Below are 255214 nucleotides of genomic sequence, written 5' to 3' on the forward strand. Positions count from 1 at the left end.
GCCAGATAGACTTGGCCCAATTCACTTACTTACCTTGAGAAAGTGCTTTTCTCAAGCAGTGACCTAACATAAAAACATAATGCCCATCCTGCTATTCCCTATTAGATTCCCTTCCCCCACGCCACTCAGATGGATTCCTAGGGGCCTAATATTTTCAGTTAGAGTTCTCCCAGGCCCAGACACAAACCTGCATGAATCTCATGCCCTAAGGCCCAGCTTCTTTGGTTCAATATTAGGATGGAATTTCCTCATTCCACTTCATCTCCCTGGGGTCTAGTGGCTAAAGCTAGGACACATGCAGCCATTACTGATATTGGCCAGTGAAAAGGAGGCCTGAATAGGCAGAGCTTTCTACCCGTATATCCATTCCTGGCTACCCTATCCCTATCTACCTTCCTCCCATCAGCGTGCACACACATATATATAAGCACCCGTGTATACATACATTCACATACACGCACACACCACAATTTTTCATTCTGAAAATAATTTTATTATTTTACAGTTGTTCGGGACAGTTCCTGGGTTGCTGTGACCAAGGTTTGGTCACCACAGAAAAAAGGATTAGAGCAGATCAGTCAGTCCACCAGTTTTCTCTCTTCTTTGGGTGCTGAGAGCAGGCAGGGAACACATCATGTGCATAATGAGAAAATAACCAGTAGGTAAGTGTTGAGGGGGAGAAGAGGCAAGGAATAAGCAGAAATGGAATTCGATTCTGGCTGTCATTCTCAGGCCTAGATTTAAATATTTTGTCTTTATATTCTCCCTCCATTTTCTTCAGCTCTCTGTTACCACAGAGGGCAGATGACTTTGGGACTGAGAAACTGGAATAACTGTCACCAACAGTAAAGTAGCTTCATACTTCAAGAGACTAGGAGTGGTCGTTAGACCAGTCAGATCTTCCTGACTGGGAGTCAATGCCTCACCTAGGACTGGCTCCTAGTGTACTGTCTTAGGGCCCACAAGTGAGGCATATCCAGGTAACACAGGAATGAGAAGAATCTGAATCCCGCTGTGCTGTCCATAGCCAGTTCTTCCTACCTTTCAGTGAAATGAAAGGCATAAGCCACTTACTACCTTTGTTTACATGTGATCAAGGGCATAAGCAATGGGCTCCTATCCTTACAGTCCAGGATGAAATCTCACTCCAATTATGTCTGAATAGCCAGGGAAGGAGATGCTATCCTCCCCCAGGATCCAACAGCTGAAACCTCTGGGGAGTTCTTCAGCTCCCATCCTATCTTGCAGGAGACCTAATCAGATATCCTAGGAGACAGTGTTCCCCAGAACTTTGTTTGTGGCAGGTCCACCTTCCCCCTGAAGCAGGAGAAAATATAAGGAAAACAAAGAAAAGAAGTATCAATCAAAATGATACTGGACTTCAGATTATTAGGTTTATTGGAACCATCCTCCTGGCTGAAAGACATTCCTCAGCATCTTTCCCAGGACCACAAAAGATCAGGGCCCTGTAAAATCTGAACAAATATTGGGCTCAAGAACCAAGTATGGGGGCTCCTCAGATGATGCAGAGTGTTCAGGCTCGTGCAGTAGAAGAGAGCAGACTCGCTGGGCCCTACAGCTCTAACCTGTGCTCACATCCACCTCTTTTTGCAGGCACTTTCTGTGGAGAGTTGGAGAGAGGACCTGTAAGTGGGAAGACTGTTCCAATGGAATTGATGGTTTTGATGTTAGAGGTGAGGGAATTCCATGTTCTGAGGGGAGTGATCCGAAAGGTGAGAACTAAGTTTATAGACGGCCTGTGAAACACAGAATGAGTAGGACATGAACCATCAGAAAGTAGATGGCTGCTAGCAGCGGCACTCGGGTCCGGGAATGACAGAGAGAACGCAGGACGCGCTTCCATCCAGCACCACTCCGGGTCTGAAAGAAAAATGTGAAAATCAGAGAGTTTTACCCTATGGGGACACGTCCTCACTTCTCCAGCCACTATAGAAAAGGAGTATCCCAAGAGAAAGGCCCCTCATGGTCAACCACTTGGCAAATTCCACTAGGTTCCTTCAACCTTCCACACCCTTCCAGTCTAGTGCCTGGACTTCCACATTCCTTTTCCTTGACCCCCTGCCCTCAACACAGCCATCCCTGTCTGATAGTACAGTCCCCTCTCTTTATCCTTCTTCCCTTCTTACCCTTCGACAACTGTTGCCTGTAAGATCTATTAACAGTGCCTGCTCCTGAGTGCCACAGGAGCCAATGATAGGAGACCGGGCAGAGTCCCATTCACCGAGCTCCAACCTGTGTAAAGAGAAAAAGAGGCGTGGCATTGGTTCACAGCACCAGAGGCTGATCGGGTGAAGTCTTCCTAGTCATCTTGCTATGTGATGTAGCACAAGGGACTTGCAGCAAAGGCTGCTCCCACAGTCCCTGCCCCCATGCAAGGAGTACACAGGCAGATGGTAAAAGGTGATGATAACTACCATGAGTCGACTGCCTACTATGTATCAGATGCTGGATTGGGTGCTTTACATACATTTAATCCTCAGGTTTGAGGTTGGTGTTATTATCTTCAAAGTAAGGCTTAAAGAGGTAAAATTACTCGTCCATGGTGGCACAGTCAGTTAAGAGGCAGAGCCAGAATTCAAAACCCTGGTTTGTTTCTAAACTTCACGCCCTTTTTTTCCCACTACACCACACCTGACTCAGAGAAACTCATTAAAATTTTTTTCTTTTATTAAAGGCTAATAGGCAAAAGCATCCAAGAAAGATTTTTGTGGGGTTCTTAGAATTAAACTGAACTGGCAGCCTCTACTGCTTTCTCCTTCATTTTTTGCTGATTTGCTTATTTATTTAATACTGGAACTTCTCCATTTAATGAAGAAGCTGCCTTTATCCACTCAATGGTTTCTCACAAAAACAAGAACCATATCAAAGGAGATGTAGGAAACATATAGCATATTTGATCAAGCATTTGCCTACAGGGATGCACTTTTTAATTGTGGTGGGGAGGAGGGAACTCTACTCCTGATGTTTCCTCCACAGGAAGGGATATCCTTTAGCCTAATACTCCTGGCCTCTCTCACTTTTCTCCAGGAGAGAAGGAACGCTTTAATCTGATTTGTGAGTCTGGAAAGAGAAACTGATCATGCACAGCCTAGCTCCATCCTAATTGCTTTCCTCTTGAGAGCCAGGCGGACTACACAGTACACCTTCTGTGTCTGTTCCTCCTTATGATAAACTCTTCAGGGCAGCCTTAATCTGGAACAGCATGGTCTGGTACTATGTAGGTCAGTCTGCCAACTTCTGTAGGCTAGGCTGAGGAAAGATGAGATGTTTGTAAGGACTGGTGAGCCACACAGTATTGGCTGCTTTTAAATTGCAAGTCCCGGGGACCGGCCCCGTGGCTTAGTGGTTAAGTGCGCACGCTCCGCGACTGGCGGCCTGGGTTTGGATCCCGGGTGTGCACCAATGCACCGCTTGTCTGGCCATGCTGAGGTGGCGTCCCACATACAACAACTAGAAGGATGTGCAACTATGACGTACAGCTATCTACTGGGGCTCTGGGGAGAAAAAGGGAAAAAAAGGAGGAGGATTGGCAATAGATGTTAGCTCAGGGCTGGTCTTCCTCAGCAAAAAGAGGAGGATTGGCGTGGATGTTAGCTCAGGGCTGATCTTCCTCAGCAAAAAGAGGAGGATTGGCGTGGATGTTAGCTCAGGGCTGATCTTCCTCAGCAAAAAGAGGAGGATTGGCGTGGATGTTAGCTCAGGGCTGATCTTCCTGACAAAAAAATAAATAAATAAATTGCAAGTCCCCTGAGTTCCACATGCACTATAGAGCGCAGGTGAAGTTCTAAGGTTAAAATGGCAGGACTGGGCCCAGGTAGGGAGCACTTGATTAGCTACCTCAATTTCCATTCTGCATCAGGGCCAAAGAGGGAATTGTGGAGGAGCTAAGCTTGGATTAACGTGGCTTGGCTTGACCCTAAACTCATTGCAGCAACCATCTCAACAGGAGAATTAGATCCTAATCTTTCCCAAGTCCAGCCACTGAAATGTACACGAGGACGATCAGGAAGGATTAGAAGTGAACAGAGGCTCTCGCCCTCAGCCTTTACCGCCTGATCTGCTCCTCAGCCAAGGAGAGGGCAGTCTCAGCAGCCACTCTTTGGTCTCTTTCTTCTTCCAGCAGCTTCCTCAATTCGTTCATCTCCTGTTTAGTGTTGCACAGCTGCTGCTGGGCTTCAGAAAGGCTTCAAGATGAAAGGAAAACAAACAACATCATTAGATGCAGAACACAGTTGCTGACACAAGGGATTCAAAGTCTTCAAAAGGTTATAAAGCAGGAAAACTTACAGAAGCCTGTACAAACAAGCTTGTAAAAAGCTTGTACGAAGACTATTTTAAAAGCCTAGCTGTAGCAAGATTAAATAAAGCTGCAGAAAATGCCTTAAGAGATTTCAGGGATTGGCTGAACAGCTTTCACCTTGAATACCATAGGATTAGTGGTGTGTGTTTGTGTGTGTATGTGTTGGTGTTTTTGCTTTACAAACTTTTCACACACAATTTGTTATTGTAACTGTTACTATTTAATCCTCACATCAATTCTGTGAGGCCAATAAGATAAAAGGAGATATTAAATCCACACAATGGATTCCAGTTCAATCTAGATGACCGCCCAATTTCTGTATACACAGTGCACACTCCAGGGCTGAGAGCTGCTCCCCTACCTTAGCTGTGGCTCCCTCAGTTCTTCAGGCTCACTCTTCCTGTGAGCTCCATTCTTTTCCTGGGGAGCTCCTGGAGCAACATCTATATTTACTGGGCCCTAGAAGAATACATTTAGTAATTGAGCGATGAAAGCGCTTAAGAAACTACTTGGGCAAGACAAGAACTCATTTAACATTGGAGAGAAGAAGAAATCTTGGAGAGCAATACCTCTGCTTATCATTTTCTTTGGTACAGATTTAGAAGTGAGAATCTTCTGCTCTAATAGGTTAATTTCCTACATAAAACTCTATTAGATTTTCTTGCAGATTCTCATTCTTGAATCTCTCCTCCTAAAAGTTTAAAGCTTACCGCTGAAATTGGCTTTCTTCTAGTGGAGGCTCATGGATTTTCCAGAAGCTACTCTGATCTTTCCCTTATTCAACAACAACTCCCAAACTCCTTCTCTTCCTTCCACGTCCTATTCATCTCCATACTAATTCTCAGTCTCCTCAAGCTCCAATAATGAACTCCTCTCCACTGCCATCAACAGCTCTGCCTATTTTGTTTCTCAGGTCCAAATCTTCCTACAGCTTTCTTATTTCTTGAAGCAAAATCAAAACTTAGTTTTAGAGTTCCAAAGGCCTTAGTCGTCACTGTTTCCCACTCACTTTTTGATGTCTCTCCCACCACCTCATTGATCTTTTTTCTTCTAATCCCTTCAGTCTTTAATTTTTCCCAGACCTTATTCCCACATCTCAATGAACACTCTCCTCTTCTCTTTCACTTTCTTCCATCACACTTTAATCTTCAGGCTGAACACATCAACCTCTTCAATGCTGCTCTTTACGCTCTTGTCCTTTGCACTCAATTTCCCGCCTCTCACCTTCTTCTTACTCACCACTTGCAGCTCCTGAACCTGCTTCTCCAAGACTGCACAGTGATTAAACAGGTCGCTGTAGTGCTGCTGCTTCTCACGAAGACTCTGACTGGTGTCGCAGAGCTGAATTGAAAGGGTATTTTTCTCTTCAAGTAGTTGAGAGAACTGAAATAGAGGAGAGGATAAGCATCATCCCACAGGACTGCCTCACTACAAGCAGTGCCGAGGCAAACTGTCCTGAGTTTTAAGGATCTAATTTTTTTATGCAACACCTTTATTTCAATAATAGCAACAACAGCACCGTGTGTGTTCCTTCTGAGAACACTCAGAATTTTTCAACTGAGAAAGGAAAACAATTCTGGGGCAGGAGTAGGAAACTTTATTTATGGTGCCTTAAATACATTACTTTAACTGAAAAACCAGGAAGCAGAAGCCCACAAGCAATCTAATAGGACAGTCTATCCCAGGTATGTAAGAGGAGAAAGGCAACTGGCTTGTTCAAGTTGAAATTACTAACAGATGACTGTAATCCTCAGAGCTCAATATGGCTGGAGATAGAGCTGTTGCCTAAAAATTCATACAATAATATTATTAGGCAAATTCTTCAATGCTGTGGAGAGTTACAAGTTACCAGGAAAGTAGAATAGAAATTATAGTATGTTGTAGGAGGGATAAACAGAATAAATCCTAATATGCTTATGTACATGTAAGAAACTATATTAGGAGCATAGATGCTCATAGGTGGAAACATTTCAGTCACTCAAAGGAAGACTCTCCCCTACTACATGAGTAACAGGTAGTTACTCAGTCTTTCCTTGAACATGTCCAGTGTCAGAGGTGCTCACAACCTGACAAAGCAGCCTGAGCCATTTTTCACCATGTCAAAAACAGAATATTATTTTTTATATTAAATGAAAAATTGATCCACTGTAGCTTCTACCCAATGATTTGAATTCGGTCCCCTGGAACTATACTTCTAATTCTTTACTTGCAGGCTGTCAAGTTTTAAGTTTCAGTTATGATTAACATCCAGATACATTAACAACCACAGAGATGTCTCTCCAAAGTACTAGTGTAGGACTATGTACATTATATGAAAGGAAACTGGTATGCCTGACTGCATATCCAATCTTTTCTTGAGTGTTCTTTGTTCTAAGTATTCCGGGTAAAGTATTAATGTTTGTGTAAAAAAAAGTTGAATCAATGTTCAGAGAGGAGAAGACACACAGTCTTCTAGAGATACTCGAACTGGGAAGGACATTTGATGCGTACAGAAAATTAGAATAAGAAATCCATGTGGTATAACAAAAACATTTGCATAGGCAGAATGAAAAACACAACAAATAACTACCTCTGAAGAGCAATTTTCAGTTTACAAGGCACTTTCAAAAGTATCATCTTATTTGAGAGAGGCAGAAGAAGGATTTCTGTTCTCATTTACAAATGACCAGCAAACAAAGAGATGAGCAGTGACTTGCCCAACATCATGTGGCTAGTAGATGGTGGACCAGGACTCAAGTATGGTTCTTGATTCCAAGTCTAAACCTCCATCTACTACCTGATGGTGTCCCATCTGAGAGTTCAGCAAGGGAAGTGAAGCACGTTATGGGTTTTTTGCGGGGTGGGAGGAGTTGGTAAAGTCATATAAACGTTTGAGAAGCAATACTGATTTGAAGACAGGAGCTGAGTACAATGACAACTACAGGGCTCTGAGACAGGGAGGAACATGATCCTCTCCTAACATAGAAGAAAGTTAATTTTCCTGGTTGCAGTGAACAGCCCAAAACATACCAAAAAAATTAAAACCAAAAAACAAAAAAATCCCTCTGTATTGAAAAAACCGAACACTTTTTCCTTGGCAGATCTAGAGGAGAAAGGATAGACTTGTAAAACTCACTGGAAGCAAAAACTCCCTTAACTGGAGAAGTCTGATTGCTTATAAGCTACCCTTACATAAACTATCTTTTATGATGTCTGCATTACTCTGTCTAGGATAGACACAGATCCCTACAGTTTAGGGGTTGGCAAACTAGGATCCAGGGCAAACTGCCTTTTTTTGCGTGTGTAAATAAGGTTTTACTGGAACATAACCCACTCTATGTGTTTATGTATCGCCTATGGCTGCTTTTGTGCTATAACTGCAAAGCTGAGTAGTTGTACCTACAACTGTAGTTGGCCTACAGACTTAAAATATTTACTCTCTGGGCCTCTAAGGAAAAGTTTGCTGACCTCTGCTCTGGCTCATAAACTACTGTATTTCACCATATCTGTACTTGTAAAAGCAGAATAGGAGGGAATAATCTAGACTACATTACGCCAATAATCATTCTTCTCACGTTTTTAAGTTTCATGTTTTAAAGTCTGCATTACATACAAACATCCAACCATGCTAGCAGAAATATATATAAAGTCTGAGCATCAATGGAAAGAATTAGGGCAGTGGCTTGGAGAGGAGCTATTCTACGTTGACAGCCCACATATTATGATCTCATTCTAGGGCCCAGGAAGCAATTCTCCTAGTTAGCTGGGACCCATTCAGAGGGAGGCTTTAAACTCACTGGACTCCATGAGGGGCCACTGTGTGTCCTCAATACCTAGTATATGGCCAGGCTTAGAGGAGGTAAATAATAATTGGCTTGATGAATGAATGAATGAATGAATGATGCTAGTGATGAAGATGCCTCCTTACAGATGATTTCTAAAGGAAGAACTCTTGTTTATCCAAAATGACAATAACCTAAAAGCAGTATTTCTCATACTTCAATTAAGTGGTATGTGAAGTATATCTCAATAAAGCTGCTAAAGAAAACATATTTGATTATGACTCAGAACCCAGCACATAGATATATGTAATTAAAACTAAAGTTTCTCAAAGCAAGATATACTCTTTTTTATATATTACATAATACCTACATATTTCCAATCTCCTTTATTTTGTTTTGTAAAAAACACTATTTGACTATTTTTAACAGCCCCAAACTGGAAAAACCCAAAAGTCCTTTAACAGCAGAATAGAGAAATTACAGTATCTGAGTATAATGCAATACTCTACAGCATGAGAATGGAAAAATCACACATACACAACAACATGGATGAATCTCACAAAATAAATGAGGCAACACAAAAGAGAAGATATGATTCCATTTATATGTAGTTCTAAGGGGGTGGTAATGAATAGAAGAGGACACAAGGGACTTCTGGGGTTCTGGTATATTCTGATTCTTGATCTGGGTACTGATTACATAAGTGTCTTCACTTTGTGAAAATATGCCATGCTGTATTTATGAAATGTGTGCTTTTCTGTACATTTTACTTTAATAAAACATTTATATTAATATTTTTTTAGTTACTATCCACTAAAATGACCTCATCATCTACTAATAGCCCTGAACTGCAGTTTAAAATACTGTCCTGGAAGATAAACAAATACACGGACAAAGAGAATAGATTCGTGGCTACCAGACGGGATGGGGGTTAGGCGGTGGGCATAAGGGGTAAAAGGGCACATATATATGGTGAATGACAAAAATAATGTACAACTGAAATTTTACAATGTTATAAACTATTATGACCTCAATAAAAAAAAAAAAATACTGTCCTAGAAAGACAAATGCCCAGAATGATTCACAGTCTAACGCTCAGGAGAGCAACTATAACAAGGCTGAGATGGCATCTAGTTTATGGAAAGAAAAGGTGTTACAGAGCTATGAAGGGAAGAACTTTCTGGAAACAACTGACTAGCTGGAAGGGGAACTGGGTAGGAGCTGCTCTGGCGCCCCCCTGAAAACTCCCAAATTCCCCAACGAAGGGCCTGCAATTTTACCAATTAATTTGCATCAACAAACCTATTTAAAAAACGCAAATTTCTCTGCCAATAGTGTTAGCGGTCTCTGATACCTCAATGTTAATTAGTCGAATTTAACAACATTTAATAAGTACCTTCTACATACACGACACACTTATCATATTTATCTCAGACTGACCTCCTCCTAACACCTTAGGTAAATTACTTAATACCTACAGGCCTAGTTTCCTCATCTGTGATACAGCCTAGTCATCTTTACCACTTTTGGATCACAGATCTCTTGGTGAACTGACAAGTTCTTGTGATGAGAAGCTTACACACACACCATTTTGCATATTATTTTTGGATATTCACAGCTCTCCTCAAAGCCAATCTCTGGACTCCAGAGTCTAAATGATCTCTTGAATCCCTTCTATTTCTAACATAAACTACCTAGCTGGGTTCCTCTGAAGAAGGCAGAACCAGGGGAGGTGCTACTAGAGAATATTCTGAATAGTCAGAGAGCAACAGGAGTACAATGATTCATAGGCAGGTGGGGGAGGGGAGGCAGGTGAAGGAGGAAGAGAAGCAGAGAATGGATGAGGAGAGAAGACAGAGATGTGAGAAGGCACCCAAAAATAATTTTCTTTAATCTTGTCTTGGCCTTTGCTCTAAGGACCAGATGGCAGTGTCTCTTCCCTCTACAAATAGGTCCCCTCTACTCCAGCATGCTTCCCTAAGTGTCTGGAGTGGCAAGGCTGGGGTTTGGGAAAAAGCAAGCTGGCTTCTTTAGTTCCAGAACATTAGACACACAATGAGGAAGCCTACAAATGGAGTGGAATGAGGAGCAGACCTCTCACCTCTATCCCTGCTATCTAATCACATATGAAAAGCCTCCTTCCTCGTTCCCGAGACTCTTGCCTGTCACACACTGGTGGGAAACACAGAGGAACTTGTTGGAGTATTTGTGGGGAGTTATCTTAAGATTACCGATAAGTGATACAGATGGGGAGACAAGGCTGGGGAGGAAGGTTTCCTAAAGTAGTCAGCTTTTTTATTCTCATTGAATGGACTTCTCCAAATCATTCCCAAGAACTCTCCAACGGCAAGGAAAAGGAAATGGCCCTGTGTCCAGCGCTGGGTGAGCAACTCAGGCTCTGAGAAAGGTAAACCTTCTGTACCCAAAGATATGCTATAGCTAGAGCCTAGGCTTAATCAGCTTCTACTTACTTTCTTGCTTCCAGTCATAGAAACAAGAAATTGAATTCCAGTCTAGCAGGAAACACTTACCTTGCTGTTCAGTTGCTGAATTCTTAATTCCTTTTGGTGAATTTCCTTTAAGCTGTCATTGAGCTGAGTCCTAAGAAGTTCTGTCTCATAAACTAGGTTTTGTGATCCATCTAGGGAAGCTGATGTCTCTGGGGATGCCTGCCAAAATACAAGCACTGCTGAAATTCTCTCCTAACATTGTTCAAGCTTAATTCCTTCCCTTCAGAAACCCTGTCCCCCTCATAGGAAGTCATAAGATGGCTTCCCTAATAGTGGCAGATGGGCACTTAGCTTGCAGGAAGCTGATGCTTGCTGAGTAGAGGTTACCTCTGAGTAGCAATCAGCATCGAAATGCCTCACCTGTCTTTGGTACTGCACTTGGAGGGTCTCAGTCTGGGAGGAAGAAGATCTCAATTCCCTCAGAAGATTCTGCAGATGACTGAGCTGCTGATCTTTATCTGAGATAGCCATAAGGTACTGCTCCTTCATTCTCCTCTCATGAATTTCCCAGGAACTCTTCTCCATCCTAGAAAAAACACGAAATAATCACAGGCAATATACTTGTGAGAATAATTACACATTCTAAACAGTATAATGGGCTGTAGAGATGTAGTAAAGAAAATACATAACCAGAGCGCAATTTATATTATAAACAGAACTGTGCGGCAAGATGATGGAGCAGAACTAAAAAAGAATTTCAATGGCAAGACCGGGGAAGATTTCACAGAAAAGCAGGCATTTGGTCTGAACCCTGAACAATGAATCAGTTTTCCATAATGGGAAAAACATTCCAGGTTCAGAGAACAAACTAAACCAAAGGCACAGTGAATTTTCGAACTGCGTAGTAGATAGTGTATAGAGTGAATAGGGTAGAAAATGAGGATGGAGAGGAATGAGGTCAGATCATGTGGGGCACTGAATAGCATGCTAAATAAAGCTTACTCTGCAGCAATGGGAAACCACTGCGATCCTTCAGAGAGGCAGTGCCATGATGCAGTATAACATCATGGTTATGAGAATGCAACTGCAGAGTCTGAAGGACCTGGGTTCAAATCCTGGCTCTGTCATACCTAGGCATGAGACCCTGAGTAAGTTACTTAATCTCTCTGAGCCTCATTGGTAAAATGGGAATAAACTATTTATTCCTTAGGACTATTGTGAAGATTAAATGAGATATTCTATGTCATGCACCAAACATAGAGCCTGGCACATCATAATAACTCAATAAATATTAGCTGCTGATATTTCTATTTGTTTATTCTCTAAGTTTGGCCAGGAGGGAGGCTTCTATTTGACCTCAGCTAATTTTCTGCAGTACTACCAAAAACTGCCTCTCTGCCATATTCTTTAGTTCTACTTCTAAAACTATGCCTGAAAAAAACCCATTAGGATTGTAATCAAATTTCTGCAGCATCTCTTCACTTTGAGTAATACCCATGTCTCTGTTTCTCCCAATAACAAAAAGTTTTGTTTGAAGTGCATCTGACAATTTTGTCTTTCTCTCTAGAAATAAGGTAAGATGGTCTTTTCTAAATGACATATACCTGTTATGAAATAATCCTACTTTGCTAAGAGGCGACTTAAATTACAGTCGAAATCTTTTCAAAAAGGCAGAGCTAAAACTTAGAAAATAAAATAAATTTTTATTACAATGCACTATATGTAAAAGGCACAGGGATTTTCTAAAATACTTTCTTTGATATTCGTCTGTGAAAAATGAGAGAGAACAAGAAAGACAGAGTGTAAGAGTGAGAATGCATGAGAAAGATCACAATCTAAAAGACTCTAAGCTGCCATTCTTTTGGAAGGATAGACAAGTGGTTATGGTCCAAAGAGACACTCAATGGAGAAGAGAGGCTAAGGAACAAACCTGATTACTTAATAGAACTCAGCCATAAAAGCGCTATACCTCACCTACCCCTTAAGCAAGAGAGCACAAGAACCAGAACAGAATATACAAACCAGGAGCCAAGAGTGGAAGAGAAAGGTCATGGTACAAATTCAGGCTCTCCTGATAAGCCAACCCCAAGGCCCAGAAAAGCTTGAATAAGATGTTCCAGCTTTTTCATGTTTGAAAAGCCCATTTCTCCCAGGTATGTCAAGAGCAAAAGACAGAGAGTCTTGAAGATATTCAGCTCAAGAAGCTGGTCCTGAAGTCAATGAATCACATCTGTGTCCTCATTTTCTTCTTCCTTCTAAAAGTGAAGTAAAATGTCTTCCTTTCCTTCTCCTAATTTACTCACATCCACTTGATATATAATTTTACTTTTCTTCCAAATTGCTTAAATGTGGAAGGCAAAGAGAGAAAGGCTAAGAGAAAGGTGGAAAGGGAGAAAATGAGGGGGGAAAAACCCACAATAGACCAGAAATCATTTTTTATCCTCCCCAAGGGTCAACTTTGTAAGGAAAGTATCCTTTCGGAATGCCCTTTGAGGAAATTTAAAGAGGAACAGGTGTCTGCAGAAAATAAGCCTTTAGAGCATTGCAGCTCTTCTTACGTTTACATTGGTAACCGGACACTTAAAGTTTTTGTAGCTCCAGGTGATCTGGAGATAACATGGGAGACATCAAGGTGATGCTCCGATATGGTCCCAATCACCTTTGGAGGGTCCTAAATTCAATGGTCAGCACTAATGTACTTCTGGAGGAAGAGAGACTGAGAGCCTTATCTCTTGATGATGAATTGAGATTCTTTTTTTTTTTTTTTTTGTGAGGGAGATCAACCCTGAGCTAACATCCATGCCAATCCTCCTCTTTGTGCTTCTGAGGAAGACCAGCTCTGAGCTAACATCTGATAGCTGTATGCCATAGTTGCACATCCTTCTAGTTGCTGTATGTGGGACGTGGCCTCAGCATGGCCGGAGAAGCGGTGCGTCGGTGCGCGCCCGGGATCCGAACTGGGGCCGCCAGTAGTGGAGCCTGCGCACTTAACCGCTAAGCCACGGGGCCGGCCCCCTGAATTGAGATTCTAACAGGATAAAGCTCAGGCAGCTACTCCCTGGGAGAAAAAAAAGATGAGTTTGAAATGGAGCAATTCATCTTTTCTCTTGCGGTTCAATTCCAGAAGGAAGAAACAGATGACATCTGTATTCACAGAGAGCAAAAATGGACAGTTTTCTACCTTCTCTGCAATCACTATCATTTGGCAAAAACTGTGTTCTTGTATTATCTGGGGAAGCTGCCCACTCCACGGAATAAGTTTGATACATTGTCACTTATGAGAAAGTCCATAAAGATGTTAAATATGAAAATCTTTTGGATGTAATTTTACTCCAAATTTATTTTTGGATAAAATTTAAGTCACCAAATTCTAAAAAGTGTTTTGCTCTATCAACTTTGCTCTATAAAGTTTATTTCAAATATTTATTTGAAGTATCATTTCAATAAAGCAGATTTCATCTAGGATCCATGAAGGAACAAATCTCTTGTAGAGCTCTCTTAGGGAGGTCAGAATTATTATTTTACTCAAGTGATATCTGTTATCCTGGTTGCCCCTCTGTAAGGTGGACAGGAATCTAGACTCCACCTCACAGTCTCTGTATTCACTGCTCGTGGTTGTCCTGTAGCAGCAGGCGAGACAAAGCAGGTGCTGCTTCATCAGCAGCACTTTCCAACATGGAGATTCTCCTTTTAGTACCAAACCTTGAAAGCTTTGGGTTTGATTTTATTAAAGTGGCATGCACCACCTAAACAGTAATAAATTCCCAACAACAGGACCTGTTTTTTATACCGTTAAATGTTTATTCTTTACTTTTTCCCTTTAGATCAAATTTGTTAGAAACAACTGAATTAAAAAACCAACCAGAATTACAGTTCCCATCATAATATTTTTCTGCTCTAATTGTACCATATAGTTATTCATCTTTAAAAGTAAAGGGCTTGGATTTCTGGATCAGACAAGATGGAGTAGATGTATTTCTCCTTATTCATCCCACTAAGTATAGATAAAAACCCTGGGAATTATTTATACGTATATATATATAAACAAATACAAGACGACTTAGAAAGAGGGAGAGAAGGTGGAACAGCTAGGGACCCTAGGACTTGAGGAAAGATATAGCAGTGAATTTGCTGGTTTTTCTTTTTGAGTTCTATATACCCCAAACTGGGTGAAGGAGGATCCAACAACCTGGAAACACCAATGAGTGCCAAGAAAAGTTTGCTCTCTCTTGCCAAAGGCAGCCTACCGAGACAGAAACATTAATGACAATAACCACCCTACTCTAGGCGAACACTATGGAAAAATCACAGTACCTCCCTACTCTCATTAACAAAATCCTAGTGGACAGGCCAGATTTACACCCTTGCCTGGAGGTAACTAAGTGCGTCTCACCCTCCCTGCTGGGTGGTGTCAGAAGAGGCCAAGTGTGTACCCTGGACTGTCACCACCAGTGGTAAAGAGGTGCCTCTCTCTGACTGCCCCCACCCCCACCCCCACTGCGATGTCCAAGGAGACAACATGTGGGGCCTGAACATCCACCTCTACCCACAACAAGGAATGAAGTGTTCCTCCCTGTCCCTGCAGAGATAGTATCAGAAGAGGCCAAGAGAGAAGTTTGGACTTCGGGCACTACCCAGTGCTAACAAAGTGCCCCTCCTCAACCATTGTCCTGCAGTGTTAGTGGAGACTGAGTGGGTAGCCTGGACTTTCACCAATGCCCAGTGATCATGAGGTGTCCCTCTCCACACTCCCCAGTGGTATCAACAGAGGCCATGTGTGGAAGTTGGACTTCTACTGTCACCTAAGAGTAATGAGGCACCACTCCCCACTAACTGTGGTGTCAGTGGAGTACAAGTGGGGAGCCTGGACTTTCATCTCTTCCCGGCAGTATCAGGGCACTCCCTCCCCCAAGGGGTATCAATGAAGGCTGTAAGGAGCCCAGTGGACTTCACTCTCCATCTGGCAGTAAACTGGCAGTGTTCCTCTTCCCCTGCTAGTGTGGTGTCAGTGGAAGCCTACTAGTAAAACAGAAGATTTAAATAAGATTGAGAGTTTTATAATCTCCAATATGCTCAGGATACAACTGAAAATCACTCATCATACTAAGAACCAGGGAAATCACAACCTCATTGAGAAAAGAAAATCAACAGATTACAACACCAAGATGATACAGATGTTGGAATTATGTATATGGAATTATAAAAGGATTTTAAAGCAGCCATCATAGAAATGCTTCAACAAGCAATTACTAACACACTGAAGACAAATGAAAATAGAGAAAGCCTCAGCAAAGAAACAGAAGATATAAAGAAGAACTAAATGGAAATTTTAGAACTGAAAAATCCAATATCCAAAATAAAAAGCTAACTCAATGGGCTCAACAGCAGAATGGAGGGGATGAAGGAAAGAATCAGTGAACTTGAAGATAGAACAACAGAAACTACTGAATCTGAATAAATAGAAAAATAGTCAATAAATTGGACTTCATCAAAATTAAAGAGACCTTATTGAGAAGGATGAAAAGATAAACTGAAGACTGGGAGAAAATATTTGCAAGCCACATATTCTGACAAAGAACTTGTATCTAGAATATACAAAGAATTATGAAAACTCAACAGCGAAAAAGTAACAACTCAATTACAAAATGTACAAAACATATGAACAAACATTTCATCAAAAAGGATATATGGATGTCAAATAAACACATAAAAAAAGTTCGACATTATTAGCCATTATGCAAATTAAAACCACAATGGGATAGTATCACATACCTATTAAAAACAACTAAAACATAGTTACAATATCGAAGGCTGATGAGGGTGCAGCATTTGATAATTGAAACTTGATCACTTATATACTTCTGGTAGGAATATAAATTGGTACAGTCATCCTGGAATATACTTTTGTAGTTTCTTAAAAAACTAAACATACACTTACCATACAACCTAGCATTTGCACTCTTGTGCAATTATCTCAGAGAAATGAAAACTTATTGTCCACAAAGAAACCTCACACAATGTTTATAGCAGCTTTATTTATAATAGCTAAAACTTAGAAACAACACTCATGTCCTTCAATGGGTCAATGGCTAAAGCAGTACATTCATACCAGGGAATACTATTTGTCAATAAAAAGAATGAACTATTGATACATGCAACGATGTTGATGGATCTCAAGGGAATTATGATTTGTGATAAAGCTAATTTCAAAAGGTTATATACTATATGATTCCACTTAAAAACATTCTCAGAATGACAAAATCATAGAGATGGAGAACACATTACTGGTTGCCAGAAGTTAGGGATGCGAGGGTGGGAGGGAGGAGAAGAATGTGACTATAAACTAGTAGCACAGGGGACATATTGGTGGTGATGGAGCAGTTGTATATCTTGGTTGTGGTGGTGGTTAGATGACTCTACACATATGATAAAGTTGCAGAGAACTATACACACACATACTTGAGTGAATGTAAAATTGGTGAAATCTCAATAAGGTCTTTGAATTGTACCAATGTCAATATCCTGGTTTTGATATTGTACTATAGTTATGTAAGATGTTACCAGTGGAGTAAACCGGGTGAAGGGTACGCAGGAGCTCTCTGCACTATTTTTGCAACTTCCTATAAATCTGTATTTATTTCATAATAAAAAGTTAAAAAGAAAAGAAAACAAAAGAAAAGCGTCGAAAAGCAGGAATTATCATACCTGAGCTGATGCAGCTCATGCTGCCAGGAGAGGTTTTCCTGCCTGAGCTCTTCTTGCATAATCTGAAATGTTTTTGTCTTATCTTGATACTCCTGAAGTTGAGCCTTCAGTGGACGTAACTCAGTGATTTCTTGATTAGTCTGTAAGTATTGCTGTTGCAGATTCTTCAGTTCTTTCAGCTTTAACCAAAGGGAAAGTAAAAGGGTGATTCACCACATCTCATTCACCCTGCTCTAAGTCACCAGCAGCTCCCTACTAAGTCAGTCAGACAACATGACAGACCACCGGCACCAAACAGTCCTTTGACAATTCATTGCAGCATGAGTCCCTAAAATGGTGGAATACGTGCAGCCAGGCTGGTGGGAATCACCCCATGGAGCTGCCATCAAGGCTGCAGGGCCTGACCATTCCTGCAACTTCTCCCCCAGTCTCCAACCCCTGAAGTCCTAAGTTGACTCTAAATCTACAACTCTGACATGGGATAGACTTAAGGGACCTACAGCTTCTTTGTGGGTGGTAACTCCCCAGAACAAGAAGTGCCAAGACGGACCGGCTTTCTATTTAGCCATGTGCTTTGGTTAGGTATCTAAACTTACATGGATATCAACCTTAACTCTAGCCTAGCTGATGTTGATTATAAAGAGGCAGTGGTGCCCAGGCCCAATGTTAAGAGCATTTAGGCTTTGGAGTCAGATGTCCTGTTCGTCTGGGTTGTGTGACCCTATGTATGCTCCTCATACCCTCTAAGCCTTAATTTCCCTCACCCATAAAATGAAGATAATTACAGTACCTCTCATAAGATTATGAGAATTAAATGAGAAAATTAATGTACTCCACACACAAAGTTAGTGGTGATGATGATGATGACGATGATGATGGTACAATGATGATGGACTTGTCTTTAATTAGCAAAAGTGCCTATCTATATTCCAGGTATATCTTTAACCCCAACACTCATTAAAAGCTTGGTAGTAAGAAATAACGTCAGGACATCTGGACAAAGAGGGGGGCCTTGAACACACATCTCTTTTACCCACTCTGGAAACATCACTAAAGCTACAATAAAAGCATCATTTTTTAAAGCATAAAACACAAGAACAGGAAGAACAAGAGAGAAGTTGGCAGCAACAAAATTAGTTTTGGAAGCTGAAAAGCAGATACATACATGGTTAACAGACTTAACAGATCTGGGAAAGCCAAATCTTAAGCTGGCAATAGGGAAAGCCATGAACCAAGAGAACTTACTCTGCAGAATCTTCAAAAGGCTCAGGAATTAACAGCACCAGGTACCTCTGGAAAAGATGGTGATGGGGGAGGAAGGGGGTGGTAGCTGAAATAAGGAGGATTAGATGAAAGCTGCTTAAGAAACAATTGCATCCCTACTCTCCTCAGCTCCACGTATTTTGTTACTCTGACAGACAACTAGAGTTTTATTCTCTGGAGAAGGTAAAAGAAGTGTCTCTGGACTGTGGAACCCCAGGCACAGCTGAAGGTAAGGGTACTGCTCTAAAACAAGGGTGATCAAGTGAATGTATGCTTTCTGAATGCTTTAAGCCTTTCCCTTGCTCAGCTTGGAGAGTGCTGGCACACAGGCCTTTACCATCCATGCAGGAAGGGAGAAGTCTCCTCTAGAAAATCTGACCAGCCCAAGAGGAACTAAAAATACCAACGTGGAGACTACCCACAAAAACCTCAGCAAACACCCCACAATGAAATTCACAGCTGGTAAGCCCCACCCACAAGCTTTTTAGATCCTACCCTTAAACATGAAGAGTAAACCAAGGATTAACCCTCACCTGCAGAACGGCTAACATTAAGGCAGGGATGAAAAGAAACTAGAAGAAAAGTAATTTGGAAGAGATTACCAAGTGAAAGAATGTTATATACTCAAAGATTTAAGAGGGAATATTGGAGATAAGAAACATTATAGCAGAAATAAAAAATTATAAAGAAAAACTCACTACAAGAAAGCTTTAAAGAACAAAACTATCACTACTATTCTTGAAGAGATAAGAGCCTATATCCATGAGACAGGCAAAAAAAAAAAAAAAAAAAAGAAATCCTTAGAAATTAGGAACAGGACGGCCAAAATGAAAACTTCGATATAGCGTTCAAAAGATGAAGGTGAGAAAATCTTCCCAAAGCATAGCAAAAAGAATAGAAAAGGTAAGAAAATTACAGAACCAATCCAGATGGTCCTACATCTAAATAACAGCATTTTCAGAAAAAAGACAATAGAGAAAAAGGATAGGGGAAAATGGTAAAACATAATTCAATAGAATTTCCCAAAATTGATGAGTATGACTTCTTAGATTCAAAGAATTAGACAGAATGATGAATGAAAATAGACCCACACCAAAGTACATTATCATGCAATTTCAGAACACACAGAACTAAAAGATTCTACATATTTCGAGAGAGAGAGAGAGAGATGAGAGATGAAAGGGAGAGGGGGAGAGAAAGAGTGAGAAACAGATCACAAACAAAGGATCAGGAATCAGAAGAACTTTAGACTCCTGAACCACAATGTAAGCTAAGAGGCAATAAACCAATGTCTCCACAATTTTGAAGGGAAATTACTTTCAGCCTAGAATTCTATACCCACGCAAACTATCAGTCAAGTATAAGAGATGAAAAGACATTTTCAATAAATTTACCTCCCCTGTTATCTCTTCTTAGGGAGCTACTACTGAATGATTTATTCTAATGGAACGATGGCACAAAACCAAGTCGAGGAGGATACGGAATACAAGAAACAGGAGATCTAATACAGGAGAGAGGTGAAGGGCGATATTCTAGGATGAAAATTGTGTCCTAGAAGTACAGGGCAACTGGTTCACACAAGAGCACGAAAGAGACTCCAGGGGAATTTTCTTTATAAAGACAAAATTGATAGGAATTAACATTTTGAGAGGAGATGTGGATAAATGGTAGTAAATCTAGGGTGAAATTACATTGATAAGTGCAAAGAAAACTAAGTAAGTAACAACAAAAATAGTTCTTAACTAGGAAAAACAAAGATATTGAGGAAAATAAAAGTAACACATCTCAGCTCTAATAGCATTTGTAGTTATAAAAATGTAAACACTGAATATTGATTTAACTAAAATTAAAATTAAATTAACATCAGGAGAACGGGGAAGGAGTTGTATAAGGAAAATGTGCGAATGTACCATGGAAGCGGTGGGAGTAAAGCAAACTAAACCCTGTTAACACAAAAGAAAGTGAGTAGCTAACGCAAAGAATGAAAAGCCAAGACGCACTATGAGCATGATATTTAGGTAGTGAGTAAACACCAAAATAATAAATTAAAAGGGTTGAAAGCAAATTGCTTCTAGAGAAGGAGAAACAGGGTTGTGGGTGCTACTGTTTATTTTTCTCATCAAATATTGTAGAATTTAGTGACTCATTAAATATGTGTGTATAGCTTTATTTTTTAATCAAAAACTAAAATAAAAACATATTTTTGTTTTGTTTTAAAGCAAAAATATATTCTTCATGCAATCCACTCACTCCTCTAGTCCAGATACTCTAAATGTAATCCTTGGAATAGACCAGATCATCAGAAAGCTTTGTGTCTGGGACTGCGTTTTAGCCACTTGTAGAGGTACCTTTAGTGAACTGTACAAAATTCTTTTGCTATGCACTTACATCAAGAGACAGCTAAATAAAAACCCTACGAAACTATTATCATATTTACTGTAGAGAAGTAAAGGATGTTTCACTTCATAGTGTCCTCTCTATGGAAACACAGAAGAAATTTCTTGCAGGCCTCAATACTTAAATAATAACTATTCCTATCTTGAACAAGTTTTTCTTTTTACCTTTTTCCTAAAATACAGACACTGTAATTCATGCACATGGTTTTTTCATTTCCTATTTCTGATGGTTGCCAGAAAGCTCAGAGCAAAAGTAGTGGCCCATCTTTCTAACAGAATATTGTGACATCTCCTTGGGACACTAAACTTACTCCTGCTTTAATCTTTTTCTCTCCTATCCTTATTGTCCCTTCCTTCCCAGTTTCTTGTAATACATTATCTTGAAAAACTGTTCACATCTTTATATGCTACCTCAAGTCATTTTCAGAATAAAGTGAGTATAGGTAAACAAATACAGGGACCTGTAAACAAATACAGGGACCTGTAGAGATTTGCTCTCCATCCTTTACATAGGAATTGTCTAAGTGCTTCATCTGATTACGGGAAAGTCCTAAGGAAGTCTGGACAGGTATGAAAACTCCAGAATGTTTTCAGAGTTGTTTGTTATACCCTCGTGGAATTCCCTGGGCTAATGACCTGCCTCAGATTTTATTTGGAAAACTTCCCCTTGACCAAGTAAAGAAGAGAACCAAAGTGACCTAAGTCCCTTTTAGACCTAAATCATCTCTGGGGTGGTCCTGAGGGAAAGGGTGTGTAGTGTAGGCAGAGGTGATAACTGCTGGCCTAGGCTGAATGTTTAAACTGATAGCGAATGAAATAAGATATCTCCCATATTTATCGTACATGCAGCCACTGATTCAGAGACTAGAAACTTCAAAGACCATTGAGACAGACTGAAAACAAGATATGTGGAAGAGAAGAGTTGATGGACAGTCAACAATACAATGAGAAAGTACGCTGAAAGGCCTCAGCAGACTGCAGCAGACCAGTATTCAGTATCACCGAGTCAGACTGTCTGGCCTTCACGTGGTTTATAACCCCGCCTAGGCTTTATGATTCGTTCATGGCAGACGTAAAAGCCTCAGTCTCAAAAGTTCCCATAACTCCCCTACATGACAGTTTTATGAAATGGAGAAAATAGTGCTCTCAGTAACAACTACAAATATAATGACTACCAACTGTTGATTATCTACCATACAATTAATTACCCCAATGCTAAAAACCATGGGAAATACAAACAAGTACAAGACATGACACTTACTTACCAGGAGTTTGCAATCTAATTGGGGAAAGAAAAATAAGTGTACAGAAATTAAACACACATAGATACATACGCACACACACACCAAGACAATATGGGACAAAGGAAAAGAAAAGCACTAGGGACATACAAACAGAAGGTAACAGACAATCAAATGATCTGGAAATGCAACCAGAGGATTTGAGCTCTGGGGTGACCTTTAAAGACCAGGAAACATTTGCCCAAAAAAGGAAAATTGGGAAGGCATTTTGGTTGAGAGAATGGTAATGTAAGTAAGTAGGAAGTACTAGATATGACTATTGCATAATAAGTAGATCAGTATGGCTGGAATGAAGAGTATGAGCAGGGGACAGTAAAAGGGAAGCCTGGAAAGAAGGCAAGGACAAATTATAGGGTCTTAACTGCCAGACTAAGAGGTCCGAATCAGCTTAGGAACTATTCTAGAGATAGTACAACGTTTAAATGTTTTTGAGTAGTGTGGTAATAAGAAAGTAGAGTTTCAGAAAGATTTATTCAGCAATGATATATACAATGTACTGGAGAGGTGACAAACTGGGAGCAGCAAAATTACAACAGTTTAAGGGTAAGGTGTTAAGAACTTATCCTACCTAAGATGTTGATGATGGAAAAAAAAAGAGATATTTGAGGCACATTGTGAATAAAGAAATGATAGACCTTGATGATTAAATGAAATAAAATCATAGCCTTAGGGAACAGATAAACACTACTATGAATTAGACAAAAATGGAAATAAAAAAATCCTGGTTTGGCTTATAAATATCCAGCAAACAAAAATGTGAAATGGGGGTCGACAGACAGAAAGTTAAGTCCCTAGTATTTACACTAGATAAGAATAGTAAAGCAGTTCACTGAATGAAACATAGTTAACTCAGAATCTATCCTAACAGCTTCCAGGAAACAGATTTTGACTTAGAAGATAATCAACACCTGAGTGTTATAAAATACAGCTTTGAGATATATACTGTCCTGATGAAAATCTTTTACATTTGCATTCTGAAAGCAATGACAAAAGGTTAAGCTCCTAGGACAAAGTCAGATGAACTCAAACTATTTTAAAAATATAAACAAATATGCATAAATTGTATTGATGTCAAAACTATAGCTGAAAAGGGGGGCTTTGTTAGATTACAAGAGGGAAAAGATTGTCTGTTGGATATTAGCGTAATATGAATGAACACATTACGTACAAAGAAAAAGAAAAATTTGCACAACACTTTACAGTTAGAGGAAATGATCTTTTCACTAGGGCTAATCTTAAAAACTAGAATTTTTTTTTTTTTCGTGAGGAAGATTGGCCTTGATCTAACATCTGTTGCCAATCTTCCTCTTTTTGCTTGAGAAAGATTGTCCCTGAGCTAACATCTGTGCCAATCTTCCTCTATTTTATATATGGGACGCTACCACAGCATGGCTTGATGAGCAGTGTGTAGGTCCGTGCCTGTGATCTGAACTCGCAAACCCTGGGCCGCTGAAGCAGAGCATGCAAACCTAACCACTATGCCACCAGGCTGGCCCCAAAACTAGAATTTTCATATTCTGGGCATGGGTCAGTCACTTTTAAAAGTGGAAAATCCAGACTTTTCAGGCTCAGTTTATTTCCTATTTGGCCTAAGTACATAGCCTCGACAGAGTTAAGAGACTGTCATTAAAGTGAAGATAGTAATGTCACAAAGTAGAATCCCCTGGCAACCTATCTTGGCTCACATAGTTCCAGTTTTTGCCTCTGAATCTTGGTGACCTGAAAGTTTTCAGAAAAAAAGACCTTGATTAAACTACTGGATCCTACTAAAGGCAGCAAAATTTTAGCATTAGAGATCCTCCTTATCTTTCTCTCAGATTGAAAACAAGTTGGGTGGGAAGGGGGTGAACAGTTCAGTCTGCAAATAAAACTTTACTAAATAGTCATTTAAATTTATTTAAATTAACCCTTTTTACATTTAACTTTTTTTTGACAAATTAGGGTTAAATTATACATAAGTATGAGACAAGCTGAGTCCTCTCTACCCTTAATTCTACCAGAGGATCTGTTGCTAAACTGTCACTGTAAGAAAGCATTGAGTGATCCCTCTACTTTTGTTCAATTAAACTATGACAAATTCTGGAAACATTTATGTGTGTGTGTATAAAATATATAAAATAGCTTTTCATCTCTTGGTCCTTTTACAACCAGTGGAGAGTTTTGTGCAAAGGAAATTCGTAATTTTTTCAAAATGGTACTGGCAGATTTAAAGTAATTTAAATAATGCTTCTGTGTTTTTCTAAAACCAAACAGAACCTGTGGGATGTATAATACTGTCCCGGAGTGCCCAGAGAATACGTATAAGAATTTGTTTCTCCTTTTCTATAGAAGTGAAAATCAATTTAAAGAAAGGTTCAAAAACTCTCAAATGAAGATCAGAAAGAAAGAATTAGACACTCACTAGTCGGTCTCTGTCATTTTGGAGTGATGACATAGCTTTTTTTAAACTCTGTACTTCAGCTGGGCTGGTTGCAGGCTGGGCTGCAGACCTCTGCTTCCCTTCCTCTGACTTGCGGAATTTCCCCAGTTCATTCAGCAGGTGATCTCTCTCATTCTGTAGACTGGCCATAGCCTTGGAAAAGGACTGCACTTGGTTGTAAGAGTCTTCTAGTTGTGACGACAAGTGAAGCAGTTGCTCATCTTTGGATAGAAGCTGTTGGTTAAGTTTCTCAAGGTGAGGTGAGCTGTTATCCTCAGTGGAGTTTACTGGAAATGCAGCTTTAGAAACAAGAACATCTCTCTCTCTGCTTAAGAGGCCCTGTTCTTCTCTCAGCTGTGCCAACTCCTTCAGACTGGCATCATATTTCCTTTTCAGTTCATCAAGCTCCTCATTAGCATGATCTCTACTATTTTGCAGGGAACTCATAGACCTTCCAAAAGATTGGATTTGTGCTGTGAGATCTTTATTTTCTTTGGTGACCATGAGTAACTTCTGTTCCATCTCCACCAGATCTCTTGCTAGCTCCGCCACCCTCTCTTCTGCTGTTTCAGTTTCATTTCGCATTATCCCTGCATCGTGATGAAGATGCTTTAACTCTTTCTTCAGTTTATCTTCAATTTCACCCACCTTCTTGGCAGCTTCCTTCTGAACATAAACCAATTCCTCTTCCAGTTCTGTAATTCTCTTCTGAGAGGAGGAAAGGGTAGTATTTAACCTCTGTACCTCTTCTTCTTTTACTTTTAATTGGGCCTGAAATATTCCTACAGTACTTTCTTCTTGCAAGGCTGTCAATTGTTTCCTTAGTTGAGATATAGATACTTCCAAGTTCTCAATCTCTTTAGATAAACCTTGTTTCTCTTCCTGTAGGACAATAGAGGACCTCTGCAGATCCTCCTTTGCTGCCTCAGACTCCTTTAGCTTTTCTTCTAATTTAGCATATTCACTTTTTAGCTCCTTATTCTGCTGAAGCTGAGCTTCAAGGAGTTGCTTTTGCTGATGGTCCTTTCTTGATATCACTTGGTTCAGGTCTTCTCTATATTGGATCAGTTCTGCATCTAGCTTGGCATTCTCAGAATTGAGATCATCCATATGACTCCTCAAGCACCGAATTTCTTCTTTAAGCTTATTATTCTCGGCAGCAGCGTCTTGGATGAGTTGGTCTTTTTCCAAGATTACAGAGAGATGTCGCTCTTCTAGCTGTTGGTAGTCACCGACTATGCGGTCACGGTCATCCTGGAGAGAAGACATGGATTTAACGAAGGAGTTCAACTGAGCCTTCTGCTGCATGTTTTCCTTTTTGATGGTTTTCAGTGTTTCCATAAGCTGATTGGTTTTGTCAACGGCTTTTTTGTTCTCCTCTTCTAAGACGATATTCTCCTCTTCCTCCTGGGACAGCAGATTTTCCAATTCTTTAATTTGTTTATCATGTTGCTGATGCAGTTCAGCAACAGCTACTTGGATTGCCTGTTCTTTGGCAGAAACCAGGCTTATAATCTTCTGCTCTTTCATGTTTATTTCTTCATGCAGCTTACTGGTCAGTTGTCTGGAGGCCTGAAGATCAGTCTCTAGCTGTTCATAACTGAACTTATGGTTTTGGATATCAGCCTCTTGCTGCTTTATGATCCCTTCCAAATTTTCTTTATTTTCCTTACATTTTTCTAAAGAGTTATTCAAATCAATTGACTGGTCTCTGAGAATCTTCAATTCTGATTCCAACTTAGCCAATTCATTCTGAGAATTGTGGTACAGATGTCGAGTCTCTTCTAGCTGGGACAAAAGTTCTTTGTTTTCCCCCTGGAGAGTATCACAGATCTTCTGCTGAAGCTGGACCTCTGTCTGGGCCTTGGACTCCCAAATCTGCTTGTCATGTTCAAGCCTAGAAAAAAAAGAGAGGTCATTAATTACAGATTTCAAGGAAAAAGTACTTGATGCCTAAGGAACATCTACATACATATCTGAGCACAAAACATGTACTCAGATCTATAAAAGAATCAATATTCATAATCGAAGGTGTTTATCTTTTTAATGAAGAGATATTAGTTCTACGGAATGCTCTGTATTAAAGGTATATTGCACCTAAGCACTCATCTATTTAAACCATAAACTCCAAAGTATGTTGCTTATTTTAATGACATGACTTTGGACACTCTAAAAAGTAATACTTTCCCTTATTTTGCTTTACTTTGCTCCAGACACTCTAAAAAGTAATACTTTCCCTTATTTTGCTTTACTTTGCTCCAGACAAGTTAATGTCTGGCCCCTTAAAGGAATAATCTTGGTATGAGAGACAATGAGGAAACCTGTCTCAGAGCAGAAGGATTCTATTAAAAGTAGAGGAGTACAAAGTGTGGGGGACATTGTTAGTTCTTGAGCTTGAAAAGTGATAAAAAAGTGGAGTTTGAGGAAAATAACTCTAAAAGGCATATGCAGTATGAATTGATGTGGAATGTGGAGAAGAGAAAAAGAGGAGATCATTTAGGAGGCAAGGGCAATAATTTGGGAGTGCTACAGTAAAAAACCAGACAAGGGTAGTGGAAATGAAAATGAAAAGACAGGGAGAAATCTAAGAGATCTCTCAATAGAAAGATGGGAAGAGAAGCAGTTGTGAATTTTTCATGTTAATACAAGTTATTGCAGAAAGTCATTTGCTAAAAAAAAAAAGAGAGAGAGTCAGAAGCAAGAGAGAATATATCTTCTAGGGGAATTTAAGCCAAAATTAGTTCCATAATATTAAAGGGAATAGAAATAGTTTAAATAGAGACTTTCTTTGCTTTCAATTGCCTTTGGAAGAGTAAAAAAAATTTATTATTCATTTACCTAGAAATGTTGATCTTCAATTCCTCCATATGGATGGACATCTGCTTAAGTTGATCCTTTAGAACACTGCAATTCTCCTCTTTGAGTCTAATTTCTTCTTCTTTGGTTTGAATAGCATCACTGAACTTCCTCTCCCATTTCTTGGCTTCATCTATCACCCTGTCCCGATCATCCTGGAGGGAAGACATGCTCTTAGTGAAAGCTGCAAGCTGGGCCACAGTACTATCCAAGTTCTCCTGAAGTTGCTTAACTTCTTTGTCTTTCTTGTTCAAAGTCATCTGAATCTCTCCAAATGTCTCTTCTAAGTGGACTTTTTCTCTACGCAAAGCATCCAGCTTCTCTTGCATATTCTTCTTCTCTTTCAGGTGTTTCTCTTCTACCTGCTCCAGTCTACGCTCAAGATCTTCATCCTTTTGTTTCATTTGGCTTTTAACTGATTCTTTATTTGACTGAAGTTCCTTCTTCAACTTGAGATTGTCTGCTAGAACCCTTGCTGCTTCACTTTGAGTGTCATCTAGCAGTACTTTGAAGCTAGCTAATTCTGTTTCTGCCTTCTGGCGGTTTTCAGTGGCTTGAGCCAAATTTTCTTTGGTTATTTCCAAATCTTTTTGGGACTCAGTCTGAACAAATTCTAGGGCCTTAACAGTTCTCTCCAGGGCACTAATTTTCTCTTGGTACCTGATGCAGTCCTTCTGCAGCTGCTTTACTTCCTGTTGTTTTTCTTTTAACAGCTCCTGAAGTTCCTTTGCATGGCTCTTATTGCCAGGTCCTTTCTGAGCACCTTGTATTTTCTCCATATATTCCTTTCGTATTTCTGATTCCACCTTAGTTTTCTCCTTGACTAACTGCTGCTTTTCTTCTTCCAATTCACTCACACACTTTTTAAGGTTCTGCATTTCAGACTCCAGCAGCTCATTTTTCATTTGGGCATCTGTAACATCCTGATAATAATTCCCAATGCTTCCATTAAGTTCTGCTAATTGATTCATAAGCCTCTCTTCCAAATCATCTTTCTCTTCTTCTGCTGTCTCCTTTAGCTTGGTAACTCGGGCAAGTTCTTCTTGGATTTGCTGATTTAAAAGGTTAATTTTGGTTACTTCTTCCTGAAGCATTTTTAGTTCACTATCTTTTGCTGACATCTGATTCAGCAAAGCATTTCTCTCATTTTCTAAAGTCTGGCCAAATTCTTTTTCTTTCTGCTTCTCCTCCTCTAATTCAGCAATGCTTTCTTTGAGCTGATCAATCTGCAGCAGATAGTTATTAATTTCATCATGTGAGCTGAAATTCTCAGTTATATCAGGCTTGGCACTGTTCTCTGATAGAATGGATTCTGAATATTCAGGCTTTGTGCTCACGCTCGGAGAGTCTTGCTCATCAGCTTCACCTGGGACAGTCTGTGTGGCCTCTTCAAGGACATTCATTTGGTTATCGTGTTTCTCAGTGGCCTCTAGGCTAGCTTGTTTGGATACATTACCTTCTATCTGATGCTTTAAACCTTGAACCTCTTCACTTAGGGAGTCCTTTTCAGCCATTAAAGCCTCAAACTCCTTAGAAAGGGTTTTATACTCTGTTTTGACCCTTTCTAGTTCCTCCTTCATGTTGGAATTGGAACTTCTTTCTTCCATACAATCTTTAGATGTACCTCCTGCAGGAGGTACTTCTGCTCTAAGCCGGTCGTTCTCTTCTTCTAACTCTAGGATTTTCTGCTGTTTTGATTTAGCAAACTTTCTCATCTTTTCTTTCATTTCTTCCATTTCCTGTTCAGTTTCCTGCAACTGCTTTTCTGTCTCTTTCTTGTTTGCTTCTACACTCCTTAACTTGCCATATAGTTCTTGCTTCTCTTGTCTCACGGCTTCCACCACATGCTGAATCCTCTCTGCCTCATTACTAACATTCTCATAGGACTGCAGAAGAATTTCATATTCTTTTTGTAACTCTTTGTGTTTGTCTTGCCACTCAGTGCTTTCTGCAATCTTAGAACATTTCAAAGATTCAATTTCCTTCACTAAGTTTTCCTTGTCTTTAGTAAGACCCTCCAGAGCTAATTTCAGACTTTCACAAGAGCCATTGAGACTCTGATTTTCCATTAATGATCTGTCCATTTCTGCAATGAGTTTGTCTCTTTCTTCCTGAAGAAGAGCTAACTTTCCTAAGAATGTATCTTTTTCTTTATTTTGAGCAGAAACTTGGCTTTCCACATCTGTCAGAGACTTAGTGAGATGTTCAATGGTATCTCTGGCCAAAGACAACTCCTCTTGGAGACCTTTGTTTTCTTTTAGTGCTTCTTTTCGGGAAATAAGGGCAGCTTGCAGCTTCCTCTGTATTTGTTGCTTTGCTTTACTTTCTTCTCCAGTCTCTTCTGGTTTTTGCTTCATTTCACAAAGTTCCACCTGTAACTGCTTTATCTTCTCATCATGTTCTTTGGCTTGCATTTCCAGCTGTGTACGCAAAGCCTTAATTAAATCCTCTTGTTCTATTATCTCTGTCTGCACTTTAGTAAGGGCTTTTTCTTTCTCGCTAAGCTGTCCAGAAAGGTATCCAACTTCTTCTTCCTTTTTGCTTAAGAGTTTTTGCAGTTCATCTAGTTCAGGCTGTAATTTTCTTAAATGTTCTAGTCCAGCAATTTCTAGTTGACTGCTTTCCAGTTTCTCCCTCAGGCTCTCTGTGTGGGCTTCAGCTTCCTGGGATGCTGCCTTCAGACTTTGGATTTCTAAACCCTGTTTATTTATCTGCTCTTGTAACTGAAATATCTCTTCTGATTTTTTGGTAAGCTCACTTGTTGTAGAACTAACCTTCAATTCTAATTCTTCTTTCTCAGCCTCTATTTCTTTCAGCTGGGTCTTAATCTGAGCAACAGAAGTACTGCCCTGCAGAGCACTTGCATCTTCAGGATGAGAAGGCCAGTCTGGGCACAAGTCAGACCCCAAAACAGGTTGAGCAGGTTGCTGCTCTGTGGCTTTGAATAAAGTTTCTTCTAAACCTTGAGCGGGAGAGCTCGGTTCCTGCTGGTCAGTGCTTGGGAGTTTTCTGTCTATAGACTCCCTTACTTGAAACTGGAGTCGCCTTAGCTGGTCTCCCATGTTCTCGTTTTCCTTGCTTTGCTCATCGAACTGTTCTCTCAAGCGATTATAGTCATCTTTCTGTTGCTTTAGCTCTTCCTTAAGATGTCTTTCTTTCTCCTGCGCCTTTTTTAGAATCACCTTGCGAGAGGTTAACGCTTCCTGTAGCTTCTTTTGAAGTTGCTCCTTTTCTTTTTCGAGGTCCAATATCTTTTCTTCCAGTTCTGGTTTCCAGTGTTCTCCACCGCCTGCACCAGGTGGACTGATCGCCTCTGTTTCTTTTACAGGTGCTGCTGAGTCTCCATCACCTGCATCCTTATTACCTGTGGTTAACTTTCGGATAATTGCTTGGTTTTCGATGATTTCTGCTTGGAGCAAATCTATTTGGTTTGTCTTCTCGTGCAGGTTCTGATTCATTTGTTTGACCACAGCCTGTAACCGTTCTTCGGCTGCTGCCTTTTCTTCCAAATCCTTCCTTATGTGCTCTAGTTCCATTTCTTTCTCAGATATTGTCTGTTTTAAAGAAATTTCTATTTCTTGGCCCTTAGAAGTCATACATTTTTCTGAGTCCTCTTTGCTTTCCTTATCTTCCTCCATCTCCCCCCTCTCACTCTCATTGAGTGGGATCTCTTTTCTAGATTCATCTTTCACTTTGGCCAATTCCTCTTCCAATCTACTGACTCTCTGTAGAAGTTCCTTCCTGTTAATAAGAGCTGCCTGGAGCTTTCTCTTTCTCTGCTCACTTTCTTTCTTTACAAGGTCTAATTCATGCTGAAGTTCTTCTTTACTTATTAGCCCGGCTGGGCTCAACTCATCATAATTCTGCTTAAGGCCAGAAACAACTTCTTGATCTTCTTCCACTTGCTCTTTTTTTGCTTCCTCAGCTCTGGATAATAAATTCAGCTGTTCTTTGAGAGTCTTAATTTCAACTCCAAGTGAAAACTTCTCTTCATTGAGCTGAACCATTTTCTCAGACATACTAAAGCTGATTTCTGTCACTTGCTGATCCTTCTCCTCAATGGTTTGTTGGAGGGTTTCCACATCTCTCTTTTTCTCTAGTAAGAGTTGATCCATTTTTGCTATTTCAAGTTCCTTCTGTGAAAGAGCCTGTGAAAGTTCTTCCATCTTATTTGAGATATCCCTCACATGTTCTGCTCCCTCAAGCACTTCACTTTCCTTCTTCTGCAGCTGGCTTTGCAGACTTTTTATCAGTGTATTCTGCTCAGAAAACTGAAGCTGCACATCATCCAGTTCATTCTGTAGAACTTCAATTTTCACATCTTTAGATTTGGCTTCTATGCTGAGACTGTGGATCTGTTCAGTAAGCAAGTTGTGATGAGCAGTTTGACTTTCATAGTCAAGTCTTCTTTGCCTTTCTGCTTCTGCAAGGTTCACTTCCAGTTGTTGTACCTGAGCCCTCAGTTCTGTTACTACACTAAATTCCTTCACCTGAGAAAGAAGCTGGTCTCTTTCTTCAGACAAAGCACTGAATGCACTGTTGGTGTTTTCTGCATTTTTCTCTAACTCTTCAATCAACTGGGTTAGGTTGCTTATTTCCTTAGCTTTGTCATCTAAATTTTTCTCATAGGTTTCTTCTGCTTTATGAAAGCTTATCTCAAGCTCCAAAATTTGACTTTTTAGTCTTTCCAATTCATCCTGGTGACTCTCACAAATATCTGGTACAGCAGAAGCCAGGTTATCAACATCACCCTGCTTTGCTGATTTCAATTCCATTCCAGTGTCATTCAGAGATATTTCCTCAGATGTTCTTTGTGGATGTTCAGTGCTCATCTGCTCTTCTTTTTCAATTGTTGGAAGACTGCCCTCTTCATTTGGCACTGGGGGAAAATGCTGCCCTGTATCTTCAGGCAATACTGTCATTCTAACTGGAGATACTCCTTCATTCTCTATCTGCTTCATTTCTTTCTGGTCAAGGACCTCAGCGTCCCCCTCTGCCCTTTTACCCTGGAGCTGCAACTTAAGAAATGCAATCTCCTCTTGAGCTTCTTTCATTTCCAGCAATAAAACTGATAGTTCTTTATGTTTCTGGGAAAATGTGTTCTCTAGCACATCTTGTCCACTTTCCTCGGCAGAAGAGCTACTCTTGTTGAGCCTGGTAATATCAACTCTGCTGATCTATTTTAAAAAAAAGAAAGAAAGAAAATGTTTTTTTAAGAAACAGCCTAACTGAAAACTGTATTTTTTTCCATTTACCAAAACCTGAAATTTTGCAGTCCAAACCTTCCTACCATAAAACTGCTAAATACTTTTAAAATCAGTTTTTATTTTCTCAAATTGGACCTCTAAGGGCTCTCTGTCAAACCTGCACTGAGGTCAAGACAAATTCATAATACCTAAGGAAACACGGAACTCATTTTCTAGACATTCCTTACTTGGAAACTTTTTTTCTTAAGATTAAAACTTCTACTTGTTTCTCCTAAGAACTGCTTAAAAATAAAAAGAGGAGCAGGAAATGACTAAACTTTTGTTTCACCCCATGCCAAGGAGGAAGGTATGGGATTCCTTTTCCTAAACTATCAATTGAAATGAGAAACATTTGATAAGATAGCCATTAACAGATAAGTAGATTATCAAACAAGTAGATTGAGAATAATTACCAGGATGAAATCATCAAAAAGGAGTTCTGCTGGGGCTTGGGTATGAAATTATGGACATGTTTGACAAAATAATTACCAAGTTGTTATTACAAAGCTTACTGTGTTAGACTGCTCAATCCATAAAACTTCTTCCTCTAGTTGTTTTCTTGGGAAATGAAATCAGTGAATCTTATAGTAAATTTAACTAGTGTCTTATTAAATGAGTTTGGGGACAGTGTACACAATAAAATCTCCGCCTTTGCCAACAGCACCTTTTTTTTCCCCCAGAAAAAAATTTCAACTTGATAGGAGGAAAAAAACCCATAGGATTGTCAAATAATGTAGTGGCCAAGAGGACAAGCTCTGAGCTTGCCTACCTGCGCTCACATCTTAGCTCTGTCATTACTAGCAGAAGCTGGCACAGAGTAAGTAGTCAATGAATATTAGCTATTATCTTGGTATCATTCTCAGCCACTAAGAAAAAAATATTCATTATACTAGAATTTATTATTTTAAGAAAAGTTATCTCATTTTTCATAAGCATTATTTTTAATCATTTACAATTCTTCACTCTCTGCAGTACTCGTACTCAAATTTCTATAGACCAAAACTGGACACGGTGTTAGCATAGCGAAAAAGTTCCTTTATAATTTCTTCATGTCACGTTCCTATTTATCCATCCCTACTGACATTAACAACCTGATATAGTTCAGGCATCACTTCTGCCAGAAGACTTCAATGTAACTAACTCCTTTCTTATTCTCTTATCTAAGTATTCTTATTTCCTTTGTTCTAACTGTCACACCACTTCACTCACTCTCTTCCTTTCCTTAGTCATGCCCTCTGATGCTCCCCACAATATCCACCAAGTTCAACTAACTTTTTGGCTCACGTAGCAAATCAACGTCATTCCATAATGAGAGGGCAGAGAACCAGAGAACTCTGCTCTTTCTAGGCACTCTCATTACTTTCTGTCCTAATACTTGTCTTCCCCTTTTGGCTGCCCTTACACTTTCTATGAGCCTTCTCTACTCTCTCTTACCCCAAGGGATTATCCTAGTCACCCTGCCTTTTGCAATTCTTGTGTGGTTTATTTTTTCCCTTTCTTTTCCATTGTACCCTGTTTATTTGTTCTCCCTTCTGGTTGTTGTCTTTTTCTTTCTCTTTTTCTTAACAGATTCTCATCTTTCTTATCTGTTCTTTTTTGAGCTAAGTTATCTTATTTTCACTAGACATTACCACCAAGCATCTTAAAACATTAAGCACCCCCTTGGCCAAACAAGATTCATTTTTACTCTGGACTCTTGTAATTTGTCAGTAACCATATAATGCTACAATTTTCAAAATTTAGTCCCCTTTTGACAATGTTGTGAAGATAGCATCAGTGGCCCCAGGAAAAGATATATAAATGTGGTGATTAATTTTATGTGTCACCTTGGCTAGGCCATAGGACCCAAATACTTGGTCAAACGTTATTCCAAATGTTTCTGCGAAGGTATTTTATTGGTTGGATTAACATTTAAATCAGTAGACTTTGAGTAATGCAGATTACTACCTTCTATAATAGGAGTGGGCCTCATCCAATCAGTTTATGGACTTAACCAAAGACTAATCTCCTTCAAAAAGAGGAAATTCTGCCAGTAGTCTGCCTTGGGACTCAAACTGCAACTCTTTCCAGCTCTCCAGACTGCTGGCTTATGCTGCAGATTTTGGATTTGTCAGCCCCCACAACTGTGTGAGCCAATTCCTTAAAATAAATCTCTCTCTATATATGCACTTCCTATTAGTTCTGTTTCTCTGGAGAACTCTAATACACTAAGTAAGCAGATACTTCTGTTAAGAAGTTACCTTATTCCTTAAGGCCATTTATGATTCTGTCACTGACTTCTTGATTGGAAGAACATAGCTAAATAAACACAATATAACTAATAATAATCTTAACAGAATATTAAGCAACCACACATTTCTTATAGTAATTTTCAGGTATAAAAAGCATCATTCTCCAAAGATATCCTTTTTAATATAATCCTAAGTGAAACTATGGCGATTGGTGAGGGGGGACTAGACATTTTTATCTAATCTCTTCATTGACAAACTTCTGAGATGGGCAAAGAAATTGAGATAGATGATAGCCCATGAGAAATGGGTTATCAAATCCCAAATAAGTGGCTAATGTACTTATGTTGATTCAAGACAACTAAAAAAAATCAAAATATTCTAAAACAAATGAGAGTAAATGAAAAATAATGACTCTCTTAAATAAATCTCACTTTCTAGGTAATGTAATTCTCTGTCAACATTAGAAAATTGCTGAAATGTTTTTTAGGTTTGAGGCTACCTTCTCTTGATCTACTTCATATTTGGTTATTTTAAGAACACATCACTTACCTCACCGACTTCTCTATCTGCCCCTCCAGTTATATTCTGAGCCTCCAGGAGAGTAATCTGAGAAGACAGTTTTTCTGAAAGTCACAAAATAAATATTCTTAGAAGACATATGTAGAGTATTTGAAAAAACAGAGGCATGATTGTGTGGGAGCCTATTTGAAATGAATGAAATAATCAAGAGGAAAGAAACAGACAAACTAGTTTAGGGGAGATAAAAGGCATATTTTATTAAAATAAAGAAGTTGCAAGAGAAAATGAGATATAAGATAGAATGGTAAGACTTGTGGTTACCAGAGGCAAAGGCTGGAGGCGGGGAGCGGGCAATTGGAGGAAGGCGATAAAAAGGTACAAACTGTGTTATAAGATAAATAAGTACTAGGGATGGAAGGTACAACATGATGACTATAGTTAACTTGGCTGAATGATATCTAGTAAAGCTGTTAAGAGAGTAACTCTAAGAGTTGTCATCACAAGGAGAAAATTTTTTTTCCTTTATTCTTTTCTTTTTATTGTATCTGTATGTATGAGAAGATGGATGTTAGCTGAACCTATTGTGGTAATCATTTCGCAATATATGTAAATCAAACCATCATGTCTTACACCTTAAACATATACAGCAATGTATGTCAATTATTTCTCAATAACTGTAAAAAAATAACTAAAAACTGTAAAAAAAAAAAAAAAAAAGAATGTTACTAGGTGATGGTAATTAACCTGAGTGAAGTATAATAAATAGTGGAAGGCTTTGTACGGAGAGGGATGACAGAGCATGTGACAAGAAGGAGCTATTCCTGTGGCATAATTTGGGACTTCTAGGGCAATAAATTTGCCTTAATTTACCCATGACCCTACTGTGTTGATAATATACATCTTGCATTAATATACCACTTATAATGTCTTCAATGTTCTTTTACATATGTGCATAAAGACATCAAATTTTAGCACCAGAAGGGAGCTATCCAATCTCCTCAATGATCATATGAAGAAACAGAGATGACATGACCTACAGCTAGTGCAGAGAGAGATGGGATCAGAATCTAGTCTTCTGAGTTCTACCCCATGGTCTATTACAATGCATATACCTAAAAAGGGTAGTAGTACCTTGGAGGATAAAAATATTGAGTATTAACATGCCCCTAAGGAGTTTATACTCTTTCTGAGATGCTAAGACAGATATACTAAAGAAAAAAAAAAAGCTTTGTTTTTTTGTAAGGAAGATTAGCCCTGAGCTAACATCCGATGCCAATCCTACTATTTTTGCTGAGAAAGATTGGCCCTGGGTGAACATCCATGCCCACCTTCCTCTACTTTATATGGGACGCCGCCACAGCATGGCTTGACAAGCAGTTCTGCGGTGCGCGCCTGGGATCCGAACCTGCGAACCCTGGGCCGCCGAAGCCAAGCACGCGTACTTAACCGCTACACCACCTGGCCGGCCCTAGCATATTTTTTATGCTACATCCAAATGTCTTAGCATGACCTATATGGGCCCTCATGATGTGACCTCACTTATTCTCCAACCTCCTCTTCTTGTGCTGCCCATTTTTTGTTTACTCTACTCCCAAAACACTGGGCTTCTCTCTGTCTACAATCATATTGAGTTTATTCATACCTCAGGGTATTTACACTGCTCTTTTCCCTGCCTGGAATGCAGTCTGCTCTGCCTCCTTGCATGGCTGTCCCCTTTTCATCAGTCAGGTTTCAAGTTCTCAGAGAGGCCCACCTTGACCACTCTAATGCTGCTTTCCTTTTCCCCTAGGCACACTTGCAGTAACCTGTTTTATTTTTATCCTAATACTTATCACTCTCTGACATTTTCTTATTTATATACATGTTTATGGCCTGTCTTCCCCTCTAATATATTTAGAGCAGCATCGTCAGCAACTAGATTAGTGTCTGGCACATACCAAAGGCACCATAGAAATTTGCTGAATGAATGAATGAAAATTCATGAAATAAATGAATTCAAGCCAGTATATAATGTGTTCAGACACTTCACAAGATTATTTGAAGAAGAAGTATAGTGGTAGAAATGAAAGTGCAAAAGGTAAGCTGAGTAGAACATGACCCATAAAGCAAAAGTAACCTATGAGACCAGACATGAAAACTAACACTGAAAACTTTAAAGTCCAGTGATCCCTGCAGGAAAGGCCAAAGAGAAACTCACATAACACCTCTAAACCATAATGAGCTACAAGACAGTGACAAGTATTGTTTGCACAACTGCAAAATAAGCATCATGGATATGGTCTCAAAGAAGTGCTCTGAGTGGGTTGAATAATGAGCTAAATTTGTGGAATTCTTTATGTATTAGCAATGGTGGAAATAGTCTAATCAAGGTATATAATCCCCAGTTTAAAGCCAAGTGGAACCATAAAAGGGTTAAGGTGGAAATATTGGCTTTAGAGTTTAAGAAATGGTACAAACTTTACTTGGTGTTCATTCTCACTCTTAGAAGATCAAGCACAGTAGTTAGTTAATCCAGGATAAAATAGATCAGTAAAGCATTGTTAATTACGTGCTACTAAAACCATAAAGTCCTTGTGAAGCAGGTGATAAATGCAAGGGAGTATGTCTTCATTTTTACTAACTGTTCACACACAACCCAATACAATAAAATGCTGAGTTTAGTTCAATCCAGCAAAACTTTATTTAGCAGCCACTATTTGCCAGGTACTATACTAGTTCTTGATAAGGGTTAAAGCAAAGATGAAAAAAAAAATGGCCCCTGCCCTTGAAGAGCTTATACTTTATCTTTAAAGAGCGTATAGGGGCCGGCCCTGTGGCTTGGTGGTTAAGTGCGCGCGCTGCGATGCTGGTGGCCCGGGTTCGGATCCCGGGTGCGCATCGAGGCACCACTTCTCTGTTCATCCTGAGGCCGAGTCCCACATACAGCGACTAGAAGGATGTGCAGCTACGACATACAACTATCCACTGGGGCTTTGGGGGGAAAAAGTAAAATAAATAAAAAAAAATAAAAAATAAATAAATAAATAAAGAGCGTATAATATAAAATATAAATATATAAACAGATGATTTTAATACAATGTTAAAAGAATGCTAGGATGTTATAGAAACACAAAAATGCATTTAACTCAACCTTAGGGGATCAGGGTCAACTTCCTAAAAAGATAATGTCCTCATTGAGGCTTGAAAGATAAGTAAGAAGTAGCCAGGTTAAAGGAAAGGGATGGAGGTTCTAAGCAGTACATAGCATGAGCAATAACCAACATGGTTTTCTACCTTTGAACCTTTATGTACTGATCTCTGTTACCTCATCCCACAAATTTATTACCGGGAATGTCCTTTCTTTCTTCATTTTGCCTATTTAAAAATTCATTATCTTACTAAGGTCCTATTCAAGCCATACTTCCTAGAAGATTCCTTGACCACTCCAAAAAGAATATAATACAGAAATCCTGCAGCATTTATAGCCTATACTTCAAAATGTTATATTTATGTAAACATAGGTATTGTGCTTAAATTGTTTAATGTGTATTAATCCTATCTTCGATAACTACCAGCTCTGCTAAGACCTTTATTATCATAGAATCAGAGAATCTACATGTTATATACGTACAGTGATAAAAGTAGAGGCACTTGTGGGTTAAGAAGACAGAGAATTATGGTTTTCATTTATACGTACCATTCTCAGCTTTCAGCTGCTCCAGCTCCACAGAACTAAGGAGCAAGGCTCCCTTTTCGTTCTCTAGTTCTACCACTCTCTTCTGCAAAAAGGCAATATTCTCCTCAGTGACTGCCTAAATTATAGAAAGAAACAAATTAATGATTCTCCAGTGAAAAACTCTCATACTAATGCCCAGATAGCCTCTAGCACTTTGGTCTTCTAAAAGTTCTCCAGCCATGAAAATACTTTAAAAATAGCATCTACTTATCTGCCTTGGTAATCTTTAAAGTAATGCTTTTTATCTGAAGATAGAAAATCTTTCACACAAACTTCTAGTTCACTGGCTTTTGAATTTAAGACTGAAGCCTAGATTACAAAGACAGAAATCCCAAGTCTATTGCATAAGAAAGAACATTTTCAGGTCTACAAACAAATAATATTACAAAATTAGATTAATGACACCTGGTAATAAGGTCACTCTCTTGAAGGAGACTGAACATGAAGAGAGGCTCTCAAAGAAGAACAGAGGCAAAAGTAATATGTATCCCTTAAAAAAGAAGAAGAGTCATAATTGTTTTTGTTTTTTCCAAGTATAATAAAAATTCTATTGCGCTTAACCTATGCATCCCTAATGTTTGGTTTTCCTAATGACACGCAAATATTTAATTTTGCCACATCTTTAGTTTTATGTCTTTTTACATGTTTTTCTTCTCCAAGGGGATTATTCTATATAATTTTTCATAAAATTATACAGAATTTTTGAGCCTTGAGGGTCTTTACATTTCACTCACCCCAAACCTTCATTTGATGTTTAAAGAAATGGCAAGGGATGAGTATAAGCATTTTATGGCTTTTATCTTGAGGGAAGTTCCCAGTTTGCATTACACAGGGCAAGTAAAACACCAACAGAAAAGCCACAAGTCTTTCTGGCTTAAAGAATGAGAAGACAGACTTTGGGACAAACACAGCTGCCAGAATGAGAGGGGGGAAATCATAGAGAGGAGAAAAAAATTTCAGCAAGGGGGAGCCCTAAATTCTATGTATAAACTTGGCCCAAATCTCTAGCTGAACGATGAACTATGCATTTACAGGGCTGACTTGAAGCAGTCCAGTGAAGACAAAAATAAATGAACTGAGTGGGTGCCTACCATAGGCCAGAGTTTGTGGTCTGAGTCCAAATTATTGGCCGATAAAAAGTAATCAATACTCTACCGTGATGCCTGAGAGGTGGGACAGAAATAAGGTGAGCCAACAACTAACCAAGTTTAGTGCCTTAAGAGAGTTTCTGGGCTGTGGCCCAAGAAGAAGGAACCTAGGCAGAGCCGGGTGGACTCCCTGAGTTGAGGAGGGAGATCAAGTGGCTGGAGTTCACAGAACAGAGTACCAGATAAGAGAGATCTACGCAGAGAGAAAACCCTGGAGATCTGCAGAGGGTCCCCAACAAGTATTAAGCACAGTACAGAGTAGCACACGAATGTGAGGAAACTATCCAAGGCTATCTGAACTACCCAAAACTCCCTGAAGAGATTAGAGAATGACACTTGGTGCTCACACAGGGCCGGGAAGAGTGCCTCTTCCCATAGCCAAACATGAAAAAACTTACACCTTGCAGGGCATTGAGCAGGGCACTCAGCAAGGTCTTGCCTCGGTAGCAAGGAATGACTGAGCAAGTATTGAGACCTGCCTAACAAATCAAAGAGGCAGGATCCAAAAGGTTCAAACTGTTTTCAAGTAACTTAATTGCATCCCATTAAAAACTTCAAAATATTTATGCGAATACAAAAATATCCAGCAACCACAATGTCTGGCAACCAATCAAAGGTTATTAGGCATGCAAAAAAGAAGGAAAATATAAGCCATAATGAAGAGAATAATCAGTTGAAAATGACCCAGTCCTGACACTGATGTTAGAATTAAAAGATAAGGACATTAAAGCAGTATAACTGCATTCTATATAGGCAAAAATTCAAATAAAAACATGCAAGATATTTTTTAAAGCCCAAATCAAATTTCTAGAGAAGAAAATACAGTGTTTGAAATATAAAAATACACTAGATGGAATTAACAACAAATTGAACACTGCAGAAGATTAGCTAACTTGAAGATAAAGAAATAGAAACTAACAGATGAAAGAGAGAAAAAAAGAATGCAAAAAAATTAAAAGAGCATCAATGAGTTCTGGAAAAACTTCAAGTAATCTAATATTTGTGTAATTGGAGTCCCCAAAGGAGGGGAGAGGGTCAGAAAAAAATATTTGACTAATTAATGACAGAAAGTTTTCCAAATTGATGAAAACTATAAACATAGAGATTCAAAAGGCTCAATGAACTCCAAGCACAAGAAACATGAAGAAAACTATGCCAATATACATCACAATCCAAGTGCTTCAAACCAGTGATAAAATCTAAAAGCACTTGAGGAGGGGCGGGTGGGGGTAAGACAAAAATGACAGTAGATTTCTTGTCAAAAAAAAAAATGCAAAAAACAAGACAGTAGGGTAATAGCCTTAAAGTACTGGAAGAAAAAAACAACAACTATCAATGTAGAATTCTATAGTCAGCTTTTAAAAATATCTTTCAACAACAATGGAGAGATAAAGATGTCTTCAGACATATAAGAGCTTTAAGAACCCATCAACAGCAGACTTGCACGTACACACACACACACACACACACTAAAGGAAGTCCTTCGGGCAGAAGGAAAATGATACCAGTTGAAAATATGAAACTTCACCAGAGTTCAGCAAACTCTGGAGGCCTTCCACCTGTTTTCGTAATAAAGTTGTAATGGAACACAGCCACAGCCCATTTGTTTACCTTTGTTCTATGTCTGCTCCTCCTCTACAACGGCAGAGTTGAGTAGTTACAACAAAGACTGTATGGTCCAAAAGCTGAAAATATTTACTATTTGACCCTTTACAGAAAAAGACTGTCAACTCTTGATCTACCCCAAAGAATGAAAAGTACCAGAAATGGTAACTGCAATAGTAGTTAAGATTTATTTTCTTATTATTTGAGTCGCTTTAAAAGATAATTGATTAAACAAAAATAAAATTTTTAAATAACGTGTTATATTTTTTGTTTATAACAAATGTATAAGTAAAACAACAATAATATAAATCCCAAGAGTGAAGAAATGCAAGTATGTGACTGTAAGGTTCTCATTCCATACATGAAGCAGCATAATATTATGTGAAGGTAAACTATGATAAAAATTTAGGCTATAATCCCTAATGCAACCACTATACAAAACAAAGAATTATAGCTAATAAGATGAAAAGGAGGAAAAACAGAATCATAAAAAACACTTGGCCAATTTTTTTTGTGTGTGTGTGTGACGAAGATCAGCCCTGAGCTAACATCTATGCCAACCCTCCTCTTTTTTTGAGGAAGACTGGCCCTGAGCTAACATCTGTGCTGATCTCCCTCCATTTTATGTGGGATGCCGCCACAGCATGGCCTGACAAGCGGTGCGTCAGTGCGCGCCTAGGATCCAAACTTGGGCCACCAGCAGCGGAGCACGTGCACTTAACCATTAGGCCACGGGGCCAGCCCCAGGCCAATTTTTTAAAGGAAGGAAAAGTAGAAAAGAGTAAGACAACAGTTGGGAAAATAGAAAACAAATAGCAAAGTGAGAAACTTAAAACTATATCAATCACAACATTAATGTAAATGGTCTAAATGCTCCAACTAAAAGGGAGAGATTGACAGACTGGATAAGAAGTAGGATCAAACTCTATGCTGCATATAAGTGATGCACTTTAAGTATAAAGATACAAATAAGTTAAAAGTAAAAGAAAGAAAAAAGAAACACCATGCCAACACCAGTCAAAAGGAAAGTGGAGTAGCTATATTAATATCAGATAAAAATACATTTCAGAGAAGAGAATGTCAGCAGGGATAAAGAAGGTCATTTCATAGTGATAAATGGGTCACTTAATCAAGAAGACATAAGAATCCTAAATGTTTAAGGCTCCAATAACACAGCTTGAAAATACATGATGCAAAAACTTATAGAACTATAAATAAATCCACAACTATCACCTGAGATTTCAATACTCCTCTCAATAATTTGAGAGAACAAGTAGGCAGAAAAGCAACAAGGATACAGTATGCTTTAATAACACTATCAACGAACCTTACATGATTGACATTTATAGAACACTCCAGCCAACAACAGCAAACTACACATTATTTTCAAGTACACTTGGAATATTTACCAAAATAGACAATATTCTAGACCATAAAACAAGTCTCAATCAATTCTAAAAGATTAAAGTTTATGAAGTATGTGCTCTAACCACAATGGAATTAAATTAAAAATCAGTAACAGAAAGACCTCTAGATATATCATCCCCAAATATTTTGGAAACTAAATAACCCAGGGGGCAAAGAAGAAATCAAAAGGGAAATTAGTACTTCGAACTGAGTGAAAATGAAAACACAAGAGAATTTGTGGGATGCTGCTAAAGCAGATTTTAGGGGGAAATTTGTAGTGCAAAATGCTTATATTAGAAATAAGAAAGGTCTCAAACTAATGGCCTCAGCTTCTACTTTAAGAAGCTAAGAAAAAGAGAAAATCAAATCCAAAGTAAACAGAAGAAAGGAATAATAAAGATCAAAGTAGAAATCAATAAAATAGAAAACACAGAATCAATGAAACCTAAGCCGGTTTTTTTGAGATCTTTAAGTAAAGTTGGTAAACCTCCGGGCAGTCTAACCTGTGTAAGAAAGAAAAAACAAATTACCAATATCAGGAATGGGAGAGGTGACATGACTACAGATTCTATACATACTACGAGGATAATTAGGGATTGTTATGAATAACTTTATGCCTATAAATTTGACACTTCAGATGAAATGAACAAATTCCCTAAAAGATATAAAACATGAAAGCTCACTCAAGAAAAAATAGATAATCTGAATAGACATGCAGCTACTAAACAAATAGAATTTGTACAGAAAAATGCTCCTACAAAGAAAACTCCAGGACTAGATGGCTTCACTGGTGAATTTTCACAAAACATGTAAGGAACAAATAATATCAAGTCTACACAAAATCTTTCCAAAAACTAAAGAGGAAGGAATACTTCCCAATTCATTCTAAAAGGCCAGCATTACTCATATAGAAAAACAGAAAATTACAGACAGACAAACATTCTTCATGAACACAGATGCAAAACTTTAAAACAAAATTTTGGCAAACTGAATCCAACAAAATAGAAGGATAATATATCGTTACCAAGTGAGGTTTATTCCTGGAACTCTCATACACTGCTGGTGGGAATGTAAAATGGTAACACCACTTTAGAAAACAGTCTGGCAGTGTCTTAAAACCTCCCGAATATCTCCCATATGATTCAGGTATTCTACTTCTAGGTATTTACTGAGAGTAAAGAAAACATAGGTGCAACCAAAGATTTGTAAAAGAATATTCATAGCATCATTTGTAATAGCCAAAAACTGTCAACAACCAAAATCGGTCCATCAACAAGTAAACGGATAAGCAAATGTGGTATGTACAATATCCTCCACAATACAAAGGAATGAATTATTGCTACACACAACAACAGAATGAATTTCAAAATAAGTATCCTGAGTGAAAGAAGCCAGAAAAAAAAAGAGTACACATAATTTATACAAAATTCTTAAAAATACAAACTAATCTATAACGACAGAAAAAAGATCAGTGGTTGTCTGGGTTGGGGGAGATGTGAAGGAAAAATTAAAAGGGGGCATGAGAAATTTTGGAGGATATGTTTATTTTCTTAATAGTGGTGTTGGTTTCACACATATGTCAAAACTTATCAAATCGTACACTTTAAAGTGTGCAGATTATTGTATGTCAATTATACCTCTAATACAGCTGTTTAAAAGGAAAATAAGTCAAGCATAACCTAACCATATGCTGCCTTCAAGACATTCACTTTCAAGAAAGCGGTAAGTTGAAAGTAAAGGACAGAAAAGAATATGTCATGCAAACAGTAAACATAAGAAGACTGGGGTTCTTTTATTAATATCAGATACAACAGAACTTTAGGTGAAGAAATATTACTAGAGATAGAGTAACATTTCATAAATGCAAAAAGGAACATTTCATCAGAAGACATAAAATCATAAATGTGTATGTACTTAATAATAGATTCAAAATACAAAAAAGCAAAAAGCATCAGTTAAAAGGAGAAATACCCAATTCCACAGTCATAGTTAGATACTTTAAACTCTCTTAGCTATTGGACAAAAACTAAACAAAGCTAGACAAAAATCAGTCTAGTTTCAACAACTGGACAAAGATTGGTCAAAACAAAGATAATCTGAATAACATGATCTAAGTGATATTTGTAGAACATTACATCCAATAATTACAGAATATACATTCTTTACAAGTGCACAAGCTATGTTCACCAAGACAGATCATATGCCATGTCATAAAACAAGACTCTATAAATTTCAAAGGATTGAAATCATATAGAGCATGTTATCTGATCACAATGAAATTAAATTAGAAATCAACAGTAAGATACCTAGAAATATAACTAAATATCTACATATTAACACACTTCTAAATAATCCATGATCAAAAATCACAAGGAAAATTAGAAAACTCTTCAAAAACTAAATGATAAAAACACAACATATCAAACTGTGTGCTTGAGAATTGTGTAACTTTAAATGTTTATATGAGAAAAGAAGATCCCAAATCTTTGATACAAAGTTTCACTTTAAGAAGCTAGAAAAAGAAGAGCAAAGTAAAACCAAATAAGTAGAAAGAAATAGCAAAGAGCAAAAATCAATGAAAGTGAAAACAGACCAGCAATAGAGAAAATTAACAAGCCAAAAGTTAGCTCTTTGAAAAGACAAAAAAAAAAAAGGTGAATAATTTCTAGCTAAGGCTGATCAAGAAAATGAAGCACATATTGAGGAGATATTGGTCAAAGGGCACAAACCTGCAGTTAGAAGAAAAACAAATTCTGGAGATCGAATCTAACCAGCATTTTGATTACAGTTAACAATACTGTATATATACTTCAAAGTTGCTTAGAGACTAGATCTTAAATGTTCTTACCACAAAAAAGAAACAATAATTGACATGATGGAGGTGTTAGCTAAAGCTATAGTGGTAATCATACTGCAATATATAAATGTATCAAATAAACAAGTTGTACACCTTAAACACACAACGTTATGTGTCAATTAAAAAAAAAAAACAATAATAGGGATTGGAGTAGGAGTGGGTACCACTACAGAGCTTATAAGTATTAAAAGGATAAAAAGGGAATATTATAACCAACATATGACAGAAATTTGACATCTTCAGTGAAAAGGCCAAAACTTCCAAAAAAATTTAAAAATCCAAACGGACACAAGATGAAAAAGAAAATCTTATCAGCCTTATATCTGTAAAAGAAATTCAATTCATTATAAACTCCAGACCCAGATGTTTCCACTGGTAAATTCTTTTAAACACTTAAGAAAGAAACAATACCCATCTTACACAAACTCTCAGAAAATAAAAGGAAACACTCATTTTATGAGGCCAGCATAACTCTAATACCAAATCTGACCAAGATACTACAAAACAAAGAGAAAATTATAGACCAATATATCCTTCATGAATATGGATACAAAATTCCTTCACAAAATAGTAGCAAATCAAATTCAGTAATATATAAAAAGGATAATACTTTATGACCGTTTATCCCAACAATGCAAAGTTGGTTTAATATTCAAAAATTAAAGTACTGCACCATATTAACAGAATAAAGAAGAACACTCATATGATCATTTCAATAAATGCAGAAAAAGCATTTGACAAGATTCAATACCAATTCTCAGCAAACTAGGAATAGAGGGGAATGACCTCAGTCTGTTAAAGGACATTCATGGAAAACTTAAAGCTAGCAACGGCTAAAGGTAAAATATGGAACACTTTCCCCTAAGATCAGGAACAATACAAGAAGGCCCAATCCTACCACTTCTGTTAAATAGCGTAATGAAGGTCCCTTGCAAGGAAAAGAAAGAAAGGCATAAGGATTAGAAAAGAGTAATTAAAACTTGTCTTTATTTGCAGATAAAGTGATTGTTTATGTAGAAAATCCTAAGAAAGCTACAAAAAGAGACTAGAACTAACAAAATAAATATTTATCAAGTTCACATGATATAAGGTTAATGAGAAAAATTCAATGTATACTTACATCTTAGCAGCAAACAGTTGGAAAATGAAATTAGAATAAGTCCATCCACAATAGCACCAAAAAATATGAAGTACTTTGAATAAATTTTAAAATGTGCACAACTACTCCAATGAAAACTGTAAAACATTGCTGAAAGAATTTAAAGAAGATCTCAATAGGGGCTGGCCTGGTGGCGCAAGCAGTTAAGTGTGCACGCTCTGCTTCGGTGGCCTGGGGTTCACAGGTTCGGATCCTGGGCGTGCACTGGCGCACCACTGGTCAAGCCATGCTGTGGCGGCGTCCCATATAAAGTAGAGGAAGATGGGCATGGATGTTAGCCCAGGGCCAATCTTCCTCAGCAACAAGAGGAGGATCAGCAACAGATGTTAGTTCAGAGCTGATCTTCCTCACAAAAAAAAAAAAAAAAGATTTACATAAGTGGAGATATATACTATACTCATGGATTGAAAAGTTTAGTAGCGTTAAGACACCAATTCTCTCTAGATTCGTCTATAGATTCAACACAATGCCAATTCGAAATCCCATCCAACTTTTTTTTTAAGAGAATTTGAAAAATCTGATTGTATAATTTCTGTAGAAATGCAAAGGACCTGGAATAATCAAAGCAGTTGTGAAAAGAAGAACAAAGTCAGAGGACTTATAGTACCCGACTTCGAGACTAACTACAAACTACAGTAATGAATACAGTGTGATACTGGCATAAAGAGTGACAAAGAGATCAACATAACAGAATAGAAAGCTTAGAAATGGATCTATTAATCACTTGATTTTCAACAAAGGTACCAAGGCAATACAATGAGGAAAGCAAAGTCTTTTCAAAAAATGGTGCTGAAACAACTGGATATGCACATGGGAAAAAAAATAAACCTTGACCCTTATCTTACCCCACACACAAACATTTATTGAGGTTCAGAGGGTTAACTGTGACAGCTAAAACCATAAAGCTTGTGGAAGAAAACATAAGAGTGTATCTTCATGACTTGAAGTTAAGCAAACGTTTCATAGACAGGACACAGGAAATTATAACCATAAAAATTGATAAATAATAGGCTTTACCAAAATTAAAAATGCCTGCTAATTAAAAGACATCATGAGGAAAATGAATAGGAGGCAAGCCACAGCATAGGTGAAAATATTCACCAAACATATCTGATAATAAATTGGCATTCAAGATATATAAAGAATTTCTATAAATTGATAATAAAAAGACAGACAACTCAATTTTTAAAATAGGAAAATGACTTAAAAAGATACTTCACGAAAAGAAGATATATAAATGGCCAAGAATCTCAAGAAAAAATGTTCAACATCATTTGTCATCAGGGAAATGCAAATTGAAACCATAATGAGATACCACTACACACCCATTAGAATGGCTAAAATTTTAAAAACTGACAATATCAAATCTTGGAAAGATGTAGAGCAACTAGAACTCTCATATATTATATTCTCAACATAATACAACCACTTTGGAAAAAAATCTGTCAGTTCCTTAAAAAGCTAAATATATACTTACTCTATGGCCCAGAAATTCCTCAACTAGTATTTACTGAAGATAAATGAAAATATATGTCCACACAAATACTTGTATGAGAATATTCATAGCAGCTTAACTCATAACAGACAAAGCATGAAAAAGCCCAGGTATCCATCAAAAGGAAATTATAGCACAATCATGCAAAAGGAAAATGCAGTGTACTCATAAAATGGAATACTTCTCAGCAATACAAAAGAATTATGATATATGCACCAATATGGATGAATCTCAAAACATGCTGAGTCAAAGAAGCTTTACATAAAAGAGCACACATTGTACGATTATATTTACATGGTGTTGTAAAAGAGGCAAAATTAATCTATGGTGAAAAAATATAACACTGCTCATCTCTGGAGGGGAAGGCTGGGGTTGACTACAAAAGGGTATGAGGATACTTTGTGGGATGATGGTGATATATCTTGCTAGGGATTTGGGTAACACAGGTATATGCATTTGACAAAACTCAATGACTGGTACATTTACTATTTGTATATTTCATGTTTTGTAAATCTTACTTCAAAAGAAAAAATGCTGAAATATAGAAAAAAATGTATTGAAGTCTACAACTTACTGTGAAATGTATAAAAAATTAAGATAAATTGGTGGATGGATAAATGGATAGATATTTGATAAAGCATAAATAGTAAAATGTTGACAGAATCTAGATGGTGGGTATACAGGTGTTCACTATAAAATTCTTTTAATTTTTTGGAACTGCTGAAAAATGTCTTAGCAAAACATTGGAGGAAAAAGTTGAACACGGTAGAACAGAAGAGATTGGAAAGCCTAGATACTGGAAACCAGGAAGCAAAAATTTTTATCAGTGCACAGTACTGCCCAGGAACCATGGGACCCTGCTGGCCAATATGTCTGTCAGTTTGGAAGGGTATAATCTTATAATGGAGACGAATGCATCCAATTATCACAGCTTGACGCTAGCCAATTAAAATCATCAAACTAACTCTCCTTGTTCTGATATTTATGCTCAATAAGCAGATTTCTACTAATTATAATCTAGCTTACCACAAAGATTTTTACAGGACGAAGAGAGAATACACTGGCCAATCAACAGCCACCTGGCAATTAAATTTTTTACTGTTAACTACTGCTAACTAATGGGAGCATTATGATTTCTATAATAGACTTTTAAGTTTGGTTAGACCAAATTACACACATTAAGCCTGATCAAATCTCAGTCTACCAAAAACTAAATTCACTTCTCAACTGGGAAAACTGATTCAGGATCAAAAATAATAATTCATCTCCAATACAGATTTCTAAGACCTTAGAATCAGAAAGGCTCCTGAGACCATGGTGCTTGTTATCTACTTTTTTCTCATTATTTGTTGTTGAGACACTACATTAATGTCTTTCATGATTCCTTTCATATGGAATCACCTCCAAAAAAGCTTTTTATCAAGCAGAAAAGACAGAAGACATACAGCTTTCTGGAAGAAACTCGCATCAGAACATCTAAGTATAGATATAGCGAAGACAAATAGACCATATTCATAAGAATTGCACATTTAATTACCTGTGTGCCCTCATTATAAACATCTGGAAAAGAAGTTTGAGATGCTGTTTCATGTCTTTGCAAGGTTGGTTTATTTAGAAATTGGCTAATTTCTTTGGATTTCTGCTGGAGTTGATCTAAGGAAAAGAAAATAAGTACATATAAATGATCTCTGCCTCAAGTCTGAAACTTAGTGAGTTATTATCTTCTAGGGATACACTATATGCTGTTTACTCAGTTATCTGAATTAAAATTATGATGCCAATGACAAAATTTTTTTTTTTAACTGATTACATGCTCTCAAGGACCAAAGCGGATCTCAGCAAGCCACTTCATTCAAAAGTAAAATAACACAGGCCTAGGCATTTTTTAAAAAGTTATTTTTCTTTTCCCCCTTGAAAACGCCTTTAGCATTTTTTATTTTCTTCACTCTTCACTTAAGATTCTATACCACAGTTTTGAACATGAACATGGTCCAGTTAAGAGGACAGTGTGTTCATGTAACACATTGTTCCTATGTAATGCTCCTGAAGGCTTTCTGGTTAATGTTCAGTTCTTCAATAAAGATCTTCAACTCCGTTCTTTCTAAAATCTTTCCTTTAGATAAATGCTAATCTATCAGAATTAAACTAAATTAGAGGCACGTATTACTTTAATAATAACACATTTTAAAAAAATAAGTTTTCTTTAATTCTTAAAGGATAAAAATTTTCTTTAAAAAGAAATTTTCACTTTTTTTCAATTATAAGAAAAGCATTCAGATCTATCTGTAGAAGTAAGGATGGCTCCATGCAATTCAGTCTCCCTACCTACACACCTAAATCTGGCCTGCGTTTTCCATAAATTAACTCAAATCCTACTCATTTCAGTTACTGAATCCTTCAGACCATAGTCACGTTTCACATGGCATTCTTTTTAATATTTGACACATCATCAGCAATAGTTTCTAGCACTATAATGATATTTATAATATTAAGCCATATTATAATTTCAGTCAGAGAAAGGAGAAATGCCACAAAGAATTCAGAAGAGATACCTTTCTTAATCCTTCTGTTGATTAAACTGCTTTGAGCAAATGATGTCATTAACAGATCCCTGAAATTTTGAAGTAGGAGCCACTCAGGTACTAGACAAGTGGGCTTCAAAAGCGTTCCAATACTGACCTTCCAGCTGTTGAATGGCCTGGGCTGAATGAATTGCCTGTTCACTCTTATCTTGGAGAAGCTTTGAATTTTCATCCTTTAGGGCATCACAGGCAGAGTGCAGCTCTTGTTCAGTCTTTTGAAGACTCAAAATGTAAGAGGTCTTCTCTTCCATTTCCGCTTTGTGCTTCTGCTCCAAAGCACTGTACCGGGACTGTAGTTCAGCCTGGGCTTGGCCTCCTTGCTCAAGCTGTTCCAGAAGATGATGCATTTCTTCCTGCAGGTTATGGAAGGATAATTTTCTCTCTGCCACTTCAAGTTCCATCTTCTCCATCAGCATCTTGGACTCCTGTCTTTCTGTTTCAATAGTGTTCCTTAAAGTATTGTGCTCAGCTTCCATCTGCCGTAACTGCTGAGAGAGCATCTAAGAAAAAGAGACAAAGCCTCGTGAGCCATAAATTGTTTCTTCCATTTCATAGGCATAGTCAAGTGCCTCTTCTAGGTGAAGCATGGGGCTAGACACTCACGACCAAACCTACAATTGCATAAGAACCTCTGTTTTTGCTTCTTGATACATTTGACAGTTTATATTCATCTGTGTCATTATTTTTTATTCTCTGTCTCTCCCATTACAAAATAAGTTCAATAAGGGAAGGGACTTCTCCAGCACTTAGCACAGTATATAGCATATTGAGTACATGGTACTCAACAAATACTGAATGAATGAATGAATGAATGAATCCAGCTTCTGCCCTCAAGGAACTCAAGAGTTCAGTGACAGAGTCACACTTAACCAGATAATTATAATACAAAATGATAGAGGCCATGAGACAGACACTTATAAGGTATTAACAGGAGCAGAGAAAAAGGGAAACTTGCCAAAAGTCACATAAATGTAACTACCTATATAGTACCTATTAAGTAGCACAACTGGGATTTGAACCTGACTATCTGATGAAAGCCAGAGATGGGCCTCAGGGTCAGGGTATGGTTTTTGTTAGCATGGGAGATACGGGAACATGCTTCTATGCAGGAAAGAAAGTCCTTCTCAAGGAGAGCTGAAAATTAAGAAGAAAGGATATGACTTTCTCCAGCAGCACACTGCACCCAGATGAATGAGCAAAGAATGTGGACACTGATTCCACATTAGGATTTGGCTACTTGGGTGTGATAGGACAGGGACACAGGGAAACCAAGGGCTGGTAAAAGAGTAGTCCAAATGGTCAAACACAGTCCATTCTAGACAGGGAAAGGAGAGAGGCCAAGAAAGAACTAACATTCTAGAGGAACAATGTGAAAGGATCAGGGGACGGTAATGAGATTGAAGGTCAGGACAGTCTGAGAAAGGGAATGACATGATGGGTACAGTCAAGAATGGGATACTTGAGTGTAAGATTTTAGAATATCAGTGTCCCGGATTACCTTTAGATCCAAGGGAATATTGCATGGTGGGATTATTTCAATCTGACAGAAAGTCAACAAAGAAGGGAAAGTACATAAAGAACAAGAACCATTCAAGACGGAGAAGGGGTAAACTGACAGAAAAGAAACTCACCAGAGGAAAATATGACATCCTACAGAAACTAGGACCCTAGACCTAGAGTCACAAAGGAAAAGAGCAACAACAAAAGATGTGAAATGTAAGCCTCATGAGGGAAGGACTGTATCTGTTTTGCTCATCATTGTATCACCACTACTTAAGACAGCAAATCTATTGAAAGAATGAACAAATGGCATCAATTCTCTGAAGGCTTATAATAGAATTTCATATCCACTGCCTGGCAAACTAGTGGATGTGAATACTCCCAAGCCAGGCAGTAAAGACTATAAGGCAGTACCTGGTTTCTCTGTTCAGCAGCAGTCAGCTCCTGTTGCAGCAAGTCCACGACCTGAGCACGACCCAACAAGGCTTCTTCATGCTCTTCAAGCTTCCTCTGCAGCACCCTCAATTTCTGAGAAGAAAATGTTTTAGACATAATGTGCTAACAAATGAGCACTATTACTTGCTTACCTTTCAAAATGTCATGTAGATTTGTGTACTTAAGATTTTTGGATGTTGAGGATGACAGATTAAAGAGTGAGACACCAGCATGCCATGCTCCCCATCCAGCAGCAACAAAGAATCTCCAAAAATGCCTTCTCCAGAGCACTGGCAACAACTAAACTGAGACACAAGCAAGTCCCTGAATTAGGGAGCCTTTTTAAATTAAAGAAAATGACACATATCCCATATCAATGTCCTGTACCTAAATAAGACAGGTACATGTATATCTCACTCCATCAAAGAGAACATTCTCTGCAGGCAAGAACCATTTCTCTTTTAGTGTCATGCATAAGACATGCACTCAATAAACATTTGTCAAATGAATAAATCAATGATACATGTATACATTAACATTCTACTTAAAAAAAGTGTTGTATTCTGAAACCTTATTTAGTGGTGTATTCTGAAGGATTGCTTAGAACTTGGAAGAAGTTTTCACTCAAAAACAATTAAATGGATCAACCAGGAAATACCACTGGAGTGCCTTTGGGTACCACACTGCACTACACACTAAATAGAAACAAATACCTTTGAGTTAGTAGATGATAAACTCAAAAACAATGAAGCCAACTTTCAAAATATACTCAACACATTTTTTTAAAAGAGAATTATTGATTTAATAAAAGACTTTATGGCTTCAAAATCACTCCTTTTCATCTTTTATTTTTTGCAAGTTTAAAACTGGCTTCATTGATTTGAAGCTTTGGATCAGGTTTTTAATGCATCTATGATGAGCAAACTGAAGAGAAACCAATTTCTGACTACCACATAAATTTGCCAATTAAACTCAGCTTTTGAGTACCGACAACCTGGTTAAAGGGGTAGGAGGAAAGGTAAGGATAAGAAAAAATAATTAATATGCAACAGAAGACAAAAACACCAAAAAGAAGCCAATTAAAGAGCGCACTAGGACCAAATGAAGAGCAGTGGGTAAAAGTAGAAAAGTGGCTGTGATCATTTAATTAAATGTTAACCAAAATGACAATCATTCTACTAAGTTTTAGCAACACACCTGTTGCATCTCTGTTTCCACATCTGCCTGGGTTACTAACTGAAGAAGCTCATCTTCATGAAGACGAACCTGTGTTTCAAAGCGGGCATCTTTCTCTCGGACCACCTGCTGCATGGAACTCAACTAAAGACACACACCAGAGAAACTATACAAGTTACACTCCCCGAATATTGCACAAACAAAACTCACAGACTGTTCTCCAAAGATACACTGAGAATTGATAGACAATAGGTTTTTAAATTAGATCGTGAATGTCAAGGATGAGAATGTTGAAAGAGAGATATAGTCAGGCCCGACAGTAACTTCCACATGTGAGAGAAAGCCTATTACCAAATTCAGAAATCAGCCTAAATATAAATTTTGATTAAAAATTATATTTGCATGGTTACTAGAAATGTTTAAATACATAAGAGGTATATTTTTTTAAAGTTCTAAGGAGATTAGAATATTAAACATACAAAGTGAAGTTAGGTTTCTGTTAAGTCCTAGACACTTCTTTCAATATCACAGTCACGCTCAAAAACTTGCCATGAAATTCTCATGTCCTATAAGTCAAACTTCAAACTAATGGATCTTTTATTCAAGATTCTCTACAACTATAAATATAAATCTTTCTTTCTAGTCTTATTTTCAAAGAATTGCTTCTACAAAGAACTTCGTATATTTCCAAACCCACACCACGTCCCCAGACAGCTATTTTCAGCTGTCATTACTTACAGGCTTCTAGATCACCTTCATTTGTAACCAGCTCTTAACAGAACGAAATCAAAATATACTGACTGATTATGAGCCGCTCAGTACCAATATTTTTGTTTTGTTTTGTTTTTAGGTTTTGTGTGTATGTGTGTTGTGTCTGCGTGTATGTGTGTGTGTGTGCTTATCCGTTTCCTTAAGATCTATAGTTGGGCATGCCAACCAGCTCTTAGCTTGCCCATTTTGCACCGGTCCTTAACTATTGCTGATTTCTCAGTTTGCGACACTTTGAATTGACCTTGGCTATCCTTCTAGGTAGGACAAAAAAATCTTCATAATTTTTTTATCTGAATTCTGACATCACTATGAATTTGGAATCCTGTGTTTTAAATACACAGGCACTGGAGTCCTTCATTGGCCAAACACATCTACACATCCTTTCCCATAAATGTACCATATTCTTTTTCCTCTCTGAGACTGCTCACACCATTCTCCACAAATGGAATATCTTCCCTCACCTTGTCTAGAACATTATCTATCCATCACAGTTTTGCCTAAATTCTAACTTTTCCATGTAACTTCCTGGTTGTCACACTCACAGTGACCTCTTTCACCTCTCAAAATACTTTTGAGTTTGAGTTGCTACTTGCTACGCACTTATTCTGAATGGCTTGCATCATGACAGATCTGTTAACACATTTATATATCTTGGCTTTTCATGCTTTAAGCCTCTCATGGGTAAAAATCATATTTTGTATTTTCCATCCTACATTGTATAATAGTGCTCATACATAAAAGGACACAATAAAAGCTAATAGGTAAAAGTAAAGATTTCAGGATACATAATTTTAACTGTATAGACAGCAGTAAGCCATTCAAAGACAGAAGGCATCACTAATACTCAATAAAGTTACCAATAAAGTAAAAACCAAATACCCGATGGACAAGGTTAGTGATTGTGCAAGGGCACTTCAGGGAAAAAAAATGTTTTATGAGTCAACAGCATTCCCAAAGGAGAAATATGGGAGTAGGTGGTCAAACTGGAAATTTATAAAAACAATGAGAGTTGAGGACGCCAGTCCAAAAAGTCTGGTCCTGGTAGCAGAAATAAATATGAAGAAGAATGTTACATACTGGTGCCATTTAACATTGAATCACATAACTACACCACTTTCTTATTACACACTCACTAAGTAATCTTCTGATTATAATTTAACTTCCCATTAAGATTTTACTATAGGGAAAGAATGGACCCAATCGTTTGTATTTCTTTTGGTTTATGTGTCAGTCTCTTGTGAACTTAGCATGAGCCCATTCCTAAGAGACTGAATCTTTGTATGCTATTAAAATCAAGTTTCTGGGCCTGGAGAACTAAGAAACAGTCATCAATTAGGCTACAGCAAATTCATCAAGGTAAAAACACTTCTTCTAATTTCTTCTACTACCACAGCCTTCTAATTTCTAATTTAATATTCTAGCTCTTACACTTTCATCTACTAAGGTTTTAAAAAGTGACTGAATTGCCTTGTCATGTAATAACCCATTAGACTTTCACGATTCTTTATTCTGATTATGAGGAACCTTCTACCCTACCTGAGCAGCTTGCTCTGCCTGCGTCTGGCTGAGCTGGGCTTGCAAAGTGCTAATGAGTTCCTCCTTCTCTTGGAGCTGTTGCTTCATCATTAAAAATTCTTCCATCTCTTTCGAATTCTTATCAAACTGAAGACGTAGAAGGAAAAAAAATATTTATTCAAGTAAAAGAATTAGCAATCTTAATTCTTTGACCTCCCCTTCCCATTTGCCCTAAATATCTACCAATAGCCATCTAATGTCCACTTAACACAAAAAGGAATTGCACGTACTACGGTTTTTAAAAAGTAATCATCAAAATTTATTTGTCAGAGGAAGATAGAACCCATCACAGCAGTTTTTCAATTTCTCTGAATGCTCACATAGAAAGAGATAGTACAACTAAATAGTAAAATCAAAAACCCATGGACAATATTTACAATAAAATTAGGAAGGCAGTCCCACAAACTCCAAAATACAAGTAGGTAGGGACAAACCACCAAAAGGTGTGAGACCTGCATGGTATTAGAGTCTGTGGAGAGGAAAGCAGAAGGCAGCACAAAGCAACATCCTTGAGAACAGGAAAATCCCCAAACAGCCCATAATTACTTATTGGAAAACACAGTTGCCCAAACTTAGAACAGCAGCTTAAATTAGCAAGACCTTCCCATTCTCCAATATTGGGTATGTGCAAAAGGTCCACGGTAAGAAGGACTAAAAGGCTAGAACAATCTAGTTCCTCTGGACTCTCAAAACTGACTTATCAGGGCTGCCTTCCAAGACCTGGACCTGCACTAAGCAGAAACATCTAGGAATGAAATAAAAATTAAGCAGATTAGGGATAACTGAAACGGAAGGAAAAGGTCTATATGTGTACTATATAACTCATTACCAACTAGCGACATGTGGCTATAGAGGGCTTGAAATACAACTAATACGAATGAGGTATTTAGTTATTAACATTATTTAATTTTAATTAATTTAAATTTAAAAACTGAAGAAGTATAAATTATTTTTCCATTAAATACAACTGTTTTAGTATGACTACATTTCACTTTATTTGTTGCATCACCTAAGATATTGTTGAATTGTCTTGCAAGTAACAAGCGTGCATGTTGTTCCTAGTGTTATAACAAACCTGTCACCTATCTATAGTAAGCGTCAATGGATTGATTCAGTTTGAATGATATTTTTTCTACACACCTACATAACATTGTAATGTGCTTATTTGAATACCTTATGCAGACAGCATGAGTAACAGTTGATACCTATGTAAACCATAACTGGTAATTAAACTGACATAAAAGGCTTATTACTATTTTAACGGTAACTGAATTATTTTTCTAGTTCAAAAATAAGTATAGACACATTTTTAAGTGTAAAATGAAGGCATAGTACTGATGCATAGTTCATTCCATTTTATTTCTAATTAGCAGTCCAGTATGTAGATATACCACAGTTTGTTTAAATATTCACCTGTGGATGGACATGTGAGTTGTTTCCAGTTTTTGGTTATTACAAGTAAAGCTGCTATAAACATTCATATACAACTCTTTGTATGGACATATGCTTTCATTTGTCACAGATGTTGCTTTGTAGTTGATATGCTTTTCAAAGTAAAATTAATTCTCCTAAAAATAATGAACCAGTTTCTCAATGTCGATGTAAATATTAAAGGAAAAGGATGTTTCAGCACTCAGTTCAGTTACTGGAAAGCTTTTAGGTATGTTGGGAACAACTTGAGTAAATGAATCTATTTTCTCAACTGGAAATTTTATTTCATATAAACACATTATTTCCTAATGACATGTAGCATCAAAATTGAGACATAATGTAAAATGTACACCAACTTTCAGACTTAGTGCAGAAAAATATGTAAAATAACACAAAATTTTTTTTCTGTTCCTTTTCCAACTTTCAGTTACATTACAAAAAACCTCCACCCAGTGCTTTAGCCTTAACATACAGAAAAGGAGGTGGTGTCACCACAGAGCTAATGCAAGGGGAATCCATGTGGATGTGACTTAATAAAAGTTTTAAACTTATACCATGCATATTTACATATATAGGCCTACCACGCCTTCTGTTTAAGTCAGTTGCTTGAAAAATCATAATTGAAATCCACAGGAAAACAATATTAAAAGAGGGATTATAGGGGTCAGCCCGGTGGCATAGTGGTTAAGATCACGTGCTCTGCTTCAGCAGCCCAGGGTTCACAGGTTCGAATCCCGGGTGTGGACCTACACACTGCTCATCAAGCCATGTGGTAGCACGTGTCCCACATAAAATAGTGGAAGATGGGCACAGATGTTAGCCCAGGGCTAATCTTCCTCACCAAAAAAAAAGAGGGAGGGGGCAGAGGATTATGAAGGGTAAGGATTCTCTGATGTAAGGAAAGGCAGCGTTGGGTTTCCTGAAGCTGGGCTTGAAGAGGCCTACACAAGTCTCCAAGAGAGTATATGGTCACAGAGAGAGTTGTTTCAAACAGGGTTTTGAAAACATCAGCAAGTGTTATGAGAAGAATTACTAGTGTATAGTAGATGACCAATAAACAGTTGTTGAATGACTGAAAGAATTATTAAAAATATAGTAGGGTTGATGACACAGGCCATAATTCAAACATGCAAGAAAAGTAATTCTTTTCTACAAGGAATCTCATCTTGCTTTTGAGCCCACTCGACAGAAAACAACAACTATCTTCAACTTGTCAATGAACGTAACTTAAGTCTCTTCCAGTTTTAGCCAATCCTTTTCATATATTATCTCTGTTGCTTCAGGATTTAATCTCAGTAAATTACATCTTTTTTCTCCCTCCTTCTGATGACTTCCTCCTCAGGGAATTTCTAAGTTCTTGCAGATTTGAGGTAGAGATGTTTTGGCATTGACATGCTCTGGTCTAGCTTGTCCCAACTGGCAGGGCATCCTGCTCGTCTCACCTGCTTCCAACTTGCACCCACTGTTGAAATGGGTAGGCCCTACTCTAGACTCCAGTCACACGGTCCCCATATTCTGCAGCCTCCTTGTCCTGACCTCATGCATCTTCCAGTCCTCTTAGCATTTGTGCATGCCCCACAGAAATTCTGGACTCCTTGATGATACGCACATGCCATGGGAACCAGAGGTGCTAGCACAGGCTCATTTGCCTAGACCTCATCTTCAGACATTTCAAATCAACCACAGCTGGCTGCTTTACTGAATACAGGGGTTACAGTTTCCCCAGGCTATGCCCTTAGAAACAAGGAAGCCCCCTGCTCCAGGATTCTCCTAATCTCTCTGGCCCTCCCTACCCTCTGCCTGCTTCCCAAAGATTGGATTGTAGGGTAGAGGAAAATAAATTTTATATTAATCTTGAAAATACAATATTTTGAATATATTGGGCTAAATGAAATATACTGTTAAAATTAATTTCACCTGTTTCTTCCTTACCATTTGCAATGAAGCTTCTAAAAAAATTTTAAATTATACATGTGGCTCACATTATATTACTATTGGACAATGTTGGCAGAGACCAAAGTAAGGGCAAGGGGAAGAAAGCCAGGAAACCTCAGAAATCTAGCTGCCATATCTTTGAACACAGCACAAACACAACAGAAGAGAGAGGTATGCTAAGTAAAAAAAAGTTTTCCTGAACCAAGCCTCCTTCTAAAAGTTCAGGAAAATTAATTTAACACAAAAATAAAAAACAGAAAAGAATTAAAGCCCATCAGCTACTACTAAAAAAATCTAAGGAGCAGACTAATATACTTACAGGTGATAAAAGCATATCAGAGGCATGCTCAAAAACCAAATCAAAATTGCAATCTATTTCAAAAGGTGCTAAAAAAAATTAATAAAATTATACAAGACATGAAAGAACAACATAAAACAGAATTAGAAAAACTTAGACATGAGGTGACAGAACTAAGGAAAAATTTAATATAAAAGAAAATATCATTTTAGAAAAGAAGACAAAACAAGAAGGAACACAAAAGTAAATAAACAGAAAAAAGAAGGCCTTAAGAGAAATAAAAAAAAGAGGAAACTTCCAAAAAATGAAGAAAGAGATAAAAAGGAATCGAGAGAAAGTGACAAATATTGAAGATAATCAAAGATAGAACATACAGATAATAGAAGTCCCTAACGAAGAAAACAGACCAAATACTACAAGCTACCTAATTCAAGGAAACTCTTCTGAAATAAAAATACGTGAAACCATACATTGAAAGAGCATACTGGGTATCTACAAATATCAACCAAGAATGACAAACACCAATGCATGGTCTAGTAAAACTACTAGACTTAGGAAGGAAGAAAGGGAAGAAGGAAGGAAGGAAACTGATAGATAACATAGATAAATATCCGTTGGGCATCTACAAAAATATACTTGTCATATAATCATCCCCTGAGCTTTAGTGATTTTCTTAATGATTATAAGGTGACTTACACCCCTACCTGTGCAGTTTGGTCTGCCTGTGCCTGGGTAAGCTGGGCTTGCAAACTGCTAATTAGTTCTTCCTTCTCCTGGAGCTTATGTTTTATCTTTTCTACTTCCATCTCTTCCTCCGTAGAACTCTTGTCATGCTGAAAATGCAGGAGATAAAGTCATTTATTTAAAAGAACTACAATTAATATACATTTGATCTTTTTCTCTAATTTGCCCTAGTCAACCATTTGATTACAGTTTTACCAAACTGATGGGAGCAAGAAATAACACCTGACCTGACAACAAGGAAGGAATCTTAAAGAGTTTTCCAGTTTCAATATGGCCAAGTAACTCCTATTAAACCCATCCTCCCTCCGATAACAGCTATAAACTCTGGACAAGAGAGAAGAACCGCTAACAGAAAATGCTGGAGAGCAACCAAAAACGAGAAGATAATGGAGGGACTCAACTTGGAAGACATGGCACCGAGTTGCCCATTTTTATGATTTTCAGTCTCAGGGAAAAAGGAGTTAGCACCATGCAGGACTAAAACTTAATAGAAAATTCGTAGTCTCACTGTCTTGAAGAACCAGAGGATGGGATTCAAGAAACCACAGCAGCTGTTAAGTGAGGGGCAAAACATCATAAAAGAGCCAGTGAAGGGAAATCCGAATCTTTCAATAGTCTATTTTTTTCCCCAAAAGCTCTTCCTTACACTGAACCAGATTCTGCCTCCCTATTGAACTCACCACCCCTAAACAAACCTAGTCTGCTTACTGGTACAACACAAAATAATTTTACACTTTCTTCCACATAATAGTCGGTCAAGCATCTGAGGATTGCCATTATTTCTTCAACCATACTTTACACAGAATACCTAGCTCTGTAATGGGTAGACAATGGTTAAAGGGCTGTCGTGACTGATTGCTGGAACTTATAAATCATTTAATCCAACCGTTTTATTTAACAGATGAAGGAAATGAAGCTGTAAGATGTTGATTTAAGGTCTCAGAGGCTTTAAAAAAAAAGCCAGAGGATAAATTGGATAATTTAAAAGTCTAACAACATAGCAGAGGGAAAGTGAGAAGAAACAAAGCAACATGGGGAGAGATAGGTTTGTGTGACCACAGCCAGGCAAGGAAGGAATTATTAGAGGAAAAGCCCAGAACTAAGAATAGAAGAATCAAAATGAAGAAATTATTTGAGAAAAATGAGAGAAGCACCTAAAATAAGCTTTGAGAAGTTAGGCTTATCATAAGGCTATCAATGCAGGAAAAGTAACATCTCTGAGCATTAGATCCAGAAAGGAAAGACTAACCAAAGTCCCAGGAAGCTAACTAGTGACCCCAAAGGTTATGCCTAGAGAATCGATTAAAACCTCATTTCCCAAGAACTAAAAACATTGAGAAAAAGAATACTAGTGGGTCAAAGGGTGAAATTAAGAAAATAAAAAGATTTCTTATGCAGAGTAAAGTCTAGGTCAACTGTAGTGTGCAAATGTGATATGCTGGCCTCCATATATTCTCACCAAACTCTTCACAAAACTGAAGTTTCTTGTTCTCTAAACGGCTGGCTGAATGTGAATATTTGGGGTTTAACCATTGAGGGCAGGTAGTAAAAATGAATACTGGGACAATGCTTTACTCCTCAAAAGGTACCACCTTCATGACTCCTCTCTCTATCTTAACTGTTTTCTTGGTAGCAGTCATAAACCTAGAGAGCCCCCCTTACAGGGAGCCCAAGGAAATCTAGCTGATTTGGCCCACAATGCATGAAACTTTAAGCCACTACTATGTGGCCATATGTGGACATAGAATATTCTGTATCATGTCACTGAATTAAAGTATTTCTGGGCTGGCAGAAACCTTAGAGACCATCTAGTTTAATCTTCTAACCAATGATGAAACTTCCCCAAAGGTATGTGCCTCTCCTATCTAAATGCCTCACTTCAGTATTTATTTCTTCCTGTTAGCCTTTTAAATTCTCTGGAAGTCTGTGTCACAACTGGCATTTCATTTCCATGTTTCCTGTTGGCCTTTTATTCTCCCTGTGTGTGGCCCAGAGCCCAGCTAGACTACAAGCTCAGTAAGAAAGAAGAGCCTTTACTTTAGTGCTGTAATACTTTAGCCTCAAAAAGGTTTGTGATTAGTGAAGATCTGCTATATTAGGCTTTTTCCACTCAGAAAATATGTATTATACCCAGTCGCCATACCTTAGAGAGTTGCTCCTCTGACTGAGGTTCTGTAGGCAGAGCAGTCCCTCCTTGTGCCTTCATTTCTTCTATATGTTTATTCAAAGAAGTTAATTTGGCCTTAGCATGAAGTTTTAGCTTTTTTATTTTGTTCTCAGCAGCTTTTCTTTCTTCCTGCCAGAGAACAATGATGGTAAATGCATAAACGTTTACTCATCACTTATCTAGCACATAACAAAAGTTATTCTCGGTAGGCATCATCTTACAGTACTAGGGAAATAAGAAACAGATTCTCTAATAATCTAAGTGAAGAGAAAAATATAAGTGAATATTATGTCTGTGTTTTATGAAATGCTCGGCAAGAAAGAACAAAACAATGTTACCTGTAGAACTTCATCCTGTTGCTGCAGCTGAATATCCTTCTGTCTAATGACTTCTTTTAGCTCCACCACCAACTGCTCTGCATAAGCCAGGCGCTCCAGAACATCCTCTTGTGTTCTATCATTAAATTCCATGTCAGATGGTTGGGGTAATTCCTAGTATTTAGACAAAAAGGTTGCCAATGCACCAAGGAAAAGGTATTAGCTTCCAAATGGGAGTTCTTTCATTCTAATGTCATTTATCTTTTGCCCAGCTCATATCCTTGCTTGAGAAATCTTTCCAACTCTGATCCAATAATAATTATTATCATAACAATATATTAAGTATTCTGTAAATGTTAAGCACTTTACAAACATTATCTCATTTACGTTCTTATTATCCTAATTCTACCAAAGAGAAAAATAAAGGGAAGCAAAGATCACAAACCATTAAGTGGAAGAGTCCAAAATTTAAAATTAAGAGAGTATTTGAATAAAATTCTCTTAACCACTAGGCAATACTGCTTGTCTTTTCAGAGAACTAGAGGACTTCTTTTGATTCCTATGTGGCCTCAGAAAATACAATCAAACCATAAGAGAAGTGGTAGATGGCTTTACAATAGCAAACAGATATTCTCAAACCTGAAAAGTGCTCCAGTTCTGCCCCTTGTCATTCAAACCTTTCCTATGGAACAGGAATATATACCCCAGGGAGAGCTGAAACAATCTAGCACTAAACAAGGCTCACAGGAACAAATGAGCAAGACTTTTAGAATCTCATCCAGGAGTTGATTCCCATCACTGTGGCTCTAAGGCTACAAACTTGAAGACAGATCATTTATAAAGTCTCAATATTTTTCTTAATCCTCTCTTCCACCTAGCACAAGGGAGGCTGCTCACACCCTTCTATCTTAAATTCTTTTCCTCAGAAGAACATAGAACAGATGTTTCCTTAATTTAATTCAGAACAGAGCTACTCACAGGATCTAAGGAAGCCCTTATATTCTGATCAGTGTCATCTCCTGATAATTCATGTAAAACAACATTTGCTAATCCTGACAATCGGCTCAGCATTTCTGCAGGAAAAGAAAACATAAGAATCAGTAAAATGGATACAGGCTTCTCCTATATCAGTAACTATAACATCTACAAGTGAAATAAGAAAACTGTGCAGGTGATATATATTAGACACAGACTGTACATGATGATGTCTTTAAAAAGACAATTGAGTATATACAGTGTAGTCACACACTGTTCTTTTCAGTGGCAACTGCACAAAGATTTTAATCACCATCACTAAATGAAACACACATACATAATTGTTTAGTGGAAAATAATACATGTTCTCTTTAATGCCTTTTCTTTCACCACGATTTCATTTACAAACATGAACTTCTAACTATTCCTTCCCCTGCCAGACTGTTACTTTGTCAATTAAACTCCATGATTCAGTGAAATTTTTCTTTTTATGTGCCTCATAAACCCCATTCTTTCAGGAAGCTTTCTTGATACACCATGTAGTTTCACTAAAATTTAAATATAATCCTTGTTCAAAATGTATAGCATTAAATGCACATATTAGAAAAGAAGAAAACTCACTCAAGAAGAAATAGACAACCTGAACATATTGATATACACACACATCATTTATTCATTTACTTATTTATTTACATATTCAGATCAGTGTCAACTGACAGTCCATAAACTCCTTGAAAGTAAGAATATTAATATTTTGATAGGAAAAATCAAAATAAAACTGGACTGTACACAGCACTAATATAAGTGATTATGCTGAATTTTATGTTTAGTGATAAAATGTTACTTGACTTTTAAAACCTTCAGCAGAGAGAAATATAAAAGCTGTTGTACAAAAACAAGCACGTGAATAAAACTAGTCTCTGCTACAGTTTTCTTTTACTCAGAGTAGTAACAGTGTTTAGGGTAGCCATGGTCCCTAATCAAGAAAGAAGTGGGGAGACCTTTGTTTCTATAACAGGTTGTCTTGGATAACCTAAGTAGCATACAGCATTTGAAAAATATGTGTGAAACAGGAAAGGAAAGAGAGAACCACTCCCAAGAGGGCAACATAGGACCATATATAACTACACATATAGCCACTGGAAGGGCAACATAGGGTCATATATAAGTAGCAGGACCATACAGAACCACTCATTCAAGCTGTGAGACTCATTACTAGTCAGTTAAAAAAACAAATCACAACTCACCAGTAGACGGACTCTAAACTTTCTTTTCAACTCTACAGATTCAATTTTCTGTTAATGAAGGAAATGAACACCATAAGTAAAGAGTCTTTATTACGCACATATGTTTGCACTCAACAAAGGAAGTCACAATAGAACCTAATTTATCAAACAGAATCACTTTATCTTCAGATTTTTCAGACTCCACTGGAAACAAGCAAAAAAAAAAAAATCAATCAATGGGACTCTGAGAAGACGGTAGTAGCAGACAACATAAATTTTAGATCTTCCTGAATTCTCACATAAAAATAGACACAGCAACTAGGTAAGAAAACCAAAAACCAATAGACAGGCTTTACCAAAAAAACTGTAACAAAGTTTCCCACAAACTGCAAAATGAACATGGATTAGACAAACAACCAGTAGCCATAAGATCTGCGTGTCATCGTTGTCCATGCAGGAGGAAGAAGAGGGAAGAGAAAGGTGGCAGAATATGCCACCCCAAAATATGCCATTTTGGGATAAGGATTATTTTGAGCTAAAGGCACATGATAAACAGCAGGTACAAGAAGAGCACTCTGACCTCCCCTTCTTCTTCCTGAAAGCAAGAAATAAACGCTGCATATGGAAGATGTCCTCCCTATACCAGGAGGAAAGTAACATTCTTATTTCCAGTGATGGGGAGTTGTGGCTGAGAGAAATCTGTGTAAACTAACACTTGTCTTCCTAGTCACTTCTCCATGATTAACCATCCCCTTTTGCCTTGTCTCATTTTCATAATTTACTACTGTTTGTCCAACTCAATATATAAATGTTAGACTCTTACTGCTTCTTTGGGTCTTCATTTCCCTATGAGGGCTCCTGTGTGATATAAAACTTACATTAAATAAATTTGTATGCTTTTCTCCTGTTAATCTGTCTTATATCAATTTAATTCTCAGACCCAGCCAAAAACCCTAAGAGGATAGAGACAAAATTTTACCTCCCTTACAGAAGCTATAAGAGTGCAACAGACCTGATACCAAGAGAACCGCAAAAGAGCCAGCGGGACAAATTCCTAGAAACATACAACCTACTCAATCATGAAGAAACAGAAAATCTGAACAGACCAATAACAAGTAAGGAGATTGAATCAGTAAACAAAAACCTCTCAACAAAAAAATGCCCAGGACTTGATGGCTTCACTGGTGAATTCTACCCAACATTTAAAGAAGAATTAATGCCAATCCTTCTCAAACTCTTCCAAAAAATTGAAGAGGAGGGAACACTTTCAAATTCATTTTACAAGATACCACCCTGATACCAAATCCAGACAACGACACTACAAGAAAAGAAAATTTATAGGCCAATATCCCTGATGAACATAGATGCAAAAATCCTCAACAAAATACTAACAAACTGATTTCAACATCACAATAAAAGGATCATACACTATGATCAAGTAGGATTTATTCCTGGGATGCAAGGATGGTTCAACATCCACAAATCAATCCATGTGATATACCACATTAAAAGAATGAAGGATAAATATCATAAAATTATCTCAATAGATGCATAAAAAGTATTTAACAAAATTCACCATCCTTTCATGATAAAAACTCTCAACAAATTAGGTACAGAAGGAATGTACCTCACCATAATAAAGGCCATATAAGACAAGCCCACACCTAACATCATACTCAACAGTGAAAAGCTGAAAGCTTTTCTTCTGAGATCAGAAACAAGACAAGAATGCCCATTCTGGCTACTTCTATTCAATATAGTACTGGAAATCCTAGTCAGAGCAACTAGGTAAGAAAAAGAAATAAAAGGCACCCAAATCAGAAAGAAAGAAGTAACATTGTCTCTGCTTGCAGATGACATGATTTTACATACAGAAAACTCTAAAGACTCCACCAAAAAATGGTTAGAACTAATAAACAAATTCAGTAAAGTTGCAGGACAAAATCAATATACATACAAAAATTTTTGTATTTCTACATACTAACAATGAACTGTCAAAAAAAATTTAAGAAAACAATCCAATTTATAACAGCATCAAAAAATAAAATACTTAGGTATAAATTTAATAAAAGAGGTGAAAGATCTGTACACTGAAAACTATAAAACACTGATGAAAGAAATTGACAAAGACAAATAAATGGAAAGATATCCCATGTTCACAGACTGAAAGAATTAATTTTTTTTTTTGAGGAAGATTAGCCCTGAGCTAACATCTGTTGCCAATCCTCCTCTTTGTTGCTGAGGAAGATTGGCCCTGGGCTAACATCCATGCCCATCTTCCTCTACTTTATATAGGACGCCGCCACAGCATGGCTTGATAAGTGGTGCATAGGTCTGCACCAGGGATCAAACCTGCAAACCCTGGGCCGCTGAAGTGGAGCCTGTGAAATTACCACTATGCCACTGGGCCAGCCCCAAGAATTAATATTTTTAAAACATACATACCACTAAAAGCAATCTACAGATTCAATACAATCCCTATCAAAATTCCAATGTCTATTTTCACAGAAATGGAAAAAAAATCCTAAAATTGTATGGAACCACAAAATACCCTGAATAGCCAAAGCAATCTTGAGCAAGAACAAAGCTGGAAGCATCACATTACTTGATTCCAAAATGTTACAAAGATATAGTAATCAAAACAGTATGATATTGGCATAAAAACAAACATATAGACCAATGGAACAAAATAAAGAGCCCAGAAAAAAAATCTATGCATCTACTGTTAATAGATCTTCAAAAAAGGTGCCAAAAACACAGACAGGGAAAGGACAGTCTCTTCAATAAATGGTTTTAGGAACACTGGATATACACATGCAGAAGAATTAAATTGAATCTTTATCTTACACTATACAAAAGTCAACTCAAAATGGATTAAAGACTTAAAAGTAAGACCTGAAACTGTAAAACTAGTAGAAGAAAACATGGGAAAAAGCTTCTTGACACTGCTGTAAGTAATGATTTCTTGGATATGACCCCAAAAGCACAGACAACAAAAGCAAAAATAGACAAATGAGACTGTATTAAACTAAAAACCTTCTGCACAGCAAAGGAAACAATTAACAGAATGAAGAGACAACCTACAGAATAGGAGAAAATATTTGTAAACCATACATCTGATAAAGGATTAATATCTAAAATAAATAAGGAATTTAAACAACCAATAGTAAGAAAACAAATAACTCAATTTTAAAATGGGCAAAGGATTTAGATAGACATTTCTCAAAAGAAGACATACAATGGCCAACAGGTATATGAAAAATGTTCAACATCACTAATTATCAGGGGAATGAAAATCAAAACCACACTATCACCTCACACCTGTTAGAATGTCTATTATCAAAAACACAAAAAATAACAAGTATTGGCCAGGATGTGGAGAAAAGGGAACCCTTGTACATTGTTGTGGGAATGTAAATTGGTACAGACACCATGGAAAACAGTATGGAGTTCCCTCAAAAAACTAAAAATACAACTATCATATGATCCACAATCCCGCTTCTGGGTATATATTCAAAAGAAATGAAATCAGTATCTTGAAGAGATATCTGCACTCCCATGTTCATTGCAGCATTATTCACAATGGCTAAAATACAGAATCAACCTAAGTGTCCATCAACAGATGAATAGACAAAGAAAATGTGGTATATACACACAATGGAATACTACTCAGCCCTAAAAAATAAGAAAATCCTGTCATTTGTGATGACATGGATGAACCTGGAGGACATTATGCTAAGTGAAATAAGCCAGATACAGAAAGATAAATATTACATGACCTCATCTATATATGGAATCTAAAACAGTTAAACTCATAGAAGCAGAGAATAGAATAGTGGTTGGCAGGGACTAGTGGGTAGGAGAAATAGGGAGATGTTTGTCAAAGGGTACAAAGTTTCAGTTACACAGGATAAATAAGTTCTGGGAATCTAATGTTCAGCATGGTAACTATAGATAATAATACTGCATTGTATACTTGAAATTTGCTAAGAGAGTAGATCTTAAATGTTGTCACCATAAAAAAAATTTTAACTATGTGAGGTGATGGATAGATTAATTAGCTTGATTGTGGTAATCATTTAACAATGTATACGTATATCAAAACATCATGTTGTGTACCTTTAATATACACACTTTTTAATTTGTCAATTATACCTCAAAAAAGCTAAAAAAAAACCCAATATCTACTTTCAATATTAACACCTACTTGACAAAAATTAATAGCTAGGTATTAACTGCTAAATGTATGTGCAGCACCTAACAGCACAGCAGAGCACAAACGATGCATATCATATTTACTTTTAAGAAAAATTAAACTTTGATACTCTCACCATTTTGTATGATGCAAACTTTGCTGAACACATACATATAAGATGCTTTCTTCAAATGAATTAAAACAAATAACTTTATCAATTATCTGCCCCCTAAAAAAGCCAGAAAAACCCAGAAATGAAGAGTATATACAAGAAATAATAGAAAATTTTAAAAAGTCATTTTGGAAACAAAGATGAAACTAAAGGGAACAGGAAAATGAATAACCACAACAAATCATGCCTTAAGAAAAAAATAAAGTTGAAATAAAGGATAATTTTAAAAATCAAAAAGAAATTAACTATAAACTAAACATGCAACTACTTTATGACCCAATAATTTTACTCCTAGGCATTTATCTCAGAGAAACGAAAACTTAAATTCACACAAAAACCTGTACACAAACCTGTACAGGAATAGCAGCTTCAGTTGTAAGAGCCCAAAATTGGAATCAGCAAGGATGTCTTTCAACAAGCAAATGGTTAAACAAACTACGGTACATACATACCAAGGAATATTACAGGGCAATAAAAACGAACAAACTACTGATACATCCAACAATTTAGATGAATCTCCAGGAACTTATGCTGAATGAAGAAAAGCCAATTCCAAAAGGTTACATACTATCTAACTCCATACTTATATAATATTTTTGAAATGACAAAATATACCCGAGTTTTATTTTACAATAAAAAGGTTTTCAAAAAATCAATTAACAGCTCAAGTTGTCCATAAGGAGGTTTCGCCACTTAACTCCTAGCTCGTTACCCACCCTGACCTGTATATACCCCACTTTCAGGTCAGATTCCCCAGCCCACCTCTGTCACAGCCCTGCTGTGTGCACCCACACGTTCTCCTGTAAGTAGCTTGGATCCTACTGCTACTGCCACTACCTTTAGGGCTTAACAGAAAAGTACTGAGATTTCAGACATAGTGACAATGTTTCTCAACCATTTTTAAACCATATACCCTTTAGAGAAATGTAAAACTACCATGTATACACAAACATGGGCACACAAATACTCACCCACAGTGGTATGCCCTAGATCAAATCTTTTGCATATCACCATTAGCCGAGAAGATTGGGGTGGATATGTAATTTCTATTGTGAAAATATGATTTTTTCATCTTCCAAATATAAAATGAAAATCCTGAATGGTGTTTTCAAACTGAAACTCCCCCCCCAGTCCACCACTACCATACATGAGATTCTGATCACCCTCCCTAGAAGGGTGTGTCTCCACCAGCATTCTAGTGAAAGTTATTGCATATGATGGACACATACAGACAAACATAGGATAATAATAATATTAACAGTAACAATTATTAAGCAATATGTACCAGACACTTTATATATATTTCTCTCTAATCCTTACAAAATCTGCAAGGTAGGTATTATCATCATCCCCATTTTATAGATGAGGAGAACTGACACTCAGAGAAGTTAAGACATTTCCAAGTCTCTCAGCTAAATAAGCAGTATTGAATAAGACAAAAAAGTTCTTTAAATGGAAAATGGGTTACTTTTCTCAAACAACCATTTAAAAATATGTACATTTGAAGAAAGGAAAGATCAGTATCAGGGATGTGCCATTTCAGGCTTAAGTAAAAGAAGCATCTCATAGACTGATTCAACAGTCTGAGAGGTCCAAGAGAAGGTAGATGGCACAGTGGAAAGAGCACCAAAGTGGGAGCCAGGAACTGAGCTTCCAGTCCTGGCTCCAACACAAAGAGGTCATGTTGTGCTGGGTAAGTCACTCTACAGTTTCCTCATCTTAAAATGAAGAAGACTGACAAGGAGCATTCTAATGTCCCTGTATATGACTCCATGATTCAAGAGTGATTTCTGTGGCTGTTGACATGAAAGGAATCATATGGAAATGTAAATGGGAAAGGCATCTCAGGCACAGTTAAGCGCTTTAGGTAGCTCAAAGGTTGGGAACTTGAGGGCAAGAGAGCCACTAAGTAGCCAGCTTAAACTAAATGAAGAAAGACGGATCTCACTGTAGGACAGAAATGGGCAAACGCATATACAAAAATTAGTGAAGGGGAAAATATTCATGTTCATAGTAATAAATTCATGTAAGGAATATATGTGACTGCTGGACAAGCAATGCCCTTGCTATTATTTTACAAAGCACCAGAATCATGAGTAGCAACTCGGGAAAAGACTAAAATAAAGAGCTTCATGCCAAGGCCAGGCTTCAATAAAACACTTAGGCAAATAAATGAATCCTTCAAAGTCAATGCTGGCCACACCTTCCACAAACCCTGCCACAGGATCTCAACACTTACAATTCAATGAGTCTTATTTTCTCAAAGTCTCCACTGAGATCAATAATTATTTTCAAAATACCTACTTGGTGTAGAGCATTATGCCAGGAGCCACAAAAATATAAAAAGAAATATAAGGCATGTCCCTAACTACGAAGAACTTAGTACAAAATGCATGGGAAAATAAAATACCTGAAGACAGTGAGTGCGTGCCTGTGTATATAGGCATATGCACAATTTGCTTTGGAATTTAAATCACATTTTCCCACAGAAATAAAAACACAGAAAATGGTTAGACTTCCAGCTCACGCCTCAAACTTATTTAATGCTTATTTAGTTGAGCCTCAGTAGTTTTCTTTAATTCTCAAAGTGATTATCAACCAGTTTGAGGAGCTGATAGGAAATAGTGCTATATAGCTGGAAAAAACAAATGCAATATTATAGTTTTACAATTAAAAAATTAAAATTATTTTTCGTGAAACAAAACCTTACTATTTTCATTAACAAATTTAGAAGTAAATGGTAGCTATAATTTATACACACAGTACTATGCACTAAGTACTGCTCCAATTGCTTTACATATAATAACTTATTTATCCTCATTACTGTACTCATTTTATTATTAAAACAACCCCAAGGAGGAGGTAACTACAATATCCCAGTTTTAAGGTGAGTAAACTAAGGCATAGGGAGGTTAAGTAATTTGCCCAGTCACAGAGCTTGACAAAGCTTCTTGGCTGGTAGAGATAGAGAAGATAAACTATTTTCTTTGTAACCTCATCACCCAACATTCTTCACTGGGGCTGCAAATAGGGCTGGAGGCATGAGGGCACTCATATCCTTTATATATACTTATAATTTTATAAGTAGTATTTTCGAGCAATACATAGACTAAAATGAAATGATTCAGAGTAGTACAGCCCCAAAGAATTCCATATTGTTTATATTACAGATAGGCTCACGCAAGGGCACAAGGATATACGAACATGGATGTTCACTACAGCAGTGTTTGTGATGGCTAATGTCTGAAAACAACCTAAATGTCCATCAACAGAGGACTGGCCAAATACATTTTGATGTTTCTACAAGGGAATGCTGTATAGCTTTTTAAAAGAATGAGGTGGTTTTATACTTACGGATATAGAAAAATACCTAATATATAGTATTGAGTGGCAAAAGAAAGGTGTAAAATAGTATGTATATTATGATTCCACCTGTGTGAGAGAAAAAAGGAGGGGGGTATATACTATATATGTGCTTGAATATGATCAGAAAGTTTCTTAAGAATAAATACAGTGCTTACTCTTGGGAAGTAGGGAATGGGGAAAAGGGTCAGTAGACAGAGGAGAAAGAGATTTCTGTTTTAACATTATATCCTTTGGTATTGAATTTAATTTTGCCAAAAGCACATATTGCTGATTTTAAAATAGCTTAATTAAAAATAGAGTATTACAGAGCCTAACATCCTTTTATATAGTGGTTCCTAACAATAGACTAGTATGTAATGACCAGTGGTGAGATGTGCCCTAAATAATTTATCCCTAATAGTAGTTAACCTAGAGAAGTTTATGATTTATTTTTTATAAACAAGAGTAAAATCTACATCCCTTTAATTAATCCATTAATGCAAAAGGTTAAAAAGAGAGGAGGCCTTTAAGAGTCAAGCACAAAGAAAAAAGAATTCTCTCTTAAAGATGATTACTTTTAGCAGAGGCTGTTATCCAGGCCTTAGAATAAAAAAAAAAGAATGGAAGTTCCCCCTAGTCTGGAAGTCCTCAGAAATACAAACAGACTTCTTGAAGAATAAGGAAACACCTTTATGTGATCTCCAAATTAGGTTGAGAGTGTCCCAGGGAATGGGCAAGAATTTCTTTTGCATCTTTTAAAATACATGTTTTGGAATAAGTAATGTATTTACACTGCAATTCATATAGTATCCATAATTAAATATACAATATTTGGAGGATGCTTGCTCAAAAAGGTTTACTGATAGAGTATGCAATTAAAAATATTTGGGGGGCCGGCCTGGTGGCACAAGCAGTTAAGGGCGCACGCTCGCGGTGGCCCAGGGTTCCCCAGTTCGGATCCCAGGCGCGCACGGACGCACCACTTGTCGAGCCATGCTGTGGCAGCGTCCCATATAAAGTAGAGGAAGATGAGCATGGACGTTAGCCCAGGGCCACTCTTCCTCAGCAAAAAGAGGAGGATTTGCAGATGTTAGCTCAGGGCCCATCTTCCTCACACACACACAAAAATATTTGGAAGCTAGTGATGTAGTCAAATTTAAGGCAGTGAAGAGGAAAGCATTAAATGGTCATTCCGTGGTCAAGAGGTGAAGCAAAAGCTGTGAAACAGTCAGTGTGCAAGGCAATTTTTTAGTTCTCTTCAACTTTTAACTGTATATCTATTCCAGGATCAAATCCTGTCATTTTCCAAAAGAACGTTTCCTGATTTTGAGCATTCGTAATCATTCTGACCATCCGAATTTAATTACTTCATGCTTCTGGAAAAGCCTCCAACCTTTCTGCAAGGGATTTCACTGCCATCTTGCACAGAACCGTTAAGATTCTTTAAAAGCTCAGAAAGTTTCCAACTACCTCCAAAAGTGAAAGTACTTATCCAGTTATTTTAAATATTTCTGTCCTACTCTTAAGTTGTTCTCTCCCCATAGGCCAGCTGGAACTCTTTAAATAAGTCAGACAAATATATTCCTCATTTGTCAAGGGGCTCAACCTTCCCTTCACATTCCTACACACCACGCCCATTAAGCAGAATAAACATCCTCCACACCACCAAATCAAGTTCTTTTTCCTCCAGAACTTTCCTCAGGGTTCCATTTCCTCTAACAGCCTGCCCACCTTATTCCTGGGATTTTAGTGTTGATGGGGTCACAAGAATCATCCCTCTCTCCGAATCTCTCCAGCAACTCATTAGCAGGATCGTTGGACAAGCCCTCGTTGGCGTTAATATCTCCAATGTTTCTATGATCTCTGCCCTCACGACCTTTGATTTGTTTGGGTCCCGCCTCCCCTTCCGGACACTAAGTTTGTTCCGGGACTGAGCGCAGGGGCCCGGCAGGTTCTCTCCTACGTCAGCCGCTGTGTACCCAGGCCGGCCTGAGCAGGCCGCTCAGGGAACAGGGCCCTGCGGACAGGACTGACCCGAGCGCCTTTCTCCGTCGCTCCCGGAGAAGAAACGTCCTGCGAGGGGGCACACAGCGCATATGTCTCCAAGGCCGCGCAGGGCGACCCCGAAGCCCTCTGGCGGGGCGAGCTAGAGTGTGGGCGACTAGAACTAGGCCTGATAGGTAAAGTGAGGCGGATGATGGGCCGGATTCGGGACTGAATCGAGGGGAGGCGGGGCGAGGAGGGGACCCGAGTGGGGCTGCTTCGGCAGCCCCCGCGGGCCTTGTGGCGGGGGTGACTCTAGGAGGGAAGGAGTCGGGGAGCTTCCCCCCACTCACCTGAAAGAGGCTGCCACCGGAGGCTTTAGCTGCCCCGCCTCCCAAATTTAAGCCACGTCAGCTCGGGAATCCCATACGCCACACCTACCGCCGCCGCACCCCGCCAAGGGACTCAACCACTCGCAGTTGGGATGGGAGATGGAATTAGGACAAGGACCAATCAGGGCTATCGGCAGAGCGTTCCCAGGGAGACCAGGCACGCCTTGTTTGTAACTAACCCATCAATAATGACAGAAACCAATCAACGCCCGGAAATGCTCCTCTTCCTCAAAGAAACAGCCAATGGACTCTAAAGAGTGGAGGGGGGCGGAGTCAGACGCGAGCAAGTGTTCCGGAAGAAAATCGGGGGAGACCCGGAAATGCCGAGAGGGCGGACGGTCTGGGAAAGGGCAGGTGTTTCCAGGGTGAGGTAGCTCTGCCGGTTTCCTCCGGTTCCTCCTCCAGAAACCAGTTCCTCCGCCACGTAGGCAGTGACCGCCCGCGACTACAGCTTAGGCTTTTGCGGAGACCCCGTACAGCGGGCGCCAGCTACCGTTAGGATTGTCGAGTGAGCTTTGAGAAGGGCGTGGGGATGTGGGTTTTGCTCTTTTGAGTCGTTAAATATTAGAGCCGGGAAGTAGGTCGTCTTATATGACTTTTTAGGGATGAAAAATGAGAACCAGATTAAAGTGACTCGTCCGAAAACAAATAGCGACTTAGTGTTGGAACTCCGACTAGAACCCGGCGTCTGAATGAAAGAGGATCAGAGATGTCTCTAAGGACATGAGCGAGAGAGAATAGTATACTAGGAAAGTGCCTTTTAAGAAGTGGCACTTGAGCTGGGCCTTAAGCAAAAAGTGAGATTTGAGGGCTCCGGTACTGAGATGAGAGTCAATGAGGAGCTCCAGGAACAGTCACCGAAATCATACATTATCTCCTGAAGCCCCTAAGGAAAGGGAAAAAAGTAGCCAGCTCCCGTGATTTCAGGCACTCTTGACAATCAGAGTATTAGTTTGAATTTATTGAGTCTTATTGTATGCCAGGCACTCAGCTAGCCCACTGTATGCGTCCTCACCCTAATGCTTACGCACCCCTTTGTAGTTCAACATCAGCTCAGTAAGGTGTTTGCTGGCTACCCATCTAAAACCGCAGTCCCCTGCAGTTACTGTATACTGTTCTTGGACATGGAGATACAGCTGACATCAAAAGAGACAAAAATTCCTGCCGTTTTCGGACTAATAATTTAGTAAGGAGAGAGAAAATAAAGATAAATAAGTATAATTTGGCAGATGGCAAAATGCTTAGGGAAAAAATAAGCCAAGAAGGGTTATAGTGCATACAGGGGACAGCATTTTTAGAAAACCTGAGACCACGCCTGATGACTTGTTTTATGCTCTTGTGCTCCTTAAAACTTGGAATGTACAGGGCAGCCCTTCCAGAGCCTGACATAAGACCGGAGCCAGGGCTTGGAACGTCTTCTTCTGCAGGATCTCCCAAGAGCTTCTAGTTGAGGTCTGGGCAAGGGAATGTTGCTGAATATCAGCTGCAGCTGTTTAGGGCTGAGGCACCCAGCCCACTGCATGGACAGCTGAAACAGCTCCCTGATGATGTGCAGACCTCTCACGTAGCTGGTCTGAGTTATATTTAAATACAGTCCTCATTAAATAAAATCCTCATTAATCAGGATTACGTAGTTGTGAAGAAAAGTCTAAATTATGAGATTTGGCTTTTGTATAAGAATATCTGTGTATACTTGCTCTGCAGAGCTCTGAGTCCTTATTGGTTATGTTCCCCTACATCAGCAAAAATCCCGGAAGAATCCAGAGTACTAAACACCCCGTACTCAAAGCCTAAGAAAAGGTCATTTTTTAAACTCACCAGCCCTCCTAGGTAGTGAGTCATGGGTGTCTTCTCTGGAAGTGTGGAGGTACCTGATTATACTTTGGTGCCCATTTATTGACTAGGGTCTGCCTGCAGAATGCAGCTGCAGCAGATGGGAACTGGTGTCCCACCTATGCTGAGGACAGAGATACTGCTGCTCTGTGAATTATTTGGGCTCTGTTCTGGTGTTCCAAGGAAGCCAATATGGCATGGGGTAGATTAGACCATTTGTCTCCATGTCACAGTGGGTAGTCATCCTTCATACCAATTGACTCCTAGAAACAGATGCCAGAGGAGACTTTCTACAGGAATTGGGACTTTTGTTCTCCTGACTTTCCTCCTGGGAATGTTGACACTCCTGATTAAGCACAGACCCATGGTGAGACTGGGCTGGCTTTAGGAAAACTGAGACTAGGCCTGGTGACTTTTGTTTCATCCTTTTGTACTCCTTAAAACTTAGAAGGTACAGCAGCCCTTGGTGTGTATTTTCCTTCCCAGCTCCAGGTTCCTGGTCTCCACGGGTCCCTGTATATAGTCTGTCTTTGAGGATGGAAGAGATTGAGATTTGGGGACCCATTCTGTATATGGTGCTTCCTTACCTCCTGCTGGATGAGCATTGGGTTGGGGAGTAAGTGTGGCAGGTTGGTCTTGGGAAGGCTGTAAGTGTGGAGTGAGCAGATGTCCTGGTTCCAGGCTTCTGAGAGGCGTCCCTCATGCCTGAGGGATACAGAAGCTTGCCAGTTTCTGCTCCTACTTTGATGTTAAGGCCCCAATGCCTGTCTTCCAGCTCTTGCTGAGCATCTTCAAGCAGTAGCAATTTCCCCAAAGGTGGGCAGGGCTAAGCAGGGACTGTGGCACATGAGAGAGCAGGAGAGCTAAAGAGACAGACCAGGCATCCTTGCCTAGGGGATGACACGGTTGTCTCCCAGCCGTGGTCTGGCTGGGGGCTGCTCCTCTGACAGCTAAAGAAGAGATCACTAAGACTCCTATTGTGTCTGCAGGGCCTAGAGATGCTAGAGCTGTTTGATTCAAAGGCCTGGAATAGGCCAGGCTCCAGAGAATTGATTGAGGCCTCTTTTAACTTCAAGAGTCTTCCCCACAGCATCAGCAGGCTCTGGGTACTTCATGGAGCATGTGGAGCCAGGCAGAGAACCTTGGAAGCCATGATAGGCAAAGAGTGGGGAATGGCTCAGACAGGTGGGCTTGTTTTCTGTAGGGGATGAAGCAATGGTATTTTGTAGAGGCTAAGCAACATTCATGCCACAGTGAATCAGATACTATTTCTGTATGAATCATTGTTGAGCATTTTTAATATATGAGGAAGTCATATGGGGAATAATAGTGACTTTCTCATCCTGGCCACTTAGAGCCAAAGGCACGAGGAATCTGAAATCAAAGAGAAGAGAATTCCTAGGAGGTGTAACCATAAAGCTCTTATTCAACATTCATTCAACAAATACTTTGTAAGCACAGACCATGTGCCAGGCACTGGTGTGGCTTATTTTTGATCTAGGATCTAAGAATAAATCCTAGGCCTCTAAGCAAGATTTGTGATGGGGGTTTCTCCAGCCCATCAGTTTGAAGAATATTCTTATCGTGAATCTTAGGGGATGTGGCAGGCCACTCTTTTGGAGAGCTCCCAAGTACTATAAATGTTCTTTAGGATGTAGCTCTAATATATACTAGCACAAAGAGGCCAATAGAACTCAAGTTATCTATCAAACTGACATCTCTGATATGCTTCATAGGTACTTTCAAGGACTATATCACTAAAACCTACTCTCACTGATATTCCTAGCAAAGAGCATCACCAGAATTAACAAAGTCACCCCACCATTGGTGATATAAGTAATAAATTTGAAGATTTGCATATAGAGCATATATTGTGAGAAAGTCTATGGGCTTCCTAATTGTCTCTAAATTGTTCTAGGTGTGTCCTGCTCAGTAAACTTCCCTTGATCTTTATCATAAGATTTCTTTAACAGTTAAGAGATTTTTGGGGGGCTAGCTCAGTGGCATAGCAGTTAAGTTTGTGCGCTCTGCTTTGGTGGCCCGGGGTTTGCGGGTTCAGATCCCAGGCGTAGACCTACACATTGCTCATCAAGCCATATTCTGGTGGCATTCCACATACAAAATAGAGGAAGATTGGCACAGATGTTAGCTCAGCGACAGTCTTCCTCAGGCAAAAAGAGGAGGATTGGCAAAAGATGTTAGCTCAGGGCCAATCTTCCTCACCAAAAAAAGAAAGAGAGATTTTCTCCATTTACTGCTTTAGAGTACTAAGCATGTTGTTTAAGAAGGTGTATTCAACCTAGAGTCAAAACCAAGTTTATATTAATAGGTTTTGTGTGACCAGGAGTTAACAGCCTCCCCTCTGATCCCTGAAGGAAATGCAGCCCTAGCCTATGTCTCCTGCCTTATTCCTCTCAACCCTCAAGATTAACAACCTTCTCATTCACTTGCCTTACATTTTAATTAGGTTGACAGGCACAAGACATACAGACTGATTAATATGAATGAAGGATTTGGCTGCATAATTTATAGACCTGGTAATAAGACACTTTATAGGACTCCTGTAAGGACACAGGTGTTGAGTCTCTGCTCCCTGGGAGACTCTTTTCCGTTAAAATTTGTGCTTCCTCTATATGCCTGTGTAGTGCTGAGGGTTGCACATTCAAGAGCCAGCCATCTAAGACCTTGCCTTAACTTTCTTGTCTTCTGTATGTCATATGGGCATCCTGTAAAGCCAATTTATTCATTCCATATTTATTACTTTAATTTTATTTATTTTTATTAATATTTCTATTCTGCTGATTATTTATTCTTGTGAGTGTATTACATGAAAATCCAGAGCACTTAAAATTGCTTGGATCTCTTAATGTCAGGGAAAGCCCACTTTTCCATGTGTGCTAGACTAATCCACACTCAGCAAATAGTTACTAAGTGCCTCTTCATAATAAATTGGTTGAATAGATATAGTATTTTTTCATTTCCTCTGACTGGAACACTTCTGCTCCTTCAACTGATCAGTTCATTCTTCAGTTCACTTCCTTGAGGGGCTTCTTGTGTCCATCTCCCAGACTAAGTTAGTGATTCTCCTGTACATATCACTCCCTGCAAAATAACAGTCACCACACTGTAAATCATTTACTTGCTTAATGTTTCTCTCTTCTACTGGAACGTAAGCTCCATTAGCAGACACTATCTGTCTTCTGCGTCTAGCATAGCGTCTTGTACATTATAAATGCTTATAGATATTCATTGAATGAATAGCTGTATCTTAGAGTTTAACATCTCTGACATAATAGACACTTGGTCAAATACTGAGAACTCAGTCATTTAACAGATATTAATTGCATACCTCAAAGTGCATAATGCTTAGTGGAGGGACTAAAAGAAAAAATGCAGGGCACAATCCTAGCCCTCAAGAGGGCTTCCATAAAGTTGATGGGCCATTTTCATGCAACCAATTAAATACCTACATAAATCCCAAGTTCCAAAAGAGTGAGTGAATGAACGATTAATTGAAATGAATAAGTGGTTCCTTTTAGAGTTCAACTTGGGCAAGTTAGTCAGTGTCTCTCAGCTTCAGTTTTCACATCTATAAAATGGAAATTATGCGTGTTCCTGTCTTGTAGGGTTGTCGTAAGGATTAAATTGGGTGATGACCATAAAATACTTAGCAGAGATGGGCACATATCACACAGTAAATGTTATTATTTAAAGCAGTAGTAGTATCATTACATTCCTGGAAAGAGTCAAGGTGGGATGATTTGATGAAGGGTCTATGATTAGCATATCCTTACATTCTCAAATAGATTAGGTAAGGGACCAACTGGTAAAGAGTAATGCTGAAATGATCATCCTAGATCAGCAGTTTTTAAACTTTTGAGTTTCAGGATCACTTAATATACTTAAATATTAATGAAGGCCCTATATAAGGTTCTCCAGAAAATCAGAACCAATAGGATATATAAGAGGAGGTTTACTGTAGGAATTGGCCCACACAGTTAGGAAGGATGAGAAGTCCCACAATTTGCCTTCTGCAACCTGGAGAACCAGGAAAGCCAGCGGTGCAATTCAGTCCCAGTCAAAGGCCTGAGAACCAGGAGCTCCTATGTCTGAGGGCAGACATCCCAGCTAAAGAAGAGACAGCAAGAATTCGTCCTTCCTTCTACTTTTTTGTTCTATTAGGACTCTCAAGAGATTGGATGATGCCTGCCCACATTGGTGAGAATGGATTTTCTTTACTCAGTCTATTGATTCAAGTACCAACCTCTTGCAGAAACACTGTCACAGACACACCCAGAAAAAATGTTTTACCAGCTATCTGGGCATCCCTTAGCCCAGCCAACTTGTCACATAAAATTAAGCATCATGAATCCCAAAGAACTTTGGTGTAGGTAAATTATATCCAGTGATGTGCTAGTAAATGTTTAACAACCAGGGGAAATGTTTCTCCAGGGGTGAAATTTTGGATGTGTACCACTTACTGATTTCTGCAGTATGGGCACACCTAGTATGACTGATTTCAAGCTACCAATGTGTCATAACTGAATATGCAGAAATGTTCAGGAACACACACACACAGTATATTCTATATACAGGTACAATAGACATATTACTTTTATTTTAAACATTATTTATTTATTTGTAAGTTTATATAATTTTATTTTTTAATAAATGCCTTTCAGTTGATATTAGCATATACTCAAATGTGAATTCATATTAATATATTCAAGAGTTGAGGTTTAATAAATTAATTTTTACTGCTTCATCAAGAAGATTCTTAAGTAGGAGTCATCTTTTGTCTTCAATACTGTGGATGTGTGGCTATGGAGAATACAATGGCTGCTAGAACAGTTGAGGGCCCTTGCCTTGATTTGTGCCTGCAGTTGCGCGCACCATTGCTTTTGTACCATCAGAGCAAATATCACCACAGTGTAAAAGGCAAATAACATCTTAGTGTTATTATGAAAATAGTTTTGACCCTTCTATACTGAAAGGGTCTCAGCCCTCGCCCCCTCCCATAGGGGTCCATGGATCACACATTGAGAACCATTGTTCTATACAGTGGACTCTACAGGAAGAGACTGACTTTAATTTAAAAAAAAAAATTATGTTGCTTATGTTACCTAATTTGAAACTCATTTACCCAACTACAACATGCAGATGAGCAACTCTCCAAACCGTTTTTAGTTTTACAAACATTAGGTATGCATCAGTTAACTTTTGCCCACAGAACACAAGCTCTTCAGTTTCTCCTCTATTTGGCTGACAAGGAAACTATAGAACCTCTGTTCAAAACACCCATTGAAAAAGTGAAGCAAGTAGAATTTTAAAAGTTTTATTAAGAAATAGGGAACAAGGGTTGGCCTGGTGGTGTAGCAGTTAAGTTCGCATGTTCCACTTTGGCGGCCCAGGGTTCGCCAGTTCAGATCCTGGGCGTGGACCTACTTACTGCTCATCAAGCCATGCTGAGGTGGCGTCCCACATAGAAGAGCTACAACTCTACAACTATGACACACAACTATGTACTGGGGCTTTGGGGATAAAAAAAAAAGAAAAAGAGGAAGATTGGCAACAGATGTTAGCATAGGGCCACTCTTCCTCAAAAAATAAAAAAAATAATAAGAAATAGAGAACATAATTTTTTAGATGTAAAACTTTTAAGTTCTTTAATTCATAAGAGTATAGTAGAGTGCTATATAAATATAGTCCTGTTGCCATGAACGTTCTTGACATTTTGGCAAAAAGAAAATAGGCCTTTGAGAACATCATGTTTCCCTCATTTCTTTGAGATATTTAGAAACTGAATGTTTTCTTCATCTTGCTAAAATTGATTTCTTTATAATATTATATTTAGTGAATATATTTTGAAGGCTAAAAGACATTTAAAAACAAACTGGGCTAATATTTCTATGTGGTTGCTTTTATTTTAAATGTAAATGTGGCCTATGAGAACAATTTCTATAGATGCTTCTATTTTCAAGATCTTATTTAAAATGTATAACTTTTTTGACATCATTTGAGACTTTGAATATCCCCATTACATATGAATTATTTTGCAACAGTCCTAAATAAGAAATGATTTAAGAGGCTATGGAAAAACCACAGCCACGAATCCATGGTATGTACACTGAATCATTCAAATGGTTCATTCCATCTTCTCAGATGCTGTTGTATTCACTCAGATGCCTCCCATCACCTTTATTGAGATATTTATTTCTTTACACAGCTTTGAGTTACTGTCTAGTATCCTTTCATTTCACCCTACAAGACTCTCTTGAGCATTTCTTGCAGGGCAGGCTTAGTGGTAACCAACTCTCTCAGCTTTTGTTTATCTGGGAATGTTTTAATTTTTTCCACACTCTTGAAGAATAGTTTTTCCAGATGTAGGATTTTTGGGTGACAGTTTTTTTCTTTTAGCACTTTGAATGTATTAGTCTACTGCCTTCTGGCCTGCAAAGTTTCTGATGACAAATCTGCTGATATCTTATTGAGGATCCCTTGTATGTGACAAGTCACTTTTCTCTTGCTGCTTTCAAGATTCTCTCTTTACCTTTGGCTTTCAAAAGTTTGATTATAGTGTGTCTCAGTATGGGTCTCTTTGTGTTCCTCTTACCTGGAATTCATTGAGCTTCTTGGATGTTTATATTTATGTCTTTCATTGAATTTGAAAGTTTTTTGTTGTTGTTTTTTTGGTGAAGAAGATTGGCCCTGAGCTAATACCTGTTGCCAGTCTGCCTCTCTTTGCTTGAGGAAGAGCAGCCCTGAGCTAACATCTGTGTCCATCTTCCTTTATTTTGTATGTGGGACACCTCCATAGCATGGCTTGATGAGTGGTGTAGGTCTGCACCTGGGATCCAACCCCATGAACCCCAGGCTGCCAAAGCAAAGCATACTGAACTTCACCATGCCACTGGGCCAGCCCAAATTTGCAAGTTTTCAGCCATTATTTCTTCAAATATTCTCCCTTCCCTTTTCTCTCTCTTCTCCTTCTGGGACTCTCACAATGTGTATATTGGTCCATCTGATGGTGTCCCACAGGTCTCTTAGGCTCTGTTCACTTTTCCTCAATTTTTTTTCTTTCTGTTCTTCGGACTCAATAATTTTCATAGTCGTATCTTCATGTTCACTGATTCTTTCTTCTGCCTGCTCAAACCTGCCTTTGAATCACACCAGTGAATTTTTCATTCCAGTGATTGTACTTTTCAGCTCTAGAATTTCTTTTTGGTTTCTTTTTAGGTTTTCCATCTCTTTGTTGATATTTCCATTTTGTTCATTTATCATTTTCCTGAGTTTCTCTACATCTTTCTTTAGTTCTTTGAGCATCCTTTAAGACAATTGTTGTAAAGTCTTTGTCTAGTAGATCTTCCATCAGGTCTTTTTCGGGGACTGTTTCTGTTGCTTTGGTTTTTTTCCTTTGCATTGGCCATTCTTTCCTGTTTCTTCATATGCCTTAAGATTTTCTGTTGAAAACTGGACATTTGAATCTAATAATGTAGTATCTCTGGAAATCAGATTTTCCCCCTTCCCCAGTGTTGGCTGTTTTTTGTTATTGTTTTTGTTTTTTTGATTGTTGTAGGCTGTCTCTGTGCCAAGGATCAGCATAAGGTGTAGTAAACGATTTTCTCAGGTCTTTTCTGAGCCTGTGCCTTTCTCTGGGCATGAATGATCACTTTCTAATGTTTTCCATATATGCAGTTGCTTTTGAATGCCCTCATCTTGAATGTCTGGCTCCCAAAGGAGAAAAAGAGAAAAATGAAGGGAGGGGAAAATGGGGTACTATTCCTTTAAATCTCGTGTAAGTCACTTCAGCCAGAGGGGGAGTGGCTTGCAATAGTGTGGGAAGGTGCAAAATCAATAGCCACCCTGTTCTTTGTCTGGACCTCTGTGATCAGAAGCAGCAATCATTGATTAGAGAAGAGATCATCAGTATTTGGAGGACAGGGTTGTTTTTGCCCACGCTGGCTCCCACAGATTGTATGCAAGATGCTCCAGGAACATATACACGGCTGCCTGCCATGGGGTTGGGGTGGGAGCTGGGGGTGGGGAAAATGGTAACTGATGTTGTGCTAAGAGCTGAAATTAATTGCAATTTGCTGTCCAAATCTTCCCCTAGAAGTTGCAAACCTTCTGTAGACTCCAGAGTTCCAAAATACCTACTTCAGACATATTCTACCAGTGCACTTGTTGTCTAAGTGGGGAGACAGATTCCTGGTGCTTCCTACTCCACCATCTTCCCAGAATCTTCTATACATAATTTATTTTTAATAAAGAACTAGCTCATAATATTCCTGAAAAATTTAACAATCAGCTTTGGTAAAAACCAGTATGAGAAAGCTCCAGCACACCACTATTTATTTATATCTCTTGATATTTACCATATTAGAATTAAGACAGAGAAATATTAAAAATATTTATTGATTAATTAAAAAGTAATAATAAACTATTACATGTTAACATAACATATTTTTATGAAAAATAATTATGTTTTCCAGAACGAAAGTTTTAAAGAAAAAAGTGGCACTTTTTTACATTTTTGTAAAGCTCTTTAATGTCTGGCTTCAGAGAAGACAAGTGGATTCTCATATGTGCTTCTGTGTTCAATCTGTTGTGTTACGTTGTTTTGTTTGAAGTATTTGAAGAAAATCCGGCTTCACACAGACAGGCAATTAGAAAATAGAGTAAGATTTTACTAGCCTTTTCAAAAAATTGTGGATATTCTTTCCACACTGAAACTCAGCAAGTAGTAGTTTCTCAACCCCAGCTACAAATTAGGCTCACCTGAGGGGCTTTTAAAATGCACTGATGCTTGTCCCCACCCTAGAGTAATTAAATTAGATGTGGGGCACAGCAATTGAATTTTTAAAGGCACCCTAGGTCAGTGCATCTTAAAATTTAATGTAAATATGAGTCACCTAAGGATCTTATTCAACTGCAGATTCTGACTTAGTAGCATCTGAGATTTTGCCTTTCTAACAGCCCCCAAGTGATGCCAGTGCTGCTGGCAGGGACCATGGAACACACTTTCACTAGCAAGGCTCTGGTGATTTTTATAGGCAAACGACGTTGCGAACCCAGGCAAAGGGCTTGCTGTGGGTTAATTATTGATGGATTAAGATTTGCAGTAGAAAAGTGCAAAATAATCAAGAAAACTAGACACTGACAAGGGGAGAAAGCCTTGACAGCAATCTGGAGTTGTCAGTAGTTATTGCTGAAGAGTGATGGGTTGAGTCAATTTTATAATTAACAATAAGTTAACAAAAGCGGAGTATTCTCTCCCAAATTTTTACATAAGAACGTGGAATCTGTGTCTACAACACTGTGATGGATGTTCAGCTATGACATAGGTGGGCTGATATGATATATGAGGGCAGAGCCAGGCTTTTGAAGCCAGTGAACCAAATTGAAAATAAGGCTATTTTAGAGGATATAAAGAGATTGTGTTGTGTTAACCAGAATTTAACATTCCATGTCTGAGAAGAAATCTTTTTGCCATATTCAGAATTAATTAAACACTGAAATATTACAAAACTTTTTCAACCATTGAATTCTCAACTCTGAGTAACTTCTCCTGATCAAACTTTTTGTAGTTCTACAAGCTTTTTCCCCAGTATAACTTACTGTTCCTCCACCATACTCCTATTCGCATTCTTAGACCCAGCCCCCAATTCTCCAATCTGGGTTTTGTTTTGTTTTGTTTTTTTGGTGAGGAAGATTAGTCCTGAGCTAACATCTGTGCCCATCTTCCTCTATTTTATATGTGGGGCGCCTGCCACAGCATGGCTTGATGAGCGGTGTGTAGGTCCACACCTAGGATCCGAAATTGCGAACCCTGGGCCACGGAAGTGGAGTGTGTGAACTTAACCACTACATCACCAGGCAGGCCCCAAGTCTCAGTGTGCCAAAACCCAATCTCTTTACTTACAGAAAGTTAATCATGCCTCCTCTCTGCTCTCTCTGAATCGCAAAACACTTCTTTTATATTGTTATCATGCTGTGTTATTATCATTCTCTCAAATCTCTCTCCCCCTCCAGGTGAAGAGCTCTTGAGAGACCTTCATTACTTTCTTTGAATCCCCAGCACCTGGCACAGTCACTGGGACATGATAGGCGCTCCAAAATATTTGAGGAATTATACTGAAATTAAGAAATATTGGAGAATCTTCAGAGAACAGCCAATAAAATGAAAACAGTATTCATGAGAAAAGAAAAAAGAAGAGCTGGCACAGCTTAGCCTAAAAAAGCAAAATTAACGAGGCATTTACTAGTCTTCAAATAGAGTTTACAATGAATTGTAAATAAAAAGATGCTGACCCTGAAGGAGTTATTTTTACATATGTAAAAATTCACCAAACTGTATACCAGTAGAGAATCTTATGTATGCTCTCTCTTAATCTAAAAGATCAAAGAAAGAGGAAGGGAAAGGAGGGAGGGAGGGAGGAAAGAAGGGAGGAAGGGGTAAATCAAAATACTCAGAAATGGAGACATAATGGTAAAAGACTAGTAGTAAGTGTTGAATCTATTTCAATATAAAATGGAGATTGAACAGTGTGGAGGGTAAAGTAATAAAACAGAACATAAGTGTTATTAGAATTAAAAAATAAAACTAACAAAAGCCTAAAGGAAGAAAGTAAGAAACCATAAAAGTGTTATAATTTCCTTCTATAGCAGAGAGTCAATAGATACTGTCTAAAGTTGAAACAAGTAATTAAACAAAGATTCCAGGAAAAAAAAGTTGCTGTGCAGTTGTTTCCTCATCTACCCAGAAAATTAAACCAGAGAATGTACTTTGAGTGCTATTGAGTTCAGTTAGATATTAAGAACTACCTTCCTGAAATCAAAATTAATTGAGGACTATCCTTTCTGTAAAGTTAAGACAGGCAGTAATCTCCACATTACACGTTTGGTTGTTTTTGTTTTTTGTTTTTGTAAGATTAACCCTGAGCTAACATCTGATGCCAATCCTCCTCTTTTTTGCTAAGGAAGATTGGCCCTGGGCTAACATCCGTGTCCATCTTCCTCTATTTTATATGTGACGCCACCACAGCTTGGCCTGACAAGCGGTGTGTCGGTGCACACCCAGGATCTGAACCTGCGAACCCCGGGCTGCCGAAGCAGAGTGCTTGCACTTAACTGCTGCGCCACCGGGCCAGCCCCCCTAGTCCCACAATTTTTGTCCAGCAGCAATAGGGACATTGAACACGATGAAGCAAGATGAAGAATATGTTAACACATTCTTTCCACATATACACACACAATCTTTTTGTACACAAGCAGCCTCGTGCACAGATGCCCTAAGTATCCCATGCCCTTCCCCTGCACACTCAGAGAACTCCCCTTACTTACCTACCACCTGCCATTCATTCATTTCCTCCCTGTTTCTGGTTCTCTCTTTTACTCCAGTGTCTCTTCTCAGACAAGAGCAACACCCCTCTATCTCTGTCTTTTGACATCAACAGACAATTGATGGGGTTCAGGGCAGGCCACCTCAAGAAGTGCCACTCTGGTATGTGGATTATTTCAAGCTGAAGACAATAAAGGCTCAAAAGACTCTGAAAAAAACTTTGACCTCCCCCCCACTAACTGCCTAAAAGAGTTTAAGATAGAAGACTTATCCCCAGGACAGGCCATCACCATAGATAACTCAGGGTATGGATAGACTGGGAGGGTCCTTGCTAAGCCCATTCTTATCACAGCTCTGAAAACCAAGTAAAAGTAGAAGTTATCATTTGTAAGAGACTTTTATATTTATAAGGGAAATCTCCATTTATTTGTAAAAGTATCTCCCTCTCTGTACCGGGAAGAAGGGGGATGACTTTATCTCTAGAAACTCTTATCAGTGCAGAAGGCAAGGACTTAAATCTGCATATTAACCTTACTCTTGTTTACTGTGCTATTCTGGTAATCTCCCATAGCTGACTCCCCCCACCCCCAACATCCTCCTTTGTCTTTAGCCGAAGATAGTATTTAAGATGAGAACATCCACCATTTTGTCGAGTTACCCAGTTTTTCCTGGGTCTCTCCCATATATATGTTATAAAGCTTTGTTTGATTTTCTCCTGCTGTTCTGTCTCATGTCAATTTAATTTGTAGCCCAGCCAGAAAGGACACAGAGTGGGTAAAGGATAGGTCTTCCTCCCCTACACAGTCTGTAGCTTTGCCTTCACCATAGAAACTTTGGGGCATTGGGAAGTAGGAAGAGGAGGAGAAAGAGTGGTGCAAACTTTGATTGACTAGTGATTGTCAAGGCTTGAGGCAGAAAACAGCTGGGAAAAGAATTAGGAGGCCAGAGAGGGCACAAGACAGGAAAAGAAAGGGAAACTTTCTGGGCATGTTGCTTTGGCTGGAGAATGCGTTAGAAAGAGAGGGGAAATCTGAGCCTGTCATTGTCATTGCCCTGCTCGCTAGGATGTTGAGTCTTAGGCCAAGTCTGAGCACTTCACTGTGTCTTTCCATTCAAACATTAATGTGACTGGAGTGACTGGAGCAAAATCACCATGTCTCAGTGCCCCAGCTTCCTCATGAGTACAAAGGGCATAATCATAGCTAGAAGGACGATATATAAAATGATGGACAAGAAAGCCTCTTAGGGCCGGCTCCGTGGCTTAGCGGTTAAGTGCGCGCGCTCTGATGCTGGCGGCCCGGGTTCGGATCCCGGGAGCGCCCCGAGGCACCACTTCTCCGTCCAACGTGAGGCCGAGTCCCACGTACAGCAACTAGAAGGATGTGAACCTATGACATACAACTATCTACTGGGGCTTTGGGGGGAAAAAACTGAATAAATAAAATCTTTAAAAAAAAAAAAAAAGAAAAAAAAAAAAAAAAAGAAAGCCTCTTAAAACATTCTAGAGAGAGGCAGAGGGCCACAGTATTATACGTGAAGCCCCTTACCTCTCTGAACAGATGAACAAAATTTTTTTATGCCATGCCAACCAACTCTTCTAGGAATATGAAAGAAATATGAGATGGAGGATATTTACAGTGCAAGTGTAGGAAATGAAGTAGAAGGCAGAAGTTGGGAAAGACATGCCATGACCTGGATACTTTCTTACAGCATTAAGCTGTGGCAGTCATCGGGTTTATGTCATTTGTTTCCTGTAGAGACATTCCCTCAGTGCTTGAAGTTCAGTGTCTTCAAAGCTGTTGTTTCATACATTATGTGTTTGTTTTTGTGTTTTTCAGGTGGGAGTGTCAATATGGTTCCTGTTACTTTATCTTGGATGAAATGCTTATTTTAAACTACTAAGTTTTGGGGTGGTTTGTGATGCAGCAATAAATGATACTGAAATTGATAGCTAGATATGATACGCTGCCATGAAAAAACTTGCAATATTTGGCACTAGCTTTCTGACCAGGCAGCAGGCATAGGCTAGAAAAATTGCAAGGACATTGGAAAACTGGTAACTCACATTATGTAGTAGTGAAACTATTTGTAAACCTATCACTTGCAGAAAATTGGCAGAGTGAAAATTTATCCTATGAACTTTTGTGTATGATCAATGAAACTTTCAGGAAAAAAAATCTTACTTGGTGAGTATGATAAGAAAGTACAAGAAAATGATAAGCTAATGAAAGAATATGCCAGTTTGCAAGCGTAATTTAAAGAGAGCATAGAGCAGCCAGGACAGGTTTAGAAAACGTAGCATTTCTCATCTCCCATCTACCCACTTGGTAAAAGATTCTCAAAGTCAAAACTTAGATGATTTACCTTTAATGTATTATTGATATAGGTGGGTTTAAATTTATCATTTTGCTCGTTGTTTTATGATCCCATTTTATCTGCACTATCTTTATCTGCACTATAAGAAGTTGTACCTCTTCTTTTATTGTTTCAGTGGTTGCTCTAGGATTTGCAATGCACATACACAACTCATCATAGTCTACCTAAAAATGATATACTTCTTCAGTTATAATTCAAAAAGCTTAATAACTCCACTTTCTTCCTTCAGTTTTTTTGGCCTATTGCTTCTACATATATTATAAAACACAAACACATTTTTACTAATTTGACAGTCAGTTAACTTTTAAACTGATTAAAAATAAGAAAAAATCTTTTATATTTATTTTTATCATTTCCCTTACTATTTCTTTGTGTAGATCTAATTTTTATCTTGTATCCTACTCCTTCTGCCTGAAAAACTTCCTTTAGCATTTCTTATAGGGCAGGTCTGCTGCCAATGAAGATGATTAGCTTTGTTTTTCTCAAAAAATCTTTATTTTGCCTTCACTTTTTGAAAGATATTCTTGCTGTACATGGAATTCTGGTTTGATAATTTTTTCTTTCAGTATTCTAAAGATGTCATTCCATTGTCTTCTGGCTTGTATAGTTTCTGATGAAAAGTCTATTGAAATTCTGATCTTTGTTCCTTGGTATGTAATTTTTCTTTTTTCTCTGCTTTCATGATTTTCTCTTTATCTTCGATTTGAAGCAATGTGACCATGATGTGTTTACATGTGTTTTTAAATTTTTTATATTATTTTCTGTTATTTATCCTGCTTGAGGTTCTCTGGGATTCTTGAATCTGTGGTTTCATTAATTTTCAAAAAACCTTGGCCATTTTTACTTCACCTATTTCTACCTCATTTCTCTTCTCTTTCTGGGACTCCAATTACATGCATGTTATACTGTTTGATATTATTTGATATTGTCTTACAACTCATGGAGGCTCTATTGTCCACTTTCCCCACCCCATTCTTTTTCTTTTCTCTTGGCGTTTCTGTTTGGAAAATTTCTATTGACCTATTGTCAAATTCACCTATTCTTTATTCAATTCTAGTCTGATAATGAACTTGTCAAAGGAATTGATCTCTGATATTGTGCTTTTTCTAGCATTTCCACTGATCTCTTTTTTCTAGTTTCCATAAATTTCCCATCTGTTTATGCTATGTTGTCAAGTTTTACATCATATCTTTTAACATATCAGTCAGTTATTAGGGTCTTTTTTTGTGTGTTATTTCCAACATCTGAGTCATCTCTGAATCTGGTTTTGTTGTGTATCTCTTCACAAAAGTTTTTTTTTTCTTTTCCCTAGCTTCTTTGTGTGTCTCAATTTTTGACTATATGTCAGACATGTGTAGAGCAGAAAGACTGAGGTGGATACTACTTATGCCCAGATATGGGTACACCTCTTTTTATATTAGACAGTTAGTGTTGGAGTACTGTATAGAATTTGTTTGTTCTTTGTCCCAAGTTCCTGGGAGGGGGGCTTCTAAACCCTTCTAATTTCCTGAGTGATAGGATTGTCTTTGTTCTTAGTGGTGGGCTCTTGGGTCACACCTGAGTTTATGCTAAGGAGATGACTTAAGTTGGGGGTAAGCCATGTCAGATAGATCAACTACGTGATTAGAGGGTTGAAGCTTTGAGCTGCATGATATCAGCCTGACTTCCTGACCTCTGGGGAGGGAAGAGGGGCTGGAGATTGAGTTCAGTCTCATGGCCAATGATTCAATCAATCATGCCTACGTAATGAAACTCCAATAAAAACTGAACATATTTGCTCAGTGGAGCTTCCTGGTTGGTGAGCACATTGATGTGCCAGGAGGGTGATGCATCTTTGTTTAGCACCCTCTAAGACCTTGCACTAAGTATTCTTTATTTGACTGGACTTGATTTGTATCTTTATAATAAAACTAATCAAAAGCATAGTGCTTTCCTGAGTTCTGTTGTTTGTTCTAGTGAATTATCAAACCTCATGGGGTTGTGGGAACACTCAAATTTGCAGTCAGTTGGTCAGAACTGTGGGTGGCCTGGGGAAATCTGAATTTATGGCTGGCATCTGAAGTAAGGGCAGTTTTGTTGGGGACTGTGCCCTTAACTTGTGGAGTTTGCATTAAATCCAGTGGATAACATCATATGGCAATATAACTTGTTGGCACAAATGGCCAACGAGTACATGAAAAGGTGCTCAACATCACTAATCATCAGGGAAATACAAATCAAAACCACAATGAGATATCACCTCACACCTGTTAGGATGGCTTTTATAAAAAAGACAAGAGATAATAAGTGTTGGCAAGGATGTGGACAAAAGGGAACACTTGTACATTGTTGGTGGGAATGTAAATTGGTCTAGCCATTATAGAACAGTATGGAGTGCCTCAAAAAATTAAAAAATAGAACACCCATATGATCCAGCAATCCTCTTTTCTGGGTATATATCTGAAGGAAATGAAATCAGTATCTTAAAGAGACTTCTGCACTCCCATGTTCATTGCAGCATTATTCACAATAGCCAACAAACATGTAGCAACAACCTAAGTGTCTATCAATGGATGATGGATAAAGAAGATGTGAGATATACATATATATATAGTATTATTCAGCCACAAGAAGGAAGGAAATCCTGCCATTTGTGACAACATGGATGAACATGGAGGACATTATGCTAAGTGAAATAAGCCAGACAGAGAAAAACACTGTATGATCTTACTTATATATGGAATTTAAAAAATAAAAAGTCAAACCCATATAAACAGAGAGTAGAATGGTGGTTACCAGGGAGGTGGGGGAAATGGGGAGAAGCTGGCCAGAGGGTACAAACTTTCAGTTAGATGAATAAGTTCCGGGGATCTAATGTACAGCATGGTCACTATAGTTAATAATACTGTATTGTATACTTGAAATTTGCTAAGAGTAGATCTTAAGCATTCTCACCACACACACAAAAAGGTGATGGATGTGTTAATTAACCTGACTGTGGTAATCATTTCACAATGCATGTGTATATCAAATCATCACATTATACACTTTAAATATATAGTTTTGTCAACTGTACCTCAATAAAGCTGGGGAAAATAAGTCTTCAAAATTTAATCATTAAAGTTCAGTCTAGCAATCATGCATTTGAATTCTCTTTAGCCATAATTTGAAATTGACCAAATTTCCAATTATCCAAATGAATATGGATATTCCTAAAATGAAAATCATATGGTACAGAGTGGCTTTTCTACAGAATTTCTACTGACTACAGAATTTTCTATTTCTATTTCTAGGCACTCTATAGGTTCATAAAAATGAAATGTTAAGTGTTGTGTTTCTCATATTTGTATTATACTCTGTCCAGTACTTTATACTGTATAGAAAAATGAGCTCTGATAATGTGAGCAAGTCATCAAAGAAAATTAAATGTGAAAAATTGATTAAATAATTATTGATAAACTCACTGCTTCATGTGTCTTATTTTTTACCCTTATCTGAGTAATGCAGAATTATTGTTTTAACATAGTAAATATAACAGCATTATAAGTCAGAAGACAGCATTAAGTCAGAAATTAAAAGAAAAAAAAAAGAATTGTATGGCAGTATTGCACGGGGTTGAGTTAAACTAGTCAGTTTAGCTTTTCATCTTCAATGCACCAGACTTCAAGTTCCTTTATTTTTTAGCTGCTCTTACCTTGTGCTTAGAGTAGGGTCTGGAAAGCTTGAAGGTTTTTCTGTGTTCCTACTCCACCCTCCACTTTCAGCCATCCCTGTATGTCCTTGCCACAGAGGGGGTCTCTCCATGCACTTTCCCCTACCCCAGTGGTAAAGTGCTATTGCTTATTACTTGGTGCTAGGCTAGTTGTTGGAACATGGGTGGGCTGTTGTCCTGATCCAGCCTAAATTTTAGGCTAGGTCTCTTCTTCCTGGGGTTGGGGGTGGGGCTTTCTCAGGTGTCCTATCCTTCTACCCCATGGCAAACGGCCTCATATCTGTTGCTGCTCTTGAGCAGGAAAGTTCCCTTCCCAGCAGTAGCAGGCCTCTGCTTTGAATTGGTGTAGGATTTCTGGGCCCAAGATGCTTTCCTGTCCCTCTCCCAGGAGTGGAAGGCTTTTGTTTCTCTCTCTCCCTCAGCAGCGCTGGATCTCTTCTTGTGTCTGGGGCTAGAGTGTTTCCCACCCCTCCCCCCAGGGACAGATAGGTTTTGTTTCTATTCCTTCCTTACATGCAATGGAATTTTGTCAAGGCTTGCCGCCCCTGCTCTAGCAGCTTAAGGCTTTTAAGAGAAGGGTTTGGGGAAACGGGTAAGGCTTTGGGCATGCCACCCAGCAGCAGCCTAACATCTCATGTTTGCTTGCGCCACTAAGGGCGGCTCTTCAGGCCTCCTGCCCTGCTCCCAAACTTTGAGTAGTCATGCCTCACTTAATCACAGGGATACATTCTGAGAAATGCGTCTTTAGGTGATTTCATGGTACAAACGTCAGAGTGTACTTACACAAACCTAGATTGTACAGCCTACTACACACCTAGGCTATATGGTACCGATGTTGTGGGACCACCATCATACATGCGGCCTGTTGTTGACCGAAATGTCATTATGTGGCACATGACTGTATTTGGTAGAGTTCTAAATTCTCCTGTCTGAGGCTCCTATGTATTCTAAACTGACATGCTACTCCACACTGGGCTGTTAAGAATTTGTTACAATTTTAGTTGATTTCTTCTTATCCAGCCACCTTCTTCTCCCGTGCTCTACTAAAGAAAGATAAAATACTTCATTTCACAGATACTGAGTCCCACCTCAATTTACTTGGTCATCTTGAGGCTTCAACTATCGGATAGGCTCAAGAAAAATTATTTTTGTAGATTACCCGGCATTTTTTTTTGTTAAGGTGGGAGCAACAGTTTCATGTAGCTTTCAACATTCTTAGTGAAACCAGAATTCTCATCTACTTATTTTTACAGATGAATTTTATACATTTCTTTTCCAATTATAAATAAAAATTACACTAGAATTTTACTAAACTTAGCTTTGGAGGAATGGACAACATTATACTATTTGATCTTCCCATCCAGAAATACTGGTATTTCTACTCATTTATACAAAATGCACACTCCAGGTTCCTTATGATATGGAGTCCATGATTTGTTAATTGGTTCCTCATGACATGGAGTCCACGATCTGTTAATTGATTTTAACTTAAATTCCATATTGTTACAAACACAAATACAGGTAGCTTCTGGTATTAAAACACAGTTAAAGATAAACAGGGAAATCAGAAATTATTAGGTTGAAATCAAATAATCATGTAGGTACCTACGATCATAACAGAAATTAGACATTATATTTAGCTGTGAGATTCCTAGGAGACAAGACAAAAAGGGATATAGTGGGTTACGTAGTTCTCATAGTTTACCAGAAAGATTGCAATTTTATCTGGAGAAATTTTTCTTGCATTGAATTCTAGGAGGATTTTTTAATGTAGTTCTTTTTAGAAATAACAAGGTAGAAATTGAGTTCAAACACTGTTTTGTAGAAAATAGACAAATATCCTTCAATTGACCTTTTCCTCACCTTAATAAAGGCCAGGAGCACACTTCCTATATTAACAGAAAAACAAGAATCTAAATAATAAATGTGAAAAGTTGAAGTAATTCTGACAAGTTTTTCAGAACTGTCGAAAATATTTATTTAGAAAACATGTTTAGTTGGAAAACAGCAGAAGCAAAAACATATATATATATATATCACATTTCATGTAAGCAATAGAATGCCATGCTGTTTAGTTCCACGATAAACAGCACACCAATTTGTGTGTGTGGCCAGGGATGGGTGTGTGGTAAAAAATAAAAAGAGAACTAAGATAGAGGTAGAAGATAACTCTGCTTACTGCTTGCAAGTCTTGTTCGGAGAGGAACCTCTGGAAAACCATGAGTTAAGATAGCTCTAGTCTACTAGCAAGCCAGAGGCAGAACCAATATAATCTCCTGAAATATAAAATATGTGTAATTTCTCAGGGTAACTTCTTAAGGGGGTTTGGTTCCACCAATGAATAAAGTTCCTAACTCTACACTAAGCTCATCCTTTGGGACATCAATCTCATCTCCTGCTTCTTCTCCAAGCTTCTTCCACCAGGGTGCTTGTATGTGCTTCAGGGTGGTGAGATGGGCCTGCTTGGCCTTGGCTGCCACAGGCCTGGATCTACTCAGGAAGAGCTCAGGTTCTTTCCCTTCTGCCTCCTTCAGACTTGGTGCCTCTGTAGTAAACAGAAAATAAACAGGTGAGTAGAAGAGTTCTACACCAAACAAGTAGGAACTTGGAAACTACAGAGTTGGACCTCTGAAATAGTAGGCAGGGACAGGGTTCCAACTCTGAATCTATTATCACTGCTAGCTAGAGATGGTGCATGACTATTCACAAGTTGTAGCTGTGACTGGCATCAACTGCCCCCCGCACCCCATTCTGTACTTAAAAGAAAAGAATAAAAAATGATGTAGATTTTTTGGGGGCTGGCCCTGTGGCGCAGTGGTTAAGTTCATGCACTCCACTTTGGTGGCCTGGGTTCGCAGGTTTGGATCCCAGGCATGGACCTACACCACTCATCAGCAATGCTGTGGCGGCAACCCGCATACATAGTACAGCAAGACTGGTACAGATGTTAGCTCAGGGCTAATCTTCCCCAAGCAAAAAAAAAGAGGAAGACTGGCAACAGATGTTTAGCTCAGGGCAAATCTTCCTCAAGCAAAAAAAAGAGGAAGACTGGCAACAGATGTTAGCTCAGGGCAAATCTTCCTCAGGAAAAAAAGAAAGATGTAGACTTTTTTAGATGGCTTAAAGAACAAGAACTTTTAAAATAACAGCGAAACCCCATCCTATAGATGAGAGGATTAGTTATAGCCATCTACCCATTCAAAAATACAAACTTTGCAAGTAATGGCATTAAATAGAGAACCCTGGCCCTTCCTATGCCACATATACTAAAAGTGTTTCAGAGGCTGACTGAAGCACTGTGGCTTCATGGATGGGAACTCTCATTAAATGCACCAGTGGCTATGAGGAGGAGATGAAAGCAATTCATTAAAAATTATAAAATGGCACTGTAACTACTGTCATCTACTTCTAAAATATGATCAAAAGCTTCTGAGACTACATAACAGAACCTGGCTAGTAGGGCTCAGTATCTTTAAAATTAATAACTTTGTCTGAGTTGATACACGTGAATGATAGCAAGGCTGGGGGAAGCAGTCTAGAAGGAGGTTATGGGATCTACATCATTTGAAAACATTGTGTACTAGTATGATCTAGATTTAGAAATTTCTAAGGACAGAAGATGGGCTAATAGACCATTAAATGGAGTTTTCCCTCTGAAGATTTTGGATGTCACAAAATCTTGCATAGGTTGTTCTTTTTTTGGAAACAAAAATGGAATGAGCACATACTCAGTAACTGTTCAATGTTGGTGCTGATCTGAGCCATCAGAGCCTCCCTGTGCTGCTGGGCTCTCTCTTCCAGGGCCCTGCCCATGAAGTAGTGCTGCAGCCGTTCTTGTGCTTGGGAATGAAGTTCCCTGCTGGTCACATCTGACATCGGAGAGCCCTGGGAACAGAGGACAGAAAAAACTGTCACAGGAACAACATATATATCAAAGTTTGTTTCACCCAACCACTTAGCAGAGGTTCCAGAATGCTTAGCTGTCTCTCACTTTTCAATTGAATATTATGATTGATGTCTACCTTGTACTCTTGTGCAAGCAATAAATAGCTTCTTAAAAGCAGCTTTAGATGAAAATGCAGTTGGGGAAGTTTCTTTTTGGTATCCTTCCATACCTTACTTCCCCACACAGTGTGGCATTCTGGTAGAAGAGATAAGATGGAAAGATCATACTGAAAATTACAAATGGTTTGGTAAAGACCCCGGGCTGGAAGAGGAGTAACAAGGCCAACTCTTTTGTTCTGGACCCCACCAGATAGAGTATCTTACTTCTCATCCTATCCCCACTCCCAAACTTACCTAATGTTATATGTCATATTATCTAATATTATAATATTTTAACTACTGATTTCATTGAACAAGGGACAAAACCAGCCAAAGGACCATACTCTTTTGGCTAGCCAGCTACTTTAAAGGAACTTAAGTAATTAGTTTGGACAAGGATGAAATAATCTTAAATTTGAAGCTGATAAAGCTTCTGACACCACAGCTTTCTCAAATATTCCACTTCCTAGATCTTGGAGGCAGCCCTATTCCAGTTAACACTCTACTTTTCAGCCACAGAATTTTAAACACCTACACTAGAGTATGGCTAAAGCAGCACTTCCTTTTTTTAAATAAGAGTATGCATCAAAATAACACATAGTGCATTAAAAAAAATAGAGATCAAAGATCTAAAATGCAAGAGCTAAAGCTATAAAACTCTTAGAAGAAAAGATAGCGGAAAAACTTCATGACATTGGATTTGGCAGTGATTTCTTGGATATGATACTGAAAGCACAGGTAAAAAAAGAAAAAATAGACAAACTGTATTTCTTCAAATTAAAAGCTTTTGTGCATCAAAAGACATTATCAATAGAGTAAAAAGACAGCCCACAGAACGAGAGAAAATATTTCCAAATCATATATCTGATAAGGGATTAATATTCAGAATACATAGGGAACTCTTAAAACTCAACAACAAAAAACAACCTGATTTAAAAACAGGCAGAAGACTTGACTAGACACTTCTCCAAAAAACATATATAACTGGCAAATAAATACATGAAAAGATGTTCAAAATCACTAATCATTAGGGAAATACAAACCCAAATCACAATACCTCTTCACACCCATCAGAATGTAAAAACAAAAAATGTTGGTGCGGATGTGAACGCAGTCTTGCTGATGCAGTATGGAAAATAACTGACTTGAAGCAAAGTCTTTACTACTGACTATACTTCTATGGCCCATGTAATTATAAGAAGACTCCAAATCCATGAACTCTACGGTAAAGCAACTGCATTACCTTATACCAATAAGACATGTACATATACATCTGAGACACTGCTTTGTTGGTGAATATCATGCACTGAAATAATGTAGCACTGATATCATGGCCTACATACTGGATGTCTTCTGACATAGTCATCCACTTGTTGCTTCAGTTCAACTCTGCGTGCATCAGTGAGTTCTCTGAGTCCTTGCCAATGAGCAAATAGTTTCTTTTTCTTACGGCACTTTGCTAGGAATTTAAGAGCCTGAAAAAAAAGAGAGATTTGTGATTTTTCTTCCCTAATAGAACTATTTTCTTCTTACAACAACATATAGTAGCAACCACACTGTAACAGTTAACTCTGAGTGTATATGGGGAGAGGGATGGGATTGTGACAGGGGTGAGGGAGGACAATGACTTTTTAATTATATTCTTCTGTAGTGTTTTAATATTTTTAAAGGATATATTCATGTACTATTTGTACAGTAAGCAATAAAGAGGAAAATATAAGAAATATGCATTGGATTATAGTCTCAATTCTAGTCCCTTATAAACTGTATGATTTTGAGTAAGTCACTTGATCTCTATAGGACATGTTCTATGTCTACAGAAAACAAGGACCCCAATTCTACTTAGCCTACAGGATTATAAAGATCAAAGAGACAGTATATAAGAAAAAGCTTGGTAAATGAATGTTCTTCCTCATGTCCTTCAGAAAGGACTCTTGGTAAAACAAGAAATTTTGTAACAGAAAATATTTGAAATTATTATACCCAATTTTTTTTTTCATTCTTCTCCTTTCTTTGTAGTTTTTATTTTCATCAAAGTTACATGCTCACATTGTTTAAGGCAAGGGTTGGCAAATTATGGCCACAGGCCAAATCCAGCCTACAGCCTGTTTTTGAATGGCCGGAGAGTGAACAATGGTTTTGCACATTTTATATGGTTACAAATTGCAAAAGGAAAAGAATATTTTGCGATGTATAAAGTACACGAAATTCAAAATTCAGTGTCTCCAAATAACGTTTTATGGAAACACAGTCATGCTCATTTGTTTACGTACCGTCTACAGCTTCCTTTGTGCTACAACTGTAGAGCTGAATAGTTGCAAGAGACCACATGGCCTGCAAATCCTAAAATATTTCACTGTTGAACACTTTCCAAAAAAGTGTTCATGTAATTCTATTGTTTAACATGTCAGTTTTACAAGAATTATTAATAAAAAAGCTATTTAGTCTCTGCCCACTTATCCTGCCCCCTCCCCCAAAGACAACAACTTTAACTCTTTTGGGTTTTTCTTTTATGTTTATCTCTATCTACTTTTCTTTGATTTTCCAGATATAAGTATTTTCTATTGACTTTCTTGAACGGAAGGTAAGGATTTAGCGCTCTTTTGCTGCTTGCACTCCTACACACTTGCTATATCTTCAAACCTCCAACATTATTATATCAATTTTAGTTAATGTTGTGTTTACATAATTATGACTACATATAAGGCTATCATTTTTGAGCCATATAGTATATGATGATTACTTTTCCTTCCTTGCACATTTTTTATTTTCACTGGAATTAATATTCTATTGTTTTCCTGTGCTTAGTTTTCTATACACTTACCACCGATTATATATCACAAACACTGCCCTAATTGCTAATACATTAAAACACATCAGGCATTCTATCAAATTCATGTTCTTGGACACACATTTTCTGGAGCTTTCTGACCTGCTCCAATCTGGACTGACTGTTCTCTATGACTGGTGCATAGCTGTCATCCTGAGGTCTCCATTCACCATCATCTTGGTGCCTCCTTTCCATCTTTCCTTTCTGTTTCCTGGATTCCATGTTGTCTCTTGCTTGGGTTATTCCTTTGTTTTAGAGACTTTGTGATGCATAAAAATGTCTTTAGGGGCCGGCCCGGTGGCGCAAGCGGTTGGGTGCGCGCGCTCCGCTGCGGCGGCCCGGGGTTCGCTGGTTCGGATCCCGGGCGCGCACCGACGCACTGCTTGGCAAGCCATGCTGTGGCGGCGTCCCATATAAAGTGGAGGAAGATGGGCACGGATGTTAGCCCAGGGCCGTCTTCCTCAGCAAAAAAAAAAAAAAAAAAAAAGAGGAGGATTGGCGGATGTTAGCACAGGGCTGATCTCCTCACAAGAAAAAAAAAATGTCTTTAGTTTATCTTTACTTTTAACTGATGGTTTGGTTGGGTATAGAATTCTAGCTGGAAATCATTTTCCCTCAAACACGTGACAGCCTTACTCCAGTACCTTTTAGCTTCCAGTGATGCTACTGAGAAGTATTTTTGTCCCCAGAGCATTTCACAGTAATGTGAAATAAATGTGAGTGTGCTTCTGTCATTGTATTGGACATTTAGTCAGTCCTTTTAATCTAAAACGCCTGACATTCAGTTCTGGGAAATCTTGAATTATTTGATTTCCTCTCCTCAGGTTTTTTTTGTATTCTTTGTTTCAAATGTTTGGATGTTTGACTCCTGGACTGGTTATCTTTTCTTTCCTAGGAGATTTCCCAAACCTTCTTTCCCAGCCCTTTTATTATGTCTTTTATGTTTCCTGTTAAATTTCATTCTATTTGTTACCTCCTATGTAGCATCTTAGTTTTGTTTCATGTATTATTTTCTCTTAAGTCTGTGAGGAATTAACAGACTTTTAAAAGTTTTCTTATTCCTGCAATATCTTTATTTCTACCAAGTAGTTTATTCTGTTTGTTTTGGTCTTACCTTTCCTCAGATGTACAGTGATACTTTCAGCCGATATTTAAGAGTAGGCAGTAAAAAGCTGTTTAAAAATTCTGAGCAGGTGTGTAGGGTTTATCTATTGTGTACTTCAACCTAGGGTGCTGAACTGGGCTGTTTTGTTGGGGTACCCCATTGTGAGTATACTTATGACTTTTCTCTTGGGCTGTTTAGATTTCCCAAAGAAAATGCTTTCAATTTACTGTTTGCAGGATATAAGCCTCACTGTACTCCGGGAGCTGAGAAGAAAAAAAGGGCTGGAGGTCTTCACATTCAGTATATAAAATTTCCCTAATATTCCCATTTTTAGTATGGTACTCGAGCTTTCAAGTATGCTTGCATCCTCCTGTTGAGAGACCTTTCCTTCTATTCTCTTTACTTGATTTTTCTTCCTTGCTTCTCCTTCTCTCTCTTCTCTACCTCCTGTTTTTAGTATCACCCTACCACTTATGATGCTATGCTGGGAACTTCAGAGTAAAGGTTCCAGAACAAAGGAATCTCTGCTCCTATATCAGAAAAGCCCACCTTGACTTTTCTCTCTGTCTTTTCCTCATTCTTTGTCATTTCAGGACTCTCTGAAATTGCATTTATCTCCCAGTTTTTATTTATTTTCTCAACTGCCAATGGTTTGTTTCACTAAGTGCTTTTGTGGTTGGTCTGTGATGGATATGTATAATAGTGCTGTAGTAATTTTCTGCTATAATCAAGTAGCAAGAATTAGCTATCCTTCTGGCTCTAGAGACCAGACACCAGCAACCATCACATTCCTTCTGAGCTTCCTAAGAGATGAGAAAGCAAGAGAAGAAAATCCTGGAGCATTAAAAGGGAAAAGGCAGCTAACTTTTACTTCAAATTTAATTTCAACACTAAATCAACTACAGAGAACTCCAACTTGTCTATGCAAGTAAGGATGTGTACTTTGAAATTAGCAAGTTTACATAAGATTTTCTCTATTTTTAGCTACCTGAGAAACAGTGCCTCTGCTTTTACACAAAGTAAGGGAGAGACAGAAGGTAAACAACAGTTCTTCCTCTACCAAGGACATTAATAACCAGTTCCTCCTGAGAGACAAGTTCATTGAAATGATATTCCTATTCCTTTCTGTTAAACTGATGAATTATTATTTCCTTTTCTTTCTTACCAAGGTCAATTGCAGTGCTAATAGAAATATGATGCAAGTCACATATGTAATTTTAAATTTTCAAGTAGGCACATTAAAAAAGTAAAAAGAAATAGGTGAAATTAATATTTTGCAAATACTGATTTATGTAAACATATTATAACTCAACATATGTAAAATATTAGCATTTCAACATGTAATCAATATAAAAAATTATTAATGAGATAGTTTACACTCTTTTTTTCCATGCTAAGTCTTCAAAATCTGATAGGTATTTTACATTTACAACACATCTCAATTTGGACTAGCTACATGTGAAGTACTCAATAGCCACATGTGGTTAGTGGCTACTGTATTGGATAGGGTAAGCCTAGAATATATCTTAGAAATAGATGATTCAAAAATATGGTAAAATGTGTCCTTTACTGACCATTGCCCTGTTCTAATTTTCTCTATTACATTCCTTTTTCTTCTCTCTGTACTTTATCATTTTTCTTTCTCTTTTCCCTCTGAAAATAATCCTCTTCTTTCTTTTTCTATTTTCTATATTTCTATTTCTGAAGTCTAGTTTTGCTTTGATTTCACTGTTATTTTTACTAGTGAGCTGCAAAGACTATAAACAAGACCTTGACACATCCCTTTTTGTTCTTACTTCAATGGAGACCGATACTCCTTTTTTTGGGTGGGGAAGATATGAGGCAGACGTGACTTCTTTTCCTCTTATGCCAAAGGAAAGCATGAAAATCCAAACAACTATGTCTTCACAGCCCTCAGATATCTTCCTTTGATGACCCCTGCTTCTCTCTCTGGGGAATGGTGGACAAACTGAGGTATCTCACTTAAGAATAGAGGACCCTTTTACAAAGTACCAGGCTTATCTAAATCAGGCAAGGTAGTAAGTCAACTTAATAAGGACTCAGTTGATTCTTTGACAGGAAAGAGTTTAAAAAGGAGGTAGCCATGAGGTAAAAATATTAGAATAGAACCAAGGATTCCTCTAAAGGAAGTGTCTCCAACACTGATATCCACGGGGTAATGCTTAGATGGCCTTGTTTAGCAGAGGGTAAACAGCAGGTGTGGGTGTGATTCAGTGATGGTGCAGGACTGTTTGTTGCAGATATAGCCTGAGATCCCTAGAAAAGCCTGAGGAAGAAGGAAGTGGCAGACATCTCTTTCTATTTCCCTAGTACTTTACTCTGTTTTTTAAATGGTTTTAAAAAATCTTGGTAAAAGGTTATTCACAGAAAATTCAAGACTGTTCAAAATCTATTACTGTGAAAAAGTGAAACTGACCTGAAGTTCAACAATAAGAAATTGTAAAATTAAATGCTATATGACCTGAAGTCCTAATATGAAAGTTAACCACGTATAAGTGAATAACTGGCTATTAGGAAACTGGCCATTAAATGAAATAAATAGCCTTGTGCTGTGCTCTTTCAAGGCAGTAAAATATTACTATGCTCCAGATAAGTCCCAGGAAAATTATTATTTAAGAATACTATTCTATAATTCAAGAATTATAATGATCTAATTATATCTAATACATTTTCTGTGCATTAAAAAACATCAAATATGATATGTTGCACTTGCATGGGACTTTGTAATTTACAAAATACTTTCCCATAAATCAGATCATCTGATCCACATAACAACTGAGTGAAAAAGGTAGGGTAGACATCCATTCACATATCAAACACATGCAGAGAGCTGACAACAATAAATAAGACTTAGTTCCTTATCCTTGAGATGCTCACAGCCCAAGTAAGAAAGAAAAAAAATTAACAAATAACCACATTGCAGTATGGTAAATGTACAAGGGTCTATGGAAGTACTAAGGACTGAGTATCTAAATCAGTTTGGCCAGGGGTAAGGAGGTTCTTATTTTATAGAGGAAGAAACTAAAGCTCAAAAAAGCTAAGTGACTTGACCAAGACTTTACAGCAGGTAAATAGCAAAGTTAGGTTTGAACCCATGTTTTTACCTCCTAATCTAGTATTCTTTTTATTACGTTAGACTCACTGCTCTTTGAAGTGTGACAGCTGCTTTATACTCCGTGAGAGATGGCCTCTGTTGGCGAAAATTTTTCCTTTCCCTGTACCCTCTCCAATGTTTCTGGATAATCAATGCTGATTTATCTTCTATTTCCCGATTATGTTTTTCCACTTGGCCTAAAAAGATGACAGACACTATTACAACATACTCACTTCTATGCTTTCTCAAGTTCTGGAATCAGGACAATGATAGTAACAATAATCTCGCAGAATTTTTATTTTTTTCAGTATTGTTCACTGATTATCCCAATTCTATTATTTTACAATGGCTCTAAGATTTTAGCAACAAAGAGCTCCAAAGCGTTCTGATTATGGAGTTTCTTTAGAGTAAAAACTCATATAATTTCTTGTGTCAGAGGAATGAAAAAGGGCTGAAACTCTAATAGCAAGAACATTTAGAAAAAAGAATCACAAGAACATGTTTAGGAAGTCATTCAGTACCACCAGAAGGAAAGGGCAAAACGTGTGTATGTGTTATCTACTCTGCGTGCTTCTAAATTTCTCTTCAGTCACTCACTTGGTTCTACAGATTACTTTCTTTTTACTTTCTAGGTATTGGTCAGCATATAGCCCAGGGTTCACAGTAGCTAAGTGATAGAAAAGGAAGTAGAAGGTAACAATAAAAAAGGATGTATTTGAGAGAGTACAAAAAATTGACAGGATTTAATGACCGACTGGATATGGAGGTGAGAGAGGGAAAGAACTTTAGGATGTCTCACAGATGGGAAACTGAGTAGATTGTTAGTACAATGATCTGAGATGGGGAAGACAGAGATAGGAAATTAGTGAGGGGAGATAATGACTAGTTTCTGGGATGCCTGTGGATATCTAAGTAAAGCTACCCAATAGGCAGCTGGCTACAAAGCTAAGTTGTGCAATGTAGTAGACACTAGCCACAAATGGCTACTCAAATTTAAATAAAGTAAAATTAAAAATTTAGGTCCTCAAGTGCACTAGCCACATTTCAAGTACTCAACAGCCACCTCTAGCCAATGGCTACGGTATTGGAGAGTGCAGATATAGAACATTTCATTTTGTAGAAAGTTCTATCAGGCAGTGCTGGTCTAGAGCTTAGAAGAGAGGATGAGGATGCAGACAAGATCTCAGAGTGGTAAGCACTTAGTCGGTAGTTAAAGCTACAGTTATGGATGGGATACCCTAGGAAAAGCAACATGAGAATAATGGGGTGAGGATGGAACCATGGGGAGCATCTATATTTAAGGGAAAGAGAAATAAGAGGCTAGTGAAGGACACTGGGAATGAGTAGTAGCAGAGGAAGGGAAGAATACAAAAAGAATCTTGAAACTACCCAGATTTTCCCAGATTACACTTTAATTTCAATTTAGTGTGTCAAAGGTGGCAAGAATGTGTCACAAGGTCTGTGCTGGAGTATAAGTAAAGTTCTGATGGCAGAATGTAGCAATATTCTAAGTCCTTACTTAAATTCAAGGGGGTTCTTTCTTTATGTCACTGACAGTTATCTTTTAGCATAAATTTTTATGTTCACTAATTTATCTGAAAGAAAAGAAAAACCAGTATAGAGATTGCTCATCATCAATTAACAGACCTTAATCAGAAAAAATAGTAATTTTTTTTCGACTCAAGAGATTTAATAAGGTTTATCTGAAAAAGGATGGTCCAAATTAAATAAAGGAAATCGTCAGGTAGCTAGAAAATTTGGCTTATTAGATGATACCCTAACCATTCTTATTACATTTATAAAACTGATAATGCCACCCACCTGGATGAACTATTTCAAGCATACTCAGCCGTAATTCTCTGGAAAGTCTCATGGCTCTCTGTCTTTGAAGTTGCAATCGTAATCTGCGGTCTTCTTCTTCCTTCTGCCTATTTAGCTTCAGTAATATTTTTGTTCGTTTAGATCTGTGATGGAAACAAATAACTTACACACAATTTCCATAAATCATGTCTACCCAAGAAGTATATGAAAAAGTGCCTAACTTCACTAGTAATCATATAAATACAGACAGAAAAAAATTTTTTTAAGATAATTCCTAGTGTTGTTAGAGTATGATGAAATAAGTTTTCACGTGCTGCTGCTGTACCACCTTTCTGGAGAAATATTTGGATATATGCATCAAAAGTCTGAGAAATATTTAACATACAAATCAAAAGCCTTAAAAATGTCAACTAATTAATTCCATTTCTCATAATTTTCTTAAAAAAATCTGATATGTATGTAAAACTTTATATTCTCTATAGCACTACAACAGCAACAAGCTGAAAACAAACTGTATGTTCCACAATAGTGAAATGGATAAATACTGGGGCTGGCCTGGTGGCGCAAGCGGTTAGGTGTGCGCGCTCCGCTGTGGCGGCCTGGGGTTCGCCGGTTTGGATCCCGGGCGCTGACCGACACACCACTTGTCGGGCCATGATGTGGCAGCGTCCACACAAAGTGGAGGAAGATGGGCATGGATGTTAGCCCAGGGCCAGTCTTCCTCAGCAAAAAGAGGAGGATTGGCAGATGTTAGCGCAGGGCTGATCTCCCCCCCCCCCCCCAAAAAAAGGATAAATTACTGGTTCATTCACTGGATGAGATGCTATGAACTATGAAAAAATAAAAATTTCAAACAAACATTAAAATTTCAACAGGGATTTTCACTGCTTGGTGTGATTATGGATGATTTCAATTTTATTCCTATGTTTATTTTTCAACTATTGACTAATATTTTTATAACTGATTATAAAAATTTTCATGTGGCCACAAAAACTTTAATTAGCATTTCTGTATTATCTGCTTTTATTCACTGAAATTTTTCCTTAGCCATTTCTACCCATTTTTGCTTCCTACATCACTATATAAGGAGATCATAAGTATTAGTCTATAGTAAATATACTCAAAATGCCTTCAGATACACATAGAAAAAGAAACTAAAGAGGATAAGAAAAAAAAAGCAGAATGCATTATTTATTTTATCTCTATGGACCTACTTTGCATGTGTCTCACTCAAGACCATTTCCTTTCTCTTAGATTCTTTTCTTAGAATTAAACTGTCAACAAGTGTGGTACCTTAGCTACAGCTTTGTAGTCCTAACAGGCAGGCATCATAATGGTGTAGTTAGAGAGGATTCTAATGATTTTTAACTCAATTTCTTTTGAAAAAGCAAAAACAATTAAGCATACTACAACTTTAAAAGGAAATATTTCAAAGCAGAGAAGGAAAACTCACAAAATTATTTTGATAAAATTTCGTGTGGGGGTGTCTGCATAGTTTTTGCTTGTTTTCTTACAATTTCCTAACTGCTACCAATTACAATTTAAGTTTTCTTTGGCTTTCCATTTAGGCCAGAGTTGAGGGTTTAATTGTTTCAAAACATCTTTCTTAACCCTATTATCAAAGGTCAAGAAGACCCTCAAGTTATTTGTATACGCCAAAAGGAGAAGGGGTTCTAGAGAGGATGTAGGGTGAGTTGACTAGTTTCTAAGTATCTCTTGTTCCTCCTGAGAGTTGGAGATCAAGTAAGGGCCTTCCTCTTCCCAAAGAATGGCTGATGGCAACTTGCCTCACCTACAGAACTCCCCCTCCAAAAGTTCTGGGTTGTATAGCATGTCTATAAGAACGTTTTGTCCTTTACCTACTTAATGGAGGGTAAAAGAGAATGTGCCCCAAACAGAATCTCCTTTCAAAGTGACTAACAAAACAAAACACACCTCTGTTTCTAACTTCTATTTTACCATAGATTAATGTCTAATTACCAATTTTTTTTTTGCTTTTTTTATTGATGTTTAATAGTTTATAACATTGTGAAATTTGGGGTTGTACACTTTTGTTTGTCCATCACCATATATATGTCTCCCTTCAGCCCTTGTGCCCACCCCCTACCCCCACTGCCCCTGGTAACCACAATACAGTTTTCTCTGTCCATGGGTTGGTTTATATTCCACATATGAGTGAGATCATACAGTGTTTGTTTTTCTCTTTCTGGCTTATTTCGCTTAACATAATACTCTCGAGGGCCAGCCCGGTGGCACAAGAGGTTAAGTGCGCGCACTCCGCTGAGGCGGCCCGGGGTTCGCCAGTTCGGATCCCGGGCACGCACCGATGCGCCACTTGTCAAGCCATGCTGTGGTGGCATCCCACATAAGGTGGAGGAGGATGGGCATGGATGTTAGCGCAGGGCCAGTCTTCCTCAGCAAAAAAAGAGGAGGATTGGCAGATGTTAGCTCAGGGCCGATCTTCCTCACAAAAAACAAAACAAAACAAAAAACCATAATACCCTCCAGGCCCATCCATGTTGTTGCAAATGGGACGACTCTGTCTTTTTTTATGGCTGAGTAGTATTCCATTGTATATATATACCACATCTTCCTCATCCAATCATCAGTTGAGGGACACTTAGGTTGCTTCCACTTCTTGGCTATAGGGAATAATGCTGCAGTGAACATATGAGTGCATAAGCCTCTTTGGATTGTTGATTTCAGGTTCGTTGGATAGATTCCCAGTAGTGGGATGGTTGGATCATAGGGTATTTCTATTTTTAATTCATTGAGGAATCTCCATACTGTTTTCCATAGAGGCTGCACCAGTTTGCATTCCCACCAGCTGTGTATGAGGGTTCCTGTTTCTCCACATCCTCTCCAACATTTGTTGTTTTTTGTCTTGGTGATTATAGCCATTCTAACAGGTGTGAGGTGATATCTTAGTGTTGTTTTGATTTGCATTTCCCTGAAGATTAATGATGTTGAACATCTTTTCATGTGCCTATTGGCCATCTGTATGTCTTCTTTGGAGAAGTGTCTGTTCATTTCCGTTGCCCATTTTTTGATCAGGTTGTTTGTTTTTTTGTTGTTCAGTTGTGTGAGTTCTTTATATATTATGGAGATTAACCCCTTGTCAGATATATGTTTTGCAAATATTTTCTCCCAGCTGGTGGGTTGTCTGTTCATCTTGATTCTTAATTATCAATATTTTTAATATACTATTAGTATCAGAAACAGTAATCATTAAAACTGCATTGCTAGGACCTTTAATCTGTCAGAGAACTGGGTTTGGGAAACAGTTTAGGCATAAAATGTGGCGAAATGGAAAAGACTATGGAGCGTGCAGGTGGAAATAAAATATAAACCAGGAAGACAATAGAGAAGTGAGGTTCAGTAACTGAAATAATGACTATAAATTGTATTTATGCATGTTTCTGGATTCATATGCTTTAATTTCATGTTTTAAACCATTAGGAATTAATATGATTTTAAATGTTTACTCCCTTTCTTAGGAACATTCTAGTTATTTTGTGGGTAAAAGTTTCCATAATCACTCAAAATTTAAAATTATTCATTTAACTGGTTTCATTATAAGAAAGAGTAGGCATTTGGCCATCTGGCATTTGTATTGTACTTCTGAAAAGGAAATGATCAATCAGATATCATATTCTCAAAATAATTTATATAAGTACATTCCATGATTTACATTTAATTAACATGAATCTTTAACATCGAAGAGGGAGATGACCAAACTATCTGCTGCCAAGACATCAGGAATTCTCCAGGAATTCCTCTGTGTAGAATAATAAGTATGAACATATGAGTTGTTGATGGGTTCTGTTTATCAACTCAAACAACATTTATCTGAGTGATTGCTGCCTGCTTGGTACTGTCCCTGAGGCAAACAGAGAAGAGACACAGTTCTGCCCTTAAGGAGCTGTTTCAAGGGGAAGCTGAAGGGTAGCAGAACATGCCACTTTGGCATAAAGATTATTTTGAGCTGGAGGCAAATGAGAGTCAAAAATGCAGAAAGAAGCCTTCATAGGAGCTTCCCTTATCTGACTAAAAGCAGAAAGGTCTGAGAAATGAGGAGTACCATAAATCCCCCCTCCCAAGGAAGTTTTATGGTCATGAAGAAGATGGAAAGTTGGCACCAAGATGAACCTGCACAAATAACCCATATCTTCCAATAGTTTCCCCAATACATTTACTTTCCCACAGCTTGCTACCCTTGGAAGCCTAAAACTCTTTTCTTGTCACCTGTCACCTCTCTACAAATTTATTATTCTTTGTTAAGATCTATATAAATATAAGCCCAAGTTCTAACTACCTCTTTGAGTTACTCATCATGTCAAGTTTCTTCTGCGTGATGTGCATTGCATGTGTGAATAAACCGTTTTTCTCTTGTTAATCCGATTTTTTTGTCAGTCTAATTTTCATGGCCCCAGCCAATGAACCTAAGATGGGTAGAGGAAAAAACTGTTTTCTTCTCCTACAAAGTCAAGCACGTATAATTAAGACACCTAAATATCAACACCATGGTAGAGGCAGGTAAATTGTGAGGTTTCCCAAAGGTAATCGGAGCAGCTGACAGCTGCTACAGAAAACCTTGCTGAGGAAAAGAGTACTTAACAGAAAATAAAGTTTCTGACCATGAAAAACAATTAAATAAAAAAGAAACCCCCACGAAAGTGCTTTAGCAAGGGTGTGACTACAAAAGAGTGGCTCTTGTTGAATCTCAAGGGCACTGATGAATCTGGGCCCATAATTGTGAGTGGTGGGCAGTCCTTCCCCCCAAAAAAACATGGGAGGAGGAAATTACTCTCAGATAATTACCTGACCACAAAGAGACAGAAATAACCTTTGCAGAAAGCCTAGCTATAAAGGAAGCAAAAGAAATTTGCATAAACTGTTGCAACTAATAGAAGCCTAGAGCAAACTTGAAATTACAAAAGTAAACAGGACCTAAAGGTTAAAGCTATACTTTAGTCTGTCCTAAAACTTCAGACTCCAAATACTGAAAAGGAAACAAACTCATTATAATGTGAGATTTAAATCATTTTGGCTTCACAGCTAATCTCTTGTAATGGAAATATTTCTAACAGATCTGGTTTTGTTACATAAAGCAATGGAATTTCTATTTTAAAATAGTGGAATATTAATTAGATTCCACGGATATACTTCTAAGTGGACAAAATCTGTAATCCTGGGATACTTTTAAATAAAGATTTTACATATTGCAAGAGAAAGTAAACTGGCAAATTTGGCAACTATTCTGAGACTAAACATTAAAGGTCTGAATCTATGGTATAGTGGTACCTTTAAATGTAAGAGGACAGATAGCTGAGAATGATAGCAGGTAGAATCCATAAGTAATAACTACTCTACCTGAGTTCATAACAGAAGGCAAGGCTATCTCAAGAACATCTCAGATTCCTGAACAGAAGAATGTACATTGTGACTCTCAAAGTATCCATTTCCCTTATTTATTTGACCAAAGGAATCCTTTCTTAATGTTTTTTAAGAAATGGCTTGTACGATAGAAAAACTTTTGAGCAATGCTGGAATGGATTATATTTGCCTCCCACGAGTACTATTTATTTCACAGATCTGTTTATCTAACTAGATTTATAAATCTTCAAGGGCAAAAAATGTGCCATATGCATTCATGTGCATTCCCCGGCCCCCTCCATTTTCTAAGTGCCAGGTAATATGCTAAAAAACTTTATATGACTTTAATCTTGTGTGGTACATAGAAAATTATCCCCATTTTATATAGATGGAAAATTTAAAGCTGAGAGAGGTGGGGCAACTTATCCAAGGTCATTCACCTCATAAATCGCTGAGATGGTATACAAACTCAAGTCTGTTTAACAATCCCAATACTGAGCATAGCCTCTGGCATATATTAGGCACTTAAAACCTGTTTAAAAAATTAATGTGTTTTTTTTTTGCTACCAACAAAACTCATTCCCAATAATATTAATAAGCTATCTTTTCTTCTCTGAAGGAAACTTTCATCAATGAAAAGGATGTCCACTAAGGGACACAGTTAGCCAGAGGGGCTTCAATATCCACCACTAACCAATCCAGATTCTTAGAGGCAATGGAAAGAACACATGCACACATACAACTTAGCTCTTAGGTGATTTATGATAAAGTGGAGCCATCTCAGAGGTGATATCTCATGCACCCCAACTTAAAGCTAAATTTTATTTCACTATTTTAAAACATTTTTATAACTGAGAAATGCAGCTGCAGTTATTAAAATAGTTTCAGTTTTCTTAAAAAAAATTGACTTCTGAAATAAGCAAGTTTCACTTTAGTGAACTAAAATCAGTCATATCAAAAACTGGGTCATGTCTTCAGTATTTCATTTTTAGTCCACTTGAAACAGAGATAAATGATAAACTATGTTCTATCTCAATGACCATTACCTATCCATGCCATACTTACTGAGGAAAATCAGGTTAATATACTTAAACCTTTATATACTTATGCATGTTTTTATCATAATTACATATGAACAATTATGGCAATTTTTGGTTTTAAGGGTTTAATAAGATAATTACTATCACTGGCTCCCTCTGTAGGCTTGGCCCCAAAGGAAGTCTTATTAAGTGAATAGGATTGTGTATTTGTTACAATAGATCCCTGTCTTACATTATATCCTCTGCTTTGAAAGTCATCTGGTTACTAGAGTGCTGGTACTCAGAAACGTATGGAACAAGAATGAAAGCAAGAGTAAAAGAAACTGGGGCCGGCTCTGTGGCTTAGCAGCTAAGTGTGCGCACTCCGCTGCTGGCGGCCCGGGTTCGGATCCCGGGCGCGTACCGACGCACCGCTTCTCTGGCCATGCTGAGGCCGCATCCCACATACAGCAAATAGAAGGATGTGCAGCTATGACACAGCACTATCTACTGGGGCTTTGGGGGAAAAAAATAAATAAAGTTAAAAAAAAAAAAAAAGAGTAAAAGAAACTGATTAAAAAATTGGAAAAAAAACCCCAAAAAACAAAAACCTTAAGTTTTCTCTCAGCAGTACTCTAATAAGACGTATCTAGCAGCCTGCTTAGATCATCATTCCTCTCACTAAAATTTTTTACCTGAAACTCCTCTGCAAAGTAATCACAGCAGATGGAAGCTTCTTTAATCTCTTTCTAGTTTGGAAACCCTTCCAATAAGCTTGAATCAAGCAAGCTGCTTGATGTAGTTTCTGAAATTAAAAGCCAGAATTAATTTAGAGACATCTCTACGAAAGTCTTTTAGAAGTTTACCTCTTAAAATATTAAGCCTGGGCAAGTATTAATCTCCATCTCTAATAAGTTGGGCAGGAGGCAACATTTTCATAGGCCCAGGACAGGGAAGGCCTAAGGATATTAAACCTGGCCTTCCAAAGGAGGTACATTAGGCTCAGTTAGACAACACCTAGAACGTATTCAAGATATAGTTTGGTTATCTCCAAATTCTCCCTGATTAATCTCACTTTTACTCCCTTGACAAGGATTTCATAGTTCTGCTTATTTAATGCTTTAACTTCTTTGCTTGACTTCTTATGCCCGGCCTCACTTATTCAAGGATTCAAGGGTATGAAGAACTCTTTGTACTAGCTAAAAAAAAAGCTCTGGGGTTAAAAATTCAGTCCATAGTCCATAAACAACCCCTTTCCCCAACAAAATATGGCTGCTCTGGATCTCAGGGAGAAATAAGTAAAGAAAGGGAGAGAGAGAGCAAATAAGATTCAAGAGACTACCACTCTCCAATATTTTGAAACTAAATGTTTACTGAACTGTTAGCAAATATTGTGCAAATTATTTTTATAATTTAATACCTGTTCTTCTACTTCCTGATAGGCCTTAGGGTTTAAAAGGCCAATGAGCTGTCTAAGTTCTTGACTAAACTCTGTCCCGGGCTCTTGTTTATTTAGTAGACTTCTGAGGCCTGAAATGGAATAACAAAGGTACAACTATTACTAATAAAATATGATTTTGTTATCTAATCAGTATTAACTTGAGGTTAAAAAGTCTGGTTTAGAAACAAATGAACATAAGACTAGTCACATGATTTTTCTTTTTCCTATGCTCAAAGACTTCTAGACTGAGGTCGTTAAGACATTTCTCTGTCCTAAGAGTTTTTATGTGCTTACTTGTAAGATCTGAAGCAAAATTTGTCTAGTCAATCTCTCTAATTAAAAAAAGGGGAGTAGAATCATTGTGGTAAGTCAAAGAGTAGAGATTTATAATTTTTTTTGTTTGAACATAAATACCTCAAACCAAAACATTTTTTAAAAAGGTAATGAGTACATACTGAGTAAATGCCTACCGTACAGAAGCACTGAAGCAGGCTACCATTAGCCATTATTAATTAAAGAAAGTTATTATTAAATAAAAATACACAGTAATGTATGTAATCTGGGGAAAATCAATAGGTTCCTGAGCAGATGTTACAGGAGAAGTACTATAATACTAAAATACTGCATTTTCATTCCCAAATAAAACAGTAGTAGTATAAGGTACAAAGTAAGTACTGTTTCCACGGCATGTGGGAATGATGTATTATAATGCGTGTATGCAATATAAATAAGTAAAATGGCATTGGAGTATACAACTGGGGAAGCCACTATATGGATCTTTCCATGCCTTATACACTCTTCAAGACTCAAGTTCTCAGCAGTACTAATAATTGTAAAATATCTTGAGGAAACTGAATAAGCTTTACTATTGAGAAAAAAAAGTGAGACAAATCCATTAAGGTGAAATTTCTTTATAATGAACTCTGTGGGACATTCACATTTCTATAGAAGAAAACTAAATACAGAATCAAGAAATGTATATCTGGCACTATATCAACTAGAGAGTTCTATTACCGACACTTTCTCCCCCTCTCTATTCCTATAACATATAAAATAATTATAATGTTCACAGTAATGACTGATACAAGGTAAGCTACTAAAGTGCCTTCTAAGTCATCCAGAATGATTAAAAGGCCACTGTAATAGTTTTGGTATTAAATGCATACCTAGCCTAGAAATGGTAGGCTATATAAAATATAAAGTTTAATCTTTAAAAGTTTAATCTCTAAATATAAAGTCTAATCTTTAAAAATTTCCATATAATATAACCCTGTATTAAGAAGTATATTTAATGACCTAGAGGCATATTTCCTGACCATGTTGAATAAGAAAATATATTGTAATGAATTCAAGGCTCTGTCTAGCAAAGAAAATAAAACAACGCTAACATATAATTCTGCTTGGCAGTTGGGAAAAAAACTGTGATCTTGGGTAAATTACCTAATTTTTCCATGCCTCTGTTTCCACTGCTATATATACTCTGTTTCCACTATAAAATGAGGATAAGAGTAAATATCTCACAGCATTGTTATGAAGATTAAATATTTTAATGCACACGAAGTATGTAGAATAGTATCTGACATAGTAAATGCTCAATTAAATGAAAGTTAGTATATGGGAATGGTAATACACTGAGCTCCTTCCTCCTCAAATTTTCCAACTTTTTATTCACATATACGTTTGATTTTGGAAGTGAGGGAGATTTTTTTTCTTTTTGAGAAAAGGTGGTGAAGGAGTTGAAGAGTATTAATTGATGCAAAAATCAAAAGTGCTGTCAATCAGCTCTATATTCTCCAGTAAAACTAGTCCTGGTAAGGTCACCAATCTTTTTGGTCGTTATTTTTACTGTACTATATGGTATATTCAACACACAAACTTTTGGTCATAGAGGGAATAAATATTCATCGTAACCTCAATAACAAAGTACCATATGCCATCTGCTGAGACAGGAAGATAGCCTGATTACATAAAAACTGTTTCCTGAATTGGTATCTGTTGTGATAGGGTTTTATCTACACACTTTAGTTACTGACTTTTTCAAAACAGAAATTTTGTTTTCCATAAATCATCAATAAAAATGTTCTTTTTGAGAATCTCAAGAAAAGAAGGAATATATGCACTACCTTTGTAGCAGGCACTTAGTCTCAGTAAAATCAAAATTTCCTGATGGGATTCAGCCATCAACAGTAGCAGCTTTGTGGCAGTACGTCTTATGACTGGACTAGGAGTTGATAAAAGCTTGAAAACAACTTCGTCTAAAATTGAATGCAGGGTTTTTCCTTCTATTCTCAGTAAATCACCACTAATAGAACAAAATAAAAAAATAAAAAATGTACCATTACTATTGAAGCATAGGTATAACAACAAATGAAACATAAAAGGTTCAGCAACTTGATGCCTGACTGTGGCCCGATCCAAAAAGATAACCAATTTTTTAAATGTATAGCTCAGTTCCAAGAATATATCACATTAAATTAATTAGTATTTATTGAATTCTTACTGTGTGTAAGGCACCATGCTAGGTAAAATAGGGAATACAAAGTATCCAAAGGCCCTCTCCTCAGAGAAACTGCAATCAAATTGTGGAGGAAAGATAAACGTGCAAAATATTAAATCGATGATTCAAAAGCTTCAAGGCAACAAGAGGAAAATCCCCAGACAGAACATAGTTCATTGCTTAATGATGTATGAAGATAAAAATGCTATAGGAATTCAATTATTGTGTACTTAATATCGGAGGAACTTTATCTTTCCTTTGGTATTTCCTTCATTATACTCACAACCTCATCTTGCCTTACTTATGGCAAAAAAATTATCTGAAACTTATGAATAACTCAAAAGGGATTACTGGGTATCCTTTTACTCCCTCCACTAAGGAGTATGTGATTTTCTAGGGGTGTCTACCTTTGTTTGACTATTTCCTATTGATTAGGTATTTTGCAATTCTGTAAAAGTAGAGGTTGGTCTGCGGAAAATGAGTAATGGCAATGATTCTTATCTGAGGGCAATGCAAATAGATTCTTATTCAACAACAATATAAACGACTCTTGTCCAGTAGAAAAAGTAACTGTAAAGGCTATACCCGACACTCTCTACCTGTTCAGCTTCTGTGATACAATGTTCTTCTGGTCCCCCCTCCATCCTCCACCCACAGATTTTTGACCATTCTTTCTCAGTCTTCTTCATTAGCTCCTCTTCTCCAGTATACTCCTTAAAGGTTATTCCTCAGGATTCCATTTCAGCCCATTTCCTTTTTCACTCTATTTATATTTCCTACTGAGCTCATCTTCTCTCATGTTTTTAACTACCATTTCTAGGCTAATGATTCATAAATCTATAACCCTAGACCAGATCTCTTCCAGAAGTAAAATTATCTATTCATCTATTGATGGACATTTGAGTCACCTTGTCTTTGGCTATTACAAATAAAGCTGCTTATGAATGTTTATGTACAAGTCTTTGCATGGACTCTTATTTCACTGTCTGCTGAATATATCCACCTATGTTCAACACAACCAACACTGAATTCATCACCTGTCTCCCCAACCAAGTAATTATATGTTCTTTGTTTTGGTTATACCACTCTCTATCTAATTACCCAATATAGACAACTTGGTCGGTGTCATAACCGAATGCATCTTTTACTCTGTCCCATAACAAAACGCTCACCAAGGCCTGATTTTTATTTTTAACAGTTTTGTTCAAGTATAATTGATATAAAACAAACCACACACATTTAAAGTGTATAATTTGATAAATTTTGATGTTTTACCACTACATTCAAGGTAATAAACATATCCCTCACCCCACAAAGTTTCCTTGAGCTTCAGTGTAGTCCTTCCCGCCTTGGTACCCAGGCAACCACTGATCTGCTTTCTGTCACTATAAATTAGTTTACATTTTCTAGAATTTTATACAAATGGAATCATATAATATGTACTTTTTTTTTGCCTGGCTTCTTTCACTCAACACAATTATTTTGATATTCATCTGTGTTGCCACATGTATGAGTAGTTTATTCCTATTTATTGCTGAGTAGTACTCTATTATATGGATTTACCAGTTTATTCACCTGTTGATGGACATTTGAGTTGTGTCTAGTTTTTGGCTATTACAAATAAAAGCTGCTGCGAACATTTGTGTACAAGTCTTTGTAAGAACATATGCTTTCACTTTCCTTGGGCAAATACCTAGGAGTGGAATGGATGGGTAATATAGCAGGTGTGTTTGCTTGTTAAGAAACTGTCAAACTATTTTCCAAAGTGATTGTACTATTTTACCACTCCCACCAGCAGTGTATCAGTTCCTCCACATCCTTGTCAACATTTGGGTCAGTCAGTGTTTTAAATTTTAGCCATTTAACAAGAGTGTAGTAGTATCTCCCTAACGACTAATGTTGCTCAACATCTTTTCATGTGCTTGTTTGCCATCTATAGATCTTCTCTCATGAAGTGTCTGTTCAGATCTTGTGCCCATTCTTCAACCTGAGTTTTTTTTATTATTAAATTTTGAGAGTTCTTTCTATATTCTGGATACAAATACTTAAAATATGTGCTTGCAAATATTTTCTGCCAGTCTGTGTCATCTTTTTCATTTTCTTAAACAGTATCTTTTGAAGAGCAGACTTTTAAAATTTTGATGAAGTCTAATTTATCAATTTCTTTTCTGGATTTTACTTTTGGTGCCATATCTAAGAATCTAAGCAATTTTTCACAACCCAAGGTCATAATGGTTTTCTAGTATTTTTCAATAAGTTTTATAGTTTAGGTTTTACATTTAGGTCTATTATCCATCTTGAATTAATTTTTACATATGGTGAGGTATAGATCAAAATCCTTTTCTTTACATAGTGATAGCCAATTGTTCCATTATCCTTAAAAAGATCATCCTTTTCCGACTGAATGACCTTTACATTTTTTTTGAAAATCAATTGTTCATATAGGTATGAGTCTATTTCTGGATTCCATTCTTTTCCATTGATATATTTGCATATCTTTTGCACCAACATCTCATTGTCTTAATTATGTTAGTGTTATAAAAAAGTTTTAAAATTAGGTAGTGTTAGCTCTCCCAACTTTATTCTTCATTTTCAAAGTTGGTTAGGTTATTTTATATTTTAGGTCCTTTGATTTTCATATAAGTTGTAGAAATGGGCTTGTCAATTTGTGCAAAAATGGGATTTTGACTGGGATAGTGTTTAAGGTATATATCGATTTGGAGAAAATTGAAATCTTAACAATATTGCATCATGGATCAACAGTTTATCTTTCCCTTTATTTACAAATTCTTTCATTTCTCTCAGCAATATACAGTTTTAAGTAAATATATCTTTCATATCTCTTACCAGATTTAACCCTACACATTTCATATTTTTTGTGCTATCATAATTGCAATATTTTAAAATTTCAATTTCAGAGTATTTAATTGATGGGTATAAGAATTCACTTTATATTTTTACACTGATTTTGTATTTTACTACCCTGCTACACTCACTTATAGTTTTAGTGACTTTGTACATTCCGTTGGATTTTCTGTATAGATGACAGTGTCATCTCCAAATACAGAAATTTTTGTTTCTTCCTTTCTGTATGGATAACTTTTCTTTTTCTTGCTTGACCGTACTGGCTAGAAACTCCAATGCAATGTTGAATAGAAGTGATCAGAGTGGACACCCTTATTTTATTCATGATCTTACAGGGAAAGCATTTAGTATTTTGCCATTAAGTATCTTAGCTGTAGGTTTTTCCTAGAGGCTCTGCATCAGGCTGAGGAAGTTCTATTACTACTCTGTTGAGAGTTTTTTTTTTTTTTTAATTAGGAATGGATGTTGAATTTTGTCAAAAGCCTTTTCTGCATCTATTGGAGAATGACGATATGTTTTTCCATCTTTGGTCTGTTAATATGATGAATTGTATTGATTGACTTTAGAATATTACACCAGTTCTGAATTCCTGGGATAAATCCAACTTATTCAAGACACATTAACTAGAATTTTTGCATCTACATTCATTAGTATCTTAACGAGGCATTTTCTTATAACATCTTTGTCTAGTTTTGGTATCCAGGTAATGCTGACTTCATATAATGAGTTGGGAAGTAATTCTATCTCCTCAATTTTCTGGAAGAGTTTGTTTAGGATTATTTCTTCCTCAAACGTTTAGTAGAATTTATCACCGAAGAAGCCATCTAGTCATGGAGTTTTCTTTGTGGGAAGTGTTTTAACTACAAATTCAATTTCTTTATAGTTATAGGGCTATTCATGTTATCTATTACTTTTTTTTTTTTTTAATGTGTTTTTGGTGAGGAAGATTAGCCCTGAGCTAACATCTGTTGCCAATCCTCCCATTTTTGCTGAGGAAAACTGGCCCTGGGTTAACATCCGTGCCCATCTTCCTCTCTACTTTATATGTGGGACGCCTGCCACAGCATGGCTTGACAAGCGGTGCACAGGTCTGCATCCGGGATCTGAACCCGCGAACCCCAGGCTGCCGAAGTGGAGTGTGTGAACTTAACCACTACCCCACTGGGCCAGCCCCTATCTATTGCTTCTTGAATGAGTTTTGGTAGTTTGTGTCTTTCAAAGAACTTATCCATTTCATCTAGACAAGCATAAAGGTGTTATTATTCTCTTATGATATTTTTAATATCTACCGACTCTATTGTATTGGCCTTTCTCATTCCTGATATTGGCAGTTTGTACTTTTTCTCTTGATCAGTCTTGTTATAGGTTTATTAATTTCATCGATCTTTTCAAAGAACTGGCTTACAGTTTCATTGATTTTCTCTATTGTTTTTGTATAATATTTTACTGATTTCTGCTTTGATCTTTATCATTTTCTTTCTTCTGCTTACTTTAATTCTCTCTTCTTAGTTTCTTAAAGTAGATGCTGAGGTCAATGATTTGAGATCTTTCTTTTTTTCTTATAGGCATTTAGGGATGTAAATTTTCCCATAAGTACTGCTTTTAGATTCATCTCAGAAATCTGCATATGTCGTTTTCATTTCCATTCATTTAAAAATAATTTCTAACTTAATTTTTATTTCTTTCTTGTCCTTTGGGTTATTCGGATATGCACTACTATTTCCCACATATCTGGGGATTTTTCAGAGATCTTCATGGTATTAATTTCCAATTTAATTTCATTGAGGCCAGAGAATATACTCTGTATGACTTAAATGCTTTTAAGTTTATTGAGACTCGTTATATGGCCCAGAAAAATGGTCTTTTTGTAAATGTTCCATTGCATTTGGAAAGAATGTGCATTTTGCTGTTGTTTGGTACAGTGTTCCAAAAATGTCAATCAGGTCAAATTGATATTTATATTGTTGTTCAAATCTTCTGTAGTCATACTAATTTTTTGTCTACTTATTCTATCAATTATCAAGAGAGGGATATTGACATCTTTCACTTTAATTGTAGATTTGTCTATTTCTCCTTGTAGTTCTGTCAATTTTTGAAGCTCTGCTATTAGGTCAATAAAAATGTTTTCTTGGTGAATTGACTTCTGTATTATTATGAAATAACTTTATCACTGGTAATATTCTTTGCTCTGAAATTTACTTTTTCTGATATTAATATAGGCACTCTAACTTTCTTTTGACTAACATTAGCATGGTATATCTTTCTTCATCCTTTTACTTTTAAGCATACAATAGTATGCTTCCATTTCTCTCTTCCCAGTCTTTATGCTATTGTTGTAATATGTTTTACTAATAATACATATGTTTTAAAACCCCAATACATTGTTATTATTTTCGTATAAGCAAATGTTATATTTTATATAATACTGTCATAATAAGAAAAATAATTTTACACAGTTACCTATATAATTACCATTTCTGATATTCTTCATTCCTTTGCGTAGATCTACTTTCCTTCTGCCTAAAGAACTTCCTTAAACATTTCTTGTGGTGTGGGTTTGCTGGTGATTTCTGAAAAAGTATTTCACCTTTGTTTTTGAAACATACTTCTGCTGGGTATAAAATTCTAGTTTGACAGTTGTTTTCTTTCAGTATTTTAAAGATATCACTCAACTATCTTTTTGCTTGTGTTGTTTCTGACAAGAAAGTTGCTGTCATCCTTATCTTCATTCCTCTGTATATGTGTATGTCTTTTCCCCCCCGGCTGCTTTTGAGATTTTCTCTGTATCACTCATTTGAGCACTTTGATAACAATGTGCCTTGGTGTAGAATTTTCTTCATATTTATTGTCCTTGGGGTTTGATGAGCTTTTTGAATCTGCAAGATTACAGTTTTTATCAAATTTGGAAAATTTTCAGCCACTATTTCTTCAAATATTTTCTTCTGACTTTACTACCTCCTTTAGGTATTCTAATTATACCTATATAATGCTGTTTGAAATAGTCCTCCAGATCACTGATTCACTGATGTGTTTTCTTTCCTTTCTTTCTCTCCTCCCCCCTCTCTCTCTTTCTTTTGATTCCTTTTCTCTGTTTGTTTCATTTTGGATAGTTTCTATTGCTATGTGCTCAAGTTGACTAATCTGCAATGTTAATTCTGCCCAGTGTATTTTTCATCTCAGGGATTGCCATTTTCATGTCCTCAAGTTCATTTTGGGTCTTATGTCATATATGCCTCTATTCAACGTTTTGAGCATATGGAATACAGTTATAACCGTCCTGATGTCCTTGTCTATTAATTCTCATATACTTGATGTTGATCAACTGATTATTCTCATTATGGGTCCTGTTTTCCTGCTTGTTTGCAGGCCCGGTACTTGTATGAATTTTATCTTGTTGGATGCTGGATATTTTTGCTCTCCTAAAAATATTTTTGAGCTTCCTTCTGGTTAGAGATTTTCAAGTGCCATGTACAAATCATATGCAACCAATGCTTTAACAAAATTGGTATCAAATTGGTAATGCTTCTGACCAAAAATAAAAAAACAGTAAAAGTTTGTAAAAACCAAGCTGATCTGTAGAATGTTCTATAGCATAGTTATGATTGTAGATCCTATTTGAACACTGTCAGTTTGTAGTAACTGCAAGAAATGATCACTTTCTATTACTAAAGGAAGACAAAAAACGAGATCAAAGCAAAGATTCTATGATGGCACAAGTAGGATTTTCTCATCCTTTTAAAGCCAAATCAAAGCATGACCATTTCTGCTAAACTTTCTGCCTTTGTATACTTTCCAGTAAAGACGACTTTAAGATGTAGTCAGTTTCAATAACCAGGTGCAATTAAGTTACTCGGAAATAATTTGATCCTTTCGGGTCTTGCTTTTATTCTGTTTGGATGGTCCAGAATAGTGCTCAGTCTAGTGCTAATTATCCCCCCATTACCGAGGTAAAACCTTCCTGAATACTCTACCCAATGCTCCATTATTCATGAGGTTTTCCAGTTTGGCTGCTGGAATCAGGCAATATTCCTGGCTCTGTGTGAGCTTCTGGTACTCTTTATTTTAATCCTTTGGATTACTGTCTGGGTAGTTTCCTCACACCTATGTGCTGATCAGTACTCTACTGAATAATTGAAGGGGACCCTCTGCAGATCTCTGGGGTTCTCCCTCTGTGTAGCTATTTCTTGTATGGTATTCTATATTGTGAACTCTAGCCGTTTTGCCGTTTTGTTCTCCCCAGACTCTCAGCTCTACCTCTTCAACTCAGCCTGGCTAGGATACCCCTCCCACCACCTGGAAACTCTCTCAATGCTATAAGTCAGGGAAATTGTAGGTTCATCTTGTTCATTCCTTTTTCTCAGGGCTCACGGTCTTTCGTTGACTGAAGTCCAGTTTCTTGAACACTGTTGTTCATGTTTTGCCTGGTGTTTGTTTTCTCAGGTAGTAGGGTAAATCCATTTCTCTTATGCCATTTTTATTTTTTTACAGTTTTATTTATTTATTTATTTTTTTGTGAGGAAGATCAGCCCTGAGCTAACATCCATGCTAATCCTCCTCTTTTTGCTGAGGAAGACTGGCTCTGAGTTGACATCTATTGTCAATCCTCCTCCTTTTTTTTTTTTTTCCCCAAAGCCCCAGTAGATAGTTGTATGTCATAGCTGCACATCCTTCTAGTTGCTGTATTTGGGACATGGCCTCAGCATGGCCGGAGAAGCAGTGCATCGGTGTGCACCCGGGGTCCCAACCCGGGCCGCCAGTAGCGGAACGCGCGCACTTAACTGCTAAGCCACGGGGCCAGCCCCTCTATTATGCCATTTTGATCACAAGTGGAAGTGAAGTCCTGATGATTTTAATTCATTAGTTTTTAAAATCCATTCTCCTGGTACCAGCGCCCAAGGCCAAGATTTTATTACTTTGCTTGGATTACTATGGTTGCTAGCATCCTCTAATTGCCTTCTCTGTCTAGAGTTTTGTCCCCCCTAAATCTTTACTCCCCACAGTGACCAGAGTGACTTAAGTGAATTGTAATTTGACTATTTTTATCCACTTTAAAAATCTTTCAATGGTCCCTATTGCCTACAGGATAAGACTTGGTTTCCTTAACACAGCATGTGAACTCTTTGTGACTTAAGTCTCTGGAAAACTTGCTGGCCACCTCCGCATACCAAACTTTAAATGTCAGCAACAATGAATTGTACCCATTTTTCACCTTGGCATGTTGTTTCTTATCTCTGTGCATTTGCTTATGTTGTTACCTCTGCCTAGAAATACTGCTTTCTCTTCTTCTTCCCTGGCTAATTTCTCATCCTTAAAGTTTCATCTCAGCTGTTACCTTCTCCAGGAAGCATCCTCCATCAGTTTGGGTTAGGAGCTCCTCTAACAGTTGTGCACACCTTTAACATTGTAAGTTAGTACACTATAATACAATTATGTTCGTGTATCATTCTCTTTCATTATATTGTAAGCTATTTGAAGGCAAAGTTTATATCTTAACTTTGTAAACCTAATGACAGACACACACTTGGCATATAGTAGATGCTTAATAAACCCATACTGAACTGAAAAAATCAATTATTTCAACTGTTTATACTCTGCCTTTCCATTTTAACCTGGGAAAATTTCCTATTAACTACTTTTATGGCCTTTTATAGCACCTGGCACAATACTGAGCTCACAGTTTACTAAATAAATATACGATTAAGCATTTTCTAATGTGATCCCAATATTTATCTGCAGATATCACAGTAATTTTTCTTCTCTAAGCCTGAGATTTGGTCTAAAATCTTAAGCTCTCAGAGAAGACACCAACTTGATAATAAATTTCCAGTCTTTTATGGTATTTTATATTCTTTTTCTTCCCTGAAAGACAAGGGTAATAAGAGAGCTTTCTAAGTATCATGTACAGTTATATACAATCAATGATTTCAGCAAAACTGGAATACAATTGGTAATGCTTCTGATCAAAAATAAAAAATTGTATTTTGTAAAATCAAGTCACCTGCTGATCTGTAGTATGCTCTGTAGCATAGTCATGACTGTAGATCCTATTTGAACATTGTCAGTTTGCAGTAAGTGCAAGAAATGATCACTTTGTAGTACTAAAGGAAGAGAAAAAAAAGAAAGTTTAAAACAAAGATTCTATGATGATACAATTGGGATTCACTTGTTCTTTCAAAACCAAATCAAAGCATAACCATTTCTGCTAAACTTCCTGCCTTTGTATACTCTACAATAAAGATGATTTTAAGATAGGCAGTTTCAATAAACATAAATAGTCATTCTATTTTTATGAACAGTTATAAATAGAAAGCATCCACAAATACCAAGCTAAGAATCTATTATTATCTCCTCTTAAATTAAAAATAAAATATAACATATCCTAAATCTGAATCTCTTTTTCTAGCAGTGAATTTAGTGAATAAAATCAATTTCCTGTGAAGAAGAGAGAAAATGAAGGCATAGAAATGGTACAGATGACTATAATCAGTGGCTTATGTCCTTAAAAAAATTTAATTGTTATCTAATGTATCATGTTTGCTAATATCTTAAGTAATAATGAAATCATTAACTATAAAACATTTGTTTTTATTGGTTTATAATTTTTAGGCTCTGAGCAGACAGTTATGAAGACTTGGCATTGGATGCTTATGCAATTGCTTAACCTCTCAGAATATCCGTTTCTTAATCTGTAAAACTAGAAATAATAGCTCTCTCACAGGCTACTGCAGAACATCCTAGAACAGGGTAGGTTCCCGGTAAATGTTGGTTTCTATTCCCTTCTCTGCTAACTGATCAGAATTTTAATTAAAGTGGGCTCAGGTATGCTGGCAAGGCAGCTCTGTGAACACTACCCTAGCTTCTATAGAACAACTTCACTCTTTTCCTCTTTCTATCTCCTGAGGAAACATATGTGATTTCTTTCACATACTAACTACTGTTCTTCATTTCTATATACATAGTCCAATATTTCAATATTTTTCTAGACACCAATTCAAAAAACAATTCTACTACTATTAAATATATCTATGGCTTCTTATTTTCTACTAATTCAATAGTAAATAAAATCCTTTTCTGTCGGTGGGATAAGTATATTATTCAATTTTTGTCTACTTAAAGATGTTTTATTAATAACTGTTTAATTAACTTTGAATTCACTGAAATCATGTAATATGTAGTGTGTTTATAAGTTTATCTTTTTTCTATATTGAAAAAAATTATGCTAAAATAATTTATTAGTCATTCCATTTTATTTTTTATACTGTTTGTCTTATAATATATTATTATATAACTTATTTTTGGAGCTCTTATTCTGTTTTTCAAGTATGATCAGATAACTATGTGGTTCCCCAAATAAGAACTGATACTTTTACCCATTTCTTTGTTTAATTAAACTTTTTTAATGAAAGTTTCAAACGTACATAAGAGTAGACAGAATAGTATAATGACTCTGCATGTACCAGTCATTCAACTGGTTAACAATTAACAATGACCAACTCATAGCCAATCTTATTTCACCTACCCCATCCACTTCCTGCCTCTCATTTTATTTTGAAGCAAATCCAAAACATAAAATGCTTTTATCCACAAATATTTCAATATATATTCCCAAAAGATTTGAATTATTGAAAAATAAAACATAGCCAGTATCTAACCTAAATAATCATGACTCTTAATTTTATCAAATATCCAGTAATTATTCCAATTTCCAACTGCTCTCCGAATTTTTAAAAGTTAGTTTGAGTCAAGATCCAAATAAGATCCACACATTGTAATTGGTTGTCTTTCAAATTTCTTTTAATCTATGGATTCCTCTTCTACCTTTTTTTTCCCTCTTGCAATTTATTTGTTGACGAAACTATGTCAGTTGTCCTATGAGCTTCCCACAGTCTAGTTTTGGTAAGTGCATTCCTAGAGTGTAATTTAATGTTTCTCTGACCTTCTATAAATTGCTAGTTGGAGCTAGAGGATTGAAGTGATTCAGGTTTGAATTTTTGGCATATAAATTTCATATGAGAGGTTATGATGAGCCATTAGGAGGCACTTAATATCTGGTTGTCTCTCCTTTTGATGTTGACGGTGAAGGATGATTAATTTCTAAATCCATTAATTCATTCACTAAGGGTTGCAAAATGGCACTATTCTATCATAACTTTTTCACTTACTAATTGGAATATTTTTATAAAGGGAAATTTCTCCTCATCAATATGTAAGAAAAGGCCGGATAAGTGCTGGATTCTTCATTTACCAGTTTTCAAACTGAACTGGTTCCCTAGCAGACTCTAAGGATAATTTTTTTAAACAGTCTCACTATATTTGAAATGTTTCAATCCACTGTAGTTATTATCGTTATTATCCTTATTACTGTTCACACTTCCCAGTTTTGGCTGGTAGAGGCCTCATTCTGGTGGCTTCTGAGTCCTTTTCACAAAATCCTAATAGACTTTGCTTCTTTCCTATCTGGTATGCAAGATACTTTAGGCTTATCTTGCATATTTTCTACCCCAGACCTATAGTCAGACATTTCTCCAAGACGTTGATTCTTTTAGAAAAGAGGTTGTTGGAGAACCCAATTTTGTATCCATTTATTTTTTGCATATGAATTTCACAATTGTTTAATTCAGGTTTTTTTTCTTTTTTTTTTGAGGAAGATCGGCCCTGAGCTAACATCTGCCAATCCTCCTCTTTTTGCTGAGGAAGACTGGCCCTGGGCTAACATCCATGCCCATCTTCCTCCACTTTATATAGGATGCTGCCACAGCATGACTTGCCAAGCGGTGCGCTGGTGCCTGCCCGGGAGCCAAACTGGCGAACTCCGGGCCGCCACAGCGGAGCGCGCACACTTAACCGCTTGCACCACCAGGCTGGCCTCACTATTGCTTAATTTAGTTTTAATACCTACTTTATTGATATTTTAAATCTCAGATTGACTTGAGGAACACTGTTACTTTTGTTATAGTTACTATTTTTTTTTTTTTCAGGAAAAGATTCACCCTGAGCTAACATCTGTTGCCAATCTTTCTATTTTTTTTTCCTCCCCAAAGCCCTAGTGCATGGTAGTATACCCAGTTCTTCTATGTGAGCCACCGCCACAGCATGGCAACTGACAGATGGGTGGTATGGTTCCATGACCGGAAAATGAACCCAGGCCACTTAAGTGGTGAAAGGGCCAAACTTTAACCACTAGGCCATCAGGGCTGACTCAATATAGTTACTATTTTTGAAAAGGAATATGGCATATTTTTAAAATTATTCAAGTATTCTCTCTCTTGCTGTCTCTCTTTTTAGTAGGTCTTTTACATCCCACTACAGTAAGACTAAGTATTTTATATTTTTGGTAAAATATTTCTTTAAATTGGGAACTTCATAATATTTGTTCCATAATGGGACATGAATAGATAATACTTAAAAAAAAAAAAAAAAGGAAGTTTCTAAGCACGTTATTATCACTATATGGAGATAACTACCAAAAGTATTAGTTACACTAATTCCAAGCAGCTACCTTTAGAAAATGGGAAATGGAGTGAGGCAGCTACAGACTGTGTTTCCTTTTTTTTTTAACAATCTTTATAGAACTATTTGATTCTTTATGTGCATGCATAATTCTGAGAAAAAAAATAAAATTAAAAATAAAAATTCAGTTCAACTTTTATTTTCTTAAAAAAATCAAACAATGTTCTTATATAGTTACATTTATCTTAGATTAAATCTTTCAAGAGGACAGGAATGTTGTCAAGATTATCTTTAAGGATTACTTTCTCAGTCTTAAGAAAACATAATATAAAACTAACATATATTTATACTTCTCAATGTAAGTGTAGAAATAGTCTACAAAATCATTTTCAAGTTCAGTAAAATGCCATTGTATAAAAGCTTACTCTTAGATGAACAGTTAGGCTATGAGTTAAATCATATCTACTCCGCACATAGGGATTTCTCTCATACTAATTCTAAAATACAACTGTAATCTTTGAAACTTAAAAAATTTTTTCCCTAGCCTAAATTGTTAAAATTATCATTAATTCTTATCTTGGATTTGCTAAATAGAAAAAGCTAAGAAGAAAGTTATAGTTTAGCAATTTTCCCCTTAAAATAATATTCACATTGTCAATGTTGGCTGTTTAAAGCTAGAATGTCCAAATGGGCTTTTATTTTTGTGTGTGGGGGGTTATTTCAACGTGGTTTTATTGAACTGTGGTTATCTATATGGTTAATGAGGTATTTATTTTTAGAAAAAAAGATCAAACTGTTTAGAGGTAACTCTACAATGACTATCAGTTACATTAAAAATCTTTTCTCTTACCACTTTGGATGAGTTGAACATGGTCTCCCAAGAGCCAGAACAGAGAATCAGTCACAATTTGGAAAAAGTGTAGTAATTCATCTTTTTCTTCACCCTTCACACACACAAAAAAACTCAATTTACTTTTCTGTAAATACTTGATTAAAAAAAAAGAGACTTCTCTCTGGGGAGTCAGAACACCTGGTTTCTGGATCTAATTTAGCTATTTATAAGGTACATGATCTTGTAGCCTTTAGTTTTTTAATTTACATAACTTGTGGTCATAGGCTAGTAATACTTACTCTATTTACTAGAAATGGTTGTTATCCAGAGGTCAAATGAGACAATATAAGCAGTATAAGAACTACACGTCGATGCACTAACATTTCTCAACACTGGCTATGCATCAGAATCACCTGCAAAGCTTTTTTTAAAATACCCATGCACAGGCTTTAGTCCAAACATAATGCATCTGAATCGCCAAAGTTCAAGTCTGGATATCTGTACTTTTACAAAGTTAAGTGGGTGATTTGGTAATGCAGCCAGGGTTGAAAATCACTGCATTATGCAAAAGTAGATGTCAGTATGTAAAGCATTCTTATTAGTGCATATTATTAGTGCTTTAGAAGTTACAGCTTCTTTCCTATGACTCCATGAGGGCTAAATGACCATGTCATTTAGCTCTCCGCACTCTAAGACAGTTCTGACACACAGTAAATGTTCAATCAATATTTATTCAATAAATAAATGACAATTTTTTCTGCTTCCTCTTTTCTGGAAAGTAAAGTGAGAAATTATTCTAGATTAGAGCATGTATCATAATGGGAAATAAGAAACAGATTCCATTCACAATTCTGTCATTTACTGGCCATGTAACTTTAGCAGAAAGTTGTATAAAGGCCACTAATATTACCCATGTCCTGAATGTTTGTACTGTAGCACAAAAGTAATGATGACAACAGCAAAAACATTATGATTGCTATGATTATTCTTCATAATAATGAAAGCATTTTCTTCCTATTATTCTAGCACAGGTTTAGATAGGTGCTTAAATAGACAAGTGCTAACCTAAATATAACAATCAACAACAACAAAAAAGAAATGTCACATTAGATCAAGAATCTCTTTAGTCCAATAAACTGACTTTGCCAGTTTTACCAAAAGACACAGCAGAAAGGGCATAGTAATTCTCATTGTTATCAACCTCAAAGGATAGTGCTGGGCTCCAATACCTCCCACTTTCCTTAAAAACTCATTAGATAATGTCACCCATAAATTCATGGCTCCTGAGACTGATTAACAAAATTTATTCTTAAATCACTTCAGAATTCTTGCAGAGGCGTTTTTCTATTCTTATATATAAAACACATATATATGTATGTATGCATATATATGTATATGTGTGTGTATATTTGAACCAGTTTGCAGTTGAGGCCAGAACATCCTGTGTATGTCTCACCATGTGATCTACTACCTATATGCTGGCTAACTAAAAAAAAAAAAAAATCCGACCCCTAGGTGGGAAACACGTAGGTAGACAGAACAAATAAATAAATTCAGTTCTTTGTTTTCTCCTTTTTATCCCCGTTTTAATTTTGCCCTGTGATCAAGTGGCCCTCCTTTTCTATAGATGATTTACTCCCCTTGATGTATGTACTAGACAATTTATCTCTATACAAATACCATAATAAAGAATAGGAAAGTATTATGAAAAGTATTGAAGTATATAAATGAAAAGAATATAATTATTATTGCCCTTAAAGAAGGTATATTAAATAAAAGTGCTTTGATGAAAATACAAAGCTTTCATACTGGTCTGAGCTATTCATGAGATAGAAATCATCTTGCAAAGGAAGAAACTGAGGTACAATGAAATCAAGTGATTTACCTAAGAACCCAGAATTAGTTTGTGGCACAGCCTGAAGAAGAAATCAAGTCCAACACAATTTCCATGATTCATGTCGCTTTAATGGACTTGAATTAAATTAAATGTAGCAAATATGCAAATATTTGGTGCTAGCATCCCTCAAAATGCCATTGGAGATACCAGGAGTAGAATTTGTGACCTATTACACAGAAAGCATATACTCTATCACTAATTAAATTACTCTATTAAATTCTCTGCCAACAATAGCTCCTACACTCAAACTACTATGCTGTCCATATTGTATTGTTGTATGTCTCGTTCAATTTCACTCTTATAATTTTTTAATTTATTTTTTGAATTAAAAATACATTTGTCTTAGGTTTCTTATAATAAATTTCTAAAGATCCTGTATACTTTATTAGCCTGGGAGTTCTTTAAGCACAAGACTGTGTGTATTCCTTATATACTCAAAGCATCTCAAACGGAACTTAATACCCCATGATGACTTAGTTACACACAACTGCAGATTTCACATTCAAGTACAGGGAGAGTCCTTGCTTTTGCATGGTACCATGTTAAATGAAACTCGTGCATATCAAAACCTTTACATGGTTCTGATATGCGGGAGTTTCAGTATAGACAGCACTGTGCAAAGCAAGGACTGCTTGTAATAAAACATTCACCAAGATAAAACATACGGAGGGCCATTAAACAAGTGTGAAAAAATTTCAAAGGATTGAAATGATACAGAGTATGCTATCACACCACAATAGAATTAAATTAGAAATCAATAACAATAAAACATCAACAGAATGCTCAAATATTTGGAAATTAAGCATCACATCTAAATAACTCATGGATCAAAAAAAACAGAGTCCCATATAGTACCTAACACAATTCACCCAAGAAATATTGTTGGATTGAAATGACCCTTATGTTTGAGTTGAAATATTTTGGCTAGAGAAGATTTGAAAGATCAAATAGACAGTTCACCTTTATTCTTCTTCGCCATTGGAGCTACTAAAAGCCTTCGGCCTAGAAAACAATACTTTACTGTTAATTTAAGTACAAGTATGTTTTAGGAAGATGTTATGAAAATAAATGTCTATAGGTGCTGCTCAGAGTTGAGTAGTAAGGCAGATCCTTCAAAAAGTCATACAGTATGCTTCAGCCAACACTGTAAAATTTTCAAATGTAGAGATTTTTTTGGGGGGGTTGTAACTTTAAAAATGTTTGAATCCACTACTCTAATTGTAGTTCCAGCCAAATATTGCACATTTGAAAAAAATGTGGAACATCTTCTCAAGAATTAAACTGTTTTGGCTACAAAACACTAAATAAATACATATACCTTAGCTGCATTGATGAAGCATGTTTGCAATCGTCTCCCCAAAACCAGAAAATTTTCTGCAGCCGATGGAAGTAATTCATTGTAAAATTCCTCTGCATCTTCTCCTGGCTCCAAGCCCACACAGCAATGGCTGAAATAAGAGCACAAGTTTGTGACTCAGTTTGTGTTAATTATAATTTTCAGTTGAATGCTAAAGCTTCTATAGACACTGTGCCTTAATGAGAATTTTTAGCAGCTTTCTTTTGTTGCCAAGGCAATAAAGAATTTTTGCTGGAAAATTAGTATAACAACTTTCTAGAAAAGTAAACAGTGGTGTGGACTTTACCAGAACTCATATACCCTAAAAACCTACTTGTCAATCTTTCAGGAAACAAAATAACTTGGCTCATAATAAAGAAAAACGAGGCAAGTTTTCAGCAAACAAGCTACAAACACTCTAAAAGCAATAGGATACCTAGAACGCCTAATTCATGAATAACATTTGTCTTAACTGATACATTTTAGACATCTGATAGCTGAAAAATACCCAGGGTAGGATCAGTCTGCAAGGGACAGATTAGGAAATCAAACACTCTAATTTTATATCAATTCTATTTTCCAATTAATCTACTTTCCTAAAACTGCAAAGAATCTGACTGCACATTGCTTGTATCAGAAGGGGAAACAGCAAAAACCTAACTCTAGTAGGAACACTTTACAAAATACATCAGAGAAATTCATTTAGAGAAACGAGCCCTCTTGAATCTGCAAATAAAAGTCACTCTCTGGATATAAAACGAGTATATTCAAAAGTCTCAGGGGCTGGCCTGGTGGTGTAGTGGTTAAGTTCACGTACTCTGCTTTGGCGGCCCAGGGCTCTCAGGTTCAGATCCCAGGCGCGGACCTATGCACCGCTTATCAAGCCATGCTGTGGCAGAGTCCCCTTTATATAAATTGGAGGAAGATGGGCACAGATATTAGCTCAGGGCCAATCTTCCTCAGCAAAAAGAGGAAGATTGGCAACGGATGTTAGCTCATGGTCAATCTCCCTCACCAAAAAAAAAAAAAAAAGTCTCAATAATAAAAAATATTTTTGTAGACTAATACCAAAAAAAGACCCCAACCCAAGAATGGTCTCTGTGTGTATATTCTAATGAGGAAGTATTGCTGTTTGAGGCTTTTCCACAAAATGTGCAGACACTGATAAGCAATAGTGACTACATATTGAGCATGTTAAAAATTTAACTGGCTAATGCTCAATGTATCATGTTTTCTTTTTTTTTTTGCACATCAATTCCTAAAGTTAATGGACTAACACGCACATGTATTAGTTTCTCTTTTCCTTTGGTTCCTAAAGTTAATTATTTCAGAGTACCTAGTTTGATTGAGAACATTAATAAACGAAATTGTTTTTTGTAAATTTACAAACATGGCAATTTCTTAAGACTTGGATTCCACCCATGAGAGCCTATCTCAATCAACATTTTCATGAGCTAATATATCTAATCAAAACAAAGACATAAGGCTTTATTTACTTATACTTTAATTAAAGTATAAAAAAGAATATTATGGGCCGGCCCCACGGCTTAGTGGTTAAGTGCGCATGCTCCGCTACTGGTGGCCTGGGTTTGGATCCTGGGCACGCACCGAGGCACCACTTCTCTGGCCATGCTGAGGCCATGTCCCACATACAGCAACTAGAAGGATCTGCAACTATGACATACAACTATCTACTGGGGCTTTGGGGGAAAAAAAAAAAGGAGGAGGATTGGCAATAGATGTTAGCTCAGAGCCGATCTTCCTCAGCAAAAAGAGGAGGATTAGCATGAATGTTAGCTCAGGGCTGATCTTCCTCACCAAAAAAAAAAAAAAAAAATGTGCTGTACCATCGGCACAGAAAAGAAAAGAATATTATGTACATTTGTTAATTGTTTTTTCTAACTGTATACCTTGAATCTGGCCTTTATCTAGTAACAAATTAGGAGTAAGCAGTTTTGAAAGCTAAGATCCAATTAGTAATGCACACTTCCAGTTACTTAATTAGGAAGTGGCTTAGACACTGAGAACACCTGGTTTATTTTATTGTCTCCTTTAAAAAAAAGATTTTGCTCTCTTTTCTCTTAATTTCTAGCATGGCAGTAGATGAGTAAATGCTGCTTCTAAATTTTATTGATGGGATTTGGGTTACCTAATGAAATATCCAGTTGAGATAGCTAAATCAATACACAGTGAAATAAACAGTTTCTATAGCTGTTCTATAGTACTTTGCTTATGACTTTCATTTCAGCACTATTTCATTCTGCTTTGTATGATGATATCTTCACTTCTATCTTAGTATCTTCACTTCTTCATATATTCCTTAGTCAATGAAGAGTCTGTTAGGTACTTGGGATTCAGTGGTGAGCAAAACACATGATCACCATCTTCACAGAGTTGATGGAATAAAATTTTAGATAGTGAAATATTCAAAAATACAGTTATGAATAATAATATATAGTATGAAGGAAAAGTACAACCATAACCTACCACAGGAGGTTGCCACTGCTTGTTAGGCAGATGAATAAAAAGAAGCAAGTGTTGAAAATAAGAATCTACTACTATATTCCTCAAGAACAAGCTGACTTACTGCTTCATTTTACCTTAATATCTGTGTAAGCTGGGAAATTGTAGTCCAACCACCCTGGATTCGAGAACAATCTTGACTGAGGACCAAGAGGCAATATTGAATGAGGTCATAACAATATATATCTTGTTTGATTTTCTTCAACTCTGAGCTTCCTAAAGGTGTGTTGTTTATTATTTCTAAGGCAAAAGGAAATAAGATATACTTATTTTTGCTCAATAAATCCAAGAGCTATCTGTATTTTTACAGGATGAATAATAACTAAAAAGTCATTAAAAAGGAAAAAAAATCACTGCTTTATCACAATGCTAAGATTTCTCCGAACAAATCAGAAACAAATGCTAAAGTTGTACCCATGATGGAATTGTTTTGTTGCTTAAACAGTGTTAGCCAATCACAAAGATTTTCTTACCTTTTAACTTCAACAGTATAACAGGGACATTCTGCTCAGGACTTTTTGCAACTTCAGCAGCTAGAGATAAGATCCTTGGGTCTGTACCTGTTGGCTTCATTTTTCATATCACCTATATTTTAATAGATTCAGAAAAATAAAGGTCAAACAGCCCTAAAATATTCACTCCCTAAGTAATGTTTGAAATATAGTTTCAATATAAAGGAAAACAGCTTTGCCTGCTTTCTTTGAGAAGTGAAGAGTAGATTTTTTTTCATTTCTTCCTTACAGAAAACTCTTGTTTTTCTAACTAGCGTACCTCTAAAAGAGCTAGAGACCCTTATACCTTACAGTAACAGTTACAGTGTTGTTTATTATTCACTCATTAAGAGTCAGGAACTGTGCTTGGTGCTTCACATGCACTCTCTCTAGTCGGCACAACAATCCTAGACCAGGAATTTTCTTTTATCATAAGAGAGAAACTGTGCAGAAAAGAGCTAACACAGGCCTGAGACTGCTATCCTTTCAAACAGCTCCTTACAAGATTGCCCTTGGCTGGTGTCTAGGAACTTGGATTTCAGGAGGGTTTCCACCATTCCCTAATAAGAGTGGTTCACTGTGCTTAAACTGTTTGTAAAAACAATGTGGTTTATGATGAACACCTGCCTTCCTTCCCGAAATTTGGAATGGTACATAACAGCAGAGGATGCCTACATGACCATCCGCCAATAAAGACTCTGGTCACTGAACCCCTAGTGTGCTTCCCTGGTAGACAACACTTCAACATGTTGTCACAATTCATTGCAGGAGGAATTAAGCGTGTCTTATGTGATCCCACTGGGAGAGGACTCTTGGAAGTCTGCATCTCTTTTCCTCTGGCTTTTGCCCCATGTGTCTTTTCCCTTGCTGATTTTGCTATGTATTCTTTCACTGTAATAAATCATAGCTGTGAATGACTACATATCCTGAGAACTGTGAGCCCTCCTAGCAAATCACTGAAACTGGGGTTGGTCTTGGGGATCTCCAACACCAAACTCAGAAATGTTATGTAATTATAAGATAACCAAAGCTTGCTTATAAACAGCATAGTGAATAAAATCAATTATATTAAAATAAAAAAAAAATCCACATCCTGATTCAGTTTGTTTCTAAAACTTTTCTTTATAAAAAGTTTTAATTTAAGGCATTCAAAGCTCAAAATGTCATCATTTAAAAAAAGCATAATCTTTACCTATAATTAATAAAAGCTAACATACATTAAGTGTTTACTATGAACTAAGCACTGTGCTAAGTGCTTCTACATGCATTATCTTATTTAATCCTAACAGGACTATGAAGTAGAGCCTATAATCATCTCCATTTTACAGGTAAGAAAAATAAAGCTCGAAGAAGTTGACAAACTTGTTCTGGTTCCAACTGCATGTGGTAGAGTCAGTACTCAAATTCAGATCAGTCTGACTTCAAAGTCTGTGGTTTTCATTACAATGTTCATTATATTCCCTCCCATGTAAAACAGTAAAAAACACAAAACATATTCCCAAGTGACCTACTTCTAACTCACTTTTTATCTGTTATTCTTCATAACTGGCACCACAGCCCATCCTTTATATTGACGAGTTGGCCTAATACATGCATCCAAAAATCATCCCTTATTAGGTAAAATATAAATCATTAAAAAACAAGTTTTCTGGAAATATTTTAAAGAAAGCCCAGCACAACTCTTGGCACATAGTAGGCATATAACTTTCCAAGAGACTACATAGAGGGTTATCTCATTCTTTCCAATGGCTGCATTCTGCTATGCTTCCTTTGGAAGAGTGCATCAAAATGTATTTAAACATCCTGTCTACTGGAAGTCATTCAGAGTGTACACTATCACAAGCAATGCTGCAATGAATATCAATGTACATGTGTTTAGGCACTCATGCTAGTACTGGTAGAGTGAATTTCCCTTGAAGTTGGATGGCTTGGTCACAGGATATATCTTTAAAATTTTGATTAGATGATACCAAATTTTTCTCTAAAATGGGTGTTCTAATTTATACTTCCACCAACAATGTATGAGGGTGCTCATTTTACTATAAGTTTACTAATACATAATATGTTCTTCTACATTTTTGCTAATCCACTAGATGAAAAATGGTATCATCTTGTTTTAATTTGTATTTCTTTGATTATTAGTAGGTTAGGCACATTTCATGTTCACTGGCCATTTCTTCTTTCATATATTTTCTATTCATATCTCTTAATTTTTCTATCGGCTTGTCTTATTCTTTCACAGAAGCTTTAATCTATTCATACAGGGATATGAACTCTTTATCCTTTATATTGGCTGTAAACACTTTCTCCTTGTCTGTCATATAATTTTTTAAGTTTGATTATAGTGGCTTTACCATAGTTTTACAAATTTTTTATAGTCAAGTATAACAATCTTTACCTCTATGGCTTCTGCCTTTGGTGTCATGCTTAGAAAGGTTCTCTCTATCCTAAGTGCTAATATATATTCTCCTAATTTTTTCTAGTGTTTTTATAGTTTTGTTTTACTTACCTTCATTTACTTATATCTTTATTTATATCTTCAATACACATGTAAGTTATTTTTGTGAATGGTGTAAGAAATCTAAATTTTTTCAAGTTAGATGAGGTTACAGATTGGTGAAAAAAGAACAAATGCACATAGCTGTCAGAAATTCCTAAGGTAATTTCTCATGAAGAGATATAATAGAAGCAATCTGAAATGTCACTTGGGCATATTTTTAGAATCTATTTAGTTCATTAATCTATTTGTTTATTTCTGGGCTAGTACAACAGAATTCATTTTAATATATGTTTAGAGAAAATTCATATTAGAAAGTAAGCTTCACAAGGGCAGAATTCATACCATCCTTGGTTGTCTTCTTATCTCTCTGGTTCACTACTACATTCCCAGAGGCTAGACTAGTGCCTGGCCTGTGGTAGGTACTTAATAAATACATGTTGGAAGAATGAATAATTGCACAAACTTTGAGCATTCCAAAACTCAATTTCCTGACCCTCTGCTTTTCTCCTTCTCACAAAATGGAAACCTCAGATTTCTGATTGGAAGCCTTTTTAAGGTAAAATCGACTTGAAACACTGTTCTTGCTCTCTGGCTAACATAATGAAACATCACTGAAATATTGTCATTATCACCACATGTGTGTAAGGCACTATGTTAGATGCAAGCGTCACAAAGATTTTATATAGGACAGATTCCCTGCTCACGTTCTGGTTGGGAAAGAAAAGTATACACACACACATATATACATATATGTAAAATAATTATATAAAAAGCGTTAAGTGCCAAATAGATGACACAGACAATAAGAATACAAACCACAGAGTTGGTGGACTGGGCATCCCTGAACAAGTTTTCTTAGCTGTAAAGTAAACAAAACAGCAATTCCTACCTCCTAGAATAATTCAAGATTTAGAAGAGAAGGCAGCCACCACGGATCGTCCTAAAATGTTGCATGAGAGCAGAGTTAAGCCTCAATAATAACCATTTGGAGAGCTTTTACTATATGCCATGAACTGTTTTAAACGCTTTCATGTATTAACTCATTTAACCCTCTCACCAACTCTCAGGTATAAGTACTATTATTTTTCCCCCAGTATTAACGACGAGCATACTTAACTTTGGTTTGCACAGGTCACACTATACAGTATGAAGCTGAGGTTCAAGTCCAAAAATTCTGGCTCCAGAAGCTGAGCGCTTAACTACCACATGAAACAGAGTACCCCTTAAAAGAGCACAATTAAGACAAGCAGAGAGGTTGCGGGAGACACATCCATCTACCCGCCTGGAACGATAAACCGACAAATCTGGCTAAGGCAGAAGGTCAGTGAAGGAGTAGAGTCTGATCACATAACTACCCAGAAAGACCGCCACCTGATATGGCAACGATTTGTAAACTTTCTCATGGGCGCTTCTCCTCTAATACAGCACTTCTCTCCTCTTTACCATTGAACTCACGAACCTTTGACAGAGAAAAAAGACAATTAGTTTTCAACTATTAATGCTATTACCCTGTTGCCAGAGCACGAGCTCGATCCTCTGGGAACCTCGTCTTCCCGGCCTCCACGGATCACCGCCGTTACCGCGGCCGCGGATCACCGTGAAGGAAATAAATAAAAGAAGCAACCCGATGCAATCGACTTGCAACTGATCCTAAACATCTGCAGTTCCTAACTCCGAATCATTTTTTCCTCTCCCTCCCGGTCCCCTGTCCCGGTCCTGACACCACCGGGAACTTCCGCTGGGACAGAAGGTCAGAAAACGATTGCTGAGGTAACGGCGTCGCCTCCAGTCAGGTCCAAGGACCGAGGCTCCGAGGCCGCGGGGTCTTTTACTCGGCATTCTAGACCCAGCTCTGGCGCTACCAGGCCTTGGGCAAGACGCCAGGCCTTGTGCCCAGACTCCGCCCCTCCCCGGGCCTCAGTTTCCACACCAGATCTCCACAGAAAGGGCGTGGAGCACGCCGATTCTCCCGTTAAGAGCCCCTACGTGCCGGGTCAGTTGGCCCAGAAACCTTGGGGTGCCGGCCTGCCGCTATCCCGGGGCCCTCTCCTTCCCCAGCCGCCAACTTCGGACGGTTACCTCATGCTCGCTCAGCGTTCCTCCACCAAAACACTCCGCTCCCACCACCCACCTCCCTTGCGCGGCTTCCCGGGACGGCGTGCGTCGCAACGCGGGAATGGGCCTGGAGGCGGGACCAGGATCCACGGAGCCAAGGGGCGGGGCGCCACTAGCCAGGCAACCAATCGCACGCGAGAAGCGCCCGGTGGGGCCGCGCGCGTCGGGCGGGGGGCGGAGTCCGTGGTGGCTGGGCGGGCCGCAACAAGTGCAGCTGGTTCAGGCTGAGGTGGCAGATGGTAGCGAGCGGCGCGAGTGGAGGCCAAGTCGGAGCCCGAGCATAATGATGAATGGAACAGGGGGACGCCCGCGCATTGACAGTCGCGAGCGGGTTCTCAAGTTAGGCGAGAGTTTCGAGAAGTATCCGCGCTGCGCCTTCCACACTGTGCGCTGTGAGTGAGGATGACCCCGGGGAAAGAGGGGGAGCTCTGGGTATGGGGGTGTGAAGGCACAGACCTCTCTGAGCTGTGTTCCCACAGACCTCCTTCCTCTGCTGGAGAATGGGGTGCCAGCGCGATCCGCTGCCCTCCGTGAGGTCCTAGAAGGTCAGTGGAAGGAGCCGGAGTCGAGCAGGTGTGGGTAAACCCTGGGCAGAGAGATTCAAGTGAGACCAACAGGCAGAAAAGGAAACTTTGTGGGCAGGGTCTGCATGGGTGACTGTGGAGACAGGCGTGACTGGTGGATGATGCAGAGGTGGAAAGGAAAATAATGTGGCAAATGGAAGAGAGCAAAGAACTCAACTATTATGCAGGGGGCAGAGAATGCCTGGGGCTGGTGGGGAAATATTCTCTCCCTTCTTCACTTTTTCTGTCTCTGGCTGATGAGGTTCTTATTTAGTGTGTTCCTGGGGTGAGATTCTGAACCATTCTGATCTGTATCTCTTTTGGACCCCTGATTTCATTCGGTCACTTATCAAATACTGATTATCAAAGTGTTGGAGGGTGTGTCTTTAATTTCTTCATTAAAAAGATACTTAACCTCCCTATGATTTCTTTTGATTTTCTCTTGGTTGTCCTCTGGGACTAGTTTTGATAAATTATTCTTTTTTGTTTGTTGAGGTGGAAAAGGGAGCTCTTTTGCTTTAATAGTTGGATGGTGTAGATTCCAGGAAGGAAAATGTAGCATATTATGATTTGGCATGTAAAACATTCCTTCTTTGCATAATAGCCCTCATAGAATTATAGAGCGGAAAGGAAACTCTGAGGTCATTGAATCATAACCTCTTATTTTTCTGTGGCAAAATTGTGAAGTAGGTAGTTTTTCACTTCCTTTCCCCAGCCCTGCCATTCCTTTGTGTCTCATCATTCCACCTTTCTCAGTCATTCTGCCCTTAGACTGTCCAGAGATCTCTATGGTTTTTATTCTGAAGTGTTCCACGCTTCCATCAAAACACCCAATTAAAACTCACATTCTCCAAAAGTTTACTTAAGTTTTAGATAATCTAATGATAGTAACTCACAGTAAAGGTATGAAGAACCAATAGGTTGAACTTTCCAAGGATATATTTACATTTTATAAAAGGGTTTTATTAAGCAAAATTAATATCCAATTGGTAGAATAAATGAGGGAGGTATTTGCAAACAGAAGATCTTCAACAGTGTCTCTGGTTTATTCTTCTTTATCTAACTCTCATCCAAGGAGCCCCACAGTGAGACAGCTAGTGCTGGCTGTGCAGTTTCTCTCCTTCAGTCCCATTTTCCAAAAGTATGATATAGTTCTTATCTGGTTTCTCCATGCCTTTCTCTCAAATAATATCTCCTCTCTCCTTTCCTCTTCTTTCTCAGGTATGCAGTAGTTTTAGTATTAATTTTTCAAATTACAAACTTTAAGATTATAAAAACTTCTCAGAGGCCGACCCAGTTGCGTAGTGGTTAAGTTCGCGCACCCCACTTTGGCGACCCAGGGTTCGCCAGTTTGGATCCCGGACGTGGACCTACACACTGCTCATCAAGCCATGCTGTGGCAGCGTCCCACATACAAAATAGAGGGAGATTGGCACAGGTGTTAGCTCAGGGCCAATCTTCCCCACCAAAAAAAAAAAAATTTACTCAAGAATATATTTTCATATAACTCAGGTATATATTCTCTTTTTAAGGGCATGAACCCCAAATTAAGTGAATAAAAAAAAGCCTTTGAAAAACACTTGGCAGGTGCTTCAGAACCTTTCATTTATAAAAGTTCTCAAAATGCTGGAATTGTGTCTTCAGAGTCAGAGAATCAGATGATCCAACTACAAGAATGAAAATAAACAAAAATAAGCAAAACAACAGCAGTAATAACAACCACAATAGACCCAGAGGTTTGAATACACTCTTAGTCCTGTGGAAGACATTAGAAAGGTTTTCAGCCCTTAGTTTTATTCTTATTGTTGAAGCAGGCAGAATATTTCTAACTTTATTTAAATAATACTAGTCATTATCCTTGAGGATAGGTTCATTTCCCATATGATCCTCACTCTTAAGGACTCAGAGTGAGGGATGGAAACGATAGAATAGGAAATCTGACTTTCATACAGAGCAGATGGACCTAATTTATAACAAACACTGAAGTCAATGTAATCTGCAAGGAAGTAAAATTCTATCTTTATGTATAGAGGTAAAGACTGTCCAATATGCTGAGGCCTTGAAAAAACCTGGATGTGAATTCTGGTCTCCATCACCTATATATGTAGTGTAACTTTGGAAACATTCTCTAAGCTCTCAACCTCAGTTTTCTTATATATAAAATAATAATAATATCAACATTTCAAAGTTTTTAAGGATTAAATAACATAGCAGAAACAACCTAGCACAGTATTTGGTGCATGGTAGAGAATAAATAGTAGTTACCATTATTCTTGAAGGGTTATATTCATGTGTATATGAGGAGTGCCAATGAATGTAATTTACTTAGACTTCCAAAAAGCATTTATCAGGGCTTGGCGATAAAACCTGTCAAAAAGATAGCTGGCATGTGGTAGGGAAGACATGGGATGTTCTATAAATGATAAGCTAAATGCTTAGCAACAAATGTTTCACTGGGTAGAAGAGTTTGAGTAACAGGACCCACTAGAATAAATTTTCGATTTGGGCTAGTGCTAGTTTTACAATTTATATGCAGATAAAGGAATAAATGTTGAAATTCTTAAGTTTGTAAATGACACCACTTTTTGCTGTCATGAAATGATGAACTCATGGGCAGTGAGTACAGGAAGGCTGTCTGAGGTGTCAAGTGGAGCCACTCCCCAAAAGGTGGTTGTTAAGCTTTGGTGTGAGCAAATATTAGAAAGTACACAAATGAAAAATAGGATTAAAATTATATTCACAGTTAATGTTCTCTGATCAGTGCAGTATATTGGAAAGGGTGTGGGTTTTGGAGTTAGTTGAATTAATTCAAATCTCAGGAAGTAAATTTATGATAGTAATTTTGGATTCTTTTATGAAGATATTGACATTATGTGATGCTTCAGCCAAAATAGTCAGAAAAGTGATCAACGTTGACAGAAAAAGTATTAAGTACAAAGTAGAAAATGTTTTTCTACTCTTTATGTAATATAAGTAATTGTACTGTAAACCTGAAGAAAATAGCAGGATGAAGGAAATCCAGAGAGAATAAATGAATGGTAAAATTGGTGGTGAGGTTTCCAAACCAAGAAGTACCGAAAGAAAGAAACTACAGTAATCCCTCTTTATCAGAGATTTCGCCTTCCTCGGTTTCTGTTACCGATGGTCAACTGTGGTCCAAAAATATTAAATGGAAAATTCCAGAAATAATTCATAAGTTTTAAATTGTGTGCCATTCTGAGTAGTATGATGAAATCTCACCCTGTCCTACTCTATCCTACCTAGGATGTGAATCATCTGTTTGTCCAGCATATCCATGCTGTATATGCTACCTGCCTGTTAGTCACTTAGTAGCCATCTTGGTTATTGGATTGACTGTCGCAGTATAGCAGTGTTTAAGTAACTCTTATTTTACTTAATGATGGCCCCAAAACACAAGAGTGCTGATGCTGGCAATTTGGATATCTCCAAGAGAAGCTGTAAAGTGATTCCTTTAAATGAAAGGTGAAAGTTCTTGACTTAATTAAGGGAAGAAAAAAATTATACGCTGAGGTTGCTAAGATCTACATTAACTTTTTTTTTTTTTTTTTTGCGGGGGGAGGATCAGCCCTGAGCTGACATCCATGCTAATCCTCCTCTTTTTTGCTGAGGAAGACCGGCTCTGAGCTAACATCTATTGCCAATCCTCCTCCTTTTTTTTTCCCCCAAAGCCCCAGTAGATAGTTGTATGTCATAGTTGCACATCCTTCTAGTTGCTGTATGTGGGACGTGGCCTCAGCATGGCTGGGGAAGCGGTGCGTCGGTGCACGCCCGGATCCGAACCTGGGCCGCCAGCAGCGGAGCTTGCGCACTTAACTGCTAAGCCACGGGGCCGGCCTCCTACATTAACTTTTATTACAGTTTATTGTTATAATTGTTCTATTTTATTGTTAGTTATTGTTAATCTCTTACTGTGCCTAATTTATAAATTAAACTTTATCATAGGTGTGTATGTATAGGAAAAAAACATAGTATATATAAGGTTCGGTACTATCTGCGGTTTCACACATCCACGGGGGGTCTTGGAGCATATCTGCTGCAAATAAGGGGAGACTACTGTATTTAGTCTGGAATCATAGCAACTTAGAAAAGAATACATTTGACATTTGGAAGCATAGAAAGCATGAACATGAGATTATTCAACAAATGTTATAATTATAGAGCTATACTCAATCCCTTGAAACTCAAACATTATATACTTAAAAAAAACTTGTTTGAAGCTAAATAAAAGAAAACACTTTAATAAAATGAGTAATAAACAGTGGAATTTATTAATTCTAACAAGAGAATAATTAGAAATGTAATTAGGATCAGAATAGTTTTTGACAGACTTATTGATTATAAATTTGTACTTATCATTAAGTAAAGCTACAGATATTTTGAGTACATTTCTGTCTCTTATAGTTATCTCGTATACTATAGGCATCAATAGGCTTCAGGGGCTTGTGAATCCCTTGAAATTATACAGTATTTGATATGTATGCTATTATATGCATTTTTCTGTGGAGAGGATCTATGGCTGGTCTATAATTTTCATCAGATTCCCACAGGGACTTATGACTATTCCTCATCTTCTAACACTCCCCACAACATAAACAAAAGTTGAGAACTGTGGATATAAGGCAAAGAAGCTATGTAAAATGAGTGGATAGAGTATGTGGCTTGAGTTCCTGACTTCATCTTTTCTTGGCTTCATTACTTTAGAGGAGTTCCCCATTTGTAAAATATAAGTGACAATATTCAATTCAAAGAGTTGTTGTGGAGATCAAAAGTGATTGATACAAAGAAAAAGAATCAACTTTTAAACACCAAAACCGAGGTTATAGATTAACAGCCTATTGGCTGAGTTTGACTTTCGTGATGCTTTATTTGACCCACACAGTTGTTGTAGTTTTAACATGAATTAGTTGTAAATACCTAAAAATCAAGATCTTTTATACAAAAATATGGATTACCAGTTTCTCTTCAAAAAATCAGAAGATAACTTGGCAATACTGAGCCCATATTCCTCTTGGCAGCGATTGGCTGGAGCCGGGTTGTGGTTGTTCTCTTTGACATTGGGCTTAATCATTCTCTAGGTCACTATGGTTCATGCTGGTCAGCTTCACTGCCTTGAGTTACCTGTCTGGCCTCTCCTCTAACACATTATTTAGCTGTAGTTAAATGACAGTCACACCTCTCAATGTTGTCCTTTGTGTCACCGTCAGAAAAATATGGGAAGTCAGAGGGCCGTGGTTTTACTCTAGGATGTTATTTCTAATGTTTTACATATTTATCATAGAGAATTCTTTACTGTCAACTAATAAGTGATGGGTGCACTCTATGAGAACAGAAGTATACTATGAAAAGTACAAAAGGAATATGGCAATATCTACCCTAAAGAAATGAGAGTCTTGAAGTAGAGTTGAATCTGATTCTCAGGAAACAAGTAGAAAACAAGCCTTTTACGCATAAGTTAGCTTAAATAAGTTTATACTTAAAATAAGGTTAAAGGTGGTTCAGAAAAGGGTAAACAATATGAACTAGAGTCAATTACAGAGATCTTTTATGTACCCATTATATTAAAGATATTGTGCTAGGAGCCACAATTCTGTAGGAATTAAAGTATGAGGCATTGTGCTTTAAAAAATTACAGTCTAATAGGACATGTCCACAAAGAGGTAAATAATATCAGGTAATTTATATTAGGTTTTGATGAGTGGTGTGGTAAATGCTACAGAAGTGGATAAGAAATTGAGATTTTTGGAGAGTAGGGAAAGGGCTGCACCCTGAGATTTTGGAGAGTAGGGAAGGGCTTCCCTCCTTCATGAAAGAGAGGACATTGAAATAGGATTCAAATTCTAAGAGAGCAAAAGCACAGAGAAAAGCAGAAGGGCAAGCTGTAGTACTTTGATAGTTTAGCCTTTTGTTGATTGAAAACCAGTTTGTCCTCAGCAAGAATCGAAGGAGACGGCTCTGAAAGATGTTATGAAAGAAGACATAATGATTAGAAGTGAGTGATGAAGAAGATTGAGGAATATTTAGAGGAATACTTACATTGATGAGCAGAACCTTGAAGGATAGTTAAACTTAGAAAGTTGAGGACATTTTTTTTTATTGATGTTTTAATAGTTTTCAACATTGTGAAATTTTGGGTTGTACATTTTTGTTTGTCCATCACCATATATATGACTCCCTTCACCCCTTGTGCCCACTCCCCAGCCCCCTTGCCCCTGGTAACCACAATAGAGTTTTCTCTGTCCATGTGTTGGTTTATATTCCACATATGAGTGAGATCATACAGTGTTTGTCTTTCTTCTTCTGGCTTACTTCACTTAACATAATACCCTCCAGGCTTATCCATGTTGCTGCAAATGGGACGATTTTGTCTTTTTTTATGGCTGAGTAGTATTCCATTGTATATATATATACCACATTTTCTTGATCCAGTTGTCAGTCGAGGGCCACTTAGGTTGCTTCCACTTCTTGGCTATGGTGAATAATGCTGCAATGAACATAGGGGTGCATAAGCCTCTTTGGATTGTTGATTTCAGGTTCGTTGGATAGATTCCCAGTAGTGGGATGGCTGGAATATAAGGCATCTCTATTTTTAATTCTTTGAGGAATCTCCATACCATTTTCCATAGAGGCTGTACCAGTTTGCATTCCCACCAGCTGTGTATGAGGGTTCCTGTTTCTCCACATCCTCTCCAACATTTGTTGTTTTTTGTCTTGGTGATTATAGCCATTCTAACGGGCGTGAGGTGATATCTTAGTGTTGTTTTGATTTGCATTTCCCTGATGATTAATGATGTTGAACATCTTTTCATGTGCCTATTGGCTATCTGTATATCTTCTTTGGAGAAGTGTCTGTTCATTTCCTCTGCCCATTTTTGATCGCGTTGTTTGTTTTTTTGTTGTTCAATTGTGTGAGTTCTTTATATATTATGGAGATCAACCCCTTGTCAGATGTATGTTTTGCAAATATTTTCTCCCAGCTGGTGGGTTGTCTGTTCATCTTGATTCTGGTTTCGTTTGTCTTGTAGAAGCTCTTTAATCTGATGAAGTCCCACTTGTTTATTTTTTCTTTAGTTTCCCTAGTCTGGGTAGACATGTCATCTGAAAAGATTCCTTTATGACCAATGTCAAATAGTGTGTTGCCTATATTTTCTTCTATGAGTTTTATAGTTTCAGGTCTCACCTTCAGGTCTTTGATCCATTTTGAGTTAATTTTTGTTAATGGCGATAGCAGATGGTCCACTTTCATTCTTTCGCATGTGGCTGTCCAGTTTTCCCAACACCATTTATTGAAGAGACTTTCCTTTCTCCATTGTATGTTCTTGGCTCCTTTGTTGAAAATTAGCTGTCCGTATATGTGTGGTTTTATTTCTGGGCTTTCAATTCTGTTCCATTGATCTGTGTGTCTGTTTTTGTACCAGTACCATGCTGTTTTGATTACTGTTGCTTTGTAGTATGTTTTGAAGTCAGGGATTGTGATGCCTCCTGCTTTGTTCTTTTTTCTTAGGATTGCTTTAGCTATTCGGGGTCTTTTGTTGCCCCTTATAAATTTTAGTATTCTTTTTTCTATTTCTGTGAAGAATGTCATTGGGATCCTGATTGGGATTGCATTGAATCTGTAGATTGCTTTAGGTAATATAGACATTTTAGCTATGTTTATTCTTCCAATCCACGTGCATGGGATATCTTTCCATTTCTTTATGTCGTCATTGATTTCTTTCAATAATGTCTTGTAGTTCTCATTGTATAGGTCATTCACCTCCTTGGTAAGATTTATTCCTAGGTATTTTATTCTTTTTGATGCAATTGTAAATGGTATTATCTTTTTGAGGTCTCTTTCTGTTAGTTCATTATTAGCATACAGAAATGCAACTGATTTTTGTAGATTGATTTTGTACCCTGCAACTTTGCTGTAGTTGTTGATTATTTCTAATAGTTTTCCAATGGATTCTTTAGGTTTTCTATATATAAAATCATGTCGTCTGCAAATAGTGAGAGTTTCACTTCTTTGTTACCTATTTGGATTCCTTTTATTCCTTTTTCTTGCCTAATTGCTCTGGCCAAAACCTCCAGTACTATGATGAACAGGAGTGGTGAGAGTGGGCAGCCCTGCCTCGTTCCTGTTCTCAGAGGAATGGCTTTCAGTCTTTCCCCATTGAGTATGATGTTGGCTGTGGGTTTGTCATAAATAGCCTTTATTATGTTTCCTTCTATTCCCATTTTGTTGAGAGTTTTTATCATAAATGGATGTTGTATCTTGTCAAATGCCTTCTCTGTGTCTATTGAGATGACCATGTGGTTTTGCTTATGTTATTTTTTTGTCTGTTTCTTAAAATCTAGGAATAAGCATCAAGATTTTAAGAGATGGTTATTGCCTGTATTCAGTTTTGAATTAAAGCAGCATGAAGAATAAACCATATTATAAAGAATACTTTGTGTGAGTTGTTTATATTCATATGTGTTTAAGGAACTGAGAAATGGATTTCATTTCTTTTCATAGAATTGTTATGAGAATTAAATATGAAGTGTTAAGCAAGGTGCCTGGCATGTTGTAAGTGTTCCATAAATGTTAGCTGTTGTAATTGTCATTGTGAAGCAGGGCCAGCCTTTATTTATTGACAGAGTGATGATTTGATGAGTACTGGAAGATTCTCCTTTCCCAAGATCTGCCCATTATAGTTTCCTAAATTCCACTAATAAATATTCATTACTTTGGATTTCGACTTTTTGCCTTTGGGGCTTCCCTGTTAATATAAAGATACATCTCCTGGGGTAGGGGTAATTGAGAGGGGCCTCTCAGGAGCTGATAATGTTCTATTTCTTGATCTGGTTACTGATTACACCCATGTGTCACTTTGTGAAAATTCATCAAGTTTATGATTTATGTTCTATTTTGCGTGTATGCTATATTTTAATAAAAAGTTAACCTAGATATGGAGATTCCTCAAAGACTTAAAAATAGAGATGCCCTATGACCCAGCCATCCCACTACTGGGAATCTATCCAACGAACCTGAAATCAACAATCCAAAGAGGCTTATGCACCCCTATGTTCATTGCAGCATTATTCACCATAGCCTAGAAGTGGAAGCAACCTAAGTGGCCCTCGACTGACGATTGGATTAAGAAAATGTGGTATATATATACAATGGAATACTACTAAGCCATAAAAAAAGACAAAATCATCCCATTTGCAACAACATGGATGGGCCTGGAGCGTATTATGTTAAGTGAAATAAGCCAGAAAGAGAAAGACAAACACTGTGTGATCTCACTCATATGTGGAATATAAACCAACACATGGACAGAGAAAACTGTACTGTGGTTACCAGGGGCAGTGGCGGGGGGGTGGGCACAAGGGGTGAAGGGAGTCATATATATGGTGATGGACAAACAAAAATGCACAACCCAAAATTTCACAATGTTAAAAACCATTAAAACATCAATTAAAAAAAAAAAGTTAACCTAGAAAATATAAATATAACTCGAGGAATTCTATATCAGAATTATTATCAGTCATTGATATATATTTATGTGAATTATTTTTAAGTGGCTTTCATATCTTAGAGATGTTTAAGCTTGTTCAGCATGTGAAATATGTCAGTACCCTAAGTTCCTTCTAGGTAATATATTCCAATGACATCATTTGAATTATGATTTAACTCAGAATGAAAATTTAATTTCTTCTGAAGTGGCAGATTTGGTTACATTTACACATCCTTTAGTAGTGTGCATATACATGAAAAACTGAAGCTTTAAACTAAATAAGATTGCTTTTTCTTAAGTTTAGCCGTGAATATGTCTTTGCTGTGTATTCATTCATTTTGTATTCCACTAGGACAGCAGACAAGTGATAGTAGGCACCCAAGGTTGTTTAAGAAAAATTTATGGGAGAAAAAGACTGAAAATCGAAAACATTCTACTGTTACCAGTTTTTAACAAATTGTGAAAACACTGACATTATTTAGTTTTCAGCAGTGGAACATCACAGTCTAGTTCATCTTGATCTAAACAGGATTCTGAGGGAGCATGGTTTGAGGAATAGTGTTTAAGCTATTTCTTTTTTTCTCAGAATTATACATACAGCAATAAAGTGGATTGTATTTTGTTTGTTTCTTTGTAATACAAAGACTTCTAAACCATTTTAATTACTGGCTATTGAAAAATGATTTATCACACTGAAACATGCTCATGTTTTTGATATCTAGGTATCCAGGTATTGTTCCATCTTATAAAAATCCACATCTGTGTCTATTTTTAGATGACTTCAAACCTGCTTCTATTGACACTTCTTGTGAAGGAGAGCTTGAGGTCGGCAAAGGTGAACAGGTGACAATAACTCTGCCAAATATAGAAGTGAGTATTTTTATATATTTAAACTAAAGGGATCTTTTTGCAGGATTTCCACTAAATTTAAATGAAAATAATTGCACAACTTACGTAGGGATAGCCAGTTAAAATGATTAATAAACACATAAAACAAAAAACCTTATTTTAAACTATTTTAGGTAAAACAATCTTAAAATAGTTTTATCTAATAAGTTTCAAGAACTATCATATCAAATGATTTGAAACAATTGGGGTCTGAACAAATATTTATTAAATTACTATTATGAGCCAGATTTTGTACTTTGAACTAGGAATAATAACATATCCCCTGTCTTCTAGTCCTAATCTTTTTTTTTTGCTGAGGAAGATTTGCCATGGGCTAACATGCGTGCCCATCTTCCTCCACTTTATATGGGACGCCGCCACAGCATGGCTTTGACAAGCGGTGCGTCAGTGCGTGCCCCGGATCTGAACCTGCGAACTCCGGGTCATCGAAGCGGAGAACACGCACTTAACCACTTGCGCCACCGGGCCGGCTGCTAGTCCTAATCTTTTATAGCAGATAGACATGTAAACATCTAGTGCTATAAGTTAGAGCACGTATAAAATTCTGTGCAAGCACATAAGTGGAATCAGATACTCTGCATGGTGGAATCTTGAAAGGCTTCACAAGGCAGATGCTATTTGAGCAGAGCCTTAAAGGACAAGTAGAATTTCATCCAGTAGAAAGGGAGTAGAATATTCTAAGTAGAAGGAACAGTATGTGAAAGGCTCTAATGGAGAAAGAACAAGAAGTTTGTGAAATAAATGAATTAATGTAGTAAATTACAGAATAATGAAAAATGATTGAAAGAAGTAGAGACTGGAAAGGTAGATTGGGATCAGATTATGAAGAATCTTTTATGTTGTAGTGTAGAATTTGGACTTTATCCCATCGGTGTTAGAGAACCATTAGAGATTTGTAAGCAGAGAGCGAGCTAACATGGTTAGATTTGTGCTTTTGGAGTGATTTTAGTAATAGGTTGGGGAATGAGTTGGAAAAGAAGGAGACTAGGTTAGGGAGGCCTTAACCAAAAGTTTTGTCCATTTTTTAAACTTCCAGGTGTATCCAAGTAACACTGTCAATACTATTTACATAAATATACAAGTTCTTTGTTCCATGGTCTAGTTTTCTCAGTCCTTGAGTTAGAAATTTCTTAGCATTCAACCTAAGTTTCTATTTCTTCTTTTACATTGACTTAATCTATTCTCAGAGAACACCAAGACTGTAACTTTATACTTTAACATATAAAGAAAACATTGGACTTTCTGAGATTTTTTCTTTGTTTTGTTTAATTTTTGTAATAGGATCAGCTTTGTGCTGGTTCATCCACATTATCTTCTATGCATTTATGAGACGGCTTGTCATGGTTAGAGTATGTGTAGCAAGCAAGCTCTCTATCCTCTAGTCTTCTGTCTTTTTCTTATTTATTTATTTATTTATTTATTTGTGAGGAAGATCAGCCCTGAGCTAACAACTGTTACCAATCCTCCTCTTTTTGCTGAGGAAGATTGGCCCTGGGCTAATATCTGTGCCCATCTTCCTCTACTTTATATGTGGGATGCCTGCCACCGCATGGCTTGCTAAGTGGTGCATAGGTCCGTGCCTGGGATCCAAACCTGTGAACCCCAGGCCGCTGAAGCGGAGCGCACGAACTTAGGCCGGCCCTATCTTTTTCTTTTTTTTTTTTTTTTTTTTTTTTTTTAGATTTTATTTATTTATTTTTTTCCCCCAAAGCCCCAGCGGATAGTTGTATGTCATAGCTGCACATCCTTCTAGTTGCTGTATGTGGGACACGGCCCCAGCATGGCCGGAGAAGCGGTGCGTCGGTGCACGCCCGGGATCCGAACCCGGGCCGCCAGCAGCGGAGCGCGTGCACTTAACCGCTAAGCCACCGGGCCGGCCCTCTTTTTCTTATTTTTATCAGTCAACACTATTTATTAAGAGCCCACTATTATGTCTCACTGTATCTGTTGCTGCCTCTGAAGATTTTCCTAAGGTTAATTAAATTTATGGGGTCTTTTTATTGTATATTTCTTATTTGCTCTCTTGGAAACTGAAGGAAATGAAAAATCAATTCAGTATGCGACGTTGTAGATAAGTAAACCTTTGTATTACTCTGTTTTGAAAAGGTATTCAGATTCTGGTGTCTCTAAAATAGTTTGGAAATTTGGAACCCAATAATCTAAGCCTTTTTTGCTTTATGATGTTTATTAAAGAAACCTGAACCATCTACTTAATTTTAGAAGTTATTGAAAAGATATAAATTGATAACAGACACAACTAGCATGATCTCAGATTATAGTATTATCGATCTGTGATGTTTGCAGAAAAACTTGAGTTGAGTTCTTCTTTGCCGTGTAGAATATTGTTTTCTCCAATTGCAGTCTTCCCATCCTCATCACTCACATTGCTTTTCTACTCCAAGCAGATGGGAATTCTTACATTTATTAATAAACCATTTTCATTCATACATATCCTGCTTTAATCAAGAGTTACCATCCACCGTGTGTTTGGTTATGGTCTCAATTGAAATACCTCTTAAAGGAATGACAAATATATGAGGAAATTTCCAAGCCTTCAAATTGTAAATTTCTGAAACAGCAAAGAAATCATTTGGGAAAAAGTAACTCCCTCCGCCAGTCCACCAGAGATATGTCCAGAAAGAATATGCCTCAATGTTTTTGTATGTGTATATGTGTGCATGAGAAAGAGAGAGACAGACAGATGGACAGACCATATAAACATGTACCTTCTGTGTGGTAAGTCCTGTGTTAGGTAGTTAGTGGGAATCCAGAGGTAAACTAGACATGGTCAGTATCCTAAAAAGTACTACCGTTTAATGAGGAAGATAGGAAATAAGTGAATAAAATATAGAACTATAGGGACTATCATAAAGATATACACAAAATATTATGGGAGTACAAAAGAGGAGTAACTCAGCCAGGGGAGGGAGAGGAGACATCAGGACACGCCGTCTTGAAGATGAATTGAAGTTACCCAGGTGAAGGAAAGAGGGAAGAACTTTTTAGGCAGAGAAAAGAGAAATACATGGGCTAAGACAAAGCAACAAAAGTCTGTTATATTTGACGAACTACATATAAGCCACTATGGCTAAGTCAGAAGGCGTGAAAATGGGGACATATTGGAAGATAGAGAAGTATTTAGGATCAGATAATAAAGGGACTGAATGTGTAATGCGAAAGAATTTGAACTTTATCTTGTAACTCTTTTAGACATCTGGAATGAAAGAGAATTGTTAAAATTACTACCTGTCAAGAGCAAATATTTTTTCTGCTGGGCATACAGTCCTGGAACAATTGTGAATAAGAATAGAAATTACATTCTCAAATAAACTTTATGAGTTTTTTTCCTCCTTCATTAAAGAACTTCTTTATAGAAGTAGGAGGATTATGTTTCTTCCGAGTTCTTAATTTTGGGGGTATTTTGTGGAAATGCAATGATTATTAGTTTGAGGCATTTAGATTCTCCTATTTTCTTTGTAAACTTGCTTTCATCATACTGGTAAAAATGCCTACAAGCTTGGAGTCATCCTATAAAATAGAGTTTTTATTATACTATACTCTGAAGAGTGCCTTTAGGTTCTGGTGGTTCTTTTACAGGTTAGATTTTCTAATTCCATTCCTCTAGGTTTTCTTTGGTAGGACCAAATAGGAGAAACTAATAAAAATGAAGATTTAGACTGGTTTATATTGGGCATTTACGAATATCTCTTCCTTACAAACAATTCTCTATGGTTGACTGCTATAAAATTTCAAAATGTTGACTTTTGAAAGGAAAAGACTTACTTGACCATTACGATTTGTCATTGGTGCTGTCCAAGTTTGATGTATTTTAGATACAGACTCTTTATCTTCTGGGGTACTTTTGAGGGCCTTGATGAAATAGCCCACTGGAAACTTCCAACTATACTTCTTGTTATGCAGGAAATACATCTCTAGTGATTGCTTATGATGTTCACCCTCAAACCCTGGACTTATGAGAGTTCTGTATGTCTGATGGGCTACTGTGCCACTCTAGACGACCCTCTTGGGCAAAGTCCCTTCCAGAATGAACCTGATCTGATTACTTCCATTGAGTTTACTTAGCTCACATGGGAAAATAGCCCAACACATTCTTGGGACCTCAGCCTGTTTTAGGACCAGAATCCTATTTTAGCATCCTGTTACAGTTATATTTTAAAATGAATTCTCTATTTTATCATTATAAAATAAACCTTTTTTATCCTGTTTTCATGATTTTAAGCTTAAATACCACCTTGTCTAATATTAATATTGCCACCTTTGCTTTCTTTTTGTTTTCATGTTCATGGAATCCTAGTGTCCCTTCCTTTTATTTAGTTAACTTTTTAACTATATCTTTCATTAACAGAATAGTCTGTGTTTCATTTTTAAACCCAGTTTGACAGTTCCTTTTTTTTTTTTTTTGGTGAGGAAGATTGGCCCTGAGCTAACATCTGTGGCCAATCTTCCTCTTTTTGCTGAAGAAGATTAGCCCTGAGCTAACATCTGTGCCCATCTTCCTCTATTTTGTATATGGGATGCTGCAGCCACATGGCTTCATGAGCGGGGTGTAGGTCCACTCCTAGGATCTGAACCTGTGAATACAGGGCCACTGAAGCAGAGCACGTGAACTTTTACCCACTACATCATCTGGGCAGCCCCTGACAGTTCCTATTTTTATTAGGGAATTCTATCCACATTTAGTTCAAAATTGATAGACTTGATTTTTATTTCTGTCACCTTAGTGTTTATTTATTAGTTATTCTAATTGGTTGTTTCACTGTTTTTCTTTATTAATGTCATGAGGTATCTCTTCTTTCTTTTCTTTTTGTTTCTTTTTCTTTGTGTTTCTTTGAGGGCATTATCGTACTTTTCCATTCCATTACTGATTACTTTCCTTTCCTGGTATTCATAATCAGGAATGATCAGATTTGCCTGTCAGAAGAATGGGGAATAAAACTAGAAGGAGAGTAGGGAAAAGGATATCAATAATCTAGGTGAGATGATTCTTGGGTTCTGAAGTTTGGTGATAGCAGTCAACAGGGAGATGGTATCATGTATTCAGTAGTTATTTAGAGGCAATGATAGTTCATATGCTTAGGAATTTGCTGGTACTTTAATACCCCTTTCTTGGGGCATGGAATAAGGGATTGGGCAGAAATTAAAGTTTAAAATAGGAATGGTGCTCAGTTTAATGAAGGAAAAGTTTAATTTTAAAAAACTTGTTCAAAGTGTAGGAAGCAGGTATAGAGCTTATGAAAAACTTATTTAACTTGTTACTTATGATCAAAAAATGTTCGTATTGTTTGTATTCAACATTCATTGAGTATCTGTGAAGGGCTTGGTATGTTAGGTACTAGGAGCAATACAAAAATTAATGATCCAGAGTACAATAATGTAATGTAATTTTAGGATGTATTCTATTCTAAGTAAGAATACAAATATCTTTAAGAAGAAAATATTGCACAAATCTCTTATCAACTGTAATTTGAAGTCCTTGGGTTGCTGTTTTGGGGTATCTTACTCAGTTGTTTTCAGCCAAGACATCTGAAAAATGTATTTATCAGCCAGGTAGGCCCAGTTTGTTTTGTCATGCTCCTGGCTCTCCACCTTACTAGGGCTTCAGCTAAGTGCTTTACATCTCACCCCTCTAGGCCCACTCCAAATATGTCCTCATTTGTGTGCTGTGCATGCTTGATTTCCTGTAGATCACTTTAGTTTTCGAGGTGAGGTGAAAAAACCTATTCCTTTCTTTTGGTTTTATCATTTTCTTTCCCTACCTCTTGGAAGTTTCTAACCTACTCCCCTTTTATGACATCCTCAGTCACCAAATTTATCTCCTGCTCCTCCTGGTGGTCATGTGTTAAATCTCTAATGATTGTTAACTTTTGAAATATGATAAGCCCTTTAGTCTTTTTAGAAGTCACTTTTTTCTAACCTGATCTAATGTTACTATTGTATCTGACAAGATTATTATAATCAGTGCTTTAAAAATTTAATGCACTTTTATAAACTTCAAAAACAAACAAATATAACACTATGTTGTTTAAGGATACATGTATATAGGATAAAGTAAGAGAATGATAAACATAAAATTCCTTCAGGGTTGAGGGAGGCCAGGGACAAAGGATAGAGGAGGAGCACGTAGGTAGTCATAGGTTGTTAGTAATGATCTAGGTTTCTTTAATCTTTTATTATGGAAAATAGAATAGTATAATGAACCCCCTTGTACTTATCACTGAGCTTCAACACTTATCAACATTTTGCTAATCTTTTTTATATATTCCCCTACCACGTTTTTTCCTGGCATATTTTAAAGCAATCTCAGGCGCTATACCAGTTTATAAATGCTTATGTATGCATCTCTAACTGATAAGAATATTTTTATTTTTACCTGAGTACCATACTATTATCACATGTAGCAGAATTAATTATAATAACTGGTCCATATTCACATTTTCATGATGGTCTCAGAAATGTCTTTTTACAGTTCTTCCCCCTAGGAATACAAATAAGATTCTTATATTATATTTTAATATTATGTTAATCTTAAGTCTCTTTTATTCTATAAAAGTCTTTTCCCCTTTTTATGCCATTAGTTTGTTGGAGAAACCAGGTGATTTGTCCTAGAGAATATACCCATATTCCGGATTTCAAATTACTTCTGTCTGGTGTTATTTAACTTATTCCTCTATTCCTCATATTTCCTGTGAACTGGTAGTTAAATCTAAAGGCTTGATGAGAGTTACATTCTTTGTAGGCTTTTTTTTTTTTTTAGGCAAGAGTACTTTATAGGTGATGCTGCATGCTTTCTTTTTTATCACATCATGAAGCATTTAATGTCTAGTTGTCCCACTTTTAATGATGCTAAAATTAATGAGTGGATTTAGTGTGACAGTGTTCCTCAATACATTCATTTTCCTTAAGCTGCATAGGGATGCAACACTTTAAGAAAATACCAGATTTAAAAAACTAAACTTACGAAGGAGGAAGAAGAGGGGTAGGAAATATGATTTAGGACTTCTATTCCCTTATCTGTAAAATATATTGGTTGTATTAGAATTGAATCCCAATTGCCTGTTGTAGACCAGTGACACAAATCTTTATGGCTCAGGGCAAGTATTTTCTCTATTCTTTCCTCAATGATAGCAGCTTTGAGATCACAGCCTCTCTTCATCTCTGTCTTTTTTTACTACTCTCCCTGTTGTTAGAGTAGTAAATTTAGGCAGTTAGGTGACTTTGAAGTATAGCATAGATTGAGAAACACAGAAGACCTCAAAGGCCCTCCCAACTGAATTTCTGTGATAAATTTCAAGTAATGATAATTAACTTTTTAAACAGGGTTCAACTCCACCAGTAACTGTTTTCAAAGGTTCAAAGAAACCTTACTTAAAAGAATGTATTTTGATTATTAACCATGATACTGGAGAATGTCGACTAGAAAAACTCAACAGCAACATCACTGTAAAAAAAACAAGGTATGTGGTTAATGAAGTAAATTATTTTATCAACACAAAAATTGATAAGAAAATGTCAGTGAAAAAAGTTATTGGATTAAGTCACATTATTATATAAGGGTTATTTCTGTGTGGTACAAAAATGTTTTTATCTTTTTCCAGGTTTAAATTTGGTGGAGATCCTTAGCCAAAAGCTTTTACCATTTCTTCCTATGTTACATAGAAGCATATTTTCTTTCTGAATATTTTTATATGTGTAGGTATGCATTTTATTCTATTGTAGATGCTTTCATAGAACTGGACTGAAAGGAGTCATTATACACTCTCCAAAATAATTTCCTCTTCATTAGTGAAAATTTGTTAAATGCCTAGAACATGCGAAACACTAGAAAGAGGAAAGTTTCCTATACAAATACTAACCTCAAATCTTCTGCATTTTAGTTGGATTAACAGATAATTCTATTTAAAAAGTCAGTAAGAGAATATAGCCATCCCAAATCCTTTTTTGGAAATAGGTGGTGCGTTAATTACCATGTAATATAAGGGACTGGCTCTAAAGGCTGTACGAATAGTATAGACAAAAATTGTTCTGGGAATTAAAGGAAGGGGGAGGCTGTAGTTGATTGGAGCATTCAGGGAGCCCTTGTTGATGTACTTTGAGGAGGTTAAGATTTAGGGCTTTTTTCCACCCCTAATCATACTTGATGATAAGAATTACTTTGGGTGCTTGTTAAATATATGAGTTCCCAAATCCAACTTCAGATCAGGGAAGGAGTATGGGAAGCTCTTTTTTTTTTTTTTAGCTGAGGAAGATTCGCCCTGAGCTAACATCCTGGCCAGTTTTCCTCTGTTTTGTATGTGGGTCACAGCCGCAGCATGGCTGACAAGTGGTGTAGGTCTGTGGCCAGGAACCAAACCCATGAACCTGGGCAGCCAAAGCAGAGTGTGCCAAACTTAACCACTAGGCCACAGGGCTGGCCCCTGGGAAACTCTATTTTTTATTATCCCCTCCCTGCATGTGATTTTTATTAATAGGAAAGTTTGGAAAATGCTGATTTAATTGATCAGAGAAAACATGAAGATGTAAGCAAGATTTGGAGGCAGGAATGTATCTGATTTATTTTGAGTCAGTAAACAAGACCCATTTGCATAGAGCAGAGATTTATCTCTGTGCCTGTGTATAAGTATTGGAAAGTGTGGAGTGAGGTTGATAGTGGATAGGTGAGGTTGTACAGGTAGGTTGAGGCTAATGCCTTCAGTATTAACTATGAAATTAGGACATTGTTTTAATGACAGTGGTTATTTTTAAAGTTTTTTAAACCAAAGATTGACATGCTTACATTTTTGTTTTAAAACATTAATCCACAAAACAAACAGAGTAAAATGAAACAATGTGAGAAACAGAAAAATACATAAACCATGATTTTTGAGAGTGGGAATGAAGAGAAAAGTTAGGTTCTGAATACCTTGTGAAAGAAAAACTGACAGGATTTAGTGACTGGAAATGGGAGAGGCAGAATTGTGTGATACACTCTTTTCTTAAAAGTATTGAAAGGAAAGTATATGAATGTCCTTTAGTAACATTCTTAAAGTTATGAATGAAAAATGTGGAAGTGATTTAATTTTAACAGAAATGATGATTATAGAATTTAGGGAATACATGTGCCTGGTATATACACTTACACATAATTTCATTTTATTTTAGTCATTTATGTATGTCTTACTTCTTCAGTTTTGAGCAGTGGTTTTGTTTTTATTTACGTTTGTATCCCTCATGGAGCTATGTGTATGCCGTGCACATAGCAGGGCTCAATAAATATTTGTTAAATAATGAATTAAATTACTGTCTTTATTCTCGAATGTCATTTTAAAGATCTCTAGGGAAAAGAGTAAGTGGTCAATTTTAGTAACTTTCTAAGTTGAAATTGTTTCGTTGCTGTCATACTTGTTTTGACCTTTGATATTCTTAACTGCAGATTTGAAGGAAGCAGCAAAATTCAATATCGTATAGAGCAACAGCAGCAACAAATGCGGAATTCAACTAGGACTCCCAATCTTGTAAAACATTCTCCATCTGAAGACAAGATGTCCCCAGCATCTCTGATGGATGATATTGAGAGAGGTAAAGTCTAAGTGTATATAATGTTCCTTCACAAGAAATTATTAAGAAACGTTAAGTGAAAATTTTCATTTTAATTAACAAAGGAACTAACTATAAACTTTTATTGAGAGCATAATATTTTTTGTTATTATGGGTTTTTCTAGGGGGAGAGTGTAGTTTATAATTTATGGTATTATGTAATTAAGACTATCTATATGAGAGATTTTTTTGTTTTATTATTCAGGGTAAAAAATTGATTGTCAGATTGTAACTGGAGTTTTCTTCTTTTTGACAGTTGAGATGATTCAAATTCAATTCTTCACAGCATCTTCCTGTCGAAGTTCTTTATGTATAGCCAGACTGTAGATGTCTAAGGTATCACCAAACTAATAGTGAAGTGAGGATGAATAGTAAGCGTAAGCAGCAGGCAAGTTCTGAATTGCTGCTCGCTTCTCAGCAGGAAGATGTTTCTAGGGAGGCACAGTCTTTTGAAAGTAAGGAATTTAAATCTCCATTTTTTCCTAGGTGCAATTTGGGTGTTGGTATTATAGTAATTGTGGTAGGAATAAGACCCTGATCACCAAAGTATGTTTGCTTCTGCACTTTTCCTTCATAATTTGCATGTAGCTCTCCAATTCCACTTGCACCCTTAGGCCCAGTATAGTATTAGTTCCCTAATATATTAGTGTTCCCTTTACAAACAGTAAGGAAGATATAAGTTCCTCAGAACCCTTATTGCTACAAGGGATCTTGAGTTTTATTTTATTATTAAATCATATCTGCTTCCAAAATCTGTTTGAACCATGATGTCATTATATACATGTACACAATAAAATACTGAAACTGAAAATCAAGATATTGAAGCGGAAGAGGAAGCAAATTTGCTAATTATTAAAATATTAAATTTAGATCTGAACTTCCTAGCCACTAAGACGAAAAGGAAAACCCAAGTATCATATTTTGTATTATCTGAGAGACAGGTTCTAAAGAACTAGACTCTTTCCTGCTACTAAATTCTGAAAAGAATTCATCATATGCAACCTATTCTTTGTTATTGTTAGTGCCATTGAGTTGATTCCAACTCCTAGCGACCCTGTGTACAGCAGAGTGGAACCCTGCCTGGTGTTTTTTATGCCATCCTCTCACCTCCTGATGCTATATCAGACAATGCTCTGCTGTTATTCATAGGATTTTCATGACCAGTGTTTTCAGAAGTGAGTGGCCAGGTCCTTGTTCCTAGTCAGTCTTAGTCTGGAAGCTCTGCTGAAACCTGTCCACCATGGGTGACCCTGCTGGCATATGAAATGCTGGTGGCATAGCTTTCAGCATCACAGCAACATGCAGCCACCACAGTATAACAACTGACAGATGGGTGGTGTGGTTCCCTGACTGGGAAACACACCTGGGCTGCAGTGGTGAGAGCGTTGAATCTTAACCGCTAGACAACCAGGAACTTGTTCTAGGGAGCATTTAATTATATAGTATCTTCAACTATAATTTTACAATACAAGAGGTTCCTCTATGTGACAGTTTTTTAGCATAGACTTGAATAGATGCATTGTATTGAAGCATTATGTTATAGAGGGTAAGTTAACATGATCGAAGCATAAGATCTAACTTTGTATAAGAATTTACTTTGAGATGTTTGTATAGTGTGTTCCTTAGACTGTCTTCTCTTAAATATTTTCTTGACCCTACTATACCAGTGCCTACTGTTATGGCTGAATCATCTTTTCAAATTTATGACTAGATGTCTGGCAGTTGTACTAGTATTTCTGTTGTTTAATTTTTACATTTACATCTTTGAGCCATCTGGAATTTTAGTTTGAGAAATAAGAATCCAAATTTCCCTCCTTCCCAATGGTATTGATAAATAGGTATTGATAGAGAATCAACAAATATGGTGTTGATAATGGAGTATATATCAATATCCATTTATTGAATAAGCCATCATTTCTTCTGCTGATATGAAAAGCCATTTTTATCACATGCAGAATTTCTATATAGACTTAAGTCTGTCTCACAACATAAGATATACAAAGGCCAATAAATGTATGAAAAATTGATCAGACTCACTAATGCTTTTAAAATGCGTATTTTAAGATTAAGAGATATTTTTTCATTTATGAGCTTGGCAGTAGCTAAAACATTTGTCAACATCCAATACTGGTGAGGACATAAAGAGAAACAAGTTATGTTCATACATTTTTAAAGGAAGTATAAATTGGCACATATTTATTTTTTGTAGAGGAATTATTTTTCTGCAAAGCGCTTAGAACAGTGTCAAGTACATAGAAAGTACTTGTATAAGGGTTTGTTATCATTATCATCATCCTTATTCGCTAATAAATTTTAAAATAAAAATATGCATATTCCTTACCTAGAAATTCTAGTAATTTCTTCTATATCGAAACTTGTACAAATAGATATCTACATAGTTATATCTATATCAGTCACATAAGAATGTTCCATGCAGCATTTTTCATACTTAGGAGAAAATGGAAAAATCCCAAGTGCCTATCAAGAAAGGAATACAATACTACACATCCATTTAAAAAAAGAGACCACATTTTAGTAACAAAGAAGGCTATCCAGATATATTCTTAAGCAAAAAAGCAAGTTTTTACATATTATATAATATACATATATGTGTGTGTGTGTTTGAGTGTATGAACCATTTTTGACAACAAAATTTGTATGTTTGTAGATGCGTAGAAGAAATTGGAAGAATTATGCTAAAATGGGAGCATTATCTTTGAGAGTTTAGATTATAGGAACTTTTCACTTTCTGTGGTGCAACTTGTTATTTGAAGTTTTACAATGAACTTGTTCTTTTTCAGATAATGATTATTTATTGAATATACAATATAATGTTGAAGAATAGTGTTAATATAAAACCACTCATAATCACACCACCCTACTGCAACTGTGTCAATTTTTGCTTAAAACTGTATATTTTTTACATTATGTTTTTATAGGTAACTACTGTGTGCCAAGTCTTCCCATACATTATTTTAATTAATCTTAAAAATTTTTCTTACGAAATATTTCAAACACATAGAAAATACAGAGAATGATGTAACAGATCATATTCCTACAGCTTAGATTTAACATTTTACCACTTTGGCTTTAGGCTTTAAAAAAAATTACAGAAATCTCTTTCCTTTCCAACACATTCTTCTTTTCCTGTCTATCTGTCACATGTCTGAATGTACTCTAAAAGATTTATATGCTTTTCTATTCTTTGAAGCAGTTTGTCTATGATAGATTTTTCTGATTCTTGATAGTTTGGGTAAATTTCTTTAATGACTATAGGTTTATTCAGGTTTTGCATTTCTTCTTTATGAATTTTGGTAATTCATATTTGTCTTGAAAATTATCAGGTTAATCTACATTTTCAAATTGCTGGCATAATTTATCCATATAAATCTACAATTTCTGTAGTTATGCCTCTTTTTTATTCCTAACACTGATTATTTGTGCCCTTTCTCTCTTTTTCTTGACCAATCTTGCTAGAATTTGATTTATTTTATTAGTCTTCAAAGAACCAGCTTTTGGTCTTAGTGAGACGTGGTATATGTGGTGACTGAGAATGACATCTTTGGAATCAGACTGCTTGCATTCAGATCCCAGCTCCATCACTTATCAGCTGTATGGCCTAGGGAAAGTTACTTAACCTCTTATTCTCTATATATGTTTCCTTATTTGTAAAACAGAGGTAATAATTAGGGTTGCTGAGAGAATAAAATGCAGTAATACCTATAAAGTGCCTAAAGCAATTCCTGGCACTAGGAAGTGTTCAAATATTAGCTGTTTAAATTTTATTATTGTTTTTTTTTCTTGTTCCTTTGTTTACTCTTTCGTTAATATCTGCTCTTTAAAAAAGTTATTTTTTTCTTTGACTTGCTTTGCATTTGCTCTGTTCTTATAATTGGGTGCTTAGCTCATCTATGTTGAATTTATTTCTTGTATGCATTTAAGAGTATAAATATCTTTCTAGATATCACTCTAACTGCATCCACTAAATAAGTAACACTTCCATTGTAGTTAAACTCTAAATATTTTTGTAATTTCCATTTCTTGACAATAAATCATTTATAAAATGTGTTTTGGTTTCCAAACATTGTATGGAATTTAAGGAAAATTTGGGCGGGCTTAAAACAATGATGACATGTTTTCTGCTTATAAATCTTCAATTTGTGTAGGGCTCAGTGGGGATAGTTCATTGCTGTTCTACTTGGTGTCAACTGGAATGACTTGAAGTCTAGCAGCTGGAATCATTTGAAGGCTCACTTAGTCACATGTCTGCCAGTTGATGCTGGCTTTTGGCTGAGACCTTTCCAGGAGTTGTCAGCTGGAAAACCTACACATAGCCTCTCCAGGTGGCCTGGGCTTCCTCACAACATAGTGGCTGGGTTCCAAGAGTAAGTGTCCAGAGAGAGAGAAAGGAAGAAAGAGGATAGAGGGGAGAGAGGTGAAAACTTTATCTTTTTAATTACATGGGCTCAGAAGGCACGTAGCATCATTGTGCGTGTGCGTGTGTGTGTGTGTATGTGTGTGTGTGTGTGTGTTTTAACAGCTTTATTGAGATGTATCTGACACAAAAATCTTCACATATTTAAAGTACAATTTGCTAGGTTTTAGCATATGTATACATCCTTGAAACTACAACCACAACCAAGATCAGGATAATGAACGTATTTATCACCTCAAAAAGTTTCCTCCTGCCCCTTTGTAATCCCTCTCTCCCACTCCTCCCCACCATACCCATTCCTAGGAAACCACTGATCTGCTTTATGTCACTATGATTAGTTTGCATTTTCTAGAAATTTATATAAATGGAATCATACAGTGTGTCCTCTTTTTTGTCTGGATTCTTACACTAAGCATAATTATTTTGAAAATCATCCATTATTGTAGCATGTATCAATAGTTCATTCCTTTTTATTGCTGAGTAGTAATGTATTTTATGGATATATAACAATTTGTTTATCTGTTCACCTGAAGATGGACATTTGGGTTGTTTCCATTTTTTGGCTGTTACAAATAAAGCTGCTATGAACATCACATACAAGTCTTTGAAAAGACAAATATTTTCTTTTCTCTATAGTAAATACGTAGGAGTGAAATGGCTGGATCATATGGTAGGTGTGATTTAACTTTTTAAGAAATTGCCAAATTGTTTTCCAAAGTGGTTGTACTATTTTACATTCCTACCAGCAGTGTACGAAAGATCTACTTCCTCTACATCTTTGTCAACGCTCTGGTCAGTTTTAATAGGTGCATAGTGCTATTTTATTGTGGCTTTAATGTGCATTTCCCTAATGACTAATGATGTTGAGTATCTTTTCATGTACTTATTTGCCGTCATTATATTTTCTTTGGGTAAAATGTCTGTTCAGATCTTTTGCCCATTTTTAAAAATTGGATTATTTATTTTCTTGTTAGAGTTTTAGGAATTATTTATATATTCTGAATACAAGTTCTTTATCAGATATGTGCCTTGTATGTATTTTCTCCCAGTCTTTTCATTCTCTTAACAGTGTCATTTGAAGAGCCAAAGTTTTTAATTTTGTCAACGTCCATTTTATCAATTTTTTTTCTGGATTGTCCTTTTGGTGTCATATCAAAAAAATTTTTGCCTAAAACAAAGTCATAGTAACAAAGGTTTTCTCCTATATTTTCTTTTAGAAGTTTTATAGTTTTAAGTCTAGGCTCCATTTTGAGTTAATTTTTGTATATGGCACATGGTGTGCATCAAAGTTTTTTTTTTTTGCATGTGGATATTGAATTATTCCAGCAGCATTTGTTGAAAAGACTGTCTTTTGTCAAATGGATTACATTTGCACCTTTGTAAAAAATCAATTGTCCATATATGTGTGGGTCCATTTCTGAACTCTTTATTCTGTTACATTGATTTATTTGTTTATTTTTATACCAACACTATACTATCTTGATAATTGTAGCTTTATAATAAGTCTTGAAATCAAGTAGTTTTAGTCCAACTTTGTTCTTTTCTTACAAAGTTGTTTTGGGTATTGTAGGACTTTTCTTCCACATTCACATGAATTTTAGAAATAGCTTCTCAATTTCTTAAAAAGCCTGTTGAAATTTTGATTGGGATTGCATTGAATCTGTAGATCAGTTTGGGGAGAACTGACTTCTTAGCTAATGAGTCTTCTGATCCATGAACACAGTATCTCTCTCCATTTATTTAGATCTTCTTTAATTTCTCTCAGCAATGCTTTATAGTTTTCAGTATACAGATCCATCACATATTTTGTCAGATTTATCTATAATTATTCAATTTTTGGAAGGTATTATAAATGCTCTTGTTTTTATAATTTTAATTTACAGTTACTCGTTGCTAGTATGTAGAAATACAATTGATTTTTGTATATTGTTGCTATATCCTTTAACCTTGCTAAACTCACTATTCTAGTAGCTTTTTGGTAGATACCATCAGATTTTCTACACAGATAATCATGTCATCTGTGAATAATGACAGTTTTACCTCTTCCTTTCCAATCTGGATGCCTTTTATTTCTTTTGCTTGACTTATTGCACCAATTAGAACCTCCAATACAATGTTGAATAGAGGTGGTCAGAGTGGAAAACTTTCTGTTATTCCTGAACCTAGAAGGAAACTGTCAGTCTCTTACAATTATGTGTGATTTCAACTGTAGGCTTTTCCTAGATGTCCTAACTTCCCTTCTATTTCTATTTTGCTGAGAGTTTTTATCAAGAACGACTGTTGAGGGGCTGGCCTGGTGGCATAGTGGTTAAGTACGCACGCTCTGCTTCAGCAGCCTGGGGTTTGCAGGTTCGGATCCCGGGTGCATGCCTACACCACTCGTCAGCCATGCTGTGGGGGCTTCCCACATTAAAAATAGAGGAAGATGAGCACAGATGTTAGCTCAGGGCCACTCTTCCTCAAGCAAAAAGAGGAAGATTGGCAACAGGTGTTAGCTCAGGGCCAATCTTCATCACCAAAAAAAAAAAAGAATGTTGAAATTTGTCAAATACTCTTTCTGCTGTTTTGAGATGGCTTTTATTTTTTGATTTTTAGTATGGGGAATTGTACTGATTGATTGTTGAAACTTTGTTTTCCTGGGAAAACCCTTCTTGGTCATGATGTATTGTTCTTTTAATATATTAGCATTTCTCAACCTCAGCAATATTGGCATTTGGGATTGGATAATTCTTTGTCAGGGGCTGTCCTGTGCATTATAGAGTGTTTAGCAGCATCCCCAGCTTCTACCCACTAGATGCCAGTAGCACAACTTGGCCCAGGTTGTGACAACCAAAAATGTCTCCGGGCATTGCCAAATATTCCCCTAGAGGATAAAATCATCACTGGTTGAGAACCATTGTTATATATTGTTAAATTTGATTTGCTAAAATTTTGTTTATTTTTGCATTTATGTTTGTAACGGATATTGGTTTGTAGTTTTTTTTTTTTTTTTCTTGTAATATCTTTGTTGCGTTTGGTATCAGTAATTCTGGCCTTAAGGAAGGAGTTGTAAAGTATTCCTTCCTTTTTAATTATACAGAAGAGTTTGTGTCAAACTGATATTATTTCTTCTTTAAATGATTGGTAGAATTCACTAGTGAAGCCATCTACACCTGGAGGTTTGTGTGGTTCACCGGGGTGAGGGAAGGTTTTAACTACAACTCAATTTCTTTACAAGATTTAGAGATGCTCAGGTTATCTGTTTCTTCTTGAGTAAAATTTAGTGGTTTATGCCTTTCAAGGAATTGGTCCATTTCATCTAATTTATCGAATTTATGGGCATAAAGTGGTTCACAATATTCCTTCCTATTCATTTAATGTCTGTAGGATCTGTAGTGCTATCATTCTTTCATTCCTGATTTTAGTAATTTGTCATGTCTTTTTTTTTTTTTTTTTTTGGTGAGGAAGATTAGCCCTGAGCTAACATCTGTTGCCAATCCTCCTCGTTTTGCTGAGGAAGGTTGGCCCTGGGCTAACATCCATACCCATCTTCCTCTACTTTATATGTGGGATGCCTGCCACAGCATGGCTTGATAAGCAGTGTGTAGGTCTGCACCCAGGATCCAAACCTGCGAACCCCGGTCTACTGAAGCAGAGTGTGCAAACTGAACTGCTTCGTCACCAAGCCGGCCCCCATGTCTTTTTTTTTAATAAACTTGGTTGAGTTTTATGAATATTATTTATGTTCTCAAACAATCAACTTTTGGTTTCATTTATTTTCATTATTTTTTTTTCTATTCTTTTTTTTGGTTTTTGCTATTTTTTTCCTTCTGCTTTCTTTGGTTTTAATTTGCTTCTTTCTCTGGCTTCTTAATGTACAAATTTAGTTCATTTAATTGAGACCTCTTTTTTTCCCCAATATAATCATTTAATGTTTTAAATTTCTATCTAAGCTGTACTTTAGCTGCATTCTACAAATTTTGGTAAGTTGTGTTTTCATTTTCATTCAGTTTGAAGTATTTTCTAATATATTTTTTACTTTTTTTCTTTGACCCATGGGTTTTTTAGAAGTGTGTTCCCTTCTCAAATATTTGGAGATTATCTAGATTCTATTTATAAATTTTTAATTTTACTTTGTTTTGGCAGAGAACATAATCTGTATAAATTCAATCTTTTGAAATGTATTGTGGGACAAGATGGCATATACTTAGCTTTCTGTGCTTCTCTCCACTAACTAAAACTATAAATCATGGAAATAATGCAAAAGACAACCAAAGGAGAACTCTGAAAGGTGGAAAGAGGAAGGTAATCTGGTTAGGAACCCTAGGAAAGACTAGAAGAACAGTACAGTTAGGGCATCTTATAACCTTCCCCTCCCAGAAGATGACAGTTCAGGCCCAGCATGGCTTAATCCCCTACCTAGCTATAGAAGGCATCCCAGATAGGGTTATTCTTCTCCCACATTGAAAGAAGTATCCAATAACATCAGGCTAGCCCAGACAAGACAAACAAGGGGATGGATAAAATGCCCTGCTGACAATTGTGACCAGGGAAGGTACTCTCCGTTCTCTCCAGGCCTGAGATTCCATTCCTCCACTCAGAAATGCTTCTCGGCCAGGGGCTCGTGACAAGAGGAAGGGCAGGGTCCCCCCACAAAACTGGCAAGGGGGATCCCATCATAAAAAGTGTCCAGCCCAAGAACTGCTCCCTTTCTCTACCAGACATGAGACCCACACCCACACCCAGAGACATCTTATGTATATGTCTGTTGGGGAGATGTTTACTGGCAAAAGGGTCATACCACAGCAAGTACCCGGCTTGGGAAGTTTCTTTGTCTCTGTGGGCCTGAGACTCTTCTCCCCACCCAGAGACATTGTGTGGCCTGCTTCATCAGCAAAGGAGATCCTGCCACAAAAGCAGCCCTGGCATAGGAACTGTTCTCCTTCTCCCCTGGGCCTGAGACTCCTCTCCCCCGCCCCCAGAGACACCATACAGTGAGGGGCACTGACGAAGGGGATCGTGTCACAATGAGTGGCTCCAGTCTTGGAAGTGCTCTCCTTCCCTGCCTGACCTGAGATTCCCGTCCCCCATCAGAGATACTGCATGGCCAGAAGGCACCCACAAGTGCAATCCCATTATGATAAGCACTTCAGCCTGGGAAGCCTGTTCATTACCCCCAACCCCCCAGCACTCTCCCTGCCCTATCACCCTAAGATTTCTCTGTTTCATCCAAAGACATCCTGAGACTGGGTGGCACTGACAAGGGTGATCTCACCACAACAACCATATTGCTACGAAGCACTCTCTATTTTCCCCCGCCCTATGCAGTGCAGATCCTGCCTGGTCTGGGAACCATCCCAGCAGGCCAGAGACTCCCTTTTGCCACGTGTGGGTGTCAGCCTTCCCCACCTGTAGGTACCAGCCTTCCCTGTCTGGTGAAGTTCCTTTCTTCCTTCAAGTAGCACCAGCAGGGACCAGTGAGAATTCCAGCTGCAGGAGATTTACTACAAAGACCAAGATAATACTACAAAGGCTCTGAAAATTAGGTTGTCATTTGAACCAAAGCCCACAAAAGTAGGCAAGGATCTGCATGATAAAATAGAATTTGAAAAATGCAAAACCAAAGAAGATATCAACATTACTGCTTTTTATCTACTGAAATATTTATAGTGAAAGTTATAATGGGAGCTGGCTTTTAAGAAATACTTAGAATATTCCAAATCCCCATTTGGAGGAGAGGGAACCTAAGTAAAGATGCTTCATCAAAATGTTCTCTAGGACAACCAGGAAAAGAATGAAATTCATCTGGGTGAGGTGACGGCAAGATGGTTGAGTAGGAAATACCAACCTTCGTCCCCTGAGGAAAACCAAAAATTAGACAGCTATCCATGAATGAAAATAGCCCTGGAAGGGCTCAAGAGTCCAATTAAGAACTTATAGCAGTAGACCCTCATTTCAGACCCCAGCTCTGTGGCTGCTCCATATGCATCTGCATATTAGACATCAGTGCCACCACCACTATGAGGGCACCCAGAAGCCTGACCCAGTGCCAAGAAGGATCCCCTCAGCCACAGCATCCCCATGGGAGAAAAAGAGATCAGGAGGACCCCCAGTAGCCTTCAGCATTGAAGACTCCAAAAGCCCTCACTGCTGCTGTGGGCATTCGCAGCCTTGGCTACTAAGGCCGTGTGCAATCTTCACTGACACTGATCTCAGGTAATGGAGGTGCACAGAGACTGAACTGCTCAGCCTTTCCTGGAGCCAGAAATGCTGCACCTCACCCAGCCAGTGCCCTTGCATCCACCCACAAGTGAAGGTGTTTTTCTATCAAAACCAGTCTGTAATGGGGGCCAGCCTGGTGACATAGTGGTTAAGTTCATGTGCTCTGCTTCAGCAGCCTGGAGTACATGGGTTTGGATCCTGAGTGCAGACCTACACACGGCTCATCAAGCCATGCTATGGCAGGTGTCCCACATATAAAATAGAGGAAGATGGGCATAGATGTTAGCTCAGGGCCAGTCTTCCTCAGCAAAAAGAGGAGGATTGGCAACAGATGTTAGCTCAGGGCTAATCTTGACAAAAAAAAAAAAACAACAGTCCATAATGTTTGGAAGAGGTGGCTCCTCCATCAAATGCACAGACATCAGTGCAAGGCTACAAGAAACATGACACCACTAAAGGAACACAGTAATTTTCCAGTAATAGACCCCAAAGAAATGGAGAGCTGTGAATTGCTAGACTAAGAATTCAAAATAAAGCTCTGTGAGCTGCAAGAGAACACAGACAACTCAACAAAATCAGGAAAACAATACGTGAACAAAATTAGAAGTTCAATAGAGATCTAGAAATAATAGAAAAGAACCAAACAGAAATTCTGGAGCTAAAGAATATAAAGAATGAAATAAAAAAAAAAAAATGCAGTAGAGAGCATCAACATCAGACTTGATCAAGCAGAAGAAAGAATCTGTGAACTTGAAGATAAGGCATTTGAAATTAACAGTTGGAGGATAAAAAAGATAAAAGAATGAAAAGAGTGGGGAAAGCCTATGTGAATTAGGGGATAGCATCAAGCAAAACAATGTATGAACTATAGAAATCCCAGAAGGAGAAGAGAGAGAGAAAGGGGGAGAAAGCTTAGAAATAATGGCTGAAAACTTCCCAAATGGGGACATCTGGATATGGATATCCATATACCCAGATATATGAAGGCCAAAGGACTCTAAGCAATACCAACCCAAAGAGGTCTTCACCAAGACTTATTATAATAAAAGTGTTGAAAATGAAAGGCAAAGAGAGAATTTTGAAAACAGGAAGAGAAAAGAAACTCCTCACACACAAGGGACCCCAATAAAGATATCAGTGGATTTTTCAGCAGAAACCTTGCAGGCCAAGAGAGAGTGGGATGATATTTTCAAAGTGCCAAAAGAAAAAAAAAACCCTGCCAACCAAGAATATTTTAACCAGCAAAACTGCCCTTTAGAGATGAAGGAGATGTGAAGACTTTCCCAGATAAACAAAAACTGAGGGAGTTCATCACCACCACACGTGCCTTACAAGAAATACTAAAGAGAGTTCTTCAAGCTGAAGTGAGAGGATGCTAATTAGTAACATGAAAACAAATGAAAGTATAAAAATTACTGGTAAAGTTAAGTGTATAGTCAAATTTAGAATACTCTAATACTGTAATGGTAGTGTAAATCACTTAACTCTAGTTTAAAAGTTAAAAGACAAAAGTATTAAAAATAGCTATAGCTATAATAATTTGTTAATTGCTACACAATTTAAAAAGATGTAAATTGTGACATCAGAAACATAAAACATGGGGAAGGGAATATAAGGGTTAAGTTTTTGTATGCAATAGAAGTTAAGTTATTATTAACTTAAAATAGACTTATAACTGTAAGAAAGTTTATGTAGCCTCATGGTAACCACAAAACAAAAATCTCTAGTAGATGCACAAAAGATAAAGAGAAAGGAATCAAAGCATACCACTATGGAAATTCATCAAATCACAAAGGAACTACAAAATAGCAGAAAACAATTAACAAAGTGGCAGTAGTAAGTCCTTACTTATCAAGAATTGCTTTAAGTGGAAATGGATTAAATTCTCCAATCAAAAGACATAGAATGGCTGAATGGATAAAAAACAAGATCCAACCATATGCTACGTACAAGAGACTCACTTCATCTTTAAGGACACATGTAGGCTAAAAATGAAGGGATAGAAAAAGATATTCCATTCCAATGGAAACCAAAAGAGAGGAGGGGTGGCTATACTTATATCAGACAAAAATAGACTAAGTCAAAAACTGTCACAGGAGACAAAGAAAGTCATTATATAATGATAAAGGGACTAATTCATCAAGAGAGTATAACACTTGTAAATGTATGTGCACCCAACAATGGAACACGTAACTGTATTAAAGAAATATTAATAGATCTGAAGGGAGAAATAGAGACAGCAATGCAATAATAACATGGGACTTCAGTACCCCACTTTCAACAATGGATAAATTATCCAGACAGAAAATCAATAGGGAAACATTGCATTTGAACTATACTTTAGACCAAATAGACCTAACAGACTTATGTAAAACATTCCATCCAACAGCAGCAGAATACGTATACATTCTTCTCAAGCAGACATGGAACATTCTCCATGATAGTTCATATGTTTGGTCACAAAACAAATATTAACAAATTTAAGGAGATTGAAATCATGTTAAGTATCTTTTCCCACCACAATGATATGAAACTAGAATCAATAACAGGACGAAAACTGGAAAACTCACAAATATGTGGAAATTAACACACTCCTGAACACCAATGAGTCAAAAAGAAATCAAAAAGGAAATTTAAAACTGTCTTGAAATAAATGAAAATGGAAGCACAGTATACCAAAACTTATGGTATGCAGCAAAAGCAGTTCTAAGACAGTTTATAGCAATAAATGCCTACAATAAAAAAGAAAGATCTCAAATATCCTAACTTTACATCTCAAGGAACTAGGAAGAACAAACTAAGCCCAAAGTTAGCAGAAGGAAGGAAATAATAAAGATCAGAGCAGAAATAAAAGAGGCTATAAAAACAGTAGAAAGCTTAATGAAACTGAGTTGGATTTTTGAAAAGATAAAATTGACAAACCTTATACTAGACTAACAAAGAACAAAAGAGAGAAGATTTACATAAAATCAGAAATGAAAGAGACATTACAAGTGATACCACAGAAGTACAAAGATTCTTAAGTAACTACTGCGAACACTTATATGCCAACAAATTGGATAACCTAGAAGAAATGGATAAATTCCTAGAAACAAACAACCTACCAAGACTCAATCATGAAGAAACAGAAAAGCTAAACAGACCCGATGAGTAAGGATATTGAATCCAGAAAACTCCTAGCAAAGAAAAGCCTAGAACCAGGTAGCTTCACTGGTGAATTCCAACATTTAAAGAAGAATTAACAGGGCTGGCCCCATGGCTTAGCGGTTAAGTGCGCGCACTCCACTGCTGGTGGCCCGGGTTCGATCCCGGGCACGCAGCGACATACCGCTTCTCCGGCCATGCTGAGGCCACGTCCCACATACAGCAACTAGAAGGATGTGCAACTATGACATACAACTATCTACTGGGACTTTGGGGGAAAAAATAAATAAATAAAATTATAAAGAAGAATTAACACCAATCCTTATGAAACTATTCCAACAAATTGAAGAAGAGGAGACACTTTCAAATTCATTTTATGAGGCCAGCCTTACCCTGATACCAAAGCCAGACAAGGACACTTCAAGAAAAGAAAATTACAGGCCAATATCTTTGATGAAAATAGAGGCTCATATGTTCCTCAACAAAATACTAGTAAATTGAATGCAACAGCACATTAAAAGGATTATGCACCATGATCAAGTGGGATTTATGCCTGGGATGCAAGGGTGTTTCAACGTATGCAAATCAATAAACATGATACACCATGTTAACAGAATGAAGGATAAAAATCGTGTGATCTTCTCAACGGAAGCAGGAAAAGCATTTGACAAAATTCAACATACTTTCACAATAAAAATTCTGAACAAATTAGATGTAGAAGAAATTTATTTCAACATAATAAAGACCATATATGACAAGCTCACATCTAACATCATACTCAATGATGAAAAGCTGAAGTCTTTTCCTCTAGGATCAGGAACAAGACAAGGGTGCTCACTCTCATCACTTCTGTTCAACATAGTACTGGAAATCCTAGCCAGAGCAATTGGGCAAGAAAAAGAATTAAATGGCCTCCAAATCAGAAAGAAGAAATAAATTTGTCTCTGTTTGCAGATGACATGATCTTGTGTATAGAAAATCCTGAAGACTTTACTAAAAAACTGTTAGAACTAATAAATGAATTCAGTAAAGTGCAGGATACAAAATCAGTATACAAAAATCAATTGCATTTCTATACACTAAAAACAAACTATTAGAAAGAGAAATATGTGAAATAAGCTACACAGAGAAAGCGAAATACTATATGATTTTACTTATATGTGAAATCTAAAAAAAGAAAAAGTCTAACTCATAGAAACTGGGTGTAGAAGGGTGGTTGCCATGGAATAGGAGATAGGGGAAAAAAGGAGATGTAGGTCAAACTCTCAGTTATAAGGTGAATAAGCTCTGGGGAATTAATGTACAGTATGGTATCTGTAGTTAATAATACTGTATTGTATACTTGAAATTTGCTAGGAGAGCAGATGTTAAGTGTTCCCACCACACACAGACACAAAAATGGTAACTATGTCAGGTGATGAATGTGGTAATTAACTTGATTGTGGTAATCATTTCACAATGTATATGTATATCAAAGCATCACATTGTACACTTTAAATATATGCAATTTTATTTGTCAGTTATACCTCAATAAAGCTGAAAAAAAGAAATTCATCTGTATGGATTGCATTGCATGATATATATTGGGGGAATAAGAAAAGAATCGGAGGATGGTTTCTGCTGAAATAGATTTTAATTTTTGCCATTTTAATTTTTCAAATTCTTTATTATATTTTATTTGAATTACATTTATATTTAAGTATAATAGTATAAATCAATGTGATATGTAGATTTAGACATTGCCTAGGTCTTCATTTTCATAATCCCAACGTTGAAGTGTGGTTTGGATTGATAGTAGAGGAACCTTTTATTTTGGTGGAGGGGTCCTTGAACTGTGTGTGTATGTTGTCCAGAAATGGAACAGGGATGCAGTTTTTGCTGTAAAAATTGCTCTTTTTTAAAAAAAACTCTTTGTTGAGTGGTAACAAAGAGTGTACTCAAGCTCTAACAATAGATGAGTTGCGTGTCAAATCTAAAATGCCAGTTTGCAAGCAGAATTTAAAAACCTATATGGTCACAAGGAAGTGTTGGCAGTGATTGTTCCTGGGGAGTAGGATTAAAGGAACTTGAGGAGGAGGTAGGAAGAGGGATGTTCCTTTTACTTTGTACTAGTAGAGGAGCTTTTTAAATAAAATGCTTTAAATGCTGTAAATGTGTGTTTAGTCTTATTTTCTGGGAAACTAATATTCAAATTTTATTTGATTTAATATTTATATTTAATATTATTTATTCTATCTATCTATTAACTTCTGTTTTATTTTCAGAACTGAAGGCAGAAGCTAGTCTAATGGACCAGATGAGTAGTTGTGATAGTTCATCAGATTCCAAAAGTTCATCATCTTCAAGCAGTGAGGATAGTTCCAGTGACTCAGAAGATGAAGAGTGCAAATCTTCTCCTTCTGATCCAGGGAATTCTGTCTCAGGTCATCCTACCATGTCTGCCATGCCACAGTGCAAGATTCCTGATATACATGCCGGTCATAATAGATACGACAACAGTGGCCTTCTGATGAATACTCTAAGTAAGTACACATAAGCATGAGTAATTGGAAAAGTAAGAATTCACAGTGGAGCCATACTGATTATGATCTAAACTTTGGATAAAGAGAAAGACTCCTATTTTATTCATTAGATACTATTAACCATTACCTTTTTGAATTATTTATTTTCTTTTGACTCTGTGACATAATGCCTAATTGGTTTTTCTCCTATCTTTCTAGATACTTTTCTCTCTGCTTTCCTAGTTTATAATCTTCTACCCACTCATTAGAGCTGGAGCTCCTCAAGGCTTAATCCTAGGTCCTTTTTACTGTTTATTCTATACTCTTTTCCTAGATAATCTCCTCTATATTTCTGTAGCAATTAATAGTTATGTATAGATAACTTGTAAGTTTGCATCTCTGACCCAGACCTCTGACCTCTAGACACATAAGTCCAACATCATCTCTTAGTAAAAGATATTTCAAATTTACTTTGTCCAAAACCAACTTATAATCTTTGGCTGACCATGTTTCTGCTTAGTGAAAGGCAAGATTCATCTAATTATGCAAACCAGAAACCTGATTGTGTTCAAGGGTTGACTTCCTCTGCCTCTTTACAATATAGTCCATCTTTCACGAAGTCCTGTTTATTTTACCTCCTTAGTATTTCTCAAATTCATCTCCCCTTTTTGCATCTTCACCACCATCACTCTAGTTAAACTCACCATTATTCCTTGCTTTACCTATGCAGTGACTTCATAACTGGTTCACCCCTTATCTACTCAAACCCATTTTTGATCCATTATGTACGTTGCAGCCATGTTGATCTTTTCATAATTCAAATATAATTTGTCATCTCTCCTGCTTTAAACTTTTCAATAGCTTGTAATTTCTTTTAGAATAGAGACAAAACGCCTTAACATTATGGTCTTGCTCTTTCTGTTCCAGCAACATTTGCCTTCTTTTTGCCACTATCCTCAAATAGTTTCACATACCTCGGGGCCCTTATACATGCTGTCCGTTCAGCCAGAAACACTTCCTTCTTTTCATGTCATTTACCTTTTCTCCTTTAGATTACAGTTCAAGGTTTACTATATTAAGGAAGTCTTCCTTAACCTTTCTGATAAAGTCAACTCCCTTTTTTTATAGACCTTCAGAAAAATATCTTCTTTATATCAGTTGTCACAATTATAAATTTATTTGTGTGATTTGTTCTCTTCTTCTAAAGTATAAGCTCCAGAGCAGTCTTGTTTATTTTTGCTTATCATTGAATACTAGCACATAGCACGGCACCTGATACATAGTAGATGCTCAGTAAATACTTTTTAATAAAGGAATGCAGATTGATACTCTCTGGGGGAGAAGGGAACTTTCTGTATGTTTAAAACTAATCTCACTGTGTTAATTTATAGTGATAAAGTAAGCAGCTAAGAAAGACTAACTAGCTCTAGCCTGGTAACAGAACAAAACAAGGGAGGAGCCAAGACTGGGTGGCAGAGAGTTAGAGTAAAACTATGAGTTAATTAGGGACCAGGAAAGGTCTTTTGACCTTCCAGTCATTTATGTCTTTAGTGCTATTATTCCTAACTTGAGAGGTAAAATTGGAGTGGCTGACTTCTTGAATGGCCAAATAATGACAAAAGTTTCAGTTCACCAGGAAGATAAACAATTAGGAATTTGTATGCCCATAATAATATATCTTCACCATGTGTGGACGTATATACAGGCATACCTTGGAGATATTGTGGGTTTGGTTTCAGACCTCTGCAATAAAGCGAATATTGCGATAAAGCGAGTCACATGAATTTTTTGGTTTCCCAGTGTGTATAAAAGTTATATGTACACTGTCATGTAGTCTGTTAAGTGTGAAATAGCAATATGTCTAAAACAAGTGTACATACCTTAATTAAAAAATACTTTATTGCTAAAAAATACTAACCATTATCTGAGTCTTCAGTGACTCATAAGGTCTTGGTAGAAGGTCTTGCCTTGATGGTGATGGCTGCTGACTGATAGGGTGGTGGTTGCTGAAGGTCGGGGTGGCTGTGGCAATTTCTTAAAATAAGACAACAATGAAGTTTGTAGCATTGATTGATTGTTCCTTTCACAAGCAATTTCTCTGTAGCATGCAATGATGTTTGATAGCATTTTACCCACAGTAGAACTTCTTCTAAAATTGGACTCAATCCTCTCAAACCCTGCCGCTGCTTTATCAACTAAGTTTATGTAATATTTTAAATCCTTTGTTCTCATTTCAACAATCTTCACGGCATCTTTAGCAGGAGAAGATTCCATTTCAAGAAACCACTTCCTTTGCTCATCAAGAAGCAACTCCTCATCCATTTATAAGTTTTATCATGAGATTGCAGCAATTCAGTCACATCTTCAGGTTCCACTTCTAATTCTAGTTCTTTTGCTGTTTCCACCACATCTGCAGTTACTTCCTCCACTAAAGTCTTAAACTTCTTAAGGTCATCCATGATGGTTGGAATCAGCGTCTTCCAAACTCCTGTCAATATTGATATTTTGATATCTTCTCGTGAATTACGAATGTTCTTAATGACATCTAGAATGGTGAATCCTTTCCAGAAGGTTTTCAGTTTACTTTGCCCAGATCCATCAGAGGATCTATGGCAACTATAGCCTTACCAAATGTATTTCTTAAATAATAAGACTTGAAAGTCAAAATTACTTGTTGATACATGGGCTGCAGAATGGATGTTGTGTTAGCAGGCACGAAAACAACATTAACCTCATTGTACATCTCCATCAGAGCTCTTGGGTGACCAGATGCATTGTCAATAAGCAGTAATATTTTGAAAGAAATCTTTTTTTTCTGAGTAGTAGGTCTCAACAGTGGGCTTAAAATATTCAGTAAACCTTGTTGTAGACAGATGTGCTGTCATCCAGGCTTTGTTGTTCCATTTGTAGAGCATAGACAGAGTAGATTTAGCATAATTCTTAAGGGCCCTAGGATTTTCAGAATGGTAAGCATTGACTTCAACTTAAAGTCACCAGCTGCATTAGCTCCTATCAAGAGAGTCAATCTGTCCTGTGAAGCTTTGAAACCAGGCATTGACTTCTCCCCTCTAGCTATGAAAGTCCTAAATAGCATCTTCTTCCAATATAAGGCTGTTTCGTCTACATTGAAAATCTGTTCTTTAGTGTAGCCACCTCATTAATTATCGTAGCTAGATATTCTGGACAGCTTGCTGCTGCTTCTACGTTAGCCCTTGCTGTTTCCTTTTGCACTTTTATGTTATGGAGATGGCTTCTTTCCTTAAACCTCATGAACCAACCTCTGCGAGCTTCAAACTTGTCTTCTGCAGCTTCCTTACCTCTCTCAGCCTTCATAGAATTGAAGAGAGTTGGGGCCTTGCTCTGGATTAGACTTTGGCTTAAGGGAATGTGGTGGCTAGTTTGATCTTCTATCCAGACCGCTGAAACTTTCTCCATATCAGCAATAAGGCTGTTTCACTTTCTTATCATTCGTTTGTTCACTAGAGTAACACTTTTAATTTCCTTTGAGAACTTTTCCTTTGCATTCACAACTTGGATAACTGTTTGGCACAAGAGGCCTAGCTTTCTGCCTGTCTTGGCGTTTGACATGCTTTCCTCACTAAGCTTAATCACTTCTAGCTTTTGATTTAAAGTGAGAGATGTGCAACTCTTCCTTTCACTTGAACACTTAGAGGCCATTGTAGGGTTATTAATTGGCCTACTTTCAATATTGTTGTGTCTCAGGAAATAGGGAGACCTGAGGAGAGGGAGAGACAGGGAATGGCCAGTCAGTGGAGCAGTCAGGTCACACAAAACATTTATCAGTTAAGTGTGCTGTCTTATATTGGCATGGTTCGTGGCACCCCAAAACAAATACAATAGTAATATCAAAGATAACTGATAATAGATCACCGTAACAAATATAATAATGAAAAAGTTTGAAATATTGTGAGAATTACCAAAACGTGACACAGAGCCGTGAAGTGAGCAAATGCTGTTGGAAAAATCACGCCGATAGACTTGCTCCACGCAGGGTTGCCACAAACCTTCAATTTGTAAAAAACGCAGTAACTTCCAAGCTCAATAAAGCCAAGCACAATAAAACGAGGTATGCCTATGTTAAAATATATCGTTATATATGTGTGTGTGTGTATAAAACAAAAATTGACAGAACTAGGAGAAATTGACAAGTCTGTATTATAATGGGAGATTTAATGCATCTGTAGTCAAGCAGCCACAATTTAGTAAGAGTATAAAATCTTTGAACAACATAATTAACATGCGTGTTCTAATAGTAAATACATAGAATCCTACAATCCAAAAATGTGAAGCGGGCTTTTTTTAAATATATATACAAAATATTTATAGAAATTACTTTCTACTAGGACAAAGAAAATAACACATTCCAGAGAATTTATATCATGATTTCTATTCAACATTGTACTGAAGGTTCTAGCAAATGCAGTAAAACAAGTAAAAGAAATGAAATATAAGAATTGGAAACAAATAATACAATGCCCCTTATTTGTAGACAATGTAATTGCCTACATAGAAAATCCAAGAGAATCAATGAATTATAGAAAGAAATAATAATAAGAGTTTGGAAAGATTGTGGATGCAAAAATTATATGCAGAAGTCAGTAGTGATCTGCTTATACCATTAATAACCATTTGGCATTTCTTTAAAAAAAATAGTGAATTTCTTTTCCTGATATATTTTATCCAAACTAGAAGTTTCCTAATAAGAGGAAATAAACTCTCTCTTACTGTTACTGTCTGAACATTGTCAGATGCAACACCCTCTTTTATAACAGATATTTTTAAGTCCCTTTTACTATTTTGAAATGAATTTTATAGCTTAATATCACCTAGGTACAAACATCTTTGAAAATAATTAATTTAATGAGATATTAAGACAAAATAAAAATAATTTATAGTAAAGTAATATATTTCTTACTTTGTAAATGTTCAGGCATGGCTATACCAGAAGACATAATGAAGTAGCCATATGTTTGCACTTACCTTTAATGAATACATTTGGAATTAGGAAAAGCAAGATAACATTCAACTCATATTGTCAACAGTTTTTCTTTTTATTTAACTTATGGAAATAAGAACTGGAAAAGTATATAGATGTATATTCATAGAATTGTGTATACAGACAAGTATTGAGGTGCTGTACTGCTGACCCAAATGCAAGGAGTTAGCATGACTAATGTGTTTTCCAAAATGATTAAAAAAACAAAATCTTTGTAAAGTTCTGAAAACAACAAAGTAGATTCTTCTTTCAGTTTATGTGATAGTTGCATCCTTATAAATTTCAGTGAATTTTCAATCTCTGCAAAAGAATACTTTTAGTTTATAACAATGCAATTAGGCCTTAAAATTATAAGCAAGTCTTCCAAGTACATTAATATCCCACAGGACTTTGAAAAGTTTTGCAGAATGGAGAAGAGTTCTTTATTGTGCAAGACTAACCCCTCCATTGCAAGACATTTAGCATTCCTAAATTCCCTCCTCACTAAATGCCACTAGCAATCTGCTAATCATCGGGACAAGCAACCCGTCATGTAAATTTCTGTAACATCTCCTAGGGGGCAGTATTACTCTCATTGAGAACCATTGGTTTAGGTGTCTGCATTTGTTATGGGTAAACTTTCTTTTTTCCAAGTCATAATTACCATTTTGATTGAAAACATTTTTCCTTTGCTAAGCATCTCATATTCATATCTCATATCTTCAAAACTGACTCAACATTTTAACTAACAGTCTGGTGATACTGCGCATATAACCTCCATAGCATGAAGTCTATTAAGAAAAGTGGAACTCAGAATGTTTGGGTTTGTGTCACTTGAGAAGCTCATGTTACAGGCATCATGTCAAATTGAGCTTTCTTACACTATACAATAGTTGTATAATGAGTGGAAACTTAAGCCTTGAAAATGGTAAAATGGTTATGGGAACCAGATGTGCAAAAGAAGCTTTAGCATCTTTATCAAATGATATAATCAGTTCTGAAGTTCATGGACTGAGATATCTTACAACTTATAGATAGCATACAAACTACTCCTCTTAAATTGATATTTATATCAAAATATGACAGCTTTTGTTGATTGTGGAGTAGTTAAAAAATACAAGAATTTTTTTAACCATTGTAATTTACTATCCAATGATTTTATCCAATCCTGTAGCTTCAAATAAACCCCCATAATCAGTGACTCCCAAATCTTTATTTGCAGCTCCAGTCTCTACCTTGAGCTCCAGACTTGTGTATCCAATTGCCTATACCATGTATACTTGAATATTTACTAGGTATCTCAAATGTACCATGTCAAAAATTGAACTTGTGATTTTCCTCACACAATGTTACTCCTCTGGTGTTTCTCATCTCAGTAAATGATACTGCCATTTATCCAATTGTTTAGACCAGAAACCTTGGGTGTCATTCTTCACTTTTCTCTTTCTCTCATGCCCTAAATCCAATGCTTTTTGATAATCCTGTAAGCTCTATCTATCTTAAAAGTATATTATAAATCTTACCACTTAGCACCACCTCCCCCTGAACCACCTGAGTAAAAGCCAATATTATTTCTTATGTGAGAAAGTTAATAGACTCATAACTGCTCTCCCTGATACATTATATTCTATTCCCTTATGTACAATAGTGTTCAAGCCATTTGCTTGCTTAAATTTTCCAATGAATTCCCGTTACATTTCAAACAAAATCCAAAATTTTTACCATGACCTAGAAACCGTGGTCTTCTGCATATCTTTCTGACCTCATTGCCTACCATTCTGTTGCTCATTCATTCCCCTCCAGCCATAGTGGCCTTCTTGCAGTCAGAGAACACAGCAAGCATGCTTCTGCCTTGTGGCATTTGTATTTGCCATTCCCTGAGCCTGAACAGTTCCCTGACTCTCCGTATTTTCATGACTTTCTCTCTACATTTGGATCTCTGTTCAAATGTCACCCCTCAAGGAGGCCTTCCTCACTACCCTACCTAAAATAGCACCTCCCACCACTCTCTCCATACCCGTCTTCATTTTTTCATAGTATTTATCCTACTTGGCATTATATTATATATTTGTTTATTTGTTTACTGTCTGTCTCCCCCACTGGAATGTAAGTTCCATGACTGTAAGCACATGGATGAATTACAAAAGGGATCAATGATGAATTACTCTTAACATACACTACTTAACGATTTTGAGTGAATTTTAAGTAAAAAGCTATATAAAATTTTTTTCACTCTTCAAAATGATATATTCTAATCTTCTAAACCACATTTTCTCTCATTTCCTGGTATAATTAAATCAGTGATGTAAAAAGAAGGGTGATGTTGGTATATGAAAGAAGACTAAAATAGATGCCAGGTGATACAAAAACTATGCTGACGATTGATGGTTTATTTTTTTCTTTACAGGCCGTATTAATTATATGAGTTATTAATGATGTGACTAAGTTATAGGATCAGCAGTCTGATTATTAATGACAAAATGCTGACTAACAAGATCACCGTTGGGTTATATTTTGCGTAATAGTTATGTTTTCCAAAAATAAATCTATTTTTCTATTTTAGGAAATGATTTGCAGCTGAGTGAATCAGGAAGTGACAGTGATGACTGAAGAAACGTTCAGCTATAAATATAAAATTCACAAGGCGTGATTATTTTTTATTAAGAATAAATATCCTAAGATTGAGGAAAGTGTATGTTAACTTTTGATGATAAAAGAAATTAAATTAGATTCAGCATTTTGAGTTGATGTTACATTTTTGACCTTTTATGAGTACCAGCATTTTCATGTGTTTTTCGTTTGATTTTAACAAAACTTTTTTGAAGTTTTGCAGATAAGAAAACAGACTCAGAGGTTAGGTGACTTGCCCACACACTGCTAGTTAACAAGTGGCAGATCAGATGTTCAAGCTCAGTGCTCTGTTTTCCTACTCTGCTGTCTCCAATTGTGAAATGTCAAAACTGTTGATTTATAATAAATGTCCATGGTTTTAATTAAATCTCTGAGCCTCTTTTATCTAATAGTCCTTAAATTTTCATTGAAAATATTTAAATTCTTGACGAAATTAAGCTACAATTTAGGGTAAAAGTAAAGCTAAATAATTGTTTTAATGAAACAACTGTTCTCTTACCTCTTACAATATTTTTCATTATTTTATTTATTTTTTCCTTTGCTGAGGAAGATTTGCACTGAGCTAACATCTGTTGCCAATCTTCTTCTTCTTGTATGTGAGCCGCCGCCACAGCATGGCCACTGACAGACGAGTGGTGGAGGTCCGTGTCGGGAAACCAAACCTGGGCCGCCGAAGCAGAGGGTGCCAAACTTAACCACTAGGCCACTGGGGCTGGCCCCATCGTTTTCTTATGTTGCTTTTGAGAGAAAAATTAGCACTTAATTGTTAAGGAGATAAATAATTAATATTTACATCTATAATATTTTTGAATTTGGGGGAAATAAATATTAGATTATAGTCAAAAGCTACTGACCAGTAGCAAGTTCTTTTGTTTTTAATTAATAAACTTCATTTTTTAGATTCACAGCAAAATTGAGCAACAAGTACAGAGAATTCTCGAATGTTCCCTGTCCCCACACGTGCATGACCTCCCCCACTATAAACATCCTGCACCAGAGTGCTGCATTTTTTTTTTTTTTTGGTGAGGAAGATTGGCCTTGAGCTAACACCTGTGCCCATCTTCCTCTGTTTTGTGGCATGTGGGATGCCACCACAGCATGGCTTGATTAGCAGGGTGTAGGTCCACGCCTGGGATTTGAACCTGCAAACCCTGGGCTGCCAGAGTGGAGCACGTGAACTTAACCACTACGCCACTGGGCTGGCCCTGACTGTTGCATTTTTTTTGTAATTGATGAACCTACATTGACACATCATTACTGAAAGTGCATAGTTTACATTAGGGTTCACTCTTTGTGTTGTACATTCTATGGGTTTTGACAAATGTATAATGACATGTATCCACATCGTAGTATCTTACGGAATAGTTTCACTGCCCTAAAAATCTTGTGCTCTGCCTATTCATTCCCCCCTGTCCTCAACCCCTGACAACCACTGATCTTTTTACTGTCTCCTTAGTGTTTCCTTTGCTAGTGTGTCTTACAGTTGGAATCATGCAGTATGCAGTCTTTTCAGATTGACTTCTTCACTTAGTAATATGCGTTTAGGTTTCTTCATGCACTTAAGTCGTTTTCATGGCTTGATAGCTCATTTCGTTTTTTTTTTTGTTTTTATTTTTTGTGAGGAAGATCGGCCCTGAGCTAACATCTGCCAATCCTCCTCTTTTTGCTGAGGAAGACGGGCCCTGGGCTAACATCCCATGCCCATCTTCCTCCACTTTATATGGGATGCTGCCACGACATGGCCTGAGAAGCGGTGTGTCAGTGCGCACCAAGGATCCGAACCGGCAAACCCCAGGCCGCCGCAGCAGAGCGCGCGCATTTAACCACTTACGCCACCAGGCAAGCCCCATAGCTCATTTCTTTTTTTTTTTTTTTAATTTTTTGTTTATTACAGTAACATTGGTTTATGACATTGTAAAAATTTCAGGTGTACATCATTGTACTTCTATTTCTGCATAGATTACATCATGTTCACCACTAAAATACTAATTACAACCCATCACCACACACATGTACCGAATTATCCCTTTCACCCTCCTCCCTCCCCCCTTCCCCTCTGGTAACCACCAATCCAATCTCTGTCCCTATGTGTTTGTTTATTTTCCAAAGAAGATATACAGATGGCCAACAGACACGTGAAAAGATGTTCAAAATCACTATCAGGGAAATGCAAATCAAAACTACAATGAGATATCACCTCATGCGCGTCAGAGTGGCTATAATTAACAAGACAGAAAACAACATGTGTTGGAGAGGATGTGGAGAGAAGGGAACTCTCATACACTACTGGTGGGAGTGCAAATTGGTGCAGCCACTATGGAAAACAGTATGGAGATTCCTCAAAAAATCAAGGGTAGAACTACCATATGATCCAGCTATTCCACTGTTGGGTATTTATCCAAAGAACTTGAAAACACCAATTTGTAAAGGTACATGCACCCCTGTGTTCATTGCAGCGTTATTCACAATAGCCAAGACTTGGAAGCAACCTAAGTGCCCATCAAGGGACGAATGGATAAAGAAGCTGTGGTATATATACACAATGGAATACTACTCAGCCATAAGAAACGATGAAATTCAGCCATTTGTGACAACATGGATGGACATTGAGGGTATAATGCAAAGCTCATTTCTTTTTAGCACTGAATATTAAGTTGTCTGCGTGTACCACAGTTTATTTATCTACTCATCTGCTGAAAAAATCTTGGTTGCTTCTCAGTTTTGGCAAAAATTTTTTATTCAATTTCACCTCTTACCATAGGAATTTCTTTAGTTATGTTTTTAAAAAGAATCCTTAAATTTTGGTTTTAATCTCTCCCACTTTCTTCTCTCTCCCTTCCTCTCTCTGGCCTACCTTCAACTAATCTATTTTTATCTTCACTTTAATTTCTGTTTTATTCATCAATATTTATCTGAGAACCACAACTATGTCATTTATTACTTAACTAAAGCAAGCTCAAATATTCAAAGTAACTAGTAGTACATGCTTATCATTTTAATATACGAATACAAATTATAATGGTTTTTACTGAAAGTTGTTATGCTGAGATTTCTTTTATTAGTGTTTACTCTACCAGAAATTAGTACATGGTGATATGAGCTGATACATAACACACATTATGTTCTCAAACTGTACCTCCTACAATCTAAACAGCTCATTCTTTTCCCCCCTTAATATTTCCCCCAGAAATGAAATATGTCCTTAAAGACCTATTTTATGGATTGAATACCTAGTATATCATTCTCTATACCCCTTAAGGGTAAATATAAGAAGCTTAGAGAGGAATGAAATACTATCTATCTGCTGTGCTTCTGTAGCTCCTTATTTGATGCATTTCCAAACAATGAAATGTAGGGAGTTGTGGATGAGACAAGTTCTCAGATATGCGGTTCTCTGCCAGAACCATCTGATGATGATCCTGACATGATTGTAAGCACATATCTTTTTTTCTCTCAGCTTTATTGAAATATAATTGACATAAAATTGTATAAGTTTAAGATGTACAATATGATGATTTGATACATGTATATATTACAAAGTGATTACTACAATAAGGTTAGTTAACATAAGCACATACCCTTTGTTTGACCCCTTCTGAGTGATTTGATGAAACTAGTGATGGTATAAGCATGCTAGTAGGAAAAGTAAGTTGGCTACAAAGGAACAAAAATTAATGGGCTTTGAACTATTCCATAACACTACACTAAAACTCTCTAAGCATCTGCACATGGGTATCAGTGTGACCTATGAATTATGTATTTGTTACATGTCATCCATAATTTGGTAAGAAGGCATTCTTAGACATGTCAGAATTCAGGAATTATTCATATATCATTCCTGTAATAATTACTTTAGTAATTTCCAATTTATTAAGAAATGAATCAAAATTAAGAACTCAAAGGGCCAGCCCGGTGGTGGTGTGGTTAAATTCACCTGCTCTGCTTTGGCACCCTGGGGTTTGCGGGTTCAGATCCCAGGCGCAGACCTACACACTGCTCATCAAGCCATGCTGTGGTAGCATCCCACATGCAAGCTAGAAGAAGATTGGCATAGATGTTAGCTCAGGGCCAGTCTTCCTCACCAAAAAAAAAAAAAAAAGAACTTAAGAATGGAAAATGCTGGGCAGTGGGGGTGGGCCAAGAGCTTAGCCCTACTAGCCTGAGGGTGCAATACTAGTTGGGGCAGTGATATTTCAGGCTGAGGCTATGTACATATGCAGCAGAGACCAGCGATGCCTCAAGTTATTGACACACTCCTGATCAACCCTGAGGCCACATGCATGTGCACAGGACACTGAAAAAGGCCTGATAAGAAGTAAAATCTGGGAAGACTTGAAAACAGCCTGAACTTGGAATACACTCCCCTTCACATACAGGTCCATCAGCAAAGGACAAAGCCTCATTGGCTCAAGGTATTTGACCATAACCTCTGTCCAGTCTTTGACCAGTTGGAGTAATACCTGCTACTTCACTTCCACCTCCCCAATCTCACTCAAGTTTTTCTGGCCTAGAACCGTACAGAGAAGATGATTCTGGGAAGCATAGTTCCTAGCTTAAAGTAAGTTGACAATAGCCAACCCTAAAACTGGAAACAACCCAAATGTCCATCAACAAAAGAATGGGGAAATAAATTGTGGCATAATTGTACAGTGCATTCTACCAACAATGGGAAAAAAAAAATCTTGTTACAGGCAATAACACAGATGAATCTCACAGATGTAGTGTTGAGTAACAGAAATCAAACACAGAGAATACAAATAGTATTATTCCACTTATGTGAAATTCAAAACAGGTGAAACAAATGTATGGTGATATAAGTTAGAATAGTGACTATCTTGGGGGAGGAGGGTTTGACTGGGAGACAGAAGGGAAGCAGTGAGTATTACTCTCTGAGGGACTTCCAGCACTGGGGTGCAAGAAATATATATATATATATTTTATCTTATTTGGGTGATGGTTGTGTGAGTTACACATATGTAAAAAATAATGGAGTTTTACACTTAAGATTGTGCATTATAAGTTTTATTTAATGTTAAAAGTCCACAAACAAAATCAACAGAAAAAATATTTGCCACATAGAAGCTTGCAGAGCATTAATATCAATAATATAGAAGAGCTCTTACAAACTTATGAGAAGGGGACAAACAACTCAACAAAAAAATGGGCAAAGGAAATGAATAGTCAGTTCCAAGAATTATAAGAACATATACTTTTGTCTTAGCAGTCTCACTTCTGGAAATTTATCCTACAGGTACCTGTGACTTGTATGGAAGATTATTATTGCAGTATTATTTATAACAGCAAAAAACTCAAAACAACCTGAATACTCATCTTTTTGTTACTGATTTTTGGAGTTATTGACAAAGTCTGGACACAAATCCTTTGAGAGGCATCTATAATATGAATATTTTCTCCCACTCTGTGAGTTGTCTTTTCACTCTTAATGGTGTCTTTTGGTGAACAAAAATTATTAATATTATTATTGTCCCACATATCAATTGTTTTTCTTTTATGGTTACCATATTTTATGTCTTGTTTAAGAAGTTGTGGCTTATTTCACAGCCATCAAGATGTTCTTATGTTTCCCTCTAAAAGCTTTATTTTTTTTAACTTTAACAAATCTGCAAGGTATATAGAATTGGTTATGTATGGTGTAAGATGAGGGTTAAAATAAGTTTTTTTCCATATGGATATCCGGATGGTGTTTATTTATTGAAAATACCATCATTTCCCCCACTGCACTGCAGTGTCACCTTTGTCACAAAAGATGCCTCAGTATTTGTGTGGATCTTTTCCTGCACTGTGTTCTGTTCCATTGGTTGCCTTATCTATCTTTATGTCGATTCCACTCTGTTATAATTACTATAGCTTTGTAATAGGTCTTATGTTGGGTAATGCAAGTCTTCCACTGTTTTTCTTCAAGATTGCCTTTGTTAGTCTTGGTGTTTTCCATCTCCATATGACTTGAAAATCAACTTGTCATTTTCTATACTAACAAACCAGTTGGGATTTTGTGTTGAAACTATAGGTTGATTTGGGGAATATTGACATCTTTACAATATGAGCTTTCCAAATCACGAGCGTGGTATCCCTCTCCATTTATTTAGATATCCTTTAATTTCTTTCAATAACGTTTTATGGTGTTGAGTGTTGAGGTCTTAAACATCTTTCATTAGATTTATTCCTAGGTATTTTTTATGCTATTATAGCTGGTATCTTTTTTAAAATTCCCTGTTCTATTTGTTTTTGCTGATATTTAAATACAATTTATTTTTGTGTGCTGATTTTATATTCATACACCTTGCTAAACATGTGTTCTCTTTTAATTTCATATTTACCTCTTCTGACTATATTAGTATCTATCATTTTATAGCTTCAGTCTCCTTTCTGTACATGACTGTAAAATATCAATTTCTGCTGTCATAATCACTGAGGCCACAAATATTTTTCACTCTTACACTGATATTTTAGATTCTTCCACTTTCGTTATCTATTTTGTCTCTGAAAAAGGTTTGCTCATTTCTGTCTAGGAGTTGCTTTTTGATCTTTTCCCTTTCATCCTTCTATCTGATTTCAACTTGGCAAAATTGGTTGCCAAGAAGCATCTTGATATGATAGAAAGGGCTTTAAAATAGATCCCTCTAGAATATATATCATCCTAAATGACTCTTATCATCAAGGAAGCTTAGTTTACACAGGACAAGGTTAAGGTTTCTTCCATCTCTGATATTTGATTCTATGAATGCTAGCATTGTATTGCTGTAATCAAAAGAAGAGTTTCATCTAAACAAAGGAGTATCAGAGAACCAATGCCAATACTCTAAAGTTTGGTATTTTGGGTACCTATGAACACAAATGAATTGGTGCATTGCATGCAGGTGCCATTCCATCTGCTCTGCCAGATCAAATGCTATCCTAGAGGTATAAGGCCAGAGCAAGGATAGCCACTGACAATTAGATCTTCAAGCCGTCTGTGCCTCTAGTGGTTATCTTGACTAGTAACTTCTAACTGTTCATTTGTTTTGCATCCAAAGTCACTAACCAAACTAGATCAGAAAGGGCATTACTTCCTGAAAGAATAACTACAGCTTAATCATTAATGCCACAGTCAGAAATGAAGCTGGACTCTTCTTTGGGTAAAGATTGATGGGAGAGAGGGGGGATGAGGGTGTAATAGAAGCTGGGAAGACATGGTCAAAGTCTGCGTTAGAGTTTAAGGAGGAAAGGGTAGAGTTTATCCTGGCCTTATTTGTCAATAAATTACTCAAATAGGTAGTGTAAGAAGTTTGTGAGGGATGAGTCATAATGTCTCTCTCATATTCTCAAATAAAACGATTCATTCTCCTGTTTTCTGACTTCCTTGTTGTTTAGTCCTCATTTTTCTTACAGCTCTCTGGCCATTCTTTTCCTTTTTCTTTTGACTGACAGCTGAAAGGGCACCATGCTCTTTTGTTCTTCTCTCACCTCTTTGACTTAGCAAAAATAATACTGTATGAGATGCACCTATCATCATCCTGCCTGTTCTTGTTCCTCCTCTGATAAGGACTAAGTATATTTCTGGAGTCATTTGGGAGTCCACCCACTGAAAATTAAGGAAATTGCTGTTTGTAATAGTACCTGGAAAATAACTGATTCATAATTTTTGTTCAAATTAAATTTTATTTATTAATGAAATGATAGATTCATCTTGAAGTGAGAAAGTGAAAACACAGGGAATGAATTTAGCAAAGGAGAAGAATGATTCCCAAATGTACATCACCAGCCCTTTCTCTCATTTTCTTTAGCCCCACCTCTTTAATTGCTTATAGGATATTTCTAGTTGGACTTTATTATGTTGAAAACCAAAATCAACATCTTTTCTATCTGACTAAATTAAATTTTATGATGACTTTCCCTCTTCAATGCATTTCAATTCCCCTACATTCCTACATTTCTCTTTGCATAGCCTCCATACCTGAATAATGACCTGACCGTAGGCATTACTGATGCTAATCTCGCTCATCTGTCATGGCATAGCAATTCTGGATCTGCTATTTACCAGCCATGTGACTTTCGACAATTTACTTACGCTCTTGGGACATTAGTTCCCGTAAAATGGGGATAGTAGTAAGAATTAGAACATATATATATATACATATATATACACACACACATTATATCTATATAGATATAATATATATGTAATACATAAATATTAACTTGCCCATAATAGGTGTTCAATAATTGGCTACTATTGTTACCCTGAAATCAATTTTTTAATCTATGCTCCAGGCATTGTATTCTTAAATATTTTGTGCTCACTTGCAATCCTCCAGCATTTTCTGGTCCCACCTTGTGATGTGTTGTTCTCACTTCCCCATGCTCTACCTTTTACATAATCATTCTTTTGAACTAGTCTCTGAGACCGAACCCTTTCTTTTCCTATAGCTTTCTGCTTTGCTCTGGGCTGGGCAGCTGCTGAAGCCTGACACCCACAGGGTTAAACCTAATTGCTGAAGCCACCCCCTCTTCCCCTCCCTGTCCCCCTTTTCACAGTAGGCTGGCAGCTGTCCCAACTGCCTACCGAAGCCAAATGCTTGAGGAGAGAGAGAGTAAGGAGCCAGCCATGAATCCTTTCCAGAAAAATGAGTCCAAAGAAACTCTTTTTTCACCTGTCTCCACTGAAGAGGTACCACCTCGACCCCCTAGCCTTCCAAAGAAGCCACCTCCGGTGAGTCCTCAGATTCAGTTCTGCCTCTGACAGGAACAGAATTGCTCTTCTGGTTCTCCTCCTTGGCCTCTGGAGCTTCAGGCTGAGCTGTATAAGGGTGTTAAAAACTATTCTTACTTGGAGTTAGGATTAACCTGAAAACAAAATCTGAATAGAAGTTTCCTTTACTTAGGAGAGGAAGCAGCAGGAAGAGGTAGTCAGAGTTCTTCAGTTCGGATCCAGGACTTTGCTGTATTTCAGTGTATATTCTGAGTTTCTCTGGGGTGAAAAAAAAAAAGCAATTTGAATGTCCAGGGAAACTTGGCAAGCGCTCCTGTCTGGAGAACTGTGTGTGATTGTGCTTTCTTTACCAATATAAAAACTCAGCCCTTAGTTCCCCCTGTGCACAGAGTATATGCTGGATACCAAGAGAAGTTTTAGCATAGATCCGGTTTCTGTTACTGTGTGTCCCAATTTACAGCGGGAGATAGGACAGAGAAGCAAAGAAGAAATAATAATGTTTTACATTATATACTTGTTAAAGCTCTTCCAAATTCATTGTCTCATTTAATCCTTGTGTCAAAATCCTGTAAGTGGAGAGGATATAGTAACAATAGCCAGTATTTACCGAGTTCTTACTATGGGCAAAGAGGTGGTAGTATTCTATAGATAGCAGTTTCTTTGGAATAACAGAACTGAAACTTAAAGACAGGTGTAGTGACATGGCCAGGGTCAGTATGTTAACACAGCCAGTGATAGTGTTACATACCTAGTGAAAGTGTGCTAACTAAACTCCAGGTTGCATGGTTCTCAAGCTGTGAGCTGGGAAGGTAGAAAGCTCAGTTCATTGTGTCTTTCAAGCAAGTTTTTATCATACATTAATATATATTAATATTTAAGAAGGTTTTTTATATATATCCGTATGGGGAAAAGAATGAATACATTAATTTATTGCTTCTCTTTATTTATCTATTCATTTATTTATATCTCTTCTGGTCCCAAAGAATTTAAGTCTGCTTACAAAAGTGTATATACTTCTTTTGAATAAGAGGCAATAAAAATCTCATGATAAGATTTGGCTGTCCCAAAGACAGATATCTCCATCCTTCTCTCGTGTTAGTTGGGCTATCGTAATGGGTAGAAATTTGAAATAAAACATGATATTCCTTATATTCTGACTGATATAGTGTGTGAAATAGCATAGTCCTTTTAATGTCCAATATAATTAGCATGAAAATGTTATAGAATCTCTTTCATAGGAAGAGTGGACATTTAATTTTACAAGATTTAAGAACTCTCTGCCCAAGGTCAAGGTGATCAATTAGCTTCCCTTTCGGAATCTATAGTGGGCTCTCTGCCCGCTCCAGCATCCTCTGAATGGGAAGCCATCGTATTGCCAGGATTCTTCCCAGGATGGTGAACAGGGCAGATGGGGACAAGAGAGGTTAGTCCGCACAGTGAAGCTAAGCAGGATACCGGCATCTGAATGTAACTGCTTGGACATCAAGTTCTCCAGAGGCCAACTCTTTTTTCTGTTCCTAGAAATAAGTATGATTATTCTCTTGCCGAGAGCCCCAGGCTTTTCATTAGTAGTTGTGGGAAGATGAGCAGGTCCTGGTATCTCCAATCAAGGAATGTCTGAGCAGTTCCATGTTAAATAAATGAGGAACAAAGTTATATTCAAAATAGCTTCTATTACTCCTAAATCAGCAATGAAAGCACTTTTAGTGTGATAATAGCTGTTTCATGAAGAGTAGGGTCCATTGCTTCACGTTACCTATCATGGTGATTTAAAATAAATGATTTTTTTCTGTTGTGGAGCAATCTACTGGTTTAAATAGGGAAAAACAGCTCACTCTTAAACCTTTTTGTTTCACAGAAAATCTGTGGCTCCAACTATCCACTGAGCATTGCCTTCATTGTGGTGAATGAATTCTGTGAGCGCTTTTCCTATTATGGCATGAAAGGTAATTTTGTGTCCCAGGGTCCTACTTTTCTCTGCTCACCCTCACCTCATGTTTGTAACAACCTGTTTACACTTATTTCCCTTATCCACTCTTTCTGCCCTCATCCAAATTGATCCTTTCCTTTGGCCAAGACTGCCAATAAATGCCTCATGAGATTTCACCTAGTAACTCATACAGGCCAAGAACAGAAAGGCCTACCAGAAACCAGAACACAGTCTGTGAGAATATAAGTGGGAAAACTCTCATCATCTGAGTTCCGCTCTTCATATCTGTTCCTGAGATCTATCAACTATATTGTTGCTGGGAAGGAGAAGAAAGGGATATTGGAAGCACCATGTTATCTTCATGAATGGGCTAAATGATGCTATGGGTACAAATAGACTAAAAGGAGGAGTATTGCATTTGTACATTAAGCATAGTCCCATTCACTCCCACAACTCCCATGGGCCCTGCTTCTACTGCCCGGCAGCCACCCCTCAGTCACTTCACCGATGGGAGTATTGAAGGTCAAGATCACCTTCAAAGACCGGAGATCAAATGTACTTCTCCATAAGTCACTTTAATGCCTCTATTTTGTTTTGTCTCCCTTTTTTCGCCTCAGCTGTATTGACCCTGTATTTCCTGTATTTCCTGCACTGGAATGAAGACACCTCCACATCTGTATACCACGCCTTCAGCAGCCTCTGTTATTTCACTCCCATCCTGGGAGCAGCCATTGCTGACTCATGGTTGGGAAAATTCAAGTAAGGAAGATGGGAAGCTTCGCAGATTAATTGTGCAGAGGTTATCACTTCTAGCCTCTTGCTTCCAAGGAGGAACATTCTTATGTCATCCATGACAAACAAGAATCTAAGACTGACAACACAGAAAGGCTATGTCTCTTCCTTATTAGTTTTTCCGGTATTTTTACATCCTTTTCAGTCAGGAGTTTTTTTGTATTTTTTTTTTCCTTAAATCTAATTTTAATCTTCCATTCTGTAGTTTAAGACCAATTCCTGTTCTGATCTTAAGGGCAATAGAGATTGCTACCCACCAGACAGTTTATAATTTTAGAGACTTCAGAGTAGTAATTTGATGTGCTCTCCATCTCTTCTCCAGATTGAGTCATCCCAACTCCTTTAGTATCTTCTTGAGTCCCTCTTTTCAGTTCTCTTACCATCTCTGTTTCTCTTCTCTAACCTCTTTCTATAGTTTCCTTGTTAAGAATATAGTAAATATTTTCATGAGTTAGACTAATGGTCTATTCAGTTCAGTATCTTTTAAGTCCCTGAAAATAGCACCAAGAAACATTTATGGGATAATGTTATCGTTGTCCCCTTTAACATTATTTTTTAGGCTAGAGGTAGATCTTGGATATTCACCACCCAGTTATTTTTCATAGACTTGTCATCTATGGATTTGTCTAAATTAGCATTTCTCAGAGCGTGTTCTGTTGAAAATTGGTTGTATAGGATATGATGAGTGTTATGTAGGAAAATAAAGCTCTCATGGTCAAATAGGTTTGGGAATGCTAGACTGAACAAAGCTAAAAAGGTTTCTTTACTGCATGACCTTTTTTTTTTTTAATTTTTAAAAAAATTTTTTTTTTATTTATTATTCCCCCAAAGCCCCAGTAGATAGTTGTATGTCATAGCTGCACATCCTTCTAGTTGCTGTATGTGGGACACGGCCTCAGCATGGCCAGAGAAGCGGTGCGTCAGTGCGGGCCAGGGATCCGAACCTGGGACGCCAGCAGCGGAGCTCAAGCACTTAACCGCTAAGCCACGGGGCCAGCCCTGCATGACCTTTTTTTTAATTCATATTTATTTATTGAGGTGATATTGATTTATAACATTGTATAAATTTCAGGTGTACATCATTTTATGTAAACATCATGTTCCCCACCTAAAGTCTAGTTACTGTCTGTCACCATATCCACGTGCCCCTTTACCCCTTTTGCTCTCCCCCCAACCACCTTTCCCTCTGGTAACTACCAGTCTTGTTCTCTGTATCTTTGTCTCTGTATATTTGTCTATTTTCCGCATATGAGTGAAATCATACGGTATTTAGCTTTCTCTGTCTGACTTATTTCTCTTAGCATAATGCCCACAAGGTCCATGCGTATTGTCACAAATGGCAAGATTTCATCTTTTTTATGACTGAGTAGTATACCATTGTATGTATATACCACATCTTCTTTATCCAATCATCCATCAATGGGCACTTAGGTTGTTTCCAAGTCTTGGCTATTGTGAATAATGCTGCAAGGAACATAAGGATGCATATATCTTTTCTAACTAGTGTTTTCATGTTCTTTGGATAAATACCCAGCAGTGGAATAGCTGGATCATATGGTAGTTTTATTTTTAATTTTTTTGAGGAGTCTCCATACTATTTTCCTTAGAGACTGCACCAATTTACATTCCCACCAGCAGTGTATGAGGGTTCCCTTTGCTCCACATCCTTTCCAACACTTGTTATTTCTTGTCTTGTTAATTATAGCCATTCTGACAGGTGTAAGGTGATATCTCATTGTGGTTTTGATTTGCATTTCCCTAATAATTAGTGATACTGGACATCTTTTCATGTGCCTCTTGGCCATCTGTATATCTTTTTTGGAAAAATGTCTGTTCACATCCTCTGCCTATTTTTTAATCAGGTTGTTTTTTTGTTGTTGAGATGTTTGAGTTCTTTATATATTTTGGATGTTAACCCCTTATTGGATATATGATTTGCAGATGGATGGTTGTCTTTGTGTTTTATTGATGGTTTCCTTTGCTGTGCTGTGCTTTTTAGTTTGGTGTAGTCCCATTTGTTTATTTTTTCTTTTGTTTCCCTTACCTAAGGAGACATATTCAAAAAGATGCTCCGAGGATTGATGTCAAAAGAGCATACTGCCAATGTTTTCTTCTAGGAGTTTTATGTTTTCAAGTCTTGCATTCAAGTCTTTGATGCATTTTGAGTTAATTTTTGTGTATGGCGTAAGATAGCGGTCTACTTTCATTCTTTTGCATGTGGCTGTCTAGTTTTCCCAACACCATTTATTGAAGAGACTTTCCTTTCTCTATTGTATGTTCTTGACTCCTTTGTCAAAAATTAGCTGCCCATAAATGTGTGGGTTTATTTCTGGGCTCTCAATTCTGTTCCATTGATCTGTGTGTCTGTTTTTGTGCCAGTACCATGCGTGCTGTTTGATCATCATAGCTTTGTAGTATATTTTGAAATCAGGGAGTGTGATACCTCCAGCTTTCTTTTTTCTCAGGATTGCATTGGCTATTTGGAGTCTTTTGTTGTTCCATATAAATTTTAGGATTCTTTGTTCTATTTCTGTGAAAATGTTGTTGGGATTTTGATAGGGATTGCATTGAATCTGTAGATTGCTTTAGGTAGTATGGACATTTTAACTATGTTAATTCTTCAAATTCATGAGCACAGAATATCTTTCCATTTCTTTGTGCCTTCTTCAATTTCTTTCAACAATGCCTTATAGTTTTCAGTGTACAGGTCTTCTACCTCCTTGGTTAAGTTTATTCCTAGGTATTTTATTCCTTTGTTGCAATTGTAAATGGGATTGTACTCTTTTTTTTTTTTTGTGAGGAATATCACCCCTAACCTAACATCTCCCAATCCTCCTCTTTTTTGCTGAGGAAGACTGGCCCTGGGCTAACATCCATGCCCATCTTCCTCCACTTTATATGGGACGCCGTCACAGCATGGCTTGCCAAGCGGTGCGTCGGTGTGTGCCCGGGATCCGAACCAGCGAACCCTAGGCCGCCGCAGCGGAGGGCGCGCACTTAACCACTTGCGCCACCTGGCCAGCCCCTGGGATTGTACTCTTGATTTCTCTTTCTGCTATTTCATTGTTAGTGTATAGAAATGGGACTGATTTTTGTTTGTTGATTTTATACCCTGCAACTTTACTGTATTTTTTTATTATTTCTGATAGTTTTTTGGTGGATTCTTTAGAGTTTTCTATATAAAAAATCTTGTCATCCACAAATAGTGACAGTTTTACTTCTGTCTTTCCAATTTGGATCACTTTTATTTCTTTTTCTTGCCTAATTGCTCTGGTCAGGACTTCCAATACTATGCTGAATAAGAGTGGCGAGAGTGGGCATCCTTGTCTTGTTCCTGTTCTTAGGGAAATCACTTTTAGTTTTACTGCATGACTTCTTAGCCTTTAACATCCTAATACACACTGTAAAATCTCTAAGAAAATGTTATGGCAAGTAGTGTTTCCCAAACTTGTTTGACCATGGAATATTTTTTCAGGATATCTTGTGGATCTAATGTTCCAAGGAATCTTCTTTAGTAAACGCTGGTTTATATCTCTCTTTGGCCTATATATATTCATTGTTCTAAAGTGTTTAATCAGCACCTAGTATATAGCTACAACCACACCACAGTACTAAACACAGTTTCTTGACTTGAGAGAGGGATGGTGAGTGGGTGGCTGAGATCTATCTACATTTGCTATTTATGTAGTATTAGTTGCCAAGTCCACCCAGATGGGGGTTGACACTATGTGCAAAATAAAAAGTATGAGCCATGGTCTTTATTCAGTTATAGAATAAAAGATTCACATACATAACATAGTACATTCATTTGTTTTTTAAATGACTTTCTTTAAAATTGGAGAAGTGTAGTTTCTGGGATTTGGTGAATGGTAGCTTCCTGCTTATTTCAGAGGAAATTTAACAACTTCCACTTGTGCCCTCAATCTCAATCCTTTTTGAGGTATTTTTAATTTTTTAAAATTTATTTTTATTGAGATATAACTTACATAAAGCAAAGTACACAAATCCAAGTACATAGCTTAATGAATTTTTACATATATATCTCCATCATCTAGATCGCTGTCCCTAGGGTCTTTGTACCCTTAATATTCCCCTCTCTTGCCTTCAAATTCTCCCTGAGACACTCTTACCCTGTACCTAGAAGCAGGTGCACATCTCTGATAGCTTTAAATAAACAAACAAAACAATTGTTAACCCTCCTTGTCCTATCTTCTTTGTCTTATTACCATTATCTCCAAATTTTAAAAAGAATAATCTATATTTGTTGCCTTCCTTTCTCACTCTTCATTATCACTCCTTAGGGCAGAATAATGTAATGCAGTGCAATATAATCCAATTAAATTCAGTTTAATCTGATTGAGTTTAATTCAGTAAATGTTTATCAAGCACCTTCTATTTGTCCAAAGAAGTATAGGGGATAAAGAGATAAATAAGACCTAAATACCTGCTTCACATCCTTCATGTTCAGCTAGCTTTGATATAGAGCAGACTGTGGTAAGTACAATAAAATATAGTCTAAATCATCTTTTTATCCTGTTGAAATTCCTCTCTTCCAAGGTCACTGATAACGATCTCTTTGTTAACAAATTCCAGTGGTCTTTTCTAAATTCTTATTCACTTTGAACTTGCTTTAACATTTCAGTCTGTTTATTACTCCTATACTGTTGAAACTTCCTAGGCTTCTCTAACTGTATTTTCTGGTTCTTTTCCTTTTGCTTTTTTGGATTATTTCTTATTTGGCTTCTCTTTTGCCTTTTGTTTACTTCACTCTTTCTTGAATGAAGGCATTTCCCTAGGGTATATCTTTTACTCTCTTCTCTTGCTCCAGATTCTCCCTTAGCAAGCCCAATGGTGTCAATATTAGCTACATACATATAGCTCCTCAAACTCTGTCATCCTAACCTGTCACTCAAGCTCCAATATGCGTTATAACTGCATATAGGCATTCATCTCCTGGATGTTCCACCTTATCCTCACTCCCCAAACCTGTTCCTTCTCCTGGCATCCTTATACCCCCACGTCCAATCAGTTATTAAATTCTACTAATTCTATTTCTATAATATCGCTCACATTTACCCCTCTTCAACACTGAATCCCACTGCCACTAATTGCCATTACCCTAATTTTGGTCTTCATTGCCTCTAAATTGAGCTATTGAAGTGGACACTTAAAATGTTTTCACTCCTTCTTCTATCCTTTTCTTACAATTGAGTCTATACACTACTGCCCAATTCATCTTCCTAAAAGAAATCCCTGTTCACATTACTATTCTGCTCAAAAATTTCTGCTGACTAACCCATTGTCTACTAATCTCATCCTAACTTACCTTTCTGCTCTTATTGTCATACTTACTCCCTTTCAAGAATGTCCAGTAGAGAAAACTAGAGTTATAGTCCCTAGTGTTGGTTTTTATACCCTGTGACCCATGCCTATCAGTCTGGACTCTTGACCTAGGCAATCCCTTACAACCACTCTCTTAAATATGTTTATTGCCAAATATGCTTTTGGCTGTCCTCTCTACATTTCTTCCTTCTCTTTCTCTGAGTGGGTCTGTAGTGTCCTTTCCCCCTCCTATCTTTTTTGTCAGGTAAGTGCTGACCCTCTTCATGCTAAGTCTCTTCTTCTGCCATCACTCTACATACTCCTCAGTTCCTAAACTCTAATTAAAAGTGGCTCTGGTGGTGAAATAAAATTTAAAGCTTCTTCCCCTTCCCTTTCCTTTTTCCACATTAACTTGTTCATGATAAAACTGAAGGAACACTGGGCTATGAGTTAGAAAGTAGAAGTTCTAGACCTAACTCTAATACTAATTAGAACGTCACTTTAGGAATTACCTTTCACCTCTCTGGATTTCACTTTCCTCATTTGCAAATGGAAGATTGATCAAGTCTATCTAAAACAGTTCTGTGTCCTATCCTTGGGATTACAATGACCCCAATGACCCTATTTCAAATGCAGAATTTCGAAGTCTCTCTTGACTTCTTTCTCCTTCTGTTAAAGTTTCCTGCCATTAGCATCCTCTGTTATATTCTTTATATCCTAGACTAATTCCCTGAGTCTTTCACCTAGAAGGTTGCCTATTTTCCTTCTAAGCCACTTAGACTCTCTCATTCATTTAGTACAACAATCTGATATTGCTCTGATCTCTACTTAGACTCTATCACTCCATCTCAGACTCCTTTTGTTTTTTCTCTCTGATGATCTAGCATAGATCGTCTCTTGTGGGTTCATGATAGCTTGATTTTTTTCAGTCCCTTTTAGTTCTCTTCTTTCTATGTGTTCTTTTTATTCCAACAAAGAGAACTTTTCTCTAGAAGACACTACAAGGCCTTTTGGGAAAGCCTGCCCCCTCCCCCTGATATTAATTAGCCCTGGATTAGTCACCCAACTTTTTTTTTTTGCTGAGGAAGATTCACCCTGAGTTAACATCTGTTCCCACTCTTCCTCTATTTTGTATGTGAGCTGCTGCCACAGCATAGCCACTGACAAACAAGTGGTGTAGGTCCACACCCGGGAGCCAAACCTGGGCTGCCAAAGCAGAGTGCACCAAACTTAACCCCTAGGCCACCAGGGCTGGCCCATAGTTGCCCAACTTCTTATCCCCTACTTGCCATTATAAACCCTCTAAGATTCCTCCCCTGGAGAGCCAAGCTAGGAAGATTAGGCATTTAGAATTAGAAATCTACATCCTGAGATTTCTTGCATCTCCATCCTTTCTCTGATAACCTTCAGTCATAATGTATATCACTACATACGTTCTTATTGGATTTCTTCACTTTCCTACTACCTATTTGCCATTCATATTTCTTGGAAAAAAACAACACAACAGGAGGTTCTGACCAACTGCACGATCTTTATTACTGGACAGTCTATTCAAAGTCCTTGGCTCCTTTCTTACCCTTGGGTAACTTGTCCATGAGGAAACTGTGGTGGGGATTACAGTTAACCCAGGTGTTCAAGTGACCATGCTGAACTGAGAGCCCTTTGCCTCTCTATATATCCCAATGGTTGGGTTTAGAGAAAGTTCTTTGTGTTAACCATTCTTTTTTCCTGTTTACTTAGAGTTGTTCTTTGACCCCTATCAATTTCTAGAGCCAAAGACATTCCTTGAGAAAAACACCTCAAGTCAAAGCATCCTGTTCTTCTGTTTCTCCTAATTTAAAACATCACCAGTCACTACAAATCCATCCTGGTCTTGTCATATCTCTACAAGAGCCGGGATGCTCTGTGTATGTGTAGGGTAAATGGGGGTAAAGGAGAGGTCAGATATGAGAAAGGATCTTGAAGGGAATGTCCATTACCTCTGACACTACAGGGTAAAGAGTTGCTTTCTTTTTATCTAGTCTGTTTACTTCGTTCACCATTATTATTTCTATTTGCATTTCTCAGGTAATTCTTTCCTCCTCCACCCCTTCTTCCTCATACTCCATTTATCCTGGCACTGAGAACAGTAGGAACTCTGAGTCTGTATTACTCAAGTTTCTGAATTCTGTTTGTAGACTGACCGATTTAACTCTCTCAACAGGACAATCATCTATCTCTCCTTGGTGTATGTGCTTGGCCATGTGATCAAGTCCTTGGGTGCCTTACCAATACTGGGGGGACACATGGTACACACGTGAGTAAAATCATGGAATAAACTGAATGATTTTTCTTCTATTAGACAGGTAAACGTCTCATGCTTTCAATACAGATGATTTTCTATTTTCTTACCAAAGATGTCCCTTTATTTTCCAACCTACTGTTTTATTACCAAATTGGTTAAGAACAAAAATTTTTTATGACCAGTTGAACTCTTTCCTACTTTATCTGAGCTTACTTGTTTTTATTAAACATTTAGGGACTTATAGAGTGGCTAGTTAGTATCCTCTTCATAAAAACTCTTCATATGCTTGAAAACAATCATTAAAACTTATATGCCCCCCACATTCCCTCATCTATTCACCCATCCATGCATCTGTACTTTACTGGGGTTAAAAAACCATCTATAATATTTCCTTATAAATACATTGTAGAAGTTATACTCAAAGCTTGGATTATTTCCATTTATGTGTAGTTCCATGTATTCCAATTGCTCTATCTCTCTTTACTTAGGCTATTGATGTTTATGGGGCCAGAGACATTTGATAGATTCTGAGGTCTGTCTGTTCAGTCAGTAGAGAGGATTACAGTTGTTCAAGAAGCAGGTCATACATATTCATGTTTATAATGTGCCTATACATATATTTATCCTTTGAGTTAAGAATTTTGTTTGAAATTTAATAAACATAAGATACCTCCTTATTGGTGTCCAACCAAAAATCAGTGACACTTCTCCTATTAATGAAGATGAATTTTAAAATTTTGTTTTGTGGTTAGTAAGGATATATAGGAAAAGAGTTCATAAGGTCTTTCTATTGAAGTGTCCCTTTGACTAAGATAAGATTGAGAATTAGTGCTTTAACTTTGAAGTTCCTTCAGTTTCTGTTTGTATCTGTTGCATACAAGGGGTGAATAGAACCATCAGGCACAAAATCTTCCATGCAATGCATACTTTCTGGCACAGGCTCAAGGGTCATAAAGATTGTGAGTGTTCCTGAGTCTCTCCTAGGAATGAAGGCAGGTGGAAAGTGCCTGCAGGGTAGAAATGCGAGAGGGCTGAGTCCGGCGGGGGTGGGGGGGTGGAGTGGGAGGGACGAGGGTGTGGGGGGTGCCCTCTTACACATTTTTTTTTCTCCTGTAGCTCTGTATTTAGTTTCTACAGTTGTGCTTAGTATGAAAATGTTTAGTATCCTCACCTCTCCATTTCAGAGTTCTGTCATTGGTCGGCCTGAGTCTAATAGCTTTGGGGACAGGAGGTATCAAACCTTGCGTGGCAGCTTTTGGTGGAGACCAGTTTGAAGAAAAACATGTAAGAGTCCTGTTATTTCTGTATTTTCAAAAATGTAGAGCAGGCATTAAAAGAGGTATCTGGCAGGTAACCATTTGCCAAGATTGAAGTAATCCACTGGTCAGCCCATGTCTGAGGAGTTGTGTTCAATGCTGGGTACTGGTCATTGATAAAAAAGAGAAAAACTGAAACATGTTCAAAGGAAAGTGACCAGGGTGGTGAATGGACTAAAAGACACATCTTATGATGAAAGGTTGAAGGAGATGGAGATGTTTAGCTTAGATGAGATAAGAATTAAACAGAGTATTATAGCTGTCTATAGATATTGGAAGGACGTCAGTAATTAAACTGGAGACCATGAGTAAAAGCTACAGGAAATTAGCTTTCTGCTTGATGGAAAGAAACACTTCAAATAATCAGAGTTTGAGGGTAGTGGGTTTATTCTCACTTGAGGTATTTAAGAAGAAATGTGGTAAGCACTTTGGGAATAGGAGGTGATGAGTAGTGTAGAGATGATTTAAGCATCTCTAGCTTTGAGATTCTGTGAAAGTGGAAAATGACCATTAGGAATAAAACAGAATGAGTTTCGATAGATAAACTTGTCTGGATATTCGTTCCCTCTTTTCCTAAACATTTTCCACTGTGAATGGGGAAAAGCAACAACAACAACAAAAACCAGTATGAATAAGGTAAAAATGGGCTCATATGAGGATGCAGTGACAAATAGGCAAGGGAAATAGTCTATTGTGAGATCAGCCAGCATTCCTGGTTTCCTTTTTGCTCTCAGTTTTCTTTTTTGTCTGTCTTCATGTATCTATTCCCTCTTCTATAGCTATTTATCATGTTTCTGGTTTTTCTCTCTCTGTTCTGGCTTCCTGTGTTTCTCTTACCCTTCAGACCTTTTGAGTTATCATTTTATATTCTTTAACTGTGTGGGAGTCCATAAATAATAACTGCTTGCTGACTTTGGAGAAATAAGCAAACTTAGGCAAGTGTGATTCTGTGCACAATGAACTATACAAATAGATGAGTGGAATAAGGTTTAAATAGCGCTAAGAAGAGGAAGCAAAATACTATAAATAGAAAATGGGGAAGGACAGACTGTAATGTGTTAGGAAAAGATCTGGGGTGCCAGAATGAAGCACAGTAGTTTTCAATGAATGAAGCATCAGCAACTTTATTTGAAAATTACTTTACTTGGTAACTGCCCCATAAAGATATTTCAGTAATAGGACAAACCCACCTCCAAGTTTCCACCAACCACTTCTAAGCCCACAGGCTTCCTTTTATACTCTCTGGCAAACTTCCTGTAAGCACTAGGGGAACTATCCTGCTTGATCAACAGTTTACTCCACTGTCCTATGTTCTAGTCCTATTCCTACCATATGTTCCACAATGTCTGTTATTTAACTCAGTCAATCACTTAATTAATTCAATCAATAAACATTTATTGAGTCTGTAATATATGTCAGATGCTATGCTAGGTAGTGGGAATTATAGCAATGAATAAGATATGATTTCTGCCCTAAAGGAACTCTCAACCTATTGAAAGAAACAGACATTTAATGCAAAGAAATTAATATTAGAATAGATATGTATAGGACACAGTAGTGGTGTAGTATATAGGATGATCATTTTTGCCCAGGTAAAGGGGTAAAGAATGTTAAAGATGCTTGTATTGGAGTTTGAAAGATGGGTAAGTGTTGTCTGGGGTCAGCCAGGTATGTGTTAAAATATCTAGTAGTATATTCAGATGCCCTGGAGGCAGTATCTGAATCTGTCTCTGTGTATGTACCTCCAGCTTAGACTGAATATAGGGTGGGGATGGAGCTATGAGGCACATTGCACTGATGATTTGTCCTGTTTGTTTCAGGCAGAAGAACGGACTAGATACTTCTCAGTCTTCTACCTCTCCATCAATGCGGGGAGCTTGATTTCTACTTTTGTCACACCCATGCTGAGAGGTTAGGATCTTTTCTGAGGGGCCCTTTTTAAGGCTTTACTCTGGCCAGCCAAAAATCTGTTCAAGGCTTCCTGCTATCCATCCTCTCCTTTTATAAAGGCTTGAAAGTCTGAGAGAATGTCTTTTAATCTTGATTTGTCTTGCCCAAAAGAAGGATTATGGATTAGGTGATGGGAGGAAAGAAGATGGCTGTGTCTACAACCTCAAAAACCTGAGTTTGTGGAATAGAACATCAAAGACTCAAGATTCAGGGTTACTTTTTTTTTTCTTTAGGAGATGTGAAGTGTTTTGGGGAAGACTGCTATGCATTGGCTTTTGGAGTTCCAGGATTGCTTATGGTGATAGCTCTTGGTAAGTGCAGTGGGGCAGAGGAAACTAGTAACCACTGATGCCTGCTACATGTAAAGCATCGTGTTAAGTGCATCACACAAACTGTTTCATTCAATCCTCTCACACTAACCCTATTAGGTAAGTGTTATTGTAGGGGTTTTCCCTAGACATTGGAGATAAAGTAACTGAATGAAGTCAGAAACCTTAAAAAAAAATGCCCATGGTTACATAACTAATAAGAAGTTTCCTGGAGAGCTTTAAAAATGACTGATCCCAGGGCCCTGTGTAGGACCAATTAACTCAGGATATCTGCAGGATAGGGCCTAAGCATCTATAATTTTTCTTTTCCACTGAGGAAGATTTGCCCTGAGCTAACATCTGTGCCAGTCTTCCTCTATTTTTTTGTATGTGGGACACTGCCACAGCATGGCTGGTGAGTGGAGTAGGTCTGCGCCTGGGATCCGAACCCGTGAACCTGGGCCACCGAAGCAGAGCACACGGAACTTTAGCCACTCAGCCATGGAGCCAGGCCCTATAATTTTTTAAATGTCTAGGTGATTCTAATGTGTAGTCAAGGTTGAAATCCACTGCTCTACACTACAATGTGTAAGGAAGCACAGAAAATAATCCTTTCTCTTAAGCTAGCTTATTTCATCTGATAATTATTTATCTGGCCATTGGAAGACATTTTTAAACCTTTGAGCCTTTTAAAGTAGCTTTGTTCTTGAGAAAAGAGAATAGGAGGAGGTGGATAAGTAGGTGGAAACTGATGCAACTTTGATCAAGTGGCATTCTCTTTACCACCAGGAACCCAGTAATGGAAGAGGAAGGGGGATGTGTATCTTGCTTAGTTTGCACAGTCTAAGGGGAAACTTGGACATGATTGTTTCTAATCATTGACCTGGAAACCTGTTCTCACTCTGAGCCTTTGGGTGACACCCCCCTGGAAGATATCCAGTCCAAACACATAAAGAGCTCAATTGAGGAAAAAGAGCCCAGAGACACAATATTCAGTCTGATTATTCTCTCCCGGGGTTGCTAATAGTAATACTTAGATTCCAATTCCAATTCCAAGGAAATGTATGTGTTCCAGGAGAGCTGTGATAATACATTCCCTGCTTTCTTCTCCCTTCTAAGCCAAACATTTCCCCAAATATTTTCCTGGTTTTCCACTGATTAGTATTATGTCTCCTTCTCTGAATCATTACACAATAATAATATTTACCTATCAGAGTAGTTATGAAGATCAAAAGAGATGCTGTAAGTGAAATGGTTTATAAATTACAAAATGCTAAACAAGTGTTAGCTGTCATTATTAGTCAGCTGCTTCAGTTTTCTGGATACTAATAAATAACTCAATCCTCTGGCCTTTCACTGTAATTTAATTTATTCATTTATTTTTTTTCATTCATTCATTCAACAAACATTTATTTAATGAACGTAATATGTGTCAAATACTGTGCTAGGATTTGGGGTCACGTTGAATTGGGAATTCTGTGCTAGGGATTGGGCTGAATTAGACAGCCACAGAATTCATGCTTTCAAAAACTTATATAGTCCAAACAAGTAAACAGAAATTTGTGATACAAGATGATCAGTATCACAACTAGGGAAGTACAGAGAAAGCTATAGGAACACATAGGAGGGATGTCTGACTAAGACTTTGAGACCTCAGAAAAGGTATGCCTAAAGAAATGATATCTAAGGTGAGACCTAAAGGATTAACTGCAATTAATCAAGGAAGAGATTGGAAGTGAAACAGCTATAGGACATGGTATCTGTAAGACAAGAAGGTGAAAGAGTATCACATATCCAAAGGCCTTAAAGGAATCCAGATTGCCTGGAGCATAAATGAGAAAGATAAAAAGGAGAAATTGACAGAAACCAGATAATGAAGGGCCTTTTAAGTCACTAAGGAATTAGAATTTTATCAGGCGGACAGTGGGGAACTACAAAAGGATTTTGAGGGTCAGCCCCCGTGGCTTAGCGGTTAAGCACATGCGCTCCGCTACTGGCAGCCCGGGGTTCAGATCCCGGGCACGTACCAAGGCACCGCTTGTCCGGCCATGCTGAGGCCACGTCCCACATACAGCCACTAGCAGGACGTGCAACTATGGCATACAATTACATACTGGGGCTTTGGGGGGAAAAAAGGAGGAGGATTGGCAATAGATGTTAGCTCAGAGTCTGTCTTCCTGAGCAAAAAGAGGAGGATTAGCATGGATGTTAGCTCAGGGCTGATCTTCCTCACAAAAAAAAAAAAAGGATTTTGAACAGAAGAATGATTGTTAGATTTTTATTTTTCAGTGGTGTCTCTGATTGTAAGGTGGAGAAAGGATAGCTTAAAAGTGAGGCAAGGATACTATTTATCCTGGTTACTGAATTTTTGGCACTCCCTTAAAGTTTGTGCTCAAGGGGAGTGCCTCACTCAGCTCACCCCAGTCCTGGCCCTGGTAGAGCATAGATTTTTGAGTCAGACAGGCTTCAGGTCAAAAATGCAGTTTCTGGCACTTTCTAGCTATGTAACCTTGTACAAATTGCTTAATTTCTTTAATCTTCAATTTCTTCCTTTGTAAAATGGAGAGAGTAGTACATATTTTGTCAGGTTTAATCAGTTCATGTACATAAAATGCTTAACACTTCATATATAATAATAAACCTTTAATAGATGGTTAGTGATAATAATAACCATCAGGGTAATAATGAATTTGGGAAGGTGTTTCATGTCAGGAGTTTGGGCTATTAGGTAGGTCCTGGAAAGAAGGTTTTAGTTTGGCATCAGATAAACAAAGGAAGAGACCGGGGGTTGAGGAACTAGTTGGTGGCCATTTTAATGTTCCAGGGTAGGAGTTGTGAGTACCTGAACAAGAGCCATAGCAGTGGCAATACAAAAGAGGGGGCAGATAGGAAACACGTTGAAGAAAGGATCAATGAGAGTTGGTAATATATCAGATGTAGAGATGGAGAAAGAAGAGTAAGAATTCAGAGACGTCTTCCATTTCTGTGATTACAGGAAAGTCTCAGCAGCTATCTCTCTTATGACCATTTCATTCTTCTCTTGGCTCCCATAATTTTTATAACTCTGAAGTCAGGAAGTGAAGTCAGTTCCCTTCATTTATGAGATTTACCAGACACTCCTACACTTCAGCAGTCTGTCCTTAGCATTGACATACTGAATGTGCTAAATGAGAAGTTAAGAACTTTGTGTATCAACTGCAGTTGTGTTTGCAATGGGAAGCAGAATATACAGAAAACCACCTCCTGAAGGAAACATAGTGACTCAAGTTGTCAAATGCATCTGGGTAAGTCCATGAATTGTTTACCTGCCTTTTGTATCAAAGGGAAGGAGGTGCTATGCTGAGCATATAAGCCTTCAAACATGGGTATACATTTTTCTCAATGACCTCTGTTCTACTTTTGTGTCTTTTGGCAAACTGAGATTAATTGGTCTTCCTCTGTGCCTCTACTTAACCATTAGGTAAAAAAAAGTAATGTAACCACTTTTTAAAATTGGCAAACATATTTTGAAATGTAGTTATATATGTTGCCAGCAGAAAATAAGGATAGATAAAATTATATCTGAAATATTCTGAAATTCAATGTTTGATGAAATCAAAGGGTAAGTTGCTTCAAGTATGTGTTTTTAAGGGAAGGGATAATGAATTGGAAAAGACAGGGGATAGTTTCTTCTTGTCTCTCCTCTGATATCTATGCTCTGCCCTAGTTTGCTATTTCCAACCGTTTCAAGAACCGTTCTGGGGACATTCCAAAGCGACAGCACTGGCTGGACTGGGCAGCTGAGAAGTACCCAGTAAGTTGGAACTGCGGAAACATCTTATGCCTCCATGGCATCTTTCCTAATGTGCAAACTGATTCCCTCCTGTCGCATTTGACCTCTTCTCTTACTGTTCTGGGGTACTTCTACTTTAAGCAAGGAAACCATGTCTAGCAATTCAGCCTATTCCTTCTTCCCCCTTCTTGCAGAAGCAGCTCATTATGGATGTGAAGGCACTAACCAGGGTGCTATTCCTTTATATCCCATTGCCCATGTTCTGGGCTCTTTTGGATCAGCAGGTAAGAATAGTTCTTTTGAAAGCTACCCCTTCTTCCAGCCCCTTCCCTCTCGCAGAAACGGATTTATCATAATAGCATCTGTCTGCCCTAGGGCTCACGATGGACCTTGCAAGCCACCAGGATGAATGGGAATCTGGTGAGTAGAAGAGATTTTCCAGAGAAATCTATTATTTTCTTTATAATCCATAGAAAAACTAATTTCTTTGTATTTTTGCCTGAAAACTGACTTAAGATCATGAGAGGTGTCTTTAGCATGAAGGTACTGAGTAGGCAAAGTAAAGAAAGCTGGTCTAGAAATAAAAAACAGAACCTAAGAACATAAGGTGGGAAAGGTTTAAATGTATACAAGGAAGTACTGAGAGGATGGCAAAGGAAGTGATATAGACCTAGGATATTGATTGTTTTCTTCCATCTAAGCCTGCCTGGGGCACAGCAAGGACAGATTTGATTGGTGCTGCTACACAATTGGCCCCATCTCTCAGGCAGGGTTCACAGCAGAGGACCTGGAAGTGCAATATTTTGTACATGGATATGGAAAAAATGAGAAAGTTGTAAATATTATTTTCTCTTTTTCCAAGCTCCATTCTTTGGCAAACTCAAATAAAGTTCCACCTCTGCCCTCAGTTGTTCCACTTCCTAGATTATTGTACTGTTTTTCTACTGTCTCAGTTGTGAAGAGGGCAGGGTAGATTGATGCCAAGGTCTTGTTAGCCAGTCTGTTTGGAGCCTGCCAAATATTTTACCTTTTTCCTTCCTCTGGTTGTCCAAGACTTACCATAGTTGAGTCTTGTTGACTCCCTGGAGAACAACTTTGGACACACTGTGTGTCAGTGGGAATCTTCACCCCAACCATGATGTCTTGGCCTTCACATTATTACCACCTACGACTACGGTTACTGATATTAATAAAAACACACTGACTCCATTCTCTCTCAAGTTAAGGAAAGCATAGTACACAGAAAAGCATATTCTCCCTTAGGCTCACTTGCCTTCAGCAAACATAGCCTGAAGCCATTCCCAGTCTGTTCCACCACATACCCTTACATGCACGATAGGGACCCTGAACTAAAGACCTGATGGATTTTATCTTATGCTTCTTACCTGCTAATTAGCAAGATTGTTGATCTAGGCTTTTCTTGTCTTTAGCCACCATCTAAATGTAATTTCTTATAATATTTCAGGGATTTTTTGTGCTTCAGCCTGACCAGATGCAGGTAGGAGACCTCTATAATCATGGGGATTTATTTCTTTCTTCGTCTATACCTCTACCTATAGTATTAGGGTTACCAAACATAATTTGATGCTTTTTTCCTTGTATGCTGAGGAGGGCAAAGGATGGGGATGAAAATATTCTCCTTAAGCCCCACACTTCTCTTTTACATTCTATGTTAAGTACATAGCTCTTGCCCATCTCCAGGGAGAATGCGTTTTGAGCTCACATGAAAAGTATGAGCCCTGGATTTTTTTTCCATGTCAAGGTAGTACCATGGAAATATTGTCAAAGAAAGTGTAAGGCTTTGTTGTGTGAACAGCGAAGTCAGAATCTCTGTTTATTGGTGACTCCCAGTTTTTTTAACCCCTTGTTCAACAATCCCCAATTCTTCCTTCTCTCCTTTCTTTCTCCTGGCCATGACATTTTTCCTTGGGCTGTGGAACTGGAGAAGATAAGTGAAAATGGGAGGGAAGAGCTCCCAACTGATTGACAGAAAAACAGGTTCAGAGTGACAGAAAAACAGGTTTTAAGTGAAACTGGTTCCTTGGGATATTTGGAAGCTAAGGTGCTATGCAAGGGAAATAGAGTCTTGGGTGTAAAGGGACCGAGAGATGTGGAATCATTCTGTACTTATTATGATGGAAGTGTTTCGATGTGAGAGTGAGTGCACACAAGCAAATGAGAGCGCATGCTCACACTCATGATAGAAGAACTCTTGTAACTAATCCTTTTTACCATGGTGTTTCAGGTACTAAATCCCTTTCTGGTTCTTATCTTCATCCCATTGTTTGACCTTGTCATTTATCGTCTGGTCTCCAAGTGTGGAATTAACTTCTCGTAAGTGCTTACTATGCGTGTATTGCTCCAAACTGGCTCCATCTTTGCCCAGTTTGATAAAGATTCCGTGTCAGCACTTTTCTACTTAGTGATGATTTGTTTTGATTTACATTTTTCTGCTACTGTTTATCTGTGTTAGACTAAATACTTCTTAATACTGGAGGTTGGGAATTAGATCCAATTAATTCTTATTGCAGAGAGTCCAAACCATTCCTGCAGACTTAACTGTGTGATATTGAAAGGGTAGGTGTAAGCTTCATGGAAAGTCAAAAGTATGTGAGAATAGGCTCCTAAATCAACTTGTTGCATTCTTCTTGAATGTTGCCTCTTTGAAGAAGTCTAAAGCCTTTGATGACAACTAATCCCTTTAAATCTCAGATTGTTCATATGAAACAAATGGGGGACCTGGTAAGACTGGGGATAGAATTGTCCCTAATTACTGCTTTTCCCCCATTCTAAATAGAAGTGTTATTCTTTGTAAAGTTTGACAGAGAAGAGTTTCAAGCCTCCTCTAATTCCTGCTTTATTAGCAATTTCCTTTTGATGACCACTTCATCATATTCAAATTGCCTTTTGTCATTTACTCATTCATTGAGCAGATATTATTGAGCTTAGCACCAAGTACCATGCCAATGTAACAGCACAGATCCTGCCCTCAAGGAGTTTACTGTTTAGTAAGGGAACTAGAACACACACAAGATGAAATATGTTAAGTGCTCTAAGAAGGGAAACAAAGTGCCAGGGAGTTGTAAAGAAGGAAGTGAGTCCTTCCTGCCACCAGAGTCAAGAAAGACTTCTGAAGTGGAAAATGAAGTCATAATATATAGTGCCTGGCATATGGTAAATGTTCAATAAATCTGGCTGTATTACAATTTCTTTTGTTATTATGATAATGGATAGAAAAACTATCATAAACAAAAGTAGAGGTTGGAAAATGTGGTGCATTACAGAGAACAGTTCAATGTGACTCGAGTAAAGGGAGAAAGGATATGTGAAGGGGAGTTCTGGGAAACACTTTGAAAAGTAATTGGGACCAAATCAGGAAAGGTCTTTAATAGTAGGTTTGGGGGGTTAGGTTTTTTTTTTGGGGGGGGCTTATCAAGTTTTTACTTAATCAGTTGTCATCACCTTAAAAGGAGTCAAAATTACTTTGCAATTCCTGCAAGAGCCTTCACCTAGGGGGTTTAGCTTTTATCCTTTAAAGTCTGAAGTTTAGATATAATTGTCTCCCTTTCCTCTGCAGATCGCTTAGGAAAATGGCTGTTGGTATGATCCTAGCGTGCCTGGCATTTGCAGTTGCAGCAGCTGTAGAAATAAAAATTAATGTGAGTTCAATAAATCTTAAGTTCCATCAGGGCAGGATTGTATCTATTGTTCACTCTTCTGACTTGTTCAATCTTGATTCCCTGGGACCTAGCACAGTACCTTTTTTAAAGAAGGTGCATAATTAGTATTTGTGGTAAATGAGTAGATACAGGGGTAGAGTGGCAATGTAAAATGAGGCCTACCTCCTACCTGAGTGATTCAGAGTATATTGTCAAGGAATTCCCAAACACTAATAACCAAGGTATCTAGCCATCTCTTTGGGAACACAGGCTTATACGATACATTACCAGATACAAGATAAATACTTTTCGGCAGATTGAATAGCTTCTCTTGGGGAATGTAGTATGAGGCCACAGCCGAGTCAAAAAGCATGGAGTTTGTTCCTGGGCATCAGTGCTTGCTACGCGGAGTTAGTGTTTCCCCCTCCAACCTTCCTTTCGCATTTTCTAAGCCAACTGCTCTTCAGAGGGGGCAAACTGTGTCCTCCTAACTAGATGGGCTCGGCTGTCAGACATAGGACTGAGATGCGTTCTCATTGTCTCCAAAGGGTTATTTTTTCGTCATTATCACATGTGTTCTCTGTCCTAAGGAAATGGCCCCACCCCAGCCAGGTCCCCAAGAGATTTTCCTACAAGTCTTGAATCTGGCAGATGATGAGGTGAAGGTGACAGTGCTGGGAGATGAAAACAATTCTCTGTTGGCAGAGTCCATCAAATCCTTTCAGGTGAGGTATGGACTGGAATGAACTAGAAACACATTCAGATTATGCACCAAGGCAGCAGCATAAGGTAGTGGTTAAGAACATGCATTTGTGGAGTCAAACCGCCCCAATCCAATTCCTGCTTCTGCCACTCCCTTGCTATAAGACCCTGAACAAGTTGTTTTGTCTCTAAACCTCAGTTTCAGCATCTGTAAAATGGTAATAATTTTTACGTCATAAGCTGTTGTAAGAATAAGTGTTATACGTAAAATGCTTACCATAGTGTCTGGGACATTGTAAGCTCTCAATAGATTGTAATTTGTATTATTATTTCAAACTACCTCCAAATCACACATTCTCTGAAAGAGGTTGTCTTGTGTATTTTCACTGCTATTACTGCACATATTCTGAAATAATATTTTAAAATATTATTTTTAATAATAAAAGTAATATACAGTTATTGTTGAAAATTGGAGAGTATGTAGAAAGACATAAAAACCACCTATAATTCCATCGCCTAGAGATAATCACAGTGAGCATTTTTGTATAAATGAATAAACAACCTAATTTTTTTGAAAGAGCTCAAACTCTATATGCTTTATTGACCTTGCTTTTTTCTTAGCATTTATTGCATTGTAAGCATTTTCCCATGTCCTTAAGCTTTGAGATAATGTTTGAGAACATGATTTTAATGGACATATAATATTCCATTCTATGGATATATCATAGTTTATTTAAATATTTCATTATAGGTTTTTAAGGTCTTTTGTTATTGTATATAATCCTATATTGAACATCCTTATTCATAATCTTTATGCATGCCTCTGATTACTCCTAGTATATTCCTAGAAATGGAATTACTAGGTTAAAGGATAATGCTGAAAGTATCTGATGAGGTTGTTTGCCCTAGGATGCTGTGAGATTATGATGTCCAAGATGGGGTAGAAGGTGTGTGATAGGTTTTTCATTCTACAGAAAACGCCTGACTATTCTAAACTCCACCTGAAGACAAAAAGCCAGGATTTCCGCTTCAACCTCGAGTTTCGCAATTTCTCTGTCTACACTAAGCATTCTATGGAGGAGAGGAACTGGTACAGTCTGATCATTCGAGAAGATGGGAAAAGTGTTTCCAGCATGATGGTAAGTTGAGGAATGGCGTAGGTTCCAAGTTGTTATCTTAGAATATGATGACTGGCTTATAACAATATTTTACCAAGGATATGCCTTATCAAATTTTCTAATTATTAGTTCCCTGTTGTCAGCTGTAACTGATTTTTACTTTTCTCTACTGTAGGTGAAGGATGCAAACAACAAAACAACCAATGGGATGACAGCTGTGAGGTCTGGATGTCAAGGAGACCTCAGGCCACTCTGTTGTGTTGAATTTTGGGTCTCTTCTGATCTGTGGGGCTTCAGATGAAGAGGCCTCACATTCTGCTTATCTTGTACAAAGATTCTCTCTCCTAGAATATCAGGGGCATGGGTGTCAGAAGGCATTTTCCAGGACAGTGAGAAGCCGATAGGCTTGCTTTCCCATGTGGTATTCAAAGATGACCCTGTCTCTGTGTATGCTCCCTTATGCTCTGATGCATACATCCCTTCTGCTGAATTTTATCCACTTATCTTGCTCTCAGGAAAGTAACTGAGTACATTCCTCTCTGTGATCACCGGAGAGAAATTTAGAAGTGAGCAAATAATCTTCCCTTCATTGTTGCTAGTTGAATGTCTCTTACTGTAACTGTGTTTTTAAAGTATACTTTTTATTTTAAATCTATAGAGGCATCATGGTATAGTAAAGGTAACACATTTGGAGTCAAAAGACTTGGTTTTGAATCCAGATGGGCTGAAGGTCTTGTCAGACAGCCTGGGACAGTTACAGAGGTGGAGCATTGAAGAGGTCACCTGCTCTCTGTGTCAGGAATCTAACATGAAATAGACAGATGCATGTGCCTGTGACCAACAGGATTAGGTGGTTGCTATTGAGAATTGTACTTTTGAGAAGAATTTTTAATGAAAAGTCTGAATTTTGCTGAAGGGTGGAACAGTCATAATAATTTCCTTTTGAATATGCTTTGGAAGAAGTAAACAGCTCAAAATAAGTAAGACAACAGTGAGAAATAGGATTTCCTTGGGTCAGAGAAAACCATAGAAACCTCCAGAAGGGGTAAAGGAGAAATTTCTAAATCTGTACAGGATTATCTAAAGTCCAGGAATCAACATTAAAGATTCTAGAGGGAACTGCCCTTCTTATCCCATGAGCCAGAGACCAAGGCAAAAGCTATCCAAATAGAAATGTACCAAAAACCCATAGTGAGGGGACAATTTAGGGGACCAGTTTCAGAAGACTAGAAGGATTGTTCTGGAAGGGTCCAGGATTGTCTGCAGACTCCAAAACAATGATAACTCAACCTACTGTGGGCTAGGAGTCTGGGTTTTGCGTAAGTCAAATCAGATTTCATTTATAGGAGGATCAAGTGTCAGTTTTGTGTAAATACTGGTATATATTTATATATACATAATCATTTGTCTCAATGGAGTCTCAGTTGCTGAATCTTACAATTATAAGAGGGAAAGAAATTGGGTGCATCTAAGCTGAGTTAGTGAGGAAACTCAGACTGCCATGAGTGATCATGATAGTGTCCATTTCAGCTAGAGATCAGGTGAGGGTGTGGCAGATAGAAAGCTAATACTTCAGGAAGGAGAAAGTTAGGAACAGTTAAGACTACTGATTACTTCTTACATGTGAGTTCATTCATTCATCCAGTCAACAATGTACATCACGTACCTTTTATGAGCCAGCCACTGTTCTAGGCACTGGGGATATAGTGGAACAAAACAGAAGAGGCCTCTACTGTTTTATCAGATGTCCCTGTTTGGGAGGGTTTATCTGATCTGTAACACTGTCTCTACTCTTAGGTTTGTTAACACTTTGCATAAAAAGGTCAACATCTCCCTGGGTGCAGATATCTCCCTCGATGTTGGTGAAGACTATGGTGTGTCTGCTTACAGAACTGTGCAAAGAGGAGAGTAAGAGCATTGCCCTTGTAAACATTTTACTTTTCTCAACAATCATTTTTTAAATGCCTTTTTTTGCATAGAGATCGGGGGATTAGGTATATCTCAGCTAATTTTGAGTGTGCATAGACTCCTGCGGTTTTTAACCCTTGCCTCCTTCCCTCAATCTCACCTTTTTCTACACAGATATATTGAGATCATGATTGCTGTGAAGGCCATACTGTGTAGCTAACAAGGCCCATCTCTGGGAGGTTTGCAAAGTCTATTATTGGCTTCCACTCCTACCCTTTGGTACCTCCTATTGGCACCTCATTACTTTGAGCTTATCCTTTCAGGTTACTGTTTTATGCTCTTCCATTAATTCATAAGATTTAGATGAGAAGACTTAGGCTTGAAGTCCACAAAAGAAGGTGATTTGTGCCTTCTTTATTCAGATTTAAGGTTAAAAAAAATACCCAACAGGCAATGAAGAGCTCAGACCAGGGGCAGAAAAAACTGGCATGAAAATAATTCACTCCTAGAGACCCCTCTCTTCAAAGAGAAATGGTGGCTTTGCCTATTCTGGACATTTTATATAAATGGAATGATACAATACGTGACTTTTTGTGTCTGGATTGTTTCTCTCTACCGTCAGTAGAGAGATGAGATCACTCTTTCCCCTGCAGATGGGAGTGCTTTTCTAAGCTGTGATGTTTATTCTAACCTAAACTCCTGCTATTCCAGATACTCTGTGGTGCATTGTAGAACGGAAGATAAGGACTTTTCATTGAATTTGGGTCTACTAGACTTTGGTGCAGCTTATTTGTTTGTTATTACTAACGTAAGTAGCTCATGGCCACCCCCACTCTCTCCTTCCATATGTCTCTATCTGTATCTATATCAGTGTCTGTATCTGTATTTGTACCTATCCTGGGATCCAAAGAAGACTGTGGCAAGACTGGATCACATACTTATTTCTAGTGTAAGGTAATAGATTCTGTAGTGACTTTAGAAAGCCTGCTAAGGTCTCCATAGGGGACATTAAAAGAGATAACATTGGCAGCAGGCACAGGATCTTGGGGAATGGGAGACATAATTTATCTTAAGCCATTGCTATGAGGTGACATGGTCTGCTCTAGTCTCATTATGGCCCCAAGAAAACAAAGATTATTGATATCTTCTTGATTGACTCCACATGCGAGTCTCCTAGCTCCCTGGAAATTGGTCTGCTAGCATATCACAGTCTGAAATACCAAGACTGGTAGCAAATGTCAATCTCTATGTAAAGTTTGTGGAATCAGTTAACTGTGGTCTGTTAAAAGCAATTGTCTCAGGGGCCAGCCCCGTGGTCTAGTGGTTAAGTTCGGCGAGCTCCAGGTTCGGTTCCTGGGGGCAGACCTACACCACATGTTGGTGGCCATGCTGTGGCGGCGACCCACGTACAAAATAGAGGAAGATTGGCACAGGTGTAAGCTCAGGGTGAATCTTCCTCAGGAAAAAAAAAAAAAATTGTCTCAGCAATTAGGGCAGGGTACCTCTGAATTTTAATTTTGATGTCAATCTTGATTCTAATTTTATTTCATTACTTTTGACATTGTATTAAATATAAAAACTAGTGAATAAGAAAAAGATGGAACATTTCTAGAGGTATGATGAGAATAATCTGTAAAGTTTCACTTATTTTAATTAATTAATTTAATAACCTGATATCTTTGGTACACCATTTTTTATTACAGCTTAATTGAGATACAATCCTTATACCAAATAATTCACCCATTTAAAGTGTGTAATTGTTTTAAATATATTAACATTCAAGATATATTGATATATATTCACTATATATAGAATATATTTTCAATAATATATATTCAATGGTTTTTAATATATTCACAGAGTTGTGCAATTTTAGAACATTTTCATCATTCCAAAAAGAAGCTCCATACCCTTTAGCCATTACTCCCCATTTGCTTCCAAACCCTCTAGCCCTAGGCAACTACTTGTCTACTTACTGTCTTTATAAATTTGCCTATTCTGGACATTTCATATAAATGCAATGATACAATATGTGGCCTTTTGTGTCTGGATTGTTTCATTTAGCATATTTTTCAAGATTCATTCATGTTGTAGCATGTGTCAGTACTTCATTTCTTTTTATTGCCAAATAATATTCTATTGTATGGATATAACACATTTTATTTGTCTGTTCATCAATTGATGGACATTTGGGTTGTTTTCACCTTTTGACTATTATAAATAATGTTCTGAACATTTATGTACAAGTTTTTGTGTAGACATATGTTTTCACTTCTCTTGGGTATATACCTAGGAGTAGAATTGTTGGGTCACATGGTAACTCTGTGTTTAACCATTTGAGGAACTGCTAGACTTTTCCAAAATGAATGCACCATTTTACCTTCTCACCAATAGTGTGTAATGGTTGCAATTTCTCCACATCCTCGCGCACACTTGTTTTTCTGTCTTTTTAATTATAGTCATCCTAGTAGGTGTTAAATGGTATCTTATTGTGCTTTTGATTTGTATTTTCCTGATGGCTAATGATATTAAGCATCTTTTCATGTACTTACTGGCTATTTATATATCTTCTTTGGAGAAATGTCTATTCAGATCCTTTGCCCAATTTCTAATTGGGTTATTGTTTTATTTTTGAGTTGTAAGCATTCTTTCTATATTTTGGATATAAGTCCATTATCAAATATGTGATTTGCAAATATTTTGTCCCATTCAATAGGTTTTCTTTTTAACTTCCTTGATTGTGTCCACTGAAGCACAGAAATTTTAATTTTTATGATGTTCAATTTATCTATTTTTTCTTTGGTTACTTATTCTTCTGGTGTCATATCTAAGAAACCATTGTCTAATATAAAGTCATGAGGGTTTTTGGCTATGTTTTCTTCTAAGAGTTTTATAGTTTTAGCCCTAATATTTAGGTCTTTGATCCATTTTGAATTGATTTTTGTATATGGTTTGAGATAGGCGATTAACTTCATTCTTTTGTATGTGAATATCCAGTCTTCCCAGCACGATTTGTAGAAAAGACTGTTCTTTCCCCGTTAAACAGTGTTGACACTCTTATCAAAAATCAATTGACCATACATGTGAGGGCTTATTTCTGGATTCTCAATTCTAGTCCATTGATCCATATGACTATCCTTGTGCCAGTACCACACTGTCTTGATTACTGTAGTTTGTAGTAAATTTCAAAATCAGGAAGTATGAGTCGTTCAACTTTGTTATTCCTTTTCAAAATTGGTTTGGCTGTTCTGGGTCCCATGAATTTTCATATCTGCTCAGGCTCAGAAGCCAACTGGAATTTTGATAGGGCTTGCATTGAATCTGCAGGTGATTTTGAGGAGTATTGCTATCTTAATAATATTAAGTCTTTTGATCAGTCAAAATGAGATGTCTTTCCATTTATTCAGGTCTTGTTTAAGATCTAAATTTTTTTCAACGATGTTTTGTGGTTTTTAGAGTATAGGTTTTACCTGTATTTTGTTAAATTTATTCCTAAGTATTTTATTCTTTATGATGCTATTGTTAATGAAATCATTATTCTACTTTCATTTTCAGATTGGTCATTGCAAGTGTGCAGAAAGACAATTGATTTTGTATATTGATCTTGTATCCTGCAACCTTACTGAACTCATTTATTAGTTCTAATAGTTTTTAAGTCGATCCCTTAGGACTTTCTACATACAAAATCATGTCATCTACATAGAGATAGCTTTACTTCTTCCTTTTCAATATGGATACCTTTCATTTCTTTTTCTTGACTGATTGCCTGGCTTGAACCTCCCATTTAATGTTGAATAGAAGTGGTGAGAGCATTCTTTTAGGATTCATAGATGTCATTTATCAGGTTAAGTTCCCTTTTATTCCTAGTTTGTTGAGTTTGTTTTGTTTTGTTTTTTACCATGAAGGGGGATTGTATTTTGTCAAATGATTTTTCTGTGCCTATTGAGATAATTATGTGCTTCTTGTCCTTTATTCTATTGATATGGTATAAATTGATTTTCAGATATTAAACCAACCCAGCTATATTCATTTCTAGGGCTGTTGTAACAAAGTACCACAAGCTGAGTAGCGTAAACAACAGAAATTTATTGTCTTACAGTCATGAAGACTAGATCCAAGATCAAGGTGTTGGTGGAGCTGGTTCCTTCTGAGGGCTGTGAGGAAGAATCTGTTCCATGCCTTTCTTCTAGCTTCTAGTGGTTTCTGGCAATATTTTGTGTTCCTTGGTGTGTCGAAGAATTACCCCAATCTCTGCCTTCATCTTCACATGGAGTCCTCCCTGTATGCTTGTCTATGTCCACATTTCTCCTATTTTATGAGGATACCAGTCATATTGGATTAGGGCCCACCCGAATGACTTCATTTAACTTGACTAATTATCTCTGGAACAACCTTATTTCCAAATAAGGTCACATTCTCAGATACTGAGGGCTTGGACTTCAACATATGAGTTGTAGGGGACGCAATTCAACCTATAACACTTGTATTCCTGGTGTTATTTGTTTGTTCTGTCTCTCGTATGCTGCTCAAGATAGATGCCACACATATTGTTTCTGAATGCCAGGATCTAATAAGCACCTAGATTAAAGATCATAAATTGGAAGCCTGGAGGCCCAGTTCCTTCCATAGCCCTGTTTTGTTTGGCCTGCACAGTGTTGACAAAAACAGTAATTATTATTATTAATTAACAATATTTAAAATTCAAGAGATTTCATATAAGAAGCTGCATTCCTAGCATGTCTTAAAACAAAAGCGGAAGATTTTGTAACAGGTATTACCATGTCAGTTGGCTGGTGCTATAGTGGCTATACCCTTTAGATGTGGCCTGTGCTGTCCAGTTCACCGTAGTCCTCATCATTCCCATTCAGCCTGCTTTGTTTACTTAATTACCTGCCTGTGGATATTTAAGTATGTGACCTTGATTTAGAAGCTCAGGTCTTGGTCTACTCAGGCTGAGAAAACCCAGACATACGCCCAGATATTATTGACAATATCAACTAAAGCAAAATTTACTTTACTATTTTGAACCTACTGGTTCTTTGACTCAGAGAATCAAGAACATTTAGACATCAAAGACTTTTGATTTCAAGGACTTTCGACCTTGATGTTTTAACTCTGCCATTTTTACCTCACTGTATATCCAGATATTACCCCTACTACCCAATAATCGTTTTACTACAATAAATATATACAATTTAAAAAGTTTCATTCCATTTATGATAACGAATATTAGTAGACATAAACTGTATAAAACCAACCATAGTTAAAAACCTGCATACAGTAAAAGTAGTTTTAGACAAAAAAAAAAAAAAAAGATTGTAGAATCACATATATTTGGTAACATTAATAACAAAAAGTTGACTCTGTAAAAATTCTTTTTGACAAAAATTTTACATAAAAATTTCAAATTTTTGACAAAATTTGAATGTGTAAGATTTGAGTTCAAAAATAATGGCCAGTAAAAAGAATTCAAAGTAGCAGGGGGTATTTGATATGGATTTTAACAAATTGATCAACAAAATCTTCAATGTAAGGGTTACCAAGAAAATAATTCCTTCTGATAAAAGTAATTTTAGTAAAATAAAAATTTAAATGGAAAATATTAAAAACAGTTTAATTACACTTACATAAAAAATTGGACTGGGAGTTAAACTTTTCTCAAGAACGTGCTTTCTGAAAATACATTGTGTTTGTATAATTCAGATGTGATTTCATATTTAAAATGTTGGCCAGGATCAAAATACCCAATAGGTCAAAATGATGGGAATCCAAACTAATTATCAAAATATTCTGCCCTTCAAGGACTCTGTCAGTAATGGTATCTGATTGGCTGAATCCAGGCAAATGAGTGCAAGTGTTACCAAAAGGAATTTAAAAAATTGAAATTGTGTAGAAATTGCTCAATCTCTTAAAGGTAAAAAGAATGAAAATACAAAGAGCAGATGAATATAAGATCATAAAATGCTATAGGTCGGAAATACTTGAGACTGCTAACGAGCCCTTTTCTTCTTTCTCTCACTAAGCGCACCAATCAGGGTCTTCAGGCCTGGAAGATGGAAGACATTCCAGCCAACAAAATGTCCATTGCATGGCAGCTACCACAATATGCCCTGGTTACAGCTGCAGAAGTCATGTTCTCTGTCACAGGACTTGAGTTTTCTTATTCTCAGGTAGGTTTTTGCAAATGGAAAGTGAAGGTGGAGATATTGCTTAGAGGATGGTGAGTTTTAATCCTGGCACTGCCTTAAATTAACACTGACCAAGACCTCCATATTTTTTGGCCTTAGATTTCTTATATATAACCCTGAACAGAGAGTCATCTTGACTCCCAGGATCATGGCAGTGCAGCATAGTAGGCTACACTGCTGTTTGGGATCTAGGAAAGGATACTTACAGATTAAGAGTAAGGGCTATGGAGTCAAACTGCCCATGTTCAAATTTTGGCTGCACAACTTGTAACCTTGAGCAAGTGCATTATCATCTCTCTAATGCTATTTTTCTTTATGTATAAAATAAGAATACTATTAGAACTTATCTCTTAGGGTTGTAATGAAGATTATATGATATAAGAATTAAAACATTCAGTTAAGAGCTCCATCTTATTATTACTGTTAACATTATTACCACCCCCTGAATCAGCATGGTAGCTGAACTTAGTCGGGGAAGTTTGAATTTGGAAGCTTTTGTGGGATAAGTTTTCTGGATAGATGCATGGGGCATGAGGGTGTAGGGAGTTTGTCTACTCACAAATTTGTGTCCTCTCTAGGCTCCTTCTAGCATGAAATCTGTACTCCAGGCAGCCTGGTTGTTGACAGTTGCATTTGGGAATATCATCGTGCTTATCGTGGCGCAGTTCAGTGGCCTGGTGCAGGTATGGATCTGAGGGAAGCAGCAGCTTGTGTCTATCCAAGCTTTCCCCTCCAACTTCCTCTTCTCCCTCTTCCCCCATCTCTCTGCCTCCCACATTCCCCACTGAATGTGTCACATGAGATGAGTTAGATACATACAGACTTTGCCAGGAAAATAGACATACAAAGTGGCAATAATGGCCACCATAGGCCCATGTGAGGAGAGGCCAGTGAACCCAGTCTTCTTCTAGCAAACCTCTTCCTAAACTGGTGACCCTGGATCAATCTGCTCCCCAGTCCTCATCGTATGAAGATCCCTTTAGTTTCAGGTTTCTCCATATTCTTCTGTTTATTTCTTCCTGCAGTGGGCCGAATTCATTTTGTTTTCCTGCCTCCTGCTGGTGGTCTGCCTGATCTTCTCCATCATGGGCTACTACTATGTTCCTCTAAAGCCAGAGGATATTCAGGAGCCAGCAGATAAGCAGATTCCCCGTATCCAAGGGAACATGATCAACCTAGAGACCAAGAAGACAAGGTTCTAATGGCTCCCTGGACTCTTCCCAGACTCTAATTCCTGGCTCTGATCTCGGCCATCACCCATCTTCAAGCATTTTTTTCTCCTATTTGGTTAGGAGAGAGAGGTAGCATCATATCTTGAGCTGATCTCCTCCACTTTTCTCCCATGCTAGAGGCAGTTCTAGGACAAGGTTTTCCAATACATTAAAGAGCAAGACCCCTAAGACTCTATGTCTTCCCATCTATCAGTGAACTCAGTAAACCTCGTGTAGCGTTGCAGAAGCTAGCCTAGTGTCTGCAAATGGCCATGAAAAACACAAATGTATAGTTGAGATTGGTCTCTGTGGGTATGCAAAGTTATGTGGGAATTCTTTTACCTGCTGTTTAGAACTGATGACCCCACTTTTTGAGGTGCTGATTTAGGGGCAAAATTGCAGAATGACAGAGAAGTAGTATTTCAAGTTTCTTCATAAGCAATGTAATTGTACTAGTCACAGGGACCTCAAGAATTGGTACGTCTGGCGTGATCTGGTCTAGGGGCTGGCTTTAAGATATCCAGGTTTGATAAGACCTGAGTAAGTTTTTCGGTACAGATGGTAGGAGACAAAATGACATTTTATTAACACACAGGAGAAGATATATCTTTCTGATAATTACAATATTTTATCTACTAACCCAAACACCCCTTTCTCGGTACTGATAGCTCTTTGGAAATCAAATTAAAGATAATAAACATTGGTAAACATGGTTCTGGAAAACAGGAACAGGTAGAAATTATAGAAATCTTGATGAACCTTTCCTCAGCAATGCATGTTCTTCTTAGGAAACAATGTTTCAGCTTTGGATTATGCCTTCCTGTGGACAGTTGTATAGGGACTAATTATAATTTTCTGGCCCTGCCTTTTCAATAGTGTTGGGCCACCGTTTCCTTATTGTTATGTCATGTCTTGCTTATTGCTGCAAATTTTTAATAATAACAATATTTTTATGAATCCAGTTTTCTTTTTTATTACTACTCCCTTCAGCCTCAAAGTAGTTGCTCCTTTTGATAATTTTTCTTGTTTTCCTTTTTCCATAATCTTTAAATGCCATTTCTTCATTTAGGCCTGGGAATTTCCTGTTTATTCAAAAAAAGTTATATTAATACTCTAAATTTGAGCTTCTACAATAGCAATGCTCAGTTGAGGGGCATGGACCCATATGAGGATCCTATCAAAATCTGTGGGGGAGAGAAGAGTGGTAGAACATAAGGGCTTTTTGTTTGTTTCTGTGTTAATGAAAAGGTGAGAAACATTCCCTTGCACACAATGAATGAAGCAGTGGACAGACATGGGAATGTCATTATGGTGTATTGCTAGGGAAAAAAGTTCAGAACCACCATACTAGAGAGCCTCATTTCCATTGGTTTTGCTCCATTATTCTCATCTAGAACTGTGTTGAGTCTCACATTGTAAACGTAACAAGTAAGAGAAGTTGCTCCAGTTTCCCAAGCATTATATATTTTAGTGACCAAAGTTTCAGAAGTACTGAAGTGACAGCAGTACCACCCAGTTTCCTCAGATATCTTGATGTGAACCTGACCCTACTCCTTCAGAAGATATTCTGTTCATTTTTGAGCAGCTTTAACTCAATCTGTTCTATGAAATATTGTTTCAAGAGATGTTAACAGTGCTCTTTGAATAAAAGTTTCTATGGACAAATAAATTTTGGAAATGAGGGTATTATATCTTCTTCTTAACATTTGCATATTGAAGGTTCTGAGAAATCCTGCAGTAAAGACACAAGACACTTTTGTTAGCCTAACATGCAGAGCACTGGAAAACTGTGGTAGGCAATTCTTTCTTAAGCTGAACTGAAAGCTTCCTCTCTGAAACCTCCTACCATTGGTTCTTTCCTTTATAGCTAACAAGAATAAACATAATTCTCTCTTTCCTGTGGCCAACTCTTTGCTATCTGGGGAGAGCTTTCATGTCTCCTCCCCAATCATCAAGTAAGTATTCATCAAGGTAAAGATTCTCAGTTCCTTTGATGTTTACTCACAGAACATAGTCCAGTCCTTTTACCACTTTGTTTTTCCTCTTACAGCAGTGGATCAGAATCCCTCTTAATATGTGATACCTGGAGCTAAATACAACCTTCCAGAAGTGGTCTGACTAGATGAACTAGAACCTGCCTTTCTCAAAACAATACTCTTCTGTTAATGCAGCCTTGGGTAATGTTAGATGTTTTTGGCAACTACGTCACAATGTAGACTTATATTCTAACAATATGGTTAGCTAAAATCTCCAATTTTTTTAAGAGAGCTATTGTTTATCCAAATACATCTTTGAGTTCTACTATATGCCACTCACTAACTTAGATGTTGGAAAAACAAAGATGAATAGTCTACTATACCTGTGTGCAAGGTTGCCTCACTTATCTTTACTGATTGTCAAGATCCTAGAAAATGCAAAGGCCTTGAGGAAGTAATGGTATATTGAAGAAGAACAAGAAAGTCAGTATGACAGACCTGGAGTAAGTAAGGTGAAAAGAGGTAGAGGATGCAGTCAGAGGCAGCTAGGAACCAGATTGTGTGGGGCCTTGTGACCTTAGTAAGACATTTTGATGTTATTCTAAGTGAGATGTGAAACTGTTGCAGGTTTAGAACATGGAAGTGACATAATCTGATTCTCTATTTAAGATCAATCTGGCTATTGAGTAGAGAGTTGTCTGTAGGAAGGAAGGAATGGAAGCATGGAGTCCAGTTAGGAGACTTTTATAAAAGTATAGGCAAAAGATGATTGTTATTTGGACAAGGTGGTAGCAATGGAGGTGGGAAGAAATAGTTTGACCTGGAATTTAACTTTAAGGTAGGACTGACATGATTTAAGTATGGTTTGTAAGAAAAAAATTGATGCTGACTCTTTTAGATTTGGGGTGTTGAGTAATGAGGATGAATGATGGTGCAATTTTCTGGGAGTAGAGAAGACTAAGGTAAGACTAGGTTTGGGGTGTAAAGTAACTAAAAGTTTTCTTTTGTGCATGTTGAGCATCAGATGCCAATTAGGTATCCAGCTGGAGATGTTGAGCTGGCAGTTTCATGAGTCTGAAGTTCAGTTAAGAGGCTGGGGCTTGAAATATAAATTTGAGAGTCATCATCATATAAATGGTCTTTAAAGCCACAAGACTGGGTGAGATATCCTAGGAAGTGAATGTATATAGAGAAGAAGTTCAAGGACTAGTCCTTGGGTTTTCCAGCCTTGGAGGTCTAGAAGAGGAGGATCCAGCAGAGGTGATGAGAATGGGTGACTTATGAAGTAAGAGAAAAATCAGGGGAATGTGATTTAATATAGATGATTCACTCTTTATTATAATTAGATAAAAGTTAAATTAAAAAATATCTCTGCTGACCTAAAGGAAGCACACATTCCTGTTAGGAAACAGGAAGTTATGGAAGTTCGTAGAAAGGAGAGATTACTTCTGGCCATGGGAATTAGGGAAGGATTCATGTAAGCATGGAATAGATAGCATTTTAGGCTTGACCTTGAAGGTGACTAGAATTTGGAAATGGAGGCAAGGGACAAGAGAGCATTCCAGGTAGATAGTCCATCACAAGCAAAGGTGAAGAGGCAGGAAAACAAAACATTGGGGAAATGATGAGTAGCTTGAATTGTGTGGAGTAAAGAGTGTTTGCAAAGTAGTAGTGAGAAAGAAGACTAGAGAAGGTACATAATAATATGTTAGTGCAATGAATCAGAGTAAATGGATCTAATTTTGACCCATTTGTAATTTCCTCCCTCCATGGTTTCTCATCCCAATCAGAATAAATCCAAGCTCCTTACCCTGATCTATAAGGCCCTACATGGTTTGGCCTTTGCCTAACCTCGTCTTTATCATTCTCTGCTCCTTTGACTACTACACTACAATTACTCAAGCTTTCTCTGATTCTCAAACATGTCAGGCTTGTTCCTGTCTTAAGATCTTTGCGCTGCCTGGAATGCTCTTCCCCATGATCTTGGTTGGCTTTTCTTGTCACTCAGTTCTTAGGTTAATTTATCACCTCTTCATCAGCTGACCTCTCAATTTGAAACAGTCATCTAGCATAATATGTAGAAATATGAGTTTCTGAGGACAAAGGGGCAACAGAGTCAGTTCAATCAGCAAATATTTATTGAGTACTTTCTATGTTCCAGATGTGCTATATACATGAAGACACAAAAATGAATGAAACACAGTTTTTGTCATGAATAAACTCATAACTTTTTTTTTTTTAATTTTTTGTTTATTGCAGTAACATTGGTTTATAACATTGTAAAAATTTCAGGTGTACATCATTGTACTTCTATTTCTGCATAGATTACATCATGTTCACCACCAAAATACTAATTACAACCCATCACCACACACATGTACCGAATTATCCCTTTCACCCTCCTCCCTCCCCCCTTCCCCTCTGGTAACCACCAATCCAATCTCTGTCCCTATGTGTTTGTTTATTGTTGTTATTATCTACTACTTAATGAAGGAAATCATGCGGTATTTGACCTTCTCCCTCTGACTTATTTCACTTTGCATTATACCCTCAATGTCCATCCATGATGTCACAAATGGCTGGATTTCATCATTTCTTATGGCTGAGTAGTATTCCATTGTGTATATATACCACAGCTTCTTTATCCATTCGTCCCTTGATGGGCACTTAGGTTGCTTCCAAGTCTTGGCTATTGTGAATAACGCTGCAATGAACACATGGGTGCATGTACCTTTACAAATTGGTGTTTTCAAGTTCCTTGGATAAATACCCAGCAGTGGGATGGCTGGATCATATGGTAGTTCTATCCTTGATTTTTTGAGGAATCTCCATACTGTTTTCCATAGTGGCTGCACCAGTTTGCACTCCCACCAGCAGTGTATGAGAGTTCCCTTCTCTCCACATCCTCTCCAACACATGTTGTTTTCTGTCTTGTTAATTATAGCCATTCTGACGGGCATCAGGTGATATCTCATTGTAGTTTTGATTTGCATTTCCCTGATAGTTAATGATTTTGAACATCTTTTCATGTGTCTGTTGGCCATCTGTATATGTATATGTATATCTTTGGAGAAATGTCTGTTCAGGTCCTTTGCCCATTTTTTAATTGGGTTGGTAGTTTTTTTGTTGGTAAGATGCATGAGTTCTTTATATATTTTGGAGATTAAGCCCTTATCAGAAGTATGGTTTGCAAATATCTTCTCCCAATTGTTAGGTTGTCTTTTCGTTTTGTTGATGGTTTCCTTTGCTGTGCAGAAGCTTTTTAGTTTGATGTAGTCCCATTTGTTTATTTTTTCTATTGTTTCTCTTGCCCGGTCAGACGTGGTGTTTGAGAAGATGTTGCTAAGACTGATGTCGAAGAGCGTACTGCCAATGTTTTCTTCTAGAAGTTTCACAGTTTCAGGTCTTACATTCAAGTCTTTAATCCATTTGGAGTTAATTTTTGTGTATGGTGTAAGGTAAGGATCTACTTTCATTTTTTTGCATATGGCTATCCAGTTTTCCCAACACCGTTTGTTGAAGAGACTTTCTTTTCCCCATTGTATGTTCTTGGCTCCTTTGTCAAAGATTAGCTGTCCATAGATGTGTGGGTTTATTTCTGGGCTTTCAATTCTATTCCATTGATCTGTGTGTCTGTTTTTGTGCCAGTACCATGCTGTTTTGGTTACTACAGCTTTGTAGTATATTTTGAAATCAGGAGTGTGATACCTCCAGCTTTGTTCTTTTTCTCAGGATTCCTTTAGCTATTCGGGGTCTTTTGTTGTTCCATATAAATTTTAGGATTCTTTGTTCTATTTCTGTGAAAAATGTTGTTGGAACTTTGATAGGGATTGCATTGAATCTATAGATGGCTTTAGGAAGTATGGACATCTTAACTATGTTAATTCTTCCAATCCAAGAGCACGGAATATCTTTCCATTTCTTTGTGTCTTCTTCAATTTCTTTCAGAAATGTTTTATAGTTTTCGGTGTACAGATCTTTCACCTCTTTGGTTAAGTTTATTCCTAGGTATTTTATTCTTTTTGTTGCAATTGTAAATGGGATGGTATTCTTAATTTCTCTTTCTGCTACTTCGTTATTAGTGTACAGAAATGCAACTGATTTTTGTATGTTGATTTTGTATCCTGCAACTTTACCATATTCGTTTATTACTTCTAAAAGTTTTCTGGTGGATTCTTTGGGGTTTTCTATATATAAAATCATGTCATCTGCAAATAGTGACAGTTTCACTTCTTCCTTTCCAATTTGGATCCCTTTTATTTCTTTCTCTTGCCTGATTGCTCTGGCTAGGACTTCCAGTACTGTGTTAAATAGGAGTAGTGACAGTGGGCATCCTTGTCTGGTTCCTGTTCTTAGAGGGATGGCTTTCAGTTTTTCACCATTGAGGATGATATTAGCTGTGGGTTTCTCATATATGGTCTTTATTATGTTGAGGTACTTTCCTTCTATACCCATTTTATTCAGAGTTTTTATCATAAATGGATGCTGTATCTTGTCAAATGCTTTCTCTGCATCTATTGAGATGATCATGTGATTTTTATTCTTCATTTTATTAATGTGGTGTATTACGTTGATTGATTTGCGAATGTTAAACCATCCCTGCATCCCTGGAATAAATCCCACTTGATCATGGTGTATAATCTTTTTAACGTATTGTTGTATGCGATTTGCTAGTATTTTATTGAGGATTTTTGCATCGATGTTCATCAGTGATATTGGCCTGTAATTTTCTTTTTTTGTGTTGTCCTTGTCTGGTTTTGGTATCAGGGTATCAGGGTAATGTCAGCTTCGTAGAATGAGTTAGGGAGCTTCCCCCCCTCCTCAATTTTTTGGAAGAGTTTGAGAAGGACAGGTATTAAGTCTTCTTTGAATGTTTGGTAGAATTCACCAGGGAAGCCGTCTGGTCCTGGACTTTTATTTTGGGGGAGGTTTGTGATTACTGTTTTGATCTCCTTACTGGTGATTGGTCTATTCAAATTCTCTACTTCTTCTTGATCCAGTTTTGGAAGGTTGTATGATTCTAAGAATTTATCCATTTCTTCCAGATTGTCGAATTGGTTGGCATATAGCTTTTCATAGTATTCTCTTATAATCTTTTGTATTTCTGAGGTGTCTGTTGTAACCTCTCCTCTTTCATTTCTGATTTTACTTATTTGTGCCTTCTCTCTTTTTCTTGGTGAGTCTAGCTAAAGGTTTGTCAATTTTGTTGATCTTTTCAAAGAACCAGCTCTTGGTTTTATTAATTTTTTCTATTTTTTTGGTCTCTATTTCTTTTTTTTCTGCTCTGATTTTTATTATTTCCTTTCTTCTACTGATTTTGGGCTTTGTTTGTTCTTCTTTTTCCAGTTCCTTCAGGTGCATTGTTAGATTGTTTATTTGAGATTTTTCTTGTTTGTTGAGATAGGCCTGTATCGCTATAAACTTCCCTCTTAGAACTGCTTTTGCTGTATCCCATAAATTCTGGCATGTCGTATTTTCATTTTCATTTGTCTCCAGGTATTTTTTGATTTCTTCTTTGATTTCTTCATTAACCCAGTCATTGTTCAGTAGCATTTTGTTTAATCTCCACGTATTTGTGGCTTTTCTGATTTTCTTCCTATAGTTGATTTCTAGTTTCATACCGTTGTGGTCAGAAAAGATGCTTGGTATTATTTCAATCTTCTTAAATTTATGGAGACTTGTTTTGTGGCCTAATATGTGATCAATCCTGGAGAATGTTCCATGTGCATTTGAAAAGAACGTGTATTCTTCGGTTTTTGGATGGAATGCTCTGTATATATCTACTAGGTCCATCTGTTGTAGTGTGTCGTTTAAGGCCAATGTTTCCTTATTGATCTTCTGTTTGGATGATCTATCTGTTGGTGTAAGTGGAGTGTGAAAGTCCCCTACTATTATTGTGTTACTGTCTATTTCTGTTTTTATGTCTGTTAATAATTGCTTTATATATTTAGGTGCACCTACATCGGGTGCGTAGATATTTACAAGTGTTATATCCTCTTGTTGGATTGTTCCCTTGATCATTATGTAATGCCCTTCTTGGTCTCTTTTTACAGTTTTTGTTTTAAAGTCTATTTTGTCTTATATGAGTACTGCTACCCCAGCTTTCTTTTCATTGCCATTTGTGTGGAGTATCTTTTTCCATCCCTTCACTTTCAGTTTGTGAGTGTCTTTAGGTCTGAAGTGTGTCTCTTGTATGCAGCATATATATGGGTCTTGTTTTTTTATCCAGTCAGCCACCCTATGCCTTTTCATTGGAGCATTTAGTCCATTGACGTTTAAAGTAGCTATTGATAAGTATGTACTTACTGCCATTTTTTAACTTTTTTTTTTCCTCCGTGTTTTAGTAGTCCTTCTCTGTTCCTTTCTTCTTCTATACAGAATTGATGGTCACTTTAGTTTGACCTCTGTCTGAAAGCTGTACTCTTTAACTCCGCTCCTCCCTCATGTTTTTGATATCATATCTAACCTCTTTGTTGTGCATTTGTATCCATTACGTTCTAATCATGGAAATAGATAATTTTTCCTATTTGTGGTCTTTTCTTTTCCCCTTAAATCAGTCCCTTTAACATTTCTTGTAGCACTGGTTTCTTGGTGACAAACTCCTTTAATTTTTGCTTATCTGGGAAAATTTTGATCTCTCCTTCCATTTTGAATGATAACCTTGCTGGGTAGAGTATTCTTGGCTGTAAGTTTTTTCCTTTTAGCACTTTAAATATATCGTGCCATTCTCTTCTAGCCTGTAGGGTTTCTGCAGAGAAGTCAGCTGATAGCATTATGGGGTTTCCTTTGTATGTAACTTGACATTCTCTTGCGGCTTTTAGGATTCTCTCTTTATCTTTAATTCTGGACATTTTGATTATGATGTGTCTTGGTGTGGGCCTCTTTGGGTTTATCTTGTTTGGGGCTCTCTGTGCTTCCTGTACCTGGATGTCTGTTTCCTTCCTTAGGTTAGGGAAGTTTTCATCTATTATTTCTTGAAATAGATTCTCTGACCCCTTGTCTCGCTCTTCTCCTTCCGGGACACCTATAACACGGATGTTAGTGCGCTTGATGTTGTCCCAGAGGTCCCTTAGACTGTCCTCACTCTTTTTAATTCTTTTCTCTTTTACCTGTTCACCTCGGGTAATTTCTTCTAGTCTTTTGTCCAGCTCACAGATCCGTTCTTCTGTATCCTCTACTCTGCTTTTGAGTCCCTCTAATGAATTTTTCATTTCCAGTATTGTATTCTTCATTTCTGATTGGTTCTTTTTTATATCTTCTATTTCTTTGTTAACATTCTCACTGAGTTCATCTATTCTTCTCCCCAGATCAGTGAGCATCCTTAACACTCTTAGTTTGAACTCTCTGTCGGGTAGGTTGCTCATTTCTGTTTCACTTAGTTCCTTTTCTGGGGTTTTGTCCTGTTCCCTTACTTGGAATGTATTCTTTTGCCTCTTCATTTTCCCTCTTTCCCTGTGCTTGTGTCTACATATTAGGTAGGTCAGCTACGTCTCCTGCTCTTGGATAGGTGACCTTATGTAAGTGATGGCTTAGGAGGCTTCCAGTGTACTTCCCTCAGTTCTCAATGTTCCAGGGGTGACCCCTATGTGGGCTACGTGTATCCTTCTGCTGTGGCCTGTTTGCTCTCCCTGTAGGCACCCAGGGAGGCTGAGTTATGCTCCTGGCCAGCTGTTGTAATGCTCAGCTGCTTGTAGTTGTTGTGGGCCCTTCAGTCTCTTTATCAGGTGTGGGGATCCCCAGCACAGTTGGCTGCAAGTTCTAATACCACATTTGTGTTGCAGTATTTCTTTTAAGTGAGTAGGCCCCCAGCGTGGCAGGTTGTTAGGCTCAGGGCCTTACAATTGCTGTAAGCCTCTAGCCTATTAGGTCTCTTGTCAGCTCTCTGAGGATTGCAGCTGGGTGGGGCTGGCCTCAGGCACAGGAGCACCCAATTGTTTCAGGTTTTGGAAGGTGGAGCAAACCTCCTATGTGGGTCTTTGAGAAGTACAAGTCTTCTGCGGCTGAGAAGCCCTGCTGCCCACAGGTCCACACACACAGTCAACACAGTCCTGCCCCGTGTGAGTGCCCCGACCTCCCCAAGCGGACCCAGTCTCTCCACGGCGGGAGCCCCACACACTCTGCCACCGCCCCACACTCTCCACCTGCTCCTTGTGCACACCCTGCCCTGCTCAAGTCGGCTCAGTTGTCAGGCTGCAGAGAATCCAGTCACCAATCTATGCAGGCCCACAAGTTGCCTGAGGGCTTGTTGTTGGGTGGGGCCAGTCTCTAGGGTGGGCTGCCTGCCCTGGCTGAGCTGGATTAAATCGGTGCTCTAGCGGGTGGGGCAGACCCTGGGCTAGCAGGCCTCAGGGAGAACTCCAATGGTGTCTGTGTCAGCACGCCCACACCAGGCCACAACAATGGCCGCCGCCAATGTCCCAGTCCCTGGAGAGGTCTCACCCCTCACTGAGATGCACTCAGGGCCTATTAGGTGAGTCTCTTGTCACCAAAGCACTGTACACCTTTCTTTCTGGTGATTTTAGGGTGCTTCCTGAAACGGGTGAGTTTGCGCGCAGGCCCTTTAAGAGCCAGTTTTAGTTTCTTTGTGAACCGGGTTTTCTGGGGGTGCTCCCCAGTGTTTTAGTAGCAGGCACAGTCAGATATTATGCCGCTCGTCTCGATTGTGCTGGGTCCACAATATGCCCACAGCGGGGGTGCTCCCCGGCTCAGGGCCCCGCTTCTCCAGGGAGTGTGTGTACCTGTGAGCTGCTCCCGGCGGCCGTGAAGCTGGCGGCTTGTGAAGGCAGTGTTTTTCCTCTCCAGAAGGGAGTCTCTGCCTCTTCCACCTCAGTTAGGATTGTCCGTTGTTGCAGGAGTTCCTCTCATCCAGTTTTCAGTTCTGTCTCAGGGATAATTTTTCCACGAGTAGTTGCAAATTGGCTGTGTCCACGGGAGGAGGTGAGTTCCGAGTCTGCTTATGCCGCCATCTTGACTCCTCTCCATAACTTTTTAAGTTTTCAAAATTTTTTCAAAAATCTTGTGTCTTCCTAATTGTAGTATTTCGTGTGTGTGTGTGTGTGTGTGTGTGTGTGTGAGTGAGGAAGATTGGCCCTGAGCTAACGCCTGTGCCAATCTTCCTCTATTTCATATGTGGGACACCACCAGAGCATGGCTTGATGAGCAGTGTGTCGGTCTGCACCTGGGATCTGAACCTGTGAACCCTGGGCCATTGGAGCAGAGTGCGCGAACTTAACCACTACACCACTGGGCCAGCCCTTAATTGTAGTATTTCACTCTCAATCTTATTCTGCCTTATCTTTTGCAATCAATTTTGGAGTCTTTCACATCCATAGATATAAACCATTAATACCCAGGGCTCACAATTTTTGGACCCCTTCTTTTTTCTTTTTTTTATTGATGTCATAATAGTTCATATCATTGTGAGATTCCAGTTGTATAGTATTATTTGTCAGTCACCATATAAATGCACCCCTTCACCCCTTGTGCCCATCCCCCAACTCTCTTCTCCCTGGTAACCACCAAATTGTTCTCTCTGTCCGTGTGTTAGTTTATATTCCACATATGAGTGAAGTCATACAGTGTTTGTCTTTCTCTGTCTGGCTTATTTCACTTAACATAATACCCTCCAGGTCCATCCATGTTGTTGCAAATGGGATGATTTTGTCTTTTTTATGGCTGAGTAGTATTCCGTGGTATATATATACCACATCTTCTTTATCCAATCATCAGTCGAGGGACACTTCGGTTGCTTCCACTTCTTCACTACAGTGAATGATGCTGCAATGAACATAGAGGTGCATACACTTCTTTGGACTGTTGATTTCAAGTTCTTTGGATAAATACCTAGAAGTGGGACAGCTAGATCATAAGATATTTCTATTTTTAATTTTTTGAGGAATCTCCCTACTGTTTTCCATAGAGGCTGCACCAGTTTGCATTCCCATCAGCAGTGAATGAGGATTCGTTTTTCTCCACATCCTTTCCAACATTTGTTATTTTTTGTCTTGGTGATTATAGCCATTCTCACAGGTGTAAGGTAATATCTTAGTGTAGTTTTGATTTGCATTTCCCTGATACTTAGTGATGTTGAACATCTTTTCATATGCCTATTGGCCATCTGTATATCTTCCTTGGAAAAATGTCTGTTCATATCTTCTGCCCATTTTTTGATCGAGTTATTTGTTTTTTTCTTGTTCAGTTGTGTGAGTTCTTTATATATTATGGAGATTAACCCCTTGTTGGATATATGATTTGCAAATATCTTCTCCCAGCTGGTGGGTTGTCTTTTCATTTTGATCCTGGTTTCTTTTGCCTTGTGGAAGCTCTTTAGTCTGATGAAGTCCCACTTGTTTATTTTTCTTTTGTTTCCCTTATTTGAGTAGACATGGAATTCAAAAAGATCCCTCTAAGACTGATGTCAAAGAGTGTTCCGCTTATATTTTCTTCTAGGAGTTTTATAATTTCAGGTCTTACTTTCAAGTCGTTGATCCATTTTGAGTTAATTTTTGTGTATGGTGAAAGATAACGGTCTACTTTCATTCTTTTGCATGTGGCTGTCCAGTTTTCCCAGCACCATTTATTGAAGAGACTTTCCTTTCTCCATTCTGTGTTCTTAGCTCCTTTGTTTTTGATCGCTTTTTAATTCCAATGGCCATTTAGGGTAACTCAGTCATTCTTAGACTAAACTATATCTCAAACTTAAATATATCTTGAAAAATACTACCTGTAAAATCTCTAATATTGAAATCTTCTCTGATATAATCTGTCCTTTTACAACTTCTCCTCCCATTGAACTCATTGTTTATCTTCATTGTAACCTCCAATTGACACATTTCAGTTCTCTCAGACTACAGGCTAGTCTGGCCTTGAAACTAGCCTAGGCCTCATGATCAATTATTTTAGCTATGCATTTTAGTGATAAATTTGCTACCACCTCAGAATTTTTGGCTTTCTTCACCTTCCAACATTTCTACCAATCTCTACTAGTAGGCAAATCTAACCATTATTTCTTTTCCTGTTTCTGGGCTGCCTGGAACTGCAGGAGAAAGTCACAAGACTATGATTATAATGTTCAAAATTCAACACCATCTACTCATTTTCCAAGTTAGGAACTTAGACATTATCCATGACTCCTCCCTCTGCCAGTTCACAAGTCTGTCGATTCAATCTATCAACAAGTCTTATAGATTCTACTTACTTAATAGGTTTCAAATCTGTCCACTTCTCTCCTTTCCCACTGCCACTACTCCAGTTAAAGCCATCATCATGTCTCTAGATTATTACAATAGCTTTTTTAAGTTCACTCCATGACTCCATTTTTTTCCCCCACATTACTGACAATATAATCTTTCTTACAATGCAACTCATATTGCTTTATGCTTAAAAACACTTCATTGCTCCCTATTCACTCTAAAGATAAACTTCCAATTGCTCAACAAGGCCATCTGACCTGGCATCTGTTATACAGTTTATTATAATAGCAAGTGGCTGCTGCTACGATTGTTGATTTGTCTCCTTCTGTCTATTATACCTATCTGGGCTCATCCTGGCCACCAGCCCTTGTCAAGTTACACACACCCACACACAAAGAGATTATTGAGATCTGAATCAGGATTTCATTGCATTTATAGATCTGTTTGGGGAGAGTTGGCATATTTACCATAATGAGTCTTCCAAACCTCAAATCTCTCTTTTTTTTAATGTCCTTCCTTCTACTTTCTTTGGGTTTAATTTGCTTTTCTCTTTCTAATTTCTTGAGTTGGATATTTAGATCAATTATTTTTCATTCGTTCTTCTTTTTATAATATATGTATTTAGGATAGTAATGTTTTTTAACTTTATTAATTTCCTCTAATTACAACTTGAGCTGCTAACCATTAATTTTATTTTGTTTGTTTTACCTCTATCCTACAGCTATCTGTTTTCATCATATTTATCCTTTAAAATCTTGTTCAAATGTTACCACTTTTATGAGGCCTTTTCTGATCCACCAATGAGATACACCTGATCACTCCAACCTCTCAAGTTCAGTAATGGTCTATTTGTTATTTGGTGAAAGACATTCATCATTTTCTATCTTTTAGCATAGGTATGTTATGTTGTCTCATTTCCTTTGCTCAATTGAGGATCCTATTAGTTTTGATATGTTGCATTTTCATTATAATCCAGATTAAAATACTTTCTAATTTCATTTGTGATTTCTTCTTTGACCTATGGGTGATTTAGAAATGTATTGCTTAATTTTCAAACATTTGGAGTTAGTCTAAATTATCCTTTTGTTATTGATGTCTACCTTAATTCCACTGTAGTCAGAGAATATATTCTGAATGGAATAAAATCCTATGAAATTTGTTGAAGCTTGTTTTATAAACTAGCATATGATCCAGGTCAATTTTGGTAAATAGTGCATGTGCACTTGAAAAAATATACATTCTGTCATTGTCAGATGCCATGTTCTATATAAGTCAGAACAAATGGCTCTTGTTATGACTGTAGATTTGTCTACTTCTGTCTAATTTTGCTTTATGTATTTTGAAACTATGTTGTTTGGTACATATAGATTTAAAATTGTTATATCATCTATGGTGAATTGATTCTTTTATTATTGTATCATATCCCTCTTTATCTCTACTAAAGCTTCTTGCCTTAAAATTAACTTTATCTAATATTAATATAGCTAAATCAGTTTTCTTCTGGTAAATATTTGCATGGGGTACTTTTTTCCATCCTTTTACTTTCCATCTTTCTTTAGTTTTATATTTAAGATGTGTCTCTTATAGGCACCATATACTTTTAAAAAATATCCAGTGTAAATCTTCCAATCAGAATATTTAGTCTATTTATATTTAATACAATTATTGATATATTTAAGTTTTATCTACCATCTTATTTATTTTGTATTCAACTAGCCTGTTTTTTTTTTCCTTTGGTGAGGAAGATCAGCCCTGAGCTAACATCCATGCCAATCCACCTCTTTTTGCTGAGGCCCTGAGCTAACATCCGTGCCTATCTTCCTCCACTTTATGTGGGACGCTGCCACAACATGGCCTGACAAGGTGCGTTGGTGCGTGCCCGGGATCCGAACCCGGGCCACCAGCAGCAGAGCGCACACACTTAACCACTATGCCATAGGGCCAGCCCCTCAACTAGCCTGTTTTATATCCCTTTTGCTTTCCTTTTCTGCTTCTTTTTATTAATCAAATATTTTTGGTTCCATTTTCTCTATTATTAGCTTTTTCTGGTTATATATTCTTTTATTTCTTTCTTTAGTGATTGTCTTTGGGATTATTACATATACTCTGGGGTTCCTATAGTAAATATACATGATTAATTTAACCACTTCTCTGGCAATACTTGAACTTTAGAGCACTGTAATTCCATTTACTCTCTTCTACTTTTTGTGTTATTATTTTTATGCATTTTAATTCTACATATATTTGGGACCCCACAAGATGATATTATTATTGTTTCATACCCTCAATATTCATTTAGATTTATTCATATATTTACTCTTTCTGTTTTCCTTCTTTTCTGCATTTCCATGCTTTTATCTGGGATCATTTTCCTTCTTCCTGAAGAACTCCCTTTAGTTGCTCTTTGAGTGCAATTCTTCTGGGGATGTATTCTTAGTTTTTGTTAGTCTGACACAATATTTATCCTCTATTTTTGAAGGATATTTTTGCTTTGTGTATTTTGAGGGTCCATATTTCTAGATTAGCAGTTATTTTCATTCACAACTCTCATTCTCTCGTCTGAGAATGCCTTTATTTTCCCTTTGTTACTGAAGTAGATTTTCCCTGGGTATAGAAATAAGGTTAACAGTTCTTTTCTTTCAACACTTGGAAAATGTGGTGCCACTTCCTTCTGGCCTCCATGGTTTCACATGAAAATTTGCTATCCAGGGTGCTGGGGCTGCCACTGCTGCAGGGTTTGAGCTGTGCATCCTGGGCAGAATCACTTTGTAAATCAATAAATTAGTTAACACATTAAAAAAAAATTGCTGTCATTTGAACCATTTTTCTGTTATAGACAATGCATCATTTTTCTGTCACTACTTTGAAGATTTTTTTTTTGTTTCTGATTTTTCGAAGTTTGCTTGTGATGTGTCATGGCTTAGATTTTTTTTCCTTTTGTTTATCCTTTTTGTGGTTCATTAATCTTCTTGAATCTGTAAGTTTATGCCTCTCATCAAATTTGGAAATTTTTCAGCCTTGGAATATTTCTTTGAGTATTTTTTCAGCCCCACCCTACTTCTCCTTTGCTCCTGGAACTCTGATGGTATGACTGTTAGATCTTTTGTTATTGTCCCACATGCCCCTGAGGCTCTGTTAGATCTTTTGTTATTGTCCCACATGCCCCTGAGGCTCTGTTCATTTGTTGTTGTTCAGATTGGATAGCTTTTATTAATCTGTTTTTGAGTTTACTGATTCTTTCCTCTGTCATCTCTAATGTACTACTGAGCACATCTAGTGACTTTTATTTCATTTATTGTAATTTTCAGTTTTATAATTTCTCTTTTTTTCATAGCTTTATTTCTTTGCTGAGACTTTCTCTTTTTTTATTTGTTTCAAGAATGTTTGTAATTGCTAGTTGAAACATTTTTATGATTGCTGCTTTACAATCCTGTCAGATAATTCCAATATCTGAGTCATCTCATTGTTGGCATTTGCTAATTGTCTTTTCTCATTCAAGTTGTGGTTGTCCTGGTTCTTAGTATGATGAGTTATTTTCAGTTGTATCTTGTACCTTTTGGGTATTATGTTGTTAGACTCTGGATGCTATTTAATCTTTTTTTTTTTGGCAAGAAGTCACCCTGTTTAGATATACTGCTCAGGTCAGGTGGGGGTGGATGTTCAGCTCTCCACTAGGTCTTGTGACACAACACTAGGTCCTGTGACACCACACTAGGTCCTGTGACACCAACTGGCACCAACTCATTGCTTCTGGGTTTAGGTGGAAGTTGAGCTCCCTACTGGACCCCACTGATACCAGAGGGGAGATAAGAGTGCCAACTAGCACCACCTCATACTTCCCTCTTTCACTTTGTTGCTACTAGGTGGGTGTGGAAGTTCAACTCTCTGCTGAGCTCCACTTAAATTGGGAATGGGGAGTTGGGGAGAGTGGAGGAAGTGGAGGGCCAATTTGCATCACCTCATGCCATCTCATTGCTGCCTCGTAGAGGCAGAAGTTCAGCTCCCCCCTGGGCCCTGCTGACACAGGTCAGGAAGGAAGAAGAATGCTAATTAGCCCACTCCCTTTTCCCTTCTAGCAGCTGAGTCAGCCCCTTGCTTGGTCATGCTGACACTACCCCAGTGGTGGAATTGCAGTTCTGCCTGCTATCACTGTCTGATCTTGCAGCCACCACCCTGGTAGGGGAATCAGAATGCTATCATTGGTAGAGGGATGAAAGTTCAGCTCCCTGATCTGTCCTACAGACACTATGGTGGAGGAGACAGTTTTTCCATTGCTGTTTGGTTGCAGTAGGATGGATATTGTCAAAAATGTTTTCTGTTCTGCTAAACTGCTCTTTTCCCAGTTCTTTGGCTAGAGGGAGCAGCCATTATGGAGGCCTTTTTGGCTGCACCTCTTGGTGGTTCCAGGTTGTAGGCTTCTCCAACACCCTGTCTGAAAGGACAGGAAACAAAATACAGGAAAAACAAAACAAAATATATAAAAAACACAAAATGTATAGGAAACAAAAGGAAACCCAAAGTGGGGCCAGCCAGTGGTGTACTGGTTAAGTTTGCACACTCTGCTTCGATGGCCTGGGGTTTGCAGGTTCAGATCCTGGGTGCGGACCTACGCACTGCTTATCAAGCCATGCTGTGGCAGGCATCCTACATATAAAGTAGAGGCAGATGGGCATGGATGTTAGCCCAGGGCCAATCTTCCTCAGCAAAATGAGGAGGATTGGCAACCGATATTATCTCAGGGCTAATCTTCCTCACCAAAGGAAAAAAAAAGGAAACCTAGGGAATTCACCACCATGTCATTCCTCAAATCACGAGATCCATAGGTAGTCCACCTTTTTCTTCTCACCTTTCAGAGTCTTCCTATGTTTGTTGTGCTAATCCAAGATTTTTTAGTAGAGAGAAGGAGGACTAGGAAAAAATGGGGCCACTCCCTCTTGGCCAGAACCAGAAACTCTAAGCTATTCTTAAATGTGAATGATAAAATCCATAAATCTCAGTTTTTCTTGGTCATTCTCCTACTGCAGTACACTTTTCTTAAATAGGGTGATTCCTGTGAGTTTACTTTCTAAAACCCCAGCTGGTGTTCCACAAACAAGTGTGTGTTCAGTCTCTAACCACAGCCCAGTAGCAAGCGAAGAGCTCTCTCACAATGAGGGTAATTACTTTTCAAAACAGGCATGATTTTGCTCCAAAACCCAATAGGCCTCTACTCTGAATCTCCTTTCAGGGCTTCCACAGAGTCCATACAGTATCTTGATCAGTCATAGATATTTTACAAACCATTGGACTCAGTGGTCATAAATTGAGTGACTATATAATCTATCACCCAAACTAGGACAGTGTTGAGATTGAAAGAAGGCACTAATAATAAACATGCTGGGACAAGAGGCATAAATTAAAACTACCCTGAGATGTATGGTCATCCAGTCATAAAAGCCAAGTGACTAATTTGTTTGCTATGCATCTTTGACCAGCCAGAGTACACACTGAATGAATCCAGGAAATTTTGATAGAGAGCTCTCAAATCTAAAATATCCTGGATTAGGTTACTAAATTTCAATGTAAGAAATCTTCAAGTATTCAGGCAGAAAAAGTAAATATTTAATCAGTTCTCAAACTTAAATGTGCATGAGAAGCACATGGGTGGTTTGTTAAAACAGATACTGGATTCTATACCTGAAGTTCCTAATTCAGTAGCTGTAAAATGGGTCCTGAGACCTTTCATTTTAACAAATTCCCAGGTGATGTTGCTGCTGATCCAGGGACCATACTTTAAGAACCACTGATTTACAGAGAAGAGAAAAAAAACTCCCCACAGACTGTCCTCAGTCTTTTCCACATCAACATTCAATATCAAAAGATAATGGAGCAATTACTACAATATTCTAAAGAAAAAAATTATACCAAGATGCGGTTGAAATTTTGGGGGAACTGACAGCTTTCATAAACATGAACAAACTCACGATTGCCGCTCTTGCAAAAGCTATGTGATGATAAAATCTAGATAAGAAAAGATGAATAAAGAACTTGGGAATGGAGAAGCTGCGTTAAATATAAAATTAATATGGACGAATTATGAGAATTATGATTGTAAAAGATATAATAAATATTATAAACTTTGATAAAATATACTCATATATATGTAAACAGAATAATATATCTCATCTATAAGGAATAAAATATGTAAACCAAAATTTGAGCCTCCCTTTAAGAAGGGCATCAACTTTTTTTTTTTTTTCGTGAGGAAGATCAATCCTGAGCTAACATCCATGCTAATCCTCCTCTTTTTGCTGAAGAAGACCGGCTCTGAGCTAACATCTATTGCCAATCCTCCTCCTTTTTTTTTTTTTCCCCAAAGCCCCAGTAGATAGTTGTATGTCATAGTTGCACATCATTCTAGTTGTATGTGGGACGTGGCCTCAGTATGGCCGGAGAAGCGGTGGGATGGTGTGCACCCGGGATCCGAACCTGGGCCGCCAGTAGTGCAGCGCGCGCACTTAACCGCTAAGCCACTGGGCCGGCCCGGGCATCAACTTTAACTTAGAAGGAAACTGAATAAAATAACAGGTCCTAAACGTACTTTTTTTATTCACACAATATGTTGTAAATCACTTGTTTTCTGATAATAGGATCTAGAGGGTACAGTATATTTATGACCTGAGTGTCTAAAGAAAGGTTATATTTACTAATTCAGGTTCAGATGAGGTCTCCAGTAATACAAAATTTGACTAAGCTTTATTTTACCTACAATTTCTCTGCTTTATTTTCCTGCTATTCCAGGTAAAGAAATTAAGACTCTTGTGCATCAGACTGTCTAATGACTCATCTGAAATGTAAATCTTTATGTTTGTCAAGAATTGTGAAATATGCTTGAGATAATGAAAAGAAGTCCGAAGGCCTGGCTAGTTCATGTCTTGTCCTGAACTTAAAATGAACTCTATGAACTCTGTCCTCCATGAATTACTCCCCCCAAAAGCACAGCATGTCATTCTACAGAATTATAAAAGACCAGAAGATTTTTATTTTTAAGATGGCCATCAGAATTTTTTGTATCCCTTCTGCAGAAGTTGGAAAATAACCTTGAATAAAAATTATGTCTTTTTCAGATTTTCTAAAATAAATATAACTGGGAACTCTGTTTACTTTGACAACAAAACTAAGGTGGGAGATGAGGAAAAGAGAGATTAGAGGAAATATGCGAGTGGCTAGCATTCTCCTTTTTATACCAGGAAGTCCATTTGAAACCTGGGATTTTAAAGCACAATGACTCCAACTGCTCAACATTTTCCTTTGTATTTTTTCATAATCTGGGAGGGCTTTTTTCAAAAATAAAATCTCTTCAAATGAAAGATTTGAAGTTTAACAATTCTTTCAGTTTCACTTCGATTTCCTTTTCTTCTGTTAGAGTAGAAAAAATTTTAATTAAAACTAGCATTCATATGAACACATTATAAAAGGATTTCTATCCCTCATTATATACGCAAAGAACACATTTTGGAATGATGTTCATCTACCAAAATTAAGATTTATATGTATATAAGGTACAGGAGACATATCATAGAATTCACTCATTATAAGTGTACAATTTAATGATTTTTAGAAATTTACAAAGTTGTGTGACCATCACCATAATCCAGTTTTAGAACATTTACATCACCCCAAAAAGAAACTTCTTGTCATTTGCAGTCAATTCTTCTCCAACACCAGTCCCAGGCAGCCACTAATCTATTTTCTGTCTCTATAGATTTCCCTTTTCTAGACATTTCATATAAATGGAATCATACAACATGCAGTCTTTTGCATCTGGCTTCTTTCACTTAGCATAATGTTTTTGAAGTTCATCCACGTTGTAGTGTGTCAATAATTTTTTTTATTACTAAATAGAATTCCACTGTATAGCTATACCACATTTTGTTCATCCATTCACCAGTTGATGGAAATTTGGATTTTTTTCTACTTTTTTAGTTATTATGAATAAGGGTTCTATGAACATTCATGTACAAGTCTTTATGTAGATATATTCTTTCTCTTGAGTGGTGTAGGGTATCAAAATTGGCCACCCCAAAATGCGTCTCTTTGGCTTGATTATTTTTAAAGACAAAAACCTCTGAAGGAATATTTGACCTTCCCCCTAATTGCCTAAAAGAATTTAAGATAGAAGGGCCTGTCCCAGGAAGGAGCTATCACCATAGATAATTCTAGGTGTGGTAGACAAGAAGGCATTTAATAAGGGCCATTTTATTAAAAGATCTCTTTTGGGTCCCATTGTCTATAAATGGCCCAGCAAACATTTTTTTATCAAATATTTGCTTTTCCATCCCCATGTAAACTGCCTTCCTCCCCTTTGAAGTCCCAAACCACCACCCCCAACATCCTCCTCTCTTTAGCTGAAAAAGGTGGTGGCTTCAGCCATTTTGACAAGTTACTCAGTTTTCCTGAGTTTCTCTCATGTATACATGTTATTAAACTTTGTTTGATTGTCTCCTATTATTCTGTCTCATGTCAATGTAATTCTTAGACCAGCCAGAAGGACCTAGAGGGTAGAGGAAACAGTTCTTCCTCCTCTACAGTATATACCAAGGAGTGGAATTGCTGGGTTATGTGGTAAATTTATGTTTAAGGGTTTTTTTGTGTGTATGTGAGGAAGACCAGCCCTGAGCTAACATCTGATGCCAATTCTCCTCTTCTTTGCTGAGGAATATTGGCACTGGGCTAACATCCGTGCCCATCTTCCTCTATTTTATATGAGACGCTGCCACAGCATGGCTTGACAAGCAGTGTGTCAGTGGGCACCCAGGATCCAAACCTGCAAACCCCGGGCCACTGAAGTGGAGCGCACGCACTCAACCACTGTGCCACCAGGCCGGCCCCTTAAGGTTTTTTTTTTTTTTTTTCCCAAAAAGCTTTTCAAAGTGTTCACATCATTTTACATTTCTGTCAGCAATTATGAGGATTCCCATTTCTCCACATCTATGCCACCACTTATTATTGTCTGTCTCTTTTATTATTGTCATTCTAGTGGGTGTGAAGTGGTATCTCATTGTGGTTTTAATTTGTATTTTCCTAATGCTAATGATATGATATAGAGCATCTTTTCATGTGCTTATTAGCCATCTTTAGGTTTTCTTTGGTGAAATCTCTATTCAAATCTTCCCTATTCTTAAAAATTGGGTTGTTTACCTTCTTACTGAATTGTAAGATTTCTTTATGTATTCTGGTTAGAAGTATTTTATCAGAAATATGATTTATGAACATATTTCATGTTTCATTTATGAACATATGAATATGTTCTCCAAGTTTGTGGCTTGTATTTCCATTTCCTTAATGGTGTCTTTTGAAGTGCAAGAGTTTTAAATTTTGATGAAGTCCACTTTATACTTTTTTCTTTTAAGGATTATGCTATTGGTATCATATCTAAGAACTCTTTACCTAATCCAAGGACACAAAGGTTTTCTTCTATCTTTCTTCCTAAATGTTTTACAGTTTTAGCTCTTATATTTAGGTCTATTATCCATTTTGAATTAATTGTTCATGTATGGTATGAAGGATCTAAATCCATCTTTTTGTATCTGTTTATCCAAATGACCCAGCACCATTTGTAGAAAAGACTATCTTTTCCCCTATTCAATTGCTTTAACAGCTTCATCAAAAATCAATTTACTGTAAATATAAGAATTTATTTCTGGACTCTCAATTCTATTCCATTGATCAAATATGTCTATCCTCATGTCAGTATTATAGTCTTACTTGTTGTAGCTTTTATAGTATATTTTAAAATTGAAGTTCTCCAATAAGTTCTCCAATTTTATTTTTCAAGATTGTTTTGACTATTCTGGGAACCAGCCTTGCATACTTGGAATAAATTCCACTTGTTCATGGTGTATAATTATTTTTATGTATTAAAATATTTGGTAATAGTCTGTTAATGATTTTTGCATCTCAGTTAAGGAGGGATGTTGGTAGTTTTATTTTTTTTAATGTCTTTTGTAACAGCTTTGCACTGGTCTCCTAAATGAGTTGGGAAGTGTTTCTTCCTCTTCTATTTTCTGGAAGAGATTGTATAAAGTTAGTGTTAATTATCTTTTTAAGCCTTGATAGAATTCTCCACTGAGACTATCTGGGCCTGAAGATTTCATTTTAGAGAGCTTTTCAATTAAAAATTCAATTTCCTTAATGGTTATAAGGCTTTTCAGATTATCTATTTCATCTAATTCACTTGAATTTTGGCAGTTTGTGGTTCTCAAGGAATTGTTCCATTTCTTCTAAGCTATTTATGAGCATAAAGTTGTGTGTAGTACTCCCTTGTTATATTTTTAATGGCTGCAGTATCTGGAATGATGTCTCCTATTTCATTCCTGATATTGGTAATTTGTGTTCTATTTTTGTCAGTCTTGTTTGGAGGTTTATGAATTTTATTGGTGTTTTTGAAGAACCAGCTTCTTGTTTCCTGGGGTTTTTTTGTAATGTTTTCCTATTTCTAATTTTATTTTCTGTTCTTATCTTTATTTCATTCCTTCTGTTTGCTTTGGGTTTTTCTCCTTTCTAATTTCTTGCAGTAAGAACTTCAACTATTGAAATGACACCTTTCCTCATTTTTAATATAAGCATTTAGTGCTATAAATTTTCCTCTCAGTACTGCTTTAGTTGCATCTTATATATTTTAATATGTTGTGTTTTCATTTTTTTTTTAGTTCTGTGTACTTTATTTCTTTTGAGACTTCCACTTTGACCTATAATTATTTAGAAGTGTGTTTGCTTAGTTTCCAAGTGTTTCAAGAGTTTCCTGTTATCTTTGTTATAGCTTTTCAGTTTGATTCTCTTATAGTCAGAGCACACACTCGGTATGATTTCAATTCTTTTACATACGTCAAGGTTTCTTTTATAGTATGTTTTATGTTTGTTTGTTTTTTCTATTTGGTGAATGTTCCATGGGCAATTTATTCTGCTGTTGTTAGGTGGTCTGTTTTATATATGTTAATTAGATCCTGTTTGATTGTGTTGTTCAGATCTTTGATATCCTTAAGACTTTTTGTCTAATAGTTCTATCAGTTGCTGGAGAGGAGCGCTGTTTAAGTTCCCAACTATAATCATAGATCTTTCTCTTTCTCCTTGCAGCTTTATCAGTTTTTGCTTCATACATTTGAGGTTCCATGGCTTAGTTTGTGTCCATTTAGTATATTGTGTCTTCCAAGCAGATTGATCCTTTTATCATTACATGATGTCTTTTGTATCTGGTAATTTTTTTTGCTTTGAAACCTACTTTATGAGATATTAACGTTGCCACTCCAGCTCTTCTTTTTTATTATTAATGTGCACATGGTATATCTTTTTCCACGCTTTTACTTTCAACCTACCTGTGTATGAATTTGAAATTGGTGTTCCAAGTGAATTTCTTATATGCAGCATATAGTTTTTTTTTTTTTAAATCCACTCTGCCAATCTGTCTTTGGATTGGTGTATTTAGACCAGTTACATTTAAGGTAAGTATTGATATGTTAGCACTTGAGTATGCTATTTTACTATTTATTTTCTATTTGTTTCCTCTGCTTCTTATTGCTCTTTTTTCTCTTTCTTGCCTTTCTACAGGTTACTTGAACATGTTTTAGGATTCTGTCTTGATTTATTTATAGCACTTTTGAGTTTGTCTCTTTGTATAGTTTTCATAGTGGTTGCTCTGGGTGCTACTCATAACCATGTACTGCTATCAACATTTACCACTTCAAACGAAGTATAGAAACCTCATTTCCATTTAGGTTCCTTTACTTTCCCCACCTTTAAATATCATTGTTTTGAGTATTAGATGATATTATAATTTTTGTTTCAATCATAAAATATTATTTATAAAACTCATAAGGAAAAGAATTGTCTATTGTGTGGACTCATATTTCTGCTCTTTCTGTTGTTTCTTCTTAATTCCTGATGCTCTAAGTTTCCTTCTTTTATCATTTCCTTCTGCTTGAAGAACTTCTTTAGCCAGTCTTTTAAGGGTATGTCTGCTAGTCACAAAATCTTTTCATTTTCATTCATCTATTATGAATGTTTTTATTTTTCTTTTATTCTTGAAAGATAGTTTTGCCAGATACAGAATAATGGGTCAACAGTTCTTTTCTTTCAGCACTTAAAAAATAATAGTTTGCCATTTCTTTCTTCATGGTTTCACATGAGAAATCCATTCAAACTGGTGTTCCCTGACAAGGAATGCATTGTTTCTTTCTGGCTGCTTTCAGGATTTTTTTTTTTTTTTTTTTTTTGTCTTTAGTTTTGAAAAGTTTAATTAAGATGTGTCTTGGCATGGATTCTTTGGGTTTATCCTGTATGGGGTTCATTCAGCTCCTAGGTTCAGTCAATCTCTAGGTTGGTATCCTTCATCAAATTTGGGGAGTTTTCAGCCATTATTTCTTCAAATACTCATTCATCCCCACTCTTTCTCTTCTACTTTCTGGGACTCCAAATACATAAATAATGGATATACTTTTTTTTTTTGTCCCACAGGTCCCTAAGGCTCTGTTCATTTTTTTTCCAGTCTATTTTCTCTCTATTGTTCAAATTGGGTGAATTCTACTGTTCTGTCCTCAAGTTCACTGATTCTATTCTCCATCATCTCCACTCTACTGTTGAGCCCATCTGGTGAATTTTTGTTTTATTTTTCAGTTCTATAATTTCCCTTTGTTTCTTTTTTGCATAATTTCTGAGATTTTCTACTTTTTCATTTTTTTTTTTTAAAGATTTTATTTATTTATTTTTTCCCCCCAAAGCCCCAGTAGATAGTTGTATGTCATAGCTGCACATCCTTCTAGTTGCTGTATGTGGGACTCGGCCTCAGGATGGACGGAGAAGTGGTGCCTCGGTGCGCGCCCGGGATCCGAACCCGGGCCACCAGCATCGGAGCGCGTGCACTTAACCACCAAGCCACGGGGCCAGCCCTCTACTTTTTCATTTGTTTTAAAAGAATTTGTAATTGTCTTAGCATTTTTATAAATTCTGCCTTAAAATTCTCATCTGATAATTCCAACATCTGATTCATCTCAGTGTTGGCACCAGTTGATTTTGTTTTTTCATTCAAGTTGTGATTTTCTTGGTTTTTGGTTTGTATCCTAGACATTTTGTCTATCATGTTAGGACACTCTAGGTCCTATTTAAATATTTATTTTACATGGAGTTACTCTATAGGTTTAACATATGTGTCTTAGCCTACTTTTGTGGGCTGCAATTCCAACAGCAGGTTAATTTTCAGAGCCTCTGTGGTGTTATTTTGGTTTGCTTGATGTATTCAGTGCTGCTGGGGCTTGCACTGGTCTCTGTTGGTGCTGCCTGAGGGGAGTGGAAGGAATTTCCTCTGGCTGGGTTGCCAGCTATCTCTTGGTGAGGGAGGGGTGTGGAGAAATCCTTCTATTGATGCCCCCCCAGCTACCCAGGTTTCTCTGGGCCAGGGAGGAGTCTCAGTTCCATGGAAACAAAGTGCCTTTCAGGACTAGGCTGCTGGCTATAGGGCTGCTAGCTGTGACAGGTCCTTTTTCCCAGGCATACCAGTCAGCTCTAGTGTCTCTGGCCTTCTGGATTTGGGACAAAGAGGTTCCCCCAGCTGGGCCACCTGCTTTATCTGGGTCTCTCTTAATAGTTCCTCCCACCCACTGCAGTATCTCTCCATGAGAGAGTCTCTGACCCAACAGGGAAGGAGAGTGCTTCCTTTGGTCACTTATATTTGGCTGGGCTCCTAGTCGGTCCCCCTTGCCTGAAGTTGTCAGAGGGACTCCCACTAGATCCAGGGGGAAGTATGAGCTACTGGGCTAACTTTTGTTGCCAGATCAGAAGATGGAAAATGCCAGATCTG

At 37.3% G+C, this 255214-nt stretch overlaps 4 protein-coding genes across 13 annotated transcripts; 2 read left to right on the top strand and 2 right to left on the bottom strand.

The window, feature by feature from the left end:
- Window positions 1-1375: 1375 nt before the first annotated feature.
- On the bottom strand, window positions 1376-76138 carry GOLGB1 (golgin B1). Of its 5 annotated transcripts, none has more exons than XM_087439675.1 (23): window positions 76035-76138; window positions 66008-66055; window positions 64764-64858; window positions 63807-63959; window positions 63445-63597; window positions 61262-61390; window positions 56855-56980; window positions 54569-54691; window positions 53351-53464; window positions 51534-51936; window positions 50392-50507; window positions 39145-39259; window positions 35499-35572; window positions 27455-32649; window positions 24599-26513; window positions 17238-17416; window positions 10953-11118; window positions 10614-10751; window positions 5561-5704; window positions 4683-4780; window positions 4071-4205; window positions 2148-2253; window positions 1376-1881 (listed from the first exon to the last, which is right to left on the bottom strand). In XM_087439675.1, exons 3-23 carry the CDS (start codon window positions 64854-64856, stop codon window positions 1747-1749), a joined length of 9810 nt encoding a protein of 3269 aa, XP_087295801.1. In that variant the 5' UTR covers window positions 64857-64858; window positions 66008-66055; window positions 76035-76138; the 3' UTR covers window positions 1376-1746. The 5 variants fall into 5 exon arrangements, with proteins under 5 accessions (XP_087295801.1, XP_087295799.1, XP_087295800.1 ...); XM_087439673.1 differs by having other exon boundaries at window positions 5546-5704; XM_087439674.1 differs by lacking the exon at window positions 76035-76138 and adding an exon at window positions 75430-75978 and having other exon boundaries at window positions 5546-5704.
- A 21129-nt stretch (window positions 76139-97267) lies between these two features.
- Window positions 97268-142624, bottom strand: IQCB1 (IQ motif containing B1). 5 transcript variants are annotated; one of them, XM_087439680.1, is made up of 15 exons: window positions 142536-142624; window positions 141828-141915; window positions 137939-138050; window positions 137543-137705; window positions 134925-135054; window positions 131728-131821; window positions 127426-127525; window positions 118189-118367; window positions 116045-116154; window positions 115320-115429; window positions 108230-108372; window positions 106457-106605; window positions 100702-100833; window positions 99043-99199; window positions 97268-97859 (listed from the first exon to the last, which is right to left on the bottom strand). In XM_087439680.1, exons 3-15 carry the CDS (start codon window positions 138036-138038, stop codon window positions 97630-97632), a joined length of 1797 nt encoding a protein of 598 aa, XP_087295806.1. In that variant the 5' UTR covers window positions 138039-138050; window positions 141828-141915; window positions 142536-142624; the 3' UTR covers window positions 97268-97629. The 5 variants fall into 5 exon arrangements, with proteins under 5 accessions (XP_087295806.1, XP_087295804.1, XP_004436573.1 ...); XM_087439678.1 differs by having other exon boundaries at window positions 141346-141915; XM_004436516.3 differs by lacking the exon at window positions 141828-141915 and having other exon boundaries at window positions 141965-142591.
- A 172-nt stretch (window positions 142625-142796) lies between these two features.
- EAF2 (ELL associated factor 2) lies at window positions 142797-187401 on the top strand. 2 transcript variants are annotated; one of them, XM_004436515.2, is made up of 6 exons: window positions 142797-142963; window positions 153410-153504; window positions 160882-161018; window positions 162974-163119; window positions 179182-179439; window positions 186978-187401. In XM_004436515.2, the coding sequence occupies exons 1-6, from the start codon at window positions 142855-142857 to the stop codon at window positions 187022-187024; spliced, it is 792 nt and encodes a 263-aa protein (XP_004436572.1). In that variant the 5' UTR covers window positions 142797-142854; the 3' UTR covers window positions 187025-187401. The 2 variants fall into 2 exon arrangements, with proteins under 2 accessions (XP_004436572.1, XP_087295552.1); XM_087439426.1 differs by lacking the exons at window positions 142797-142963; window positions 160882-161018.
- Window positions 187402-195381: 7980 nt separating this feature from the next.
- SLC15A2 (solute carrier family 15 member 2) lies at window positions 195382-229871 on the top strand. The gene is made up of 22 exons (XM_004436513.3): window positions 195382-195755; window positions 197614-197701; window positions 198303-198444; window positions 206003-206095; window positions 207268-207367; window positions 209220-209310; window positions 209583-209660; window positions 212859-212941; window positions 213364-213450; window positions 213624-213713; window positions 213805-213849; window positions 214895-214927; window positions 215675-215763; window positions 217007-217088; window positions 217679-217813; window positions 218765-218929; window positions 219084-219130; window positions 220706-220816; window positions 221528-221624; window positions 226840-226986; window positions 227583-227687; window positions 228030-229871. The coding sequence occupies exons 1-22, from the start codon at window positions 195618-195620 to the stop codon at window positions 228204-228206; spliced, it is 2223 nt and encodes a 740-aa protein (XP_004436570.2). The 5' UTR covers window positions 195382-195617; the 3' UTR covers window positions 228207-229871.
- The last annotated feature ends 25343 nt before the right edge of the window (window positions 229872-255214 follow it).

The sequence above is a fragment of the Ceratotherium simum genome, chromosome 15, assembly GCF_057802395.1.
Source record: "Ceratotherium simum simum isolate JZ-2026a chromosome 15, ASM5780239v1, whole genome shotgun sequence".
In the NCBI taxonomy this organism is placed as follows: Eukaryota; Metazoa; Chordata; class Mammalia; order Perissodactyla; family Rhinocerotidae; genus Ceratotherium; species Ceratotherium simum.

Coding starts and splice junctions, on each gene's coding strand:
- GOLGB1 (XM_087439673.1), bottom strand. CDS start 64,856: ATGCTGAGCCGATTGTCAGGATTAGCAAATGTTGTTTTACATGAATTA. Junction 56,981..61,261: donor AGGCAGACCAAACTGCACAG/GTAGGGGTGTAA, acceptor CTACGTCTTCAG/TTTGATAAGAATTCGAAAGA. Junction 26,514..27,454: donor TTGAAGATCAACATTTCTAG/GTAAATGAATAA, acceptor TTTTTTTTCTAG/GCTTGAACATGACAAGCAGA.
- IQCB1 (XM_087439680.1), bottom strand. CDS start 138,038: ATGAAGCCAACAGGTACAGACCCAAGGATCTTATCTCTAGCTGCTGAA. Junction 118,368..127,425: donor AGCATACTACAGATCAGCAG/GTGACTTGATTT, acceptor TTGTTCTATTAG/TGGTGATTTACTGAGAATAG. Junction 99,200..100,701: donor ACTATGTCAGAAGACATCCA/GTATGTAGGCCA, acceptor CTCTGTTCCCAG/GGCTCTCCGATGTCAGATGT.
- EAF2 (XM_004436515.2), top strand. CDS start 142,855: ATGATGAATGGAACAGGGGGACGCCCGCGCATTGACAGTCGCGAGCGG. Junction 142,964..153,409: donor CGCCTTCCACACTGTGCGCT/GTGAGTGAGGAT, acceptor GTCTATTTTTAG/ATGACTTCAAACCTGCTTCT. Junction 153,505..160,881: donor TAACTCTGCCAAATATAGAA/GTGAGTATTTTT, acceptor CTTTTTAAACAG/GGTTCAACTCCACCAGTAAC.
- SLC15A2 (XM_004436513.3), top strand. CDS start 195,618: ATGCTTGAGGAGAGAGAGAGTAAGGAGCCAGCCATGAATCCTTTCCAG. Junction 206,096..207,267: donor GGGGGACACATGGTACACAC/GTGAGTAAAATC, acceptor TCTCCATTTCAG/AGTTCTGTCATTGGTCGGCC. Junction 213,451..213,623: donor GGGCAGCTGAGAAGTACCCA/GTAAGTTGGAAC, acceptor CCCTTCTTGCAG/AAGCAGCTCATTATGGATGT.